General features: G+C 32.6%; 10 protein-coding genes and 1 long non-coding RNA gene across 26 annotated transcripts; 6 read left to right on the forward strand and 5 right to left on the reverse strand.

Moving 5' to 3' along the window:
* The first annotated feature begins 64,251 nt into the window (after nt 1–64,251).
* Nucleotides 64,252–133,649, forward strand: LOC110994357 (hemicentin-1). 2 transcript variants are annotated; one of them, XM_045628877.1, is made up of 14 exons: nt 64,252–64,400; nt 115,890–116,038; nt 117,294–117,420; nt 117,981–118,177; nt 124,080–124,190; nt 125,363–125,563; nt 126,921–127,084; nt 128,115–128,268; nt 128,594–128,724; nt 129,301–129,460; nt 129,685–130,023; nt 130,182–130,457; nt 131,888–132,055; nt 132,383–133,649. In XM_045628877.1, exons 2-14 carry the CDS (start codon nt 115,951–115,953, stop codon nt 132,553–132,555), a joined length of 2,289 nt encoding a protein of 762 aa, XP_045484833.1. In that variant the 5' UTR covers nt 64,252–64,400; nt 115,890–115,950; the 3' UTR covers nt 132,556–133,649. The 2 variants fall into 2 exon arrangements, with proteins under 2 accessions (XP_045484833.1, XP_045484835.1); XM_045628879.1 differs by having other exon boundaries at nt 131,888–132,059; nt 132,383–132,486.
* Nucleotides 133,650–135,359: 1,710 nt separating this feature from the next.
* LOC110994237 (serine protease easter-like) lies at nt 135,360–162,375 on the forward strand. 6 transcript variants are annotated; one of them, XM_045627978.1, is made up of 6 exons: nt 139,679–139,790; nt 140,791–140,933; nt 141,337–141,514; nt 141,854–142,035; nt 161,612–161,717; nt 161,841–162,375. In XM_045627978.1, exons 1-6 carry the CDS (start codon nt 139,730–139,732, stop codon nt 162,269–162,271), a joined length of 1,101 nt encoding a protein of 366 aa, XP_045483934.1. In that variant the 5' UTR covers nt 139,679–139,729; the 3' UTR covers nt 162,272–162,375. The 6 variants fall into 6 exon arrangements, with proteins under 6 accessions (XP_045483943.1, XP_045483939.1, XP_045483940.1 ...); XM_045627975.1 differs by lacking the exons at nt 161,612–161,717; nt 161,841–162,375 and adding exons at nt 142,352–142,457; nt 142,587–143,127 and having other exon boundaries at nt 139,680–139,790; XM_045627987.1 differs by lacking the exons at nt 139,679–139,790; nt 140,791–140,933; nt 141,337–141,514; ... (1 more) ...; nt 161,612–161,717; nt 161,841–162,375 and adding exons at nt 135,360–135,486; nt 136,318–136,495; nt 136,705–136,886; nt 137,191–137,296; nt 137,420–137,981.
* On the reverse strand, nt 145,191–155,976 carry LOC111002299 (CLIP domain-containing serine protease 2). Of its 2 annotated transcripts, none has more exons than XM_045627932.1 (6): nt 155,868–155,976; nt 153,771–153,913; nt 153,315–153,522; nt 146,256–146,434; nt 145,860–145,965; nt 145,191–145,618 (listed from the first exon to the last, which is right to left on the reverse strand). In XM_045627932.1, exons 1-6 carry the CDS (start codon nt 155,929–155,931, stop codon nt 145,206–145,208), a joined length of 1,113 nt encoding a protein of 370 aa, XP_045483888.1. In that variant the 5' UTR covers nt 155,932–155,976; the 3' UTR covers nt 145,191–145,205. The 2 variants fall into 2 exon arrangements, with proteins under 2 accessions (XP_045483888.1, XP_045483885.1); XM_045627929.1 differs by lacking the exons at nt 145,191–145,618; nt 145,860–145,965; nt 146,256–146,434 and adding exons at nt 149,187–151,351; nt 151,594–151,699; nt 151,983–152,161.
* LOC111002381 (venom protease) lies at nt 159,773–167,858 on the forward strand. 4 transcript variants are annotated; one of them, XM_045627945.1, is made up of 6 exons: nt 159,773–159,907; nt 160,216–160,364; nt 160,739–160,916; nt 166,614–166,795; nt 167,112–167,217; nt 167,340–167,858. In XM_045627945.1, the coding sequence occupies exons 1-6, from the start codon at nt 159,847–159,849 to the stop codon at nt 167,774–167,776; spliced, it is 1,113 nt and encodes a 370-aa protein (XP_045483901.1). In that variant the 5' UTR covers nt 159,773–159,846; the 3' UTR covers nt 167,777–167,858. The 4 variants fall into 4 exon arrangements, with proteins under 4 accessions (XP_045483901.1, XP_045483904.1, XP_045483909.1 ...); XM_045627948.1 differs by having other exon boundaries at nt 160,216–160,358; XM_045627953.1 differs by lacking the exon at nt 160,739–160,916 and adding an exon at nt 166,094–166,271 and having other exon boundaries at nt 160,216–160,358.
* An 11,673-nt stretch (nt 167,859–179,531) lies between these two features.
* On the forward strand, nt 179,532–187,259 carry LOC123689138 (venom protease-like). Of its 2 annotated transcripts, none has more exons than XM_045628014.1 (6): nt 179,532–179,647; nt 179,956–180,098; nt 185,506–185,683; nt 186,026–186,207; nt 186,506–186,611; nt 186,741–187,259. In XM_045628014.1, exons 1-6 carry the CDS (start codon nt 179,587–179,589, stop codon nt 187,175–187,177), a joined length of 1,107 nt encoding a protein of 368 aa, XP_045483970.1. In that variant the 5' UTR covers nt 179,532–179,586; the 3' UTR covers nt 187,178–187,259. The 2 variants fall into 2 exon arrangements, with proteins under 2 accessions (XP_045483970.1, XP_045483965.1); XM_045628009.1 differs by lacking the exons at nt 179,532–179,647; nt 179,956–180,098 and adding exons at nt 183,794–183,920; nt 184,961–185,103.
* Nucleotides 180,877–181,902, forward strand: LOC123689143. The gene is made up of 3 exons (XR_006750181.1): nt 180,877–181,047; nt 181,352–181,457; nt 181,581–181,902. It is a non-coding gene; the product is annotated as an uncharacterized LOC123689143 (long non-coding RNA).
* Nucleotides 187,260–189,343: 2,084 nt separating the features above from the next.
* Nucleotides 189,344–193,775, reverse strand: LOC111002380 (CLIP domain-containing serine protease 2-like). Its single transcript, XM_045627921.1, has 6 exons — nt 193,691–193,775; nt 191,602–191,744; nt 191,139–191,379; nt 190,406–190,584; nt 190,010–190,115; nt 189,344–189,771 (listed from the first exon to the last, which is right to left on the reverse strand). Exons 1-6 carry the CDS (start codon nt 193,752–193,754, stop codon nt 189,359–189,361), a joined length of 1,146 nt encoding a protein of 381 aa, XP_045483877.1. The 5' UTR covers nt 193,755–193,775; the 3' UTR covers nt 189,344–189,358.
* Nucleotides 193,776–197,578: 3,803 nt separating this feature from the next.
* LOC110994223 (serine protease easter) lies at nt 197,579–205,374 on the forward strand. 5 transcript variants are annotated; one of them, XM_045627992.1, is made up of 6 exons: nt 197,579–197,694; nt 198,003–198,145; nt 203,596–203,773; nt 204,115–204,296; nt 204,595–204,700; nt 204,830–205,374. In XM_045627992.1, the coding sequence occupies exons 1-6, from the start codon at nt 197,634–197,636 to the stop codon at nt 205,264–205,266; spliced, it is 1,107 nt and encodes a 368-aa protein (XP_045483948.1). In that variant the 5' UTR covers nt 197,579–197,633; the 3' UTR covers nt 205,267–205,374. The 5 variants fall into 5 exon arrangements, with proteins under 5 accessions (XP_045483948.1, XP_045483954.1, XP_022116455.1 ...); XM_045627998.1 differs by lacking the exons at nt 203,596–203,773; nt 204,115–204,296; nt 204,595–204,700; nt 204,830–205,374 and adding exons at nt 198,526–198,703; nt 198,913–199,094; nt 199,399–199,504; nt 199,628–200,162 and having other exon boundaries at nt 198,003–198,151; XM_022260763.2 differs by lacking the exons at nt 203,596–203,773; nt 204,115–204,296; nt 204,595–204,700; nt 204,830–205,374 and adding exons at nt 198,526–198,703; nt 198,913–199,094; nt 199,399–199,504; nt 199,628–200,162.
* Nucleotides 205,375–207,697: 2,323 nt separating this feature from the next.
* LOC123689119 (CLIP domain-containing serine protease 2-like) lies at nt 207,698–211,450 on the reverse strand. Its single transcript, XM_045627918.1, has 6 exons — nt 211,369–211,450; nt 210,524–210,666; nt 210,042–210,282; nt 209,309–209,487; nt 208,913–209,018; nt 207,698–208,678 (listed from the first exon to the last, which is right to left on the reverse strand). Exons 1-6 carry the CDS (start codon nt 211,430–211,432, stop codon nt 208,266–208,268), a joined length of 1,146 nt encoding a protein of 381 aa, XP_045483874.1. The 5' UTR covers nt 211,433–211,450; the 3' UTR covers nt 207,698–208,265.
* Nucleotides 211,451–213,640: 2,190 nt separating this feature from the next.
* On the reverse strand, nt 213,641–217,272 carry LOC123689128 (CLIP domain-containing serine protease 2-like). The gene is made up of 6 exons (XM_045627969.1): nt 217,143–217,272; nt 216,301–216,443; nt 215,864–216,071; nt 215,143–215,321; nt 214,747–214,852; nt 213,641–214,504 (listed from the first exon to the last, which is right to left on the reverse strand). The coding sequence occupies exons 1-6, from the start codon at nt 217,204–217,206 to the stop codon at nt 214,092–214,094; spliced, it is 1,113 nt and encodes a 370-aa protein (XP_045483925.1). The 5' UTR covers nt 217,207–217,272; the 3' UTR covers nt 213,641–214,091.
* A 2,076-nt stretch (nt 217,273–219,348) lies between these two features.
* On the reverse strand, nt 219,349–224,013 carry LOC123689124 (CLIP domain-containing serine protease 2-like). The gene is made up of 6 exons (XM_045627934.1): nt 223,905–224,013; nt 222,669–222,811; nt 222,232–222,439; nt 220,847–221,025; nt 220,458–220,563; nt 219,349–220,215 (listed from the first exon to the last, which is right to left on the reverse strand). Exons 1-6 carry the CDS (start codon nt 223,966–223,968, stop codon nt 219,803–219,805), a joined length of 1,113 nt encoding a protein of 370 aa, XP_045483890.1. The 5' UTR covers nt 223,969–224,013; the 3' UTR covers nt 219,349–219,802.
* Nucleotides 224,014–225,546: the final 1,533 nt, after the last annotated feature.

Genomic DNA, 225,546 nt, shown 5'->3' on the forward strand with positions numbered 1-225,546 from the left:
CAGATCAGACTAATCCTTCGGTAGCCCGCTTGCGAATTTGTTAAATGTTAAGTAAACTTACAAATAAACCGTAAGTTTCCTCATAACGAGGGGGTTGTTATATATTTAAAAACCATAGAAACCACCCTGTGTCAACCTTTATTCTAGCAAGCTTGCATTCTTTTACTCAACTGCGATTAGCAACATCTCTCAACCATGATTCAGTCCTATTTTACCATTCAAGCCGGGCAGTTGCCTTTCTAAGCCAATAATTTTAATAAAATCCTTCGTGTTTAATAAATAGTTTTTTTTAAAACTCTTAAATCGGGACGTCGTATAACAGTTCGCAAACTTTAAAAATTGTTGCACTCTTTTCTTGAAGGACTCTATGTCGAAATACATCGTTGGGGCTTTGTTTCGCGTCGTCTGATGATGCTAGGAGCTGCTGGTATTCATCCTAATAACTACTCTGAACACTTCTCTAACTATTCATTTTTCTTGAAAATTTATTCACAAATATTAGCCCGAGAGCCCACTTCAAACAGTTCGTATTTATTAAAATTATTATTATCAGACAACTTCCTGCTTTAATCGTTTAAATCGCTAAGAAGCTTTAAAGTTAAGCTCAACAATAAAGTTACTCTTTACTGAGCTTCGTCTAATTACCTGTTTGACAAGTTTTATTAAGTATATTTTATAATTTCCGTTGTGTGCTTTTGTTTTGGAATTGATTTTAATTAGCAGCTCGTATTTGTATCGCAAGTCACTCTTCAGCAGTCGCAAAGTTCAGAAATAATAATTTTAATGGTTTTATTAAAATTACTATATTACGGAATTTACCATGAAATTAAATGTAAAATTAACGCATTCAGATAACTATTTAATGTGTCTTATTAATCTGCCGATTATTTTAAAAACTTTTATTACTTATATTTTCGGAATTGGTAATTTTTCTTTCAATTTATATTGACTAGTAGCAATTTATTATGTAAACTGTGTCAGTGTATTCGATGCCAACTGAGAACTGTTCGTACTCTAACACATTTTTTCTAGCTATCTATCTATCCGCCCCATAACAACACTGATTTTATAAATGCCTAAAAGTTTACAGCATTTTTTAATAAAACAGGGGGTAAACAGGCATTAAGAATAGGTACACTTTTTTCTGGAAGGATATGCATAAGGCATACAAGCTTATACTTTACGTATTCAAATATTCAAAGTTAAGGCTTAGCGTATAACTCCCCTATGTCAAATTCAATACGTTATTGCCAATAGCTATACTTAGCACTAAGCCTTACTTCGAAAGCCGTATTTCGACTAAATCTGAATTCAGGAATAGCTTGAGAACTAAACAGGTGTTTACAATAAAACTTATGTAGTTGATAGTATCACGTACAACTCATAAATCATAAAACTAGCGCAAAAGTACTTGCAGCTTACGTGTATCGGTGATATATTTTATTTTTATTCCATTTGATGTTGGAATGCAGTGTGAAGTGGATGGATATTTATTTTAAAATATTATCTCGTTTAAAATATCATATTCTTCGCCTCTCATTTTTTTCAGACCCATTAAACAGTATTTAAATATTTGTTTACTAATAATTCTTTGACGTAGGGTTTGCGTTAAAAAGAGGGCGATATTTGTGATCAGCTGTGTTTATTTTTTTAGAATATCTTTGATAATTTTTCAATGTAAACGATTTTGACGATTGCTTTAATCGTTTTGATGTTGGAATAAGATGAAATGCGAAATAAAATAGTTAGGTATGTTTATCGGTAAGTAGGATTACGATTAGAGTTTATTGAGCGTAATTATCTATGGCATGTCGTCTCTTATCTGTGATACTTGACATGGCAGTGTCTAACTGAATGCGATTGTTATAGGTATATACCTATAGCAATCGCATGTGTATATACACATCTCAATATGTCAAATTACGTGAAACATTAACTTGTCACTTTTATGTAATTTATATTTATTATATTTTATCTTTGTTTTCAATATTAAATACAGACATGCCACCACACCACAGTATAACTTGATATCTAAGGTGTTAAAATTAAAAATTAACTGTATTTAATTCAACTCCATCACGGTCATTAATCTTGGAAGTAACTCCACGGGTTAAGCCCAGGCAATGAGTTAAATAAATTAGTTTTACTTTATCTCCAGATCTCAAGTCAATTTGGGCGGTCCTAAAATATTACAACTGTTTTGAAATTAATGTATCATTTAAGGTCTTTGTATCTCTTGATCTTATGTTTATAACTTTATTTCTATAATTAATTTTAAATTTTATTCGCTTTTGTTTCTTCTTATATTAGTGCCTCTCCATAACTGGAAGTTGTCTCAGTCTCTTGGAGCGTGTCATGCCATGATTTCTTCCTTCTACCAACACGCCGTTTACCCTGGATTTCCCCATTATAATTAATTGAAGGAGGTGTAAGCGGTCATGGCGCAACACGTGGCCCAGAAACGCAACTATCCTTCGCTGTTACCTTAAATTGGATTGCATTCAACTTTAAACAGATTCCTAACCTATTACATCTTTCTATCAAGATTAAAAGTTTTCATCATTGTTGCTTTTGTATTTAGGGAAATGGATTGCCTTCTTTAGTGCGACTGCTTACTGTGGTTGGGTTATAATATTATGTGGGACTCGTTATTGAGCATACTTACTAAAAACTGAACGCGCTACCAACAATCGCCCTAGACGGGATGTGGTATCAGCAGAGCCTTATCCGCTATCCGTTACTAACGTGCTGTGAAAATCATAAAAACCGCGAGACAGCACGGTCAATGACTCCCGAATTACCTACAGGAGTTTTGAATTCCCTCAGAAGAACAACTAAAATTTTTTTTTAATTTCATGTATGACCCTAATTTGACACAAGTGAACAATAAGTAATATACTTTACAGACGAAACACAAAAAACAAACATATGAAATTACATAGGTAATACAAAATACAAGTAATTTACTAACAAATAATATAACTTTTGCTAGCTCGATCAAGGGACAATGATAAAGGTCCGTTGATTAGTTTTCATATTTTATTCGGCCACAACTTCAAATAAAATGTTGGACCAATGTCTCTAATAGTTTAGTTTTTAAAATCTCCATAGTATAGACAGAAAATATTAATATTAGATTCAGCGATAATCTATGAACAAGATTAAATATAATTATCTGATATAAAAAAGAAATTTCGTCCGTCGTAGCATTTAAAATTTATCTAAAGGGCGATGAGTTCGTCTGGCCCGTAAAAATTCTCCCCCACTAACAATGAAAAACGAATTCAGTTATTGTACAAAATATGAGTGAGGATAAAATTTATTTACAACCAAGAAGGTTTAGGAACGAAGTTATTGAAGATTTTAATAATTTTATGTTTACCCTTTTATGTTTACCTATTTATCTGTAAATATTTCATCAAAACTTGATGTAAAAACCGATACATATTTATTTATTTATTAACACATCATTGTAGAAATTTAATACAATTGACGTAAAAAAGGAAAGACTTGGCAGCCTTAACGCTATCGAGCAATCTCTTCCAGGCAATCAATATATCCCTCGATATTACAATTTTATCAAATCAAATCAAATCAAAATTTATTTATTCAATTTAGATGTGACTTAAGGCATGCTTATGAATGTCAAATACGTTTACAAAATTCGTGAAAGAGCAAAGCTACGCCATCCGTTCGCAAAACTACAAGGAGGTCTTATATTTTGTTTATATGATTTTATTTTGCATAAAAAGCTCCTTCTGTTAAGTTAATTGGAAATCTTTTACCCTAAGGTATACAAAATTGTAATCACACCACAAAATACGTCCATTCTTTAAGAGAGTTGTTAAGCAAAAGTTCGAGATTTCGCGAATGTAAATGACAGATAGCAGCTTGGAGACAGCTTTTTTTTTACTTTCCAAAAGTTTCATCCCAGCTCTATAGAAACCCGTAATTTTCTTTTGCTTAATTTTACCGCACAGTAATCTCTTTCTCTAAAACTAAATCAATTTAGTTATACTATATACAGCCAAACATCAAAAATCTGTATTTAATAATAATAATCCAGAGGATCTACAAATCTATTGGCTTGATTTCGTTCACTTTCAATTCATTTCATTTTATTGCATCGGTTTCTTTGATAATTATTATTTCGGAAAAGTAAGTAAGCCTTCTGTCTGACAAATGCATCGATTTCTAGATCTGAGATTGGAGTGAGATTTCCTAACAATTTTCCTTCACCTAGATTAGCCATATTCCAATCAGATTCCCTGTCATATCCTGATTGAATAATCGCCGACAAGGTATATATTGACAGTGTCTTAAACCATTAAATATGACTTACAAAAAATACTCAACTATTTAATAGCTCTATAATAGCTCTCCATACAATTACAGAATTACAATTTAATTAAAACATTGAAGAATTTACAAAAATAATGAAATTTTTTATTTTATTCGTGGGTGAAAATGTAAATAATTTATTTAATATATTTTTTTTATTATATATAGGGCTCACTAAGTATCCGCGTCCTATCAGGCACGCGTTCAGGTAAATCTGTGGTCGAGAATGAGTTCTACCACCACGGGAATGTCAAAGTCCTTTTTAGGAAAGTGGGGACCACTTTCCTAAAAAGGACTTTAATTACATAAAAGGCTTTGCATCTCCCACTGGGCCCGGGCGACAACTACTCCGGAAATGTTCTCATGATATTTATAGGCAAGTCGGAGCCCGCTGGCTGGAGATAACCAACGTAATCTCTTGTGCTATTTATCTTAGTGAAATATTTGACAATTTTATGGCAAAATTATTCCAGCAATCTCCTGGGATCAAGTCAGTCTCGAACTCTAGATCGCACCTGGGTTTTTCGAAAGTCGGTCAGTCAACAAGTAAATTAATCACTGTTTGGTTGGTTCTTCCGTCACAGTCGCTCTCGGGGCTTATGTATTTGGGCTTTGAATCTTTGTAAAAACTGTCCAAGAGCCCTATCAGGATCTGGACATGTAAGGTGCGCAGTCCCCTGTCTTGATTTGTTTGCATGCCACATTTGCAATTTTGTATAACCTTTTTATGACTGATGCTATTTCGCCCCCCACATAGCGCTTGTTCCAGGTGTCTTGGCTTTGAGTCTTGTCATTCGTCCCCAGGATAGCAGATTCCCGTCGTACCCTATTTGCGTCCCTGTCTCTCAGATGGCATCCCCTCTCTCTCGTTTCCCGGTATGCCAATGTCCGCCTTCACCCAGAATTCTGGCGAATCTCGCATTTAATGTTCATCCGTCGATACGGTAAACTACTCTCAAAACAAAAAAAATATTAAAATAATATCATATTTAAAATTTTAGATATGTCACTAATTATTTATTAATTGTTAATATGTCATTAAACCTTGGACAACTTATATATATTTTACATTAAAGAAAATGTATCAAGTTTCTTAAATACTCGTATTCATTGTATCACTTACGATAATTAATTATAGATAAGTCTGCTAATCTGTAATTCGACATTGACTTAAGAGCCAAGTATGATGAGTCAGCTAATTAAATAAAAATATACAGCCTAGAAAAAAAAAACAATTAAGAACATTTGTTAAAATATTAAAGTTGAAAGGTTAATTAAAATATATATTCATTTGAACGTTATCGGCATTAAAACATCCATGTTTGTATTTGAATCACATGTTTCCATTGCCCTACGTAGAGTATATAACAATTAGTGGTGATTAAGGTTTCGTGTTATGTATGCAACAAGCCATGTAACCGGTCATAAAATAGAATTTAAGGGATTTTTAACCAAATTAGGCAATTGCTTTTTTTGTTTATTACCTTTCTAACAAATTCCTTAGGTTATGAAAATACTGGAGAAGACAATTCTATAATACTTAAATACGTAGTAAGTAATGTAAGTAAAACACACGAGTTAAAGAAAAAGAAAAACTTTTTATATCCTCTTAATGAGCTTGGGATGCTCCACTGGCGCCCTATTAAAGTGATTATAGAGAATAGCTTAGAACATCTCGCACTCCTAGGGCTCCTAATATTTTTTACTATATATTTACCTACTGATACAAACGGACCGACCTTGTCCTGCATGATATTTCAAGCGATAAGGATAATAAATAAGTACCGACTGCAGTGTCATCTGCCAGGCTGATTTGTAAAATAAAAAAAATAATAAAATACGTTTATTTTGGAACATAAGATCATCAAGGTATCACTTATTCCACGTCATTGAATTCGAACCTCTAGGCATCCCTACTCATCGGCAAGACAGAGTGTAGGCCGAGAGAAAAGCCTGCGTATAAAACTCTGAGTACTCTTTTAAAAAAAGCAAATCATCAAACAATCCAGGGCACCACGCTAAAGCGTACAAAAAAATAATTCAAATCGGTCGAGCCGCTTTAGGGAAGTTCAGTGACATACACACGTGCAGTCGTATAACGTTTACATTCAGTTTACGTCATGTCCTTACGGTATTTAATACACACGACCTTCTGCAAATTCTTGTCTCGTATCTACGTTACTATTTTTCAATCCCCCTCCTAATAAAGTGTATCATCATAATATCTGTCATAAAAACAGTTTCTCCCTGAACATTTGTCAAAAAAATATAAATCTTTACTTTCCATGTTATACATATCTAAAGAACTTTTAAAAATCCTCCAATTTATTTGGACCCACCAATTGAGAACGTTTGTCGTGAAGTCTGTGAAACGTCGGGACAGGATTGTAATTTTTATTCTGCACTTACTTAGTTTCGAATAAAAATTATTTGTGTGTTGGATAATCAATTCATTAAGGAAAGAGATACGAAGGATATAATATTTTGCGTCCGAATTAATGCGGGTGTACCACAGGGAGCAGCCTACAATCAATAATTGTAATAATGAAGCACGATTTCAATCCGACAACGAAATTTTAATTTTAAATCGAGGAAATAAAAGAAAGTCGCTTAAAGTAATTATAATTTTTTTTAATGCTGAATAATACAATTGACAATATATCGATCATCATTAATAAAAAGCTATGCCTACGAATTTAAAAGAAAGTGGAATAAATCTATTTCAAACAGGTGTTCCGAAGAAATAAATTCTAAGTCACAAAAAGACAAGAACAATTTTACCATTTGTTAAAAGTGCCGCGTTACCGTTATCAAAAACGCATCTAAAACTAATGAGCGAGGTTTAGTGAAATTTATCGTTTTCCAGTCGAAGGGCCAAAGTGAAAGTGATCATTTACATATATTTGTCTTCCGCTATCGCATAACTCACAATTTTTCTATGTCCATTTATTCAAATGTCTTGATTTTAATCGGAAATTGCATATTATTAAGTAATTTGATAACGAAACGTAGATTTGAAAATTAATTTATGAAATTTGTGACGTAATTATTTATCGGTAAAATTTTACTGATAATTAGCATACCTGTAATTTACCTTGATGTGTGAGTGTGTTAAAAGCGTTAAGTATGTTTAAAACGTATTGGATTTGTCAAAAACAAATCCAATAAATATATGTCATCGATAATATGCCTCAAAAGGCAGATGAGATTGGCCGGGTATATGGACTAAATCAATTAGACTTTCAATGAATTACCTTAATTACATCCGCGCACTGTGAAATCAATTTTCGTTAATTATGAGCGTTAAATTAAAATACGAAAATATTGGCAATAATATACAGTTAATTTTAATACTATACAGAGTGTATCGTAAAATATTCATAATTTAACTTAATTTTTTATAGTTTAACTAGTCTGAAAAATTGTATCTGCTTTAAACCTTAACTAGTTCAATGTCCTATTTTCATAGATTGTAGAATGCATAAATGCAACTTTGGGTTATGAGATATTAAGGCACATCCTGTATATAATGAGTATAAATATCCATCCATGAAGCTCGTTATGATAAAATCGTGATAATGAGTGGCCGCCCGTCAGAGTTCTTTCATCGAGAAATTATTTTTAATTATATTGACAGGCATCTTTTTAAGAAAAGAATGCTGTTGCATCCTTGTAAAAAGTAAAATGTAAACAATGTAAAAGGTTTTTTTTATGTTAGGTTCGGTTTTTCGAACGAGTTTGCGTCTAGAAGCTATCGGTCCTGCACCATCTGAAATTGCCAATGGCATAGCAAAGTTCTATAAAAAATAAATCAGTGGCGCTACAACCTCTTTATGTCTTGGCCTCAGATTTTTGAATCATGATCACTTTTAAATCTAATAGGCAAGTAGGTGATCAGCCTCCAGTGCCTGACACACGTCGGCGACTGTTTGGGTCTAAGACATGTCGGTTTTCTCGCGATATTTTCCTTCGCCGTTCGAGCAATGCGCATATAGAAAGAAAGTCCATTGGTGCATAGCCGGGGATCGAACCTACGACCTCAGGTATGAGAGTCGCATGCTAAAGCCACTAGGGCAACAGCGCAATTATGCTATAAATTTCAATTTGTATAGCAAAGTTCTATACAATTGAAATGTACAAGATAACCGCTCTGTTTGATTAATCCTTCGCTATTTTGAATTTAGAATCATTTAAGTGATCCATTATTAAGTTAGTAGCGGACTGTACACACGTCAAACAAAAAGGTAGTCTATTTCTAAATGAACACAAAAACAATCCTACAAATAGGTTTTATTAGAATTTGATAAACACATGCACAGAAGGTGTATAGATAATTCGTGACTGTAATAAATTTAATTATTACTATGTAGGTTAGAAAATTGAAAGTAGGTACTGTATCTGGTATTAAAATACCCTGATGTAAGATAAAAACAACTTCAATATTTATGTAATTAATTATTAGTATTGCTACACAGTACATTCCAAACAGATTCTTAAAACAGATCTGACTACCCTACAGTTATCAGGTTGAGATACTTTTATGTAATATATTAACAAAAACCATGTACCCAATAATACCTATAAATATTTTTATTGAACTTAAAAGTATTTTCGAAACCTATGTATAAAAATGTTAAAGATGAAAGTTTAAGGCCATACAAATTATCGTCTGCAAAATATGAAGATCCATTGATAAGCTGAAAATTCCCTCGTTCAGAAAAGGTTTAATCTTTACTGCCAGACGCTGCCAGAAAATAACCATTGCAAGTAATCTATAGTAAAAGGAAATCTGAGTGTATTTATCGGCTTTCAATGATTTCAAAACATTAGTTTTGATATTTTTTTGAATAAGGAATACTATTCCAATATGAGAAGAAAAAAACAATGACGATTTTTAAATTTTATATCAAAACATTCTTGTTTATTTTAATGTTTTACAAAACATTTTAAATTGTACTAATACAATGTCTGCGGCATCTGGAAGACTATCGTAGATATAATGGGTCATCTTTGCATTTTTAGAACAGATAGGTACAGATTTATATTTAAAAAAATGTATATACTATTATGTTTAGTTCTTCCGCATTGGCGTAGGTTCCATCGTCATTCCATCCGGCCTGCTTTTCATCTTCTTATATCTTCCTTTTGTCACTGACCGTCTGTGTCAATACTGGAATTTTGGCGAGCCTTGCGGAATTGAGAATCGTATTTTTCGTGAAAGTCATTTTGTTTTTGAAAACAGCGTTTGTATTGTGCTTTAAATTCTCATGCACAAATTTTGTAGCTATATTTTTATTTTATATCGATCTGGTTTGGACGTAAATTAACTACAAAAAGTACGTAAATTGTTTGAAAGTTCTTACGTAAAATCTAAAACTACAATTATTGTTAAGTAAAAAAATAATATACCGCGCTAATTCTCGACTCTCTATGGTTCTCACCATAATTTAGAATTTTTAATATAGATATAAATTTAATATAGAATAAAAAAAACGGCATAAAAAAGATCTCAGAATTTTTTTAGAAATGCGCCGGGGATACGGAAAAAGGGTGCCGACAAGATGCTGTCTGGGAAATAAGAAAATTAGATTTGCGTGAAGAGTCCTCGAAATTTGGAATGCTTGATGCTTCTCGTAACTTAAAACAAAAATACATGTGCAATATTTTTGAGTTAGTTGAATTATTCTTGTGAAAATTATACTATATTAACATAGCTGGTATAAAAAATTCATATGCATTCATTAATTACATTGATTTTGTTAAATATAGTTGAAACTGTGATAAATTGAATAATTTAGTTTATTTCTTCTCTTCCGTTCTACGCCCTTGATTTGAGAACTAGCAGTAAGTGTTAGAAGCAGTCAATGTATATTTCTTTTCGACATAAGTGAACATTGTTTTACCTACATGAGTAAATTATTTTTGATTAGATTTGTAACTTTTCATGACGAAAGTAAAAAGGTTGATGGTTAAAGGTTGGTGGACTCAGTTTCCGCACTTAGGCTCTCACCAGGTCCGTTGTGCATAAAGTTCTGGCTGACTAAGTCATTCTTGGTCCTTCTAGAAACACAGTAGCCTTCTGGGCACTTTGCAGGCTTGACGGAACGACCTCACAGCCCCGAGTATTTCTGAACGTCGCGTTGGTTACGCACAGCCTCGCCAGGACTACGTAGGTGACTGATTCCTCTGCGATGAAACAACCTCTGCATATCTCTGTCGAAAAGACGAAAGAAAATATGCACCTATTTATTCCGTATTTAGGGCAGCTTTTACTAAATAACGGTCAACTTGTTACCGAGAAATTATTTCTTTATAATTATCACATCACATTTAAATTAATGAGGGCCCTAAATAAATTAAAAACAGCTTAAAATAAGATCTTATGGATATTTTATCCGTTTTAATAAACTGTAAGTCTTCTTTTACCACAGTCTATATAATTTTAGTGATTAAGATCAAGAGTGCTTCAATGTTAAATTAAGTATGCCAAAATGATTAGTAAAACTGATTAAATTAGATATTTTTATTTCCTTAATGAGAAATTTAAAAAGCGTTATATTTTTGAAGTTACATTCTTTGATTTTACCTAATTAATTTATTTACTAAGAAATATTTTTTAAGAAGTAGGTCAGGCGTTTGTGTCTCTATCCATTTTGGTGTCTAAGACGTGACCTTTTCTCGGTGTTTGGCATAAGATGAAGGAATTTTCTTAGGTTAATATAAAAGCTAAAGCCAACTAAGCTAACACCACTTGTTTGTTATTAAGCTTGTTTAGATGTGAAGGAAGAGACTGGCTGCCCACAACACAGGGAATCCTAGTGTGGGGGCCAGTGCACTCTACTTTATCGAAACATTCCTGTATATTGTGTCTAATAAAGAACCTAATAATAAGAATAAACTAAAATAGAGGCATTTTAGTAATTAATACATTGGTAGTTCAATACCCAGTCAAATATTTTGGAAGTAGGTAGATCATTTTTTCAGTGGTTAAAAAATCATACCTTTCATATTAACATAATAAATGATTAGCAATGTAAATAAATTATCAAATTCAAAATCTTTTATTCATTTAGGTAACACAATAACAAATGATGAACGTTCAAAAAATAAAATTTAAAATTTATTGCCAGTTCTGAAATCAAGAGTGTAAAACGGACGAGAAGAACTGGCAATAAACTTAGAATTAGAACTGTTGTAACTCTTTTGGGCGTAATATTTCGGCGTTTCCGTTATAAGTTTTAAAGTGAAACGCTGACCTACGTCCCTATTATTATTTAATTGCCATTTTGTATTAGATCCCTGGCTTAAAACTACCTTTTTAAAAAGAGCTTAAAGAAGAAATTGGTAAACAAATGAATCTTCGTAAAGATCAAAAAGAAAAATACCGAAACTTTAAATTGGGTTAAGCTCATTATAAAAGTATTTTTCTCTCAAGATTCATATGATTTTAAAAGTTGAGAAAATACTTTTTAAGTATGTCGATCCGCAGTTACAATAACTTTTCTGTGTAGAGAATTTCAATATGATTTCATTGTCAGAGATTAGTATTTAGTTCGTTGTTGTGAAGTTTGTATATGTTTTTTACGACGAAATTAATTAATTAATTTACATAAATACATAAATCATAAGTTTTTTTATTTAAAAAACTGGTGTAAGTTATATTCTTAAGATAGGAACTTTAGGACAGTTGAACTGTCATTATCCGACCTACCTACCATGGATAGCTTGTATCGACAGATGGCTATTACAATCCGTCGATTCTGAATTAAGAAGTCTATCTCAGATGGTGAAAATGGATTGAGATAAGGTTTTTGGTTTGGCACACTAATAAATGTAGTAAAATATTCTAATATTACTTTTTACATCATAAGGCTGGAAACCTAATGAGGAAACCGTACGTATGCTGCCAGCCTAAGACATATATTTGTATTTTGCATCAACTCTTTTGGTACGGATGAATGCGTTTATTTTGTAAGAAGCAAGAGTCGTCTAGACATAACTACAAAAGAATGGGTGTGATTCAAGAGAATTCATTTTCAAGGCAAGTTTTATGAAATTATGATCAAGCATATATTAAAGTATATTTCTTAAATAATGTCTTCACAAAAGCCAACATGTTTGCTTTGAAATCTCAAAGCTCAAATAAAAATTCCAACACATCCAGTATTTACATATACGCAGTGTAATCATTGTTTACCAAGATTAAGAAAATCGAGTGATATTAAATATTTGTTCAGAAATGCAAATCAGGCAACCGTTAATAATTGGGCGCACAAAGTTTGAGAATAATTACGAACTCATGAATAAAATTACGTTTGTACCAGGTGTTTACAATTTTAGAAGTGTAATCGGCTTTTTTACGGTTTAGGGGTTAAGACTTGCTAAATATATGGTATATATATATGGATTTCATAACGATGGTTTAGATAGTTTATAATAATAATTACAATCAGTGGCACTACAACCTCTGTAGGTCTTGGCCTCAGATTTTTGAACCTGTTTCATGATCAATTTTTAAATCTAATAGGCAAGTAAGTGATCAGCCTTCAGTGCCTGACACGTCGTCGACTTTTTGGGTCAATGATATGTCGGTTTCCTGACGATGTTTTCCTTCATCATAAGAGTTAGTTAAATGCGCACATAGAAAGAAAGTCCATTGGTGCACAGCCGGGGATCGAACCTACGACCTCAGGTATGAGAGTCGCACGCTGGTGCCACTAGGCCAACAACGCTGTTTTAAGTTAATACAGTGATAAAATAAGGTCAAAAACAGAATGGCGTGTAATCTTGAATGTTAGTTTATTTAACGATTATATGTTCACTTAACCGCGAATATACCAGCTGCCTACTCAAAGTCAAAGTCAAAAATCATTTATGCATATAGTTAACTTATGAATGTAAAAAATAAGTCTCTAAAATATGTTCGAACCAAATGGACTTAGAGTCCTTCAAGAAAAGGCCAGCAAAACACCATAACATTTTTGTTCCAAATTCTTACAAATAATTATGATTTGAAGATGGTTCTAGTTTTCATATTCTTTATAAAACCAACGCGTTTGATGTCTTATAGTTCTAATGATTTATTACAAAAGTTATACATTTATTTTTATTTATTTATTTACATAGTTAAACATTTGAACGTCAAAAAAAGAAAAGTCACTAAAGTATGTTCGAACCAAATGGACTTAGAGTTCAAGGAAAGAGCGTACCAATTTTTAAAAGGCCAGCTACGCACTCGCGACCCCTCTGGCATTATCATTTAATATCAGATGAGATTTCAGCCCGTTTGCCCTGTTCTTAAAAAATGTAACTCGTAAAAACAATGAATAAATAACTAAACAAATCTTTTGCCTTTATCTGCAATAATGTAGACTGGATAATAACTTATTGAATTTCCAGATCTTGGATGTGTTGGGTTATATTTTGTTCATATATCAAGTAATTCCAAAGAACCCTATCATTAATTCAGCGTCTTGGTGCGCTCTTTATTGAAGAAGCATTAAAGTTACTGGACTCAATGTTATCATCGGATCTATGAAATTACTCTATTTTGGTACAAAGCAACTTGCAAGGTACACTTTCCAAGCTACTTTTTGCATACATTTTATATCTTTTATTTATATTCTCTAGGTTGCACGTGCAGAATACGGCACGTTTTGCGGTTTTTTTAATAATGTATGATGATATTTCCTTTGTAATAAATTGTATACAAACTTCTATAGTTTTTATTCTTATATCGACGAAGTGACACCTATGTTATTAATTGAAACTGTGAAATTTATTTTTTTATGGCCATAACAGTATAGTGCAACAATTTCTTAATTACTCTTTTAATTAAGTTTTATTTATTGTTATTATTATGTAGGATAAGAAATATATAAATTCTGTATATTTGGTTGTTATGATACGAATAAACATTAGTCTAGCTTATTTAAATTGGTTATAATAATAAAAACTAATACTATATATTTTAACGTAAGATTTTATTCTGTTTTATAAACCTTCAGATATTTATGACACACAAATATCTTTTTACAAAGGAGAGGTAGAAAATTGATGATTTTTATAAATATATAATTTTTAAATTTAAGTATCTATTAACTTATTTACAGATTTGACAGTCCAATTAATAAACATTTATATACGGTATTAGAAAATATATCAAAATAATATATAACGTCTAAAATGAATAATAAATAAAACTAAATTGCTAAAACGAACCTCCATCACTTGGCTAGACACCTTTCAAAGTAAGGTACCTAATAGTTTCAAACCTAATTCTAATGCAGATTAACATCGATATGTATATTATGGTTTTTAGACATAAAAGCAAATCTCAGTTTAAAGACGTTATTTTTATTTTTTTAATTGTAGGTAAGCCTCCTTCTCCAAACCATTTGCCTGCATTTGTGATTCTGTAACTTACACAACAGATTCTGCTCTCAAATCACTCGGGAAGGAGTGATTTTATGATTTGGCATCCTGATTAACAAAACCGCGACAACAGCGCCACCCGAGTAAGATTCCATTTGGAACAATAATTGACCAGGGTCGATAATTTTTGAAACCATAAAAATACTAGTAGGATGAAAACTTTTGGGAAAAGAAGGAGAATATTATAAAATTGACAGGATAAATAAATTACGGACGATCTGAGGTCGGGAAGGGGAAGGGGGTGAGTTTTTAAGGGTAATACGGTTTATCTCGATTTACGGCAAAACTAAGTCATATGGAAAAAAGTCAAATGGCAAAGTTGTATATAATACAAAGATCTAAAACTTTTGTATTTACACTTTATTCACATAACCTCAAAATTTATGTGAAAAAAAAAAAAAATCAAGTTTATGTTTATTTATTTTTATGTTTTATAATTCGATACTCAACTTATGCCCAAAAATAGCAGGCATTCGGCTTTATGATAATGACATCAAGTGAATTAAAATAGGCAGTGAACTCGAAGTCGAATTGTTTACGTCAACTAAAAGCTGCTTTTTCCTCGGTGATTTATGAGCTATTTTTGGCCGAAGTTAAAAGTTGTTTTGTATAAAATTATTCTAACAATTTATATGTATCTTAGCATTTTAAAATTAAATCTTCTTTTAGTGCCTGAGGGTAACTGTTTTACTAATAATAATAATATGAGTGTCACGAAGATTGGCAGCGTTTTTGTCCATGAAATAGCGAACATAGCATGAAGCAAATAGTCATGGAGCGGGAGTAGAAAGCAAGCAAATGAGAAAGATTGAGAGCGAGAAGATCACGAAAAAATACACGCTATTATTTGAAGTATTCGTTTAGTCAAACTTTAGATGGCAATTCTGTCACAAAACGTCTATCTTTTGTTCGATAAACATGTTTTTTATTTTTTAATGAATTGTTTTCGTTTGTCCCAGTTGGAATTCTGAATTCTGAATGCCGAGGCAGAATTCAAGTTTTATCCAAAAATTTGATTTTTATATCTCACATTACGGCCTGGGGCAACATTGATAAGATTTTTTACGATTATTTAGCAAACAAAATAACGCTATTACATCAATGAAATGAGCTGAGTCAATAGAAGACGCCCCGGGCGCTGCTTTGATGAAAGTTTTAACCAAAAGAAATAACCTACATGGGTTGCCTGCGGCAGGAAATTCTTATTAAAACTCAAAAAACTTATATGCTTTGTAGCGTTACCCTATAGATGACGTATCAGTTTTAAATTTAGTATTCTAGAAATGAATTCCTAAAAGCTGTTAGTGAAGTCCTCTTTAAAAGATCCTGTAAAGGTTTTTGAATTATCTATAACAAGAAAAAATAATAATACAATACCACTATCGGAATAATATTTAATAATATAATCTGAGAATTGACTAGTCATAATATCTTTATTCATTTAGGTAAACATGTACACTTATGAACGTCAAGAAAAACAAATTAAATTAATCGTAAATTTACATTTACCACCAGTTTTAGACTATAATGATATGACCTATAATGTAATTGAAACTTCTATTCTAACTTTTAAGACAAATTTGCACGTCATACGTGGCTAAATAAACTTAAGATTGTAGTACCATAACATTTTTGTTCCAAATTCTTACAAATTAATTAATGAATTTATGATTTGAAGATGGTTCGTATTCTTACATATAAGAAAGATACATAATAATTCAAAAAGAATAATCCTTACTAAAATTATTAGGATATTCGATTTCAGTTTTTCATTGTGTTTTAAAATTTACTGTGTTTCGGTAACAATTTCATAGTTCTTCCTAACGCGTATCATTTCAGTTTTTTATGTGAACAATAATTAATTGTTTTAATATTTAAAAAAAATATGTATGTTATATATGTGTGCATAAAATTTTTAGAAAGGTTGAGTATGGCACCAAAATGTTATCCATACCAGTATATCGCTGTTGTGACAAATATGGACTTTATTGCTATACAAAAAGATTACATGTAAAACCCCTCACAAACTCACCATTCTTCGTCAATCATTCAACTATCACGGACTGTTATAATAGCGTTTAAAATTACCTTAACGACAACCTGTTCACAATAGATTATGTATAATTTGAAAAAATTGTAGAGGTTTTAATATGCTTGGGGCCAATTTTATTAAACCTCTGATATATTTAAATGCTGATAACAGTAGTTATTCGTTGGTTGCTGACGTTATAAATATATGTTTAGATTTGGTTCATCTACAGGCTTTATCTGTATTAAATCACAAAACAGATTTTAATTTTATTTTTTACTTATGTAACTTAAATGACGTTGTGGTTTATGACATTTTGCTTTGAATATTTGTAATGTTAAAATGTTCAAAAAAGGGAGGGTAAAAGTTGCTGAGTTCTTGCCCGTTCTTCTCAGAACAAGGCCTCCTGGCCTCCTCCTCCTTGTTAACATTTTTGACATACATAAGCATGCCCTAAGACGCATCTAAACTGATTAAACGATTGATTTATCCGTTTATAAGAGTTGGGGGGGATTACAGGGACCAAACTTATTAAATTTAATTTTTCTTTTCATTAATTTCTAATCAGTTTTATTATTACTACGTAGGTTAAGAAAATTGTTATACATTAGGTAAACTTTTTTCAATACAATACAAAACAACGCCTTGGTATTATTAATTAATACCAAGGCATTGACCCTCATCTTTATTGAATAACAAATTGACTTCAGTCCAGTAGTTACAGAATTATAGAACTTTCCCATCAAACAAAGCGCAGATCAAAGCGTCGCTCCTACATCATTTATATTGACACCTCTCGGATCGATATTTCACGGGCCATTAACATCCGATACGCAAGTAATTATCACAATTGTAAGAAACAATTCCATTTCTCAATGGCTCTTATAGCTTTGTTCACATCAAAGTTTATTTCGTAATGGAGATCTCGGAACTTAGTTTTGTTTACATCACAGAATGGTTTGTTTACTGAGCCCAAACAAACCTAAATCTACTGACGGTGGCATACATTTTGAGCTTAAACAGTCCTCTGATATTTGAAAATAGGAATAGTATGAGTTTTATAATATACTGGATAATTCCGATAGTAGTCGAAATATCTATTGACTGATAAAATGCAGAAAAATCTTAAAGGTTGTGAGAATGTGAGAGTCAACATGCACAATTGTTTTGCAAATACGTTGACGGCCGGTCAAATGTCTTTTGACGTAAAAAAAGTGTCTTCGGGAATATTTTACACTGCACTATTACAATTATTATTAACACATTAAGTGCCTTTTCTCGGTTCCGAGTGGAGGCACTTAATAGTAGCCATATAGTTTCTAGTAGTGGGCAATAGTAGTGGTGCCGCCCACTCGGATCCGTGCGTCCCTTTCATTTTTTAAAGCATTGCCATCCCTAACTCTCGCATACAAGTATTCAGCACTCGACATGCTGTATGCCGACACTCGGATTTGACCAGATTTTTTTATAAAAATAATAATATACCTACATTTAAACATATTTTCAAACATTCATATTTTCTTAATCAAAATTCGTTAAAAAAGTTTTTTTTATGATACAGAAGACAGACGGGCAGGAGGCTCACCTGATGTTACGTGACACCGCTGCCCATGGACACTCGCACTGCCAGAAAGGAAACTTTTCGAAGTTTTGATTTATGTTGAATCCATTGTTTAAGTATTGAAAGCGGTAAGGGTTATTTCATAAAATCTTGTTACACATTTGACAAATCACACGGACAATGATTGATTACGTTTAGTATTTTTCCACTCAGACTCTTAAAACGTTATTAACATCAAGGTTATAGGCTTTAAGACGATTAAACCACTTAATTTATGATTAGCAGGATAAAAATATGTGCATAATCATGCTTTTTAGGTTTTCTTGAGTTTTATAAATACACGAAACATATCGCTGCTGCCTAAATAATACATTATAAGCTATAAAATACTCTAGTGAAGCGTTGTTTAATAATAATTACAAATGGTGGTTAATTTCGTGTAATCTAATTTGTTTTTTTTAGTAATTTTATTTGTTAATATCTTACGATATCTATATGAAAGTTTATTCAACAATTCTACAAAGATATGTATATGTAGGATACTTTACACATACATAATTGGACAGTTCATGTCCTATTCTGGAGTGTTTTATTTGCTTATGATCAGCAATAGCTAAAGAGCGCATTGTGAACCTCATCAAGTAGATTCTGCCATAGCAATTTAATGCTTCTTACGTCCAACTTCGAAACCCTACTGTTTCAAGGTCCTTGACAACTCCATCCCGTCTACTCGGTTTTTTTCCTGCCACCAGATTGTGTGATCAGTGAGGACCCTGGGTTTCTGTCGTCAGCCAATCCGTGCACATGTTCCAAGTATTCGGTCCTGTTGCATTGGATGATGGAGGCCTATTACAACTTTAGCTTTAGTTTATATTTGTAACATTATTTATTATATCTGAACGCACCCCTTTCGCTATATTTAAATCAACAATGTGAAATTCTAAATGAAAAACTGCAAGGGTACTTCTGTAAACAGTTAGCACATGCGTACTTTAAATGGGTGATAAATCTCACGCAAAAAGAATAATTGCTTATATGAACACGTCTCTGTTCGGGAACACGCACAATGATTTGTAGTGCCATAAATACGCCTTGACAGTATACAGCAGAGGAAACATGAAAAATGTAATGAGTGCGTGTATACAAATTGCATACCAACATACTATGGCTATACAATATTGATCATTAGAGTCTAGGAATCGTTGAGACCTGTGTAAAGAAACAAATTAAATAAATAAATAATACCAACGAGTTTTACGAAGAAATTTTTGTGAATGTGTCTAAGAAGTCAGTTAATAAACGTAGTTGTAAAAGTTATAAAACCAAAGTTATGTCTTAATAAGGTAGTGATCTTTTGACCTTTAAGGTGTACGCATTATTTACATATTTATAAATGGAAACAACAACGTTTTTTGACCTAAATATATGTATTTTATTCCTTGAAACATTCATCTATACGAAACATACACAAACTTAAAATTGTATACAAAATATATTTTTTCAAAGACCTCTTAACGGCCTTCCAAACCTGGCGCCATCTCCCTCTATCTTGTTCTCATAAGCTCGCGTGGTTTTCCATGTTATTTTTGGATGACATGTCTACCTATATTTTCTCTGGTGGGTCATTCGACCTTGTTATCCTGTCCAACTGTCATTCTTCATGTGAGCGATGTTACCCGCCCATTTCCACTTAAGGTTTTTGCAATGAGATATTGCAGTTGCATGCATATTATTAATATTCTGACAAATAAATTGCTGTATCTGTTGACTTTGTTGATACTATTTCATGCAGAAGCGCTGTAGAGCGATGAATGGTGAATAGTGACCGCCCTGGGACAATCCATTCTTCTCGTACTTTATGGTCACATTTGGATACACGAAAGCGATTTCCGAGCGTTTATCAGCTATTTCATACAAAATAGCATTTCGAGTTCAACAAATTACAACTATGATTTACTAGAAACTCCCGAATGGCAACTTAAATTGCTCTTTGAAGTATATTTGCGTTTCGTATGGGATGTATATATGTAAGATTGGTTGATTGGTTTTTCTGTAATGTTTTTATACTAAACACTGTATTCATTAAAACTCAGTCCCAACTAACGCTGAAGTTTATGAATAGTTAATGGCGTAGTATGGACTTAAACCAGTCGTTAAATAATCGGCCGTGAACCGTATTTTGAATGTATTGTATTAATTAATCTGCCATTAAAGTTCCAGAGTAATCCGCTTATTGTATCATTTTAAAATATACTAGCAGACTCGGCCAAGCGTTGCTGTGGCTAAGTTTATGTTATTTTACATAGTAAACTATTCAAGGGAAACAGTAGGAGAACTTATGTTGGTTGGTACCTTTAAAACAGCGCCATCTGTTAGAATTGTATCAAATAATAAACAAATAATTTGCAATAAAATAAAATTGCGACTATAATTAAAGATCTAAGCTATCCTATCTCTTAAGTTGGACCAGACTGCTCACGGTGTGCCAATTTAATTTAAAATCAATAAAATAATCAATCAAATAAAATTTAATTTAATTTAAAATTTAGGAGTCCATCACGGACAAACATCGTGACAGGAGATTTATATATTATATTAAGATTAATTAAAACATTATCAATAAACACTATTACAGGTGTGATTAACACATGACCTGATAGTTGCCGTCTTCCATCTTCCAGTGTAATATGGGTTCATATAAGCGGCGTTTATATAGGCATCGGCTGGACAGACAGAAAGTTGGGATTTTGGAATTTTTGTCCAGTTCTGGAAAAAAATTACTATATTAGTGTTAAAGTTTCCTTTAAATTCAATACTCATTTCTATACTTACCTATTTTCTTTAAATGCATATTGATGTAATGTTTAAATTATACCGGAAATTTCTTTGGCGGGAGTTTAAACTCAATTCGCTTACATTGCAACAACCTGGGTTCTATTCCCAGATCACCGATCCGTAAAGTTATCAGTGCAACGTATTTTTATACTTAAATAATACGTTAAAACTTTTATGCAAATTTACGTAGAGAATACCTAAAACTCGTATAAAATTGTTAGACATATGCGGAAAATATACTTTTAAAATTAAAATGTTATGTGAAAATTTAATTTCACGCAAGTGTATGTATGGCACTTAGTTTTATCATATTCCTTTGTGGGTGATGAGGATTATAAATTGTATGAAATAAAAATACTCTTAGAGAATTTTCCTTTTGACCTGGTTTAAATTGTCGCGTTGTACGTGTACTACTTTATATTCTATCCACGGAATTACTATCTGATGCTTATGACAACTATCTAGCTATTTAAATTCGAGCTAACAGTCGTACTTAATAGTACTATAAGTAATTTTTATACAACTGGACACAAATGGCCACAATCCCACTTGATTTTAATTGAGATGTAGGCCACATCTTCGACATTGAGGGACATATCAGTCCAGGAGAAGCCTAATCGCCGCCGACTAAGCCTGAAATTAAACTGTTTAGAGAAGATGGAAGTTGCCACCTTCTTTCTGGAATTCCTCTCCTTTGCAGTTTTTACAAGAAAAGAAATTTCCAATGCGGTGCACCACAAGTAGATGTCAACAACATAGGGATGACACTTCAGCTTCTAAATGAGCGTTGTTTAAAAGAGGATGACCGAATAAAACTGTGTAGTTCCATGGAGCATTCTCCAGAGTTAAATCTATAGAAGAGAATGAAGGAAACTGAACTTCGAAGGTCAGGAATTGAGATTCAATGAGTAAATTGTCTATAATTCGGCCCACCTCTCAATAGCAAACAAGGCACCCAAATAACATTTGGCAGGCGTAAAGATCACTGCAATACTCCACTTACCTGTGCAATTGTAAATGGTATACGTGTTATGTGCACATAAAAAAGAAAATACACTGTTTCATTGAAACACCAACTTCATTTTGTAACGTATACTTGAATGCTTCTGTACAACTTGTTTGGTCATCTTATTCCTAAGTAGCAATTCAGTATGAGAGTGTTTTGAGAGGTGTTAAGCTCACCCATACTCGTACATTCTCAAGCTCAACACATTTTAGGTCAAGAGGTAGATGAATAAAATTAAAAAGCGCTAATGAAGTGAGCTAATCATGGATTAACATACGATACGTCGCATTTGCATTGTAAATTAGGAAAAACTATTTTTAAATTAGGAAAATATACAAATATACTTTTTTATAAAATAAAATATGCAAATATATATTTTTTTTCTCTGCTTTAAGTACCAAAATTCTTGGTAATTTTTTTTTGGTCTTATCTTGTTTATGTTTTTAATTGTACTTTTTAATTTCTATTTTTTGCAAAACTTATGTTTACATATTTTGTCGTACATATTAGATTTATAAAATTATCAGTAGATTTCGTAATATGTATGATGAAGTGAAGTATGTATTTAGGACTTATTTTAGTATAAATTTTGTTTAGTTCTTTGTGGTATAGTAGGTGATATGTAGAGCAAAAACCAAAGTAGAACGATGTTTCAACTATAGTCATGGTAATTTCTTAAATAAACAAAAAATCTTGTATGCAATATCTACGGGGACTATCGGTGTATGCGTCTGCGGTAGGTCAAGATTCGTTTTCGAGACGCTTGATTGAGTTTGAAGCATCTCTGACATAATGCCCTTACAACACTTCCTATTGACAAGACTTTAATGCATATTTTTTAACGGGTTTCGAATAGTGCTGTTAAAGACTTGCTTATTTATTTAATAAGCTATCAGTTTGAAGGTCAAGTTCACAAAGGAAAAAGGGTTTGGTACTCAATTTGTGATATGTAATCGGAACGGAAACGGAAATTTTTCGTTCAAGATTTTGTTGTTGAAAATATTGTCTTACTAAATGGTTATGTTATTTAGTAGTTAGTTAATTTCTAATCAACATGTAAAAATAATTGTTTCACCGGGAATCGCTAAGACAAAGACCTAAAAGATAGAAACTAAACACCACAAAGGTGATAAACATTGTACCGCATTATGACCTTCTACACGTCTACACCGACATATCGAATTGTATAGGTTTTAATTCAAATATAATACATATTGGATGTTGGTTCTTTGTATCGACCCGAAGCTTTTAAAGCTTAGCCCTCTAAGGATTAGCTTTGAGGACGAAAGTTTTCTAATGGACGATGTAAAGCTTATATTATTAAATATAGTAATATCACAACGTCTGAGTAGTTTTAGCGTTTTGTTTATATTCGGATCTATGCCTAAAGGGTCTTCTTTTAATAATATATTTTAGTTATTATTTTTTTAGGGTTAGTTACTGTTTTTTGTTGTATCGTCAAATTTTATACATTTTTATAAAGCCTTAAAACTTATGTGTTTTGCTGTTATGTGACAGGAGGCAGACGGGCAGAAGGCTCACCTGATGTTAAGTAACAAAAAGTATAACAACGTTCTCGCGATCCCTCTGGCGTCGAGAGTGTGCATGGGCGGCGGTATCACTAAACATCAGGTGAGCCTCCTGCCCGTTTGCCCCCAGTTCTATAAAAAAACAAAAAAATATTTAGAACATCTAATAAGTTCATTAGTGACTGCTTCCACTTTTGCGATTACGATTGCAATATTTTCGTACCGTGTTATATCAAGTTACATCAGTGTTACGGACATCGACAGAGCTGTATTTAACAGGGTTATGCTCAGGGGTCTTAGTGAAGATGCCTTAACAGTAGTGTATGTAGAAATTCAAAAAACTAAATTTGTATGAAAATTTCTCGACACGAACTGTCATTTTGGATGACCATGGTCTGTTTGAGAGTGTCAATATCAATCAAGTAATAACAGACTAATGTCGAATATTTTGTAAATATTATTAAAAACTTCTACAATTCTAGTTATAAATTCTATTCAATTTACATAAATTCTTAATTCAAGTTTTTATTTATCACGTTCACATAGGCATATATAGTTAGACAGTCTTAGACATTAGTTTTACGGAGAAGCGGGGCTGAAATTTATTGTTTCGCTGAGAATCAAACATGTATACAACAATATGAAATCGTGAGCAAAATAAATGATTAAATTAGTTGGAAATCTATGAAGCGTTCTCAATGACTAGGCGGCTTTAACACATTCCACAGTTTTGTCTAATCAGTAACTCAAAAAGTACAATAAACATATTTTTTTAGTACTATTTGTTTCTTGTTTAAATGTTAATGCATGAGTTGTCCAGTTACAATTTAAAATAATGACTAGAGATTTCTGTTAACTAAGAACTCAAGTGATTAGCCTCCAGTACCTGACACACGTCGTCAATTTTTTGGGTCTACTACACTTTGATTTTAATAACTATGTAATTGTAACACTGTGTGTATTAAAATTATTCAGTCACACACACCCATACGTATTCTCTCTCTTTCAAGTCTGTAATCCTTATTAGCGTTTCGATTTATAATTATACCTATTATAGTATTTCATAATTAGCTAGAAAATTTTACATTTACCCACTGAACATTCCAGAACTATGGTTTGAGTGTTGCAAATCAACAATGTAGTGGCTCAACTCGAGTGTGGTTCCGGTCTCAAACATTTATAGATTCCAGACTTGTCGTTTTCCTGCTTTATTTTAGCTGTTGCCAAGGAACAAACTGATTCGAATTTCGAAAAGCAATTTTAAATGATTTCCTATTTAGCAGAACATAACGAAAAATATTTGTCTTGAATTTTATCAGTTATCAGTTCACAGTTTGTAACAGCGAGGTAACTCATATCAGTTTAATTTCTAATGAACGGTTTATTATAACACTTTGCTGTATGAAAGTAAAATTAGAACATTTAAGCAATAATCCCAAAGAAAAATAACAAAACAACAAATAATAAGCAATAACTTTAATATAAGACTTAATGTTAAGAACTGTAATAAAATAAACTAAAATAAAGCTGGGCTTATGTGGAAAATTATACATAATACATTGAAACTACGAAAATGATTCTCACCATATTTGGAGATGATTGGAAGCTCAGATTGCAATCACCAGTTCATTTCACGCGGATGAAAAATTCACGATTCCATTCAAAATAATGATTAAAGGAACTCGAGCGATCACGTACGTGGATTTACGTGATTGCTTCATAATGTTTTCGTATTTATAAAATATAATATAATCTTTGAAATATGCAGGTAGATTTACAAACCTTAACTGTATGTTTTAAACGAAAAATCCAGTCACTTTAATCATAACAAAAGTCGCAGTTATATTCTTCCTGCACTTGACTAACTACTGGCACTTGCCTTTTCGTTTATCCTACTATAGTAGCTTAGAACAGATGATAGATAATTTATGATTGTTTACTTAGTTAAAAAAATCGTTACCAACTTTTTAGTTCCTTTAAGAAAAGAGCCATTTCTTAAATAGCCGGCAACATACTTGCGAGCCTCCTGGCAACATGACTGTCCATGGACGGTATCACTTAACATGAAATGCCTTTCTTCAGATTTCTTTCTTTTGCCTTCTATTACGTTAAAAGCGGTCTAGGCCTCAGATTTCTGTCTTGTTTTAGTTTAGTAAGTTATATTTTATCGGGTTTGTATGTATCTTTAGGCGTATATTAACAGCTACTTAACTGATAGGATTTAGGTGTAATAAAATATTTATGTCAACTTGATATGATCCGACCTTTATAATTAATTTATACGAATATGACCCTTGTTAGCGTTCGTGTTTCTGGCACATTTTAACGCATTAATATTTGTAACATGCCCAAAAACAATAATAATGAACTATTTCTCAGTGTATCAATATTTTACATATTATATCTTTAAGGCTTTAACGAAAAAAGCGTATACGTACATAAGTGAATGTACGTAATAAATTAAAACTTAAATAATTGCTTTGTTTAATATTTGTAAGATCTTTTCGTGTATGTTGGCCTATAAGTACTTTCACATTAAAATAGTTATTTCACCGATGGGTGCGGAGCGTTGGCAAGCTTTGATCGAAAAAATAGCATGTTTTAAACGATTAAAGCCAAATAGTTTAATTTATTTACTATTCTCCAAAAACTGCCACTGAACTTAATTCTATTTAAATTTGTTATTATCAAACCTACGCTACTTAGATTTATAGTTAAATCTCTAATACCTTTGAATTTAGAACAAAATGTCTTTCCTTTGACCGAGCTTTCGGCCTTAAACCGAGCTTAAAGCACTATTTATATAAAGAAACATCTGTTTGTGGAAACCATTTTTTGAATTGCGATCTCTTTACACGTAACGATCTTGACCGGGCTTTTTATTTAGCGACCCCGTTCTAGTTTCTTTCTGAATTGGATATTTGGTAGACGCTTCATCACATTTTTCTATGACGAGGGTGAATTTGAACAAATCTGACGGGTTATTAGGGAATAAATCAACCGGAAACTCACTCTGGAAACTTTTGAATAATTCATTAACTATCAAGCAAAACAGCGCTTTTTTAAGAAAGCGGTTATATTTTGCTGGAAGAGAAATAATCATTTGTTTATTTCCTTTTTACCTAACTATTACTAAATCCTACATTAATTTAATGCCAATTTAGGCTCGACGATATTAACAATAGACTCGAATCAAGCCACATACATAAATTATTTTGGGTTAATTCTCTCATGACGAGAATGTAACGAGTATGAGATAGGTGACAAATAAATTCAAAGGTAATAAACTTAATTCGATAAATGCATCTAAGGAAATAAGGCTATGTGGAAATTAAGAAGTGATTACTATATCTTCAGAGTCAGAGCAGTTCTTATCTATTTATTTCGTTAGTAATATCGCGGTAATTACGTACGTCGTCGGAGTTTCGTATAAGCAAATAGCAAATACATATAATAATCCTTTGAAAGTCTATGTGTTGTTATAATTTGGTAGAATGTTGACTGAATATTTGTTATACCTCACTTTATGTCCACGTCGTGAATTTTATCGTTAATCAACCAACTATTCGAACCCGTTTACAAACATTTCCCCGGGCATTGGTCAAATATCAAAGGCTTTGAAAAAATATCGTTTTACGATCTATCGGCTAGTTTCAGGGATCCATTTTTTTAAATTAGGAACGTTTCGGAGTTTCGTACATTTCTCGAAGTTTTTTTGTATTGTCTTCTATTTACGAGTAGTACATTTTCAATACATCATCTAGTAGGCTGTATTTTAATAACTGACCTGCTTACAATAGGATTTTTTTTATATAATCAATGCAAAATGATAAAAAAAAGGAAAAAATATAATATAATCAATAGTTAAAAATACGTTTAATACTTTCTCATAACTTTTAATTGTCTTTTTTATTAAATCCATCTATTGTCATGGATTTAACTTGATGTGCAGGAGTATAAACGGAACCCTACATGAATTTTCAACTTTACTTAGCTCAATATTAATTAGAATGTTTTAATTAATGAACATGGGCTTCTCATCAGACAATATTGAAATTATTGGGAAATCGGTCTGGATTTGATTTCTCGGTCATTAATGGATAAGTTTATTGGTTTTGTGTAATGAAAAGCTTCGTTAACTTAAGTATAATAATAACGTTTCTTTAACAAAACAAAATTATTTTGTCTTTTAATAGTAAATACACAGTTTGACAAAAAGAGATGAGAACTATATTATGAAATAATAAATAAAACTATGGAAAACGTTTTATTCCTCTGGTACTCTCAATGTAGCAATGTTCCTTGGTAGATTGAGCTTATACGTTAAGTTCAATGTACCAACTGTGGTGTACTGTCTACGAAGACCATATTAAAGTCCATTTATCAATCTAATTACACGAAGGTAAAGCATAAACTGACAAAGCTACTTAGCCATAAAATTAGATTATACACACCGCGGTATCATCAGACAACATGCAATTTCGCAAAATTACAGGGAAGACACAAACGAGTCAGTAATCATATACTTATTTGCAGTGGGTGCGTGAATTACAGCTAAGTATCAACACATCGGACAATAACAATGTAAAATGAGGCTTACATGACGCCATTTTTGTTAGATAAAGCAACGGAACCCACAAACTAAGTGTGATGTAACACGTGAATATTAAGGCTTTTCAACTTCTTGACACTACGGGCTATTTTTATATATTCAAGGTGAAAATGCATTTGCGCAAGCCCATAAGTTGCAGGGGTATGTGGAACTTGAAATACACCAAAATCTCTGCTATTCAGAGACTGGGTGCCTAATACCCACTAAAAGCACTTCAAGTAGTTCCTACAAAGCCGCGTTACAGAGGCTCCGGGGTCGCTGTCGTATTCTACGCCAACTGCATGTTATCTTCAAAAACCTCCGGTGTAAAGTATACACGACTTTGGGGGAAGGAGATTTTTGATTTGGCATTTTTTCTATTTACTTCCCGTATTCTACTCATAGGAATTACGTTTATTAGATTTATGTAATGTTGTGTGTAAGTGTTTTACGTACATATTTAAGCCCACTTTAACTCTCAGCCATGTAATCCATCCCTTAGTAAGCGCAGCACCGCAATAATGTTATAAATAGCTCGCGACTAAATCCATAATCACAAGTGTATATCGCCAGAATGTGGCCAGCTGCTTCTTATTGCTCTAGAATGTGCTTTTTATTGTTGTAGGAATCTGTAGGGCTATAACAAAACTTACATCGAGTTATAACAGCGTGAAGTAATTATTTAATAAATAATTACTTCACATTAATTTAATATAATTTGTTTAACCCTAGTTGCCAGGGTGACAAGTGTGGCTAATTTCATGCAATTTTAATGGTTTGATAGTAAAAAGTTTATAGTGTACATATCACTGGATTTAGTATACAAGTTAAATAAAATTATAATTAAATATTTTCGACGTCCAGTTTGTGTTTCCACTAGACCAACTTCTTTTTTGTTAAAGATTATGTATACAAGAAATAAATAAATCTTTTAGAGACAGGGCTGACTTTGGTCCTGCCTTCAGCTTTTTTAAGGTCTATTAATTATTTTCCAGTCTGTAATAAGCATAATAATTGAGCAGTGTTGGCCTAGTGGCTTCAGCGTGCGACTCTCATACCTGAGGTCGTAGGTTCGATCCCCGGCTGTGCACCAATGGATTTTCTTTCTATGTGCGTATTTAACATTTTCTCGAACTTGAAATGGAGGCCGATTTTACTAGTAATACTTTTTACCAATATTTAGAAGTGTATACAGCCCAGCGTATTTAACATTTGCTCGAACGGTGAAGGAAAACATCGTGAGGAAACCAACATGTCTTAGACCCAAAAAGTCGACGACGTGTGTCAGGCACTGGAGGCTGATCACCTACTTGCCCATTAGATTTAAAAATGATTATGAAACAGATTCTGAAATCTGAGGCCAAGACCTAAAGAGGTTGTAGCGCCACTGATTTATTTTTTTATTTTATTTAATTAATTATAAACCAAGCAAGACAGAGCAAAACGTAATCCATTTCATAAATACTTGCTACCAGTCGATAGATCAATATTGTCTTAATCAAATAGCAACTATTCATAGAAATCCTAAAATCGTTAGTTGATCCACACATCGTGCGAGAGGTTTACAGGTACGAATCAAATGCTTCCATTTTACTTCCACCGACTTAATGGCTCAACGGATTTGCCTGAAAATCGAAAGGGAGCTTGGATTGAGCTAGGCACTTTATCACTAAGCGACATTATATGAAATAAATGATAAAAGCTTCACTCGGATAATATTAAAGATATTAGTGCTTGGATGAAGAGCACCTTGCTTGCTTGAAGTGGGCATATTATGAGGTCAAAAAATACAATGGACGAAAGACGCCATAGAATGGTATCCCAGAGATCAGAGAAGGATCCGTGATTCCATCATCAACGTGACCAACTGGCTGCTGATAACCAGTGTGCTATGAAATATATATATTATCGCTATAGGTTAAAATCATGTAAATATAGGTACATATTTGTTTAGTGAATAAAGGCTTTTATTATAGGTATTATTTATATGAATAAAACTTTATTATTAGTTATCTAAATAAAACTAGACGGAAGTTTATTAATACGCACAAGCGAATGACAGTTCATATTTTTAAAACATTTTCACGCTTTAGTGAATTACTAAACAATCCACCCTGTCATCTGTCACATTAGAAAATGACAGTTCAGAAGTCCCAACAGTGGTGTAATTAAGCACAGGTAATTTAATTGTATAGTACTTCTACTGAATACTACTAGTGAATTACCTATATGTTTATTTTGTTAGGCGCCGTGGTTTAAATAACTTTAATTTAATAATTATGGCTTAGTCCATTATTTGAGGGATTCCATTATACGAGTATGACCGCGGAGACTGCAGGGCAAAGGGACATATAAAAATCCGAAGAAAAATCCCACGGTCAAGAGTCGCTAACCACTATCCAGGTGAACATACACCATACCCGGATACTGGAATTGACGCAGAGACTGTGTTGTAGCAAGGTCCCGCAAAACATATCAGGCCTTTTTATTTATTTTTTACTTTTGTCAAAGCCTTTATTTATTTCCTAAGACCCGTAGATAGATAAATAAGATATACATTTCTATTTATTCATAATAATATAACTAATCTTAATTATATATAATTGTCCTGTCTTAGTAAATATATATTTTTTTTGTATGTAACAGGAACCCTCTTCGGTAAAGGCCTCCTAAATAGCTTGCCATCAGTCATCATCCCGAACTATTTGGATCCAATGGGAACCCGCGATTTTTTTAACGTCATCTTCCCATCGAGAGTATGGCCTGTTATTTGTGATCAGCCCTTCACGATCCCTAAAATAGGCCTTCAGGATTCGAATACATTAATATTCAACTCTAGGGCGTATATCTCAACGAGACCAACTAAACTCATTGCTGCTAACTGCTTGACTACTATCAGTTTCAATAGAGAATTTAATCCTGACAATATTAAGTCTGAGCTATCTTAAATGTATTTAAAAGATATTCTGTTTGCGCTCGTAATGTACTTGATCGTCGTCGCAGTTTCTTTTAGTTCTCCTTTCTCAGTAATTCAACTTATGTAGCTACGTAGCGACCGAAACTGTATTTGCATACGAAATGTATTGTGTATAAGTAATAATTGTAAAATAGTTTTTGTTTTGAAACGGAAGTGGAATAAGATAATATTGTTTATAAGTATGTTTAGTTAATTTTTTTTAAATAACCACAAACCAAAAATAATTGTTTTAGTAGACTTCAAGGGTTTTGGTTTTTTGATTGTCGCAGGATAAATTAATTGGTTGTGAAATTCACGGATTAGGTTATAGGGACAAAATTATATAATAAAAATAATTGTCTCGTGTCAACAATAAATTACTTGAAATGACAAAAATCTTATTATTTTTACTAAAATTTTTGTCAGCGAGCGTCAAGGTGATACCTTTGACATCCGATGATGAAACTGAACTGCAGGACAACCCGGTCGGAAAGTAACTGGTAGAACATGGTCAATTGGAAGATGTTGTTATTCCCACCCACATGAAAAAAGTACTCCAGATGAAGCCGAATTCGCACTTTGCAGCATCAATACTGGTACATTACATTGTCTCCACATTTTTATTTTTTTATTTAATTTATTTATTGTATAAATAATCTTAAATAGTAGTAGTTGGTGTGGTGGAAACATAAACTGTGACACGGTTTTTCTGTCCACCAGGACGTCGAAAATATTTAGTTAATTATAATTAACTTAATAAAGTGACATAATATACAACAAAACACCTTTACCCTCAAAAATTGCACAAACAACGCACTAAACCAATCGAATAATAAAGACATATAATTATTAATGTATACAAATATTGTAAATCATATTTTAAATCAGTAAATGTACTGTGACAACGCACGCCGTAAAGCACGCGAAACGAGGAAACTAGAATCATCTTTGTATTTTATTTAACGTTTAAAAGTGGCATTTTAGGTGGTCTAATTGGAATAAATGATTTGACTTTGATTATATAAGGATATATATAGTAATCTGACTAAAGTCATTTACTATAATTAAGATACATTACTTTAACCATAACAATATTTCTTAGTTATGTCCCACAATTATTATTAATACTCGCTTTAAGTCCCAATCTATTTGTTGGTGATAATGGCGCCTTCCACATGTGACAATCATAAAGTGTCAATTGTCATTTATCAGAAGGCATAAAAAAAGATAAGTAAATGAGTTTTATAACGCGAGTAAGTATTTTTAACCCAAAGTCTAAAAAACTTTATTCATATGGGTAACCAACTACACGTATGATGAACGTCAACAGTAAATATGTTAATTTAATTCTAAATTTACGTTTACTACCAGTTCGCAAGTCCAGGGCGTAGAGCGGGCAAGAAGAACTGGCAAGAAACTCTCCGTCTCTTTTTAATTGCCAAGTTTGGAGTCATACATATACTATAGTTTGAACTGGAGCAAATGATTCGGGATAATTTAAATATTTGATTTATAAAAAGCTTTATTGGTTAATTTACGTTAACAAGAGTTTTTAATTTATTCAGTGATAATTCTGTAATTTCGCTTGGGTGTTTGTTGTAAAAACGAATACAATTTCCTAATAAGGTGGTTTATCTTCTCGAGCCTAGTTGGTCGTACGCTTAGAGTGGTTCTGTTTCGATTATTATATTGGTGATTCACCATTTGTTTTAAAGTCCTCCTATTTTTTGTACATACAACAAGGCTTCAAGATTATATTGAAAGTTTAGTGGCATAACGTTTAATACCTTATACCTTATATTTACTTAGAGGTGGCTAGGTACAAATTTTGCTTGATGCGTGTAAATTTTCTAAACTATATTACATCTAATGAGAAATATAAAATGCCATATTATTTCGATTTGAGTTATTTTTGTGTGACTTTGTATGTGTAGTATATTAATAATTTATTAATTTTTAATTATTTTTATTATTACTATTTAGGTTAAGAAAATTTTAATACTGTATATTTAAATGTTATGTTTAGGTTTTAATAGACAAATATTAAAGTCTATAATTTGTTAATTAAATATTTAATTACAATTTCTAGCGACGTCGTCTCAGCGTTTGATAGTTCAAAACAGTGGATTAAAAGTTTATCTATAATAAATCGTCGTTAATACAGTATTTATTGACCTCGGACATGTGTGGAGTCACCCTACGGTCGATACTATTTACACAGAGGTGAAGGCTCTTCCTCGAAGTTGGCGTAACTATGAACGGAACTACTTATTTACACTATTCGTGATGAGTATTAATAAGCAGTTTCGAAGGAGGCTTCTTATTAATGAGTTGCCGTATATATTGAAGAATATACATAAAATTATATTATACATACTTCCTTCGACCTTCAAGTACAAACAAAATTTATTCTTAAAAAAACATTTTTTTTATGTTACAAGAGGCAAACGGGCTCTCCTGATGTCAAGTAATACCGCATGGACACATTACTAATCAGTTGTGGTGCAGAACTGAGAAAACGGTTATGCGGAATTGTCGACTGCTGGAGAAGGCTTTCGTGAGGGCCACGCAGAAAGCATAGGCGTGTGAAATACAGATGATACAATCGTTTTTTTTTTGTGATTTTTGAGATTGTTTATATATATATATACATGACTTTCTTTCACGACGAAAGAAAGAAGAACTCCGTTACCAATTAGTGCAAGATATATAAAAAAAAATTGTTCCTCATTTCTATATTCATAAATTTTCGTAAATGGTCTTTGTTAAACTAAAACTAAATATCGAAGGGATATAGACTTTTATTAGTGTTTTCCGTAAACAATTTTTATACTAAGTAAAAATAAACCCAATCCAATTATTGATTTACATTATTGGATGTTTTTTACATACGTTTAACATAAGTTTAATACATATATAACCTGTGATTTTATCAACGCCAACCCACATTTCTTAATAGCTGAATCAGCACTATAACAATCTTTTATATGGAAATACGTCTACCGGGTCAGTTAGTATTCAATATAAAATCTACATATTCGTGACTATATAATTAAAGTGATTAACACACTATTAATTATACATTACATATTATATGCAAATAAACAAATGACTACTGTATAAGAAGAAACAGAAGGTAAAAGATCACCAACCAGGTGGACCAATCGAAGATGAATCCTTAAAACTGTACACTGTCATGTCAGAAGACGCTGGACAGAAACCAATGGAATTAGACAGTCCGCTTCTTACTTGCTGACCACATAGCCCAGACATAAGAAGACGACTTAATTACCTGAGGGCTTTTGCGAACTGTGTTTTGCCCCCCTAGTAACATATAAAATTTAACCCACAAAACCTACATTTCTAAAACTAAGTTCATTCCCTTGAAAGGTTAATCTAATTTATTTAACCATGGTTTTGAAGATCTGTCATGTAAATATCTCTGTTTTTTTTACAAAATTTTAAATTATTTGGTAGATTAATAGAATAAAAGAGAAACACCGTCATTTTTTACGTTCAGACAGTGACTAACGTTGGTTGTAATACTCCTCTAAATAGACCTCTATCTGCAGTAAACGACGCTTTTAACACAGGCAGATCCATTTTATAAAAGTCTTCAGGCGTAAAACGCTGCCGACTTCGTCGTTTAATTAATATATTTTGTTCTATGATTCCATAATTAATATTTATTCTAATGGCTGATCATCTATCAGCCATTTTTGACACACGTTCTCTATGTAATGACTTGCCGATGTCCTCACGAAATATTTTACCGTACAAGCAAGTGTTTACGAAAATTGATTCGACTTCCATTACTTGATCATCACAGAACAAAGAGAATAAACGATATTCAAGGGTATAAACGACATATATGTATGTAAAGTATGCACAACATTTAAGCGGAAATATTATAATGATAAAAGAGAAAATAAATATATTTAACATAATACTATACTATAACGAATATATTTTAACTTTGCAATAGTTATTATTGGTGACGGAACCACAATGTCTTAAGCCTAGACGTAGATACTGTCATAAAATGGATCTGCCTGTACTCAAAGCGTCGTTTAATGCAGATAGAGATCTGTTTAGAGAAGCATTGCAACCAACGTTGGTCCTCACTATCCGAACGTAAAAGAGTACATATCGTATCTTTAAGAGAAAATTGACATACAACATTTGGTAATAGGTAGATTTACCAAATGTTGTAATGTAGTTATTAAAAAAAATTAAAACAAAGATATTTATATGACAGATGTTCAACGCCTTGTTTAAATAAATTAGATCAAATTTCTCAAGGGAATATATGTATTTAGTTGTAGAATTGTAGGTTTCGTGGGTTAAACTTTATACGTTACTAAAAAGGGACAAAGCTCAGTTCGCAAAAGCCCTCAGGAATTTTAGTCCTCTTTTTGTAAGGAATGTGGAGACAAAATTAATTAAATTGTCGTAAAATAATAAATTGTAATTAAATGGTTTATTGAGTATCGTATAATAAGCCAGCCAAGCTCAGTTTTGTATGCAATTTGCGATCAAAATCGATTCAATTTGATTTTTTAGATTCAAAATAATTTATTCATTTAGGTAACATAATGTTCACATATAAACGTCAGAAAAGAAATATACATTAAATGGTTCTAGTTTTACATTTACTGTCTGTTCTCAAATTAAGGGCTTAGAATGGAAGAGAAGAACTGCCAATAAACTCTCTGCCACTCTTCTCATCGCCAAGTTTTTATGTATTATACGTTTGTAAGGAGCTACAACACATAACATTATCTTCCATATGACATCTTGAGTAATTAACAAATATAAAATAAATTAAAAACAAAGATTTGTCTCAGATTGTCAAAGATCCTCTATAAGGAGGAGGCATGGTGAAAGAGGAGTACGCACTTACATTCTCGATTGTCGACAATTAGGATTGTTTGGTACCAAACTCCTTCAATAATAATAAGAGTTTAATTGAATAAGAGTTTTTGGACCGTTACCTCAATTTGGGGTTACAGAATACCGGCTCGAATACCCGATTTGTTTTGATGAAGTTGAAATTTCCGAAAATATTTTACCTACATGATATTGTATGCTCCGCTTTACATTAATTAAAATATAATTTATTTGCTGTTTACCATGCCCTTTAAGAATAAGATAAATTATTGACATTTCTGTGTTTTTGGTAATTATGAGTTAACATTTGTTTATTTTGATGATTTACCTTTTATAGTATTTCTTAATCAATTCATCGCTTAGGCTTCAAAAGTAAACCACCAATTTGATCGTAATGTCGGTTGAGTCAAATATATTATTATTTCCTCATCAAGTGTAGATTGGGGCAAGGACAAATAATTATATAGTTTTTTTAATGTTTATTGCGAAAAATGTCAATGCCAAACTTTGCTTCGGATCTGTCTCTTTCTTAATCATCTTCCTACATACACCATTGATTTCTTGTTTAAGCGGCGATTTTTTGTACACCGTATGACCACGAACATTATGTAAGTATTTAAAGAATTGTGACAAAAAACGCAATTACTTTTACTGAAAGTGGCCGGCACAAATTCCAGTTACATGACCAGCAACATAGATTGTTACTGAGCGCCTAGAGTAAAAAAAAATCCAGCCAGGATGCTATGGAACAGGTTCAGGGTTGAGATTGCAGCATCTAGCAAATTTGACAATTCTAATAATTACCCAGCAAAAGTAGTTTTTATTACAGTTGTAATATCGTAATAGGTTTGTAGTTGAAGGGCAAAATTAAAGGTAAAATCATAAAAAAAATATCAGAAAAATTAATAAAATCAACGCGTTTCGGACGTTTGGCGATAAGCTACAGGGTTTTAAGGTAAAAAATACATAAATGTACTGTATTCCGACTGTGAGAAGCAATATATTAGTTATGAAAGTTAATCTTCAACAACGGGCATTAATGTTAACGAGTAATTAAGATCTGTGTGGTCTGTACTAAACACATTCTTCACACGGTATAAATGATATATAGGAATGACGTTTGCATTTAGATCTCAAGATATGGAAATTAAAGCTTTCTCAACGATTTTCTTTTATTATGTAAACAATTTTTTTACTACGCGAGTATTACACACGTAGAACTCGTTTTATTATCATATTTTTTCCAGTTTAAATTTGTATATTTTGTACACTACGCACAAAGGCCGTTTTCCCAATTACTACATTTGTTCGTATGCATACACATAATAAGTTCGAGTCATTTTACAAATACCTAAACGTGACTGAACATACTTATGTTCTTAAATTTTCCGACTCCAAACAGGAAAAGCGTTTGTACTAACTACTTGTTATTCTAAAATACTTTATTTATTTATTCACACTTCGTTGCAAAGAAACACAAATTACACAATACATAATAATTACAAGGGAGACAACGAGCGGCCTTATCGCTAACAAGCGATCTCTTTCAGGTAACCCTAGTAAGAAAAGAAAAAATAAAATAGAAATGATGAGTGCAAGAAGTGCATAGTTCACACATATAATATTTCTATAGCAGCTTACTCTAGAGAGAAAAAACCCTAGAATATTAATAACTACCTAGAACTAAAAAGCTAATTTGAAGGACTTATATTTCCTACTACCAAAGACCTTACCTCTCATTTTTTAAAATTATACTATATTTCTGTATTCTCGCTACGAAGTGTTTATACAATAAAAACAAACTATTCTGAACATTAGGTAAAAGATTCATGCGAGTTTAAAATTACGACAAATTAATTACGTCACAAAGTGAGAAGACAAATTGCTCCACTAGAAAGCTCCAAACGTTTAACAATTCATTCAAGTTCAGCAAAAAACTTTTTTTAGTCAACCGTGAACCTAACTTGCGGCCATCGTTTATTGAATTTGGCCCCTGGGGTCAAGGCGTGAATGTTTTATGAGCGTCGTCTTTGAGTTCTACTTAATTATTAGTTCTTCAATGGCTTTTAATAACTACAAGTTAAGTTAAAGTTACACATGTCTTTAAGTTCAAGTAAACAGTCGTATCATTAGAAGCCTACAATTTTGATAGTTTCATACAAATTTATTACAATACCTTGAAATGATTTAGTAATAAGATGTTATAATTGTGACCGAACTCAATGACAAATTGTATAGGCAGTGTTGCCAACATAACAAATACAACTTAAAACTAAAGTAGTAAATGTAGACACATTGCCAGTAATCTTAATATATCTCTATTATAATAATATAAATAAGTTTAAGATTAAAAGAAATTTAAAAGTGGACGACCGAAATTGTTTTTAATATTCACTGCCGACAACAGCAAAAATGTTAGATAAAAAGCATTGTGTGACTCAGCAGCAATTGATTTCTGGCCTGATTGCTTTACCGTGCAACTGTTATTCCTGAGGTCGTAGGTTCGATTCCCGACTGTGCACCAATGGGACTTTCTTTAACATTCACTCGAACGGTGAAGGAAACCATCGTGAGGAAACCGGCTTGCCTTAGACTTATAAACTCGACTGTGTGTGTCAGGTTCAGAAGGCTGATCACCTAATATCCATGAGATACAGAAATCTGAGGATCAGACCTAAAAAGGAAGCGCCACTGATTCATTTGTACCTATTTTATAATAAGCTCTAATTACATAAGTCCATCTATCCATTGAATCTACCAAACGGCTAAACCCTTATTTATACGAAATACATATTTCGTAAAAATAAATATTTATACGTAATATTAATTTAGTATAGTCAACTTCTATAAATTATATTATTATTATATTTATATTATTATTTATAAATTAAACCAAAATATTTTCCATAAATATGTGAAGGTCCTTAATCCTTATTTATGGTCATTAAAGTGATATGTTTATTAGATGTACCACTAAAGGTATCATTGTAATATTTAATGGGTATTATAGAAACGGGTTTGGGTGAGGTCGATGAACCTACAAAATGATATGAGTCCTATGGCCCCTTAATTACACAGCGTGGCAAAAAGTTTCAAGTATACCGGGAGATATGTTACCCAATATTAGTTGTTACATTTAAAAATTTAGTTATTAATAAAGAGCCCTTTAGTTTAAACCTCACTTTTAAATTGTATTTTATTATTCTGGTTTCCGATAATGTTCAAAAGTGTTATTTAGATTTCTGAACCCTTACATTAGCCAAGTTAATTTATGTTAGCGTAACCCTTCTACTTTGTGTTAGTTATAAGCTCATGTTTTAAACCATTAAAATCAGTTGTTTCCAGCTTCAAATAAAGAGTTATATTTAAACATTAAAGATCCTACATTCGGTCATTCACTTTTTTCTAAACAACTTCGGCCCCACATTTCATTCGTATAAAAACTGACTAGAGTAATGGAATTACAACTAGTAAGTATTGTTATGACTACATTTTATTGGGTAACTCGGCTTGCTACCTCTTCGAATTGTGCCATCTCATTCAACTTCTACGATATATTTTCAATCCCAAAACTACACCTTATCTTAAAAATGGAGTCAATTCGTTTAGGATCACCGCCATTAAGTTGTGGAATAGGCTGCTCCATTACGTACGATTTGCCTTACATCTTTTAAAACTCAAAGAGTTTCATTTTCCTTTTCATTTCATCGGTTTCCTTATAATATATATATTCCTTATGTTTATACTATTGTAGAAAAACGTATATATTTCTTATTTTCTTAACATACATACTGTAACCATAATTGTCTATTCTTTACTTATAATCATTTTGTCGATCCGAAGTGGTGGAGGCCTGATGACCTGTAACACAGGTGCACAACCTTTAACAGGCATCAGTCTCACATAAACAATAACAATTACTCCAAAGAAGAATGACAATTATTTAATATCTTTACTTAAACATATCATGTTATGAAGTTTTGTAAGTTTTCGTGAGAAAATAAATAAATATATTATTATTATTATTATTTTTGTTCATACGAAATCGAGACTTAGTGTTTAGTAGCCTTCCATATGTTACTGATGTTTATACTATATAAATTTCCCAATCTGTGACTTCTGTGGTTCGGGAACGTTGTTTCAGGGTGTGACGCATGTCTGCAGAGTGCAGAAATCTTCCAGTTGAATTCTGAAGCTTCTTAATATTTTGGGTAAATGCTCAGTAGTTGCCTTTATATCGATTTGTTTCCCCAGATCGTACCTGGAGGCTCCATTCATAAGATGCGTCACTGTCTGTCACTTGTATGTGGGTCGCACGTACATGACGGATCTGATATCAAGCTAAATCTGCGCAAGTATTCAGCAAACGCCCCATGTCCCGTTAAAATCTACATCATTTGTGGGCTAGTCCTTTTTGTCTAATAATTTTGTAGCCGTCAATAAAATTCCAAAGAGTTTTAGCGGTATGAGACAAAAAAAAACAATTTCATTCAAATTGTTTAATACCATTTGTTTAATTTGTTTGAAAAATAATGTATAAACAAATTCTATACATCATGTTAGCTTAGCATAACAAACAAATCCATGCTAATGTATTTTTAATACGCCGTCTTCTAATTCACCTTCGATTGCATTATGGTGCCAGTAAAAATGAAACACTTATGTGGTAAAAATAAAGGTCATATTGGCTAAGTTCGGTCAAACAGTTTTGACAAACGTACAGGGGATTGTAAGGCTTATTATCAACCATATAAATATCTAAATGGCTTATTAATGTGCGATATTCGTGTACAATTGACTTCTGTTTAATCAAATCACGATATATACATATAGTCAATATAATATACAAATGTAAACGAAAATATTTTTTTTACTCATAATTCATAAATTGTGTAAGGAGAATTGACAGCGCACTGTGAGCTGTCAAATGTCAACATGGAGTATTTTGTCGACAAATAACATGTAACAATTATTACGATTAGCATTATAATATATGAACTTGACTTTTATAGATTAATACTAATTTTGTTAACGTTTTGTAAGAAATTTATTTAATGGTTATGACCGCGCCCTGACGAAGAATTGCACTGGATGCAGAGCATGGGGAATCAGTACTGGAAATTCTGAGAGAAGGATGATAATAGATGACAAATTTCTTTACGAACAACGAACTTTTACTAGGTGGTAACTGTGGACCATTCTTTAAGGATAGCAAATCTATAGCTAGGTTGTTTCGAAAAAAAAACGATTTTTTAAGATTTCATCCCCGGTTTAACCCTTCGACTACGTGGCAAGATTCATTCCTCAACATCTCGTTTACACATTTCATAAACCATACTGAATCACCTTAACATTGATGAAAACCAAAGAAAAATGCGTTCAATACTCTAAATGAGTTTATCACTTCATACAGTCATGTGCGGCTTCTTTAAATGGAAAATATATTTAAGGTAGCTCACATAATAATGGAATTAGCAAGAAACAAGTATAACATGCAGCAAGTATGCATGTACACAGAGATAAAAGACGCGGTTACGTCAAACTTTTACCGCAATCATTCTGTGTAATCATTTGACAAGTCGTTTTATCTATTTAATTGACGCGGTAATCAAGAGATCGTTAAAGTAGTAAACTTTGTGGTACTTTTTGACTTAATAAACATTTACGTATTAACAAAACGACTGTTTAAATTTATATTACATAACTGTAGACATAAATAAATATACCCACTAGCCATTTTCAACGCACTGAAATTTGTACAATGAATGTAAGGTCGCTCGTAGGCTACGGAAGTCAAAAGGTATTGGAACGTGCTCTTTAGCAGAAAAATTGGGATATTCTGGGCCTCTCCAATATTAGAAAACACGGGACACGCATGTTGAATAGGAGGACTACATATTTACAATAAAAAATCTAAGGTTATCCAACAACAATATAATAACATTATACAGCAAATTAAAACCAGTGTCGAAAATTCACGTGGCCGCGCTTGAACTGTCAAGGATCAAGGACTCAGAAGGTTCAAAACACTTTTGAATGGGATGGAGGAGGCATATGTGCAACGGAGTACAAAACTTGACAATGCATTTACGATACGTTATACCAGAACCCAAAAATATAAAATTCTCTACTTAGGATCGAGGTGAACGATTTTGTTTCTGATGGGATTTACAGAGTAACCTTTAAAACTTAATGCTACCTCGAAAAAAGCTTTTTTAAACTTTATCATGATACCAACATCATATATTTAAGTGGAAAATTTAATTTAGGTTATAGGGCTGCTTCTGATAGGTTATTACAAAGGAACGTTTAAAACTTAAATCTCCAGAAAGCTTTTTTAAACTTTCTGATGATAGTTGGTATCACATATTTAAACTGTATTATGTTCCAACAAATCAAATACAAATATGCCAAGTATCAATAAAAACTAATGTGTTCCCTAAAACGAGCTTTAAAACGCCTCGTTAAACCAACAGATTAAAAATGTAATCAGTTGGTTTACATAAAATTCTTGCATTTTAATTTACCTATAATGAGTTCATTATCTGTCCCACATAATCAGTTCATTCCCAGCAATCATGCGCATTAGGAACGATTTTTATCAATATTAAATGAGCCTAGCATGTAATCTTATCGATTTTATATTTATATCGATGCTTAGTAGCTATTTTTTTACAGAACAGGGGGCAAACGGGCAGGAGGCTCACCTGATGTTACCGCCGATATTACGTCCATGGACACTTTCGATGCAAGAGGGCTCGCGAGTACGTTGCCGGCCTTTTAAGAATTTGTACGCTAAAAGTATTTCTAATAAAGTACTTTTTTTAATAGACTAAATAAAAAGCCTTTCTTACTTGACTCCTATCATGATATCCTAAAACCCAGAGATGGGGTTATGGAGTATTCACCAGTTTGCCTGTGACGGCCACGCTTCCGCTTTCCTTGCGAGTTCCAATCGAGTGCCTGCTTGGGTAAATTATTGGGATCCCTTCGGAGTCTATGGCATATCCATTTCCATTTGTGTAGCTTGATCTGCTTTAGGTCTTGGCCTTAAATTTCTGAATCTGTTACATGATCTTTTTTAAATCTAATAGGCTAGTTGGTGATCAGCCTCCAGTGCCTGACACACGTCGTCGACTTTTTGATACATGTCGGTTTCCTCATGATGTTTTTCCTTCACCGTTCCACCAAATGTTAAATGCGTACATAGAAAGAAAATCCATTGGTGCACAGCCGGGGATCGAACCTACGACCTCAAGTAAGAGAGTCGCACGCAGAAGCCACTAGGCCAACACTGCTCTAGGACTATGACTTTCAGTATAATCACATAAGATCAACAGAGATTACAAACCATTTTTTGGTAGTGTAGAGAAATTATATAGAATTAACAATTGAACCTGTTCTCGCCTTAATTAAACCAAAACACTTTAATAAAAATAATTAACGTAATGTTCAAAGTGTTCAATTAAACAAATAATGTGATGACTTGCGCCCGCGACCCACAATTATTGTGTCACAACTTTGAAGACTGTAATTGTACTATATTACTCGCGTACAATTCAATTATTTTTATGGAGAATACTTTTACAGTTATTACCTATCAAAGTTTATTCGATTTTGTTTTATTATATACATATTTAATCAAGTTATTGTTATGCATCAATATTTAACAACAATAAGAATTCAAGTCAAATCATTTATTTTAATAAGGACTTTCAAACAGGCAGACTTTTAAAAGTCATAATTCTTCTTCTCTTATTTAAGTGCTTCTCCATTACTGGAGGTTGTCCGTCAGTCTCGAAGTCTTGCCGTGGTTTTATTAGAAAGTCAAAATTAACTTATTAAAATATTTAAAACAATGGCTCTAGTTGCCCCTTGCAAAAGGTAGTATAATTACACATACAATAAACATTATCAACATTTCACATTTATATCTAAGGGTTATTTGTCAAGAATCAAGATGTGGCAGTCATAACTCGATTCCTGAGAAGCATTTGAGTGCTATGAAATGTAATAAATAAGGGTGTAAGATATTTATTTCTCATTAAGAACATTATAACAATCACTTGCTTGAAAAGAGAATACACTATGACAATAATATATTAATTAATTATTTATTAAAATACCGAAAAGTACATCAAAAGGCAAGAAGAAAGAGATGTTAGATAAATATACCAGCCATTACCAATTTTAACACACATACACAATACATAAAAAGAAAACAAAAAGTAATAAATTGAACAAATAGCTTCACTTTTGTATTCGTTGAAACAGTTTGTGTACGTGCACAAACCAAAGATATATTTAGAATATTTTCGTAAAACAACACGTAGACAGTGTTAAGAGGAGGTGTTTGGGCTAATGCATGCAGCTGAGTTTTATCATCGGACGCAAAGGCAGAATACAAAGTACCATCGTCGACGTCCGTCGTTCCACAACTGAGCGTTTATTAAGGCATTTTTTGCACCACCACTATGTGGAATCAGTTGCCCACTGGAGTATTTCCGATCTAATTTGACTTGAGTTCCATAAAGTAAGGCAAGGTAAGGGCGTACCAATTCTTAAAAGGCCGGCTTTGGCAAACCTTCTAGCAATGTATGTCCATGGGGTTATTACTTAACGTCAGGTGCTGCCCGTTTGCCTTCTATTACATAAAAAAATATACTATTGAAAGAAATACTCTGTTTTTTAACTGGCAATGAAGATTAACCCACAAATTTGCTTCCTTGACATATGTTGCAAGACATCAAAATTATTAACGTGCCCTTGCTTTGGACGCATAAGTGTCTTCGTTGGAAAATGAGTTACATATTAATGTAAATATCAATATAAATGAGTCTAATCACCCCTGACATTAAGAAGTCTCTGGTCTTCAGGTACACCGCTCAGGTAATAATGACCTTGCCCATAAAAAATACAAAATATTTGGATAATTACTACGTTTTACATTACGATCCTGAGAAAATACAGTTCATAAGAAATCGGACAAGAAGACGCATTAAGCGTAGAATAAGCCTCACATATATCTCTCTAGTGACATTGTTTATTATTAACGTATCCTATAATAATTAAAGTCAAAATATATTTAAGTCATATAGGTACAACAAAATGGTTGCGAACGTAAGAAATGAAAGAATAACTTTACAATTATCAACCGCTGTCTTCGCCTATTTTTGGCATCTACTGGCCCGAGATCTTTAACGAGCAACGTGGGGATGGCTGCCGAGAAATCCAGATTTACCAGCAGAACAAGCGATGTAAGTGGATATGAATAGGCCATGCACTCAGAAGGGATTCCAAACATATCCCCAAGCAGGCGCTTGAAGGAAGGATAGGTGGCAGTTTAATCGATAATTTTAGTTTAATCGATATTTTTAGTAAAAAATGGTTAAATACCATCAACCAAAAATAACCAAAAGCATATTAAAAATGTATCTTTCTTAGTCTAGCCAATAATTTCAAATTTCACGATAAAACATTCAATTATAAACTCGTTACAAACAAATAACACGACTATAATATTAGTAATTAAACAAAATACTCCATTCGTAATACAATTAACACGAGTCAAACTTGCTTCCACTAGTTTTAGTTTGGGACTGCAGTTGATTAAATTAATTGAACTTGTTTAACTATGTCTTGTTGTGGATTGTGTCGATTTATAATTCATTAATTAAAATCAACATGTTCAAAACACAAACAGTCTTGCTTCCGATTTTGCGACTCTTTCCTTGATACTTTAACGCCCAATAATTAATCCACAATCTCAGATTGTTTTCAATCTAAGATCAGACCATGACAGTCGATCGATCTCCTATCTGCATCCCAATAACCCAAACCCTACGAAGACAACCCATTTTTGGCGATGGATAGAATGGAATCTCTTCGCATTTTACTCATATTTGAAAATCAATATAAACCAAATAAAATAAATATAACTGCACAAATAATATTAAAATATACATGTCTATGTTTAAAACATATCTAAAAGATTTTTACTCATTTAAACAACTAGTGTAAGTTAAAATCTTAAGCTGGGATATTGGCACAGTTTAACTGTCATTTTCATACAAAGGTCTATCCACATACACCGATCGGACCCACATTGAAAGCGATTATCGACTGTTCAGATAAATGTACTTCGATAAGATCATGTACAAGAAAATTTTGTAGGAGGACCTATGTTTTTTGCCATTGTTTTGTTGTGTTTATATTTTTATCGAGGAAATTCAGGTTGTCATGAAGATCTTCTATTGGAAACTCTCTAATGTATACGCCTGATCCGGCAAGGGAAGCCTATAGCAATGATAGACAACCACCAATTCGTCTTGGACCAAGGGGTTTGTGATGCATATTAAGTGTTATATACGGTAGGAAACGCGAAGAACGGAAAACATTCGTAAGAAATTATTACAGCAATGGTATCATAAGAGTTTAAAAAAATTAAAGTGCTTAAAAGTGCGTGAAAGTTTGTTATCGAACTGACACTAGCGGCCCGTCCAGGCTTCGCGTGGGTGTTTGTATATGTTCTTTAATATTGTGAAACATTTTTTTATTCTATCATCAATAGTTTTCTTAGCGCATGCGATGAAAGATATTTTATAGGAATTGTTACACCTTGGGTAACATTATTGAGGTTTTAGTAGGGATACTTATTTTACTTGCAATTAAAAAAGCCTATATCAGTCATAGCTGGCCCTCTTTGGATGCGTAAAGCTTGAAACAGTGAAGAGTGGAATTCCTTAGAGGAGGCCTATGTCAAATAGGCCTGATAATATAAATAAATCAACCGGCTTGCCGGTAAATTATTATTAGTATTTTTTTTATTGTTATAATTTTTAGTAATTCATACTTTCATGTATGTAAATAGAGGATTCTTTTATTATTATATTAGTAAATTAAGGCTTTTATTATTATTAAATCAGTGGTAATGTAGCATTTAAATGATGAAAGAATTTTTGAAATCAGTCCAGTACTTTTTAGCCAATTCGTTACAAACATACAAACAAATCTTTCTTCTTCTTATATTTTGTTTTAAGTAAGAATAGTCAGCTACTATTCCTAATTACCATAATCCTCATTAATAATGATAAACAAATTGGTAAATATAATTTATCGAGTTCGAAATTGATTAATTTATCGCTCCATAATCCAATTACTGGATACTACGACCGCCTGTGGATTCGGTCGTGTTCGTCTCCTGCTGACTTATCTTTTGTTTACATACAATTATTATTATGTAATTATTGGACCCGGGTTTTACTTTGGGTTAGAATTTAAGACGAAACCTATGTTTTTATTTATAACTGCTTCAAAACAATACGTTTGGTGTTGTTTATTGAACTCTTATATTAAGTATTTTATTGCAAATTTATAATGGGCAAATGGGGCCCCACATGAAGTCCTGTTCTGACCTCTGGGCGGAAGCTACCCAGTACCAGCTCCTTCCACTTGATGGTATTAAAAGAGAGCAACTTAAATCATCAACAACCAGTTTTGACAAGCAGCTTGATCCTATATTCTACAGCATTTATCAAAGAAAGTGTTCAGAAACGGTTTTCAGATATCAATCTCCAACTCAAACTTTAATAACTTTATTAATATAGGTACATTAATAAACGTCAACAGGAAAGATGTTGATTTTAAATTTACATTTATCAGTTCGCAAGTCAAGGGCGTGGAGCGGGTAAGAAGAACTGGCAAGATACTCTCCGTCACTCCTTTTAATCGCCAAGTTGAGTCATACACATTGTATGAACTGGAGCAATATACCAAGGAATAAGATAATTTAAACAATCATCAATATAAAAAGCGTTTGGTTCCTTCTAGAAAAGAGCGTACTGATTCTTGCAAGACCAGCAACGCACTTGCGAGTCTACTAGTAATGTGAGTATCACTTAACATCGGGTAAGCTTCCGGCCTATTTGTAATTAAAGAAAGTCTGTATGTATTAAAACACTTGTAGAGTGAGGTAATCATGAAACATTATATTGAAATTTCAATGCATATATGAAATTTATTTTTAATTCTTGAACATGTATGTAACTATTTGCTTTGATCTGAAGTTGTTTAGTTAAAGTATTTACGCACGGTCTGGTTAAGTTCAAAAGTAAGTTGCAACTTAAAGTTGGAGCTTATAAATTTGCAGAGATGCAAGAAGACTCTCATCTCTTGCACTAACAACTTTCTCTTATAAAGTCTTGCTAAGTTAGGTGCTCCTTCTTTACATACCGATTTCTAAGAAAGGCGATCACTCTGATCTGTCCAATAGCCTATGTATTGCTTTTTCAAGCATAGACGACAATGTGTGGGTAATATTTGTAAAACAATGTATTTACTCTGTTACTCTTGACGTAATCACCAAATAAGAAAAGCAAAGAACCCCCTCCTTAACCCTATAGTGTTTACGTAATACTTAAACCGCCCCTTAGGGTCCTTCAAGAAAAGAACGTACCTCATCTTAAAAGGCTGGCACCGCACTTGCGAGCTCTCTGGTATTGAGAGCATCCATGGGCGAACAATTAACATCAAATGAGCATCTTGTAAAGAAAGAAAGTTCTTTTTTTTATAGAACCGGGGGCAAACGGGCAGGAGGCTCACCTGATGTTAAGTGATACCGCCGCCCATGGACACTCTCAATGCCAGAGGGCTCGCGAGTGCGTTGCCGACCTTTTAAGAATCTTTTTTTCTTCCAATACGTGTTACGAATGACATGGTTGGTTGGAAGTAGCGAGTTTGCCTTCCACCAATAAAATAGTTGTTATAAATAACAATTAAAAAGGTTAAAAAAATATTATAAATTTCCATATTTAACTTTAATTTAATAATGTGAGATGAGTTGTCAATCTACGCAGTACAGGTCCATAAACAGTAATCTAATGTTTATATGTAACGCCTTGTTTAGTTGGTAAACAAAAAAATTCAGCAAATTTTTAACTGTTTAATTTTGCCGACCAAACAAAATGAAAGCTAAGGCCTTTTACTCTCATATAAAAATATGCTAATTGATGCCTAAGCGTCCAAATTTACAATTTTTGTTAATTAAAAATACAACACTGTAACATCTGGCCTGGCAGTTTTAATCTGGTCGCTTTATTATAACGAATAAGTAGGCTTTGTGTATTTGGATAGTCGATACAAAAAAGGGTATATTAAGATAATATAAATCATCGCTTTTTCGGTCGCGTCCCGAAGTTAAGTAAAACAGTCTTGCGACGCCATCACCGTAAAATTAAAATAATATGTACACAGTACCCTATTTTGAACGAATTTTGTACCTATATGTAATTTGTATTTATTATTTTTCATCAGACTGCGAACCCTTTTTAAATCAAACTCGTCCCACCCGCCGCTTGAGACACGTTGGCCTAAAACTATAAATGAATAAATAATAAATCAGTGGCCAATTTATGTTCGGGTCTTAGATTTCTGAAACTGTTACATGATCATTTGTCAATCTAATAGACTAGTGAGTAGTCTTCCGTGCCTGACACACGTCGTCGACTCTTGGATCTAAAGCAAGCTAGGTTCCTCACGGTGTTTGCCTCCACCTTTCAAGCGAATGTTAAATGAGCACATAGAAAGAAAGTTGAGTGGTGCACAGTCGAGTTTGAACCTACGACCTCAGAGATGGGAGTCTATGCTTAAACTATAAACACCTGAATAAGATTTTTTTTACACTATAATCTATTTCGTAAATTTTAATTTTTTAAAATATAGTGATCGACATACTGCTTTCGATTTAGCTCATAATTTTTCGACAGACTATAATCAATCGAAGACGAAGCAAAAACAAACGTGACATGTTATGACGGAACGCGTTTCGCGGCTAAATTGGTCGAGAAAGCAAACATGGCGGTGCGGGAGAAAGATGAACTTTGTCCTAAGTTAAGACTTCTCAATTTACTTTACCAGTAGAATTTTAAAATTCCGTCTCCAAAAACCAAAAAAAAGTTCAGCAAAAAAAGTTCTCCAAAAACCAACAAATACCATTTGTAACACCTTGATGTCAGTTGTCGGACAACTGAGCGTTTTTTAATAATAATAATAAAAAATCATTTATTTGCAAGAAAGTGGTACATCTATAACGATGTATTATAAAAATTCACACAATCCCGCGTAAGAGTGAGACAGACGTCAGATATATGCGGGACACTCGCACTGCAAGAAGCTAGACCAAGAGCAATGCAGCCGGCCTTTAAGAATTGGTACGCTTTTTTCTTGAAGGACCCTAAATCGAGTTGGTTTGGAAAAACTTCAGTGGGCAGCTGGTTCCACAAGGTGGTGGTGCGCGGCAAAAACTGCCTTGAAAAACGGATGAGACTTACATATGCACTCAGTCAACCAGCATTACAGGTAATAAATCTATCAAAAACAAAGAAACGAAGATACACAGTTTATATAGCGTCGTGCGGTCGTCTGTCAACAAATTAGTAACTGAACGTCAATACTGTTCGGTTAACAAGCGATGTTTCTTTATTTTCCGGGCTCTTTACTCTGTAATTAAGGGTCGAGTTTCCAAATACCAGGAATCCATTGTGTTTGTTAATAACTGTATGAAAAGAAAATTTTTGTAACGATAACGAAGTACGTTTGTAACAATCAAATCCAAAATTTTTTGGAGTTATGTCAAATTCGTTCACTATTCGAGTGCCACACTATCCCCCAATATTATAGCGCCCAAACTAATTACCTATCTCAATCCATTTTTGACCATTTGATATTAATGGACAAAGACCTATTAATGCAAATATTGATAGCCATCTGTCGATACAAGCTATCCGTGATAGGTTATATTTTAATAAATAATTTTAGTCCAGCATATTGATAATAAACTTAATTGAGAAAACAGTTAATATGAGAGTTCACTGAGATAGTAAAATGATAATAGTAAACGTTCCTTGATGCATGCACAATAATAATTGTCAAAAAGTGTGGAGTGGGTGAAAGAAGGCTTATTGTGTGAGAGAAACAGGAGACCGGCTCATCCTTACTCCGTGCTGTTTACTGGGAAGTGACACCGGTATAGTCTGGCAAATGAGTGTTAATCCAGAAAAAGCGCGGGAAATTTAAAAAGTCTAGCACTGGGAACACTAATAATAGCAGGAATAAACTGTCTTGATACTAATGTTGCCATTTAATAAGTTTCAATTAAATGTTAGGCTCAACCGGCGGGTATAACTTACCAAGTGATTGATAACTTATCGAGCAGGATTAATAATTATTACATTACTTAAATGAATATTAAAAAATAAGGGGGGAAAATTTAGGGTTGTATACATTTTTTTATGCCGCATTGTAAAAAATAAAGAAATAAAAATAAAACATATTATGAGTTTCCCCCCATAATATGTTTTATTTTTATTTCTTATTCAGTGATAAGGGTTTTCCAACCCTTATCACTAAATATGCATATAGAATTTGATCGGTCAATCCGTTTCGGAGGATTAAGGTAACTAACATTGTGACACGATAATTTTATATATAAGATAAATATAATATTACATTTGATGGATTGATTATTTCTATAACCACATGTCGACATCAAACATTAATGGCTATTACCAAACACCATTAAAGGTGTCTCTAAACTGCGTAGGTGGTACTTAATGAGTGCTAAATTCGATATCAACATCCATTATAGATACGCCTTTGTACGTTAGAAGTACGGATAATACAAGGAATCCTTTGTTTCACTATACAAAAATATGAAATCGGCAGGCTTATCACGTTTTCCGCGAAGCAATCCCTAATGTTATTAAGAAGACTAGCTTGTGAATAAATCATTCTGCATTCTAACACTTCTTCTCTTTCTTTTAAATTGCGTTCAAGCTTTGATGAAAAGAGATAAATAATCGTTTCACACTTTATAACAGGAGGTTGGAGGTCTGTGTCTTGAAATCATGTCGTGTGCTAGATGCAACAATTGAATCAATCATAGAAAAACGTTGCTGAAAATGTACATTATATTTTTTCGAAATTGGCTGGTAAATAGCGTCTCTGGAACACGCCATACATAGCTGTCTGAAACCTTCATCAAGTAGGATATTGATTAAATCAACAAAATCAGGGTTAATATGTGTATTACAATAATTAAAGCCTATAATTTCAGATACATTTTTATTTCTATAAGATCATTCATACCTTATCTAAGTGCCTTTTTTTGGCAAAGGCCTCTTCCAACTTCCTCAATTTCTGTCTGCCATGTACCATCTTCTGTTTATTTCATCTTATCCATGAACCCTTTATATTATTTAAAATTTACTGTTTCTGTCGCCATGTGCGCCTACCTCAGTTAATCTTATTAATGATGTATTCTTCATATATGTCTTCTACGGTTTAAATTATATTTAAATACAATTGATCAGTTATTTAATGTACTTTCTATACAAAATCTAAGCCGTCTATTGTGAATAGAAAATCCGGCTCAAGAGACTTATTGGCTTAAGATTTCACTTTATTACATTTGTTATTTGTGTAATGAAATGTTCCACACGAAAATGTGATTTTTAAATTATTGTGATACAACCTGTACAATCGCGTTTTGCGATCGTAGCTTGTTACTTTACCATAATAACTTTAGATTTTTGGTAACGAAACACAATAAGATGGACCCAAAGGTCGTCGCTTTTATAAGCCCGGTACACATGAATTATAGGTACAGCGAGTCATAAACAACGGAAAATCCGTTAATGGAGTTTCAGACAACCTTAAGAGTATAAAAATAACTCCTTTTTACGTCTTTTACTTAGGGTAGACCCAAAGATAATGTGGGTCTCTTGGCTTTAGTGGGTAACACTTATCCCTTAGGTCGTAGGTTCATATCCTGGCTGTGCATCAATGCACTTTCTAAGTACACATTAGAAACTCGCTAGTGCGGTGAAGGAAAACATCGCGAGATTTAAAAGTCGACGGCGCGTGTTAGTTTCAGAACGCTGATCTGATCACCATCAGCGATATGTTACCTAGACCTATAAGGTTGTAACTGGTTTTATTTTCGCGCAATCTCTATCCTAAGACCGTGTATTCACCCCCTTCACTCAAATGATTTGAGTGTGTGTGTGTCTCAAAACAAACAATCCGCGAAAATGGAGGACACCGTGAGCACTTTCTGCAAAAACCCTTCATCTTTAAGTCGATATTAACTCCGGGGAAATAAATACAGAAAATAACTTTTTCTACAGCTGTGATACTTTTTGACATTCAACACCATTGTCTTCAGTCACCGTGACCACGCTCGCTATAAAGCACGCGAAACGTCGGAAAAAATTTAAAATTATCCTCAATCCGGTAAAAAGTGTTTTCTTTAAATGTGTAAAAGCTATGTAATAAATGACAATACTTTGATTTGAGTGTCTTATGTGATGATTTTTGCTAAATTTAAGTATACTTCTTTCTAGGCCGCTTTGACAAGTTCTGATTTTTCTTTTAATATTAACTGTATATTTCCAAGTCAAGAGTATGATGCACATGGCAAGACAGCTGGGCTAAGCTATATATATTAAACATTTTGTTAAAAATACAGCGACATCAAAGTGAGATAGTGTTAGTTAGAAAGATCGTTAGTCAGTTCAAATAATAATTGTAACAATAGGGTTGTTACAAAATTCATATATCGCTAGTCCCCATACTAGGAAGTCCCTGTGTAGTGGGGACCTAGATAACAATTATTCCTTGTTTAAAACATTTAAAAAAAAGTAATGTTTTTTTAATGTTTATTTTTAAATTAATTTAATTGTTAAATTATGTCTTATAAGACATTAAGTATGAGTGAATATGTGAGTGTGTGAATGGGTGTGTATGTGAATGTATTTGAGAGATATTGTGATAGTGCGATGTGTTTTTGTTTGTTTTTGGAACCACAAAGTTATGAAAATATGCGTAGTTTTTCTTTGTAGATTCGTAATCCAATTTAGCCAGCGTAATTTTTATGTCATTTGCGAGTTTGTATAAATAAAATAATAATGTTTAGGTTCAAGTTTGTCTTTTTAAAAAATATAGTGATATCTAAATTTATTCAGTCAAGATGTAATAAGCCTCTTGCGAAAATGCGCTGTTTAATTTTTGTCCATACTACGAACAAACTAATTCATTGTTTGAGAACAAAATTTATTATAAAAGAAACTAGCTTTTAATATTCTGAAACAATAGCACGTTTTAATCACAAATTACCACATTTAAAAATAAAAACTTAATGAAAATGCTACATATATCTAACACTGCGTTTAAAATGAATAAAAAGTAGGTCATTTATATAAATAGACTACTTATATTTATTACCAGCTTCGTAGAGCACTTATCAAGAATTTTTAATATTTATTTCATATCTCTAGTGAATTCAGATCACTTTTAGTACCCGTGAATGTGGCCTGTACGCCTCCTCCTATACAAATACGATGCCATTAAGTGTTCAGAGGAGTTGTTCGGACTAATACCTGCAGGCCGAAATGGCCCTGAACAGCTTCGAAAACAGGAAAGAATATAGAAAATGTAATACTACCACGCAAGAATACTAGCATCAAATTAAATTGTATTAATAATTCTATATATTCTAATGTAAAACGGATTATAGTGTAAATCGCTCCATGAATGGTGCTTTTTTATATTATGTAATAAAATCATAAATTCTGATTCTGTCACTATATAGTTCCCAAGAAGTTTTATTACTCATTAAATTAGTATTATTAAACACAATATAAGAAACTTTTAAAAACACTTTTCATTTAATTCACCAAATCCTTTTTGCAATTAATTGCAGCCCCTAAAAGAAGTTTCAAGAAAAACGGTAAGTTCTTACGCTAATTACCCCATTACCCCAAACCCCTAACTGTAAATGCTCTATTAAAATGATGTATGGAAAGAAAGGTCTCTACTTTCCGCATTTTTGTGAAACGTTACTTAATTTTACTTATAACTTGCAAATTTGAAAGAATGGAAGGATTTTTTAACATTTTATCTGTCGGAAACAATTGGTGGTTACTACTAAACGAGGCAATTTTGCCAATATAATATTTAACATAAGCATAGTTAAATAATTACCGTTTCTCCTTCTAGAAAATATAAAGATTTTTTTAGACACTTTTTTCTATCTAGACGCTATTTTTTTATACAACTTTCATATTTATATTCCAAATAGGGAAAGATTATTTAATTTTTAAGAAAGGTGTCTTTATAACGTGGGAAAGTATTAAGACCATAAGTTTTGACAGTAAAATACTTAACCGTTCTTATTTTGACATTATGGTAATTAATTTGACATTTGCATGCCTATTTTTATAATGTGTTTCTTATATTTCAATAATCTGAATATACTAATTTATTGGTAATAAACGATTCATTATTATAACTATCGATAGTGAAGATAAAATACTTTTAAAAAAAGGACTCCGATGGATATTCTGCAGTTTTATCCTCACGTTTTGTGAAGATGTGTAGCGAGAATCTGAACGAATCTAGTGAACTGATTTTGCACGTATTTCTTCAATGGATTCCTGATACAGGTAAATATAAAATAATTATACATAAATTATACATAAATATTTAATAATTACAAAGAGCAGAAATAAAAGCATTAGTAGCATTTTAGAACTACAATATATACGTAATGTACCTTATCTGTGACATTTAACTTTATAGCGTGTAAAACAATATAATTCAGTTTTCCACTTGTTTTATTGAATTTGTGAGAGCGGTCAGTCTCATTAGCAGAATATGTTTACTATATCATTAATCAGCGAACCAGCTTCATTACAGCGAAACAATTAATTGCATTTCATTCTAATTAATGATGCCTAATTTTGATTACATTTCCTAATGCATTTCGATGTGTACCTTGATTATTCCCTAAGCATAAACGTAGAAAATAGAAAATACCATAGGGTATAATATAAACTATGGTATTTTCTATTTTCATTTAAAAGATATTATATTTAAATGAAATTCAATAAATTTTATTTTACCACAGTATTGTTACTTCATGATGTTATCTATTCGATACTCCTTACGGTTACGTACGATAGCTTCACCAAGTATGTTTTTATATCGATGTTCATGAAGTTTATGTGACTATGTTTTCTATTGAAATGACGCGCGTTCGTGCGTCCGTTTACCTGAGAGTGCTTTAGCTTTCGTAAGATTCTCATACAAATTTATATACATTAACGCTGGCTATTGTGTTTATCGTATTTACTGATGGCAAATCAATATATATTTGGACTGAAGTGTATCAAACGTACCCTTTAAATCAACATTTCGATTTCCGGTACTGACAATAGCGTTTTAGGCAGCACCCTTCTCAAATAGTTTACGTGACAAACTAATGAATTGAAATCAGGTCAAAACTCAAAACAATCTAACTAATCAGGAGCTGAATTCACGTTCAATGATTAATTCATGAATGAAACATTTAATACTAAAAACTCAAAAACAATTGAAACCACAATCTTTTGCTGGTTTTTGTATGTTTAATATTTGTTTCTTATTCATATAGTATTAAGTCAATTGGCTACCCTGTCCTTAAATCGATGTTTCTGTTACACAAATATAAATTTTCAAATGAACAGGTCTTACGGTAAAGGAAACATCGTGAAGACCTGCATATTTGAAACCCAAAAATATACGATATGTTTCAAGCAAAATATCTTATTTTTTAAGTATAATAAATCATACGAATTACTCAGTCAGTATTGCGTTATTGTAATTTTATGTAATAATAATTGTCAAAAACATCGCTTGTTAGCGATAAGGTAACCAATTTATGATGTAGCTAATTTAAGACTCAAATTTAACTAAAACATTATTAATTTAACGACTATGTCCTCTGACAACTGAAAGGTCATGATTCTGAATCAGCACTTCCACTTGCCCACTCAGCCAATAGTGTGGCCCCAGTATAAGCAAGATTCATTATTAAACTGATCGATATCGAAATAAGCATACTTTTTTGAGTATGGTGCTAAAATTTTAATTATTTTATATAGGATAGAACAAAACTAATCAAGCCAAAATTGAAATGATGATAAAATCTCACCCATGCAATTATGTGAACAGAGAACTAATATAAACTGACAGTATCTGAACGGAAATAAATGCATATTATGAATAATTGAATATTCTAGTTATAAATGGCGCGAAATCGTTCACTACACCACACATATTAAATGATTTTAATGTTGTGTTAATTGGATTGTTAACACCTTTGAGCTCACTGGATCGGTTCAATTTCCGATTAATTAACTTGTAAAAAAAGGATTTTTTTTAAAACACAATTCTTAGAATGTTTATTTAATTTGTTCTTTACACAAGTTGTCTAATTCCTTTAATATTTATCCAAAACGCAGCCTCTTGCCTTTTGACACACGAAACCTAGTAAATTGATACAGACTTCGAAATAAAAATGCCTCTATATATGAAAACGTCAGCATAAAATCTGCTTGATTTGGTGTTACAGTTCAAACTTTTCAAAAGTTATTTCCGGCCGCCTTTAAATCCAATTCAATAGTTTTGATACGTTATTTTTAACGTGCAAAATCAAAACTGTTCGATGGCGGTGTGCATAAGAATTAATTTGTTGAATTTTATTGTCAAAGTTCCCTAACACATTGAACGCTTAAACAATGGATACAAATGAATAGCCGGAAACCAAAACTTTTATGGCGAATTTTGATTCATTTGATTATTTTTATTAAAAAAAAATCGGATATGAGTGGTCGGTATTTATTTATTTATTTGGAAACAAAACAGATACATCTGTACAATAAAAAGTTAAAAAATAAAACATAAAATAAACACATTGGATACATCCACAATAGGTTTCACTTATAGATGAACGATGAACAGCACATTGGGTGCCGAAAACTAGAATTCGAGAGCTAGAGATAGTAATGGTAAAAAAAAAAATGAACGCGAAGCTCGCACGGATGCGAGTGGAGCGGCCCCGCTCCACTCGGATCCGAGAAAAGAGTACATAATGTGTTAAGCGTTATATTTAGGGTTTGTTTTACGTTGAAAGGGTTGACGACTGCGCGTCTGTTTCGTAAGCGTCCTTGTTTAATCCTTATCATGCATGTCACTATGGTAAAAGAAGCATAATAAAATGGCTGTACTCAAGGACTTAGCTCGAAAATTTTATTGACGTATACGTAAAATAGGGTAGTGATAATTACTGTCCTACATTCTTTGCTCATATCAATCATTCAGTGCGAGTTGCCACCCCTAATTGGGGTGACAATGAGATGAGCGACAAACTACCGTTCCCATAAATTAATGAGGCCATAAATGGAACGCTCCCTGCGCATCCTTAACGAAACAGCGTGACGTTGGTAATGTATTGTTATCCCTTATTTGTTACTGTCTTATTTCGTGGCTTTTTGGCCTCAATTGACTGGGGTGGCGTAAATTTTAAGATATTAAGAATTTTCGGGGAAAATTGTGCGTGTCATTGAGTGTCATTTGTCTCAGCTTTTACGTAATATTTTACGAAGGTGGTTGATATAAGCGAACGAGAGGTCTTGTATACGAAATTGCGCTATTTCCTGGATTGAGTTCATAAAGTAATTAGCGCTCATTATATGACTATTTTTTATATCTTGTATTTACAATTGATAAACGCGGTTAGGTTTTTTAGGGTAATTTTAAAATTTAAGGATCATTTTGTAATGTTAGAGTTCAAAATTACGTTAAAAAAAGAATGTTTCCCTTTTTAGTGACATATCAAAAAGCATTTTATCTTCTGAAGTAAGCTAATGTTGACAAGTTTTTGACAAAAAAAAAACTTTTTACTGGGAGTCACTTTAGTTGTAATTGATTAATTTGAAAAACTTGTCTAATTCTAATATAATTCATATGTATTCCTAATTTGGGGTGATGGTTTAGAAATTAATAATAAATAATTAATCTTTAATACATATGGAATATAACTAACGTGACCAGAAATCCCGTTTTAAGTGGGACTGTCCCTTTTTCCAATGACAGCTTCCGGCGTCCCCGGAAAAAGTGTGGGACGCAGAATTTTCTATAAAAAAAAACTTGCCAAGAGTTTCATTTTTATTTGAAATCGTCACCAGATGTATTAAAACAAATTTGTTATTCTGATAAAGAAACTGAACATTTTGGGTATATTTTGTGATTCTTAACTATTAATCCAACTAACTAACTTTTTCCTAAAAAGAGTGTTATTTTTTTCATTAACTTATTGTTTAACCTAAATTAAACCAATGTCCCGTTTTGAGTCAACAAATACATGGTCACTTTAAATATAACTCGGTTGTCCTGTATTCTAAACCTGGTAAAACAATCCGGTTAAGGCACAGAACAAGGTCATATAAATATTAGATAAGGCTGAAAATAATATGAATAAGAGATACAAGCGTTGGAGTCTTCTGGGTCTGCAGTAAATAAAAACATTTAATGTATATCATTATTTTATCCAAGTCTTTATTTACCTTTGATAAACGCAATTCATATATTAAAGATACTAACCAAATATTTGGTTTTGAACAAAGTTGACGTTACGAAAACTGAGAAACTAGGGCACACCTCACACAGCATAAATTAATTTTATACATGTGGAAGCTTCATATATAAACAGACTTTATTACTAAAAATAGATATGGAATTTATATTGCATTGGATAGACCATAGGTAAGGCGAGCACCAGGTAATAAAAGTTAATTTTAAAGACATTTAGTCATTAGTCACTTATATGAGAACACTTATGCTAACATTACAATTTGAAAAAAAAAGAAAAAAAGTTTCTAGACTAATAGAAAGGAAAAAGAAACTTCTTAAGGTCTTAATCTAAGCACTTATTGAAACGCAACAAAACAAAGTTAAAAACGATGTGTTGTAAGGAACTAAGAAAGGACATTATTTATTCTTCTATAGTCTTTTTCAACTTTGATTTCATACCGTTTGGAGTAGAGACTCTTGGGCCGTGGGACTCTAGTGCACAGGCACTCATTAAATATTGAAGTTGGCTCGTGGTAGATTTATAACCCCACAGCTGGTGTTTTCTTCGCTCAATGAATAAGTATACACCGAGGAAATGCTGGCAGCGGTAGACATAGACTGCCACAGGGACCAATCTTTTTGGTTTGTATTATTTTTATTTGTTCCTGTTAAGTATGTTTTTTCCTTCTTATTGTATTTGTAATATGTATTTTTGCACTTCATGCCTACCTTATGTAATTTAATACATTTTTTTCCTTTACTCACAGTGGTTACCTGGAAGAAATCGCTCGAAAGCGATAGGCCGCCAGTTGCTTTTCATTAAATTAATTTTTTTTTCTTTTACGTAATGCAACGAAGCGTTAGTAAATTTACACTAATATTATAAAGAGGAAAACTTTGTTTGTTTGTTTGTAATGAATAGGCTCATAAACTACTGGACTGATTTTAAAAATTCTTTCACCATTCGAAAGCTACATTATCCGAGTAATATAGGCTATATTTAATTTTGAACAAAAATAGGGTTCCGTAAGATATTAGGGTTTTTCGGACACAAGGTGTAAAAAATCAACCAAAAAAGTTACTTAAATTTTGCGTACCCTGCCTAAACTATTAAAGATAGAACCATAAAATGTTCTAAGTAATTGTAGATCTTATAAATATCTACAAAAAAGTCCGCAACACACAATACCTATCTATGTCGAGTGAGGCACAATAACCATAAATTATATACATGGCAAAACGATGTTTGCCAGTTCAGCTAGTAGTAAATAAATATTACTACTACTGCAGGTAGTAGTTTGTGTACAAATCTTTGCCATGACTACCGCTGTATACTATTTATATACATCTAATTATGAATTGCTATTGCATAGGATATACTATTGCAAGAAAATATTCTCTTTGGTCTACCATTTACGATCTAGATCTAACGTTTCCCATATGAACCTAATTTGTATTGACGTAAAGATCAAAGCTGTTATATCTTAAGTGAACTGCCAGGTACCTGCGAGAAACGTACCCATCTCGATTTTAGTTCGATGAATTTCAAAGGAACTAAACGTAGAAACCACTGCAATTTCAAATAAATGATGAAAGGATCCCGATGCTTTGAATATGTTGGGACCTGAAACAAGTGTAGAGTTTTCGAAGAGTACATAATTAAATCATGTCATAAATTCGCGTCTAATTTAGCTGGAGCTCATGAAAGATGGCTCCACCATCACTTTAATATCTAAGTGAAAAAAAGGATAAGGAAAATACTTTCGTTTTATTTAATAAGTGTTAGTGCACGTCCGTGGTAAGTGCGAAACAGTGGTAAATGGAACAAAAAGAACAGAGTGTCTTCCTTTGAAGTAAATAAATAAAAATAAATCAGTGGCGCTACAGCCTCTTTAGGACCTGGCCTCAGATTTCTGAATCTTTATTTTATTGTTTCATGATGATTTTTAAATCCAATAGGCAAGGTGATCAGCCTTCAGTGCCTGACACACGTCGTCAACTTTTTGGGTCTAAGACATGTCGGTTTACTTACGATATTTTTCTTCCCTGTTCGAGCAAATGTTTAATGCGCACATAGAAAAAAAGTCCATAGGTGCATAGCCCGGGATCGAACCTACGACCTCAGGTATGAGAGTCGCACGCTGAAGCCACTAGGCCAACACTGCTCTATTGAACTAAAATGTTATGTTTAGTTCCTTCAATAATTTTATTTCATAGCTGTAGCATCGAACGACGAAAAAACGTTTCGGTTAATTATTTTCATTAAAATAATTGGAAACTTTACGGTCAAGTGCAATTAACTTTTTAGTCACGCCCTTAACTTCACACTTTTTATCTAAAACCTTAACACAATTTCGTAGCTTTCCGTTAACGATTACGTAGGAACATTTATTCATCTACAGTTTATTTTATCTACAGTACTCACATTCGCGTCATTATTTAAAAGATCAAGTGTCATACACCCGAATTAACATTACTACCCTGTATTAAATATTTTAATTATAGCTTGTGATAGCAATATTTATTAATAATTAACATTCCTGTTATATTATCATTATAATTGTATATCGTTTTATAATTCACGGTTTGCAACTGTATTTATTTATAGCCATATCAGTCATACAAAGTATATACCAACCGGCATAGGCTTTGTCCGCCATTTTCTTATTGTGTACAAATCTTAGCTTAGCTAGCCATTTCCATCGGCCCACGTTTTAAATGTCCCACCTCTGATTCCTTTTATTGCCTCTTGATTGCCATAGTGTAACAATTTGGCTCCATCTATCTGCTTCTCTTTTGATATATCCAGCCCATTTCCATTTTAGTTTTATCTCTTGAATTCTCGTTACAACCGTTTAAACGACAATCAATACTTGTTAAGTATTTGAAATGCAAGAGAAGGAACTCTAGACCGGTATCTTTTAATTAAATTGTAATTAAAACTACTTATAAGGAACAAGGAACCGATTAAGCACAGATTCTGAACTGATAATAACGTAATGATAGTAAATTGTTATTTATTCCCTAGATGTTTAAATTGTTAAATGTATTTAAAATTAACACTAACAATGAAGTACTCGACCCTCGAGTTATGAAATGTAATAAATTTGTGTTTAATCATATAAACTAAAGAGTAATAATTCGAAATACAGCCTATAGCAATAGCCTCCGAAAAATAATTATGAATGTTGAAGTTTCGTTTATATGGATCCTAAAAATATAACTTTAACAGTAGGCAAAATACAATGTAACATTTACGAAACCATCTTTTGATTGGATTGTCAGGTTTAGGCGGCTACCAGTGTAGTAGTCGGGAAGTTTCTATATTTCGATATATTATGAAGTTATAAAAATCCAAACAGTTGCTTTTCTCATTGCGTTCGGAGTGCTATAAATAATAACTAAGATGTGGATTATAACAATTTTATAATAATTAAAGTATTTCTAATTTATTAATGGGCATATACACAATGTTTTTCTTTAAGTTTTACTTATTTTGGCACGTTAGGGAAAAATTATGATAGTAATTTTTTACGATGACACTCTGAAGTTAGGTATAGTAAACATTTTAGTTTTTTGTGATATGATACATAAAATTATTTAGCAAATTAACATTAAATGTATTATAAATAAAAACGAATCTAGAATAATATTTTAGTAAAGATTTTTATTTTGTTACGCCAAATAAGTATAACTTCTACCGCATGTATTAGTACCTACATACACAATTTTTAATTATGCACTTCAACTTAAAATCACTATACCAAGACAATTGGATCTGAAGAATGCGTCGAGAATTAAAGAGAAGCAAAGAGAGGAAAAATGTGGAGGAAGTACTAAAAGGGGCCAAACAATTCAAAGATCAATAAAAAAATTAACTTCAATTATGACTTATATTAACACAACTGATACTCATATAAGAAATCTTTATTAACCAATTTTTGTATGGATTCATTAATTGAGCGTTTTGTGTTTACTGTTTTTCTATTGTACATAAGTATTCAAAATACGTAAAACTAATACTAATGCTGTGTATATATAACATGTACCTATGTATGATTATATATTAACACCTGTAAAACTGTGGTGCGATACCGATACGATATGATTTTTGACAAAAAAATGGAGCATATTAGCTATGTACCAATATTACAAATGATACGCGTATATATATATTTGAGGGGCCTTTCTGAGGTCTCTTCACACAAGGTTGAAATTGCCGTGTCTCCACCGATTGTTCTGTAGTTGACAGTAGCGAACAATCGGTGATCGCTGAATTTAATTACATACATCTCAAAACACATGAATAAACACTTCAAACACATAACCTACCAGTAATAGTAATAATTTAAATTATTGATTAGACAATCAAAACAAATTTAAATAGTTTGGTCCCTGTACCAGTGTACAAAAATAATATTTAATAAAAGACGATTGAATCGGACATGAAAAAATCCTTTGTGTGTTATGCTCCCATTGCCAAAATTACCCTTTCATCGACAGATGCTTCCATCTATATTTATTTATGCGGAATGAACGTTGGAACTCTTTATACGCAGTCAAACAAACCTATTTCTGAATAAAAAAGGCCGTATAGCCTCATAGTGAATACTCGAGTGACGAGTCTCGCAAGACAGTACAAAATTCACTCCGTAGCGGTCGGACGTGTTGAGCTTAAAGCTTATTTTTGTGCGTAACTTTGATATTGTGTATTACGTGTTGTGTTTTAAAAAATATTGTTTATTTTATGTGATTTGTTGTGGATGTTTTATGCCCATTGGTGAGTTTTAAGAAAACATTTTATCGCGTACTACGTTGATTTGACGTGTTAGATAATTTATGATTAAACAAGAATAAATAAGGAAGATTATTATATATATAATATAATAATACATTTTCATCACCCAAGAGTGCGATCAAGTAAAAAGTAGCGAAACTCGTTTTAAGATTTTTTTAAATATTTAAATAAGATCAACTATATTTTTAAAAACGATAGTTATTAATAAAACTAAAGCCGTTTTTGAAGAATTTTGTGTTCCAAAAAAACCTGTTTAATGTTGAGATATATCCAAGAATGTTAATGTTTAAGTATTTATTATACTTTAGTTTAAATATTCAAAATTATTCGTTTCTATGTTTCGACTAAATTGTTATATTTCTTGGTTCATGATTTTTTGTGTTTATATTTTTGTAAGTTGCTTACCTAAATAATACACGGGGTTTCTTACTTGTATGTGTAAGATATCCCGTCCCCTATTTTCTAGTATGGGCCACAATTTAACCTAGGATTATACAGCCGTCCTTTGATAGGTATATCATCTTTACCTACATCAATTATTATACACATAAGTGCAAGGTTTTACCATAGAAAAGAAGAGTAATTCTTAACTCTTATTGAACGACAAAAGTTTGCAAATTGGTGCTTGCCCAATTAACAGTATTTGTCGATGATTCAAACACATTTTTTTGCGGTTTCCATCTTAGAATCGATTCCGCGACATCCGGGTTCAACGGATAAAATTGCGCTTATGTTTTATTTTCTGAATTCATCGGAATCTTATATGTGACTTCATACCTTTAAAGGTGAGATATATTCGAGACTTAGTCCCGTACGTCAAAAATTTAATTACACCTATTGTACTTTGAACTTTTTCATATGTTTGAGACAAGTACATAATACCAAAATACACCAGACCTTTCTTAGATTAGCATAAGTACTCTTGAAATTATGAGGTAATTAAAAGTAAGCTAAAAATTTGGTTATTTATTTTAAGGGATTTAAACATGTTAATAGCTTTGGTGTTTTAAAGATTTGCAATAGGTAAAGATGCAACTCCTGCACATTAAGTTACTTAGTGTATAATAAAAATATAATAATAAAAGATTTTTTTTTGACATTTCGGGTGGTATCGTAATCGACTCACTGCGATTTTCAATCCTAGAATCTTTGTTATTTTTCGTTTATCTAAAAATCATCATACCTTGTCGGCTGTGTATAAAAGCTCCTGACCGTAAAAACAATGTCTACCCTATGCCTGAATACATTAAAAGTATCTGTGAACTAACTAAGACTTGATTTCTTTCATTTAATTTGATTGCTTAGGTTTGTTTCGCTTTTATTTTTTTCTAAAAAAATGAACTTTGTCATAACTTACACACGGATTGACTGTAAGCTATTTTTTATAAGTAATAATGTATGTATGTAAAATATTAGTATAGTGGTTTGTTTTAGTACATGGTCTTTCCATAGAATTATCAAATTGAAAAAAAATATATAGTTTTTTTTTATATTAAAAAAAAGCAAATATGGAGTTTCTTCCAGATAAAACTACCTTTTAGAAAGGGGAACTAGAGTCGTTTAAAAAAAACTTGGTATTTTGCCTTTATAACTAACGTATCTAATTGAAATTAATGATTAGACTTTGACTTTGACGAAAATCATGGTTACAGAATAATTTTTACTAGCCCTCCATGGCCGACAAATAATATTATATTCTACATGAATAAACGATGTTCATAAACCTTTTATTATTTTAGGTAGTACACGGATTATTGATTACATTGTTTCATAGATAGAATGAGAGTATTGATGTTTATTTAAACGAGCTGATGAGTTATTTATAACTTGGGAAATGACTGACTGCCATTAGAGTCTTTTCTTTGATATATCCGCGCAGCTGTTTGTTCGATTGTATCGATGCATTTTCGATTTCTAGTGGCATTTTAATAAAAACAGGCGCAGAACGCAGGAGAGTACAAAAACTAACAAAAGAACTGTTTAAATAGCCTTAGACTTGTAAAATTGAAATGAGACCTTATGATCATGGAAAGCGAAAGCGTGGCCGTCCCAAGTAAACCTGGTGCCGTACAGTAGCAGACGAGGCAAAGAGAGCCGGTAGGACTTGGAGCGAGGTGAAATACGAGGCTCAAGACCGAACGCGATGGAGACTCATTGTCGACGCCCTCTGCCCCACATAGGAGTTATAGGATATTAACTAACTTATGATCATGGTAATTCTAACAAATGTGTTGCCTTCGACGGTTCCGGAGCATTCAACTAAACAAACAAACGAATGAAGTGTTTAGCTTTACGAAATATTAGCTTGTTTTAAGTTATTTGGGGCAAATATACGTCATCAGTTTTATTGGTTCATTCAATAAACACTTCTGAAATAGGTGGTCGGATATTATGATTCTACCGTAAACGCAAACATAGTAATTTAAAGATAAGAAAAAGTTTTATTTTGGTAGGATCGCTTCCGTATATATGGGTCCTAAATTTAATTACCGGTTAACAACAGGTGTTGTGAACAGACAAAATGATACTTTTGCTATCTTAGAACCATTAGCAAAATCTTACATAACAATACTGCGCAGAGGTGATGACATGGAGAAACTCATGGTAACACAGAAGTCAAAAGATCACGCGGTGTTCACCAACCAGATGGATCGATCAAGTGGAAGACTTATCATCCTCAAAACTGTACACTGTCATAAGAGGGACGCTGAACAGAAACCGGTGGTAACAGATAGTTCGCTGCAGGTGCTTCGTTGATGACCATGACGTTCAGTCATGAACTACTATTTTATCTTTATAGAACAGGGGGCAAACGGGTAGGAGGCTCACCACGCAGTTTTAATTAAACAATTTCTGGAGACGGACATAAAAATCTTCAAGCAAAACTGATCCTAATTCTAAGCTAATTTCGCAGGTTGTATATATTAAAGTAGTCTACGCCAGGTTGCGTGTGTCGTAAAAAACAGAAACGTCGCACACAAACTTTCCTTTTTTATATTATCTGTATAGCGTGGAATGGCTTTATTTTACCTTAGAAATTGATAGTGGGTATATTTTAAAAAATTCTTAACTGCAACTTTTTACCAAAGCGACTTTTGACAAGCTCAAGGAGGAGGAGGATGATTGCTTTTGCATTTTACCGAGGATAACAGTATAACTATTACACTCAAAACCTCCGTTACCGTATACACTAGAGGAGATGTTTTTTCTTCTTTTTTACTCATTTTCTCGTACCACTGTCTCTCTTTCTGTAGCATTACTTCTTCCCGGAATTTCATACTTTGTCATTGACGACCATTTTTTGGAAAACGAAAAGAAAAATATATTTTCTGTCGTTGGCCTACTTCCTCAAATCTTGTTAAATATACAGTAGGTATTCTGGTACGCAATTACTCCCCTATTTTGATACTGTGTCAGATTACATGTAATTAGCCAGTTAACTAAGCAGGAATAATTTATGTTTAGTTGACTTTTCATGTGCTTCAGTATACCTTATTAAGTAGTTTAATATTTAATATATTTAACAAAATAGTTGTGAACTGTGTTCAGTATTCCATCAAGGGCGGATTCGTGGGTGATATTTATTACACCTAGGGGAAGGGGGAGTGTTGTCAAACCGAGACAATAAATAGGCTTATGTTATGAGAAATACGATACATATATTTTCGAATTAGACAGATATCTAGAAAAACTGCATCGATTGTTGTTCCATGTCTTGTAGTTGGCTCATTAATGAGAGGAAGAGAGAAAGAAAATGTGCGCGCACTGCTGTCTCTTGCTTATATCCTCCACTCAACTTCCGTTCGCCTTGCCCGATCACATTTTTCGTAACGCTTACGTCACGCGTTCGCCAGCTTACTCCGCAAGTCGAGCGTGCGTAAAGGAGTTTCAGTTCAAAAAATAACTATAACACAAAAATGTTTCGTCTTTTTTGCTGCTGACTATAAATTTTGAGATGTAAAAACATGGGTAAAGTTCTAATGACTTTGGCTGAGACCTTTAATCCCAGCAGTAATCATTTTTTTATTCTTATAAATCACTTTTGAGTCATCAATTACGTGCTCAAAAAGTGTGTTTTACCGTACCTAAGATGGGGGGGGGGCTATGTAACATAATAAACGGCTCAAATATAAGCGTTATAATTTTTTTGTCACTCATTGACATATCATTCGAAAATAAAGTTTTATATAGTACATGTTGAGGAAAAGCACTCACCAAGCATTATCACTCTGTTTTGCCATCAGATTACATTAAAAGCTTGCTTTTAATAGAGCTTTTATATATAAATATGCCAAACATGTTTTTAATATAAATGGAAGATGGAAATTTAATCACCATATAAAATTTCAGTTTAGTGGTTTAGTCGCGTAGTAAAACAAACTGGTCAAACAATTTACAATTATAATTTAATAAGCTTTTATACACATTTCAATTTGTTGTTTTTGACTGGTAACATAAAAGATGATTCTTAATACAAAAGAAACTGAGCACTATTTAATAATACCAAGTACTTTAATTAAAATTTACAATTTACACTCATGAAACATTTTAATTATACACGTCCGTAATATGTACAATTCTAAAGATTGTCTGTCTTTTGAAAGTCATAAGCTATTACAAAAATCTCTTTTTACTTCGAGACGCTACTTAGTAGACGACTTATGAGACTCTAAGCGTGAATAGTAATAATTGCAAAGCTCATAACGCAGAATGAAGCTTGTATTGTTATACATAGCTGTGATACTGGCCAGTAATAATTAGTTAGCCATATATGTACAAAGAAACAATGATACTACATTTGAATTTGGAATCTATGTCGATTAGACATTGTTTATATTGGCGCCAAAATTAATTTGTGAATGTTGTGAGGTTCTCAAATAAAGCTGTTCCTCAGTAATAAGTGTCGTTTGCTAAGCTATGGTACTGATAATATTTAGTTTTGAAATAAGCGTTTAATTTAAAAAATCAGACATTTGAATTTTCTTGTTTTGGTAAATTGAATAATTATGTGATGTTTTAGTTGGATGGTATAGAAGTTTATTAGTATTTGCAAAAACAGTTATTAAATATATATAAATGCTTGTGTAGATAGGTACAATGAAATTTCACTGACGGAAAACTTTAAACAAAAGCATTAATTCCGAGAAACTCCATATTAACGATGACCATCTCACGTATTTAAAAAATACTTGAGAGTTGCAGCCCTTATTGCGCCCATTACAATACCTGAGGGCTCGCGCATGCATTTCCGGTCTTTAAAGCCTTTCAGAAACAATTTTATTTTATACTTAGAACAACAATTAAAATACGTAGATTGCTTGCTAAACAAATCACCATTTTAGGGAGATACCTTTTTCATTTGTGCAGTTTATTTCTTGACTGCCAGTTCGTGGTCGATCTCTTTGGTGATTGAAATATCGACATTCCAAATTCAAATGGCCTAGAAATTAAAGGCTATTTAAATCATTAACCAAGTTCTTTTTCAATATACATAAAAATAAACTAAGGCAGTGAATTTTTTCTTGTCCTAATATAGTTTAGAAAAAACTGTAGTTATTTATAATCAAAATCTAAATGGTACTTGCACTCGAAACGAGACATTTAAATAAACTTTACATAGATGAAATGGTGACTGTAGTGTTCGTTTAATAGAGATCGTGTGCTGTTAATGTCAGTGCTGGATTAAGACAGCGCGGGGCCTGTAGCAAATTCTCTCAAGTTTAAGGTATTAAATAAAACAAATAAATATTTTTTTATTTAATATCGGCAATTATAGAAATAGTAACACTTTCAATTAGTCTTATTTAAGCAAATCATGATCTATATTCTACAAAGTGAGACGATTAAGACATTCTTATAATAAATAAAAATCTGGCTGCTTGATGCTAGTCTAAATATATCGATTATAATTAAACTTTAGAACAATACGGTAAAACGTTTGTTATTTTGACTTAATATATTTAATTACGGTTACGTTGGAGCGCGGGGCCCCTAAATTCACGGGGCCCGTAGCATTTGCTACTCTTGCTACGTGGCAAGTTCAGCACTGGTTAATGTATTTTATTTTATAAAGCATTCAGCAACAAAGAAAAAATACTTCGGTAAATTTCTCAAATCACGATTTAAAATCAGTGGTTGATGTATTTCTTGATTGAAGGTGTACTATTTGATTGAAGCCGGGTAACAACTGACTTCAATGGTTTAAAATATGAGCTTATAACTAACTTAAAATTATGGGTTAGTGAGGCTGCGACGCTAACAAAAACTAAAGAGCTCATTGGCTTCAAGTGTGACATGATTGTTTACATTCTGTTTACGCGTCAAATGATTAACAAAAAATACATATATTATGTTACTTAACTAATGGTAGGTTACATAACTCACGGGTCAATTTTATCTCTATTTATTTTTTATATTATTTTTTTAATATATCTCCGATTTTTTTCTACATATTCTCATCTCTCGGCAATTATGTATGCAATAATGTGGATTCAGCTGTTGAACCTTAAAATTTGTGTAATGAATGAAAGAAGGTTAGTTTTGGCTTTAATCTAACCTAATCACAACTGCCTTGCCAGTTCAATAATATTGTCGCAGTTAGTGGGACCCACTGGAAGCTGAGACAATATTACTTACATGTTTTTTATAGAATAGGCGGCAAACGGGCAGTAGGCTCATCTGATGTTAAGTGATACCGCCGTGCATGAACACTCAATGCCAGAGGGCTTGCAAGTGCGGTGCCGGCCTTTTAAAATCATGCTAGATGCATTAGTCTAATAATCTAATTAGATAAAAAAACTGATAATCAGTTTTTGCCTTAGACCCAAAAAGTCGACGTGGGACGACGATTAGATTGATAAATGATCATGAAATGAATACAGCAATCTGAGTCCCAGACCTGAAATGTAAGTAAAAACATCAAAATCTAAATAACAACAATAGCGCTAATGATTTTTTTACATTAGTAAATAAAAGTCAGTCAAGTTAACGGCATCGTACCTATATTACCATTACTACCCATGATTACCCCCATTACAATGTCATGTGACATGACACTGTAATGTTTTCCTTTAATTTTATTGTATACAATATTCTCACGCGTGTAACAATTTTATTGAATGACAACTTATAATTTGTGTAATTATTTTGTACGACTCTACCGATGTGGGTGACCAAATACACAAGATAACATAATAAATATAACAGAAGACATATGTAGACAAAAGCACACTTTGTTTGTGTGTGTGTATGAATTTTGGTTGATTTTGTTAGCTTGATTTATTATTTAAATTCAATTCCTATGTATCTGCTATATAACTGTAACGAGAAGCAAAATATTTACTTCGATCTGTCTTGATTGGGTTTGACCTTTCATATGCATCACTTGAGATGGTTCAAAGCTAAAGGTTAATATAGATAGGTAACAAATGAATAAAAAAGGAGTAAAACCCACTCACAATATTACTGTAATTTTTATTACAAGTTTTGATAGTTTTTTACTAATATCTTTTATAAACATAAACTAATATAAAATTTATTAATTGATTCACAGATTAAGGGAGCTACTGATTTTTTGACACTCATGACAGATGAAAAATATTAACGTAACATACCATTTATGTAAATTAATCTAATTTAATTAAACCGATAACATTTATGCCTATTCAGAAAACGTTTTTCGGATATATTGATGCTCCCCATTTTCCCAAGGAAGATAGGACAAATATTTCAATTAATATGTCTTGCGTTTCGGCGGAATGATGGCCGGGAAAACCCTGTTTACAATTTTAGTTATTGCCTTTCGATGTAGGTTTAACGAAATATCCTACAAGCCTACAACCTCCCTAATGAAAGTTTACGGGAAGGTTAACGGTAATATTATTACGGTTACTTATATAGATATTCTTCTACTGAGCTTTAGGAACAATACCTACTATTTCTATATACTGCTGAGCCATATAATGTAACATGTTTTTATATTTCTCTAGCAAAATTCCCTAAACTTTTTTGTGTCGTAGACTTGCCATGTTTTTCTGTGTTGGGTAGAATACTTACCTAATATTGATTTCCTGTAACTTTCTAACTGTAGTGAAGTTTAGTGTTAAAAATTTAAAATAAAAACACATGTATATTTATTCATTTATTAATTGAATTGAATTTTTTTTTGTTTTTACAAGTTCAAAATGTATTGCGACCACAATGCGAATACACAACACAACATACAACTTACACAATTTTATAAACATATATAATATTTTTTTTACTTCACAGGTACTTTTATAAATAATGTATATGAGTATGATGTAAGTTAATTAGTACTATCAGTGTATGTGTTGAGATCCACTATCGTGGACCCCCATTTTCATTTCATGGACCCTGAAAATTATAAATGAATCACACGCAGAAGTGTTCTTATTGGCACTGTACAACATGTTAGGAATGTGTAATGTTAATTAGACAGTTTTTAGGGACTTTTTTTTAGAAAATTTAAACAAAACTCTTTTTAGTGATGCGAAAATATATCTTTATAATTAATTAATAGTATCACTTTACGCCGCAGACAAAGAACTGTTTGTTGTTGCAAAGCAAATAAAGTGATTGAACCATACACCTGCGCATTGCTTTGTTTCCTTGATTTAAGCAGAAAAAGCTTTTAATAATTTTTTAAAAATTCATGAAATAGGCAAACCTAATCGCTGCATTCGAACTGAAGTGTAGTCATCTTAATCGACTGATTTATTTTACCCATTTGCAATTGGCCTCTTGGCTTTTTCATCAGATTTTATGATATGATATTATGAGGCAATCAGGACATGCATATCCCATAATTTGTTTTCCCTCCGTAAGTCGCAAACTATCAAACTGCGGCAAGTCTCATCATTTTAGCTGAATCACGCAGTCCGTCGTTTCCAAGAAGCCTGAAGCTAGGGAGTTGACGTGTGGCTGAAGTCTGCTTTTTTGTTCAGTTGATCTTTTAATGTCTTCCTCGACATTGGTAATCCCCAAATTTAAACCGATTGAATAAATACGATTTTTGTTTCTCATACATATTAGTACAAGTCCTGATATGATGGTTCTATATCAGGACTTGTACTAATATGAATTAAAAGTATTATGAATAGAGATTTAATGATTAAGGGAAGAAATAAAAATTTCATAGAAGCATGGATATACTACCTGAGTTAAGTACCTGAAAAGCTGCTTGGGTAACATATCAATCGCTATAGCACCACTCTTCCAATACATCGATATATTATCCTTTGTTCTCATATAATATATTCCAGCGGTGCACTAGGCCGTACCATTGCAAGCGATTTTGGAATCTATATGAAAACGGCATGTAAGATCAAAAGATACTACAGTTATTTGACATATATATTTGAATAGGCCCGTGTACTTATATAAAAGTAGTAGTAACAGAACCAACCCACTGGGGAGTCACAGCACTATGGTAATACTCGTAAATATTACACTAGTTTACGTCACGCCTCGTTCGCCCGCTATACGTCTTAATAAGCTCTTTATCCCATCCATCAATGTTAATACCCTAATCAAGGTATAGTCAAATATACAATGCCACCAAATTGAGAAACCGGAATAAATCGAGATAGAACGAGATACACGAAACATGACTCAAGAATTCGCTGGGAATTCTTAATATGATTACATAAGTAATACGGGAATGCACTTACCGTCATCAGGCCGCAGGCTTCGCACAGGGTGATAAATAGATGATGATCGAAAGACATTTCATATTTTTTTACATTTGATATAAAGACACACACATAAGAGCTAGAACAGGTGTGACATTCTAACTAAGATAGACCAAATGAAATGGAGATGGGCAGGTCATATGCTATGGAGCCCCCATGAAAATTGAAGCCAAATATTGTCGAAAAGGTACCGGTAGAGGCAGAAAACCAAGAGGAAAAGAACGCATAAGATGCGAGGACGAACTCAAATTAAAGCAGGCCACAACTGGAAGAGTGTCGCAAGGGATAGACACCAGTGGAAAGGGTTAGGAAGAGGCCTTTAGCCGATTAGCAAGAGGCAAATCGAACTCCAAGATATACAGTATAAGTGAAAATATTTTAAAGATCACAGATCACAGACTTTCGCAACATAAATGCTATATTATTATTACTATTATTATACCTCCTATATTTTGTCGCCATGTTTTGTTGAACGCAAGATTAATTAAAAACAATATTACCACCTTACTTTACGTCATTACAGAACAGTCATAAAAATCTCAGATAAGCTAGGTTTTTGTTAGAAATCCAATGGGAATCCAACTCAAGAGCTATTATTATACGATACCCAAAGATATTAAAGATACTAAGATATAAAAATCATATCTAGGTTATGATTTCTGAAGCAATAATTCATAAAGATACAATCCAAATAAATAATATTGACTCTCCCGAGTTTACTCAACAAAATTGCTTATCAAAATATAATATGAAATACAAACTCGAAATGTAAGCAAATTGAATTGGGAACATCCTTTTAAGCTATCAAAGTTGAGATTTAAATTATGTATTTTGTATGCATTAGACGTACTTAGAGAAATTATTCGTTGGTACGGATCGTTTGCTAGGTTAGCCTGTCAGTGCTGATGATTATCTTCTTAATAATATATATAAATCACGTGTCACGTTGTTTGTCCGCAATGGACTTAGGTAAAAGGATTAAGTGAGGAAGATTGGGTGAAATGAATATAGAGAGTGATGGAGCCATTTGCGAAAAACTCATTAAGATGTCCTTGACAATATAATATTTTTGTATGTGTGTATCTTTTGTTAATATTGATGAATTATATGTATATTTCTATTGTTCGGCCACAAATCTGCCTGTAGTGGTCCTCTACTAAAAAAAAATCCAGTTATACCCAAATGGATTTTTTGTGCTTTTATGTGCCTAAATCATTACCATACGGCGAAAGAAAAAAACGGTAATTTCGCGATACGTGTCCAAGGAATTCGTTTCTTTCTTTATTTCAATGACCTCTAACAAATTATTTTTTGCATGATACAAAAAGTTGTGGCCTAACGGTATTAAAATCGTTACTTGATTGGTATAAAATTGCCGATTCAAATCATTATACAACATTGAATGAAAAAGTTCCTCGCAAAAACTAATTTACGCGTTGAAAGAGCGATGGAGACAATTTAGATTTATTAGCTGATTAATAAATATTTCCTTTAATATAATTAGTGAACAAAGACAAGATCTGTTTATCTAAATTGTTTAGTATTGAGAAAATTGAAATATTTTTAATATTTCTTGATATCTGTAATCATATTTTTTTTATAGAACGAGAGGTCTACCTGATATTAAGTGATAACGCCCATTTACACTTTCAACGCTATGGGACTCGTGAGTGCATTGCCGGCCTTTTTAGTAGAATTGGTTCGAAAATACTTCAGTGGACAAACAGTTGCTCATAATATGGTACGCGGCAGCCTTAACGCTCCGTAGTGATGGTGGCGGTGGATGATAAATATTTAGCGCTGCAACTGATTTTTAGCCAAGTCATGCCCTGTAGTTTATACCTTTTTCCCTGACGCAAGACAAGCAATATTTGCGCTTTCGAACTGTAATTTTTTTTATAATTTTTTTTTAATGTAACCTATATCAGTTTAGTTTATTTTTATTTCTTTTTGTTTCTGTTAAGTATGTTTTTTTTCCTATTTTTATTATTTGTAAGTGGTACAGTGGTTTTTTCCTTTACTCACAAGTGGTTGTCTGAAAAAAATTGCTCTAAAGTGATAAGGCCGCCAGTTGTTTTTCATTAATTTATGTTTAATATATGTATATATATATACTTTTCCTTTTATGCAATGCAACGAAGTGTTAATAAATAAAATAAATAAAAATAAATTCATTGCAATCATTTAAACGGTTGGTTTGGTTTCGTATTGTATTGGTTCATAAATACATCAGTTCGCATTTAGTTCCACATAGTGCGTGGCAAAAATTGCCTTAAAACACGTTCAGTGAAACGACGGTCGTCAAGGTGATACGGTTCTTTGTATTCTGCCTTGACGTCCAATGATGAAACTCAGCTATATATAATATAAAATAAAAATAAAAAATAAAATACGTTTGTTTTGGAAAATAAGATCATCAAGGTATCACTTATTCCACGTCAATAAATTCGAACCTGTATCCCCACTCATCGGCAAGAAAAACAGAGGGTGTAAACCGAGAAAAAAAGCAGGCGTAAAAAACTCTCGGTACTCTTTTAAAAAAAGCAAATAATCAAACAATACTACAATATGTAAAACAAATATAGCAAATTAATTACCTGCCAAGCACTAGTCCCAGGCCCTTTTATCAACTAGATAATCGCTAACTTTATAGTAAGCCTATTTACACAGCTATTCTTTAATACATTTCTTAAATTTATTAAAAGGTAGAGATAAAGCAGCCTCTGGGATCTTATAAAAGAAGAGTCTCCCTTTCCCCAAAAAAGAATTACTAACTTTAGATAGTCTAGTACGGGGAAATTGCAGCCTGCATTTGTTCCGAGTATTGACATTGTGCGTATGTTATTTATTATACATACATAATATTTTCATAAATATAATGCCTTTACATAATAGCAAAGGCATTATATTTGACAGCTATTGTGTGTCTATATACAAAAACTGAATCAGGGAAATCCGATCACAGTTTTGAACACTTAGCCACCATTAATCATTCGCTTAATAGAATTCGCTGACTGCTCACGGTCCTTTGTTAAATTGGACTGGATCGTAGATTTTCATTGAGTTGACGTTCTTAATATAACTATTTAAAGCGAGTATTTTAATTGACTGCTTATAGTTAATTGGTAGTCAAGTAATTTTCATAAGTCATACAGGCAATTCCAACTTAATCATTTAGTTTCTTGTCAAATTTTGTTGATAATCAGTATTATCTTAAAAAATTAAATTATGGTTGACTCGCTTGGCTACCATATACCTACAGCGAATCGTATCTTATTTCGGCCATACAATGCGCAGAGGCGATGAGAGCTTAGAGAAACTGATCGTGGTAGGTTACACAGAAGGCAAAAGATCACGTGGCCGTTCATCAACTCATTGTCCAATGTCATAAGAGAGGCGTTGGACAGAAATCGGTGGAAACAGATTGTCTGCTTTAGATGTTTCGTTGCTGACCACGACTTTCAGACATTAGCTGCTCATTTTTTTTTCATAGAATAGGGGGCAACCCGGCAGGAGGCTCACCTGATGTAAAGTGATACCACCGCCCATGGACACTCTGAATGCAAGTGCGTTGCCGGCCTTTGGTACGCTCTTATCTTGAATGAGATATTGTTATTCTGCATAGCTATACTATATAAAAATAAAATTGTTGCATTTTAAAATTCTTTTTATCAGTCAACACTGCATTTACTATTTAAACTATAAGCGAATTGTTGTAAATCTAATAATAACTATTCATTTTTAATTAGATTTCTGTGTGATTTTAGTCTTGAACGTTTCAAACTTGTCTGATAAATAAAATTCTAAATTCCAATTAAACGCTTATGATAGGATGGAGTACACTTAATAAATTGAAAGTCTATTTATAATTAATTAATTTGTCAAGATTTATTTATATATTGCGTCTTTACGTATGAAATTGGAGTCTATTCGTACTCAAGAATCTCCTCTTTGGATAGGAATTCCAAATTTATTTTTTCTCTAGGTCACTCACAGCAATGCCACATGACCACACACTGCACTACATACTACCATATTAGAGTTCCTTCAATTTGAACGTATAAGACATCCATCGTACTCCTCGAAAAAATTACGATTTTTTTCGAAATTTGGATAATAGACATAACCGAAACCGCCAAAAATTGATGGTCAAAATTAATGGATAACAATGCTACATATTTCAATTAATTAAACATGATTTTTTTTAACAAAACTTATTTTTTGTTCAGAGCTCCCATACAAAAGGCATTTCATTTGATGAAGATTTTTTTGTATTTCACCTTTAATTAAATATCGACTTTTTAATTAGATACATATATTAACTTTAACATAGCTTATGATTATATTCTTTATTATTATTTGTATATTGTATACGAATTTTAATATGCTTACATCTTGAATTATATATACATAATTATATTTAGTAAGTTTAGTAGAGGTAAGACTATTTTTGGGAGTTGGAAAGATTTTCATATAATCAACATAAATACAAATTACAAGATTTTGTATTCCTATATAAAATGACCTTAGATAGTTGACCTCAAATAAGGTTCAACTTCAACAAAATATTTTTTGCTATAATCATAGAATTGATCATCCACCCACCTAATATGTCTTGTCAAGTGGAAACCGAAGTAGACACCAGTCATTGCCTAATGAGATCATCAAAGGCTCATCAAATTTTGCCCAACGGCGGGGTTTTTAGATTGCGTCAGATTTTCTAAGATTCGATAAACAGTGTTTGACAGATGTCAATACGAATAGTGCTTAAAGTCAAAACGACTTTACAGTTTGTATTAAAATAATCATTGTTAAAGTCTTAAACTATATTTTCTATTTTTAATATGATTTCTTTTGCGTTATAAGCAAGATGTCAGAAAAAGGCAAAAATCATTTGTCCGTGTAGGTAACATAATATACACTTATGAATGTCAAAAAAGAAATTATCCAATGGCAATTTCTTTTTTGACATTCTTCTGCTTCTAATTTTAAATGGAAAAATCCATTGGGTTATGAAATTGTTTTCTGAAACAAGTGGGAAACGAATTATGTATAAGTGATTATAAGGGCTTTCGTAAAATTTTATTTAAATTACAAAATAAATATTCATATCAATATTTTAAACATTAAGCGATTGCAAATAGAAATCCCACGGTCAATATTATTTGTAAGCGTTTATTTAGGACGTCATCTAACGTTGAAATTCGATTAAGTTCTTAAATGTTCTTATCGGTGATGTCCCAGTTGGTCACGTGGTACAAAACTCAATATTTCTCTTATAGAGTACAGGCACTGTTCTAATTTGTGAATACGTCACCTATTTTAATACACTAATTGCCACTCCTAAATATTTCATTAAAATCTCATAATATAGATTATATAAAGGATAAAAATAGCACGCTAGGAAAAGTATAAGTTTCCATTCTCGATTAAAAAGATAGGATTTTCTAGAAACATGAATAATTGATATAGTTCTCGACACACTGATCACTAGCTAACAAAGTTTCGGTGAAAAACTCTCCTTGAGAGCTTTTGCAGAGCTTTAAAAAGTCGAGTCGTACCTCCGATGTTGTCATTATGTCTAGGTTATTATTAAGCTGTACTTGCTCCTTCCTCTCTCAGCTAAAAAAAAAACTATAGTTGGTGTTTGTATTATAATAAAAAAATATATTTTCAACATTTAATCTTCCCAAGCCTGCTTTAAATATATCGAGTGATGGGGCGAAACAGCTAATCATACACGAAAATGGTGACTACTGAGGGTACTTTAAAAATTTGAGCATGCCTCCGAAATTTGCAACAATTTTCGGGTACCACAAGTCTCAATGTGTGGGCAGGCCCATGAAGTATGTTCTACTCTTTCAAATATTTAGTCTAAAGTCTATTCCCGATACATTATGCATGATAATGACGCCCATTCACAATCAAACGGACGATTTTTTTCCGTTTTAGCTTCTCACCAATCAGCTTTGTCTCCAAAATTTAAATTAGGAACAAATAAAATTGGAGTGTTTATTTCCGATTCGATATTTGAATTCCAAATTCAAGTTTATTCAAATAAAAAGAAATCATCTGCCTCTTTTCTCAACGTAAACAAAATTTGTTAAGGACACGAAATAATACTTTAATTAAGAGAAAATGAGAATAAGTGGTATTTGAGAACCTTCCCAAAATTATTATTTATATTATGCTCTTAATTAGCCGCAATGATTAAATTATTCTAAAATAAAAAAAAATTATATATCATATTTTACGTTAGGGTTAAGTACTTCTTGTCTATGTATTCATTATCCACTTCTGTGGCTTCAAATCGAAATTTAGAAGGTCAACGAACCGTGTACAAAATCACAAATATTAGCTTTGATTTGTCATACATACTAATTTTCATGTAAACATTTAAGAATATTGGCTATTGTATTGTTATGAATAATATTAGTTACTTTTACACACTATAATAAGTATAAATGTCCTGAGGCTTAGTTATGATATTTTTTTATAAAACTACTAAATTTAGTTTTCTTATCGAAGTTATTTTTTATTACACAAATTTGGCTAAACCAGGTAAATAAAGAAATTATATCCTAATACAAAAATTTCATTGTTTTTTGACAATAGCGGTGTAACTAAACCTCTTGCCAGTTTGCCTCCCGTAACATAAAAAAATGTCTTTATACATAGTTAACGATTTCATTTTCATTTAAATTGTAATAATTTATTTTAAAACTGGAACAGAAACCACTCTCTTGAAAACTTAACGTAACCGTAATATTTGGACACTGTGTTAGAGAAATATGTTGAAATATTTATTATTTATTTATAAAATATTGACTCAAGTGTTTTAGTCGAGCTTTAGCTGCAGTGCACCAATGGATTTCTACGAATACAATTATTAATTGCTTGACAATGTGTTATACGCCCGCCCGCCCTACATATGCGTAAAGTTGATGCACTAGCCCTATTTTTAAACAATCTATACTAATAATTGTTTGTAAAAACAGTTTTTATTAGGTGTTAGATGACCTTTTGAATTTAATATTACACACATATATTTGTTGCCAATTGTAATAGAACATTTATAAAATAGATTTATAAGACCTGACCTCATACTCCAGCGATGAAACACAAATTTGTGAAGGCATCTATAAATAAATGACAACTATGCGATATGTTTTTATTTCTAAAAATACATCAAATATTTTCCAGCTAGGAATAGTTTTATTGGAAAAGCCACTATCGTTTTTAGTATTTATGTTTCCATTCCTGATCTTGCACAAATATTTCAAAATCTTAATAATTATCCAATCGCTAATCCTCGACAGCGATCAGCGAAACCATGACGTGTATCGTTCGGTATTGTGTCTGTGATTGGATTGGAGATGCTCTTGACGCCTTATCAGCCTCCATGACTAAACACGCTTCGGAAATATGGGACTTTACCATGATTGACTAAAACCCATTGGAAAAACATACACATCTTAATATATATATTTCTTGTGTGCGTGTGTATGTGACTGAACTCCTCCTAAACGACTGGACCGATTTAGACGAAATTTTTTGTGTGTGTTCAAGGGGATCTGGGAATGGTTTAGAATCACAATTTTGTCCGCTGGACAATGTTTTTTTAATTAATTTTCAATTTATTAGTTGTTGTTGATTTTGGAATGTTTTACATTGGATCCGACAGACGGCGCTACCATCGCAGTGTCAAATTTTAAATAATATTCGAATTTTAATTTTAGTCTGTCGCGAAATTTAAAAAAAGTTTTGTTATCATTGTGTTATATCGTGTGTGACCATGTGCTGGATCGTTAGATATTGTCATAACATTTGAATAATAATTTTCATCAAAATGGCTTATTAAAAATTGAAATTTTGAAATTAAAGACGTGTAGACAGGACAACGTCTGTCGGATCCGCTAGTATTTATATATAAAAACACTCCTGCCTTAACAGGTGCCCTTTGCAGATGGTTAGTGCTAGCTGTGGGCACATGAAGTAACGGCGGAGGATGTCGCTTTATGACGTACTCATTAGGCACATTGAAGCTAAGGTACTGAAGAACTGCCGAATGACTGTCTTTGCCATGTAACAACTTTATTAAGAACATCACAAGCGCGAATTCTCGACCTACTCTTAGCTCGTTGTTGCCTACAGAACCAAGAATAAATAATACATGAGTGGATAAAAAGGATACATCCTAAAATACATGTGCTTCCAAAAAATACCCCGACATTCGCGCCGGCCCTTTTCGGTCAAAACTATTTCCCAAATTCAACGCTTCAAAACTGTTTTGTAAAAAGATTATTTGAATAAAGTTTGCTTTGGCTTCGACAATACAGCTGCATATGCTGTAAGCTTCACAATTTTAAATTCAAAGTAAAGTGTAAAATTGACAATCTCACTTCGGTACTAGAGGAGTTTATTTCCTTTGAATATTGTGAGTGGTTGTTGCAATAAACATTTAATAATAAAGTAATAAATGTATGTCGGAATAGGTCCTGACATCAGAAGTACAACTTGAGATACAGTACTATGATATCAGTTATCAATAATTTAACCAATTAAATTGTGTAGACCATTTTTACAACTTACTTAAGAAATATCTTCTAAAGTATATTTGTTTATAGAAAGAGGACACCATTTTAGGCTCATGTAGACTCGATTTCCCCACCCTCCATCATATAGAGAGTGGGCATAGTTTAGTTAAGTAATTACACTTGATATGACACATTGTAGTATCAAGAAAAAAAAACCTTTTATCAGCAAAATTACTCAAGCACTATACGTTGTTTCGTGCTAAAGTTCAATAAATATGTCTGTGTCAGCTCAAAGTGCTCTCCGCAGTCCATTAGACGTGTCTCGAAGGTTACATTACGTTCGACCATATCATCTATTGTTATTTGTTCTAGAATATTTTGTTACATAATTATCATATACTATTTTCTACAACAAATAAAAGCATTATGATAGACAATCTATGGCGCAGGCTTTTAGAATTTACAATAAATTATATAATTAGTACGTTAATATTGTGTTCGATGTTCATTAAAATTCTTCTTTAGTGTTGTCCTACTAATTTTTTATGATTAATAATGTATCACAACACTAACTACCAAGAAATGTATTTAAGTTTAGTGTAAACATTGTACGTTTACTTCACGTCACTGTTATTTCAGTTATATAATAATTATTTAGTAGGTATATAATAATATAAGTAGTACAGCCCTCTGTGCCTGACTCTCGCTTTCGACTCGCAATGTTTTTCAACAACGTTCGAGCGAATGAAAAATGCGCATATGACATAAACCCCATTGGTGCCGGGGATCGGAACTACGAACTGAGGGCAGAGAGTCGGACGCTAAAGCCACTTGACTTGGCCATCACTGCTCTCACTCGCTTTGATATCAGCTTTATAATCCAGTAAATAGTAGAGAAATACTGTTATTTTTGAGGTTTCTAATGTGATGTCGTAAATAATTACATTATTTCCGCTTACATTGCAAACGCAGGCTGAACCCTAGGAGTTTTTTCAAAATAATGCACTAAGTATTGGTACATATTGAAAAGGTCTACAGAAATGTCCGTGATGGTATATGTCTATCTCTTATGGATAACCCACATTTTTATATACAACGTTCAGAGATTTTCTGTAGTGTATTTAGTATCAGCATTGCACCCGTGCGAAGCCGGTGCGGGTCGCTAGTGTAAAATAGCTTAAAAAAATATTCTATGAATAAAAATTCTTATCTAAATAATATCGCTTGAAATAATTACGAATATTTTCCTAAAGCGTGATAGAAAACATATCTATACCTGTTCCGAAATCCGTGGAATTTTTCACGTAGGATCAGGCACTATTACTGTCCAAATTTAATCTCCCAGCTCAGCCGACTGATGAATCAATCAGGCAAGTCTTTTTGCTTTGCGAATTGGGAAATTCGCCTGCGCCTAGCATGTTCTCGAATTGTTTTGTCTTTGTTCTCTATGAAATGATTCTATGGAGCCTTTGATACAGGCTGTTTGTGCTACGCGTTTATATACACAGAACACTTTATTTTATGTACTTGATATTTACACGAAACAATTTCTTTAAGCCAATTTCTATATCGAATATCATTTTTTTAGTATTAATATATGTTTTCGTATAAAATTTCTAATAACTGTCATATGGCTTTTTCTTCAATAATAAAAGGTGATAAAAATCTCGTTAATATTATTTTTATTTTTAAAGCTTTATTCACCCATACAACTAACCAATTACTTTACATTCCTTAGTATTTTGCCATATAAATTCATAATTTCACCAACATCATCTTGATGGCTGGAGAAATTATGAAGTCTTCCACAATCCGGTTGACAATGCATTTTCTTTTCGAACTAGCAAACTGTTCAAAATTCGAGCGTACTTCTCCCTTAAAGGCCGGCAACGCAATCACTAAAAATGGGTGTGGGCTGCGATGACTGCCTTTTTTTGCGTACCACAGGCTCGTTTGCACTATATTATATATATATATAATAAAATAGTTATGTTAGTATAAGTAAAGAAAAGAAGTTAGATTTATTATTTTTTAGTGGTCTAGTTCTTTTATGGTAAAAACCTCTTCTATGGTAAACATTTCTTTAACTGTAAGAAATTTTTACCATTAGGTTATTTTTACATTGCTCATTTTCTTAAGTAACATTCATCCAAATCTCGTTACTAAAAATTAAAATCTATAATTTGACCAAAAAAAGAGTACTTATTACAGTATTAATATTATTTCTTGATTGCTTGTCCCTGCAAAACCAAATCAAAAGTTACACATCAAAACCCGTGGACGACCCGCACCAAACATATCATAGAAAAAGTTTATTATCATGATAAAACAGGTTTTATTCTAGCCTTATTATATTATAGGGCATTGTAATAGAACCACAAATCATGTAAGACGTACCCAAGGCTGTCAATAAATCATCTCACTAGGGAATGCGCTGTTTGTCCCAATAAGTTTTATTTTTATAAAATAGGTAGAGAGCTTTCCTAAAAGTTCAAATCAAGGCTAAACAAACGGTATTAACGAGCTTTGGCCCCGTTACGCACAATTTGTGCCCTTTCATATCTTTGAAGAATTTTAAATTACTGAGGATTTATTTGACAGTTTAGAAAGGTAAGGACAGGGTTTGACAGTTTGTATATCAAAAGTCATAACGATTGAAATGGAAATGGGCTAATCGTATAATAAGACGTATATTCAAAGGTGGGAGGACGAAATAAAACCGTTACTGGGAGAATAAGGACAAGAAAATCTCAGAACAGAGTTGCAGTCGAAAATAATGGAGGAGGCTTTTGCCAAAGCTCAACTCACTAGAGACACTAGTATAAGATTAAAATTCTAATGTAAAATGTAAAATTTTGTCTCAATAAAAGCTTATATTATAATATATTTATATATTATTACATGGAAATACCTTTTTCCATATTTATCGCGAATTGAACCACCACTATGTGGAACCAGCTGCCCACCGAAGTATTTCCAAACCAATTCGACTGGCAACGCACTCACTAGAACTCTAGCATTGAGAGTGTCCATGGGCGGCGGTATCACTTAACATCAGGTGAGCGTCCTGCCCGTTTGCCTCCTGTTCTATAAAAAAATGGGTTTTTATTTCAATATACACAATTATTCCGTAAGCAACTATTTTGTACTATAAGGACAGTGAAGATGTATTCTTATATATAAAATTCTCGTGTCGTGTGTTTGTGGTTAAACTCCGCCGAAACGGCTTGACCGATTCTCATGAAATTTTGTATGCTTATTGTGTATGTCAGAGAATTAGACAACATCTATCAACATCAACATCCCCCTAAATATGTTTTTTTTAATTTGTAGATAAATTTTTATTTGTTTATTAACTGTATAAACAACATTAAAAAATACATATAACCTTGAATTTTCAACCCTTTACAATCAACCTCTATTTTTTATTTCATTATTAAAAACTGATGTTGTGAACTCTGAGGATTCAGAGAAAAATTCACAGAACAACCTAAAAAGATATTACTTCTATACTCCTCCGAATTTACTATTATTATTCGGTTCGACGCCTAGTGCCATCGGCTTACCTATTATACCTACTTCAAATGAACAAAATAAACAATTATGTTTGTATTTGATTGTCTTCGTTATATAAAACTGAAGTTCTATAGAGGTGAAATCCGATTGTAAGCAATGATCACGATAACGTGGAAAAACTTTTAACGCTATGCAAGCTGTTTATTGAGTATAATCACGACAGCCTATGATAAGTTCCGGATGATAAGAATGCGATGTGATTCATTGCGATGCGTTTGTTTGTTAAGGTATTTGTAAGTTTAAATTTATGTTTAAGTAAAACAATTTTTTATATAGATGCATATAATGTGTACACCACTTATGAACGTCAATCAAATAAATATACATTAAATGATTCTAATTTTACATTAACTATCAGTTCTCAATTCAAGGGTATAGAAGGAAAGAGAGAGAGAGAGAAGAACCGGCAATAAACTCTCCGCCACTCTTTTTAATCGCCAAGTTTTCTTTTATTTTAAACAACGTTTGTAAGGAGCTGGCACTATTACACCATGTTTCACATAACATCTTAAGTAATACATAATAATAAAATTAAAATAATACATAGATTGCATTGGCATGGTGAAATAGGAGCATGCACTTACATTCTCGTGGGAACAATGCAAATACATAGTCGAAATAACTAACATCACCGCATATACGAATTCAAGTACGAACAGTCACCACAAGAAGCACCCGTTCACGAGTATGACGCATGGCCATTATTTCATCTTCACCTCTACTCTTCTATACAGACCTACACGAATCATGAGACAGGATGTCACATGATCAAACTATGACGATAATCCTGGGGTCACCTGAGATATTTAGCAAAAGAAAAACAGCAGAGCTAGGCACCCCGTACTAACATTACACATTAAAATGCTTAACTATTAAATAGATTAAAAAAAAAATCAATGACCTTTTAATATATTAATAGATACTCATTAAATCGTATCGTGGGCGTCTAACTTATACATTTTTTGGGTGGGACTACACAAGTTGGGCCATGTTTTGCTTATAAAATAAAATACCGTTATTTGATTATTGCGATTATAAATTTTTATTGGCAAATACTAAAAAGATCGTAAGCATCTAGAATTGAGATTTGACATTATTTTTATACTGTAAATAAATCTTGTCTCTTAATAGGTTATAAGAATCGTCCAAGGTTGTTTAAGTTTGAAATTTGTTTGAACCCATCTCACTGATTCCGGTTTATAAGTGTTAAAATATTTAAAAATTTAGAGTTTAAAAGTTTATACTTTTAAAATCTAAAGGCTCTTTTAGATTTAAAAGTATTTCGATGAGAGGAATGTTTAGACTATTTTAAATATATATGTTGAGTAAACAACGTATGTGTAACATTGGGCACGTTCAAGACGTATTGAGGGACAGACAGGCTTGACAAAGATATATCGCAAATATAAATAATTCATAGTATCTACCGTCATGAGAATTCGAATATACAAATATTTCCAATTCTCGAAGACTCATGCATATTTGGGTCAATATTATCCGCAACTTTTTAGATTTTAGAACAATAATTTACACCTGTATTTTTTCAGAGTCGTCAACAGATTATCATTTAAAAAAATGGATAATAAGATAGTTTTAAGATGCAGGAAGCAAGGTATAGTCGAATAAGAATTTTATTGATTCCCGTCCGAATGATTTTTAGTCATAAACTACCAGTAAGATGGCAAAAGTGCATACATAGCAGTGGTACATACATAGATTAATTTAATTAATTTAATTTAAAATTGGAGGAAATCGGTGTCCACGACTTCCTTGCACCTGATAATTGTGCAAATACGCATAGGTACTAAATAGTTCGGCTTGGAACGCGTGACCTAACGATTGACAATCTTAATGACTAGGATGCCACTTGTAACCCTGTGCAATTTGAAAATATGATCAGATATTTCTCTTCCAATATCACATTTATCGATATTTAGATTGGTGATATCGTGCCCCAACTCACATTTTCACCAACGAATTGTGACCCATATAACCAGTGATCCTTACAAGATTGCTATGTAACGTAGGAAATAGTTAATAAAGCAGTTGGAGTGGCTTCTAGTCCTCTGTTAGTGGTTGGTTGATTGATAGTGGCCAATCACTGAGATTGGCTCATATCTGAAATAACGATATTAAATGTATTGAACCTTATCTAGTGTAATTAAGATATTAGTAAAGAAAATAATATGGTTACATAAAGCTATGTGGCATGTTACAGTTGTAGTAGTGTTTGTAAATTAAAAAAAAAAAACGATATAATTGGCCCACTCATCTTTTTTGTCTTTTTTTTTTCAAATTCCTATGCTGTTACAGAAAATATATTTTGTTGTTAAACAATATTAGTACTTGTAGATTGTCAAGAACATTTAATATGTTGAACGGAAGAGACACCACAGAGCATTCCCTGCTTTATTTTATTATACCCAAATGTCCTTTTATTGAATCAAAATAAAAAATGAAATAATTTAACAGATTTTAATCACACGTTATTTTTTTTTACTTAATGTTACTTTTCGTACTTTAACTAGATTCTTTATCCAAAAACATATTATGTCGTACAAAACTTAAAATGATACACTTTTTCCGAATTTAATTCGTATTTATTGTCAATTAGAAGTCTCGGTAAGGTAAAGCAGAGTCTTCCCAGGATCAGCACAGAGTCTCGCTGTAAGAGAATAAAATTCAAAGTTCCAAACCAAAGAGGGTTTGAAACTTTCTCATTAATTTAGTTCTCAGTTTTACCCTGTACAATTATAATCTAAACTGGTGTTCATTCAGATCCAGGTATTAAACTTGGAAGGTTGGTGAATTCAACAGAAATCCAGCATTGGAGTGGCTAATTAAAATCGATTTCATTTTTCACTTCCACTTTGCGAGCGCAGTGCGATAAAGAACATTCGCGAAAATCTGATGAATGTTATCCATCTGATGAGTGAAACATTTTTTTTTTAATAGAACAGGGGGCAAACGGGCAGGAGGCTCACCTGATGTTAAGTGATACCATGCCCATGGACAAACTCAATGCCAGAGGGCTCGTGAACATTACACACTCATGTTAATTACTTAAGACGTTCATATGGGTTTTTATTTGTTTACATTTCATTAGCCCTTAAAAGATACGGGTAATCATAAAACCAGTCATGTTTGATCTAAAACAATACATTTTGTGATGCAGACGGCTTTGTAAAGCACTTTCATTCTTTCTAGAGAACTATTATGTTGCTCTGGGAAAATAAACAAAGGCGAGCACTCCTTATGTAGGCCGGCGCAGGTGCTGTGTGAAGAAAATTGTTATAAATGCGTCTTAATTAGGCAAATTATATGTGAGAGAAGATTTAAAGTAAAAATGCAATTTTTACGTTTTAAATAGATTAGACGGCATGGCGACGCGAGCCTAATTAATAAAGGCTTTGGTGTCTAATTGGACATGTCTATAATAAAATAGGCTTCAAAAACTGAAGTCGAAATATTTTCCGAGGCAGAGTTCATTGTGTACGGAGAATTCAATTCGATCTACACACACATACAAACTATGAATACTTATGTATTTTTTTCTTTGACTATTGTTATTTTATGTTTATATGTGTGGGTTTTGTTTGTAATAAATGTTACGTCTATCTTTATGTATGTATAAGTCTTATATAAACTTATCATTGACATGGACTTTCCTTACATAGAGAAATAAAGCTGATGAATAAATAGCCAATACTGGATGAAATTCTTCTCATATTGAAGTACGTACGCGTTCTTTGTAATCCCCTGACGCAATTGGGAATCGATCAAATCTTTGGGGGCCCATCATTAAGCTACTGTGGTTGGGTTGAGATAAATTAGTACTGGATGTTACTGGATAACATGTATTAAATATATAAAATTGTATCTGTTTCATCAAATACTAATTTAATAGGCAAGTAGGCCATCAGTCGGCGTCACCGGTTTCCTTCACCGTTCGAGCGAATGTTAAATGCACACATATCATGTAACTCCATTGGTGCATAGCAGGGGAAACCTACGACCTCGGGGATGAGAGTTTAATTTAATAGAATTTTATTTAAAACCCATTGAATATACATAGTTTTATTGGGTTCTGTTAGATAAGCAAGTGAAAAGGTTTGAAATTAATCATGACAATTAAAAAATCATGACGAATCACTTGCAAGATCCTGTCCTAATTAATAGATACCCTAAAGAATATGTGCAACATCTACATGGGTACAAAGAACTTTAAAAAATTCACGTCATCATGACGAAGTCGATTGGCTAACTATGGGACAAATTCTGGGTATAACAAAGAAGTACCTACTAAAGGTTACCTAACCAATTCACCTTTTTTGCACGGTGGACTGTAAGCTTACAGAAGCCGGTAAAGAAGATATGGAGAATATTCGATAAATTTTGATTTATCTTGAATATTTTTCAGCCTGGCCATCTTCATCTGTTTGAACTGGCTCCATCATTCTAAAGAAAGTCAGTCAGTTGGAGGAGGCTAGAGAACTGGCTAGCCTTAGTATTATTAGTAACTACGTAAGTTAAAGGCGTTTCATTAAAATTGAAATTATATAATATCGCTTTTGAGGAAATTTTCTATTTATTATCTAAATTATCTGAACCTCTGCGTAAAGTATAATAAATCACAAATTCCGATTTTCTTAACGTACACTTACCCTCAGCCATCGCTCACGCCAGCTGTTATTTATTTAAATAGTTTTAATAAATTAGCGATTAAGATGAGAGCGTTAACTAAAGACAATTACGGCTAAAAATCAATATTTCACAAACTTATATCGAATCTAATAAAACCATAGAATCTGCTTAATATCAACCTGTTATAAAAACTCGTTTGACGAGATTATTTTTAAAGTCATGGAACCGAAAAAAATTAACAAAGATATTTTTATCATAATCAATATATGCTTCACACTGTTTTTTATTTCACACAGCAATTAGTATATTTTTTTTAATTCTTGGTAAAATTTGTCTCCACTTTACGACAGCTCCAAAATTTTTTCTACATATTCTGCATATTGTCATCACGCTGCAACGGAGTACCATGTTATAATGTGGCGGTGCATGCATTTTAAACCCATATCTGATCACAAACAGCACTCAGAATAAGAAAAAAACAAAAGACAAAACCTAACCTTAGTTAGGTTAGCTTTTTAATAATAAATTTTAAGGGGTCCAAAACCATACGCCTTCTTAATATTACTTGGGGTATATACAAGTCGTAAAGAAAGAAAAAAATTGGGGATGTTTTAAGGTGAAGCCGTGATTCGACAAACTAATATTATTATATAATATTTACTGCTTACGCGATTTTAATAAAGTTTCATTTAATTAAACTCGTTTCCGGTGTTATGTAGCAACTGTGGTCAGCTGGGATCTCATTGTAAATTAAAACCTCATATGATGTAACACATAACATTATACATGCACAGTGTGTGGAAGCATACTAAAATATTCCAAATATAAATAGCAAAAAGTATTTTTCGAACAGGTCGTTTAACGCCTAAACCTAATAACCTATCTCAATCCATTTTGATATAGACATTCTTAATCCAAATATGAATAAAAGAGTGTCAATAACCCATTGACGGATTGTAATAGCCATCTGTCGATAAATGCTATCAAGTGTGAAAATGACAGTTCATCTGTGCCAATATCCTATCTTAAGATTTTAACTTACACCAGTTTTGTTTTAATAATTAAAAGGACATTTGTTTTAAACATAGACATGTATATTTTAATATTATTTGTACGGTTTTCTTTAGTTTATTTGGTTTATATTGATTATCAAATATGAGTGTAAACTCCATAAAATGGAACGACAAAGAACGAAGAAATTGCATTCTATCCTCTGCCAAAAATGGATTGTCTTCGAAGGGTTTGATTATTGGGATGCAGATTAGAGATTGATCGACCGTCACGGTCTGATTGTTTTCAATCTGAGATTATGTTTTATTGAGATTATTGGGTTCGGGCGTTAGACATTCCTGTCACATTAGACAGTACTTGCAAATGCGAATAGATTAAGTTATATTTAGATTAATTAATAATAGATTAATTTATATTATACTTACAAATAAACCTGAAACGTTTAATACTGACATTTTTAGATTGTACAGTCATACCCTTAATGTCGGAAGCCTTATCATTCGTATTCACAAAGAATACATCAATCCAATTGTACATTTTTACTAAAGCAATTATCTGTTTTCATCTTAAATACAATTTCACAGAAAGAGAAGAAGAAACGCTGTACTTAAAATAATAAAATTAGAAAGATAGTTTTTATAAATAGCTTAAACTTGACTACAGGAACCAGGCGAAATAGTTGCAGCGTAAAAAATATCAAACGATAATTTTAATTTAATTGCTCATCATTTGTGTAAAAGTAAGTTTTGAAAATCTAATTTCAGTGTCATATAGGCATGTTAATACTGACTATTAATAGTAATGTTACATGGACATATAATTAATTATTTAATTTATTGATTTAATTATTATAGAGATCAAATGCGCTAGACGACCTCGTACAACGAATATTGTTTATCTTTAACCGTAGTCCATGATCTGGCCACTGGACAGGCGATAAGGAGACTCATCTGTGTGATACGTTGCCGTGCCGTGCATAAGTAATTTAAAGAATCCTGAAAGGAGATTCCTCTTGTTACTAAATTCTATTAGGTGCCTATTAGCTTCATTTACGGGTGGAATATGAAAGCCATATTTAAGTATTTTACATAAAAGTTGTTTTGTTACCCTGTGAAACATTTCGTCCCTTTGTTTTATAAAAGCATTACATACGGATAAAATATTGTATTCAGCAGTATGTAAACAGTATATGAAAAAGTATGTCGAAGCTCCAAACAATATGCAAAATAAAACAAACGAGTATACATTTTTGCGTCAGCCAAAAGTTTGAGTGAACATTTACGAATGTAAGCACAAATAGCTATGTTGAATCAAGTTCAAGGAAAAATGACCACTTTCAATTAAGTATTAAATTTAAGCCTGTTTGGTCCTTGTTCTAAGTAAAGACAAAATCAGTCACAGAGCTTTATAATTATTATAAAATATAGTTATAGGTATTATTTATGCCTAATAAACTATTAGATAGAGCAGTGGTGGCGTAGTGGCTTCGGGGGAATGCCTGAAGTTATAGGCTCTGTCACCGGCATTGGCTTGGTGGAATGGTGAAGGCAAACATCGTGAGTAAAACTGGATTGCCTTAGACCCAAAAAGTCGAAGGCATGACGACGTGTCAGTCAGGCCCACTAGGCTTATCACCTACTTAAAGAAAAACACTTTTCAACGGATTATAGTTATGTATTATTGTATTTAAACTTAACCGAAAAACCAACCAACCGAAAGTACTTGCGAAAGAAAAAAGATTCTTCCCAAGATTGGTACGCGAAGCCATTGAAATCAAAAAACACGCCAATTTCAATAGAGAGGACGGCCTAAAATTATCAAACACCTGGGATCCAATAATATCCAAATTAAAATCTCAAAATAAACAATCCGCGAAAATGGAGGACACCGTGAGCAATTTCTGCAAGAACCCTACATCTTTTAGTCGATACCAACTCCGGGGATACAACTCCAACAGATAACACAACATGTTCTGCAGCTGTAATACTTTTTGACATTTAACACCTTTGTCTTCAGTCACCGTGACCACGCACGCTGTAAAGCACGCGAAACGTCGGTTTAAATTTAAAATTATGTACAAATAATTATAAGTTTAAATACAATAATACATAACTATAATCCGTTGAAAAGTGTTTTTCTTTAAATGTGTAAAAGTTATGTTAATAAAAGACAATATTATCACCTACTTGTCTATTTGACAAATGATCATGAAACGGATACAGTTGTCTGAGGACCATACCTAAAAAGGTTTTTAGCACTACTGATCAAAAATTAAACTATCATTTCGAGAAAATAATATAATATTATTTAAAAACGATCCCATTCATTTTCAAAAATGTATATGTACAGCTAACTTACAAATTATAAAACAAAACAATTAGACAACATATAAAGCCAAAACATATTACATATGTAGATGCAAGTAATTAGTGTTCGTACGAGACAAATGGACGTATTTTGAGTATCTAGTCGCATACGATGAAGGGATTCTTAGCGAAATTAACGTCAAAACGAAAAGATATGTCCGTAAATGCACTTTAAACCCTACTTTGTTAAAATAAATTAGCATTCCAGGCAACGTTGACAAAGTTGCTAGTTAGTTGTTTTTCAAATAGTTGCAGCGGGAAGCTTCGCAAATACTGGGGTTAAATTTAAACGCCATATCGATTACGTAGAGAGCCATTAGAGAAGCAAATTACCATATCAAGTTGCATCATTCCGGATACAACCGAATGTCAATTGCACTCTGGTGCCGCAAATAAGCGGTATGTTGTTGCTGTGTTTGAAGCAGCAATTTAAAGCTTCAAGCACAGATTTTGATCTCATTAAAATTATAATTTTTTAATGAACGTCAGTAAATAATATTAAACGCTCGATTACATTTAGTGCCAGTTATTAAGTAGAAAATACAATTATACCTTTTAATCGCTATGATGAAGAGATCAGACAGATCGGAAAGTCTGTTCCAATATTATTATTACAGGGTCATATGACAGAGTAAACAACAGTAGACGGAAAAACAAATGCGTGTAATTGTAGCAGAGAAGAATTTTTAGTACCGCTTTCATTCTTTTAGAATTTTTGTTTATGAATTCCTAAAAACGTGCATTCACACACAAATTTGGGCACAAATTGTATGTGACTTGGCTGTGACTGAAAAAAAAACTAAGAAAAAAATCCATGCAAAAGAAGCAGTCTTTGTTGATATTCTTTTATAATCGCACGAATATGTCAGTTCGTAGCGGCACAAAGCTTAAAGCGATTTAATAGGCAAAAACTGCAAATATTAATGGCATGTGAAAAGCAGAGTCGGCATCATAAAACGTAAAGTTCTCTCGGATGATGCTTAAAAACAATATTTCTAACTTTATGTTCGCATTCACTAAGACTTTCCGTTATTTTTCAATATACTTAATGGTAATCGCTGTGCAAATATCCTTCGAAGCAGCCGCTAATCTTTAGGAATACTTTGACTAAAAACGTGATGGAGGACATGCATATTATAAAGTATACTTCACAATCACATGAATTTTGACAACTTAAAAAAAATTTTGCTGAAACTACAAAGACGCGGCTAGTCAATAAAAATACCAAAAAAATGTATTGGTTTTTAGTGTCATTATACAAACATGTAACCTACTCTCTGCTATTGTAGCTAGTCCATTCATCAGTCTTCATCTGAGTTTCAATAGAATCAGCTACGACGGACGCTCCTTTAATATTTATCAGCAATAACATTATACAGTACCTACTAGTAATATTTTAGTATTGAATCGTCGACGATCAATCCTTTTCCGTGCGGCCTGATCCCTTAGCTTAGAGATGTCGGATATCTGCTCCTTCCACCGCCATGGAGAGTGTTTAGACTAGATTTTGGATTAATACCTGCTGCAGCTTAGTTTCTTCATCGGATATGGAGGCAGAATACGAAATTCTACCCCTATCAACTCGACGTCCGTCCTTCTACAACTGAACGTTTATTAAGGCATTTTTGCCTCGAACCTCAATTATGTAGAACCTACTATTTCCGAACCAATTTGACTTAGGGTCCTTCAAGAAAAGAGCGTACCAATTCTTAAAAGGCATCACACTCGCGAGGCCTCTCGCATTGAGAGCGTGGGCGGAGTATCACTTAACATCAGGTAAGCCTTCTGCCTGTTTGGCCGTTCTATAAAAAAAAAGAAATTGTTCTGAGATTTTACTGTAAAATATGTGTGAAATACGAAAGTTTATTTCGACAATAATTATCGATTAGGTTCATCATAAATAGATAGATTTTTTTTAAATGTGCTAAGAAAAATAAGTTTCGTTTAAGGTTTTTATTTAAATCCCTTTAATATCTACTTACCATTGAGGCTTCACGATCTCGCTCCGTGATTAACTTCTAACTTCTCCTTGCGTAAGTAACTTAGTAGATTTTTGTTCAACAAACTTAATTTTTTTTATAGAACAGGGGGCAAACGGTAATGAGGTACAAATGTATAGACGAACGCAACTTTATTGCAAACGGAATATTGTAAATACTAGCTTAGTGGCAATAAATGGCCATACCGAATAATTATCTCACAACTTCGGAAAGCACTCAAAATGTCCACATAGGTTAACAATATAATTATTAATAAAATTAAAATGTATACAATAAATAAAATACTCGAGTCGAGTAGAATACAATATACATAAATAATTCGACGCAAAAATAGCTTCCTTATTCATGCAGTTAAAAATACCATATATTATGCTATATCCGATTTCGCTTAACCCGCTGATATCAGACTTTCGTTAACCGAAATGAGTCGGAAACGGAAACATTGAAACGTGGATTTGACTTTAGGCTTTAGGCACTTTTACTTTTATTAGCTAAAGGCAGATATACACAAAGCAAAAACAAGTCTTTGTTTTACGACAAATATATGTATCAACTTAGAAGTATTCGCATATATAAATATAATTATCAAAATTGTATGACCCTGGCACGTGACCCCGTGTTTTATTATTAACGAATACCAGATGCAACACAAAAATATATAATTTGCATTTATAAACTCATTTGATTTGAATAACACATTTAAATTATTTTATCGCACATAAAGTTTGTTTAATTTTATACTAAATTATTATCAATTTCACAATTATTCAATATTGTCAATGTTTTGCTTGCATTGTATCAGATAGTATCATATGAGGCTAGTAATCCCACATAATTGAAACTACTTATATAAAAAGGGCACACAGATGCACCAGAATTAGATTAATATGAAAATTTGTTTAAATGTATATAAAATACGGTTAGAATAACTTTATTTCTCATAGGAATAAAAAAAAATTCGCTTACTGAGAAAAAAAAACATTACAAGAGACTAAATAATTATTACTACTAGAGCGCACAGAAGGTACCTATACAAAAATTCAAAAACAAATACAATAACAAAAATGCAGGTAGACACAACAGACTCGAAACAAAAACATAGGTTTAGGATTGGACTTATTACTAGATGTGGCATTGATGGCATAGCCTGATATAACAGGTTTATATTAATTACTTTTTATATTTATACATTATATTATATGTATTATATTACGCTATACTATATTATATTATATATATATTTAATAAGACTATTTTATTTTTTAGTTTATTGTTCTATTTAGATATTTTAGGTAAATACATTTATATGATTTATATGGGTTCATAAAATATTTTATGTACCTATTGGGTTTTATTTGTTTTTGTCTAATAGAAGTAATTAATAATTAATATTTAAACTTTAGCGGTGCAAATCTAATCGAAATGGGGTGTATTGCTTTATTTATATCTACATATATTTAATCACTTATTTGTATGTATTAACTGTGTGTGCTTTTAGTAGCTTTTTGAACCGGGCATAACTTTGTTCTCCTTTTATAACCGATGGTAACTTATTATAAATTGAAACACCCTCAAACTCCAGATTTCTTTTTCCATAGTTAGTTCTAGGAGGGCGCGTCACCAAGTAACTAGCGCGTCTTAAGTTAATCTTTCGTGTCTGTTGTTTTGTTACAAATGTTATATTGGAATTAATTTCCTTATTTAATATTTTACGTATTAGAATACAAGTGTAGTATATGTACGTTTGTTTTATGTTCATTATTTTTGTTTCTTCGTATATCTTTTTAGTTGGTGTCCGTAATTTATAGTTAAATAAATTTTTTATTAATTTATTCTGAACTCTTTGAATTGAATCTAGATAAGACTTCACTGCAGTACCCCACACCTCAATGAGGTAGTCGATATGAGGCTTTACCAAAGAATTATAGATAAGATATCGCACCTTTCGAGGGAGACAATTTGTTATATTTCGTAGTGCACCTGTGAGTGGGATTAGTTTAAGTTTGATTTTTTCTAAGTGTGGCTTCCAGGTTAGGTTACTGTCCAAAGTTAGTCCGAGATATTTTTCTTTGGTTTTTCGTTCAAGTAGTTTTTCGTCTATTTTTAGTTCGAAATTATTATTTATTTTTTTATTTTTTGCTGCAAAGATAACATAATTCGTTTTTGTAATATTAATAGTTAAAAGATTTGACTGAAACCACTCATGTAAGCGATTGAGATCATTTTGAGCGTCGGCTACTAGAACTTCGACCGAGTTTCCAAAGTAAAAGAGACTTGTATCGTCTGCATAAAGGGAGATGTCTCCTTTGAGACCCAACTCAAAGATACTGTTAATATAAGTAAGGAACAGGAGGGGGCCTAATATTGATCCTTGGGGAACGCCATAATTCAGGGCACAGGGATTGCTTTCATATTCACCTATTTTTACTATTTGTGTACGGTTCTCCATATATGATTTAAAAATTTCAAGTGCTTTGCCTGTAACACCGGTGAGTTCAAGTTTTTGTAATAATTTTTCATGACTGATGGTGTCAAACGCTTTTTTTAGATCGATAAATATACCTAAGGCAAGTTGTTTTTGATCAATTTTATTTTTAATCTTGGTTACGAGGTCAATTGTAGCAGCGAGGGTATTTGATTGGGCTCTAAATCCATATTGTTTTTGGTAAAAGAAATCTTTTGAATTAAGGAATGACTCTAAGCGCTTATAAAGAATCTTCTCAAAGACCTTAGAAAGCACTGGGAGAACTGATATAGGGCGGTAATTGCACGGGTCAAATTTACTTCCGGCCTTATGAATTGGTACAATTTTTGCAACTTTTAACTCGTTGGGAAAAGTACCTCGTGCCAAATGATAGTTAATGCAGACTGTTAGTTCTGTGGCAATTATGTCTTTTACGCATTTAATTGATTTTGTACTAATACCATCAATGCCAGATGCAGTATTACAGTCAAAATTTTTAATTATGGTAATAACTTCCTTCGTAGTTACTGGTTTTAGAAATCGCAATTCTGTTCTATCAGTTAGCCTACATTCTTCTAAAATTTGAATAACTTTTGATTTTTGAGAAATCATATTTGCTAGGGTTGAGCCAATGGTCGAAAAATATGAGTTAAAACTTTCACATATTTCTTTTTTGTCAGTAATAGTGCCAGCTTCCGTTTCAAGTCTGTCCGGTCCAGTTCTGCTATGCAGTTTATTTTTAGATAATTCATTTATGAGTTGCCACATTTTTCTTGGTTTACTAGAGTTTTCTTCAAACCTTTTACAATAATATTCACTTTTCGATTTTCTTATATTGTGTGATACTCTAGCTTTTATATGTTCATATTCGGCTTTTAAATTCGTGTCCATCGCAGTTGTTTTATATTTTTGCCATAATATATTCTTTCTATTTATCTCTTCTAATAGATCTTTTTTAATCCAGTCTTGCCGCGGCGGATTCAAAAATTTAACTTTTGTAATTCTGCACTTACTTAAACAGGATTGCAATTTCCTTGCCAGTTCATTATATTCTACGTTTTCATGATTTTTAGGATATTGATCCAGGAGTCGGTATAGTTTACTGAGGTCAACTGCGTTGTATTGCTGTTTAATGATAGTTGGTGGTTGGTATTGCTTTATCTCTAAAAGTATTTGTTTGTGGTCGGACATTGAAGATTCAGCCGTGACAATATGAAAATTATTTTCACTTAAATTACAAGAAACATGGTCTAACATTGTTTTGGTTGAGTTTGTTTCGCGGGTACAATGTTTTGGGCTTATTTTGTTAAGGATTTTGTAGTTATTCTCTTTTAGAGTGTTCTTATATTTGCGAGTCGCTGAGTCCGGATTGAGTAGGTCCAAGTTGTAATCGCCAAAGACTATTGTTCGTTTTAATTTGTGTAATTGTTGTGAGTATATCTCAAGGAAGTTATCTACATTCATTTTATTGGGCTTGTAAATGGCACCAATATTTAGAGAAAATTTTTTTACATATACCCAGAGATAATGAGTGTCATCCACGCATTTTTCTTCAACGAGGTGATGTTTTAAGTTGTTGTGCACAAATATTGACACTCCACCTCCCCTTTTATTTTGTCTGTAGTTATAGTAATGGGTATATGAGGGTATCTGGAGCATTCTTGCCTCATCTTCACTCTTAATCCAGGTTTCCGTTAGTATAATAATATGTATGGTTACTTTCAGAGAAGCGATAATACACCTAAGCTCATCGAATTTTCCAGGTTTGACAATACTCCGAGAGTTGGCATAAAAAAAATTTCAGGGATTTTTTTGTAAAAATAACATCTGTGTAATTGTTAGTTATCTGGTAAGTTATATTCTCTTGACTCGACGTCAGTTTTTTGAAGTTTCCTTTATTGTAGTTTCCTGACATGAAACTATTTTAGGTATGCCCTTGATATATTTGATATTAAGACCACTTTCTCCATTTGAAGTACGTTGCTGCAGCTCTTCTTTTAAATTCTGAAGGTAGTTCCGTTGATAGGGAGTTTGATCCGAAAATATTTTGATGTGTTCTTTGTCAATTTTATTTCTATTACGTAGTATGTCTTTTGCTATGTCTTCAGATGGGAAACACACTTTTATTGCACGATTTTTCTTCGATTTATACTTCCCGAGACGAAATATTTTAGTAGGTTGTGGGTAACTATTATGTATTAGTTCAGTAATTCGCAGTATTTCTGCCTTATCGTGATCTTGTCGGCTGGTTGCAGTATCATTTCGGGATTCAGGAATTCCAGCAACTATAATATTTTTGGCTCGGCGTTTTCGTTCTTCGATTTCGGTGAAGATTTCATCATGTGTAGTTGTTTGGATAGAAGATAAAGGAGGCATATTTTTTAAGTTATTAACATCGGCTTCAAGAAGCTCCATTTTCTTTTCTGTATTTTCGGCAGTAACAGATAATTTTGAGAGTTGGTCTTTTAATTTTTTATTTTCCAAGATAATATTTTGCATTGTGCTGCTAATATTACTAACCTCAGCCTTTATCGCATCAACGTTTACCGAGAGCTTATTTATGCTTTCGGTTTGTTCGTTTTTTGAGGATTTTAATAAGTCAAGCATTACAGACATCTGCTTTTTTATTTCAGCAATGTCAGACTTTGTCGCTTCGTTATCATCGGGTAATTTTCGTTTATTACGAAGAGTGATATGTGGTGTTTCTTTATGGGTCTCAGACAAATTCGGATAGGATCCGCTACGTCCCGCACACATGCCACTTCCAGGTGGTGAGCGTAGTAAGCTCATTGTAGATCTTTGTACACAAACTACTCACGTGGGAGTTGCGTGTGCGCCGCCGTCAGGTGCGTACGGTGCGGTTGATCTTCCGTCCTTCTTCCTCAGGGGGGCGAACAGCTGCTACCGGTTTAAGGTCGCAAACAGTAACGATGTATGTCACTCGCGCCCGATTTTGCAAGAAGTTGTCGTAATTAGTCGCCGTAAGGTTTGTAATTGGTTAGAGAAGCTTTTAAATTTATTTAAATGAGTAGAAAACACGTCTGCTCTGTGCGCTCGCAGCTATCAATAATATAAATATGTAATGTATCTGAATAAAGGCTATTATTATTATTATTATTATTATATAAATATGTATACATTTTCATAAATAGGACTACACAAAACAACAACATATTAGTTACTTTGGCCAATGCATCCATCAATTAAACTTTACGGTTTATTATCAAAAAGCACATTCAAGTATTGACTAGCTGTTTTGGCAAGCTCACATGGTGTGAACTTATTAATAAAAAATCTAAACCAAGCTATAACTTCTTTAAAATATTTGAAAGAAAAGTTATGAAGAAATTACTATCCTAGAAAGGGTGAGAGAGACTCTTTAAATTATCTCATAATATTACGCAAATTCCAAAACATAATTATTAATACTGCACCAACTCATACATGGCAATCACCATCCGTCCCGTTTCTTTATGAAACACCAAATTTAAGGCAATATTCCGGATTTATTTTCACATTAGTTCTCGTAAACCACAAATAAAATATTTAAATTGGTACTGGTAAATGTTTATTACCGAGCTGGACATTGTTTATAACAACAAAAGCTAAACAAACTGATGTTTGCCTAACATATACCGCAAACTAATCGTGGCCTAGATAGTCCTTCCGTTTTGAGCTTGGTTTTTGAATCTCACATATCTATATATACCTAGATGTAAAAGACAAAACAATTGGAACGAGTCGTCGATTTGTTTAGGTACTAAAGCATATATGGTAAATAAGATTAGGGATTTAATCTAATTAAATTAGTTAGTTAGATAGGTAAGATCGTAATGTCCCATGATGTCTTACACTCGAACCTAATAACTAATCCACAATCGCAGATTGAAAACAGTCTGAGGACAGACCGGGACAGTCGATCAAATAACAAAACCCTACGAAGACAATTCATTTTTTGCGACGGATAAAAGGAAATCTCGTCGCTCTTTAAACTCAGATTTGATAATCAATATAAACCAAATAAAGTAAATAAAACGGTACAAATAATATTAAAATATACATGTCTATGTTTAAAACATATCAAATAGCATTTTAATTATTTTAAAAACTGGTGTAAGTTAAAATCTTCAGATAGGATATAGGCACAAATGAACTGTCATTTTCATACAAAGGTCTATTCACATACACGGATCCGACCTACCATGGATAGCTTGGATTGACAGATGGCTATCACAATCCGTCGATTGCTTATTGGCACACTTTTATCAATATTTGGTTAAAGATCTCTATCTTAGATTATCAAAAATTTATTCAGATAGGTTATTGTGTTTGGGCGTTAGTCAAGACATATTTATTAAAAAAATATAACATTACAGCAGTGTTGCCCCAGTGGTTTTAGCGTGCGACTCTCGTCCCTGAGGTTGTACGCTCGATTCTCGGCTGGATAATGAACTTTCTGTCTATAAACACATTTAACGCTAGTACGATGAAGAAAACCGGCATATCTTACATAAAACTTTTCGTTCTCACAGAAAACAAATGAATCACGAAACAGTTACAAATATCTCGTCCCCAAACCGCTTTTGTCTTAATATCGAGCTATACGTTTGGAAATTGTTTAAAACTGTGGCATGAAAAATACATATAAAGCGACTGAGACGATAGCCTATTCTCCAAGGCGTCTCAGACAGAAACACTGTCATTATACACTCGTAAAGCAAGTTTTTACAGCACAGATTAGTGTTGACGCGAATGAGTTTATAACGAAGATTACACCTAGCCTTGCCAACCTAATGATGTATAGAGTAATGACCATTATACGCTTATACGCTCATTAAACATAGGCTCGAGAACTGCGACCGTACTCTGAAATATTCAATCGCAATTGATACCTGTAACGAGGTTAATAAATGGCAGAATTAATCGTCAACCTTGAGTTGTAACACAGAATTCAATAAAACTATTAGTCGGAGACTTAGTCTATTTTTATTAGACCCATTATCATTCCAATTTTCCAAGTATAAAATTAAGATTGATAAAGCGATTTTATACGCTTAATGGAATATTATTCCAAAAAATTTTTAGTTAAATGTCTATAATGTGAAAAAAAGTTTCACTTTTGCCGTGCTTTCATAAAACCTTGTGTGGTTTAATTTTTTAATATAGCTTTTTTAAAAGTTTTAACTAAAAATATTTTATGATGTTTTGGTAAACCTTTTGCTATCCATTAATCTTTTCTAAGTACATTTTCAAATCGCAATATATTACCCTCATATGCTTCACAAAGAATCGAGAAAACTATTAAGCAGCGAGAGTAAGTGGGGAATGGGACCTTATTGACGCTGTACTGTGCGCTTCGAACACACAGCAAAATTGGTTAGGGTTCCGGCTGCGGTGATAATTGTTTGGACGTATTTCATATTCTCTACCAGCAATTATGCGCTTTCCGTTTCATTATGATTAAACCAAATAATTTGCTAATAAAATAAAAGTAATGAAAATAGCCTTCATTCGAGTACTACACTACACTATGTCCATGTCCATATGTTTTAGACTAGTACATGGACTCCGATGGAGTGAAGGCAAATTCGTCCACTTGTCTTGAAGATTCGTTTCGAGTTTGAGAGTGGCAGAGAGTGGAGTGAGCGCGGTTTAGTTAAACGGCTAGGCTGTTAATTCAACGGCTAATTAAGCAAGTTGGCTGCGACATGTATATCGCGTTTTAATAGTCAAGTAACCAAACATCAATACATTTTGGTTATACGATGTTAAGAGATAATAATATTTCATTATCATACACATTTTGAATGGTGTTGAATTTTTTGACTAATTTAGGGTACAGGTGTTTTATTTTAACGTTATTTCGGCTTGTGACGTGAGCTTTTATGACTTAAGTGTGAAGTTTTTAAAAGTTCAGTTCACTTTTTTAAGGGTGTTTTACGCAAAATGATCAGTGTTGGCCTAGTGGCGCCTGCGTGCGACTCTTATACCAAAAGTTCTATCCCCTGTTTTGCACCAATGGAAAGTCCATTCAACATTCGCTCGAATCGTGACGACGGCGTGTGTCAGAAACTGGAAGCTGATCACCTACTTTTTTCTTTTTTTGTATATAGAATAGGGGGCAAACGGGCAGGAGGTTCACCTGATGTTAAGCGATAACGCCGCCCATGGACACTATTAAATTAACAAATGATCATGTAACAGATACAGAAATCTGTGGCCTAGATGTGAAAAGGATGCAACACCACTGATTGATTTTAAATGTAACCAACGACTTTAAATTAATAATTAATTCTCTCAAAACGTATCAAAGATTAATACCAATGTCTTGTGTAAATGCTTAGTGTAATAGAATAAAAGATATGCCTAAAAAATATCTCCCGCACGTACACGAAGGATAAGTACCCATTTCTATGTAGTAATTTAGCTTTGTTTGTCTTGGTTATGTAGTACAACAAATTTTCGCAGTGTTAGTATGGAGGGACCTTACTATAGGTGCGATATATGTATAAAGTGAAACAGATAGAGAAAATGCTTGAGTCAAATCGCGCGTAGGTACAAAATTACTCAGAGAAGCGCCATTCACGCGTGTCTTTTGCATCCTAAATATTATTCCATGTGAGACAGATATATAGCGGCTGAATTCATATGAATTTATAATTAATTATAAAAAGGTTTAGGTTTGTTGTTTTGTTTTCTTATTTTTATCAAATTATGTTTATTGTTCAATTTTTATATTAAGTTTTCTATTGTGTTAGTATTAACTGTAAACATATTTTATACATATAAACATAATACGATACCCAAGTTCGATGCAGCGACGTAAGTACGGTTCTTGAAATAAAAAAATAAAGTCAAACTAATATATTTTTTTAAAACATGGCTCGTGAATCGGCCTATACTGTAGCAAGTTATTTATTTATATGAGTATTTCTTTAGCTAGTATTAATACAATATCTAAGCAATAATAATAAACACAAAAGCCAAAAACGGCCACATCCACACAAACATAAAACACAGTTAACAAACTTAACAAAATACATAGGTATTAATAATAATTATAAAAAGGATAATAAATAGGATTAAGGATAATTAAAAAGCGTCGATAATACGTATATAAAAGTGGAATATTAATTTTTATACGCACAATTATATGATGCTATAAGCTTTCTACGTTTTGTTTTTAAAACGTATATGCATATTTGGATTATTTTATGACAGTTCTGTACCCACGCAACGCCATCTTCTAGACATGAACACTATTATATTAAAAAATTTCAACACAAGAGTAATGCAAGTGATATTTTAAGCACACAATTTTTTGAAAGCAAATTATGGAAAAAAAACAGAAATATTTAATTACTTTTAATAACTAACTTTAAAACTCTTTGCAATAACAAAGAAACAACAATAAAGATAATTAATAGTATATTAACAAATAACATACAAATCTATACTTTATTGGCATACGCATGACGCAGCCAGTTTGTATAAAGTAAGATATAATTAATAAAAAAACTAATATTTCACATGATAAATACACGAAATTGTAAAGATACAATTCAACAATTCTAAGGCTAAAGCGAACAGCCTGAACTCTGAAGCGATAAAATTTATCTCTCAAACAATAACAGATAGTTTGTACTAGTGAAATTGGTTTATCTTAATTGAATATGAACTTGTGGAATTGGGATAATTAATGGAATCGATTTATACGTGGGTTAGTTTAATTAATGTAATCATTTTAATACCTTTCGAACTGATGTTTAGTTTGAACCTATTCTATTGTCTGTTAAAACATAATATTAAATGAAATCGTATATTTGTATTTATAGTGGTACAATTAGATACATTAATTATAAAAATCCGCAGCATCCGCCATATATAAATCGGCATGCAAATGACATTAATTTTATTATGTCACATAATGGAAGAACACAATGTAATAATAGGAAAGTTAAGTTAATTAGAATTGGTGTCAAACCTATGATCTAGATACTCGTCCACGATATAAAAGCACCTCGCCTTTAAAAACCTAATCACCCTCATCTTGAAAACATTACATGGCAGCCATCTATAACTTCTAGGAAGGTGATGGTGGTCGAATATTCTTATAGCCATGGCGTAACAATTTTTGGAATATAGCGTGGTGCAACATGCAGGCACCCGCAGCCGTATTGGATCCCTCGGTATATACAAGCAAGTTTCTTTATATTATGTTATAAATAATTTTGGATGCTGTTTTACAGTCATAACTACTTCAAAGATATACAAACTTGGCACAGTCAGAATACCGAGTTCTAGAGTAATAAAAACTTTACCGAATTTCTCCAATCATTTGTATTCTCAAATGAGAATATTTTTATTCAAAACAATTACCTGCCTGTACCACTTTGATGGCTGGAGTTTTCCATTGTTAGCGTCACGATATTCCCTTTTGCTAGTAGTGAGTTAAAACCACTATTGGTCTCTCCTGAGTGGACATGTCTGCGCGATTTGAACAAAAGTAAAATTTTAATATTTATAAGGAAATATACAAAAAATGTAATTTAGTGGTTTGTGTGTATGTCTCAACACGGTGAATCTTATTTAATTAACGAGTGTATCTTTAAATATATGCTTGAATAGTTTTTGCTTGTAGAATTGCGGGATAACCATCCCCCGGGAACTGTATATATACTTATATAAAATAATTTATTATTTTATAATAACATAGTTATTTATACAGTGTTGGCCTAGTGGCTTCAGCGAGCGACTGACATCCCTGAGGTCGTAGGTTCGAACCCCGGCTGGAACCAATAGACTATCTTTATATGTGTGCATTTAACTTCAGCTCGAACGGTGAAGGAAAACATCGTGAGGAAACCGGCTTAGACCCAAAAAGTCGACGGCGTGTGTCAGCCACTGGAGGCTGATCACGTACTGATCTGAAGCCCAAACCAAAAGAGTTTGTTGCGTCACTGATTTATTTTAGTATTTTTTATCGTGAATTTCATAGACATACATATTTTGCTTTTATTTTTTATTAAAATAATTGAATTGATATTTTTTGTGTGTTTTGTGAATTTATGAAACGCAAAGTACATAAACGTAAAAATGTGTTTGTAGAAAACTTACCGTTGGAGTTAAACTATTTAAGGTGCTCTTCTGAATTAAAAGCTTAGTTTCAAGAGCTTTTCTTAGAAATGCAGCATATATTTCCTTTCAATACGATTGCGACTTGAGATGGGTGGAATATCCGTAGCTAAAACTCATTATCTGTTAAATCTTTATTTTTTATCTTTTTATGTATGAGTAATCCTTTGTTTGGGTAGTTACCCATTCATCGATATATCAGATACATTTCTGTATTTTACTAACGATTTTAACAACACTTATCGATTCGCCAGTATGTGAACGTCTTACGCCACAATAGTGTTTTTATCGAAACACTAATTAAGGCGTGTCTGTGAATTCCAATTTCAAATATTGAATATTTATGAAGGCACTTTATGTTAGCTAGTGTTCACGCGAATCTGTCACGTTTTACAGGTTTATATCTAACAGTATATAGATTTTACTAATTATATAAAGTTGGTAGCAAGGCCAAGTCTTATTTTCGGGCAATAATTTTCAATTTTTTTGCATGTGATTTCACATGTCATTCTAACATTCTACTTGCTATCTTAAATCATCCCATTGTATTATAAAGTATTTATATACTTTAAGACTTTTTGTTTTTGAACAAATCTCGCAACTGGCGGCGATAACAAGAGGCCATGTCCTATTTATTTATTGAATTTTACCAAATAGTACTAAATAAACAGTATAATTAATAAACTATTTTATCTAAAATGAGAGTTATGTTAAATATAAATGTTACAAAGAATTACAAAATACAATTAAAATATAATCAAGTTAAAATAAAAATACCATAAAACATGATGTAGTTTTTATAGGCAAGTTACATCAGTGGTTAATTAGACCGCTGCTAGAGTTATAAATCGTTAACGGTTATAATTGATAAGCATTTAAATTAACTCATAGCTCGGAAGCTCGACAGGTGATTACAAAGTTGACACTCTCTTCTTAATTTTGTTTTAACTAATTAGACATTAAATTCTTGAATTTACGAATTCAATACTTCATGTACTTAAATTTAAGGTACGTACAAACAAACAAAAATCATTTATTCATATAGGTAACATAATGTACACTTATGAACGTCAAAAAATGAAATATTCATTAAATGATTCTAATTTTACATTTACTGCCATTTCTCAAATCAAGGGAGTAGAACGGAAGAGAAGAACTGGCAATTCTAACTATAGAATTATAGCCTAAAGTAATCATGGGGGGTAAGAATATATTATAATGATAGGCAAAACGATTCTTTGCTCCGTATGGTTGTAATTTATCAACAGCGTCTTGAGCGTATTACGCGTTGACATGCGATTTATATGTCATAATGATTGGACAAACGGGCGTATCTTGTATTTAATCGCGTTAGTTAACTAGAGGTGCTGTTGCATCTTAATCAAACTGAACGCCCAAATATATATTTTTTTTATATACTTGACTGTATATACAAAATTTATATATTTACAAAAAGGTTCACACAATTAACGGCGGATCCAGGGTGGGGCGTCATGGGGTTCGTGATTTGATTGTTACTTAGGTGGACCACTAATTGAACGTAATGATTTTATTTCAATATATACAGATTTTATGTAACTACATACAGATAATAATAATAATAATATAATATAATAACTTTGATACTTTAACGTGCCTATGGGCGGTGGTATATCTCTTAACATCAGGTAAACCTCATTTAACATAATAAATAAAAATACAAACAGCTTTTCATAAGTGAAAAGTTTTTGTAACTCGTCTTACACCAGGGAGTCTCTAAGCAAGCTTAAAAGGAACTTAAGCAGATCAATGTGGCAACTATTGAGATCTTAAAACATAAGTTTTCAAAGGAAACAGTACTTTCCGTATACTTAAAGCCTGCAAGTTATTAGGGGGTTATAATACAGGCCTTTGTACTTTTGTACAGATAATTTCGGCAATTCGATAATTTCAGATTTGACAACTCGAATGTGTCGACTTTGCATACAAAAAAAACAAACAAAATATCTTTATTCATCTAGGTGAACAAGTACACTTATGAACGTCAAAAATATTAAATAAATTGTTAATTTACATTTACTACGTTCACAAGTCAAGGGCGTAGAGCGGGCAAGAAGAACTCGCAAGAAACTTTCGGCTACGGATTGAAAAGCAATCGCCAAGTTTTTTATACAAATTGTTTGAACTGGAGCAAATCAATCCTAAGGATTAGGATCATTTAAGTATTCGTGACATTATAAAAAGCTTTATTAATTAATTTACTTTTAACGACGGCTTTGAATTTATTTAGTGATAATTCTCTAATTTCGCTTGGGAGTTTGTTGTAAAAACGAATACAATTTCCATATAAGGACTGGTTTATCTTCTGGAGCCTGGTTGGTCGTGCACTCAAATTAGTTCTATTACGCGAATTATACTGGTGAAAGTCACCATTTATTTTAAAATCGTTTAAATTTTTTGTAAGTACATACAACAAGGCTTCAAGAATATATTGAGCTAATAGTGTCATAATATTTAGTTTCTTATGTTTAGATTTTGTATACACAGGTATTCCATTAGAACGTTAAATTGTCCTCTTTAATTACAAGTAGCTGGATGGCCGAGCTTCGCTAGGTATTTTTATTTTTTTATAAATTGTGTTTTTGGAAATTATATATAAGTACGAATTACATACTAATAAAATGATGAAATATGAACAATATAGATTATATATGCTGGAATAGCTTTAGTGTTGTTGTGTCGTTAAAGCTATTTAAAAAAAATTGTATTATTATTCGCCGATAGATGTCAGGAAGATTCATTTTTCAGTTTAAATTGGGACTACTCAAACACCACCTTTTTGTTATTTTCTATCATTTATTCCTAGCTAGATCGATTAATCGCCGAAACCCCCCGTATACTAAATTTCATGAAAATCGTTGGAGCCGATCCCGAGATTCCAATTATATATATATATATATATAAGAATTGCTCGTTTAAAGATATATTACAATTACATCCACCGAGCACTATTTATGTTTTCTATACAAAACATTTGTATGATAGATTTGTTTAAACGTGTCCGTGCTCCGGCTTCAAAAAGTTAATTGCCGCTTGTGTATTTTGAATTTGTTGTAAGAATAATAGCCTTCCGAACTGTTTTTGTAATAAAGCTTGTGACGTTATCTTGATGTTTGTAGTTTAATATTACATTATTGGGGTAATTAACGACTGTTAAAAATAAGTATGGTTTGGGTAAACAGTCATTATGACTTGGTCTTGTGGTTCTGGCCAATCTCAACGTGCACTAAGAGACTTTTCTTTTGATATTCGCAATAAAAATGTACACGCGTCGTAAAGTAAATGAAAATATCGCAATGAAATATGAATTTACCCAAATATTATCTGCGTTTAACAGGCAAGACCAATCTATCTCGGTCGCACTCTACATTTCTGAAGGCTGTGCTAGTGTCTTCGGCAAGTCTCTGAGCCTGCAGTGTTTGTAAGACCCGTAAATGCTTTTACTTGATTGATCGAGCGAGTAGAAATCGGCCTCGAGGTCTGGTGCCCTCCATTCTACCACTCACGATGAATTCTTTTGCTAGGCTTTCTGGATACCAAGGCAAGAGTTATGGTATAATATTGGTTTATTTTTTTTGTTATTAATAATGTGGCTTTACTTTATTATTAATATTGTCTCTGTCTACAATAAAAAAATCTTTGTAACTTAAAAATACTGTCCAAGTATGTAGGTTTGTCCTTAATTACTTAATCAGGTCTGTATTAAAGACTCAACTAGGTAGTAAGGTAATATTTCTAAAATAACTTCTAAGAACTATCACTATAAAGCAAGTGCGAGTATTTAAATAACTGCTACTAAGTATTATATATCTGTGTAGTACTAGTATAAATCTGTGTGTATTTCAAGGGTTGTGCGGCTCCTGTCTCAAGAAGATGCTTTAAATCAAAAAGGATATTATTTTCACTTGCGTACAACGAAATAATAAATGCTATGCTTACAATGTTGAAGAGTGCCTGCGTCTGGCTATACTCTCGTAGTTACTCCAACGATTTAGATAATCGCCACGCTTATAAAACTAAGAACAGAGTCAGCAAAATGTCCTGGTACAATAGTTTTTGTCACAGTCAAGTAGATAATTCTGCCTCAAAATATAACCTTCATCGGAACTCGAGGTGTTTTGCGTTATACGCCAAAGTTAACGAAATAAAACATCAATTTATTTTTTATACGCAAAAATGCGAGGCTTATATAGCAGTATTATAATTATTGTAATTATAGTATAAAAACTTTATACTTCTTTAGAAACATAAGCCATAATGACGATTGATATTTTATTTATAATTGAAAACCACAATGATATCAAATAACGCGCCTTGGCAAATGCCTCTCGCTATATGCAATTAATAACTATCATTACTAAGAAGCTTCTATGAATCATTGTTATAAGGAAATCGGTGCTAGTGAAATATTTTCTATGACAAATTGTTTGTAATATTAATTTATTTATTAACACTTCGTAACATTACAATATAAAAATGGAACATAATTAAATGGATAGAAGGGCCACTGGCGGCCTTATCGCTTTCGAGCGATTTCGTCCAGGCAACCACTTTTACCACCACCACACACACAATTAAGGCTTACAATAATACAATTTTAAGAACATAATAATGTTAACACGAATTTATTTAAATATATACGTTTCGAGTGATTTACATTCATTCGTCGAGGTACTGTCTAATCAAATTGACAGATTTGAAATTAATTTAAAATTCATTTGTGTCATTTCCGGATCTCAGATACTCTAAAGTTAGGTAGGTTATACAGGATTAATTAAATTGTATATCCAAAAATAAACACATCCTAATTCTTTTAGGATTGTGTAATTGGTAAATAAAATAAGTAATAACTGGTGTCTTAAAAGAAAGTTTACGTTCAGTTTAAGTTATGAGAAAATATTAGACTTCCTTTGTTATAGCCAGGAAAGTTCTGAACTTCAAAACTGGTTGCAGCAGTACGGAGCAACGTCACACACGTCCAATACGTCTCTGCCACGCATACGTGAAATTTTCTCAGGCAAATTTATCTCCAGGAGAGGTGACATTAATTGGCCTCCACTGAGTCCTGACTTAACCCCTATGGTTTTTACTTATGGGTTATCTTAAATCTAAAGTATACGCCAATAAGCCGAATTGTCTTTTGAAAGAAAATATCCGTCACGAATTGGCAGCCATCCTGCCAAGCCGTCATAAGTAATTTTATTAATCGATAAATAAGTATCAAGAACGTGTGCATTTGGAAAGCATTTGGATTTAAAAAAATAAATTTCCAAAAATAAATAAACACTTTTTAAATCAATCAACTGAATATAACTATTCTTTTGAGACACCTTGTATTAAATTTAAATGTAAAATTACAATCATTTAATGTATATTTCTTTTTTGACGTTCATAAGTTCATTATGTTACCTATATGAATAAATGATTTTTGATTTGATTTGATTACATACGAAGTTTACGTACAAATATAGTTACAGAACTTGAGACACCTTTGTAGTTCTTAAAATTAAAATTTAGGTAACTCACGATTGTTTTGCGATAAGATCGAAGTTAAAAACATGCCATACCAAACCATGTATTGTAAATATGTTTAATGTTATCTGATTAACATTTACAAATTGTAATGCCATAAGGCGTACATACGAATGTCATATAACGAACGAAACGTGCATAGTCATTAAGAATAATACTAATAGCCTTTTAATTCCGATCCATTAAATACTATTTCAATGTATTACGTATCTGTGTGTGATTTTTTTGGCAAGGGACTCCTCCAAATCCCGTCATTCCTCTCTGCACTGAGCCACTCTCTGCCATGTATCACCTGCTTTATCTTTAAATTGTCTTTCCTTTTCTATCTTGGGCACCTGTTTAGTTCTTTTTTTTTATTCAACTTATCTGTTCCACTTGCCACGTGCCCCATCCATTTTCAGTTGCGTTTCATAAAGCTGTGTTCTTTATTTGTCTATTCTTTTCTTCTCTTATCATACATACATTCCATACATTCCATTGATCTATGGCACGCCTTTAGCAATGCTGTCTAGTACGCGCCCAAGATTGAGAATCATAATATTATGTTAGTACAGATTGTATATAAGTATTGATGATCTTTCTTTTTTATTACTTAATTATTACGATGCATTGTAATTAGTCAATATCTACGAACTTAAATTGTTTGCAATATTCAGTCAGTCGCTCACTTTTGTTATAAATTGAATTATTAATTAAAAACAATTTTATACTACAACCTTGATAAGGTCTAATGATTTTCGGGTCTAAATCATGTCACATCACGATATTTTCCTAGTGAGTATTAACTGAGTTGGAGTTAACCACTAGAGCAACAGCCATTACTACTTTACAAACCACTTATTAGCTATCGTACTACTACGTTGCTATTTCTTTACCATCTAATCAACCCAATAATGTTTTACTGTAATACAAACAACAAGGTTACGTCGTTTGTATTACAGTAAAGCAATAAGTTTGTATTACAAAAAAGCGGAAGGCTTTTTTAAATCATTGCTTATTATTAAAATTACGTTACTGACACTAAACAGGTAAACGTCAGTAATAATCTTAATATATATATTTCTTGTGTGCGTGTGTATGTGACTGAACTCCTCCTAAACGACTGGACCAATTTTGATGAAATTTTTTGTGTGTGTTCGTGGAGATTCGAGAATGGTTTAGATTCACAATTTTGTCCGCTGGACAATGTTTTTTTAAATTAATTAGTAGTTGTTGATTTTGGAATGTTTTACATTGGATCCGACAGACGGCGCTACCATCGCATTGTCAAATTTTAAATAATATTCGATTGTGTTATTGTAGACCATGTGCTGGATCGTTAGATATTGTCATAACATTTGAATAATAATTTTCATCAAAATGGTCCAGAATGTTTTAGCTTATTAAAAAAAGTTTGAAATTTTCAAATTAAAGACGTATAGACAGGACAACGTCTGTCGGATCCGCTAGTATTTCTGTATAATTCCAATATCAAGTGGAAAATAGCTTTTTGAAGCCTGAGCCCAGACTTAATGTCTTAATGTTAATGTAATACAGTTTTGTATAGAAAACTTAAGAAACGGTAGGTAGTCGTAATTGGAATTAAAGAAATATAAATAGTAATTGTAGAGTTAACAGACAGTATTATACTTCTAATTATTTATTATTTTCGTGTCTTCGTTGATAAGCCCGAAGGTATTATTAGCATTGGTTTCCAATAGCCGGAACGCATCGTCTTTTCATTCTGTATGGTACACGAATTCTTCTCTAACAGTGCATATTCGTGTATTCGCTAGGATCACACAAATTGACGTATACCATTTCATAAAAAGGCCGGCATCGCACTTGCGAGCCTTCGGGAAATGTGCTTCCTTGGGCGGCGGTATCATTAGGTGAGCCTCCCGTTACACAAAAAAATGTGTAGTTCTGTTTATTATTTTGTTTCTATTTTTTATTAAAAAAAATAATATAATATATCACAGTATGGTACTTTAGAAAATCGCTGTGGTATGTAATAATGTAACCATAGCAGTCTTGTTTAGGAGTGCGACAAATGCATATAGATGTATTTTATTTTATTTTAGAGTTTATGTTTGTTAGCGTTAGGCTATTTAATATCTGCTTGGGTAGACTATTTATTAGCCGCGGTAGCAAATATCTCAACGTTCTCTCGCCATATACGTTGTTTGTTTCGATGTACAGAGCCGAACTTGCGTTACTGCCCGAGTCTGTACTTCGTGCTCCACTTGTTTTTTTTATATCATCTCGAAAAAAGTGCTAGATTAGAAGACATTTATTTACTTTTTCTGTTATTGGCAGTATTTTGTGTTTGAAAATTCCTCTTTCTTCATGTTTATATGAGTCGAGCACATTTCTCGAGACAACGATATCGTCCCTGTTTAGAATGCAGAATTTACTCTTACTTAAAAAGTCTCATAAAATCAACATTCAATTAACAGAACAATCTTGTTTTAGATCCTCAATAAAAGAAATGGGCGGTCATTTCCCCTCATGAGAGAATAGTGCAGAGGAATGGATGGACCGTAGGATGCGCGTCTCTTCGGCGCTCTTAATTTTCATCGCCACATTGACTGCTATAGCTGCCTTCGTGCCTGGAGCTGATGGTAAGAATTTCTCGCCATTTAGAGATGTACAACTTCCGTACAGTAGTATGATTAATGTTTAAGAATTCACTGCCAAAATCTGTTTCACTTTATTTAGTTATACAATACAATGATCATTGAAACTTCTCCTAACTCATAACATGTTTTATTATGTTTATTATTGATTTGTAACGAAATACGATGAAGTGTGATGAGACGAAAGAAGCTGACGGGAATAAACACTAAGAGATACTGAATGGGGAAGGAGAACTGCAGGGAGTTACAAGAAAGCACGACCTGCAAATAAATTGTATCTATCAGCCATTAATTTTGATATTATAGTCTAATTTTTAAAGGCTTTTGCTTAGTTTGTCACTAATGCCTTTGTGTCGAAACGAAAAATTAAATTTAATTATAATGACTATGAGATTAATGTCACTATAGATTATAAAATAGTCGTTAATTTGTAGTCAAAGTAATATTGGCAAATCAAATTTACCACATATATAATATATGACTTTGACTTTGACGTATATATGAGCACTGTGACATTGTTTTGATATTGTTTTAGCTTACAATTGTAACCTTGGGAACTAGATAGCAAATAAATAAATAAGCTAGTAAAACACTACGTTTTAATTTGAATATATTAAACTCTTCTTTATCTTATGAATTTTAACAACATGTAATCACTATGTACTCAATATAATTGCATTGTATATTTTAGAATGTCTCTATAGTGAAGGATAATCTAAAACTATTTCACCATAGTTATACAAACAAGATGACAATACCATAAGTTGATTAAAGTATAAAGTCCAAAGGAACTTCAAAGTCGTTACTTTGTACAGAAATGCAGAACTGTATGACATTATTAACCACAGTTAGACATTCCGGTTCTTGCTTGATGAAAACTTGTTCAATTATGACACACTTTGACATAAGTTATATTAAAGCGTTTAATGCAAAGAAAGAAAATTTCTCTCACACTTTGTTGATTAAGAAGCCTTCGTAGACTTAGATATTAATTTTATTTTTTTATACTTATTTTATATATTAAGCCTAACATGAATACAATCAAGGCCTTGTCGACCCAGACCCACAACCAAAGATTGCACGACTCATGATTTTTTGTAAAAACAATTGTATGATTTTAATCAGCTTTTGCTAAGACTAATAAGAAAGTACTCAGTAAAGTCAGTCTATTTAATGGCTTGCAAAATGGCGAATACTAGCCATACCTTTTTTTTAGTTTATTTATTCATATATTTCACAGGTCCAGTGTCAAGGCAGGATGCTTTGGAAGGGGGGAACACCACGTTGTTTTGTGACTCAACTCCAGATACGTCTGATGATGAATTAATGCTTCTTGTCTGGTATAAGGACAATGCACCAATTTACAGGTGAGTCTAGATGAAATGTCGGCCAGTGTTTTATTCGCTTCGATCGTCTCTAAAAATGCTTATGTATATTATAACATTTATAACATACAAGCAGACTCGGCCAAGTGTTGCTGTGGCTAAGGTTTTCATTATATTACATAGTAGTAAGCTATTCAAGGGAAACTGTAGGTGAACTGGTGTGAAAGATAGATAGTTTACGTGAAACGTTGGTACTTTTAACACAGCGCCATCTGTTGCATTGTATCAAAGAATAAACAAATAATTTGCAATAAAATAAAATTGTGACTATAATTAAAGAACTAAGCTATCCCATGTCTTAAGTTGGACCAGACCGCTCACGGTGTGCCAAAAAATCGGTTAAGTAGTTTAGGAGTCCATGGCGGACAAACATCACAGGAGAAGACACAATTATACATTTGCGGCCAGATAAGAACCATCTACACATCAATGGAGAAGAACTGAACCCTCAGTCACTCTTTCTAATAACAATGTTTGTATAGAGTCTAACATCATACTCCTCCATCACCTCTTAAAGAATCATCTTGCATCTACCTTTTCAGCTATGACGCCCGTACCGGCACTAAATGGTCGAGTATCTCCTTCAACACCAGCAACAGGCTGCAGGCGGATATACAACAGCAGCCCACCAGCCTCATGATAACTGACTTGAGGGGGGATGACCAGGCCCTCTATCATTGCCGTGTGGACTTCTTACTAGCACCTACCAGAAATGTTGGCGTAAATTTAACTGTTATTGGTAAGCCTAATCGTTATTTTATATAAGTAGGTATATTTTTAAAATACTAAATTGGTCTGATATAAGGTTGCGAAATGTCAATATGTTATAGAGAATTTTTATTTAACATTTTATTGACAATCCACATTTGTTTTAAAGATGATGAACAATGATCAAATTAAAAAATATAGCGAAAACTGATTGCACCATATATACAAAGTATTACTAAAACATTATGTACAAGACCGACAATTTATAATATAATAATAGCTTTTGTATTCCAAGACTGTGATCTGTGATGTTTAATATATTCACTACAGTAGATATATCTCCTCTTGCCTCTTGACAAATGCCTCTTCTTACCCTTTCCACTGTTCTCTATCCTTTGCGACTCTTCTCCAGTTGTAGCCTTCTGTTAAATTGAGTTTGTCCACCTATCTTTTGCATTGTCAACCTCTTCGTTATCCGTCTCTAGGGTACCATTCCATCAATATTTTTACCCATTTTTCATGGGAGCACCGTAGCATAGATACAAAGACAATTTACTAATAATTTACTGATTAAGGTGTGTGTGGGAATGTTTAATGTGTGTGTGAGTGTTTTAATGTGATCTAAAAAATCCATTCGTATCGCTTATTATGTGAAAAGACGTGTTTGGTTATAAGTCGATGCTCGCGTATTATATATGTAGATTTGATACACGTGAAAGTTTTTTGTGCATGTGTTATATTAAGACAGGGATGTGAAACAGCTCAGTAGGGCGAGAGATCAGGTACATTTAAGTTTCATACTAAGTAAAAAATTATTAGATGAAATGTTCCAGCTGTTCATCTTTCTACAGCATAGTAAAAGGAAGAGAAACCGTTGAAGACAAATGTATGTTAATTATAATATATTAAGTAACCGTCAAACCTCGCTTGTTCTTTATATTTAAGTTTAAGCTAGTCATCAGAATTAATGTAAATATCACCTAACAGCTATAAAATAGAGTAAAGTGGCATTATTATCTGGCGCCTTGGAACTTGTTTCATATTAACCTCATTTTCCCTTTTAATAGTTTCGTTTACATACCAACTTGATTGCTCTAGATTTATTGTTAAAGCTAAAATCTTATGCTATAGTGTAAAAGTTTGTTTCTGAAGTAACTTTCGAAATTTACCATTTAATTTTAAAACATTTGTTTATTTCCTTTTTTCCTATTTTTGTAGTAACTTAATATAGTACAATAGAAAAGTGAACTAAAAACATAAGAAGTAAAAACTTAAAACCTAAACTATTTTATAACTAATTATAAATAATGCAGTTCTTGTGAATTCAGCCAGTGTGCAACTAAATACATCTGTCTCACATCCAATAATATTTAGAGCAAGACGCGCGGACATTACTTGTATGGGTGACGGCTGTGAACACAGCATGATTATGCCTTTTTGTTTTTATCTAAAATTATGATAACAAGAGGCGTTACTTTGACCAGTTTAACTTTAACTCTAGTTTAATTATAAAATAAATATTTATTTAAATATATATTTATGTAATAATCTTATAGATTATAACTTATACATATAAGATAATCCACTAAGACAATACATAAATCCAAAACAGATTATATTATAGATAAACAATAGGTGTATATGAAACAGAAAACATGCTAGTACATTAATAAACAATGATACATAAAAAAAACTAAAGTAAACTGAAATTTAACATTTGAAACAACAAATAAAATTTAGAGTTTAAAATTACTACTTAAACTACTATAGAGTTGTTTTGAATTGAGGCGTATTGATTTGTAGGCGTAAGTCGTATATGCCTTCCAATTGCATAGATATATAGAATAATATTGTTTTGATGAGCACGCAATTCAATATCGATCTCATATAGAATTTTAAATTTGAGCGCTCTGAAACCGGGATATCATGGGTATTAAGTATGTACATAGTAGTAGAAACATCTGTTTTAATAACAATTTCGCATGTCTTCTGATTTCACTTTGAAACTACATCTAAACCATGCATTACGTAAATAAAAAATCCCGCTTAGTACTTCATACAAAATAGAGCTTCTACAAAATTCAGCGGGCTGTGAACCCCGAGGGAACACCTTGCCAATTATATTCCAAATGGGTCAAGACCAAACTGCTTCCTACAATTAACAATTGTTTTAAATTGCGAGGGTAGAACGAAACTTGTGTGTGTCCTGAATCTTAAAAAGATTAACGTTGTTTTAACTCTGAATTATTAACGGTTCATTAGGAATAGCTTAATAGGAACACCGATGACACAGACAACATTTTTTTAATTTATTTATTAACACTTCGTTACATTACAATATAAAAATTGAACATAATTAAATGAATAGGAGGGCAAATGGCTGCCTTATCGCTTTCGAGCGGGTTCTTCTAGGCAACTACTTCACAAGCCTCAGATTTAAGTATAACAGTGATTAATATAATCGACAATTATGTGAGGAGGTTTCGAACGAGGAGCGATTGTTAAATGTGCTTATAGACAGAATGTCCTTTGGTGCTCAGCTGGGGAACGAACCTACGACCCCAAACCCCTACGGGAGACGAACGTTAAAATCACTAGGTCTACTCTGCATAGGAATATAGGCATATTATTATTGCATTATCTATGCATGCCTGAGTTAACATACATTTAAACATAAATTGCAATATTCAAAAACACTGCATAAAATCCAGGTTAATATGAATAATTAAGTGGCTCTTATACCTCTCGACACATTAATTACCAACAAAATGCGATAAAATTTGTATCTTCAATCTTTATGCTAAAACTTCTCTATATTTCGCATACAAATTTCGCGCGAAATTATTTAAATATTTGAAAATTGGTTAATAAAGCCAATTAATTGTTATTTATATCGTACTAATATAGCTAACATATATTTGATAAAAACAATTATACTAAACAAATAGTCCAGATGGAGTACATAATATAAACAAAAAGGTAAATCATTACAGAAGGAAAATAAATTAAAATTATTCAATACAATTAAACTAAGTAATACCGAATTTGACCGTTTTGTGTGGTAGGGTAAAGGTGTGGGTACATACATGACGGTGTGTATGTGGGGTGTGCACAAGATGCAGATTTTACCCTATGGATATTCTTAATACTTATTTTAAGCATATTCCGCGATAGCTAAAAACGTCAATACTTAAACATTGGTCATTGTATGTCCAGGCAGCGCGATACAGAACTAAGTTTAAATACACTTGACTTATTTTAAGTACGAGGAGTCAAACAAAAGATACGCGTTTCTCTCGTCCAATCACAGAGCATCGACACGCCCTTAATTGGACCAATCACAATCAAGCGAAATGTCCTATTTTTTAAGTTGCAATTAACATTCTCATGATTGACTTGTAAAAAATGTTTAAAAAACGTAAGGTATAAATGTATTCAGTTGTACGCGTATATAAACATGTCTTACATATCTTAGTTTAATTATACACTTTACACGTTATATAAGTTAAAATGACTCGTAACAGGTTTTAATCACACCAGATCGATAAACATTACTCGGCGATTTTATGGAAACTATATCCACTTTGATTACTAATAATTACCTAAATATTAATTTATAATTTATTAGTTTTGTACGAAGAGCGATTCTATTCTCACTATAAAGCGCAAATCCTGCCCCACATGGGGTACTGTTCTCACCCCAGCACCATATCTGGACCTGAACTCCCCAATACCAGCTCCTTTCGGTTGACCGTATTCAACGATTCCAATCGTCGACGACCAGTCGCTTTCCGATCGGCTTGATCCCTTGGCGCTGCGTAGACATGTGAAGTCTCTGCATTATCAACTGCATTTATGATAGAGAGTGTTCAGAGGATTTTAATATTATATTAACACCTCAACGCAGAATACGAAATTCCACCCGTGTCACCTAGTCTTTGTTGGGTACCACCACTATGTGGAACGACCTGCCCACTTTATATTTGAATAAATTCGACTTTCAAGGACAGATGTTATTTTTCTTATTCTTAAAAGACCGGTAACGCACTTGCGAGCCTTCTGGAAATGGGCCCATGTACATTATTTGACATCAGGTGAGCCCATTTTCCTCCTGTACAGTAAAGAGAAGTAGTTAAAGAAAATGCCATGTCTACTCCTATTGGACTGGGATATTATTTTATTTATTGTTAATAGTTTTCAAGAAACTCTATAGTTAATAATTATTCTAATGACTCAATTACATAGGTATGAGGCCTAAATGTTTGAAGGTATTTGTAATAGGTTTTTGATTATGGCATAAACGTACCGCGTTATTATATTCGCATAAAACAAACATTAATTTTAATATTCTCGTGTGTATTATTCATATTTATACCATATTAGGAAATTGTATCGTCTGAATATTTCGACTTCTGAAACCGAGTGGGGTCTTATTCGGGTAGTTCCAACTCTCTCTTTAATCGGAGCGAAACATCTGTTTCTACTTGTTTCTGTCCAGCGCCTGTCAATACAGTTCCACTTTATCGGTCCATCTGGTTGGTGAATGGCCACACGAGTTCCAACGTATACAATGTTTAATCATCATCACTAACTTAGCCCTCTCAATTAGACATAGAATCATAAATAAAATTAGACATAGAAATAAATCGCAATCTAGTGCTTCTTGCGTTCAAATTCGTATCCCTTTAGTACGATGTCCTTTACAAATCCATCCCACCAACGCAGCCCCGGTCTACCGGGTTTTCTCTTGCCACCAGGTTGTGAGTTAAGTGACTTAGAGTTCTGGAGTTATGTCGTCCACCATCCAATGGACGTTGTTTTACTATGAGTAATACGAGAAATAGATTACAATGAAATACTATTAATAATAAATATGAGATGAAAATAATTACAATTTTGATGCTAAATTCAGGAATCGTAACAACACAATATAGTTTAATTATTAATTATTATATTTAATTTATTAAACAATATAGTTTAGTTTAATAAACAGCTGTCTCAAATCAATTTCCGTTGCTCATCCCACCCAGTGTGATGATTGAAACTTTTATTTTGATTGGAATTTATAATCATTCGTTTTCCACCTTCATGTCATAGCCAAAATCGGAATCGAAATAATATTACAAATATTAGTTTAGCTCTTCCAGTGCCTCATCGGTTCACAAATCTAGCAGTATGATAAACGAGATCGCGGATTTAACAGATGCAAGAAATCCGTGCTTACCATGCGACCCAGGCTCGAACCTTCTAAGCGTCAATTAAATAAATATAAATTATTAGAACACAGACACAGGAATCCTTAACCTATAACTGGCACCCTTTTAGACTGACTGAATTATTTCTCATTCACCATCAGCTTTCATTTACTCCCCATAACTGTTTCTGTGGCTTTGAAGTAAGGCCTTGGACACCATGTCTTCCAATGGTGTCCAAGGCCAAAAGAGTCCAGGTCATTTTTCTCGCCATGCTGTGCTCTATGACATAATACGCCGCTTGTCTCCGTCAATGTTTTATGGCAAGCGGCCAGATGGGACGGGCTTTGGTATGGGATACAACCGTGTGGTTACGTTATCCCTCCTCTTACCTTACCTCCCTTTGTTCCCTTTGGAGTAGAGACGAGGGATTCGATTAAAGATTTAATCCGGTGCCAGGTTGATGGTACCGAAAACTCCAGAATTTATTGCAATACAGCGAGGAAATGCAGCGCTGTCATGGATAGCAACCAAACTTTTTAAATTTATTTTATTTAATTTTGAATATTGTTAATAATGTATAAAAAATAACTGAAACATTGTTGTTTCGCAAGTCATCTTTAGAAACTTTGTGTGCTCTCCGGGCCGTGAGGTAAAAATGTGAAAATGTTTTACAATATTACCGAACAATAGAAATTTATTTCGGGTTTATATTGTGCTTAAATGTCATTCTTTTTTCAGTGTTACCAAGTCAACCATTTTTTCTGGACGAATTGGGGAACAAAGTTGAGAATAAAATTGGCCCATATCACGAAGGTGACACTTTGGTGTTAAGTTGTCTCGTTATTGGAGGTAAGGGTTTTTCGTGTTTCATAGGAAGTTAAAATGTTTTCTTGTATTCTAAATATTTCTGATTCATCGGTAGTTCTTTGATAGTAACTATTATAATTAGAATAAGATAACGATTTTAAACATCAAAGCGCAAATGCATACAGTTTGCTTAGGGTAAGATTCGGAAACGATTTTGGTTTGATGATTTGCTTTTTTTTTTAAAAAGAGTACCGAGAGTTTCTTACGCCGGCTTTTTCTCTCGGCCAACACCCTCTGTCTTTGCCGATGAGTAGGGATGCCTACAAGTTTGAATTGATTGACGTGGAATAAGTGATACCTAGAAGATCTTATGTTCCAAAATAAACGTATTATTTTAAACGAGGCTACATACGAACTTCAAACTATTACATCCGTATATTATACGTAGATATATACGGGTTCGTGTTGACATACATAATTAACAAATAAAAGGTGCATCGTTTGCTCGATTTAGCGCTTTGATAGAACAATCTTTCCATAGCAGAGTCAAATATTATGTATTTGTAAACATCAGTCAATCAAATCAATTATGAAAAAGTATCGGCATTGGGCATAAGTTTAAGCGCGAATATAAATCGTAGACTTACGTTTTTGGGCGTTTAAACGAATTTTTGTTGAATGAACTATAACATTTTTAAAGGGTGTTATAATGTTTTGTAAGTCAGCGAAATACTATCGATCAAAGGCAGATCGTATCTCCTTCCGTTTGGTCCTTGTGTTATAAAATCCGCAAGTCATAAATAAGTAAAATACGTTGGACCGTAAACATAATATTGAAATAGCTCAGTAACCTTATGAAAGAATTTAAAAAAAAAAGACTCAGCAGTATTTATATACTGATTTACCTAAGTTCTACCGTAGTTTATCCGTTAAATAAGTAAAGCAAGGATTACATTCTAAATCCTCGTTTCTTAGCAAATATTTACAAATTCCATAATTTCTAACATCTCTGTGTGCCTGCGTAGTTATATCTGTGTGTCTGTGTGTACTAATACATTTTTAAATTTAAATAAGAATATATTGAGAAACCAAAACGTTGAGCTGTTCTTTCTTTTCAGACTGAGCGTTTTAATGATGAACACAAAGTGTCATTAAATATTTATTCATAAAGAAATAGTGTATAGAGCTATGAATTTTTAACTTTTAATGTTCAGGTAGACCTCCACCTCGAATTAGTTGGTACTCCGGCGAGGATCTAGTGGACGCATCAGATGGTGTCAGCGACATACCTGGGGTGAGGGAGAACGAACTCTATCTGCCTCTCACTCGGGACAACGCCCGGTCTCTCTCTTGCAGGGCCAGCAACACGCATCTAACACAACCTGTGATATCTGGTCTTAAGATTGAATTATATTGTAAGTATAATAACGTATTTTTTAGAAACCTACGTATTTTTCAGAAATCCATAAGTTGTATCACAACCAGATTATTATTGTATAGAAATAATAATATTATTAATTTTCTTACAATAAAAAATATAACAAAAAATCCAGCAGCATACTCCAAATAGCAACATTGTGGCAATGACGTTAATATGGCAACATGTTAAACGGCAATGGCGTTAGTATGGCAAGTTGTTAAACGGCAATGGCGTTAGTATGGCAACATGTTAATACGGCAATGACGTCAGTATGGCAACATGTTGATACTGCAATGACGTTAATATGGCAATGACATTAGTATGGCACAATGTTAGTACCTAAATGACGTTTATATGGCAGCCATGTCATATATTAATAAATGACAATATCAAATATCATTCAACTGTATATGCCACTCTTTCGCTGACTACGATTACTGTCGCCGAGCAGTCGAAACGTAGAGTTGCACATAATGTGACAAATTTGCGTTAATATCCTATAAAAAATCTAAAAACTTTATTTTGTTTATTTCTCTCAACTTTAACTCAAAATTTTCTTCAAGTTTATAACCAAGGTTACCTGATATATCACTTAGTGATAAGGCCACTTGTTAATTGTTAATTGACAATCGGGATAACTGCTGGCATAAGCGATCTAGTACTATCGATGAAGTAATTAATTTTGCTATCAATAATTAAGTGTAATCAATACACAATACATATCAGAAGTGAAACTTCTTTGTAAATTAGTTATTACTAAGGTAAAAGCCCCAATAGATCATGTACCAGTATTTGATTACTCCATGTATTTGTAAATCTATATTCACACTGTTTACACACTGTATACGTGCTAATGATATTATTAATAAAAAAATCACCGTTTACTGCACAAGACGTTATGCGACAAAATTGCCATCTTAAGTTCTAATATGTAACTACTAAACAAATACTTCAACCAATAGCGTGTATTTTTTCTCATTCTCTCTTATTCTTTCTCTTGATCTTTCTCACTATAGCCCTCACACCTCTATCTCCATGGCACTGTGTGACGTTCTATATATCTCTCTCTCTCTCGATCTTTTTCACTTTCTTACTACTTAGTTTCGCTCCATGGCTGTTTCCTTCATGCTACGTTCGCCCTTTCTCACTCTCTCTCAATCGGTCTCTCCCTTTTCTTTGACGTGACACTTATATTATTCTTATTGCGTATCATCCATAAAAAAATACATTCATGCGCTTTAAGAAGTTTCACTTCAAAAAATATGAAAATGACACAACATCTTGCTGAAACTTACGTAAACGTATTATCTGATGGAAGTAAATATAATATAAACAGGTGTAAATATTTTCAGTACCTGCCTTCAACGTGTCAATACACTGGGTTCGTGGAACCAATGGTGATGCTTTGCAGGCTGGCAAAACTGCGGTCGCAAGGTGTATAGCACATGGGTCCTACCCATCTCCGGATATTATTTGGTGGCTGGACCACCGACACTTGTCACAACACAGTAATCAGGTCGGCTATTTTAATAATCGCTAAACTCGTTTTATAAGGAGGATAGACTTGTAAGTTTGTATCAAACAAACTGCTGGACCGATTCCCGAATCCTTAATGATAGAAATTCTTTATAAGGTTTGGGAATGCATTGAACGAAAATAAACTTATGTTGTACTGGCAATCTGCCCCGAATTTGCCCAGGTTGTAAAGTTTTGGCTGTAGTTGAATCGCAGTTTGACGCGTGGAATAACTGGGCGAATACCTTTTTCAGCCAGGGAAATACATTTTTTTATTTATGCTACATTGATTCAGCGGTAACAATGCCGCAATATAATCATATGTACAAGCCAAGACTGTACTGTTTTGCTCACTCAGTTATTCTTAGTTTTGCGAGATGATTCCCGATGTACTTGCCAAAGGCTTGTCCATTTTGCTCGTTGACAAGCGTGACGATTTCCTCAATAGTCGGAGTTATGCCCCAAGAGTATAGCCGGACGCAGGCACAGAGATTACTGTGCAGTCATTCGCAATTAACTAAATCGTGGGAGTTACACCCCGAAAGCATAGCCACACGTAGGCACTCGCTTTGACGGTTAAATTGCATTCATTCGTTACATAGCAATTAACATTCTATTAATTCGCTCATATTCTATTGTTATACGCGAGTTTATATAAAGTACGACAAAAATCTTCTATTATTTAAAGCACCCGATGACCCAGGAAACGTACATAATATATACATATAAAGTATTTAAGTATTCTGACCCGATTGTAGTTAGATTTCTATATTGGACATTTTGTTACAGAGATTTCTTACGCAATTTTAAAACAAATTTATGATTTTTCTCTAATGCTCATTTAAATTATTTTGTATAACTTTCAACTGTTTATTAATAGGTTAATTTTAAAATATGGGAAATTTATTCTAATTAATAATTGATTTCATTAAATAGATATAGTTTTTTTGGGTAAGAAGAAAATCATATCTACATAATAACTACAAAAATCTGTGTATAAATTCCAATAAGAAGGAAATAATGTTTTTCAGAGCGTCATTAACTCATCCCGTACGGCTGTGTCGTATTTAGAATTAACGCCATCTGTCGGCGACCACGGCGCAACGCTTGCTTGCATCGCAACGAACAGTGCTATGGCGCCCGATAGAAATTCCAAAGCTGATGTGGTTGTGTTAAATGTTACTTGTAAGTATTTTTTTCAAAAGATGTCGCTAGTATCTAACTCTCTTATCTGATCTCTTATTTGATTTTTAACCTTAGTCGCCGAAAACTGGAAATTAAAAGAAAATTCCTTAATTGACATCGAACTTTTACGGCACAATTATACATTAGTGCATAAGAAAAATAAAATACAAGAACTAATGTACCAAGCACTAATAAAATAAAAATACATCGATTAATAAATTAAACAATTTAATTAAAATTTAATTTCAATGTGTGCGGGGGCAACTACAAATATCCAGACGTTTATGAGAATACTAAAGAAACATGTAAATTTAAACTTTTACAGATAGTCCATTAGTGGAAGTAATAAAAGATGGAGATGGAAGACTGAATGAGGTTTCAGAACTGGACACTTTGCATTTGACATGCGAGACGAAGGCTAACCCACCGGTTAACAATTATACATGGTATTTTAATGTAAGTATTTTTTACGTATTACTCCTTGACCTAAGAAATCTAGACGGTCCATGCATTTGAGGATTTGGACTACTGAAAAGGAAATGCGAATATTTCTGAATGGTATTCCCTTGTCTAAAGTTAAAGGCAGAGCTTTGTATCATTTAGTATATTTAAATAATTTCCACGATACAAATGACTGAATAGAACTGTGGCAGAAATAAGGTAATGTGCTGTTCTTCCAACCCAAAGATAGCATCGTCAACCAGTCCACAACTAACTGAATATGATATTCGTACTGATTGAAGGGTAGTTTTTTATCAGAAGAAAACTTTGGAGTCTGAGGGTTTTGTTGTACAACACAAAATACAAAATGTTTAAAACCTTTAGAATTGTCTTTTATACTGGGAATGTAACGCCTTTGATATAATCGTATTGTACGCAGTCAACATCGCAACGAGCAAATCATTTCCAATGGAAGGAAAAGGATAGTAAGGCGGACACTCAATTTTATTTTTAGCCTAAAAGCAAGTGTTTTAACGCACGACTTTATAATAATTACTACCTGTTTCCATTATGTATTACTATTATTTTCAGAATATAGAAATAAAACCAAACAGTATATGGGGAAGCCAAACCAAAGCCCAGAGTCTGACAATAGTTGAGACTGAGAGAAAGCATGCGGGACAATACTCATGTGCAGCCGCGAATGGCGTCGGTGAGACCAGATCTGAAGCGATTAGCATTATTGTTTATTGTAAGTGTTATACAGAAGTTATTTTTATTTCACGAAAACCCCTAGATCTGCCTCTAGATCCCCTAGATATTCTGTCTTCTTAACTATTAATACAAACTTCGAAACTCAACCATTTAAGTCTATGGACAGCGTAAAGAAATTTGTTTTATACCGCGTTAATATTGACCGTAAGACACAATAAATGTATTAAAATTTTAATAGACAGACTAATTATGAATTTACAGATCCTCCAGAATGCAAAAATAGCGGGATCACATTGGTCAAAGAAACTCTGAAATGCAGCGTACGTGGTTTACCGGAACCAGATACGTTTTTCTGGCACATTCAAACATCTGGCGAAGATGTACAGCACCTTACAACTGGCTCGCCCATTCTGCCGCTAAGCCAGCTTACGGGAAGCCTTTCAGGGCTTCTGGATGCCAGTTGTGAAGCTGGTAATGGCGTGGCATCCCAGGAGAAGCCGTGTAAGAAGGTATTTTCGCTGGAACAGCTAAGACCACCACAACCTCAGCAGTGTGACCTGGCCTATGAGTATGAGGAGTTTCAAATGAGATGTGTACCAGGTAGATACTCATTAATGTATCAAAATATATTTTTTTAATTTTAAAATTTAGAATAAAAATATTTAATGAAGAAACTAAATAAAGTAAGACATACCAATTAAATATAATGTTTAGAACATATTTTTTATTGGCATATAGAATAACATTTTCATTTTCAGTGGAAAACGCAACCTACTATGAAGTATCAGTCTGGAGAATATCCACATCCAACGCCTCAATGTACTTGGAGAAGCGTGGTTCTATGGGATTTGGAGTAAGCCAAGCGCTGGCGCAAGGCAATGGAGTTCCGTGGCTGGTGAGAGGTCCTCTCGGAAACCTGAAAATGGGCGACGAAGCTGCAGCATCAGCATGCAACAGATATGGATGCTCAAGAGCTCTCCTTTTGAGGCCAACTGAAAATTTACTAGACGCCGCAGAAACACCCTGGTGGAAATGTAAGTGATACATCATTATGGCGTTCAGTGCTTTTGCTCTTATAAAATTAAATTAGTGAAATCGGTCCAGCCGTTTACGTGTTGTGCCGTGACCATGGGAAATAAAGATTCATTTATTTATATACTAGCTCCCCCGTCCCCGCGAACTTCGTTTCTCCTTAATGCCTAGTCTGGCTTTTAGTACACACCAACATGGAACATTTTGCTACGCTACCCTTGTGACCAACCTAAATCAATCAAAAAATAGGGTTTAACTGTAGAGGGTGGAAATTAAGGGTTGTATGTATTTTTATATGTTGTATCATAAAAAAATAGAAACAAAAAATTTCGTAAAAAATATAAAAAAAAAATGTTGAGGTGGACACTCCATATCTATTTATTACTATCTAAGCAGATATTAGCATTAGCATTATGCAAAATAGATCCGTAGTAGCCGATTCCGAGACCTACTGAATATGCATATAAAATTTTGATAAAAATCTGTCAAGCAGTTTCGGTGGAGTATGGTAACTAACATTGTGACACGAGAATTTTATATATAAGATAGATAAATTACTTTGACAGATTTTAAATTAATTATTTGTCTTAATTAATTATACGCTGCAGTGACACAGGATTGATAAGAACAAAATATTGTTTAAATATTGATTAATTAAAATTTGTTTTTGAATATTACTATGATTTGGCATTTAACTGCGGTGTAGGAAAATCGAGCAGGAAACTGGCATGCCTTAAACCTGAATCTTCATACGCGTGTAAGGCACGAAAGGTTGTTGGTATGCCTTTTAAAAACTAATCACAAAACAGATACAGTAATATTAGATGACCAAGCGTCGTAACGGAACTATTTTTTGTAATATAGCAGTTATCTTATTATCTTTAGGGAATGCAAAACTTCGAATATAATATAATAGCAGCTACGGATGATTGATATTAGAAAAACGTCTATGTCATAATCGAAAGCCCAACACCATGTTCGATATTTATCAAAAAATTAATAATTGACGAAGAAATAAAATACAATGAATGAATTTTATTTACATGAGAAACTTAATATTAATTTGTATATACGACCGAGATACACGTCGCCATAAGCCGTCTTCATTTAAGTCAACTGTGTTCATTCTAACATGCATCTTTACTGCCTTTTTGAATTTGTCAAACACTCCAATATTTCGAAATTGAGATCGTAATTGATTAAATAATTGCACACCCTCATACCTAATAGATTTATATATGATAGAACTCGCTCGACGAGTATTGCGTGTAGTTGTGTATTTGATTAATAAAGCATTTATCTTATTCTGATTAAAGAAAGGAACGAGTTTGTATATACTATAACAGAATCAGTATGTTCGTTATATATGATCAGAAACTTAAGCACCCTATAAAACTTTTTTGTTGTTGCACTTATTCTATTGTCATTCTAGATAAGGACGTGGGAATATCAATAGGTGCTCTTCTCCTGGTTATCGTATTCATAACCTCCACGGTACTTCTGGTGCGGCTAATTCAAAGATCCAGACGTAAGCCAGTCCCTGTAATACAGGTCCTGCAGCTGGATGATGTCGCAAGAGATTACTTGGATACTATAGGAGGTAGGTAAGGATTTAGCCAGTGTCATGGTCGGGATTAAGAATTGATCAATTCTTTGTTAAATAGCGGTACAGATTAACGGCCAAACCCAATAACCTGCCTCCTGCCCGTTCGCTCCCTGTTCTATAAAAAAATACGAGTATAACAATATCTTTTACTTAATTTTCAGACCATCTCAGAGTTTTTTTTGATATACTAATTTCCCATTTCTTTATCCTCGACTCTTGATCTGCGGGACCTTATTTTATAGTCATATATTTTAAGATAAATTAAGAAATTTTCTAATATATAATAATTACTATTCCTATTCATATATATCATATTTTTAGAACATAAAATCCATGCATCGCGAAGTCTTCGATCCTGCAGTAGTGGATACTCGGACGGTTCCAACGAGTCGGGGCCCCCCGTAGACCGACGATCTAAGGCACGACTGAATTGGGATTGGGAGCCTCCACCACCCGATGTCACCTTAACGCTTCACAGGGAAAGTGCTGTTTAGTGAAAAAAAACATGAAAGAGTTTACAAGGAATGAAGTGACAAAGTGTAAAAATATTTTCCAAGTGTTGATAATATGTCACCGTTAAATTGTATATACATTCGTGATCTATCAAAATAAATGATTCGATATTTTTTAATAAGAGTACATATTATTATTTTCCTGTATATATTTGTATATTGTTGATTGAAAACGTTTTGTGGCAACCATCCTCTCTTTTACTGTTTTGTCACTATTTTTCAGTTCTACCGTACGATTAAAATATTTGACTCGACATCTACTTTGTCGAACTCATTGAAGTATTACAGTTGAATACATAATTTATGACATTTCGGTAGTTGGGTACAATGTACAGTGAGAGAAGCTTGAATATGCTACCGTCATTTTACATTCTGTACAAAAAAAAGCCACCATGAATTGTATGATGTATCTGGACTGTATCACAGAATTGAAGACAAACGTAGCTGCCTATAACATAACATCCTTCAAGAAAAGAGCGTACAAATTCTTAAAAGGCCGGCAACGCTCTCGCGAGCCCTCTAGCATCGAGTGTCCATGGGCGGCGGTATCACTTAACATCAGGTGAGCCTCCTGCCCGTTTGCCCCCTGTTCTATAAAAAAAACATGGCGTTTTGATGGCAGCTCTTCTACTACCTATGGCGAAGGTTCTGAGTCAAGACTAGGTACATTCTCGTACATATTTTATGTACTTAAAACAACGCATATCACTGACTAGTCACTCCGTGTGTTCCAACTTTTAATTCCTTTTCAAAGCTTCTTTTAATAATAGTAGAGAGTTGCTGTCGTTGTAGAACTGAACACTGAATCCAGTGCTTCAATGCTTTAAAGACCACAAAACTTGGAAAATTTGTGATTTTTTTTTCATATTTCATCTTATATTTGACAGATAGTTAGGATGGGAAAGTGTATTGTTTAAACGGTGTACGTCATTGATTTTGCAAGTCAAGACCACACCGAGCAAAATCTGATCTTTCAAGATTTTTAACCTAATCAAGTGGCTAATCTTGTGAAATATTATTAACCTAAAATGGGTTGGCCCTGGAACCTTGTAAAATAATTTAATATTTTATTTATTATAATAAATTGTTTAACTGCTTTTTGTTTTTTTTTTTCAATAATGTTACATCCCTCGAAATGTCTAAAAAAAATTAGTGAATCTTATTTTGATCGTCAATGACTTCTGACGATTCCGAATATATTTTAAGGAATAACATGAACATTGTTTCCATGCCAAATGATCACTGATCACAGGATTGACAAATAATTATCACAGGCCTTGGTATATGAGAAAAGTTATTTCGAGTTTGACTTTGAGTCATAAAGAGGACACATTTTTATGTTTGTAACAAACAAACTACCGGACGGATTCCTAAATACTTGATGATTCATCATAATTTCCAAGGATTGGAGCGCATTATTAAGTATAAATAGTGTTTGAACATAACATTAATGTAAAATATATGCTTTATCGGTTATGCGGTGAAGGAAAAACGAGCAGGAAACTGGCATGCCTTAAACCTGAATACTCATAGGCACATAAATCTTTTGAACGCCTTTTAAAACTAATCCTAATTCTATCCTTAATCATCCAAGGGTTGCAGCGCAACTATTATTTTTAATAAAGCAGTTATCTTATTCTCTTCAGAGGAAGGAAAGAGTTCGTATTTAATATTCACATATAATAGTTCGTTTTATATGGTCAGAGTCAAGTCAAAATTCATTTATTCATATAGGTAACACAATGTACACTTATGAACGTCAAAAAAATTTAATGAATCTAATTTTACATTTACTGCCAGTTCTCAAATCAAGGGCGTAGAACGGAAGAGAAGAACTGGTAATAAACTCTCCGACACTCTTTTTAATCGCCAGGTTTTTTTACACAATGTTTGCAACCACTACCATGTTCCATATGATATCTTGAGTAATAAAGAATAATAAAATAAATTCAAACAAAGATTTGTCCTCAGCAGGAGACATGGTGAAATAGGAGCACGCACTTACATACTCGTGAGAACAATACGCAAATATGTAAATAACCTTAAGCACCTTATAATTAGTTTAATTTGAATAAAAAAGAATACCGCAGTCTGTGCTATTGATTGTCATTCTTGATAAGGAAACCGGAGTATCAAAAGGTGCTCTTCTCTTGATCATCGTCTCCATAACCTCCACGGTACTTCTGGTGCGGCTGACACAAAGACCACAAAACTTGGACAATTTGTTAAATATACTACATTTTTTATCTGATAGTTGACAAATTGTAAGGATAAAAGAGTATTGTATTAAGGGTGTACTTTAGAGACTTTCCATTACAAGATCACACCAAACAGAATTCTGATGTTTTAACATTTTTAACCTGATCAGTGGCTTAGTCTTGTGAAATATTATTAACTAATTTGTCTCGACCTTAGGACCTTGTAAAAGAAATTAAAGTTATATTATAATAATAAATTGTTGAACTGCTTATTAACTTCTAATTAAATTTGCTAAAATAAACACATTTTTATGCCTTCGTGTTAATAAAACAATTGATTGTTTTGCTCGGTTATATGAAAATACAATGGTATGACTTATAGTATAAAAGTTTTTAAAATTTAGTTCTATTTTTGAAAATAAGAACTACTTATAAAAATAAGCGATAAATTGGAAAGATAATATAGAATTTTAAAAGTAGTTCAATTTGTCAAAAATAGAACATGCGCACGTTTTTATCAACAAAAATAGTAATTTATGAAAACCCAAATAGTATGTGACGTATTTAATTTCACAAATATTTCACGGCGTTGAACTGTTCCGATTGCCAGTCTGCTAAAATCTGTCGACTAGACTACAACAGAGAATTTTAAATATGATTAAAAAGTTAATATTTAGTCTGTTAGTGCTACACATATGTGCTGTTTTGGGTGATGGTATGTATGATACTTAAATTCTAATACTCATGAAACTTATTTAATAAAAACAAATAGTTTCGGTTGTAAAACACTGGATTGGGTTTGCCTAGCCATCTTTGACTGTAATTAATTGATATATTTTATTACTAGAGTAAATATAATTACCATGAAATTATATTATAGTATAAGACATAATAATACAACACAGTTTACATATTTGTGAGAAGATGATTTCGAAAAGAGGTCACAAAAAACACCCGCGGTACATCTGTACCTCGTCTTGTATATATATCATTATATGTATTAACAAGATTAAAAAAATTCAGGTTTATGTAAGGATTGTGTGGAATATACCAAATGCAAGGCGGCATTTGATCACGCGACCTTAAAGCAAGACAATGAAACACTGCAATTGTTTTCCAAAGCTTATTGCGGCGTGGTATATGAAAATGGGCAAATGGTAAAGAAGGTACAGGTAGCATACACTTGATCTTGCTATTTATAAATGTTATTTCATTTTTATAATTCAACACTCACTTGATTGGTGAAGGAAAACATCATGAGGAAACCGCAAGCCTATAGTCCTAAACATGACAGTGGCAGTTCAGCCTCAAAATACCATTTTGGAAAGGAAAATGGAAGCGCATACAACGTTTGAATACGTCGTATAGTGTAAATGTAAAGTAGGTGCTATGTCACGTATGTACGTATTTTTTCAATCGACCCAATATTGTGTTTATTATTGATTGGGAAATGTTGTTTGTTTTGCAAGGTTTTTGAATATTAATGGTGTTCGCCTCCTGACAAGTCGTGGAGAATAATATCTGTATATTGGTAATATTCTTCTAGGTATGCTGTTCCAGTTTTCCACCGCTTGAGATGCCTTCGATAGACAGCAGTAATGGAATTAGCAAAGATCACCTTCTACCAGAAACGTGTGGAAGTATTTTAGGAAATCGTATCGTTGGAGGCAAATACGCTAGACTCTATGAATTTCCATGGATGGCGATTATCTTCTATATCACAAGTTAGTGTATAATTTCGTTCATACAGCAGACTTTTAGTTCCATGCAGGAGAAATGTTAATAGGAGATTATTTTACTATATAGTAGTAGATTATTTAGAGTTATTTATATTTTTTAAATGTTTCCTTTAGTGTTTCCAAAGTATATATTGTAAATTAAAATCATCTCTACTAGAGTTCCACTTCGACCTAGTTTAACTTTCTTTTTTCAGGCTCTGGTCCGCAACGTCAATGTTCAGGGTCAATTATTAATTCAAAATACATCTTGACTGCTGCTCACTGCGTTGTCAACAAAAATATTGCAGGAGTGAGAATTGGAGACTTCGATGTCAGTAGAGATGAAGACTGCGATTATCAATCTGGCGTATCTCCTGCCTGTGAGGACCATATTCAGGTGATTGAAGATTATTCATTTCAACTTAACTCTCTTTAAGTGTTTACACTTTTTCTGTGTAATCAATAAAAGATGAACGTTAGATTTAGTTATATTTTTCTAAGCTCCTATATTCATTCCTCCATTTTCAATACTGATGGTGACCCTAATCATAACCTTTAGTTCATCGGGATTGCATACAAAAATGCCACATCATATCGTTATTGGATGTAACAGTTTGTGAAATTTTAAAATAACAATTACACGTCAAATATCTATAAATATTAAACATGGCACTATATGTATACTACTTGTTCTCCTTCAGGAGATGTATGTAGAATTGGCAATACCCCATAGCGAGTTTCGCCGCGGACCACCGGAAAACGACATTGCTTTGCTGAGAGTGGAAGGCGAGATCAACTTTAGTTATCGTAAGTTGAAATAACTTTTTTATTACCTCCATATTTTACCCAAGTTGTGCTAAAAGAATGAGGGAAGTACTATAGCATCTATTCTTCGTTATCATAAATAACCAAGATTTGTCTTCTTTCCAGCTAACGTTGAACCAATTTGTCTACCAATAACACCTGAACTTCAAAATAAGGTTTTGGACTATATGACTGGAACAGTGGCTGGATGGGGCGTGACCGAAACGCGCAAAGAGGCTACACGATTGATGAAAGTCGATATTCCAGTAAAATCCAACTCAGATTGTAAGATGTACTATTTAAATTCGCCAAATCAACATCATTATTTTAAAAGAGCTATGAAGAATCAGTTTTGTGCAGGAGAATTAGGGAAGGACTCGTGCGATGGAGACTCTGGTGGTCCATTTATGATTAAAGACATCTATAAAGACGTGAACCGGTACGTCCAATATGGAGTCGTTTCTTCTGGACCTGGACTCTGCGGTTCTGGTGAACCCGGATTTTACACTGATGTATCGAAATTTGTAAATTGGATACTCGATAATATTAAAGAATAGTTCAAGGTCTTCCAAGGTTTTGTGATCAAATGCCGCCTTGCATTTGGTATAGTCAATACAATCATTACAAATACCTGGAACAATCAATCTATGTTAACGATGACAAATGTATTATAAATAATATAAATAAAAAATACAATTCAAACAGTTGTCTTTTTTTTAAATTGTAAAGAACTTTGATTTATTACTTAGATATTTCCTCTATATACATGGTCCATATTGTTAATATTGAGGTTTCCCAATATTCAAACTCAAAGCTGTTCGATTGGAATGAAGTATTTTGCATAAGTTTTTCCAATAGATAAAGTATACACTTACGAGAACCCAAAACGGCACATATATGTAGCTGTAATAAACAAAAAATATTTTTTTAATTATATTAACAATTTCTGTTGTCATCTGTACGATAGATTTTAACAGAATGGAATCTGGATCGTGAACGAACTCCATTAAAAATTTGAGATATAAAATACGTCACATATATTGGGTTTTTATAATCTCATTTGGTTTTTTGTCCAAAAAAGTCCAAAAAAAGGTTATCTGATAACCGAAAGTGGCCCAGAATTTTCAGGATATTATTTTGTAATATTACTATGAATAATGATACTCCATTAATATTTAAGGAAAACTATAAACATTTACAAAATAATAATTGATTTAAATGTAATTTTACCTTAAATATTAATAAATGTAGGAAGTCATAACTGGAAATGAAGGATGAAAAATAAAATCTCACTATCTCAAAAAGTAATGTATTTTGCAAAGAAACTTGGGACCTCGCAATTATTCTGGTGTCCGTATGATCTCTCGAAACGAAACCGGGAAACGAACCCAGTACCCCTCACCTAGCTGCCACTTAAAAAGACCGCTAGGTCATAAGGCCCTTAAAAGATTATACCTTTTGTGGGTTGAGTCAAGTAACAGTTAGTATATGTTCTCGGATTTGTATAAATCGTTCTTAAGTATCAAGGCCTAAGGCACATTTTTGATGTTTTTTCAGGCGAAGTGAATTTCAATGTGGCGGAACTATAATTAAATACAAATCTATTCTCACAGCTGCTTATTGGGACGTTGATAAGAAAATCGAAGGTGTCAGAATAGGAGAGTATGACATAAATTCGGATAGGGATTGTGAATATGAACCGAACTCTGTGAAGATCATATTCAGGTAAAAGCCAAGCCTAACACAAGTATTACTAACGTAAAACTAACTTTTTTAAATGTTATTGCATATAAGTTTTCCACGGGGTACTTGTAATGTTGTGGTTTATGAGTGCAAAAATTCAAATTTTATTTTATTTATTTTTTTCTTTTATTGGAAAAAAGAAATTTTAGAATATAATCTTTAGTATCATTCACAACAAAATAAACACAAACGCGTCTTCCTTCAATGAATAAATGTATGTAATGACTTAATAACAATATATCACAGACAGCACAAGGACTATCCTATTCATAATATTACGCAAACGTAGAACCAATCTGTCTACCACTATCGTCTGAACTACGTAGCAAACGGCTAGATCATGAAAGCGGCAGTGTACTAGCAAGTTCCAGTGAAAACTGACACTGAATGTGAAGGCGACTACAACAGAAATAACTTGGATGCCGTTAACAATTCCTATAATAGTAAACTGTTTTATAGCGGTCATCTAAAAAATAATATATTTAAAAACGAAAGAGACCAATACTTATTAATATGACCAAAGATAAAACTATTCCGTTATTAAAGTAACGATAACAATACGTAATGAAAATCTTATGAAAACCCAAACAATATGTGACGTATTTAATTTCGCAAATAATTCACGGCGTTGAACTGTTCCGATTGCCAGTCTGCTAAAATCTGTCGACTAGACTACAACAGAGAATTTTAAATATGATTAATAAGTTAATATTTAGTCTGTTAGTGCTACATATAAGTGCCGTTTTGGGTAATGGTATGTATGATAATTAAATTCTAATACTCATGAAACTAATTTAATAAAAACAAATAGTTTTGTTTGTAAAATATTGGATTGGATTTCCAAGCCATCTTTGAATGTAATTAATTGATATATTTTATTGTTTACCATGAAAATAGAGAGTTTTGCTCAAGTTATATAATAAGCTCGTTAAGTATGCTTAAATTGTATTGAATATGAAGTAATAATAATTAAAAATTTTAATCGAAAAGGAAATAAAACAATATGAAACAGGAAAATAAATATATTTCAATTTGACAATAATTAGAATCAAAATTATTAAATTTTTTCTTTTTATTTATGCACAATAACATTGAATTTAAAAATTTAGAGTCGTGATAAGCTTAGTTCAAATATTTAAAAATACAATAATCGAAATGATTATTGAGAGGAAACTGCCAATATCAAATGTGTTAAAATTAAATGTGTTGTAAAGTTATCCTTGCAAAGACATGCTTTTTAAATGAACTCTTTTCTTTAAGCGAATCTTATTTGGATAAGGATAGTGTTGTTATTTATTTATATAATCACGATTGTTAGTAAGATACACCAGCCGAAATATAAAATTAGAAAAAAATTTCAATGCCTTATACTTATCTTTTATCTTTTTAAAATTTTATCAAAATCCTTAACATTTTGATCGTTTCCATTACATTTGTGTATGCTGTATATACACACACATAAAAAAGCTATTTATCTTGACAAGTCTACAAACAATTAAGTTACTTTTTCTATCTCTTACATTTTTACTTAAAATACATAAAATAAAATCGTAGTCATTCGTGTTTTGCGTCTCGCGAGATACGCCCCGCCCCGCCTACATCGGCAATATTACTATTTACAACATACATGGTACAACACAGTTTACATATTTGTGAGAATATATTCCTAAAAAAAGACAAAAAGACCCGCAATACTTCTGTACCTCGTCATGTATATTCATCATTATATGGGTTAACAAGATTGAAAATTCCAGGTATTTGTAAGGATTGTATGGAATATACCAAATGCAAGGCGGCATTTGATCACGCGACCTTAAAGCAAGACAATGTAACAAAGCAATTGTTTTTCAAAGCTTATTGCGGCGTGGTAACTAAAAATGGGCAAATGATATATAAGGTACTGGTAGCATGCACTTGATCTTGCTATTTATAAATGTTAATTTAATGTGATAATTTAAAACTCACTTGATTGGTGAAGGAAAACATCATGAGGAAACCGCAAGCCTTTAGACCTGAACATGACAAAGGCAGCTCGACCTCAAAATCCCATTTTGGAAAGGAAAATGGAAGCGCATACAACGTTCGAATACGTTGTATAGTGTAAATGTGAAGTAGGTGCTATGGCACATACGTAGGTATTTTTTTCTAAGACGCAAGATTGTGTTTGTGTTTATTGTTGATTGGGAAATAAATAATAAAATAAATAAATGTTGTTTTGTTTTGCTAGGTTTCGATTATTAATGGTGTTCGCCTGTTGATAAGCCGTGGAGCATATTTGTATATTGGTAATATTCTTCTAGGTATGCTGTTCCATTTTTCCACCGTTTGAGATGCCTTCGTTAGACAGCAGGAGTGGAATAAGCAAAGATCACCTTCTACCAGAAATGTGTGGAAGTATTTTAGGAAATCGTATCGTTGGAGGCAAATACGCTAAACTCTACGAATTCCCATGGATGGCGATTATCTTTTATAATACAAGTTAGTGTATAATTTCGTTCATAGAGCAGACTTTTAGTTCCATGCTGGAGAGAATGTTAATAGAAGGTTATTTTACGATATAGTAGTAGATTATTTAGAGTTATTTATAATGATTAAATGTTTCCTTGTTAGATTTTATATCTAAAACTGAATGAAGCACTTTTTGTCAATATAATATATTTTTTCATCTTTCTGCTTCTTTTGCGAACCTGATACTGTTCTACAATGACTGATATAAAGAAATGCTGTATCTACAAGAGTTTAACGTCGACCTAGTTTAACTTCATCCGTTCGGGCGCTATTTTAATCAATCGCAGATAAAAAAGGTTCTTATTTCAGGGTTTGGTCATAAACGTGAATGTTCAGGGTCAATTATTAATTCAAAATACATCTTGACTGCTGCTCACTGCGTTGTCAACAAAGATATTGCAGGAGTGAGAATTGGAGAATACGATGTCAGTAGAGATGATGACTGCGACTATCAACCTGGCGTATCTCCTGTCTGTGAGAAACATATTCAGGTGATTGAAGATTATTCATTTCAACTTAACTCTCTTTAAGTGTTTACACTTTTTCTGTGTAATCCATAAAAGATGAACGTTAGATTTAGTTATATTTTTCTAAGCTCCTATATTCCCATTATCAAAACCGATGGTGACCCTAACCATAACCTTTAGTTCATCGGGATTGCATACAAAAATGCCACGTCACATCGCTATTGGATGTAACAGTTTGTGAAATTTTAAAATAACAATTACACGTAAAAAATCTATAAAGATTAAACATGGCAGTAATAAAAAGCGAGACCTGATAATTATACTACTTGTTCTCCTTCAGGACATGTATGTAGAATTGGCAATACCCCATAGCGAGTATCGCCAGGTGCCACCGGAAAATGACATTGCTTTGCTGAGAGTGGAAGGCGAGATCGACTTTAATCATCGTAAGTTGAAATAACTTTTTTATTACCTCCATATTTTACGCATGTTGTGCTAAAAGTTATGAATAAGGGAAGTCCTAACACATTTTTTACTTCGTTATCATAAATAACCAAGATTTGTCATTTTTCCAGCTAACGTTGAACCAATTTGTCTACCAATAACACCTGAACTTCAAAATAAGGATTTGGACTATAAGACTGGGACAGTGGCTGGCTGGGGCGTGACGGACATTATCCTCGGCAAAGAGGCTACAAAATTGATGAAAGTCGATATTCCTGTAAAATCCAACAAATATTGCAAGTGGTACTATAGAAATATGGCAAACCAAGATAGGCGTTTTAAGAGAGATATGAAGAATCAGTTTTGTGCGGGAAAATTGGGGAAGGACTCGTGCAGTGGAGACTCTGGTGGTCCATTTATGATTAAAGACATCTATAAAGACGCGAGCCGCTATGTTCAATATGGAGTCGTTTCTTTTGGACCTACCAAATGCGGTTCTGCAAAACCAGGCTTTTACACTGATGTATCGAAATTTGTGAATTGGATACTCGATAATATTACAGATTAGATGTATATTAGTTCCAAAACAAAGAAACGGTCTAAAAAAAACGAGATCAATATACCTATATTTATAATAAAGGTATTATGAAGAATATAAAATTATTAATCATAAAAAGGAATTGAAAATAAATAGTGTTGCTTACTGTTACACACAAAAAAAATTAGAAAAATGTAGGTCATTACTAATATGTAAAGCAAAATAAAAAGAATTATAACCCATCTTAGTTATTTTTATTTACACACTGTATCGCAAACCTCATCTGTTTATAACGATTAATGATTATCCTAACTACAACATGAGAATACATACGTAAGTGTTTAAGTTCAGAAATTCGATTTTAAACATAGAATATTTATAGTAGGTATCGAATTATAATGCATATTACTTTCAGAAAATCACATAAATGATATATTGTACTCTCTCATGGCTTACTTCTAGCTAGCTAGAAACGATACTTTACATTATTATTTTGTTACAATTAATTACATTTTTTAGGGATTTGATAACATTATCAGCGAATCCCAACCTTTATGTGTTTGATCCATGCTGCCTTTAGAAGAGAATACAGTAATATCAGAGTATGTTGCAAGCCATATCTTTATCTTTATCTATAATTTAGTTAAAACTAAAATTGTTTGAAAAAAAAATTAACTATCTCCCTTCAATTATCTTTTCTATGATACAGTTAACGTAAAATTATTACATTAAACAATACTGCGCTGTTGTGTTTCCCATACAACTAGTACTTTAAATAAAAATAAAATACTTTTAGTATGGAACATAATATAGACAGGTATCACTTATTCCACGTCATTAAATTTGAACCTGTAGGCATCCCTACTCATCGGCAAAGAAGACAGAGGGTGTTGGCCGTGAGAAAAAGCGGGCGTAAAAAACTGTCGGTACTCTTTTAAGTAGTAATATTATAAACGTGATAATGGGTTATGTCAAAGCAGGATGTGTGCGTGGATATTTCAAAAGCACTAATTAGTAAACCACATACAGATAAAAGATATTTCTAAACTATTTACATTAATATTCGTAACAAATCATGTTTACTGGATAAATATATTAAATACACATTTCCTTAAAAAAAAATGATTAAATTAATTAGTACCAAACCAGGCCGGCAATGCACTCGCGAGCCCTCTGGTATTGAGAGTGTCCATGGGCGGCGGTATCACTTAACATCAGGTGAGCCTCCTGCCCGTTTGCCCCCTGTTCTATAAAAAAAAAGTTTAAATTAATGGAATAATTAGGAAATTACGACATTCTGGTATAAATGTTGATTTCTTAAAATATAGTTTAGGTACGTACTCTTTGTTAGAACATGATTTATTTATTAACACTTCGTTGCATTACATAAACAAAATATTAAACATAATTTAATGAAAAACAACTGGCTGACTTATCGCTTTCGAGCGATTTCTTCCAGACAACCACTGTGAGTCAAGGAAAAAAACATGGATTAAATTACATAAGCTAGGCAAGAAGTGCAAAAATACATATGACAAATACAATAAGAAAATATACCATAATTGCAAACTATTGATTTAGTATATCATGAGCAAATCAATACAGTTCAACAATTAAAATACATTTGTAAATGTTGAACCTCATCAGATGTTTTGGGAAATCTTATATTATTAATTATATGATTTATCAGATTAGTCTTGCTTTTATTGTGAATGCATGAATATTTTCATCAAATTTATTTATGATAGTTCAATCCCCGAGGGAATTCTATTTCGAAACCGCTTCTACTATCTAGAGCAGTTTTATTTAATAAGGCGTTTATTTTTCTGATTATTTTTATTAAAATATTGCTTGCTTATTAATTACTATATTTACATGAAACATTCATACACAAGTAACAACGTTGTCGTTTTTACTTGATACTACTCAGTACTCGTACTTTTCCTATTGTCTACTCCTAACACCACAAGGAAAAGGCGACCATTTATGCCAGCAAGTAAACAACCATAATTTCTAATAATCTTTAATGAATATTTTTGTTTGTTTTTTTATTATTTAAAATTTTAAATACTTATATGGTTATATAATTTCCTGATAACCTTGCTGCATAAACGCTCTACTAACTATGAAACAGTTCCCGTTTGACTTCAGAACAAGTACTATTACTTAGCTATTTAATAAATAAGTATTTATTCCATTTCCGATAATTTAATTATTCTTTAATATTATCTAATATCCAATCGACGTATTCTCTGACATCCGTGTAAATGCCTGGGAACGACGATCCACATTGTATTGGACCCTTCGACACGATGCCATACTGGACGTAACTATTGACACCATTGTAGTTAGCTTTCATCATTAGAGGTCCTCCGGAGTCACCGTTACAAGAGTCCTTTTTGAAATCTCCTGCGCAAAATTGCTTATTAATGATCTCCCGGGTATTTCTGTTGTAGTAACCTTTACATTCAGCGTCAGTTTTCACAGGAACTTCGACTCTCAACAATACTCCAGATTCTCTACCAGTTTCAGTGAAGCCCCAACCAGCTACTGTGCCGTATTCATGATCCAGATGTTTGCTACGTAGTTCAAATGACAGTGGTAGGCAGATTGGTTCCACGTTTGCTGTAAAATTATGAAAAGGCTCAATTGTAAAATACACAAAGTCCTAGTGAATCTGTATGAAATTTTGTTATTCAATCAGTACATGTATTTTTCATTGAAGGAAGACGCATTAGTGTGTTTTTGTTTTTGATGTGACCGCTACTATATAATCTATGCTAACATTTCTATGGTACATTAAGTTTATCTAATCGTCTTTTTGTGAGCTAAAATATCTATTGCAATATTATTTAATAATACTTACGGTAGTTAAAGACGATCTCGCCATCTACTCGCAGCAAAGCAATGTCATTGGCGGTTGGTGATCTTTGATAATTTTCATGTGGAATTATTTCTGTGACATACATATCCTAAAAATGCATATTTGTATTAAGGGATAGTTTATCACGAACAACAACAATGCATGATGCATAACAAACAACAAATTTAACTTTAATCAAATGGCGCGTTTATCCAGAACTGACATAAATAACTGACACTGGGTTTTGAGTGTTATACTCATCCACGAGCTAAACTATAGATTCTTAATCATTTCCAATGATGTAAAACCTAAATGTTAGCATGAAATTTAAATAAAATATAGCAAGTGGCCAACAATTGAATTCATTTTCAGTATTTTCGTTATGAAAAATGGGTAAACCTGGACTTCTTTTTTGCAGATAGTTTTGTGCTTTTCATAGTCGCAATCCTTTTCCAAATTAATATCAAACTCTCCTATTCTGACAGATGCGATTTTTTTATCAACGACACAATGAGCCGCTGTCAGAATATATTTAGAGGTAATGATAGTTCCACCACATTGAAATTGGGGACCTTCGCCTGAAAAATCATCAAAAATAAGTTCCTTAGACCTCATAATTGGGTTGTTACTATGTTTGCGTAATCGTCACAAACATGCAATAGATAATTAATTTGGTTGCAATTGAGTGAGTGGTCACGTAGATGTCATTTCGATGTAACATGGACAAATAAATAGTGTGTTGAATATATAACGTAACCTTTACACACAGTATTCATAGGTTTTATTTTTAATACTTAATTTATAGAATAATATAATAAACATTAGAAACCGCTGTGGATTGTATGAATGTTACCAGGTAACCAGTATGTCAAGGGTGTCAATGTAACCTATGATTTTTTTTTAAACCATTGCCCTAGTTCTCGGATCCGATTATTCGGCATCCAATCTACTGTGCTTACCACTCGGATCCGATTTTTTATTTATAAAAATAAAATAAAATGCATTCATGCATATTTTGAAAAAATCATATTCACTTTATCAAAATTTGCCATACAATTTTCCGGTTATTACTTCATTAGCATTCTCTGTGTTAACAATATTTTTTCAAAACGTCTATAAGCTAACACTTACGTGTTTCATAAGCGATCAGTACCATCCATGGAAATTCGAATAGTTTAGCTTTTCTGCCGCCAATAATTCGATTTCCCCAAATGCTACCACATCTATCCGGCAGCAAGGTTTCTTGATCTATTCCTGCCCATCTACTTTCTATATAATTTTCGGTCGGAGGAGTTGATTGTGGACTTGTATTTAAGCTGGGGAATTCTGAGCAACATACCTATGAGAATCATGAAAAATTTAGTCGATGTAGTACCGAATTAAGTAACTCTCTGATTTCAACCCTATAACACATATTGGGATCCTGAATAAAATAATATTATTTTCCATCGCGATTTGAAACAAATTTTACCACCACTTGAAACACCGTGGCTATTCCTTCGTTGAAAATCTTGTGCAATTATTATTCTGCGAATTTTACAAATTCTGCTGCATGCTTTTAGCTATTGATTACCTTAAAGTCGGAGTCTTCATCTTCCGTTTCTGTTCCACACGCAGCTTTCTCAAATAGCTTGTTTGTTTCGTCGCCTGGCTTGAACCGAGCATGATCAGCTGCTGCTTTGCATGTGTAGTAAATTTGACAATCGCTGCAATATCCTACAAAAAATAGTTTTATTAATTAGATTAACATTTATAATATATTTTATGTTCTTTTATAGGATTTAGCTTCTGACTCATATGTAATTTAACACTTCCCTGTTTAATCGAAAAGTCAAAGATAGTTGAATTTAGACTGCCTTTCATAATTTATTTAAAATAATATAATACTATAACAAAACCACAATATGTCAAGCCAGCTGACGTATTTCCGAATCAATTCGACTTAGGGTCCTTCAAGAAAAGAGCGTACCAATTCTTAAAAGGTCGGCGTTGTCTTTTAAGAATTGGTACACTCGCGAGCCCTCTAGCATCAAGAGTGTCCATGGGCTGTATCACTTAACATCAGGTAAGCCTCCTGCCCGTTTGCCCCTTCTTCTATAAAAAAAACCGTGGTTAACTTAGTTACCTTTTTGAATTGCAATCTTCATCTTTATTTTAACAACGTGATTTATTTTCATGTCAACAATAATATAAAGTTACACCACGAGCTACGTATTTACCTTATATAATTAAACTATTTGTCTATTTTTAAGGCAAACCGCTTTTTTCTTGAAATTAAGATTAGATTAGCTAGACAATTTGTAATAAATTACGATTATAATCTGTTATTGTATTGCGTGTACGATGCAAAGAGCTTTCCTATTTTTAAGACCGATAAGCAATATTTAACACTTAAAAGGAAATACGTACGTTCACTATATACCAGATAACACGAACGTAGCACTAATAAACATAAAAATATATTTACAAACATCTTAAAGGTGTGGTCTTTGTGAATTACTAACAAAGACTAACTTTATTCGATCCACATAATATAAAATATTTTTTTATAATGACACATATATAATTATACATATTTATGTATATTTTCCTCGAGCATTGCAATCGGTACGGTATTTATAACATACAATTTAATTTAATACCACATGCATATTTCCTGAATTTTATATCTGCCGTTTCTGTGCTAGGCATGACGTAATTATCTGATATTAATTAACAATGTCCATGGATAAGACGATTCCGTCGCCAAGCATATTTTAATCAGTTACATGCAGATTGTTTCCATGCCAACCGGATGACCAAAATCTAGGAAATGACGTATAATGTTTTTTTTTTTTAATTTAATTTTCTTCAATTATATGAATTTTATTTATACTTTAGTGATAGTTTAGTTAGTTAGATGGTTTATCTGACTCGTTCCAAGGTCTTTTGAGCAAATGCAGCCTTTCATTTGGTATAGTCCATACAATCATTACAAATACCTGGAATAATCAATCTAGGTTAACGACATGGGCGTATCATAAATTTGTAGGGCTCTATACTATAACGGGTAAGTCCCCAGTAATAGACGCAGACAAAAATTTTTTTTTATTAGACTGACCGAAAACAAGGGACGGGGATAGAATTTCCAGTTCCGTTCGATAGACGCGCGTCGCACATGGGTGGATTGAACTTATTTATTTATTATTTATTTATTAAGTCTACAACATCATAAATATTACGAAATCTACTGATAATTTTAAAAAATCTTCTATCTAATATGTACGACAATATATGTAAACAAAATTACCAAGAATTAAAGTACTTAAAGTAGTGAAAAAAAACAAAAAAAACTCTTCTAAAACCATGTTTCTCATCAATGATACAGCCGTCAACACATTTGTAGATACAGGACATACTCGAAGAGCTTGGAAAAACAAGATAAAATACAAATAGGACGGTAATTATTTACGTCGGTGATATCTCCCTTTTTATACACAGGTACAACACGAGACATTTTCCATACATCAGGAAAAACACCATCTTTAAGAGATCTATTATAAATAATAGTTAGGGGCAAAGATAACACTAATCTACAACGTTTTACAAAGATAGGGGGAATCGAGTCTGGCCCGGCTCCTTTGTTAGTAATAAGACCTTTTATTTTCTTAGATATTTCATCTTCACTAAAGCTAACAGACATAAGGCCATCAACATTGCCAATATCAAAAAAAAAGTAGTAATAGAAAATTGATACGAAAAAAGATTAGCAATATCAGGTGAAGACTGGGCTGTAACATTGTCCATTTTCATGCACAAGGGAAGCGGTGAGTGACCACCTTTCTTATTTTTTATAAAACTTCAAAAACATTTAGGATTATTAGGAATACTTGCCTCAATATTTCGCTTATATTTAGTGTAGCAATCATCATAAAGTTTGTGACAACGTTTTCTAATAATGTGATACTCTATTTCGTCTCGAGGATTCTTGTATATTCGATACCTCTTACGTGTTTTTTTCTTTTTCAGCAAGTAATTTTATTAAGGAGGAACTGAACCACACTGGATACTTAGATTTCGTGATTGACGTTTTAGGAACAAATTTGCTAATGTTAAGTATTTTGTAGAACTCAGAAACCATATCATTAACATTATCGTGAGCGCATAGGCTGTCATTCCAATCGATGGTTTTGAGATCCCCTATAATAGACACATAGTCAGCTTTATAAAAATTTAGTTTAGTGTTATCTCTCGTTCGTAATAAAGATATTTTAGAATATTCAAAACTTAACAATAAGCTAGGATGATTCGCGTGTACTTATCGATTCGGAGGGGAATGATACATTAATACAAGACATATTACTTAATACAAAATCTAAAAAACGATTATCGCTATTACGTATACTATTAAATTGCTTTAGGCTGTTAATAGACATAAAATCAACCAACGCAAATACAAGCCCAGCCTAAGTATTGTTATAATTACAAACTGTCATAAAAGCTTCATTATTAAGCGATCTCCAATTAATGAACCCTAGATTGAAATCACCAAGAATAATGACGTCATCGCTTAAGTGTAAAGCTCGGTCAACATTGTTTAAAATATGTGTCAAAGTTCCAATTTTTACAGGAGGAGGAAGGTATACTACACATATTGAAAGTTTCTTTATTATTTTGTTAATATTTATATGTAACGTGACCCATAAGTCCTCAACATCCGATTCGCATGCCTCAACTCTGAAAGAAGAAATTTCTTTGGAGACTCCCAATATGACACCTCCACCATCAGATTTGGTATCGGTAGAACTTGAACGATGCCTACGATAAACAGTGTATATATATTATCAAATAGTTCCATGTTCGAAATACCAGATTTCAGCCAAGTTTCTGTAAGAGCGATGATCTTATAATTAGAAGTTGATAAATATTTGAGAAAACTAGCTGTTTTAGTTCTCAACCCTTGAACTTTTTGATAATAAATGTTAAGCATCGTAAATAATAATCAGTGTGTTACTAGGCTAAAGATACAAAAAACTTACAAACTAATATACTATACTATACTAATTATATAATAAAATATTGATTCCATTTCCGCTAATTTAATTATTCTTTAATATTATCTAATATCCAATCGACGTATTCTCTGACATCCGTGTAAACGCCTGGGAACAACGTTCCACATTGTATTGGACCGTGCGACACGATGCCATACTGGACGTAACTATTAACACCATTGTAGTTAGCTTTCATCATTAGAGGTCCTCCGGAGTCACCGTTACAAGAGTCCTTTTTGAGTTCTCCTGCACAGAACTGTTTCTTAACGGCATCCTGATTATTTCTGTTGTAGAAGCCTTCACATTCAGCTTCAGTTTTCACAGGAACTTCGACTCTCAACAATACTCCAGATTCTCTACCAGTTTCAGTGAAGCCCCAACCAGCTACTGTGCCGTATTCATGATCTAGACGTTTGTTACGTAGTTCAAGTGACAGTGGTAGGCAGATTGGTTCCACGTTTGCTGTAAAATTATGAAAAGGCTCAATTGTAAAATACACAAAGTCCTAGTGAATACCGTATGAAATTTTGTTATTCAATAAGTACATGTATTTTTCATTGAAGGAAGACGCATTAGTGTGTTTCTGTTTTTGATGTGACCGCTACTACATAATCTATGCTAACATTTCTTTGGTACATTAAGTTTATCTAATCGTCTTTTTGTGAGCTAAAATATTTATTGCAATATTATTTAATAATACTTACGGTAGTTAAAGACGATCTCGCCATCTACTCGCAGCAACGCGATGTCATTCGCGATAGGTGATCTTTGATAATTTTCATGTGGAATTATTTCTGTGACATATATATCCTAAAATTGCATATTAGTATTAAGAGACTGTTTATCACGAACAACAACATGCATGATGCATAACAAACAACAAATTTAACGAAATGGTGCGTTTATCCAGAACTGACTTTAATAACTGACACTGGGTTTTGAGCGTTATACTCATCCACGAGCAAAACTATTGATTCTTATTTATTTCCAATGATGTAAAGTCTAAATGTTAGCATGAAATTTGAATAAAATATAGCAGGTGGCCAACAATTGAATTCATTTTCAGTATTTTCGGTATGTAAAATGGGTAAACCTGGACTTCTTTTTTGCAGATAGTTTTGGGCTTTTCATAGTCGCAATCCTTTTCCAAATTAATATCAAACTCTCCTATTCTGACAAATGCAATTTTTTTATCAACGACACAATGAGCCGCTGTCAGAATATATTTGGAGTTAATGATAGTTCCACCACATTGAAATTGGGGATCTTCGCCTGAAAAATCATCAAAAATAAGTGCCTTAGGCCTCGATAATTGGGTTGTTACTATGTTTGCGTAATCGTTACAAACATGCAATAGATAATTAATTTGGTTTTAATTACATAGATGTCATTTCAATATAACATGGACAAATAAATAGTGTGTTGAATAAATAACGTAACCTTTACACACAGTATTCATAAGTTTCATTTTTGAAGTGAAACTTCTTTATCGACGTATGGGAGAAATTTTGTAAGAAAACGTCACGTTTTTCGGTTACGCGCCATGATGTTTTTTTTATCGAAGTTTAGTATAGTGACGTAAAGAATATAATGTAATATATTATGATAATAATAACAACAATATATTAGTTTTGAAGTATGGTTTAAAATAAGAATAACAATATAGTAATTTGAAAGTGATAAAATAAAAAGACTTGTTCGAATTTAAGTGAATTTACAAGAAAAGTGAGAGTGATTATACATTTCGTTTTATAAATTCAACACGTATAAGCATGATTTTAATATTTATTTGAGGTATCAGTGAATGTATATAAATCTGTTAAAATTAGCAAGTATTAATAAATATGACTGAAAAAATTGTTTTTCTTATGGCTTAAGCCTTATCTACCCCATTTTCGTGAAGTTGCAAATAGTAGAAAAATGATATGAAGTTTCACTTCCTACCTGTGTGCTCTGGTACACACACATATTTTGTAATACTTAATTTATAGAATTACATTATTTACATACACAGCGGTTTCTAATGTTTATTACATAATAAACATTAGAAACTGTGGATTGTATGAATGTTTCCAGGTAACCAGTATGTCAAGGGTGTCAATAAAACCTATGAATTTTTTGTACAATTCTTTATATTGTTAAAAGAAAAGTGACATTTCGCAAATTGACCTTTCTTTGTTGCTTTGTTTGTCAATGAGATTCGTTTTTAGATTAGGTTTTTTAGTTGAACCGTGCGAGGATTCCGTTCCCGTTTTTTTTTAAACCATTGTGATCCCTAGCTATATATATAATAAAAATAATATATTTTGAAAAAATCATATTTACTTTATCAAAATTGCCCATAAAATTTTCCGGTTAGTAATAATAATTGTATCCATTGTTTAAGCATTCTATGTGTTAACAACGTTTATAAGCTAACACTTACGTGTTTCATGAGCGATCAGTACCATCCATGGAAAATCGAATAGGTTAGCTTTTCTGCCGCCAATAATTCGATTTCCCCAAATGCTACCACATCTATCCGGCAGCAAGGTTTCTTGATCTATTCCTGCCCATCTACTTTCTATATAATTTTCGGTCGGAGGAGTTGATTGTGGACTTGTATTTAAGCTGGGAATGTCTGAACAGCATACCTATGAGAATCATGATATGAAAAAAAAATTGTCGTTCTAGTACCGAATTAAGTAACTCTCTGATTTCAACCCTATAACACATATTGGGATCCTGAATAAAATAATATTATTTTTGATTTTCCATCGCGATTTGAAACAAATTTTACCACCACTTGAAACACCGTGGCTATTCCTTCGTTGAAAATCTTGTGCAATTATTATTCTGCGAATTTTACAAATTCTGCTGCATGCTTTTAGCTATTGATTACCTTAAAGTCGGAGTCTTCATCTTCCGTTTCTGTTCCACACGCAGCTTTCTCAAAAAGCTTGTTTGTTTCGTCGCCTGGCTTGAACCGAGCATGATCAGCTGCTGCTTTGCATGTGTAGTAAATTTGACAATCGCTGCAATATCCTACAAAAAATAGTTTTATTAATTAGATTAACATTTATAATATATTTTATGTTCTCTTATAGGATTTAGTTTTTGCCTCGTATGTTATTTACACTTAAAAGCCAAAAAATGTCATACTTAAACATTAACTTCCCTTATTTTTGTTTAAGTTAATAAATTGTTAGACGTTTCCGTGCCAGTTCAATTCAAAATCAGTTTATTTATTTATTTTATTAAATTATTCTTACAGGAATACACATTCATACATAAACATAATCATCTATTCATTTAGTTAACACAATGTGCACTTATAAAGTAAATAAAGAAATCCATATTAAATGCTTCTAATTTTACATTTACTGCCAGTTCTTAAATCAAGGGCGTAGAACCGAAGGGAAGAACTGGCAATAAACTCTCCGCCACTTTTTTAATCGCCAAGGTTTTACACAATGTTTGTAAGGCGCTGCACCATGTTTATAGTAGTTAGTTAAATAAAAATATATATTTGTCCTCTAACTGAATTATTAGTAATAGGCTCGTGAAATATAAGCACGTCCTTTCATTCTGGCGGGAACAACATGCAAATACATAGTCGTCCAGTAAACAACGTACTATACATGAATATACTGTAATGTAATTGCGGATAATTACACTTTAGTATTTTGAATAACAATTTTGAATAAACATTTACTACCATTTTGCGAGGTTCTCCAAATATATGTTATGAAATTCTTTGTAAACTTGAAATTAGCTATTTTTTTTAAATATTTTAACCAGATTTTGACTAACTACTGTAGCTACGGCTTCCTCACAAGTTAGTGTACGATATATTCAAACTTTCCAGCCCGGTGTTCATCTGTTAAAAGTATAGTTAACACTGAGACTGAGACTTTCACCGAATTCTTAATTAATAAATCGCTATATTCTAATTCTTGTATATAAAGGATTACCTGTTAATCATTATGTAGAAGTATGTACCGTGAGCGATGAGTTAGAGTTAGTTCATTAGTGGTTGGATTGGAATGAACTGAATATTGCTTTAGACTGACGAATGAGGGACTAATGCTTAAGGGTACAATTAAACCCCGAGGTTGTACGTGATGATGCATTGATTGTCTGCATAAATGCTTGGCAATTTAAAAGTGACGGACTTTTCTTCTTGGCCGTTCTACGTAGTTACTATTTGAGAACTGGCGGTAAATGTAAATTTAGAAGCAATGTTTACAGACGATTAAAATTAAGTATTGAGTTACTTATGATTTAATTATATTTTGATTTTGATCTAGATGTGAGTTCAAGTTCATATGACGCAGAACCATTGAACCGTTATAAACAACACGCAATTAATCTTATTAATTATTATGTGTATACGGTATGATCGAACAAACGATTTACAATGTTATGTAGTGCAGAGCTGCTACTAATAATAATCAAAGAGATACTAAAGCTAAAAAAACGTATCTAATTAATTGATTTTTAAGAAAATTCACTTTATGGTTGTTTTCGAAAGAAGATTGTTATTTTGTTTCAATTGTTGAATGTTGCGTTTAATATATTAAGAGAAATAGGAGAACTACTTTTAAGTCAAATAACCCAAAAGTTGTCTTTATGATAGTTGAATTTAGATTGTCTTTCATAATTTAATTATACATGTATGCAATAAAACAATCGTGATTAAATTAGTACCGTTTTTGAATTTATTTAAAATTTATTTTAGCATCACGATTTCTTTTAATTTCAACAATAATATAAAGTTACACCACGAATTAATTATGTAATATAATTAAACTATTTGTCTACTTTTTAAGCCAAACCGCTTTTTTCTTGAAATTAAGATTTATATAGACAGAGCTAGACAATTTGTAATAAATTAAGATTATAATCTGTTATTGTATTGCGTGTGCGATGCAAAGAGCTTTATTTCCTATTTTTTAGATCGATTTGCAATTTTTAATACTTAAAAGGAATTACGTACGTTCACTATATACTAGATAACACGAATGTAGCACTAATAAACCTAAAAATATATTAACAAACATGTTAAAGGTGTGGTCTTTGTGAAACACTTACATAGACTAACTTAATTCGACCCACATAATAAAAAATCTTTTATTATAATGACGCATATACATATATATATTTGTTTTCCTCAAGCTTTGCAATCAGTGTGGTATTTATAACATACAATTTAAGTTAATACGATAAGGTAAGGACGTGGGAATATCAATAGGTGCTCTTCTCCTGGTTATCGTATTCATAACCTCCACGGTACTTCTGGTGCGGCTGATTCAAAGATCCAGACGTAAGCCAGTCCCTGTAATACAGGTCCTGCAGCTGGATGATGTCGCAAGAGATTACTTGGATACTATAGGAGGTAGGTAAGGATTTAGCCAGTGTCATGGTCGGGATTAAGAATTGATCAATTCTTTGTTAAATAGCGGTACAGATTAACGGCCAAACCCAATAACCTATCTCAATACAATTTTGACCATCTAAGATAGAAATCTTAATCCAAATATTGATTAAAGTGTGTCAATAATCAATCGAGGGACTGTAATAGCCATCTGTCGATACCAGTTATCCATAGTAGGTCGGATCGGTGTATATGGATAGACCTTGGTATGAAAATGACAGTTCACCCGTTTGCTCCCTGTTCTATAAAAAAAATACGAGTATAACAATATCTTTTACTTAATTTTCAGACCATCTCAGAGTTTTTTTTGATATACTAATTTCCCATTTCTTTATCCTCGACTCTTGATCTGCGGGATCTTATTTTATAGTCATATATTGTAAGATAAATTAAGGTATTTTCTAGTATATAATAATTACTGTTCCTATTCCATATTCATATATATCATATTTTTAGAACATAAAATCCATGCATCGCGAAGTCTTCGATCCTGCAGTAGTGGATACTCGGACGGTTCCAACGAGTCGGGGCCCCCCGTAGACCGACGATCTAAGGCACGACTGAATTGGGATTGGGAGCCTCCACCACCCGATGTCACCTTAACGCTTCACAGGGAAAGTGCTGTTTAGTGAAAAAAAACATGAAAGAGTTTACAAGGAATGAAGTGACAAAGTGTAAAAATATTTTCCAAGTGTTGATAATATGTCACCGTTAAATTGTATATACATTCGTGATCTATTAAAATAAATGATTCGATATTTTTTAATAAGAGTACATATTATTATTTTACTGTATATATTTGTATATTGGTGACTGAAAACGTTTTGTGGCAACCATCCTCTCTTTTACTGTTTTGTCCCTGTTTATCAGTTCTACCGTACGATTAAAATATTTGACTCAACATCTACTTTGTCGAATTCATTGTAGTATTACAGTTGAATACATAATTTATGACATTTCGGTAGTTGGGTACAATGTACAGTGAGAGAAGCTTGAATATGCTGCCGTCACTTTACATTCTGTACAAAAAAAACCACCATGAATTGTATGATGTATCTGGACTGTATCACAGAATTGAAGACTAACGAAGCTGCCTATAACATAACATCCTTCAAGAAAAGAGCGTACAAATTCTTAAAAGGCTGGCAACGCACTCGCGAGGCCTCTAGCATCGAGTGTCCATGGGCGGCGGTATCACTTAACATCAGGTGAGCCTCCTGCCCGTTTGCCCCCTGTTCTATAAAAAAAAACATGGCGTTTTGATGGCAGCTCTTCTACTACCTATGGCCAAGGTTCCGAGTCAAGACTAGGTACATTCTCGTACATATTTTATGTACTTTAAACAATGCATATTTCTGAATAGTCACCCCGTGTGCTAACTTTTAATTCCTTTTCAAAACTTCAATTAATAATAGTAGAGAGTTGCTGTCTTTGTAGAACTGAACACTAAATCCAGTGCTTCAATGCTTTAAAGACCTTGGAAAATTTGTGAATTTTTTTTCATATTTCATCTTATAGTTGACAGATAGTTAGGATGGGATAGTGTATTGGATAAATGGTGTACGTCATTGATTTTGCAAGTCAAGACCACACCGAGCAAAATCTGATCTTTCAACATTTTTAACCATCAAGTGGCTTAGTCTTGTGAAATATTATTAACCTAAAATGGCCAACCCATTTTACCCATTTTACCCCTGGAACCTTGTAAAAGAATTAAATATTTTATTTATTAAAATAAATTGTTGAACTGCTTTTTGTTTTTTTTTTCAATAATATTACATCCCTCGAAATGCATAAAAAAAAATTTGTGAATCTTATTTTGATCGTCAATGATTTCTGTATTATTATAATTATATTAATTAATAGTACGATTCCGTATATATTTTAAGGAATTACATGAACATTGTTTCCATGCCAAATGATCACTGATCACAGGACTGATAAATAATTATCACGGGCCTCGGTATATGAGAAAAGTTATTTTGAGTTTGACTTTGAGTCATAAAGAGGACACATTTTTATGTTTGTAACAAACAAACTACCGGACGGTATTTTGTTTAGACGGATTCCTAAATACTTGATGATTCATCATTATTTCCAAGGATTGGAGCGCATTATTAATTATAAATAGTGTTTGTACAAATGTAAAATATATGCTTTATCGGTTATGCGGTGAAGGAAAAACGAGCAGGAAACTGGTATGCCTTAAACCTGAATACTCATAGGCACATAAATCTTTTGAACGCCTTTTAAAACTAATCCTAATTCTATCCTTAATCATCCAAGGGTTGCAGCGCAACTATTATTTTTAATAAAGCAGTTATCTTATTCTCTTCAGAGGAAGGAAAGAGTTCGTATTTAATATTCACATATAATAGTTCGTTTTATATGGTCAGAGTCAAGTCAAAATTCATTTATTCATATAGGTAACACAATGTACACTTATGAACGTCAAAAAAATTTAATGAATCTAATTTTACATTTACTGCCAGTTCTCAAATCTAGGGCGTAGAACGGAAGAGAAGAACTGGTAATAAACTCTCCGACACTCTTTTTAATCGCCAGGTTTTTTTACACAATGTTTGCAACCACTACCATGTTCCATATAATATCTTGAGTAATAAAGAATAATAAAATAAATTCAAAACAAAGATTTGTCCTCAGCAGGAGACATGGTGAAATAGGAGCACGCACATACTCGTGAGAACAATACGCAAATATGTAAATAACCTTAAGCACCTTATAATTAGTTTAATTTGAATAAAAAAGAATACCGCAGTCTGTGCTATTGATTGTCATTCTTGATAAGGAAACCGGAGTATCAAAAGGTGCTCTTCTCTTGATCATCGTCTCCATAACCTCCACGGTACTTCTGGTGCGGCTGACACAAAGACCACAAAACTTGGACAATTTGTTAAATATACTACATTTTTTATCTGATAGTTGACAAATTGTAAGGATAAAAGAGTATTGTATTAAGGGTGTACTTTAGAGACTTTCCATTACAAGATCACACCAAACAGAATTCTGATGTTTTAACATTTTTAACCTGATCAGTGGCTTAGTCTTGTGAAATATTATTAACTAATTTGTCTCGACCTTAGGACCTTGTAAAAGAAATTAAAGTTATATTATAATAATAAATTGTTGAACTGCTTATTAACTTCTAATTAAATTTGCTAAAATAAACACATTTTTATGCCTTCGTGTTAATAAAACAATTGATTGTTTTGCTCGGTTATATGAAAATACAATGGTATGACTTATAGTATAAAAGTTTTTAAAATTTAGTTCTATTTTTGAAAATAAGAACTACTTATAAAAATAAGCGATAAATTGGAAAGATAATATAGAATTTTAAAAGTAGTTCAATTTGTCAAAAATAGAACATGCGCACGTTTTTATCAACAAAAATAGTAATTTATGAAAACCCAAATAGTATGTGACGTATTTAATTTCACAAATATTTCACGGCGTTGAACTGTTCCGATTGCCAGTCTGCTAAAATCTGTCGACTAGACTACAACAGAGAATTTTAAATATGATTAAAAAGTTAATATTTAGTCTGTTAGTGCTACACATATGTGCTGTTTTGGGTGATGGTATGTATGATACTTAAATTCTAATACTCATGAAACTTATTTAATAAAAACAAATAGTTTCGGTTGTAAAACACTGGATTGGGTTTGCCTAGCCATCTTTGACTGTAATTAATTGATATATTTTATTACTAGAGTAAATATAATTACCATGAAATTATATTATAGTATAAGACATAATAATACAACACAGTTTACATATTTGTGAGAAGATGATTTCGAAAAGAGGTCACAAAAAACACCCGCGGTACATCTGTACCTCGTCTTGTATATATATCATTATATGTATTAACAAGATTAAAAAAATTCAGGTTTATGTAAGGATTGTATGGAATATACCAAATGCAAGGCGGCATTTGATCACGCGACCTTAAAGCAAGACAATGAAACACTGCAATTGTTTTCCAAAGCTTATTGCGGCGTGGTATATGAAAATGGGCAAATGGTAAAGAAGGTACAGGTAGCATACACTTGATCTTGCTATTTATAAATGTTATTTCATTTTTATAATTCAACACTCACTTGATTGGTGAAGGAAAACATCATGAGGAAACCGCAAGCCCATAGTCCTAAACATGACAGTGGCAGTTCAGCCTCAAAATACCATTTTGGAAAGGAAAATGGAAGCGCATACAACGTTTGAATACGTCGTATAGTGTAAATGTAAAGTAGGTGCTATGTCACGTATGTACGTATTTTTTCAATCGACCCAATATTGTGTTTATTATTGATTGGGAAATGTTGTTTGTTTTGCAAGGTTTTTGAATATTAATGGTGTTCGCCTCCTGACAAGTCGTGGAGAATAATATCTGTATATTGGTAATATTCTTCTAGGTATGCTGTTCCAGTTTTCCACCGCTTGAGATGCCTTCGATAGACAGCAGTAATGGAATTAGCAAAGATCACCTTCTACCAGAAACGTGTGGAAGTATTTTAGGAAATCGTATCGTTGGAGGCAAATACGCTAGACTCTATGAATTTCCATGGATGGCGATTATCTTCTATATCACAAGTTAGTGTATAATTTCGTTCATACAGCAGACTTTTAGTTCCATGCAGGAGAAATGTTAATAGGAGATTATTTTACTATATAGTAGTAGATTATTTAGAGTTATTTATATTTTTTAAATGTTTCCTTTAGTGTTTCCAAAGTATATATTGTAAATTAAAATCATCTCTACTAGAGTTCCACTTCGACCTAGTTTAACTTTCTTTTTTCAGGCTTTGGTCCGCAACGTCAATGTTCAGGGTCAATTATTAATTCAAAATACATCTTGACTGCTGCTCACTGCGTTGTCAACAAAAATATTGCAGGAGTGAGAATTGGAGACTTCGATGTCAGTAGAGATGAAGACTGCGATTATCAATCTGGCGTATCTCCTGCCTGTGAGGACCATATTCAGGTGATTGAAGATTATTCATTTCAACTTAACTCTCTTTAAGTGTTTACACTTTTTCTGTGTAATCAATAAAAGATGAACGTTAGATTTAGTTATATTTTTCTAAGCTCCTATATTCATTCCTCCATTTTCAATACTGATGGTGACCCTAATCATAACCTTTAGTTCATCGGGATTGCATACAAAAATGCCACATCATATCGTTATTGGATGTAACAGTTTGTGAAATTTTAAAATAACAATTACACGTAAAATATCTATAAATATTAAACATGGCACTATATGTATACTACTTGTTCTCCTTCAGGAGATGTATGTAGAATTGGCAATACCCCATAGCGAGTTTCGCCGCGGACCACCGGAAAACGACATTGCTTTGCTGAGAGTGGAAGGCGAGATCAACTTTAGTTATCGTAAGTTGAAATAACTTTTTTATTACCTCCATATTTTACCCAAGTTGTGCTAAAAGAATGAGGGAAGTACTATAGCATCTATTCTTCGTTATCATAAATAACCAAGATTTGTCTTCTTTCCAGCTAACGTTGAACCAATTTGTCTACCAATAACACCTGAACTTCAAAATAAGGTTTTGGACTATATGACTGGAACAGTGGCTGGATGGGGCGTGACCGAAACGCGCAAAGAGGCTACACGATTGATGAAAGTCGATATTCCAGTAAAATCCAACTCAGATTGTAAGATGTACTATTTAAATTCGCCAAATCAACATCATTATTTTAAAAGAGCTATGAAGAATCAGTTTTGTGCAGGAGAATTAGGGAAGGACTCGTGCGATGGAGACTCTGGTGGTCCATTTATGATTAAAGACATCTATAAAGACGTGAACCGGTACGTCCAATATGGAGTCGTTTCTTCTGGACCTGGACTCTGCGGTTCTGGTGAACCCGGATTTTACACTGATGTATCGAAATTTGTAAATTGGATACTCGATAATATTAAAGAATAGTTCAAGGTCTTCCAAGGTTTTGTGATCAAATGCCGCCTTGCATTTGGTATAGTCAATACAATCATTACAAATACCTGGAACAATCAATCTATGTTAACGATGACAAATGTATTATAAATAAAAAATACAATTCAAACAGTTGTCTTTTTTTTAAATTGTAAAGAACTTTGATTTATTACTTAGATATTTCCTCTAGATTATATACATGGTCCATATTGTTAATATTGAGGTTTCCCAATATTCAAACTCAAAGCTGTTCGATTGGAATGAAGTATTTTGCATAAGTTTTTCCAATAGATAAAGTATACACTTACGAGAACCCAAAACGGCACATATATGTAGCTGTAATAAACAAAAAATATTTTTTTAATTATATTAACAATTTCTGTTGTCATCTGTACGATAGATTTTAACAGAATGGAATCTGGATCGTGAACGAACTCCATTAAAAATTTGAGATAATCTTGTTATATATATTGTTATGTTTGAGATAATTTTGTTTTTATAATCTCATTTGGTTTTTTGTCCAAAAAAGTCCAAAAAAAGGTTATCTGATAACCGAAAGTGGCCCAGAATTTTCAGGATATTATTTTGTAATATTACTATGAATAATGATACTCCATTAATATTTAAGGAAAACTATAAACATTTACAAAATAATAATTGATTTAAATGTAATTTTACCTTAAATATTAATAAATGTAGGAAGTCATAACTGGAAATGAAGGATGAAAAATAAAATCTCACTATCTCAAAAAGTAATGTATTTTGCAAAGAAACTTGGGACCTCGCAATTATTCTGGTGTCCGTATGATCTCTCGAAACGAAACCGGGAAACGAACCCAGTACCCCTCACCTAGCTGCCACTTAAAAAGACCGCTAGGTCATAAGGCCCTTAAAAGATTATACCTTTTGTGGGTTGAGTCAAGTAACAGTTAGTATAATATGTTCTCGGATTTGTATAAATCGTTCTTAAGTATCAAGGCCTAAGGCACATTTTTGATGTTTTTTCAGGCGAAGTGAATTTCAATGTGGCGGAACTATAATTAAATACAAATCTATTCTCACAGCTTTTATTGGGACGTTGATAAGAAAATCGAAGGTGTCAGAATAGGAGAGTATGACATAAATTCGGATAGGGATTGTGAATATGAACCGAACTCTGTGAAGATCATATTCAGGTAAAAGCCAAGCCTAACACAAGTATTACTAACGTAAAACTAACTTTTTTAAATGTTATTGCATATAAGTTTTCCACGGGGTACTTGTAATGTTGTGGTTTATGAGTGCAAAAATTCAAATTTTATTTTATTTATTTTTTTCTTTTATTGGAAAAAAGAAATATTAGAATATAATCTTTAGTATCATTCACAACAAAATAAACACAAACGCGTCTTCCTTCAATGAATAAATGTATGTAATGACTTAATAACAATATATCACAGACAGCACAAGGACTATCCTATTCATAATATTACGCAAACGTAGAACCAATCTGTCTACCACTATCGTCTGAACTACGTAGCAAACGGCTAGATCATGAAAGCGGCAGTGTACTAGCAAGTTCCAGTGAAAACTGACACTGAATGTGAAGGCGACTACAACAGAAATAACTTGGATGCCGTTAACAATTCCTATAATAGTAAACTGTTTTATAGCGGTCATCTAAAAAATAATATATTTAAAAACGAAAGAGACCAATACTTATTAATATGACCAAAGATAAAACTATTCCGTTATTAAAGTAACGATAACAATACGTAATGAAAATCTTATGAAAACCCAAACAGTATGTGACGTATTTAATTTCGCAAATAATTCACGGCGTTGAACTGTTCCGATTGCCAGTCTGCTAAAATCTGTCGACTAGACTACAACAGAGAATATTTAAATATGATTAAAAAGTTAATATTTAGTCTGTTAGTGCTACATATAAGTGCCGTTTTGGGTAATGGTATGTATGATAATTAAATTCTAATACTCATGAAACTAATTTAATAAAAACAAATAGTTTTGTTTGTAAAATATTGGATTGGATTTCCAAGCCATCTTTGAATGTAATTAATTGATATATTTTATTGTTTACCATGAAAATAGAGAGTTTTGCTCAAGTTATATAATAAGCTCGTTAAGTATGCTTAAATTGTATTGAATATGAAATAATAATAATTTAAAAAATTTTATCGAAAAGGAAATAAAACAATATGAAACAGGAAAATAAATATATTTCAATTTGACAATAATTAGAATCAAAATTATTAAATTTTTTCTTTTTATTTATGCACAATAACATTGAATTTAAAAATTTTGAGTCGTGATAAGCTTAGTTCAAATATTTAAAAATACAATAATCGAAATGATTATTGAGAGGAAACCGCCAATATCAAATGTGTTAAAATTAAATGTGTTGTAAAGTTATCCTTGCAAAGACATGCTTTTTAAATGAACTCTTTTCTTTAAGCGAATCTTATTTGGATAAGGATAGTTTTTCATCGGTTTTAATTAAAACCAATTTAATTATATTGGTTGTTATTTATTTATATAATCACGATTGTTAGTAAGATACACCAGCCGATATATAAAATTTGAAAAAAATTTCAATGCCTTATACTTATCTTTTATCTTTTTCAAATTTTATCAAAATCCCTAACATTTTGATTGTTTCAATTACATTTGTGTATGCTTTATATACACACACATAAAAAAGCTATTTATCTTGACAAGTCTACAAACAATTAAGTTACTTTTTCTATCTCTTACATTTTTACTTAAAATACATAAAATAAAATCGTAGTCATTCGTGTTTTGCGTCTCGCGAGATACGCCCCGCCCCGCCTACATCGGCAATATTACTATTTACAACATACATGGTACAACACAGTTTACATATTTGTGAGAATATATTCCTAAAAAAAGACAAAAAGACCCGCAATACTTCTGTACCTCGTCATGTATATTCATCATTATATGGGTTAACAAGATTGAAAATTCCAGGTATTTGTAAGGATTGTATGGAATATACCAAATGCAAGGCGGCATTTGATCACGCGACCTTAAAGCAAGACAATGTAACAAAGCAATTGTTTTCCAAAGCTTATTGCGGCGTGGTAACTAAAAATGGGCAAATGATATATAAGGTACTGGTAGCATGCACTTGATCTTGCTATTTATAAATGTTAATTTAATGTGATAATTTAAAACTCACTTGATTGGTGAAGGAAAACATCATGAGGAAACCGCAAGCCTTTAGACCTGAACATGACAAAGGCAGCTCGACCTCAAAATCCCATTTTGGAAAGGAAAATGGAAGCGCATACAACGTTCGAATACGTCGTATAGTGTAAATGTGAAGTAGGTGCTATGGCACATACGTAGGTATTTTTTTCTAAGACGCAAGATTGTGTTTTTGTTTATTGTTGATTGGGAAATAAATAATAAAATAAATAAATGTTGTTTGTTTTGCTAGGTTTCGATTATTAATGGTGTTCGCCTGTTGATAAGTCGTGGAGCATATCTGTATATCTATACTAATATTATAAAGAGGAAAGGTTTGATTTTTTGTTTGTTTGTTTGTATGAATTGAATAGGCTCCGAAACTACTTGGCAGATTTGAAAAATTATTTCACTGTTGGAAAGCTACATCATTCCTGAGTGACATAGGCTATATTTCATTTTCAAAAAAATAGGCATCCTTACTAAAATTACGATAACATTAACATTTGTTTATTATTTGATACAATTCTAACAGATGGCGCTGAGTTAAAGGTAGTAGTTTGGCAAGACGACGTTTGCCAGGTCAGCTAGTTGGTAATATTCTTCTAGGTATGCTGTTCCATTTTTCCACCGTTTGAGATGCCTTCGTTAGACAGCAGGAGTGGAATAAGCAAAGATCACCTTCTACCAGAAATGTGTGGAAGTATTTTAGGAAATCGTATCGTTGGAGGCAAATACGCTAAACTCTACGAATTCCCATGGATGGCGATTATCTTTTATAATACAAGTTAGTGTATAATTTCGTTCATAGAGCAGACTTTTAGTTCTATGCTGGAGAGAATGTTAATAGGAGATTATTTTACGATATAGTAGTAGATTATTTAGAGTTATTTATAATGATTAAATGTTTCCTTGTTAGATTTTAAATCTAAAACTGAATGAAGCACTTTTCGTCAATATAATATATTTTTTCTACTTCTTTTTGCTTCTTTTGCGAACCTGATACTGTTCTACAATGACTGATATAAAGAAATGCTGTATCTACAAGAGTTTAACGTCGACCTAGTTTAACTTCATCCGTTCGGGCGCTATTTTAATCAATCGCAGATAAAAAAGGTTCTTATTTCAGGCTCTGGTCCGCAACGTGAATGTTCAGGGTCAATTATTAATTCAAAATACATCTTGACTGCTGCTCACTGCGTTGTCAACAAAGATATTGCAGGAGTGAGAATTGGAGAATACGATGTCAGTAGAGATGATGACTGCGACTATCAACCTGGCGTATCTTCTGTCTGTGAGAAACATATTCAGGTGATTGAAGATTATTCATTTCAACTTAACTCTCTTTAAGTGTTTACACTTTTTCTGTGTAATCCATAAAAGATGAACGTTAGATTTAGTTAAAGTTTTATAAGCTCCTATATTCCCATTATCAATACCGATGGTGACCCTAACCATAACCTTTAGTTCATCGGGATTGCATACAAAAATGCCACGTCATATCGTGATTGGATGTAACAGTTTGTGATATTTCAAAATGACAATCACACGTAAAAAATCTATAAAGATTAAACATGGCAGTAATAAAAAGCGAGACCTGATAATTATACTACTTGTTCTCCTTCAGGACATGTATGTAGAATTGGCAATACCCCATAGCAAATATCGCCAGGTGCCACCGGAAAATGACATTGCTTTGCTGAGAGTGGAAGGCGAGATCGACTTTAATCATCGTAAGTTGAAATAACTTTTCTTATTACCTTCATATTTTAACGCTAAAAGTTATGAATAAGGGAAATCCTAACACATTTTTTACTTCGTTATCATAAATAACCAAGATTTGTCATTTTTCCAGCTAACGTTGAACCAATTTGTCTACCAATAACACCTGAACTTCAAAATAAGGATTTGGACTATAAGACTGGGACAGTGGCTGGCTGGGGCGTGACGGACATTATCCTCGGCAAAGAGGCTACAAAATTGATGAAAGTCGATATTCCTGTAAAATCCAACAAATATTGCAAGTGTTACTATAGAAATATGGCAAACCAAGATAGGCGTTTTAAGAGAGATATGAAGAATCAGTTTTGTGCGGGAAAATTGGCGAAGGACTCGTGCAGTGGAGACTCTGGTGGTCCATTTATGATTAAAGACATCTATAAAGACGCGAGCCGCTATGTTCAATATGGAGTCGTTTCTTTTGGACCTACCAAATGCGGTTCTGCAAAACCAGGCTTTTACACTGATGTATCGAAATTTGTGAATTGGATACTCGATAATATTACAGATTAGATGTATATTAGTTCCAAAACAAAGAAACGGTCTAAAATAAACGAGATCAATATACCTATATTTATAATAAAGGTATTATGAAGAATATAAAATTATTAATCATAAAAAGGAATTGAAAATAAATAGTGTTGCTTACTGTTACACACAAAAAAAAATTAGAAAAATGTAGGTCATTACTAATATGTAAAGCAAAATAAAAATAATTATAACCCATCTTAGTTATTTTTATTTACGCACTGTATCGCAAACCTCATCTGTTTATAACGATTAATGATTATCCTAACTACAACATGAGAATACATACGTAAGTGTTCAGAAATTCGATTTTAAACATAGAATATTTATAGTAGGTATCGAATTATAATGCATATTACTTTCAGAAAATCACATAAATGATATATTGTACTCTCTCATGGCTTACTTCTAGCTAGCTAGAAACGATACTTTACATTATTATTTTGTTACAATTAATTACATTTTTTAGGGATTTGATAACATTATCAGCGAATCACAACCTTTATGTGTTTGATCCATGCTGCCTTTAGAAGAGAGTACAGTAATATCAGAGTATGTTGCAAGCCATATCTTTATCTTTATCTATAATTTAGTTAAAACTAAAATTGTTTGAAAAAAAATTAACTATCTCCCTTCAATTATCATTTCTATGAAACAGTTAACGTAAAATTATTATATTAAACAATACTGCGCTGTTGTGTTTCCCATACAACTAGTACTTTAAATAAAAATAAAATACTTTTAGTATGGAACATAATATAGACAGGTATCACTTATTCCACGTCATTAAATTTGAACCTGTAGGCATCCCTACTCATCGGCAAAGAAGACAGAGGGTGTTGGCCGTGAGAAAAAGCCGGCGTAAAAAACTGTCGGTACTCTTTTAAGTAGTAATATTATAAACGTGATAATGGGTTATGTCAAAGCAGGATGTGTGCGTGGATATTTCAAAAGCACTAATTAGTAAACCACATACAGATAAAAGATATTTCTAAACTATTTACATTAATATTCGTAACAAATCACGTTTACTGGATAAATATATTAAATACACATTTCCTTAAAAAAAAATGATTAAATTAATTAGTACCAAACCAGGCCGGCAATGCACTCGCGAGCCCTCTGGTATTGAGAGTGTCCATGGGCGGCGGTATCACTTAACATCAGGTGAGCCTCCTGCCCGTTTGCCCCCTGTTCTATAAAAAAAAAAGTTTAAATTAATGGAATAATTAGGAAATTACGACATTCTGGTATAAATGTTGATTTCTTAAAATATAGTTTAGGTACGTACTCTTTGTTAGAACATGATTTATTTATTAACACTTCGTTGCATTACATAAACAAAATATTAAACATAATTTAATGAAAAACAACTGGCTGACTTATCGCTTTCGAGCGATTTCTTCCAGACAACCACTGTGAGTCAAGGAAAAAAACATGGATTAAATTACATAAGGTAGGCAAGAAGTGCAAAAATACATATGACAAATACAATAAGAAAATATACCATAATTGAAAACTATTGATTTAGTATATCATGAGCAAATCAATACAGTTCAACAATTAAAATACATTTGTAAATGTTGAACCTCATCAGATGTTTTGGGAAATCTTATATTATTAATTATATGATTTATCAGATTAGTCTTGCTTTTATTGTGAACGCATGAATATTTTCATCAAATTTATTTATGATAGTTCAATCCCCGAGGGAATTCTATTTCGAAACCGCTTCTACTATCTAGAGCAGTTCTTGAGCTTTGGAAAAGGAGGAAAAAATCATTATTTTAATCAGGCGTTTATTTTTCTGATTATTTTTATTAAAATATTGCTTGCTTATTAATTACTATATTTACATGAAACATTCATACACAAGTAACAACACTAACAACGTTGTCGTTTTTACTTGATACTACTCAATACTCGTACTTTTCCTATTGTCTACTCCTAACACCACAAGGAAAAGGCGACCATTTATGCCAGCAAGTAAACAACCATAATTTCTAATAATCTTTAATGAATATTTTTGTTTGTTTTTTTATTTTATTTATTATTTTAAATACTTATTAATTATATGATTTATCAGATTAGTCTTGCTTTTATTGTGAATGCATGAATATTTTCATCAAATTTATTTATGATAGTTCAATCCCCGAGGGAATTCTATTTCGAAACCGCTTCTACTATCTAGAGCAGTTCTTGAGCTTTGGAAAAGGAGGAAAAAATCATTATTTTAATCAGGCGTTTATTTTTCTGATTATTTTTATTAAAATATTGCTTGCTTATTAATTACTATATTTACATGAAACATTCATACACAAGTAACAACACTAACAACGTTGTCGTTTTTACTTGATACTACTCAATACTCGTACTTTTCCTATTGTCTACTCCTAACACCACAAGGAAAAGGCGACCATTTATGCCAGCAAGTAAACAACCATAATTTCTAATAATCTTTAATGAATATTTTTGTTTGTTTTTTTATTATTTAAAATTTTAAATACTTATATGGTTATATAATTTCCTGATGACCTTGCTGCATAAACGCTCTACTAACTATGAAACAGTTCCCGTTTGATTTCAGAACAAGTACTATACTTAGCTATTTAATAAATAAGTATTTATTCCATTTCCGATAATTTAATTATTCTTTAATATTATCTAATATCCAATCGACGTATTCTCTGACATCCGTGTAAATGCCTGGGAACGACGATCCACATTGTATTGGACCCTTCGACACGATGCCATACTGGACGTAACTATTGACACCATTGTAGTCAGCTTTCATCATTAGAGGTCCTCCGGAGTCACCGTTACAAGAGTCCTTTTTGAAATCTCCTGCGCAGAATTGTTTATTAATGATCTCCCGGGTATTTCTGTTGTAGTAACCTTTACATTCAGCGTCAGTTTTCACAGGAACTTCGACTCTCAACAATACTCCAGATTCTCTACCAGTTTCAGTGAAGCCCCAACCAGCTACTGTGCCGTATTCATGATCCAGATGTTTGCTACGTAGTTCAAATGACAGTGGTAGGCAGATTGGTTCCACGTTTGCTGTAAAATTATGAAAAGGCTCAATTGTACAAAGTCCTAGTGAATCTGTATGAAATTTTGTTATTCAATCATTACATGTATTTTTCATTGAAGGAAGACGCATTAGTGTGTTTTTGTTTTTGATGTAACCGCTACTATATAATCTATGCTAACATTTCTTTGGTACATTAAGTTTATCTAATCGTCTTTTTGTGAGCTAAAATATCTATTGCAATATTATTTAATAATACTTACGGTAGTTAAAGACGATCTCGCCATCTACTCGCAGCAAAGCAATGTCATTCGCGGTTGATAATTTTCATGTGGAATTATTTCTGTGACATACATATCCTAAAAATGCATATTTGTATTAAGGGATAGTTTATCACGAACAACAACAATGCATGATGCATAACAAACAACAAATTTAACTTTAATCAAATGGCGCGTTTATCCAAAACTGGCTTTAATAACTGACACTGGGTTTTGAGCGTTATACTCATCCACGAGCCAAACTATAGATTCTTAATCATTTTCAATGATGTAAAACCTAAATGTTAGCATGAAATTTGAATAAAATATAGCAAGTGGCCAACAATTGAATTCATTTTCAGTATTTTCGTTATGAAAAATGGGTAAACCTGGACTTCATTTTTGCAGATAGTTTTGTGGCTTTCATAGTCGCAATCCTTTTCCAAATTAATATCAAACTCTCCTATTCTGACAGATGCGATTTTTTTATCAACGACACAATGAGCCGCTGTCAGAATATATTTAGAGGTAATGATAGTTCCACCACATTGAAATTGGGGACCTTCGCCTGAAAAATCATCAAAAATAAGTTCCTTAGGCCTCGATAATTGGGTTGTTACTATGTTTGCGTAATCGTCACCAACATGCAATAGATAATTAATTTGGTTTCAATTGAGTGAGTGGTGACGTAGATGTAATTTCGATGTAACATGGACAAATAAATAGTGTGTTGAATATATAACGTAACCTTTACACACAGTATTCATAGATTTTATTTTTAATACTTAATTTATAGAATAATATAATAAACATTAGAAACCGCTGTGGATTGTATGAATGTTACCAGGTAACCAGTATGTCAAGGGTGTCAATGTAACCTATGATTTTTTTTTAAAGCATTGCCCTAGTTCTCGGATCCGATTATTCGGCATCCAATCTACTGTGCTTACCACTCGGATCCGATTTTTTATTTATAAAAATAAAATAAAATGCATTCATGCATATTTTGAAAAAATCATATTCACTTTATCAAAATTTGCCATACAATTTTCCGGTTATTACTTCATTAGCATTCTATGTGTTAACAATATTTTTTCAAAACGTCTATAAGCTAACACTTACGTGTTTCATGAGCGATCAGTACCATCCATGGAAATTCGAATAGTTTAGCTTTTCTGCCGCCAAAAATTCGATTTCCCAAAATGCTGCCGCATTTATCCGGAATCATGTTGGGAAATTGTTCTTCGATCGAAATCGAATCAAAGTTTTCTTCATTCGATTCTGCATATTTACTTTCCAATTTTCTTCCCGGAGGAGTTGATTGTGGACTTGTATTTAAGCTGGGGAATTCTGAGCAACATACCTATGAGAATCATGAAAAATTTAGTCGATCTAGTACCGAATTAAGTAACTCTCTGATTTCAACCCTATAACACATATTGGGATCCTGAATAAAATAATATTATTTTTGATTTTCCATCGCGATTTGAAACAAATTTTACCACCACTTGAAACACCGTGGCTATTCCTTCGTTGAAAATCTTATGCAATTATTATTCTGCGAATTTTACAAATTAAAAGCTATTGATTACCTTAAAGTCGGAGTCTTCATCTTCCGTTTCTGTTCCACACGCAGCTTTCTCAAAAAGCTTGTTTGTTTCGTCGCCTGGCTTGAACCGAGCATAATCAACTGCTGCTTTACGTGTGTAGTAAATTTGACAATCGCTGCAATATCCTACAAAAAATAGTTTTATTAATTAGATTAACATTTATAATATATTTTATGTTCTCTTATAGGATTTAGTTTCTGCCTCATATGTTATTTAACACTTAAAAGCCAAAAAATGTCATACTGAAACATTAACTTCCCTTATTTTTGTTTAAGTTAATAAATTGTTAGACGGTTTCCGTGCCAGTTCAATTCAAAATCAGTTTATTTATTTATTTTATTAAATTATTCTTACAGGAATACACATTCATACATAAACATAATCATCTATTCATTTAGTTAACACAATGTGCACTTATGTAAGTAAATAAAGAAATCCATATTAAATGCTTCTAATTTTACATTTACTGCCAGTTCTTAAATCAAGGGCGTAGAACCGAAGGGAAGAACTGGCAATAAACTCTCCGCCACTTTTTTAATCGCCAAGGTTTTACACAATGTTTGTAAGGCGCTGCACCATGTTTATAGTAGTTAGTTAAATAAAAATATATATTTGTCCTCTAACTGAATTATTAGTAATAGGCTCGTGAAATATAAGCACGTCCTTTCATTCTACCGTCTACTTATCACTATGTCAATCCATTCTGGGCTATTGTATATCTTCATGGGGTGGCTCCGCAAAAACACAACTTCTGAAGGTAGAAAGAGCTCAAAGAGCTATTCTCAAGGTAAGCGCTTTCCTTCCGTTCATGTATCCCACGGCAGAGACTTACAAACATTGGAAGGTTCTCACTGTTCGTCAAATCTTCATTCTTGCCACAATACTACGCAAACACTCACTTCTCAAATATGACCCACACCTCAATGATAATAAGCGTAGAAAAAATGCACTGTGCCATACAAAACCCTTTCGCACAAGCTTTGCTCAAAAATTCTTCTGTTTTTTGGGTGATTACTTATATATAACAAGGTAAACACTTCTCTCTCCATATATCCCCTAACAAAAAATGAGTGCAAGAAGACGGTTACACTGTGGCTATTAGACTTAAACTATGAGGTTACCGAGAAAATGCTTATCATAACTAAATAGTTGAGCATAAAGTTTGACACAAATTTTATGTAAATTTTAGTTAATAATTATTTGGAGTATAATTGTGCAATATTTTTACGTCAATTATTCAGAACACACACATACACAGACACACATACACAAACACACACATACACAAACACACACGCATACACCATGTGGTTTCCTTATAATTAATATAATTGTCTATTCTTTACATATAATCATTTTGTCGATTCGAAGAAGTGGAGGCCTGATGACCTGTAACTCAGGTGCACAACCTTTAGCAGGCATCAGTCTCACTTAAGCAATAGCAGTGATCCAAATAAGAATGACAATTATTGTATATGTTTTTATATGTTTTTGTTTTTGTGAGAAAATAAATAAATATATTATTATTATTATTCTGGCGGGAACAACATGCAAATACATAGTCGTCCAGTAAACAACGTACTATACATGAATATACTGTAATGTAATTGCGGATAATTACACTTTAGTATTTTGAATAACAATTTTGAATAAACATTTACTACCATTTTGCGAGGTTCTCCAAATATATGTTATGAAATTCTTTGTAAACTTGGAATTAGCTATTTTTTTTAAATATTTTAACCAGATTTTGACTAACTACTGTAGCTACGGCTTCCTCACAAGTTAGTGTACGATATATTCAATCTTTCCAGTCCGGTGTTCATCTGTTAAAAGTATAGTTAACACTGAGATCTTTCACCGAATTCTTAATTAATAAATCGGTATATTCTAATTCTTGTATATTAAGGATTACCTGTTAATCATTATGTAGAAGTATGTACCGTGAGCGATGAGTTAGAGTTCATTAGTGGTTGGATTGGAATGAACTGAATATTGCTTTAGACTGACGAATGAGGGACTAATGCTTAAGGGTACAATTAAACCCCGAGGTTGTACGTGATGATGCATTGATTGTCTGCATAAATGCTTGGCAATTTAAAAGTGACGGACTTTTCTTCTTGGCCGTTCTACGTAGTTACTATTTGAGAACTGGCGGTAAATGTAAATTTAGAAGCAATGTTTACAGACGATTAAAATTAAGTATTGAGTTACTTATGATTTAATTATATTTTGATTTTGATCTAGATGTGAGTTCAAGTTCATATGACGCAGAACCATTGAACCGTTATAAACAACACGCAATTAATCTTATTAATTATTATGTGTATACGGTATGATCGAACAAACGATTTACAATGTTATGTAGTGCAGAGCTGCTACTAATAATAATCAAAGAGATACTAAAGCTAAAAAAACGTATCTAATTAATTGATTTTTAAGAAAATTCACTTTATGGTTGTTTTCGAAAGAAGATTGTTATTTTGTTTCAATTGTTGAATGTTGCGTTTAATATATTAAGAGAAATAGGAGAACTACTTTTAAGTCAAATAACCCAAAAGTTGTCTTTATGATAGGTGAATTTAGATTGTCTTTCATAATTTAATTATACATGTATGCAATAAAACAATCGTGATTAAATTAGTACCGTTTTTTAATTTATTTAAAATTTATTTTAGCATCACGATTTCTTTTAATTTCAACAATAATATAAAGTTACACCACGAATTAATTATGTAATATAATTTAACTATTTGTCTACTTTTTAAGCCAAACCGCTTTTTTCTTGAAATTAAGATTTATATAGACAGAGCTAGACAATTTGTAATAAATTAAGATTATAATCTGTTATTGTATTGCGTGTGCGATGCAAAGAGCTTTATTTCCTATTTTTTAGATCGATTTGCAATTTTTAATACTTAAAAGGAATTACGTACGTTCACTATATACTAGATAACACGAATGTAGCACTAATAAACCTAAAAATATATTAACAAACATGTTAAAGGTGTGGTCTTTGTGAAACACTTACATAGACTAACTTAATTCGACCCACATAATAAAAAATCTTTTATTATAATGACGCATATACATATATGTATATTTGTTTTCCTCAAGCTTTGCAATCAGTGTGGTATTTATAACATACAATTTAAGTTAATACGATAAGGTAAGGTCGTGGGAATATCAATAGGTGCTCTTCTCCTGGTTATCGTATTCATAACCTCCACGGTACTTCTGGTGCGGCTGATTCAAAGATCCAGACGTAAGCCAGTCCCTGTAATACAGGTCCTGCAGCTGGATGATGTCGCAAGAGATTACTTGGATACTATAGGAGGTAGGTAAGGATTTAGCCAGTGTCATGGTCGGGATTAAGAATTGATCAATTCTTTGTTAAATAGCGGTACAGATTAACGGCCAAACCCAATAACCTATCTCAATACAATTTTGACCATCTAAGATAGAAATCTTAATCCAAATATTGATTAAAGTGAGTCAATAATCAATCGAGGGACTGTAATAACCATCTGTCGATACCAGTTATCCATAGTAGGTCGGATCGGTGTATATGGATAGACCTTGGTATGAAAATGACAGTTCACCCGTTTGCTCCCTGTTCTATAAAAAAAATACGAGTATAACAATATCTTTTACTTAATTTTCAGACCATCTCAGAGTTTTTTTTGATATACTAATTTCCCATTTCTTTATCCTCGACTCTTGATCTGCGGGATCTTATTTTATAGACATATATTGTAAGATAAATTAAGGTATTTTCTAGTATATAATAATTACTGTTCCTATTCCATATTCATATATATCATATTTTTAGAACATAAAATCCATGCATCGCGAAGTCTTCGATCCTGCAGTAGTGGATACTCGGACGGTTCCAACGAGTCGGGGCCCCCCGTAGACCGACGATCTAAGGCACGACTGAATTGGGATTGGGAGCCTCCACCACCCGATGTCACCTTAACGCTTCACAGGGAAAGTGCTGTTTAGTGAAAAAAAACATGAAAGAGTTTACAAGGAATGAAGTGACAAAGTGTAAAAATATTTTCCAAGTGTTGATAATATGTCACCGTTAAATTGTATATACATTCGTGATCTATTAAAATAAATGATTCGATATTTTTTAATAAGAGTACATATTATTATTTTACTGTATATATTTGTATATTGGTGACTGAAAACGTTTTGTGGCAACCATCCTCTCTTTTACTGTTTTGTCCCTGTTTATCAGTTCTACCGTACGATTAAAATTTTTGACTCAACATCTACTTTGTCGAATTCATTGTAGTATTACAGTTGAATACATAATTTATGACATTTCGGTAGTTGGGTACAATGTACAGTGAGAGAAGCTTGAATATGCTGCCGTCACTTTACATTCTGTACAAAAAAAACCACCATGAATTGTATGATGTATCTGGACTGTATCACAGAATTGAAGACAAACGAAGCTGCCTATAACATAACATCCTTCAAGAAAAGAGCGTACAAATTCTTAAAAGGCTGGCAACGCACTCGCGAGGCCTCTAGCATCGAGTGTCCATGGGCGGCGGTATCACTTAACATCAGGTGAGCCTCCTGCCCGTTTGCCCCCTGTTCTATAAAAAAAAACATGGCGTTTTGATGGCAGCTCTTCTACTACCTATGGCCAAGGTTCCGAGTCAAGACTAGGTACATTCTCGTACATATTTTATGTACTTTAAACAATGCATATTTCTGAATAGTCACCCCGTGTGCTAACTTTTAATTCCTTTTCAAAACTTCAATTAATAATAGTAGAGAGTTGCTGTCTTTGTAGAACTGAACACTAAATCCAGTGCTTCAATGCTTTAAAGACCTTGGAAAATTTGTGAATTTTTTTTCATATTTCATCTTATAGTTGACAGATAGTTAGGATGGGATAGTGTATTGGATAAATGGTGTACGTCATTGATTTTGCAAGTCAAGACCACACCGAGCAAAATCTGATCTTTCAACATTTTTAACCATCAAGTGGCTTAGTCTTGTGAAATATTATTAACCTAAAATGGCCAACCCATTTTACCCATTTTACCCCTGGAACCTTGTAAAAGAATTAAATATTTTATTTATTATAATAAATTGTTGAACTGCTTTTTGTTTTTTTTTTTCAATAATATTACATCCCTCGAAATGCATAAAAAAAAATTTGTGAATCTTATTTTGATCATCAATGATTTCTGACGATTCCGTATATATTTTAAGGAATTACATGAACATTGTTTCCATGCCAAATGATCACTGATCACAGGACTGATAAATAATTATCACGGGCCTCGGTATATGAGAAAAGTTATTTTGAGTTTGACTTTGAGTCATAAAGAGGACACATTTTTATGTTTGTAACAAACAAACTACCGGACGGTATTTTGTTTAGACGGATTCCTAAATACTTGATGATTCATCATTATTTCCAAGGATTGGAGCGCATTATTAATTATAAATAGTGTTTGTACAAATGTAAAATATATGCTTTATCGGTTATGCGGTGAAGGAAAAACGAGCAGGAAACTGGCATGCCTTAAACCTGAATACTCATAGGCACATAAATCTTTTGAACGCCTTTTAAAACTAATCCTAATTCTATCCTTAATCATCCAAGGGTTGCAGCGCAACTATTATTTTTAATAAAGCAGTTATCTTATTCTCTTCAGAGGAAGGAAAGAGTTCGTATTTAATATTCACATATAATAGTTCGTTTTATATGGTCAGAGTCAAGTCAAAATTCATTTATTCATATAGGTAACACAATGTACACTTATGAACGTCAAAAAAATTTAATGAATCTAATTTTACATTTACTGCCAGTTCTCAAATCAAGGGCGTAGAACGGAAGAGAAGAACTGGTAATAAACTCTCCGACACTCTTTTTAATCGCCAGGTTTTTTTACACAATGTTTGCAACCACTACCATGTTCCATATGATATCTTGAGTAATAAAGAATAATAAAATAAATTCAAAACAAAGATTTGTCCTCAGCAGGAGACATGGTGAAATAGGAGCACGCACTTACATACTCGTGAGAACAATACGCAAATATGTAAATAACCTTAAGCACCTTATAATTAGTTTAATTTGAATAAAAAAGAATACCGCAGTCTGTACTATTGATTGTCATTCTTGATAAGGAAACCGGAATATCAAAAGGTGCTCTTCTCTTGATTATCGTCTCCATAACCTCCACGGTACTTCTGGTGCGGCTGACACAAAGACCACAAAACTTGGACAATTTGTTAAATATACTACATTACTTATCTGATAGTTGACAAATTGTAAGGATAAAAGAGTATTGTATTAAGGGTGTACTTTAGAGACTTTCCATTACAAGATCACACCAAACAGAATTCTGATGTTTTAACATTTTTAACCTGATCAGTGGCTTAGTCTTGTGAAATATTATTAACTAATTTGTCTCGACCTTAGGACCTTGTAAAAGAAATTAAAGTTATATTATAATAATAAATTGTTGAACTGCTTATTAACTTCTAATTAAATTTGCTAAAATAAACACATTTTTATGCCTTCGTGTTAATAAAACAATTGATTGTTTTGCTCGGTTATATGAAAATACAATGGTATGACTTATAGTATAATAGTTTTTAAAATTTAGTTCTATTTTCGAAAATAAGAACTACTTATAAAAATAAGCGATAAATTGGAAAGATAATATAGAATTTTAAAAGTAGTTCAATTTGTCAAAAATAGAACATGCGCACGTTTTTATCAACAAAAATAGTAATTTATGAAAACCCAAATAGTATGTGACGTATTTAATTTCACAAATATTTCACGGCGTTGAAGTGTTCCGATTGCCAGTCTGCTAAAATCTGTCGACTAGACTACAACAGAGAATTTTAAATATGATTAAAAAGTTAATATTTAGTCTGTTAGTGCTACACATATGTGCTGTTTTGGGTGATGGTATGTATGATACTTAAATTCTAATACTCATGAAACTTATTTAATAAAAACAAATAGTTTCGGTTGTAAAACACTGGATTGGGTTTGCCTAGCCATCTTTGACTGTAATTAATTGATATATTTTATTACTAGAGTAAATATAATTACCATGAAATTATATTATAGTATAAGACATAATAATACAACACAGTTTACATATTTGTGAGAAGATGATTTCGAAAAGAGGTCACAAAAAACACCCGCGGTACATCTGTACCTCGTCTTGTATATATATCATTATATGTATTAACAAGATTAAAAAAATTCAGGTTTATGTAAGGATTGTATGGAATATACCAAATGCAAGGCGGCATTTGATCACGCGACCTTAAAGCAAGACAATGAAACACTGCAATTGTTTTCCAAAGCTTATTGCGGCGTGGTATATGAAAATGGGCAAATGGTAAAGAAGGTACAGGTAGCATACACTTGATCTTGCTATTTATAAATGTTATTTCATTTTTATAATTCAACACTCACTTGATTGGTGAAGGAAAACATCATGAGGAAACCGCAAGCCCATAGTCCTAAACATGACAGTGGCAGTTCAGCCTCAAAATACCATTTTGGAAAGGAAAATGGAAGCGCATACAACGTTTGAATACGTCGTATAGTGTAAATGTAAAGTAGGTGCTATGTCACGTATGTACGTATTTTTTCAATCGACCCAATATTGTGTTTATTATTGATTGGGAAATGTTGTTTGTTTTGCAAGGTTTTTGAATATTAATGGTGTTCGCCTCCTGACAAGTCGTGGAGAATAATATCTGTATATTGGTAATATTCTTCTAGGTATGCTGTTCCAGTTTTCCACCGCTTGAGATGCCTTCGATAGACAGCAGTAATGGAATTAGCAAAGATCACCTTCTACCAGAAACGTGTGGAAGTATTTTAGGAAATCGTATCGTTGGAGGCAAATACGCTAGACTCTATGAATTTCCATGGATGGCGATTATCTTCTATATCACAAGTTAGTGTATAATTTCGTTCATACAGCAGACTTTTAGTTCCATGCAGGAGAAATGTTAATAGGAGATTATTTTACTATATAGTAGTAGATTATTTAGAGTTATTTATATTTTTTAAATGTTTCCTTTAGTGTTTCCAAAGTATATATTGTAAATTAAAATCATCTCTACTAGAGTTCCACTTCGACCTAGTTTAACTTTCTTTTTTCAGGCTTTGGTCCGCAACGTCAATGTTCAGGGTCAATTATTAATTCAAAATACATCTTGACTGCTGCTCACTGCGTTGTCAACAAAAATATTGCAGGAGTGAGAATTGGAGACTTCGATGTCAGTAGAGATGAAGACTGCGATTATCAATCTGGCGTATCTCCTGCCTGTGAGGACCATATTCAGGTGATTGAAGATTATTCATTTCAACTTAACTCTCTTTAAGTGTTTACACTTTTTCTGTGTAATCAATAAAAGATGAACGTTAGATTTAGTTATATTTTTCTAAGCTCCTATATTCATTCCTCCATTTTCAATACTGATGGTGACCCTAATCATAACCTTTAGTTCATCGGGATTGCATACAAAAATGCCACATCATATCGTTATTGGATGTAACAGTTTGTGAAATTTTAAAATAACAATTACACGTAAAATATCTATAAATATTAAACATGGCACTATATGTATACTACTTGTTCTCCTTCAGGAGATGTATGTAGAATTGGCAATACCCCATAGCGAGTTTCGCCGCGGACCACCGGAAAACGACATTGCTTTGCTGAGAGTGGAAGGCGAGATCAACTTTAGTTATCGTAAGTTGAAATAACTTTTTTATTACCTCCATATTTTACCCAAGTTGTGCTAAAAGAATGAGGGAAGTTCTATAGCATCTATTCTTCGTTATCATAAATAACCAAGATTTGTCTTCTTTCCAGCTAACGTTGAACCAATTTGTCTACCAATAACACCTGAACTTCAAAATAAGGTTTTGGACTATATGACTGGAACAGTGGCTGGATGGGGCGTGACCGAAACGCGCAAAGAGGCTACACGATTGATGAAAGTCGATATTCCAGTAAAATCCAACTCAGATTGTAAGATGTACTATTTAAATTCGCCAAATCAACATCATTATTTTAAAAGAGCTATGAAGAATCAGTTTTGTGCAGGAGAATTAGGGAAGGACTCGTGCGATGGAGACTCTGGTGGTCCATTTATGATTAAAGACATCTATAAAGACGTGAACCGGTACGTCCAATATGGAGTCGTTTCTTCTGGACCTGGACTCTGCGGTTCTGGTGAACCCGGATTTTACACTGATGTATCGAAATTTGTAAATTGGATACTCGATAATATTAAAGAATAGTTCAAGGTCTTCCAAGGTTTTGTGATCAAATGCCGCCTTGCATTTGGTATAGTCAATACAATCATTACAAATACCTGGAACAATCAATCTATGTTAACGATGACAAATGTATTATAAATAAAAAATACAATTCAAACAGTTGTCTTTTTTTTAAATTGTAAAGAACTTTGATTTATTACTTAGATATTTCCTCTAGATTATATACATGGTCCATATTGTTAATATTGAGGTTTCCCAATATTCAAACTCAAAGCTGTTCGATTGGAATGAAGTATTTTGCATAAGTTTTTCCAATAGATAAAGTATACACTTACGAGAACCCAAAACGGCACATATATGTAGCTGTAATAAACAAAAAATATTTTTTTAATTATATTAACAATTTCTGTTGTCATCTGTACGATAGATTTTAACAGAATGGAATCTGGATCGTGAACGAACTCCATTAAAAATTTGAGATATAAAATACGTCACATACTATTGGGTTTTTATAATCTCATTTGGTTTTTTGTCCAAAAAAGTCCAAAAAAAGGTTATCTGATAACCGAAAGTGGCCCAGAATTTTCAGGATATTATTTTGTAATATTACTATGAATAATGATACTCCATTAATATTTAAGGAAAACTATAAACATTTACAAAATAATAATTGATTTAAATGTAATTTTACCATCCTTAAGTCATAACTTAAGGATGAAAAATAAAATCTCACTATCTCAAAAAGTAATGTATTTTGCAAGGAAACTTGGGACCTCGCAATTATTCTGGTGTCCGTATGATCTCTCGAAACGAAACCGGGAAACGAACCCAGTACCCCTCACCTAGCTGCCACTTAAAAAGACCGCTAGGTCATAAGGCCCTTAAAAGATTATACCTTTTGTGGGTTGAGTCAAGTAACAGTTAGTATATGTTCTCGGATTTGTATAAATCGTTCTTAAGTATCAAGGCCTAAGGCACATTTTTGATGTTTTTTCAGGCGAAGTGAATTTCAATGTGGCGGAACTATAATTAAATACAAATCTATTCTCACAGCTGCTTATAAGTTAAGGACGTTGATAAGAAAATCGAAGGTGTCAGAATAGGAGAGTATGACATAAATTCGGATAGGGATTGTGAATATGAACCGAACTCTGTGAAGATCATATTCAGGTAAAAGCCAAGCCTAACACAAGTATTACTAACGTAAAACTAACTATGTTATTGCATATAAGTTTTCCACGGGGTACTTGTAATGTTGTGGTTTATGAGTGCAAAAATTCAAATTTTATTTTATTTATTTTTTTCTTTTATTGGAAAAAAGAAATATTAGAATATAATCTTTAGTCACAACAAAATAAACACAAACGCGTCTTCCTTCAATGAATAAATGTATGTAATGACTTAATAACAATATATCACAGACAGCACAAGGACTATCCTATTCATAATATTACGCAAACGTAGAACCAATCTGTCTACCACTATCGTCTGAACTACGTAGCAAACGGCTAGATCATGAAAGCGGCAGTGTAACTAGCAAGTTCCAGTGAAAACTGACACTGAATGTGAAGGCGACTACAACAGAAATAACTTGGATGCCGTTAACAATTCCTATAATAGTAAACTGTTTTATAGCGGTCATCTAAAAAATAATATATTTAAAAACGAAAGAGACCAATACTTATTAATATGACCAAAGATAAAACTATTCCGTTATTAAAGTAACGATAAGAATACGTAATGAAAATCTTATGAAAACCCAAACAGTATGTGACGTATTTAATTTCGCAAATAATTCACGGCGTTGAACTGTTCCGATTGCCAGTCTGCTAAAATCTGTCGACTAGACTACAACAGAGAATTTTAAATATGATTAAAAAGTTAATATTTAGTCTGTTAGTGCTACATATAAGTGCCGTTTTGGGTAATGGTATGTATGATAATTAAATTCTAATACTCATGAAACTAATTTAATAAAAACAAATAGTTTTGTTTGTAAAATATTGGATTGGATTTCCAAGCCATCTTTGAATGTAATTAATTGATATATTTTATTGTTTACCATGAAAATAGAGAGTTTTGCTCAAGTTATATAATAAGCTCGTTAAGTATGCTTAAATTGTATTGAATATGAAATAATAATAATTTAAAATTTTTTATCGAAAAGGAAATAAAACAATATGAAACATGAAAATAAATATATTTCAATTTGACAATAATTAGAATCAAAATTATTAAATTTTTTCTTTTTATTTATGCACAATAACATTGAATTTAAAAATTTAGAGTCGTGATAAGCTTAGTTCAAATATTTAAAAATACAATAATCGAAATGATTATTGAGAGGAAACCGCCAATATCAAATGTGTTAAAATTAAATGTGTTGTAAAGTTATCCTTGCAAAGACATGCTTTTTAATTGAACTCTTTTCTTTAAGCGAATCTTATTTGGATAAGGATAGTTTTTCATCGGTTTTAATTAAAACCAATTTAATTATATTGGTTGTTATTTATTTATATAATCACGATTGTTAGTAAGATACACCAGCCGATATATAAAATTTGAAAAAAATTTCAATGCCTTATACTTATCTTTTATCTTTTTCAAATTTTATCAAAATCCCTAACATTTTGATTGTTTCAATTACATTTGTGTATGCTTTATATACACACACATAAAAAAGCTATTTATCTTGACAAGTCTACAAACAATTAAGTTACTTTTTCTATCTCTTACATTTTTACTTAAAATACATAAAATAAAATCGTAGTCATTCGTGTTTTGCGTCTCGCGAGATACGCCCCGCCCCGCCTACATCGGCAATATTACTATTTACAACATACATGGTACAACACAGTTTACATATTTGTGAGAATATATTCCTAAAAAAAGACAAAAAGACCCGCAATACTTCTGTACCTCGTCATGTATATTCATCATTATATGGGTTAACAAGATTGAAAATTCCAGGTATTTGTAAGGATTGTATGGAATATACCAAATGCAAGGCGGCATTTGATCACGCGACCTTAAAGCAAGACAATGTAACAAAGCAATTGTTTTCCAAAGCTTATTGCGGCGTGGTAACTAAAAATGGGCAAATGATATATAAGGTACTGGTAGCATGCACTTGATCTTGCTATTTATAAATGTTAATTTAATGTGATAATTTAAAACTCACTTGATTGGTGAAGGAAAACATCATGAGGAAACCGCAAGCCTTTAGACCTAAACATGACAAAGGCAGCTCGGCCTCAAAATCCCATTTTGGAAAGGAAAATGGAAGCGCATACAACGTTCGAATACGTCGTATAGTGTAAATGTGAAGTAGGTGCTATGGCACATACGTAGGTATTTTTTTCTAAGACGCAAGGTTGTGTTTTTGTTTATTGTTGATTGGGAAATAAATAATAAAATAAATAAATGTTGTTTGTTTTGCTAGGTTTCGATTATTAATGGTGTTCGCCTGTTGATAAGTCGTGGAGCATATCTGTATATTGGTAATATTCTTCTAGGTATGCTGTTCCATTTTTCCACCGCTTGAGATGCCTTCGTTAGACAGCAGGAGCGGAATAAGCAAAGATCACCTTCTACCAGAAACGTGTGGAAGTATTTTAGGAAATCGTATCGTTGGAGGCAAATACGCTAAACTCTACGAATTCCCATGGATGGCGATTATCTTTTATAATACAAGTTAGTGTATAATTTCGTTCATAGAGCAGACTTTTAGTTCCATGCTGGAGAGAATGTTAATAGAAGATTATTTTACGATATAGTAGTAGATTATTTAGAGTTATTTATAATGATTAAATGTTTCCTTGTTAGATTTTTTATCTAAAACTGAATGAAGCACTTTTTGTCAATATAATATATTTTTTCATCTTCTTTCTGCTTCTTTTGCGAATCTGATACTGTTCTACAATGACTGATATAAAGAAATGCTGTATCTACAAGAGTTTAACGTCGACCTAGTTTAACTTCATCCGTTCGGGCGCTATTTTAATCAATCGCAGATAAAAAAGGTTCTTATTTCAGGGTTTGGTCATAAACGTGAATGTTCAGGGTCAATTATTAATTCAAAATACATCTTGACTGCTGCTCACTGCGTTGTCAGTAAAGATATTGCAGGAGTGAGAATTGGAGAATACGATGTCAGTAGAGATGATGACTGCGACTATCAACCTGGCGTATCTCCTGTCTGTGAGAAACATATTCAGGTGATTGAAGATTATTCATTTCAACTTACCTCTCTTTAAGTGTTTACACTATTTCTGTGTAATCCATAAAATATGAACGTTAGATTTAGTTATATTTTTCTAAGCTCCAATATTCCCATTATCAAAACCGATGGTGACCCTAACCATAACCTTTAGTTCATCGGGATTGCACACAAAAATGCCACGTCACATCGCTATTGGATGTAACAGTTTGTGAAATTTTAAAATAACAATTACACGTAAAAAATCTATAAAGATTAAACATGGCACTATATGTATACTACTTGTTCTCCTTCAGGACATGTTTGTAGAATTGGCAATACCCCATAGCGAGTATCGCCAGGTGCCACCGGAAAATGACATTGCTTTGCTGAGAGTGGAAGGCGAGATCGACTTTAATCATCGTAAGTTGAAATAACTTTTTTATTACCTCCATATTTTACGCATGTTGTGCTAAAAGTTATGAATAAGGGAAGTCCTAACACATTTTTTACTTCGTTATCATAAATAACCAAGATTTGTCATTTTTCCAGCTAACGTTGAACCAATTTGTCTACCAATAACACCTGAACTTCAAAATAAGGATTTGGACTATAAGACTGGGACAGTGGCTGGCTGGGGCGTGACGGACATTATCCTCGGCAAAGAGGCTACAAAATTGATGAAAGTCGATATTCCTGTAAAATCCAACAAATATTGCAAGTGGTACTATAGAAATATGGCAAACCAAGATAGGCGTTTTAAGAGAGATATGAAGAATCAGTTTTGTGCGGGAAAATTGGGGAAGGACTCGTGCAGTGGAGACTCTGGTGGTCCATTTATGATTAAAGACATCTATAAAGACGCGAGCCGCTATGTTCAATATGGAGTCGTTTCTTTTGGACCTACCAAATGCGGTTCTGCAAAACCAGGCTTTTACACTGATGTATCGAAATTTGTGAATTGGATACTCGATAATATTACAGATTAGATGTATATTAGTTCCAAAACAAAGAAACGGTCTAAAATAAACGAGATCAATATACCTATATTTATAATAAAGGTATTATGAAGAATATAAAATTATTAATCATAAAAAGGAATTGAAAATAAATAGTGTTACTTACTGTTACACACAAAAAAAAATTAGAAAAATGTAGGTCATTACTAATATGTAAAGCAAAATAAAAAGAATTATAACCCATCTTAGTTATTTTTATTTACACACTGTATCGCAAACCTCATCTGTTTATAACGATTAATGATTATCCTAACTACAACATGAGATTACATACGTTAGTGTGTAAGTTCAGAGATTCCATTTTAAACATAGAATATATTTAGTAGGTATCGAATTATAACGCATATTACTTTCAGAAAATCACATAAATGATATATTGTACTCTCTCATGGCTTACTTCTAGCTAGCTAGAAACGATACTTTACATTATTATTTTGTTACAATTAATTACATTTTTTAGGGATTTGATAACATTATCAGCGAATCACAACCTTTATGTGTTTGATCCATGCTGCCTTTAGAAGAGAGTACAGTAATATCAGAGTATGTTGCAAGCCATATCTTTATCTTTATCTATAATTTAGTTAAAACTAAAATTGTTTGAAAAAAAATTAACTATCTCCCTTCAATTATCATTTCTATGAAACAGTTAACGTAAAATTATTATATTAAACAATACTGCGCTGTTGTGTTTCCCATACAACTAGTACTTTAAATAAAAATAAAATACTTTTAGTATGGAACATAATATAGACAGGTATCACTTATTCCACGTCGTTAAATTTGAACCTGTAGGCATCCCTACTCATCGGCAAAGAAGACAGAGGGTGTTGGCCGTGAGAAAAAGCCGGCGTAAAAAACTGTCGGTACTCTTTTAAGTAGTAATATTATAAACGTGATAATGGGTTATGTCAAAGCAGGATGTGTGCGTGGATATTTCAAAAGCACTAATTAGTAAACCACATACAGATAAAAGATATTTCTAAACTATTTACATTAATATTCGTAACAAATCATGTTTACTGGATAAATGTATTAAATACACTTTTCCTTAAAAAAAATTATTAAATTAATTAGTACCAAACCAGGCCGGCAATGCACTCGCAAGCCCTCTGGTATTGAGAGTGTCCATGGGCGGCGGTATCACTTAACATCAGGTGAGCCTCCTGCCCGTTTGCCCCCTGTTCTATAAAAAAAAAGTTTAAATTAATGGAATAATTAGGAAATTACGACATTCTGGTATAAATGTTGATTTCTTAAAATATAGTTTAGGTACGTACTCTTTGTTAGAACATGATTTATTTATTAACACTTCGTTGCATTACATAAACAAAATATTAAACATAATTTAATGAAAAACAACTGGCTGACTTATCGCTTTCGAGCGATTTCTTCCAGACAACCACTGTGAGTCAAGGAAAAAAACATGGATTAAATTACATAAGGTAGGCAAGAAGTGCAAAAATACATATGACAAATACAATAAGAAAATATACCATAATTGAAAACTATTGATTTAGTATATCATGAGCAAATCAATACAGTTCAACAATTAAAATACATTTGTAAATGTTGAACCTCATCAGATGTTTTGGGAAATCTTATATTATTAATTATATGATTTATCAGATTAGTCTTGCTTTTATTGTGAATGCATGAATATTTTCATCAAATTTATTTATGATAGTTCAATCCCCGAGGGAATTCTATTTCGAAACCGCTTCTACTATCTAGAGCAGTTTTATTTAATAAGGCGTTTATTTTTCTGATTATTTTTATTAAAATATTGCTTGCTTATTAATTACTATATTTACATGAAACATTCATACACAAGTAACAACGTTGTCGTTTTTACTTGATACTACTCAGTACTCGTACTTTTCCTATTGTCTACTCCTAACACCACAAGGAAAAGGCGACCATTTATGCCAGCAAGTAAACAACCATAATTTCTAATAATCTTTAATGAATATTTTTGTTTGTTTTTTTATTATTTAAAATTTTAAATACTTATATGGTTATATAATTTCCTGATAACCTTGCTGCATAAACGCTCTACTATTTATGAAACAGTTCCCGTTTGACTTCAGAACAAGTACTATTACTTAGCTATTTAATAAATAAGTATTTATTCCATTTCCGATAATTTAATTATTCTTTAATATTATCTAATATCCAATCGACGTATTCTCTGACATCCGTGTAAATGCCTGGGAACGACGATCCACATTGTATTGGACCCTTCGACACGATGCCATACTGGACGTAACTATTGACACCATTGTAGTCAGCTTTCATCATTAGAGGTCCTCCGGAGTCACCGTTACAAGAGTCCTTTTTGAAATCTCCTGCGCAGAATTGTTTATTAATGATCTCCCGGGTATTTCTGTTGTAGTAACCTTTACATTCAGCGTCAGTTTTCACAGGAACTTCGACTCTCAACAATACTCCAGATTCTCTACCAGTTTCAGTGAAGCCCCAACCAGCTACTGTGCCGTATTCATGATCCAGATGTTTGCTACGTAGTTCAAATGACAGTGGTAGGCAGATTGGTTCCACGTTTGCTGTAAAATTATGAAAAGGCTCGATTGTATAAAGTCCTAGTGAATCTGTATGAAATTTTGTTATTCAATCAGTACATGTATTTTTCATTGAAGGACGAAAGACGCATTAGTGTGTTTTTGTTTTTGATGTAACCGCTACTATATAATCTATGCTAACATTTCTTTGGTACATTAAGTTTATCTAATCGTCTTTTTGTGAGCTAAAATATCTATTGCAATATTATTTAATAATACTTACGGTAGTTAAAGACGATCTCGCCATCTACTCGCAGCAAAGCAATGTCATTCGCGGTTGGTGATCTTTGATAATTTTCATGTGGAATTATTTCTGTGACATACATATCCTAAAAATGCATATTTGTATTAAGGGATAGTTTATCACGAACAACAACAATGCATGATGCATAACAAACAACAAATTTAACTTTAATCAAATGGCGCGTTTATCCAGAACTGATATAAATAACTGACACTGGGTTTTGAGTGTTATACTCATCCACGAGCTAAACTATAGATTCTTAATCATTTCCAATGATGTAAAACCTAAATGTTAGCATGAAATTTAAATAAAATATAGCAAGTGGCCAACAATTGAATTCATTTTCAGTATTTTCGTTATGAAAAATGGGTAAACCTGGACTTCTTTTTTGCAGATAGGTTTGTGCTTTTCATAGTCGCAATCCTTTTCCAAATTAATATCAAACTCTCCTATTCTGACAGATGCGATTTTTTTATCAACGACACAATGAGCCGCTGTCAGAATATATTTAGAGGTAATGATAGTTCCACCACATTGAAATTGGGGACCTTCGCCTGAAAAATCATCAAAAATAAGTTCCTTAGACCTCGATAATTGGGTTGTTACTATGTTTGCGTAATCGTCACAAACATGCAATAGATAATTAATTTGGTTTCAATTGAGTGAGTGGTCACGTAGATGTAATTTCGATGTAACATGGACAAATAAATAGTGTGTTGAATATATAACGTAACCTTTACACACAGTATTCATAGGTTTTATTTTTAATACTTAATTTATAGAATAATATAATAAACATTAGAAACCGCTGTGGATTGTATGAATGTTACCAGGTAACCAGTATGTCAAGGGTGTCAATGTAACCTATGATTTTTTTTTAAACCATTGCCCTAGTTCTCGGATCCGATTATTCGGCATCCAATCTACTGTGCTTACCACTCGGATCCGATTTTTTATTTATAAAAATAAAATAAAATGCATTCATGCATATTTTGAAAAAATCATATTCACTTTATCAAAATTTGCCATACAATTTTCCGGTTATTACTTCATTAGCATTCTATGTGTTAACAATATTTTTTCAAAACGTCTATAAGCTAACACTTACGTGTTTCATGAGCGATCAGTACCATCCATGGAAATTCGAATAGTTTAGCTTTTCTGCCGCCAAATATTCGATTTCCCAAAATGCTGCCGCATTTATCCGGAATCATGTTGGGAAACTGTTCTTCGATCGAAATCGAATCAAAGTTTTCTTCATTCGATTCTGCATATTTACTTTCCAATTTTCTTCCCGGAGGCGTTGATTGTGGACTTGTATTTAAGCTGGGAAAGTCTGAGCAACATACCTATGAGAATCATGAAAAATTTAGTCGTTCTAGTACCGAATTAAGTAACTCTCTGATTTCAACCCTATAACACATATTGGGATCCTAAATAAAATAATATTATTTTCCATCGCGATTTGAAACAAATTTTACCACCACTTGAAACACCGTGGCTATTCCTTCGTTGAAAATCTTATGCAATTATTATTCTGCGAATTTTACAAATTAAAAGCTATTGATTACCTTAAAGTCGGAGTCTTCATCTTCCGTTTCTGTTCCACACGCAGCTTTCTCAAATAGCTTGTTTGTTTCGTCGCCTGGCTTGAACCGAGCATAATCAACTGCTGCTTTACATGTGTAGTAAATTTGACAATCGCTGCAATATCCTACAAAAAATAGTTTTATTAATTAGATTAACATTTATAATATATTTTATGTTCTCTTATAGGATTTAGTTTCTGCCTCATATGTTATTTAACACTTAAAAGCCAAAAAATGTCATACTGAAATATTAACTTCCCTTATTTTTGTTTAAGTTAATAAATTGTTAGACGGTTTCCGTGCCAGTTCAATTCAAAATCAGTTTATTTATTTATTTTATTAAATTATTCTTACAGGAATACACATTCATACATAAACATAATCATCTATTCATTTAGTTAACACAATGTGCACTTATGTAAGTAAATAAAGAAATCCATATTAAATGCTTCTAATTTTACATTTACTGCCAGTTCTTAAATCAAGGGCGTAGAACCGAAGGGAAGAACTGGCAATAAACTCTCCGCCACTTTTTTAATCGCCAAGGTTTTACACAATGTTTGTAAGGCGCTGCACCATGTTTATAGTAGTTAGTTAAATAAAAATATATATTTGTCCTCTAACTGAATTATTAGTAATAGGCTCGTGAAATATAAGCACGTCCTTTCATTCTGGCGGGAACAACATGCAAATACATAGTCGTCCAGTAAACAACGTACTATACATGAATATACTGTAATGTAATTGCGGATAATTACACTTTAGTATTTTGAATAACAATTTTGAATAAACATTTACTACCATTTTGCGAGGTTCTCCAAATATATGTTATGAAATTCTTTGTAAACTTGGAATTAGCTATTTTTTTTAAATATTTTAACCAGATTTTGACTAACTACTGTAGCTACGGCTTCCTCACAAGTTAGTGTACGATATATTCAAACTTTCCAGCCCGGTGTTCATCTGTTAAAAGTATAGTTAACACTGAGATCTTTCACCGAATTCTTAATTAATAAATCGCTATATTCTAATTCTTGTATATTAAGGATTACCTGTTAATCATTATTTAGAAGTATGTACCGTGAGCGATGAGTTAGAGTTAGTTCATTAGTGGTTGGATTGGAATGAACTGAATATTGCTTTAGACTGACGAATGAGGGACTAATGCTTAAGGGTACAATTAAACCCCGAGGTTGTACGTGATGATGCATTGATTGTCTGCATAAATGCTTGGCAATTTAAAAGTGACGGACTTTTCTTCTTGGCCGTTCTACGTAGTTACTATTTGAGAACTGGCGGTAAATGTAAATTTAGAAGCAATGTTTACAGACGATTAAAATTAAGTATTGAGTTACTTATGATTTAATTATATTTTGATTTTGATCTAGATGTGAGTTCAAGTTCATATGACGCAGAACCATTGAACCGTTATAAACAACACGCAATTAATCTTATTAATTATTATGTGTATACGGTATGATCGAACAAACGATTTACAATGTTATGTAGTGCAGAGCTGCTACTAATAATAATCAAAGAGATACTAAAAAAACGTATCTAATTAATTGATTTTTAAGAAAATTCACTTTATGGTTGTTTTCGAAAGAAGATTGTTATTTTGTTTCAATTGTTGAATGTTGCGTTTAATATATTAAGAGAAATAGGAGAACTACTTTTAAGTCAAATAACCCAAAAGTTGTCTTTATGATAGTTGAATTTAGATTGTCTTTCATAATTTAATTATACATGTATGCAATAAAACAATCGTGATTAAATTAGTACCGTTTTTGAATTTATTTAAAATTTATTTTAGCATCACGATTTCTTTTAATTTCAACAATAATATAAAGTTACACCACGAATTAATTATGTAATATAATTAAACTATTTGTCTACTTTTTAAGCCAAACCGCTTTTTTCTTGAAATTAAGATTTATATAGACAGAGCTAGACAATTTGTAATAAATTAAGATTATAATCTGTTATTGTATTGCGTGTGCGATGCAAAGAGCTTTATTTCCTATTTTTTAGATCGATTTGCAATTTTTAATACTTAAAAGGAATTACGTACGTTCACTATATACTAGATAACACGAATGTAGCACTAATAAACCTAAAAATATATTAACAAACATGTTCAAGGTGTGGTCTTTGTGAAACACTTACATAGACTAACTTAATTCGACCCACATAATAAAAAATCTTTTATTATAATGACGCATATACATATATATATTTGTTTTCCTCAAACTTTGCAATCAGTGTGGTATTTATAACATACAATTTAAGTTAATACGATAAGGTAAGGACGTGGGAATATCAATAGGTGCTCTTCTCCTGGTTATCGTATTCATAACCTCCACGGTACTTCTGGTGCGGCTGATTCAAAGATCCAGACGTAAGCCAGTCCCTGTTATACAGGTCCTGCAGCTGGATGATGTCGCAAGAGATTACTTGGATACTATAGGAGGTAGGTAAGGATTTAGCCAGTGTCATGGTCGGGATTAAGAATTGATCAATTCTTTGTTAAATAGCGGTACAGATTAACGGCCAAACCCAATAACCTATCTCAATACAATTTTGACCATCTAAGATAGAAATCTTAATCCAAGTATTGATTAAAGTGAGTCAATAATCAATCGAGCGACTGTAATAGCCATCTGTCGATACCAGTTATCCATAGTAGGTCGGATCGGTGTATATGGATAGTCCTTGGTATGAAAATGACAGTTCACCCGTTTGCTCCCTGTTCTATAAAAAAAATATGAGTATAACAATATCTTTTACTTAATTTTCAGACCATCTCAGAGTTTTTTTTTATATACTAATTTCCCATTTCTTTATCCTCGACTCTTGATCTGCGGGATCTTATTTTATAGACATATATTGTAAGATAAATTAAGGTATTTTCTAGTATATAATAATTACTGTTCCTATTCCATATTCATATATATCATATTTTTAGAACATAAAATCCATGCATCGCGAAGTCTTCGATCCTGCAGTAGTGGATACTCGGACGGTTCCAACGAGTCGGGGCCCCCCGTAGACCGACGATCTAAGGCACGACTGAATTGGGATTGGGAGCCTCCACCACCCGATGTCACCTTAACGCTTCACAGGGAAAGTGCTGTTTAGTGAAAAAAAACATGAAAGAGTTTACAAGGAATGAAGTGACAAAGTGTAAAAATATTTTCCAAGTGTTGATAATATGTCACCGTTAAATTGTATATACATTCGTGATCTATTAAAATAAATGATTCGATATTTTTTAATAAGAGTACATATTATTATTTTACTGTATATATTTGTATATTGGTGACTGAAAACGTTTTGTGGCAACCATCCTCTCTTTTACTGTTTTGTCCCTGTTTATCAGTTCTACCGTACGATTAAAATTTTTGACTCAACATCTACTTTGTCGAATTCATTGTAGTATTACAGTTGAATACATAATTTATGACATTTCGGTAGTTGGGTACAATGTACAGTGAGAGAAGCTTGAATATGCTGCCGTCACTTTACATTCTGTACAAAAAAAACCACCATGAATTGTATGATGTATCTGGACTGTATCACAGAATTGAAGACAAACGAAGCTGCCTATAACATAACATCCTTCAAGAAAAGAGCGTACAAATTCTTAAAAGGCTGGCAACGCACTCGCGAGGCCTCTAGCATCGAGTGTCCATGGGCGGCGGTATCACTTAACATCAGGTGAGCCTCCTGCCCGTTTGCCCCCTGTTCTATAAAAAAAAACATGGCGTTTTGATGGCAGCTCTTCTACTACCTATGGCCAAGGTTCCGAGTCAAGACTAGGTACATTCTCGTACATATTTTATGTACTTTAAACAATGCATATTTCTGAATAGTCACCCCGTGTGCTAACTTTTAATTCCTTTTCAAAACTTCAATTAATAATAGTAGAGAGTTGCTGTCTTTGTAGAACTGAACACTAAATCCAGTGCTTCAATGCTTTAAAGACCTTGGAAAATTTGTGAATTTTTTTTCATATTTCATCTTATAGTTGACAGATAGTTAGGATGGGATAGTGTATTGGATAAATGGTGTACGTCATTGATTTTGCAAGTCAAGACCACACCGAGCAAAATCTGATCTTTCAACATTTTTAACCATCAAGTGGCTTAGTCTTGTGAAATATTATTAACCTAAAATGGCCAACCCATTTTACCCATTTTACCCCTGGAACCTTGTAAAAGAATTAAATATTTTATTTATTATAATAAATTGTTGAACTGCTTTTTGTTTTTTTTTTCAATAATATTACATCCCTCGAAATGCATAAAAAAAAATTTGTGAATCTTATTTTGATCGTCAATGATTTCTGACGATTCCGTATATATTTTAAGGAATTACATGAACATTGTTTCCATGCCAAATGATCACTGATCACAGGACTGATAAATAATTATCTCGGGCCTCGGTATATGAGAAAAGTTATTTTGAGTTTGACTTTGAGTCATAAAGAGGACACATTTTTATGTTTGTAACAAACAAACTACCGGACGGTATTTTGTTTAGACGGATTCCTAAATACTTGATGATTCATCATTATTTCCAAGGATTGGAGCGCATTATTAATTATAAATAGTGTTTGTACAAATGTAAAATATATGCTTTATCGGTTATGCGGTGAAGGAAAAACGAGCAGGAAACTGGCATGCCTTAAACCTGAATACTCATAGGCACATAAATCTTTTGAACGCCTTTTAAAACTAATCCTAATTCTATCCTTAATCATCCAAGGGTTGCAGCGCAACTATTATTTTTAATAAAGCAGTTATCTTATTCTCTTCAGAGGAAGGAAAGAGTTCGTATTTAATATTCACATATAATAGTTCGTTTTATATGGTCAGAGTCAAGTCAAAATTCATTTATTCATATAGGTAACACAATGTACACTTATGAACGTCAAAAAAATTTAATGAATCTAATTTTACATTTACTGCCAGTTCTCAAATCAAGGGCGTAGAACGGAAGAGAAGAACTGGTAATAAACTCTCCGACACTCTTTTTAATCGCCAGGTTTTTTTACACAATGTTTGCAACCACTACCATGTTCCATATGATATCTTGAGTAATAAAGAATAATAAAATAAATTCAAAACAAAGATTTGTCCTCAGCAGGAGACATGGTGAAATAGGAGCACGCACTTACATACTCGTGAGAACAATACGCAACCTTAAGCACCTTATAATTAGTTTAATTTGAATAAAAAAGAATACCGCAGTCTGTGCTATTGATTGTCATTCTTGATAAGGAAACCGGAATATCAAAAGGTGCTCTTCTCTTGATTATCGTCTCCATAACCTCCACGGTACTTTTGGTGCGGCTGACACAAAGACCACAAAACTTGGACAATTTGTTAAATATACTACATTTTTTATCTGATAGTTGACAAATTGTAAGGATAAAAGAGTATTGTATTAAGGGTGTACTTTAGAGACTTTGCATTACAAGATCACACCAAACAGAATTCTGATGTTTTAACATTTTTAACCTGATCAGTGGCTTAGTCTTGTGAAATATTATTAACTAATTTGTCTCGACCTTAGGACCTTGTAAAAGAAATTAAAGTTATATTATAATAATAAATTGTTGAACTGCTTATTAACTTCTAATTAAATTTGCTAAAATAAACACATTTTTATGCCTTCGTGTTAATAAAACAATTGATTGTTTTGCTCGGTTATATGAAAATACAATGGTATGACTTATAGTATAAAAGTTTTTAAAATTTAGTTCTATTTTTGAAAATAAGAACTACTTATAAAAATAAGCGATAAATTGGAAAGATAATATAGAATTTTAAAAGTAGTTCAATTTGTCAAAAATAGAACATGCGCACGTTTTTATCAACAAAAATAGTAATTTATGAAAACCCAAATAGTATGTGACGTATTTAATTTCACAAATATTTCACGGCGTTGAAGTGTTCCGATTGCCAGTCTGCTAAAATCTGTCGACTAGACTACAACAGAGAATTTTAAATATGATTAAAAAGTTAATATTTAGTCTGTTAGTGCTACACATATGTGCTGTTTTGGGTGATGGTATGTATGATACTTAAATTCTAATACTCATGAAACTTATTTAATAAAAACAAATAGTTTCGGTTGTAAAACACTGGATTGGGTTTGCCTAGCCATCTTTGACTGTAATTAATTGATATATTTTATTACTAGAGTAAATATAATTACCATGAAATTATATTATAGTATAAGACATAATAATACAACACAGTTTACATATTTGTGAGAAGATGATTTCGAAAAGAGGTCACAAAAAACACCCGCGGTACATCTGTACCTCGTCTTGTATATATATCATTATATGTATTAACAAGATTAAAAAAATTCAGGTTTATGTAAGGATTGTATGGAATATACCAAATGCAAGGCGGCATTTGATCACGCGACCTTAAAGCAAGACAATGAAACACTGCAATTGTTTTCCAAAGCTTATTGCGGCGTGGTATATGAAAATGGGCAAATGGTAAAGAAGGTACAGGTAGCATACACTTGATCTTGCTATTTATAAATGTTATTTCATTTTTATAATTCAACACTCACTTGATTGGTGAAGGAAAACATCATGAGGAAACCGCAAGCCCATAGTCCTAAACATGACAGTGGCAGTTCAGCCTCAAAATACCATTTTGGAAAGGAAAATGGAAGCGCATACAACGTTTGAATACGTCGTATAGTGTAAATGTAAAGTAGGTGCTATGTCACGTATGTACGTATTTTTTCAATCGACCCAATATTGTGTTTATTATTGATTGGGAAATGTTGTTTGTTTTGCAAGGTTTTTGAATATTAATGGTGTTCGCCTCCTGACAAGTCGTGGAGAATAATATCTGTATATTGGTAATATTCTTCTAGGTATGCTGTTCCAGTTTTCCACCGCTTGAGATGCCTTCGATAGACAGCAGTAATGGAATTAGCAAAGATCACCTTCTACCAGAAACGTGTGGAAGTATTTTAGGAAATCGTATCGTTGGAGGCAAATACGCTAGACTCTATGAATTTCCATGGATGGCGATTATCTTCTATATCACAAGTTAGTGTATAATTTCGTTCATACAGCAGACTTTTAGTTCCATGCAGGAGAAATGTTAATAGGAGATTATTTTACTATATAGTAGTAGATTATTTAGAGTTATTTATATTTTTTAAATGTTTCCTTTAGTGTTTCCAAAGTATATATTGTAAATTAAAATCATCTCTACTAGAGTTCCACTTCGACCTAGTTTAACTTTCTTTTTTCAGGCTCTGGTCCGCAACGTCAATGTTCAGGGTCAATTATTAATTCAAAATACATCTTGACTGCTGCTCACTGCGTTGTCAACAAAAATATTGCAGGAGTGAGAATTGGAGACTTCGATGTCAGTAGAGATGAAGACTGCGATTATCAATCTGGCGTATCTCCTGCCTGTGAGGACCATATTCAGGTGATTGAAGATTATTCATTTCAACTTAACTCTCTTTAAGTGTTTACACTTTTTCTGTGTAATCAATAAAAGATGAACGTTAGATTTAGTTATATTTTTCTAAGCTCCTATATTCATTCCTCCATTTTCAATACTGATGGTGACCCTAATCATAACCTTTAGTTCATCGGGATTGCATACAAAAATGCCACATCATATCGTTATTGGATGTAACAGTTTGTGAAATTTTAAAATAACAATTACACGTAAAATATCTATAAATATTAAACATGGCACTATATGTATACTACTTGTTCTCCTTCAGGAGATGTATGTAGAATTGGCAATACCCCATAGCGAGTTTCGCCGCGGACCACCGGAAAACGACATTGCTTTGCTGAGAGTGGAAGGCGAGATCAACTTTAGTTATCGTAAGTTGAAATAACTTTTTTATTACCTCCATATTTTACCCAAGTTGTGCTAAAAGAATGAGGGAAGTACTATAGCATCTATTCTTCGTTATCATAAATAACCAAGATTTGTCTTCTTTCCAGCTAACGTTGAACCAATTTGTCTACCAATAACACCTGAACTTCAAAATAAGGTTTTGGACTATATGACTGGAACAGTGGCTGGATGGGGCGTGACCGAAACGCGCAAAGAGGCTACACGATTGATGAAAGTCGATATTCCAGTAAAATCCAACTCAGATTGTAAGATGTACTATTTAAATTCGCCAAATCAACATCATTATTTTAAAAGAGCTATGAAGAATCAGTTTTGTGCAGGAGAATTAGGGAAGGACTCGTGCGATGGAGACTCTGGTGGTCCATTTATGATTAAAGACATCTATAAAGACGTGAACCGGTACGTCCAATATGGAGTCGTTTCTTCTGGACCTGGACTCTGCGGTTCTGGTGAACCCGGATTTTACACTGATGTATCGAAATTTGTAAATTGGATACTCGATAATATTAAAGAATAGTTCAAGGTCTTCCAAGGTTTTGTGATCAAATGCCGCCTTGCATTTGGTATAGTCAATACAATCATTACAAATACCTGGAACAATCAATCTATGTTAACGATGACAAATGTATTATAAATAAAAAATACAATTCAAACAGTTGTCTTTTTTTTAAATTGTAAAGAACTTTGATTTATTACTTAGATATTTCCTCTAGATTATATACATGGTCCATATTGTTAATATTGAGGTTTCCCAATATTCAAACTCAAAGCTGTTCGATTGGAATGAAGTATTTTGCATAAGTTTTTCCAATAGATAAAGTATACACTTACGAGAACCCAAAACGGCACATATATGTAGCTGTAATAAACAAAAAATATTTTTTTAATTATATTAACAATTTCTGTTGTCATCTGTACGATAGATTTTAACAGAATGGAATCTGGATCGTGAACGAACTCCATTAAAAATTTGAGATAATCTTGTTATATATATTGTTATGTTTGAGATAATTTTGTTTTTATAATCTCATTTGGTTTTTTGTCCAAAAAAGTCCAAAAAAAGGTTATCTGATAACCGAAAGTGGCCCAGAATTTTCAGGATATTATTTTGTAATATTACTATGAATAATGATACTCCATTAATATTTAAGGAAAACTATAAACATTTACAAAATAATAATTGATTTAAATGTAATTTTACCTTAAATATTAATAAATGTAGGAAGTCATAACTGGAAATGAAGGATGAAAAATAAAATCTCACTATCTCAAAAAGTAATGTATTTTGCAAAGAAACTTGGGACCTCGCAATTATTCTGGTGTCCGTATGATCTCTCGAAACGAAACCGGGAAACGAACCCAGTACCCCTCACCTAGCTGCCACTTAAAAAGACCGCTAGGTCATAAGGCCCTTAAAAGATTATACCTTTTGTGGGTTGAGTCAAGTAACAGTTAGTATATGTTCTCGGATTTGTATAAATCGTTCTTAAGTATCAAGGCCTAAGGCACATTTTTGATGTTTTTTTAGGCGAAGTGAATTTAAATGTGGCGGAACTATAATTAAATACAAATCTATTCTCACAGCTGCTTATTGGGACGTTGATAAGAAAATCGAAGGTGTCAGAATAGGAGAGTATGACATAAATTCGGATAGGGATTGTGAATATGAACCGAACTCTGTGAAGATCATATTCAGGTAAAAGCCAAGCCTAACACAAGTATTAGTAACGTAAAACTAACTTTTTTAAATGTTATTGCATATAAGTTTTCCACGGGGTACTTGTAATGTTGTGGTTTATGAGTGCAAAAATTCAAATTTTATTTTATTTATTTTTTTCTTTTATTGGAAAAAAGAAATATTAGAATATAATCTTTAGTATCATTCACAACAAAATAAACACAAACGCGTCTTCCTTCAATGAATAAATGTATGTAATGACTTAATAACAATATATCACAGACAGCACAAGGACTATCCTATTCATAATATTACGCAAACGTAGAACCAATCTGTCTACCACTATCGTCTGAACTACGTAGCAAACGGCTAGATCATGAAAGCGGCAGTGTACTAGCAAGTTCCAGTGAAAACTGACACTGAATGTGAAGGCGACTACAACAGAAATAACTTGGATGCCGTTAACAATTCCTATAATAGTAAACTGTTTTATAGCGGTCATCTAAAAAATAATATATTTAAAAACGAAAGAGACCAATACTTATTAATATGACCAAAGATAAAACTATTCCGTTATTAAAGTAACGATAACAATACGTAATGAAAATCTTATGAAAACCCAAACAGTATGTGACGTATTTAATTTCGCAAATAATTCACGGCGTTGAACTGTTCCGATTGCCAGTCTGCTAAAATCTGTCGACTAGACTACAACAGAGAATATTTAAATATGATTAAAAAGTTAATATTTAGTCTGTTAGTGCTACATATAAGTGCCGTTTTGGGTAATGGTATGTATGATAATTAAATTCTAATACTCATGAAACTAATTTAATAAAAACAAATAGTTTTGTTTGTAAAATATTGGATTGGATTTCCAAGCCATCTTTGAATGTAATTAATTGATATATTTTATTGTTTACCATGAAAATAGAGAGTTTTGCTCAAGTTATATAATAAGCTCGTTAAGTATGCTTAAATTGTATTGAATATGAAATAATAATAATTTAAAATTTTTTATCGAAAAGGAAATAAAACAATATGAAACAGGAAAATAAATATATTTCAATTTGACAATAATTAGAATCAAAATTATTAAATTTTTTCTTTTTATTTATGCACAATAACATTGAATTTAAAAATTTAGAGTCGTGATAAGCTTAGTTCAAATATTTAAAAATACAATAATCGAAATGATTATTGAGAGGAAACCGCCAATATCAAATGTGTTAAAATTAAATGTGTTGTAAAGTTATCCTTGCAAAGACATGCTTTTTAAATGAACTCTTTTCTTTAAGCGAATCTTATTTGGATAAGGATAGTTTTTCATCGGTTTTAATTAAAACCAATTTAATTATATTGGTTGTTATTTATTTATATAATCACGATTGTTAGTAAGATACACCAGCCGATATATAAAATTTGAAAAAAATTTCAATGCCTTATACTTATCTTTTATCTTTTTCAAATTTTATCAAAATCCCTAACATTTTGATTGTTTCAATTACATTTGTGTATGCTTTATATACACACACATAAAAAAGCTATTTATCTTGACAAGTCTACAAACAATTAAGTTACTTTTTCTATCTCTTACATTTTTACTTAAAATACATAAAATAAAATCGTAGTCATTCGTGTTTTGCGTCTCGCGAGATACGCCCCGCCCCGCCTACATCGGCAATATTACTATTTACAACATACATGGTACAACACAGTTTACATATTTGTGAGAATATATTCCTAAAAAAAGACAAAAAGACCCGCAATACTTCTGTACCTCGTCATGTATATTCATCATTATATGGGTTAACAAGATTGAAAATTCCAGGTATTTGTAAGGATTGTATGGAATATACCAAATGCAAGGCGGCATTTGATCACGCGACCTTAAAGCAAGACAATGTAACAAAGCAATTGTTTTCCAAAGCTTATTGCGGCGTGGTAACTAAAAATGGGCAAATGATATATAAGGTACTGGTAGCATGCACTTGATCTTGCTATTTATAAATGTTAATTTAATGTGATAATTTAAAACTCACTTGATTGGTGAAGGAAAACATCATGAGGAAACCGCAAGCCTTTAGACCTGAACATGACAAAGGCAGCTCGACCTCAAAATCCCATTTTGGAAAGGAAAATGGAAGCGCATACAACGTTCGAATACGTCGTATAGTGTAAATGTGAAGTAGGTGCTATGGCACATACGTAGGTATTTTTTTCTAAGACGCAAGATTGTGTTTGTGTTTATTGTTGATTGGGAAATAAATAATAAAATACATAAATGTTGTTTGTTATGCTAGGTTTCGATTATTAATGGTGTTCGCCTGTTGATAAGTCGTGGAGCATATATGTATATTGGTAATATTCTTCTAGGTATGCTGTTCCATTTTTCCACCGTTTGAGATGCCTTCGTTAGACAGCAGGAGTGGAATAAGCAAAGATCACCTTCTACCAGAAATGTGTGGAAGTATTTTAGGAAATCGTATCGTTGGAGGCAAATACGCTAAACTCTACGAATTCCCATGGATGGCGATTATCTTTTATAATACAAGTTAGTGTATAATTTCGTTCATAGAGCAGACTTTTAGTTCCATGCTGGAGAGAATGTTAATAGGAGATTATTTTACGATATAGTAGTAGATTATTTAGAGTTATTTATAATGATTAAATGTTTCCTTGTTAGATTTTATATCTAAAACTGAATGAAGCACTTTTTGTCAATATAATATATTTTTTCATCTTCTTTCTGCTTCTTTTGCGAACCTGATACTGTTCTACAATGACTGATATAAAGAAATGCTGTATCTACAAGAGTTTAACGTCGACCTAGTTTAACTTCATCCGTTCGGGCGCTATTTTAATCAATCGCAGATAAAAAGGTTCTTATTTCAGGGTTTGGTCATAAACGTGAATGTTCAGGGTCAATTATTAATTCAAAATACATCTTGACTGCTGCTCACTGCGTTGTCAACAAAGATATTGCAGGAGTGAGAATTGGAGAATACGATGTCAGTAGAGATGATGACTGCGACTATCAACCTGGCGTATCTCCTGTCTGTGAGAAACATATTCAGGTGATTGAAGATTATTCATTTCAACTTAACTCTCTTTAAGTGTTTACACTTTTTCTGTGTAATCCATAAAAGATGAACGTTAGATTTAGTTATAGTTTTCTAAGCTCCTATATTCCCATTATCAATACCGATGGTGACCCTAACCATAACCTTTAGTTCATCGGGATTGCATACAAAAATGCCACGTCATATCGTGATTGGATGTAACAGTTTGTGATATTTCAAAATGACAATCACACGTAAAAAATCTATAAAGATTAAACATGGCACTATATGTATACTACTTGTTCTCCTTCAGGACATGTATGTAGAATTGGCAATACCCCATAGCGAGTATCGCCAGGTGCCACCGGAAAATGACATTGCTTTGCTGAGAGTGGAAGGCGAGATCGACTTTAATCATCGTAAGTTGAAATAACTTTTTTATTACCTCCATATTTTACGCATGTTGTGCTAAAAGTTATGAATAAGGGAAGTCCTAACACATTTTTTACTTCGTTATCATAAATAACCAAGATTTGTCATTTTTCCAGCTAACGTTGAACCAATTTGTCTACCAATAACACCTGAACTTCAAAATAAGGATTTGGACTATAAGACTGGGACAGTGGCTGGCTGGGGCGTGACGGACATTATCCTCGGCAAAGAGGCTACAAAATTGATGAAAGTCGATATTCCTGTAAAATCCAACAAATATTGCAAGTGGTACTATAGAAATATGGCAAACCAAGATAGGCGTTTTAAGAGAGATATGAAGAATCAGTTTTGTGCGGGAAAATTGGGGAAGGACTCGTGCAGTGGAGACTCTGGTGGTCCATTTATGATTAAAGACATCTATAAAGACGCGAGCCGCTATGTTCAATATGGAGTCGTTTCTTTTGGACCTACCAAATGCGGTTCTGCAAAACCAGGCTTTTACACTGATGTATCGAAATTTGTGAATTGGATACTCGATAATATTACAGATTAGATGTATATTAGTTCCAAAACAAAGAAACGGTCTAAAAAAAACGAGATCAATATACCTATATTTATAATAAAGGTATTATGAAGAATATAAAATTATTAATCATAAAAAGGAATTGAAAATAAATAGTGTTGCTTACTGTTACACACAAAAAAAATTAGAAAAATGTAGGTCATTACTAATATGTAAAGCAAAATAAAAAGAATTATAACCCATCTTAGTTATTTTTATTTACACACTGTATCGCAAACCTCATCTGTTTATAACGATTAATGATTATCCTAACTACATGAGAACTACATGAGAATACATACGTAAGTGTTTAAGTTCAGAAATTCGATTTTAAACATAGAATATTTATAGTAGGTATCGAATTATAATGCATATTACTTTCAGAAAATCACATAAATGATATATTGTACTCTCTCATGGCTTACTTCTAGCTAGCTAGAAACGATACTTTACATTATTATTTTGTTACAATTAATTACATTTTTTAGGGATTTGATAACATTATCAGCGAATCACAACCTTTATGTGTTTGATCCATGCTGCCTTTAGAAGAGAATACAGTAATATCAGAGTATGTTGCAAGCCATATCTTTATCTTTATCTATAATTTAGTTAAAACTAAAATTGTTTGAAAAAAAATTAACTATCTCCCTTCAATTATCTTTTCTATGATACAGTTAACGTAAAATTATTACATTAAACAATACTGCGCTGTTGTGTTTCCCATACAACTAGTACTTTAAATAAAAATAAAATACTTTTAGTATGGAACATAATATAGACAGGTATCACTTATTCCACGTCATTAAATTTGAACCTGTAGGCATCCCTACTCATCGGCAAAGAAGACAGAGGGTGTTGGCCGTGAGAAAAAGCCGGCGTAAAAAACTGTCGGTACTCTTTTAAGTAGTAATATTGTTACGAAGACGGGTCAACTGCAATGTTTTTAGATTTTTCCACTACTTAAAGAACTTTTCAGCAGGCTGAAATATGATTTATGACCGTTTCAGGAGAGGGTCAATCACATATTAGAAAATCAAAATTTACATAATGTTGCCGTAGTTTTCAGGAGGCTGAAACATTTTTTCAGTCGGTTTCAGAACACGTATAGATGAATGGTACACTTTTCAGCAGACCCGTTTTCAGGCGTTTTCAGGCCTGGTTATAACCCTTTGATGAAGGAATATTCTAGAACGAATTTTCTAGGTGTGGGATAAGCACTGTTTGATACGCGAAAGAGAGAAAAGATAAGAACCTTCTCGAAGCTAGACCGAGAACTCTAGAACGTCGTACGACAAGCACGTAGCAATGTGCGAAAGAGATAGCAAGTAGAATTAGGCGATCGCTACTCAGTAGCGCTCCCGCCTAGAAAGTTCTCGTAAACATCGGAAACATCGTTCGAGATTCTTCCCAGGGATATATAAGCGAGCCAAAACGCGATCACTCAGTTCAGTTTTGAATGCGATTCCAAGCGATAAACAGCGAAGAGAAAAAGTGCGATTAAGTGATACCAGTGATAAAGTACTGAGTGATTTAAGTGATTAGTGACAGTGTTTGATTGTGTGTGTTATTAGTGCTTTTCTGTGCGTAATTTCAAGATATTAGTGTAAACGAATTCCTCGTAGATTTTATTAAAATAAACCCTTGAATTCATCGACGGCAGTTTCTATCCGATCCCCTAGCTCGTAACAATATTATAAACGTGATAATGGGTTATGTCAAAGCAGGATGTGTGCGTGGATATTTCAAAAGCACTAATTAGTAAACCACATACAGATAAAAGATATTTCTAAACTATTTACATTAATATTCGTAACAAATCATGTTTACTGGATAAATATATTAAATACACATTTCCTTAAAAAAAAATGATTAAATTAATTACTACCAAACCAGGCCGGCAATGCACTCGCGAGCCCTCTGGTATTGAGAGTGTCCATGGGCGGCGGTATCACTTAACGTCAGGTGAGCCTCCTGCCCGTTTGCCCCCTGTTCTATAAAAAAAAAGTTTAAATTCATGGAATAATTAGGAAATTACGACATTCTGGTATAAATGTTGATTTCTTAAAATATAGTTTAGGTACCTACTCTTTGTTAGAACATGATTTATTTATTAACACTTCGTTGCATTACATAAACAAAATTTTAAACATAATTTAATGAAAAACAACTGGCTGACTTATCGCTTTCGAGCGATTTCTTCCAGACAACCACTGTGAGTCAAGGAAAAAAACATGGATTAAATTACATAAGCTAGGCAAGAAGTGCAAAAATACATATGACAAATACAATAAGAAAATATACCATAATTGCAAACTATTGATTTAGTATATCATGAGCAAATCAATACAGTTCAACAATTAAAATACATTTGTAAATGTTGAACCTCATCAGATGTTTTGGGAAATCTTATATTATTAATTATATGATTTATCAGATTAGTCTTGCTTTTATTGTGAATGCATCAATATTTTCATCAAATTTATTTATGATAGTTCAATCCCCGAGGGAATTCTATTTCGAAACCGCTTCTACTATCTAGAGCAGTTCTATGAGCTTTGGAAAAGGAGGAAAAAATCATTATTTTAATAAGGCGTTTATTTTTCTGATTATTTTTATTAAAATATTGCTTGCTTATTAATTACTATATTTACATGAAACATTCATACACAAGTAACAACGTTGTCGTTTTTACTTGATACTACTCAGTACTCGTACTTTTCCTATTGTCTACTCCTAACACCACAAGGAAAAGGCGACCATTTATGCCAGCAAGTAAACAACCATAATTTCTAATAATCTTTAATGAATATTTTTGTTTGTTTTTTTATTATTTAAAATTTTAAATACTTATATGGTTATATAATTTCCTGATGACCTTGCTGCATAAACGCTCTACTAACTATGAAACAGTTCCCGTTTGACTTCAGAACAAGTACTATACTTAGCTATTTAATAAATAAGTATTTATTCCATTTCCGATAATTTAATTATTCATTAATATTATCTAATATCCAATCGACGTATTCTCTGACATCCGTGTAAATGCCTGGGAACGACGATCCACATTGTATTGGACCCTTCGACACGATGCCATACTGGACGTAACTATTGACACCATTGTAGTTAGCTTTCATCATTAGAGGTCCTCCGGAGTCACCATTACAAGAGTCCTTTTTGAAATCTCCTGCGCAAAATTGCTTATTAATGATCTCCCGGGTATTTCTGTTGTAGTAACCTTTACATTCAGCGTCAGTTTTCACAGGAACTTCGACTCTCAACAATACTCCAGATTCTCTACCAGTTTCAGTGAAGCCCCAACCAGCTACTGTGCCGTATTCATGATCCAGATGTTTGCTACGTAGTTCAAATGACAGTGGTAGGCAGATTGGTTCCACGTTTGCTGTAAAATTATGAAAAGGCTCAATTGTACAAAGTCCTAGTGAATCTGTATGAAATTTTGTTATTCAATCATTACATGTATTTTTCATTGAAGGAAGACGCATTAGTGTGTTTTTGTTTTTGATGTAACCGCTACTATATAATCTATGCTAACATTTCTTTGGTACATTAAGTTTATCTAATCGTCTTTTTGTGAGCTAAAATATCTATTGCAATATTATTTAATAATACTTACGGTAGTTAAAGACGATCTCGCCATCTACTCGCAGCAAAGCAATGTCATTCGCGGTTGGTGATCTTTGATAATTTTCATGTGGAATTATTTCTGTGACATACATATCCTAAAAATGCATATTTGTATTAAGGGATAGTTTATCACGAACAACAACAATGCATGATGCATAACAAACAACAAATTTAACTTTAATCAAATGGCGCGTTTATCCAAAACTGACTTTAATAACTGACACTGGGTTTTGAGCGTCATACTCATCCACGAGCCAAACTATAGATTCTTAATCATTTCCAATGATGTAAAACCTAAATGTTAGCATGAAATTTGAATAAAATATAGCAAGTGGCCAACAATTAAATTCATTTTCAGTATTTTCGTTATGAAAAATGGGTAAACCTGGACTTCTTTTTTGCAGATAGTTTTGTGCTTTTCATAGTCGCAATCCTTTTCCAAATTAATATCAAACTCTCCTATTCTGACAGATGCGATTTTTTTATCAACGACACAATGAGCCGCTGTCAGAATATATTTAGAGGTAATGATAGTTCCACCACATTGAAATTGGGGACCTTCGCCTGAAAAATCATCAAAAATAAGTTCCTTAGGTCTCGATAATTGGGTTGTTACTATGTTTGCGTAATCGTCACAAACATGCAATAGATAATTAATTTGGTTTCAATTGAGTGAGTGGTGACGTAGATGTAATTTCGATGTAACATGGACAAATAAATAGTGTGTTGAATATATAACGTAACCTTTACACACAGTATTCATAGGTTTTATTTTTAATACTTAATTTATAGAATAATATAATAAACATTAGAAACCGCTGTGGATTGTATGAATGTTACCAGGTAACCAGTATGTCAAGGGTGTCAATGTAACCTATGATTTTTTTTTAAACCATTGCCCTAGTTCTCGGATCCGATTATTCGGCATCCAATCTACTGTGCTTACCACTCGGATCCGATTTTTTATTTATAAAAATAAAATAAAATGCATTCATGCATATTTTGAAAAAATCATATTCACTTTATCAAAATTTGCCATACAATTTTCCGGTTATTACTTCATTAGCATTCTATGTGTTAACAATATTTTTTCAAAACGTCTATAAGCTAACACTTACGTGTTTCATGAGCGATCAGTACCATCCATGGAAATTCGAATAGTTTAGCTTTTCTGCCGCCAAAAATTCGATTTCCCAAAATGCTGCCGCATTTATCCGGAATCATGTTGGGAAATTGTTCTTCGATCGAAATCGAATCAAAGTTTTCTTCATTCGATTCTGCATATTTACTTTCCAATTTACTTCCCGGAGGAGTTGATTGTGGACTTGTATTTAAGCTGGGAAAGTCTGAGCAACATACCTATGAGAATCCAGAAAAATTTAGTCGTTCTAGTACCGAATTAAGTAACTCTCTGATTTCAACCCTATAACACATATTGGGATCCTGAATAAAATAATATTATTTTTGATTTTCCATCGCGATTTGAAACAAATTTTACCACCACTTGAAACACCGTGGCTATTCCTTCGTTGAAAATCTTGTGCAATTATTATTCTGCGAATTTTACAAATTCTGCTGCATGCTTTTAGCTATTGATTACCTTAAAGTCGGAGTCTTCATCTTCCGTTTCTGTTCCACACGCAGCTTTCTCAAATAGCTTGTTTGTTTCGTCGCCTGGCTTGAACCGAGCATGATCAGCTGCTGCTTTGCATGTGTAGTAAATTTGACAATCGCTGCAATATCCTACAAAAAATAGTTTTATTAATTAGATTAACATTTATAATAAATCTTATGTTCTCTTATAGGATATAGCTTCTGACTCATATGTAATTTAACACTTCCCTGTTTAATCGAAAAGTCAAAGATAGTTGAATTTAGACTGCCTTCCATAATTTATTTAAAATAATATAATATAATACTAAAACAAAACCACAATATGTGGAACCAGCTGACGTATTTCCGAATCAATTCGACTTAGGGTCCTTCAAGAAAAGAGCGTACCAATTCTTAAAAGGTCGGCGTTGCCTTTTAAGAATTGGTACACTCGCGAGCCCTCTAGCATCAAGAGTGTCCATGGGCTGTATCACTTAACATCAGGTAAGCCTCCTGCCCGTTTGCCCCTTCTTCTATAAAAAAAACCGTGGTTAACTTAGTTACCTTTTTGAATTGAAATCTTTAATCTTTATTTTAGCAACGTGATTTATTTTCATGTCAACAATAATATAAAGTTACACCACGAGCTACGTATTTACCTTATATAATTAAACTATTTGTCTATTTTTAAGGCAAACCGCTTTTTTCTTGAAATTAAGATTAGATTAGCTAGACAATTTGTAATAAATTACGATTATAATCAGTTATTGTATTGCGTGTACGATGCAAAGAGCTTTCCTATTTTTAAGACCGATAAGCAATATATTTTAACACTTAAAAGGAAATACGTACGTTCACTATATACCAGATAACACGAACGTAGCACTAATAAACATAAAAATATATTTACAAACATCTTAAAGGTGTGGTCTTTGTGAATAACTAACAAAGACTAACTTTATTCGATCCACATAATATAAAATATTTTTTTATAATGACACATATATATATACATATCTATGTATATTTTCCTCGAGCATTGCAATCGGTACGGTATTTATAACATACAATTTAATTAAATACCACATGCATATTTCCTGAATTTTATATCTGCCGTTTCTGTGCTAGGCATGACGTAATTACCTGATATTAATTAACATTGTCCATGGACAATGTTACGATTATTATTATTATTATTATGACGATTCCGTCGCCAAGCATATTTTAATCAATTACATGCAGATTGTTTCCATGCCAACCGGATGACCAAAATCTAGGAAATGACGTATAATGATGTTTTTTTTTAAATTTAATTTTCTTTAATTATATGAATTTTATTTATACTTTAGTGATAGTTTAGTTAGTTAGATGGTTTATCTGTCTCGTTCCAAGGTCTTTTGAGCAAATGCCGCCTTTCATTTGGTATAGTCCATACAATCATTACAAATACCTGGAATAGTCAATCTATGTTAACGACATGGGCGTATCATAAATTTGTAGGGCTCTATACTATAACGGGTAAGTCCCCAGTAATAGACGCAGACGTAATTTTTTTTTATTAGACTGACCGAAAACAAGGGACGGGGATAGAATTTCCAGTTCCGTTCGATAGACGCGCATCGTACATGGGTGGATTGAACTTATTTATTTATTAAGTCTACAACATCATAAATATTACGAAATCTACTGATAATTTTATAAAATCTTCTATCTAATGTGTACGACAATATATGTAAACAAAATTACCAAGAATGTTGGCACTTAAATTAGTGAAAAAAAAACCAAAAAAACTCTTCTAAAACCATGTTGCTCATCAATGATACAGCCGTCAACACATTTGTAGATTATGGGATACAGGACAGACTCGAAGAGCTTGGAAAAACGAGATAAAATACAAATAGGACGGTAATTATTTACGTCGGTGATATCTCCCTTTTTATACACAGGTACAACACGAGACATTTTCCATACATCAGGAAAAACACCATCTTTAAGAGATCTATTATAAATAATAGTTAGGGGCAAAGATAACACAAATCTACACCGTTTTACAAAGATAGGGGAAATCGAGTCTGGCCCGGCTCCTTTGTTAGTATCAAGACCTTTTATTTTCTTAGATATTTCATCTTCACTAAAGCTAACAGACATGAGGCCATCAACATTGCCAATATCGTCTGGAGTGGAACTGCCAACAAGTGATTCATCACAAGTATATATAGACGAAAATTTATACGAAAAAAGATTAGCAATATCAGGTGAAGACTGGGCTGTAACATTGTCCATTTTCATGCACAAGGGAAGCGGTGAGTGACCACCTTTCTTATTTTTTATAAAACTCCAAAAACATTTAGGATTATTAGGAATACTTGCCTCAATATTTCGCTTATATTTAGTTTAGCAAGCATAAAGTTTGTGACAACGTTTTCTAATAATGTAATACTCTATTTCGTCTCGAGGATTCTTGTATATTCGATACCTCTTACGTGTTTTTTCTTTTTCAGCAAGTAATTTTATTAAGGAGGAACTGAACCACACTGGATACTTAGATTTCGTGATGGACGTTTTAGGAACAAATTTGCTAATGTTAAGTATTTTGTAGAACTCAGAAACCATATCATTAACATTATCGTGAGCGCATAGGCTGTCATTCCAATCGATGGTTTTGAGATCCCCTATAATAGACACATAGTCAGCTTTATAAAAATTTAGTTAAGTGTTACCTCTCGTTCGTAATAAAGATATTTTAGAATATTCAAAACTTAACAATAAGCTAGGATGATTCGCGTGTACTTATCGATTCGGAGGGGAATGACACATCAATACAAGACATATTACTTAATACTAAATCTAAAAAACGATTATCGCTATTACGTATACTATTAAATTGCTTTAGGCTGTTAATAGACATAAAATCAACCAACACAAATACAAGCCAAGCCTAAGTATTGTTATAATTACAAACTGTCATAAAAGCTTCATTATTAAGCGATCTCCAATTAATGAACCCTAGATTGAAATCACCAAGAATAATGACGTCATCGCTTAAGTGTAAAGCTCGGTCAACATTGTTTAAAATATGTGTCAAAGTTCCAATTTTTACAGGAGGAGGAAGGTATACTACACATATTGAAAGTTTCTTTATTATTTTGTTAATATTTATATGTAACGTGACCCATAAGTCCTCAACATCCGATTCGCATGCCTCAACTCTGAAAGAAGAAATTTCTTTGGAGACTCCCAATATGACACCTCCACCATCAGATTTGGTATCGGTAGAACTTGAACGATGCCTACGATAAACAGTGTATATATATTATCAAATAGTTCCATGTTCGAAATACCAGATTTCAGCCAAGTTTCTGTAAGAGCGATGATCTTATAATTAGAAGTTGATAAATATTTGAGAAAACTAGCTGTTTTAGTTCTCAACCCTTGAACTTTTTGATAATAAATGTTAAGCATCGTAAATAATAATCAGTGTGTTACTAGGCTAAAGATACAAAAAACTTACAAACTAATATACTATACTATACTAATTATATAATAAAATATTGATTCCATTTCCGCTAATTTAATTATTCTTTAATATTATCTAATATCCAATCGACGTATTCTCTGACATCCGTGTAAACGCCTGGGAACAACGTTCCACATTGTATTGGACCGTGCGACACGATGCCATACTGGACGTAACTATTAACACCATTGTAGTTAGCTTTCATCATTAGAGGTCCTCCGGAGTCACCGTTACAAGAGTCCTTTTTGAGTTCTCCTGCACAGAATTGTTTCTTAACGGCATCCTGATTATTTCTGTTGTAGAAGCCTTCACATTCAGCTTCAGTTTTCACAGGAACTTCGACTCTCAACAATACTCCAGATTCTCTACCAGTTTCAGTGAAGCCCCAACCAGCTACTGTGCCGTATTCATGATCTAGACGTTTGTTACGTAGTTCAAGTGACAGTGGTAGGCAGATTGGTTCCACGTTTGCTGTAAAATTATGAAAAGGCTCAATTGTAAAATACACAAAGTCCTAGTGAATACCGTATGAAATTTTGTTATTCAATAAGTACATGTATTTTTCATTGAAGGAAGACGCATTAGTGTGTTTCTGTTTTTGATGTGACCGCTACTACATAATCTATGCTAACATTTCTTTGGTACATTAAGTTTATCTAATCGTCTTTTTGTGAGCTAAAATATCTATTGCAATATTATTTAATAATACTTACGGTAGTTAAAGACGATCTCGCCATCTACTCGCAGCAAAGCAATGTCATTCGCGGTTGGTGATCTTTGATAATTTTCATGTGGAATTATTTCTGTGACATACATATCCTAAAAATGCATATTTGTATTAAGGGATAGTTTATCACGAACAACAACAATGCATGATGCATAACAAACAACAAATTTAACTTTAATCAAATGGCGCGTTTATCCAAAACTGGCTTTAATAACTGACACTGGGTTTTGAGCGTTATACTCATCCACTAGCCAAACTATAGATTCTTAATCATTTCCAATGATGTAAAACCTAAATGTTAGCATGAAATTTGAATAAAATATAGCAAGTGGCCAACAATTGAATTCATTTTCAGTATTTTCGTTATGAAAAATGGGTAAACCTGGACTTCTTTTTTGCAGATAGTTTTGTGCTTTTCATAGTCGCAATCCTTTTCCAAATTAATATCAAACTCTCCTATTCTGACAGATGCGATTTTTTTATCAACGACACAATGAGCCGCTGTCAGAATATATTTAGAGGTAATGATAGTTCCACCACATTGAAATTGGGGACCTTCGCCTGAAAAATCATCAAAAATAAGTGCCTTAGGCCTCGATAATTGGGTTGTTACTATGTTTGCGTAATCGTTACAAACATGCAATAGATAATTAATTTGGTTTTAATTACATAGATGTCATTTCAATATAACATGGACAAATAAATAGTGTGTTGAATAAATAACGTAACCTTTACACACAGTATTCATAAGTTTTATTTTTAATACTTAATTTATAGAATAATATAATAAACATTAGAAACCGCTGTGGATTGTATGAATGTTACCAGGTAACCAGTATGTCAAGGGTGTCAATGTAACCTATGATTTTTTTTTAAACCATTGCCCTAGTTCTCGGATCCGATTATTCGGCATCCAATCTACTGTGCTTACCACTCGGATCCGATTTTTTATTTATAAAAATAAAATAAAATGCATTCATGCATATTTTGAAAAAATCATATTCACTTTATCAAAATTTGCCATACAATTTTCCGGTTATTACTTCATTAGCATTCTATGTGTTAACAATATTTTTTCAAAACGTCTATAAGCTAACACTTACGTGTTTCATGAGCGATCAGTACCATCCATGGAAATTCGAATAGTTTAGCTTTTCTGCCGCCAATAATTCGATTTCCCCAAATGCTACCACATCTATCCGGCAGCATGGTTTCTTGATCTATTCCTGCCCATCTACTTTCTATATAATTTTCCTTCGGAGGAGTTGATTGTGGACTTGTATTTAAGCTGGGGAATTCTGAGCAACATACCTATGAGAATCATGAAAAATTTAGTCGTTCTAGTGCCGAATTAAGTAACTCTCTGATTTCAACCCTATAACACATATTGGGATCCAAAATAAAATAATATTATTTTTGATTTTCCATCGCGATTTGAAACAAATTTTACCACCACTTGAAACACCGTGGCTATTCCTTCGTTGAAAATCTTATGCAATTATTATTCTGCGAATTTTACAAATTAAAAGCTATTGATTACCATAAAGTCGGAGTCTTCATCTTCCGTTTCTGTTCCACACGCAGCTTTCTCAAATAGCTTATTTGTTTCGTCGCCTGGCTTGAACCGAGCATGATCAACTGCTGCTTTACATGTGTAATAAATTTGACAATCGCTGCAATATCCTACAAAAAATAGTTTTATTAATTAGATTAACATTTATAATATATCTTATGTTCTCTTATAGGATATAGCTTCTGACTCATATGTAATTTAACACTTCCCTGTTTAATCGAAAAGTCAAAGATAGTTGAATTTAGACTGCCTTTCATAATTTATTTAAAATAATATAATAGAATACTATAACAAAACCACAATATGTGGAACCAGCTGACGTATTTCCGAATCAATTCGACTTAGGGTCCTTCAAGAAAAGAGCGTACCAATTCTTAAAAGGTCGGCGTTGCCTTTTAAGAATTGGTACACTCGCGAGCCCTCTAGCATCAAGAGTGTCCATGGGCTGTATCACTTAACATCAGGTAAGCCTCCTGCCCGTTTGCCCCTTCTTCTATAAAAAAAACCGTGGTTAACTTAGTTACCTTTTTGAATTGCAATCTTTAATCTTTATTTTAGCAACGTGATTTATTTTCATGTCAACAATAATATAAAGTTACACCACGAGCTACGTATTTACCTTATATAATTAAACTATTTGTCTATTTTTAAGGCAAACCGCTTTTTTCTTGAAATTAAGATTAGATTAGCTAGACAATTTGTAATAAATTACGATTATAATCAGTTATTGTATTGCGTGTACGATGCAAAGAGCTTTCCTATTTTTAAGACCGATAAGCAATATTTAACACTTAAAAGGAAATACGTACGTTCACTATATACCAGATAACACGAACGTAGCACTAATAAACTTAAAAATATATTTACAAACATCTTAAAGGTGTGGTCTTTGTGAATTACTAACAAAGACTAACTTTATTCGATCCACATAATATAAAATATTTTTTTATAATGACACATATATAATTATACATATTTATGTATATTTTCCTCGAGCATTGCAATCGGTACGGTATTTATAACATACAATTTAATTAAATACCACATGCATATTTCCTGAATTTTATATCTGCCGTTTCTGTGCTAGGCATGACGTAATTATCTGATATTAATTAACAATGTCCATGGACAAGACGATTCCGTCGCCAAGCATATTTTAATCAGTTACATGCAGATTGTTTCCATGCCAACCGGATGACCAAAATCTAGGAAATGACGTATAATGTTTTTTTTTTAATTTAATTTTCTTCAATTATATGAATTTTATTTATACTTTAGTGATAGTTTAGTTAGTTAGATGGTTTATCTGACTCGTTCCAAGGTCTTTTGAGCAAATGCAGCCTTTCATTTGGTATAGTCCATACAATCATTACAAATACCTGGAATAATCAATCTAGGTTAACGACATGGGCGTATCATAAATTTGTAGGGCTCTATACTATAACGGGTAAGTCCCCAGTAATAGACGCAGACGTAAATTTTTTTTTATTAGACTGACCGAAAACAAGGGACGGGGATAGAATTTCCAGTTCCGTTCGATAGACGCGCGTCGCACATGGGTGGATTGAACTTATTTATTTATTAAGTCTACAACATCATAAATATTACGAAATCTACTGATAATTTTAAAAAATCTTCTATCTAATATGTACGACAATATATGTAAACAAAATTACCAAGAATTAAAGTACTTAAAGTAGTGAAAAAAAACAAAAAAAACTCTTCTAAAACCATGTTTCTCATCAATGATACAGCCGTCAACACATTTGTAGATACAGGACATACTCGAAGAGCTTGGAAAAACAAGATAAAATACAAATAGGACGGTAATTATTTACGTCGGTGATATCTCCCTTTTTATATACACAGGTACAACACGAGACATTTTCCATACATCAGGAAAAACACCATCTTTAAGAGATCTATTATAAATAATAGTTAGGGGCAAAGATAACACTAATCTACAACGTTTTACAAAGATAGGGGGAATCGAGTCTGGCCCGGCTCCTTTGTTAGTAATAAGTTCTTTTATTTTCTTAGATATTTCATCTTCACTAAAGCTAACAGACATAAGGCCATCAACATTGCCAATATCAAAAAAAAAGTAGAAATAGAAAATTGATACGAAAAAAGATTAGCAATATCAGGTGAAGACTGGGCTGTAACATTGTCCATTTTCATGCACAAGGGAAGCGGTGAGTGACCACCTTTCTTATTTTTTATAAAACTTCAAAAACATTTAGGATAATTAGGAATACTTGCCTCAATATTTCGCTTATATTTAGCAATCATCATAAAGTTTGTGACAACGTTTTCTAATAATGTGATACTCTATTTCGTCTCGAGGATTCTTGTATATTCGATACCTCTTACGTGTTTTATTCTTTTTCAGCAAGTAATTTTATTAAGGAGGAACTGAACCACACTGGATACTTAGATTTCGTGATTGACGTTTTAGGAACAAATTTGCTAATGTTAAGTATTTTGAAGAAGTCAGAAACCATATCATTAACATTATCGTGAGCGCATAGGCTGTCATTCCAATCGATGGTTTTTAGATCCCCTGTAATAGACACATAGTCAACTTTATAAAAATTTAGTTTAGTGTTACCTCTCGTTCGTAATAAAGATATTTTAGAATATTCAAAACTTAACAATAAGCTAGGATGATTCGCGTGTACTTAACAATTCGGAGGGGAATGATACATTAATACAAGACATATTACTTAATACAAAATCTAAAAAACGATTATCGCTATTACGTATACTATTAAATTGCTTTAGGCTGTTAATAGACATAAAATCAACCAACGCAAATACAAGCCCAGCCTAAGTATTGTTATAATTACAAACTGTCATAAAAGCTTCATTATTTAGCGATCTCCAATTAATGAACCCTAGATTGAAATCACCAAGAATAATGACGTCATCGCTTAAGTGTAAAGCTCGGTCAACATTGTTTAAAATATGTGTCAAAGTTCCAATTTTTACAGGAGGAGGAAGGTATACTACACATATTGAAAGTTTCTTTATTATTTTGTTAATATTTATATGTAACGTGACCCATAAGTCCTCAACATCCGATTCGCATGCCTCAACTCTGAAAGAAGAAATTTCTTTGGAGACTCCCAATATGACACCTCCACCATCAGATTTGGTATCGGTAGAACTTGAACGATGCCTACGATAAACAGTGTATATATATTATCAAATAGTTCCATGTTAGAAATACCAGATTTCAGCCAAGTTTCTGAAGGAGCGATGATCTTATAATTAGAAGTTGATAAATATTTGAGAAAACTAGCTGTTTTAGTTCTCAACCCTTGAACTTTTTGATAATAAATGTTAAGCATCGTAAATAATAATCAGTGTGTTACTAGGCTAAAGATACAAAAAACTTACAAACTAATATACTATACTATACTAATTATATAATATAAGAATATTGATTCCATTTACGCTAATTTAATTATTCTTTAATATTATCTAATATCCAATCGACGTATTCTCTGACATCCGTGTAAACGCCTGGGAACAACGTTCCACATTGTATTGGACCGTGCGACACGATGCCATACTGGACGTAACTATTAACACCATTGTAGTTAGCTTTCATCATTAGAGGTCCTCCGGAGTCACCGTTACAAGAGTCCTTTTTGAGTTCTCCTGCACAGAACTGTTTCTTAACGGCATCCTGATTATTTCTGTTGTAGAAGCCTTCACATTCAGCTTCAGTTTTCACAGGAACTTCGACTCTCAACAATACTCCAGATTCTCTACCAGTTTCAGTGAAGCCCCAACCAGCTACTGTGCCGTATTCATGATCTAGACGTTTGTTACGTAGTTCAAGTGACAGTGGTAGGCAGATTGGTTCCACGTTTGCTGTAAAATTATGAAAAGGCTCAATTGTAAAATACACAAAGTCCTAGTGAATACCGTATGAAATTTTGTTATTCAATAAGTACATGTATTTTTCATTGAAGGAAGACGCATTAGTGTGTTTCTGTTTTTGATGTGACCGCTACTATATAATCTATGCTAACATTTCTTTGGTACATTAAGTTTATCTAATCGTCTTTTTGTGAGCTAAAATATCTATTGCAATATTATTTAATAATACTTACGGTAGTTAAAGACGATCTCGCCATCTACTCGCAGCAACGCGATGTCATTCGCGATTGGTGATCTTTGATAATTTTCATGTGGAATTATTTCTGTGACATATATATCCTAAAATTGCATATTAGTATTAAGAGACTGCTTATCACGAACAACAACATGCATGATGCATAACAAACAACAAATTTAACGAAATGGTGCGTTTATCCAGAACTGACTTTAATAACTGACACTGGGTTTTGAGCGTTATACTCATCCACGAGCAAAACTATTGATTCTTATTTATTTCCAATGATGTAAAGTCTAAATGTTAGCATGAAATTTGAATAAAATATAGCAGGTGGCCAACAATTGAATTCATTTTCAGTATTTTCGGTATGTAAAATGGGTAAACCTGGACTTCTTTTTTGCAGATAGTTTTGGGCTTTTCATAGTCGCAATCCTTTTCCAAATTAATATCAAACTCTCCTATTCTGACAAATGCAATTTTTTTATCAACGACACAATGAGCCGCTGTCAGAATATATTTGGAGTTAATGATAGTTCCACCACATTGAAATTGGGGATCTTCGCCTGAAAAATCATCAAAAATAAGTGCCTTAGGCCTCGATAATTGGGTTGTTACTATGTTTGCGTAATCGTTACAAACATGCAATAGATAATTAATTTGGTTTTAATTACATAGATGTCATTTCAATATAACATGGACAAATAAATAGTGTGTTGAATAAATAACGTAACCTTTACACACAGTATTCATAAGTTTTATTTTTGAAGTGAAACTTCTTTATCGACGTATGGGAGAAATTTTGTAAGAAAACGTCACGTTTTTCGGTTACGCGCCATGATGTTTTTTTTATCGAAGTTTAGTATAGTGACGTAAAGAATATAATGTAATATATTATGATAATAATAACAACAATATATTAGTTTTGAAGTATGGTTTAAAATAAGAATAACAATATATTAATTTGAAAGTGATAAAATAAAAAGACTTGTTCGAATTTAAGTGAATTTACAAGAAAAGTGAGAGTGATTATACATTTCGTTTTATAAATTCAACACGTATAAGCATGATTTTAATATTTATTTGAGGTTAACCCCACTTTTTGATTCTAAGTATCAGTGAATGTATATAAATCTGTTAAAATTAGCAAGTATTAATAAATATGACTGAAAAAATTGTTTTTCTTAAGGCTTAAGCCTTATCTACCCCATTTTCGTGAAGTTGCAAATAGTAGAAAAATGATATGTCGTAAAGAAGTTTCACTTCCTACCTGTGTACTCTGGTACACACACATATTTTGTAATACTTAATTTATAGAATTACATTATTTACATACACAGCGGTTTCTAATGTTTATTACATAATAAACATTAGAAACTGCTGTGGATTGTATGAATGTTTCCAGGTAACCAGTATGTCAAGGGTGTCAATAAAACCTATGAATTTTTTGTACATCTTTATATTGTTAAAAGAAAAATGACATTTCGCAAATTGACCTTTCTTTGTTGCTTTGTTTGCCAATGAGATTCGTTTTTAGATTAGGTTTTTTAGTTGAACCGTGCGAGGATTCCGTTCCCGTTTTTTTTTAAACCATTGTGATCCCTAGCTATATATATAATAAAAATAATATACATTCATGTATATTTTGAAAAAATCATATTTACTTTATCAAAATTGGCCATAAAATTTTCCGGTTATTACTTTGTATCCATTGTTTAAGCATTCTATGTGTTAACAATATTTTCTCAAAACGTTTATAAGCTGACACTTACGTGTTTCATGAGCGATCAGTACCATCCATGGAAATTCGAATAGGTTAGCTTTTCTGCCGCCAATAATTCGATTTCCCCAAATGCTACCACATCTATCCGGCAGCGTGGTTTCTTGATCTATTCCTGCCCATCTACTTTCTATATAATTTTCGGTCGGAGGAGTTGATTGTGGACTTGTATTTAAGCTGGGGAATTCTGAGCAACATACCTATGAGAATCATGAAAAATTTAGTCGTTCTAGTGCCGAATTAAGTAACTCTCTGATTTCAACCCTATAACACATATTGGGATCCAAAATAAAATAATATTATTTTTGATTTTCCATCGCGATTTGAAACAAATTTTACCACCACTTGAAACACCGTGGCTATTCCTTTGTTGAAAATCTTATGCAATTATTATTCTGCGAATTTTACAAATTAAAAGCTATTGATTACCTTAAAGTCGGAGTCTTCATCTTCCGTTTCTGTTCCACACGCAGCTTTCTCAAAAAGCTTGTTTGTTTCGTCGCCTGGCTTGAACCGAGCATAATCAACTGCTGCTTTACATGTGTAGTAAATTTGACAATCGCTGCAATATCCTACAAAAAATAGTTTTATTAATTAGATTAACATTTATAATGTATCTTATGTTCTCTTATAGGATTTAGTTTCTGCCTCATATGTTATTTAACACTTAAAAGCGAAAAAATGTCATACTTAAACATTAACTTCCCTTATTTTTGTTTAAGTTAATAAATTGTTAGACGGTTTCCGTGCCAGTTCAATTCAAAATCAGTTTATTTATTTATTTTATTAAATTATTCTTACAGGAATACACATTCATACATAAACATAATCATCTATTCATTTAGTTAACACAATGTGCACTTATAAAGTAAATAAAGAAATCCATTTTACAGACGATATTTTACATCAAGTTTACAGACGATTAAAATTAAGTATTGAGTTACTTATGATTTAATTATATTTTGATTTTGATCTAGATGTGAGTTCAAGTTCATATGACGCAGAACCATTGAACCGTTATAAACAACACGCAATTAATCTTATTAATTATTATGTGTATACGGTATGATCGAACAAACGATTTACAATGTTATGTAGTGCAGAGCTGCTACTAATAATAATCAAAGAGATACTAAAGCTAAAAAACGTATCTAATTAATTGATTTTTAAGAAAATTCACTTTATGGTTGTTTTCGAAAGAAGATTGTTATTTTGTTTCAATTGTTGAATGTTGCGTTTAATATATTAAGAGAAATAGGAGAACTACTTTTAAGTCAAATAACCCAAAAGTTGTCTTTATGATAGTTGAATTTAGATTGTCTTTCATAATTTAATTATACATGTATGCAATAAAACAATCGTGATTAAATTAGTACCGTTTTTGAATTTATTTAAAATTTATTTTAGCATCACGATTTCTTTTAATTTCAACAATAATATAAAGTTACACCACGAATTAATTATGTAATATAATTAAACTATTTGTCTACTTTTTAAGCCAAACCGCTTTTTTCTTGAAATTAAGATTTATATAGACAGAGCTAGACAATTTGTAATAAATTAAGATAATAATCTGTTATTGTATTGCGTGTGCGATGCAAAGAGCTTTATTTCCTATTTTTTAGATCGATTTGCAATTTTTAATACTTAAAAGGAATTACGTACGTTCACTATATACTAGATAACACGAATGTAGCACTAATAAACCTAAAAATATATTAACAAACATGTTAAAGGTGTGGTCTTTGTGAAACACTTACATAGACTAACTTAATTCGACCCACATAATAAAAAATCTTTTATTATAATGACGCATATACATATATATATTTGTTTTCCTCAAACTTTGCAATCAGTGTGGTATTTATAACATACAATTTAAGTTAATACGATAAGGTAAGGACGTGGGAATATCAATAGGTGCTCTTCTCCTGGTAATCGTATTCATAACCTCCACGGTACTTCTGGTGCGGCTGATTCAAAGATCCAGACGTAAGCCAGTCCCTGTAATACAGGTCCTGCAGCTGGATGATATCGCAAGAGATTACTTGGATACTATAGGAGGTAGGTAAGGATTTAGCCAGTGTCATGGTCGGGATTAAGAATTGATCAATTCTTTGTTAAATAGCGGTACAGATTAACGGCCAAACCCAATAACCTATCTCAATACAATTTTGACCATCTAAGATAGAAATCTTAATCCAAATATTGATTAAAGTGAGTCAATAATCAATCGAGGGACTGTAATAGCCATCTGTCGATACCAGTTATCCATAGTAGGTCGGATCGGTGTATATGGATAGACCTTGGTATGAAAATGACAGTTCACCCGTTTGCTCCCTGTTCTATAAAAAAATACGAGTATAACAATATCTTTTACTTAATTTTCAGACCATCTCAGAGTTTTTTTTGATATACTAATTTCCCATTTCTTTATCCTCGACTCTTGATCTGCGGGACCTTATTTTATAGTCATATATTGTAAGATAAATTAAGAAATTTTCTAATATATAATAATTACTATTCCATATTCATATATATCATATTTTTAGAACATAAAATCCATGCATCGCGAAGTCTTCGATCCTGCAGTAGTGGATACTCGGACGGTTCAAACGAGTCGGGGCCCCCCGTAGACCGACGATCTAAGGCACGACTGAATTGGGATTGGGAGCCTCCACCACCCGATGTCACCTTAACGCTTCACAGGGAAAGTACTGTTTAGTGAAAAAAAACATGAAAGAGTTTACAAGGAATGAAGTGACAAAGTGTAAAAATATTTTCCAAGTGTTGATAATATGTCACCGTTAAATTGTATATACATTCGTGATCTATTAAAATAAATGATTCGATATTTTTTAATAAGAGTACATATTATTATTTTACTGTATATATTTGTATATTGGTGACTGAAAACGTTTTGTGGCAACCATCCTCTCTTTTACTGTTTTGTCCCTGTTTATCAGTTCTACCGTACGATTAAAATATTTGACTCAACATCTACTTTGTCGAATTCATTGTAGTATTACAGTTGAATACATAATTTATGACATTTCGGTAGTTGGGTACAATGTACAGTGAGAGAAGCTTGAATATGCTGCCGTCACTTTACATTCTGTACAAAAAAAACCACCATGAATTGTATGATGTATCTGGACTGTATCACAGAATTGAAGACAAACGAAGCTGCCTATAACATAACATCCTTCAAGAAAAGAGCGTACAAATTCTTAAAAGGCTGGCAACGCACTCGCGAGGCCTCTAGCATCGAGTGTCCATGGGCGGCGGTATCACTTAACATCAGGTG

The sequence above is a fragment of the Pieris rapae genome, chromosome 1 (assembly GCF_905147795.1).
Source record: "Pieris rapae chromosome 1, ilPieRapa1.1, whole genome shotgun sequence".
NCBI lineage: Eukaryota > Metazoa > Arthropoda > Insecta > Lepidoptera > Pieridae > Pieris > Pieris rapae.

Bases quoted from the DNA above. Each gene is read 5' to 3' on its own strand.
- LOC110994237 (XM_045627975.1), top strand. From the start codon at position 139,730: ATGATTAATAAGTTAATATTTAGTCTGTTAGTGCTACATATAAGTGCC. The intron at 141,515-141,853 runs GTTAGTGTATAA...TTCTTATTTCAG, and splicing joins GATTATCTTTTATAATACAA to GGTTTGGTCATAAACGTGAA. The intron at 142,458-142,586 runs GTAAGTTGAAAT...TCATTTTTCCAG, and splicing joins CGAGATCGACTTTAATCATC to CTAACGTTGAACCAATTTGT.
- LOC110994357 (XM_045628877.1), top strand. From the start codon at position 115,951: ATGGACCGTAGGATGCGCGTCTCTTCGGCGCTCTTAATTTTCATCGCC. The intron at 116,039-117,293 runs GTAAGAATTTCT...TATATTTCACAG, and splicing joins CTTCGTGCCTGGAGCTGATG to GTCCAGTGTCAAGGCAGGAT. The intron at 124,191-125,362 runs GTAAGGGTTTTT...TTTAATGTTCAG, and splicing joins AAGTTGTCTCGTTATTGGAG to GTAGACCTCCACCTCGAATT.
- LOC123689119 (XM_045627918.1), bottom strand. From the start codon at position 211,432: ATGTTTGTAAATATATTTTTATGTTTATTAGTGCTACGTTCGTGTTAT. The intron at 209,488-210,041 runs GTAAGTGTTAGC...ATGATTTTTCAG, and splicing joins ACTGATCGCTCATGAAACAC to GCGAAGGTCCCCAATTTCAA. The intron at 208,679-208,912 runs GTAAGTATTATT...ATAATTTTACAG, and splicing joins CGAGATCGTCTTTAACTACC to CAAACGTGGAACCAATCTGC.
- LOC111002380 (XM_045627921.1), bottom strand. From the start codon at position 193,754: ATGTTTGTTAATATATTTTTAGGTTTATTAGTGCTACATTCGTGTTAT. The intron at 191,745-193,690 runs GTACGTAATTCC...TATTTTTTGTAG, and splicing joins TTATCTAGTATATAGTGAAC to GATATTGCAGCGATTGTCAA. The intron at 191,380-191,601 runs GTAATCAATAGC...TGATTCTCATAG, and splicing joins ATGAAGACTCCGACTTTAAG to GTATGTTGCTCAGACTTTCC.
- LOC110994223 (XM_045627992.1), top strand. From the start codon at position 197,634: ATGATTAAAAAGTTAATATTTAGTCTGTTAGTGCTACACATATGTGCT. The intron at 197,695-198,002 runs GTATGTATGATA...AAAAAAATTCAG, and splicing joins ATGTGCTGTTTTGGGTGATG to GTTTATGTAAGGATTGTATG. The intron at 204,701-204,829 runs GTAAGTTGAAAT...TCATTTTTCCAG, and splicing joins CGAGATCGACTTTAATCATC to CTAACGTTGAACCAATTTGT.
- LOC111002381 (XM_045627945.1), top strand. From the start codon at position 159,847: ATGATTAAAAAGTTAATATTTAGTCTGTTAGTGCTACACATATGTGCT. The intron at 160,365-160,738 runs GTAGCATACACT...ATATTCTTCTAG, and splicing joins AAATGGTAAAGAAGGTACAG to GTATGCTGTTCCAGTTTTCC. The intron at 166,796-167,111 runs GTGATTGAAGAT...GTTCTCCTTCAG, and splicing joins TCTGTGAGAAACATATTCAG to GACATGTATGTAGAATTGGC.
- LOC123689124 (XM_045627934.1), bottom strand. From the start codon at position 223,968: ATGTTTGTTAATATATTTTTAGGTTTATTAGTGCTACATTCGTGTTAT. The intron at 222,812-223,904 runs GTACGTAATTCC...TATTTTTTGTAG, and splicing joins TTATCTAGTATATAGTGAAC to GATATTGCAGCGATTGTCAA. The intron at 220,216-220,457 runs GTAAGTATTATT...ATAATTTTACAG, and splicing joins CGAGATCGTCTTTAACTACC to CAAACGTGGAACCAATCTGC.
- LOC123689128 (XM_045627969.1), bottom strand. From the start codon at position 217,206: ATGTTTGTAAATATATTTTTAAGTTTATTAGTGCTACGTTCGTGTTAT. The intron at 214,853-215,142 runs GTTTACCCATTT...ATGCATTTTTAG, and splicing joins TCTGCAAAAAAGAAGTCCAG to GATATGTATGTCACAGAAAT. The intron at 214,505-214,746 runs GTAAGTATTATT...ATAATTTTACAG, and splicing joins CGAGATCGTCTTTAACTACC to CAAACGTGGAACCAATCTGC.
- LOC111002299 (XM_045627932.1), bottom strand. From the start codon at position 155,931: ATGTTTGTTAATATATTTTTAGGTTTATTAGTGCTACATTCGTGTTAT. The intron at 146,435-153,314 runs GTAAGTGTTAGC...ATGATTTTTCAG, and splicing joins ACTGATCGCTCATGAAACAC to GCGAAGGTCCCCAATTTCAA. The intron at 145,619-145,859 runs GTAAGTATTATT...ATAATTTTACAG, and splicing joins CGAGATCGTCTTTAACTACC to CAAACGTGGAACCAATCTGC.
- LOC123689138 (XM_045628014.1), top strand. From the start codon at position 179,587: ATGATTAAAAAGTTAATATTTAGTCTGTTAGTGCTACACATATGTGCT. The intron at 179,648-179,955 runs GTATGTATGATA...AAAAAAATTCAG, and splicing joins ATGTGCTGTTTTGGGTGATG to GTTTATGTAAGGATTGTATG. The intron at 186,208-186,505 runs GTGATTGAAGAT...GTTCTCCTTCAG, and splicing joins TCTGTGAGAAACATATTCAG to GACATGTTTGTAGAATTGGC.